The sequence below is a fragment of the Tamandua tetradactyla genome, chromosome 11, assembly GCF_023851605.1.
Source record: "Tamandua tetradactyla isolate mTamTet1 chromosome 11, mTamTet1.pri, whole genome shotgun sequence".
Classification (NCBI taxonomy): domain Eukaryota; kingdom Metazoa; phylum Chordata; class Mammalia; order Pilosa; family Myrmecophagidae; genus Tamandua; species Tamandua tetradactyla.
The window spans coordinates 100,208,174-100,496,531 of record NC_135337.1 but is presented as its reverse complement, the minus strand read 5'-3'; the positions used below and the strand labels follow the sequence as shown (position 1 = coordinate 100,496,531).

Below are 288,358 nucleotides of genomic sequence, written 5' to 3'. Positions count from 1 at the left end.
ATGGGGACTGTCCACATTATGGTTTGGGAATGGGTCCGGCTCGGGCCGGTGCCCCTTGGGAGCAGAGCTGGGGCATGCCCCTCCTGGAGTTGAAAGGCTGCTGTATGGTGGTTGAGCGGCCGTCTCGGGCCCAGTGGTAGCCCTTGTTACAGCATGGGCAGGGTGCGGGAGGCTTGCGCTGGGGTCTATTTAAGTGGGGGTCCACTGTTGGACACTCCTTTGCAAAATGGCCAGCTTGGCCGCACCCAAAATAGCCCGAGACGAGGGACATGGCCGTGGCGATGGCTTGGGCCAGGGAGGAGGTTTGGAAGCCCACATTCGTGCAAGCTAGAACCCAGTCATGTAACCCCCCTTCCTTTACCGGAATGAGCGCTTGCTTACAAGCGGGGTCCGCTCCCCCGAAAACAAGCTCCCTGGCGAGTGTCAGCTGAGCCTGCTCGCCGGCAACCCTGCGCTCGTAGGTGTCGGCGACCCGCGAGACAAAGGAGGCGAAATCCCCGCCTCGGCCCTGAGCGAGTTTGGCGAATCCCTCTGGCCCAGCGGCCGAGCATGTACGGAAGGCTCGCAGAGCCACCCCCCTCAGCCGAAGCCAGAAGCCCGGTGGGGCCTGCACGTAGTGCGCAGGAAGGGTGAAGGGGCGTGTCCCGGTGAAGGCTTCAGCCGGGAGGTCAATGCTGGAGGCATGGTCAGTGATCTGCATGGAAATGAGCCCACCAGTCAACACATTGACAGGGGGTGAGGATAGCTCCCGCCAGAGAGATCCAGCAAAGGGAGTCCACAGCTGCTGGGACAGTTCCCCAACAAGACAGGCGGCGCAAGGGCTACCAAGGCCATCCTCCTTAACCGCCCCACGAAGGCGCCCAACCCCGTCGGCATTGAAGGGGCACCAGGGGAGAGGGCGCTGAGGAGCGGGCCGGACACCCATGGGGAAACACGAAACTGGCTGCTGGAGAGGAGGCAGCGCGTGCACGAAGGGGTCAGTGTGAGAGAGGGGCCCGGGGCTTATAGTGCAGGTAGAATTGCCTGGGGGGGGTGCCAGGGGTCAGCCGAGATCGCTGCCGGCGTAGCGGACGGCCAAGGGCCTGGGTTAATGGGCGTGGTGCCATTACAAGATGGCAGACGGGGCGGGGCAGTGACGCAAAATGGCGGCAGGGGAGGGGTAGAGGCAGTTCCCGCTTTTACCTGGGGAAGAAGGTGGAAGTTCGCCATCTTGTTCGGCCTCGACACTGCTCAGCCCAGGGGGGCCGAGCTCAAGCGCACCGTCCAGCCGCCCAAACAAGGACCCGGCATCCGAACCGGAGCCGATGGGAAAGTCCTCCGTGCCATGGGGGTGCCGCGCAGACAGGCCCCCCACAGGACGCAGTGGGATGGGGCTGCGAACCTTGAAGGCAGGAGCGAACAGTGAGCGACGAGCGCAGGTAAGAAACCGGGGGGGAGGGGGGGGGGAAGACGGGGTAAGGCAGCTAGGTTGCTAGTTGGGGCCGGTCGCCGGGCTTAAGTGTGGCGAGTGGCGAGAAAGAGAAGACGGGGACCATTGCCAACGGCGGGGGCCCTTACCTTTTGAGCGTGGCGAATGGGGCTGGAGAGAAGACGAGCAGCGGGGATGTCCCTGTTCGGGCGCCAATTGCAGGAGCTTTCCCTAGCTCCCGCCTGGGGTCTTCCTCGCAGCGAGACGGGGGAACTCAGTAGCCGACCGGTTCCCGGGGCTCGAAGGTCTGGAGGGCGCGCGAGACGAAGAACGACTCACGGGAACTGATGGGGCTGGCAAGGCGTCACGCACCAGAACGTTTATTAGCGGAAGTACAGAGCTTTATATAGTGGCGAGGTGGAAATAGGGAGGGGCCAGGGGAGGCGCGCTGCGTGATTGGTGAGGAGGCTAAGGGGTGGCAGCGAGGGATTGGGTCAGCTGAGAGCAGAAAGATCCAATGGGATAGCTTGAATATGTTGCTACGCAGAGAGCTAGAGGAACGGGGCCAAAATTACATCCGGCATCATATATCCTCCCACCCCAAACTTTACAGTGATTTTAAACATAAATTTATATTTAACAAGTAGAAAAACATTTGATTGGCAAAGAAAACCCCTTGGTCCTCCCCTGAGGTAGAAGAGAAATATGGAGCCCTGTGTGTGTTTGGTCCCTGGGCATGATCTCTGCCTAGGAGGAAGCTAGAATCTATCTGAGAAGCTGCTATGTTACCTTCATGAGGTCCTCAGTGATGAGTGGGTTTCTAGCATGAACTGGGTGGGGAAGGGCTGCTCTCCAGCGTGGCATGGTGGGAGGTAACCAGCTCAAAGCATGAAGTCATCCTGATCAACAGAACTGAAAACAGATGCTTTTAGTTTATCCAGGGCATTCACCAGGATGAGGATCTCTGAATGATGTTTCCAGCACTCAATGATCGGGTTCTTTTTCAGGCTGATGTGCCTGAACAAGATGGTAAAAAATGTTTGGGCCATGGAGAACAATCACGAGGTACATACATGGTTCCAGGATCTCCAGCTGTCCCAGGATTGTGTCCCCATAACTGTAGGTGAGAAGAATGGGGACACATAGACCTTCTTTTCAGTCTTTCCTCAGGCATTGAGACCCAGTGGGTTTTTACTAAAAACCTCATTTTTCACCTTGGCTGAAACTTTTATCTCTAAAATGATGGAAGTCTTCACTTCCAGGTTTCTCAGCTTTACCTCCATTACAGAGCTGACACTGCTGAATTTGTTACTGTTGAGTACAATGAGCAGTCAATCAGAGTCTTCATGGAGATCTGCTGGAATTCTCCAGGAGCTACATGACATTTGGGTATGTGGATGATAATATTGCTGTCAAGAAGCTTTACAGAACCCCCAGAAGTATCCAGCTTACATATTATATCAGTTTGTCTGGCTCCAAATAGGCCTCTGGCTAATCAGGTCCAAGTTGTGGCAAGATATGGCCAGCTTCTGGTGGCTCAGCCAGGCAGTTCAAAAATCCCCCAGCTCAAAGGCAAGAGATTTCAACCCAGTGAAAAGAATTTAATGATCAGAGAGTATCAGACTTGGCTTGGAGAATGGAGAGTGCTGACACAAAGGAAGAATGTTTTCTTCTTCTAAGGAATGAATTATATCAGTTGCCCACCTGTTCTGTCTTTAGCTGATGCGTGGCCAGAAACTCATCAAAGGTGGTGTTGATGCTATTGTTGGTTGTTCAGCTATATTTGATAAGTGAAGAGTGGAGGTGTCTGACAGTAGCAAATCCAGGAGATTTAACTAATCCAGTCTGGGCATTGCTGGCATGTTGCCTCTCAGAAATATATTATTTGGTTTCCTTCCACAAGAGTTTGTTACTGTATGATTTGCTCAAACGTTTCTTTTCTTCTGTCCATCCTCCAAGCAAATCTAACTCCTTAACTACTTTGGTTTGTCTGGAAGATTGTAAATCATTCCATTGTCTTTGAATTTTAAATTTTAGTCATTTAAGGGCTGTACATAGGAGGAAGAGATGTAGCCCATTTCCGTGGTGTTGTGTGGATACCACCACTTGTGACCTGATGTATCCAGGATGTAAAGATGGTCACCCTTGAAGAACTTGAGGGTGATATAGTTACTCTGGCAATAGTCCTTGATTGTGATAACTTCTTTTACATTTGTAAAACATGTGTGATTGTCCCTAGCAAGTCATGGGAGAAAGCACTTTGATGTCATTAAAGTTCCTCTCTGAGAACCCTTTGCTCAGGTCAGAAAGGGTCCCTTCTGACTTACACCAAAAGAAGCCATTGGAATTTGCAGTTTTGATCTACTCAGCTACTGTCTTGAAACTCTCTTCTAGATGAAACTACTAAGATTTCATATTTCTTCATTCAGTTACTCCAGCAATTGATGCAGCTTCTGTCTCAGATAAACAAGATTCCCTATGGTATCCACTTTGCAATGTCTTCCTTCCTCATAGAGGCCACCAATGCCCAGATATCAAAGGAAAACCCCAAGTCCCAGCTCTCTAGCCAAGTAAGAGAGGAGAAGCTGGGTCACATTGCATCCTGAAGCATGCTCATGGCTCCTCCTTCCTGTCAACATCTTAGCCCAGCCAGGTACACAAGGACTCAGCAGAATCACTATATAGCAATGGCAGTGGCAAGGAGCTGAGGAGCCCAGAGTGCCCTGAGTACTCAGCCCACACCTCCACAGGGCAGTCATGGTCCCCCTGTTCTAGCAGTGCTGCCTCCATTTGCTCCTAAGCCCATTAAAATTTTAGTTTTAATTTCAGATTTTTAATTTTTTGCTCTAGTTTCCATATGTCTCCTTTCCACATAAAGGCACCATTTTCTTATTAAATTCTCTATCTGTTCATGAGTATATGTGGTTTACTTCAACGTTCTCACAGCTAATTTCTCACTTGAAGACACCAGTTGACATTTTCTATTGACAAATTTTCTTCCTTGTTTGGAAGTAAAAGTTTCCTATGGTTTATATTTCTAATTATTTTTGAATGTACACTGAATATCATGGCACACACATGTAAGTAACACTTCATTCCATGACAATCATCTGAGTATTCTCTGTAGTTTTCATACATTCCTATTTTCTTGGTGATACCCAACCCCTATGCTCTGCCTTCTCTCAGATCAGCAGTGGAATGAAATCACTTTTCAGCAATTTGAGCCTTATCACTGTGATTCTTTGCTCATTGCTGAGAATCTAAGTGGTGTTCATGATAAAAGGGAGAGCAGAGGCTTACATCTTGCCCTCTAAACAGGTTTTTGGAGCTCATACTTCTCTGATTCCTTTCTTTTTGTGCTATTCCCTTTATTTTCTTGTGTCCCTGGCAGCTGCAACCTTTGCCCCTGAGTCCTCAAGGGAGAAGGCTTCTGCTCTCTACTGGCCCTTTAATTGATCTCACTGTGCAGCCTAGGGAGTGAACTTAGGGAAAAAGCCATAGAATCACAAATCTGTCATAGCACACCTCCATTTCAAGGGCTGAGTCCACTGTTGTTTCTGCACTTTTGTTAAAAACTTCATGTAAGATTTTTAATAGATTTTGGAAAGGATAAAAGACTGATGAGAGCTATGCTTCTGTTCTTGAAACAGAATGTTTTAGTTGGGTAATGCCTTAGTTTACTTGGGTCTCTATAACAAAGTATCACAGGCTAGGTGGCTTAAACAACAAGAATCACTATTGCAGTTTGGGAAGGTGTGAGTTCACAATCATGGTGTGGCCAAGTGATGCATCCTCTGAAATCTGTTATATCCTAGATGTGGCTTGCTGGGCATCCATAATTCAATCTATGCCCTATCCCATAGCTCTTTTTCTTCCTGTCCAATTCCTATTGAAATGTGTCTAGGTTTTGGATTAAGGCCCACTGGGTTCAGTTTGGCCTCATCTTAACTAAGAATGTCATTCATGATTCTATTTAAAAATGCATTCCCAACTGCATGACTGGAGGTGACACAAGGACATGTCATTGTGGGGTACATGATGTGATTTGTAGTAAGTATTAATGCTGGGAGGCCTTGAACAGAGATTCCTTTGGGGGCAAAGTAGGTGGCAGACCTCAAGCAGAAGCACTTCCTGCTTCATGCATCAACAGGGTATAGGAGCTGCATACTGCAGAAGGTTTAGAGGAAAGTGGCCTTCATGTTAGTATTGGCACCACAGGCATGGTGATGAGCCACATCTTTGAGTAGCAGGAAAACAGACTGCAGAGCTTGATGAAAATATACAAAGGACCATGGGTGGAGTCACAGAAACCTGGGGAGACTTACCTGGCAGAGATGGATGGGAATCTGTGACATCTGACATTGGGGAAAAGATTGGGAATTCTACCCATCCTTCATCATCTTTTCATTGATCCCCATGTAAGCTCAGCTCTGCTCCACATGAGGGAGGAAATAGATGATGCTCCTCTTTATATAGGCCATGGAAGGATTTTGACTTTTACTTCAGAGTAAATGCTAAAATTATAGGACTGTATTAAAGCTACAACCCCTTTCTCATATGTAGACCTGTTTCATTGTGGTTAAATTTTAGAGAATGGTTAAATATTCCATTATCAACACAACTACATTATAGTCTAGAAGAATTCACAAATTGGATACCCAGGAATATTTTCAGAGCCCTCTCCTTCCTTTACTCTATTTGCTTCTGGGTCATGTCTGGTCAGTGCTGTTATTTTCTCTCCTGTCAAGGTGGGTACAGTGTTTCCTTTACTTATTTATTTATTTTTCATGGACAGGTACTGTGAATTGAACCTGGGTCTCCAGCATGGCAAGCAAGAACCCTGCCACTGAGCCAACATGGCCTATCTCAGTGTTTAATTTTGGTCTGAGGATTTGTTGGGGGCATCAGCAAAGCCTGTGGTTGGAGGGTGTGGCCATCAGTCAGAGGGTCCCCATCCCTGCTTTCACCTTCAACCTCAGAGCAGTGAGGCCACCATGTACCCTTGGAACTGAGGGTCTTCTTTTCTGATTCCAAATCTATTTTTTTCACCAGATGTGGGTCCAACTAGAAGATGGTCTTGATGCCCAATGTGCAGTAGAAGGCAGCATCACACATCTTCTTCCCATGTGCAAGGCTCATGGGGAAAAGTTTTGTAATCTCTATGAGCATGCACAGCCAATCTCATCCCATGTCATCTCAGTATACAAGGATTTTTTGGGGGGAGGGGTGTTGAGGGAATAAATTTATTGGTCAAGAAATGATATGAAAATTGATTGGCTCCAGTCAAATATTTTAATTTTCAAAATAATTTATTTTAATTAAAGTAACTTTATTTTTCAAATCATAAAAGTGAAGAACTTGACTTATTGTTCCTGGTTGTGATAACTGAGTTGTGGGTCACCAGGCAAGGAATGCAGGCAGGATCAAGGATGTGGAATAGTCAAGGAAATGTGCTTTCTCTTGAGCCTCTGAAGAGGAATGAGCCCTGACTACAGCTTGTTTTCTGGTCAGTGAGTCCTGTCTCACACTTCTGATATAACAGCTGGAAAACAATTTTAGTTAAGCCTGTCAGTTTCTAGTGATGTTTTAGAGTAGAAACAAGAAACTTATAAAAATGTTTTGACAAACAGAATATATCAGAGAAAATTTTAAAAAAAGAAAGAAAACTAATACTCAGTATTGACAGTGTAGACCCATGAACAACCTTCTGACTTTTCTGATAATTGGGTGGCCTCTTACTGTGTGGTGCTGGCAAATGCTCTCCCCTCCCCTCCTCATTCCTCCTCTGCAGCCCCCTTTCACTGACTCTACCAGCCCAGGAGCTCACAGTCATCTTCCTTGCTCTGAATTTTGAGACCTTTTTATTTCCTTAAAATGCTATCCCTTCTCTTGCCACCACGGAGTGTGATCAATCTATTTCCTCAAGAGTCAGAATGAAGGATATCTCTTCTGTGATATACTTAAATGATGTAAGCAGTGAGAGTGTCTAATGCCATCCCTTTGTTTTATGCCACTTTTAGTATTCACTGTGTTATAGATTCCTTGTGAGACTTTCCTGTGAAATCTCATGCCTTGCAAAAGCATACTGCATTCATTCATATTCTTTATCATGAGTTAGCCCAGTGATGAGAGGAGCAACTTCTCAATCACTGTGTGGGAATCACAGTGAAAGTAAGAAAGACAAGGAACTTTACCTGGTGGGGAGGCTGCAGTTTGCATGTGGTCTGCAAGGGGCACCATGAGACCATTTCTGGAAATTCTCAAAAAGGCACACACAGATGAATGAATCATTAAAGGAACTGCAAGTCTGGGTGGTGACAGGTAGAAAGTTATGGATCTGTGCTCACTGATGTTGACTAAGCAGCTGTGTCCTCTGTGTGTCCTAGTACCTGCAACCTTCCTGGACCTGTCCATCAGGCATATAAGAGCATCACTGGCTGCCAGACTTGCCTTCCCCAGTGTAGACTCACAAAAAGTGAAAGGGGAGAGTCACTGTATAGTCACACCATTCTCTGAACTGTCTCTCCTCATTGAGTCATCCAGAGGCCATGTCCTTGATGGCCTGGGCTGCTCTCCTCCAGAATCTTCTCTCACTGTGCAGAGAGGGGCAAGCCTCAGAGTAATAGGATGATTTCTCATTCAGAGAGAGTCCTTTCACTTCATCTCTCATGGAAGGTGATGCTGGTTGTTGCCCAGCATCCATGACGGTGTTTGTAGGCTCCCTCACCCAACATGTACTGACTCAGCTCTCCTCTCTCCCTGCATCTCCAAGAACCACAACCAGACTCACTTGCACCTGGAGCAGAGACCACAGATTTGGTGACTCCAACATTTCCTGATATCAGCAAACGCATGGAGCCTTCCTGGGTTGCTACTGCACTAGTTCACAGACCCAGATGGACAGATAAGATCTGAGGTCCCAGCCAGGTTTCTGCACCCAACAATGAATCTCACTAGGTTTTGCATTTTTCATCCTCTCCAGGCTCCATACTGTGGACAAGGCTGACCATCACTGGCAGAAAAAGCACAGCAGGCTTTTTTACATGGAAACCCACAAATAGGGATTTAGGACAACAAAGCCAGGTCCCAGAAGTACAGCCCTATTACTGCTATTATAATAAAAGTCCAATTGACATGATTCTTACTTGACATTTTGCCAGGATTTCCATAGGGAGCAGGGGAGAAGAAGGGGCACTGCATAGGATTAAGAAACAACAGACATAAGAAATTAGTTAAGTGGGGTCAGAGGACTCAAGCTCATCAAGAGTAAGAGTACGTAATAAACTGACATCCACATATTTATTGTGCTCTTACATGGGAACTGCTTTAGGGAGTATAACAAAGCAAGATTATTTTTAATATCTATTATGCCTGCAAAGCTATAAAGTTTGGTTCACAGTTCCTGTCTCAGGAACCATTTATTACTTATATGAATGTTTTCTATACAACTGTCTTTGGGCTCCAGAGTCAGCATCCTTGAGAGTAGAGAGAACATTGACTAACCTACCTGAAACTACAGAGGCAGAACTTTCTCACAGTAAGGCCAGATTAGATAAGGTGCATACAGGCTGGACCTCATTTCACAGGAGGCCAAGGGCTGGGCCTTCAAAGATTTTCTGACATGGCTCTGCCAACAGAGTCCTGCTTCTGGGTTCCAACATCATTTTAACAAATAAAAAATGAAAGAAATGTCAAACCAGCACAATAATCTCTGGTCAAATTTTGATTGGAATTTCTGTTGCAATCCTCCTTGTGGAATTTAATTTTTAGTTACCTACAGTTGACATTTTCTTCACATTTCTAATAATTTCTGATTGCTCGCTGAATATTGTGGGGCTAGGTTTTAAACACACTACACTCTATTATTGTCCTCTGAAGAGGTTTTAAATCTGTTACCTCTCGCACTTCAATGGACTCTTCACAAACCCCAGACTTTCTCTCCACTGTGGTTAGCATGGCAAAAATCACTTCTTCTTCCCTTTAGCTTCCCACTCTGTTTGTAGCTGGGTCTGCTTGAGTCATGCCCACACAGGTAGAGCATAAGGACAATCTAGGATTTCTTCTCAGTTTATATGCAGAATTATCGTTCCTACATTTGATGATTACTCCATTCTGCAAGTTTCCCCACCATTTTCCAAACTCAGTGCCAGTGCCGTCTTGGCCCTTTGTCTTCTCAAGAGGGTGAGGTTTTGGAGAAGGTGGTTGGATCCCTGAAGCTTATCTCTCTCTACCTTTATATCTCTCAGAATCCTTGGATCAGTATGGGTTGATGCACCCTCTGACAGTTTTGGGGTCTCAGGTTCAGGATCATCTGCAGCAGGAAAAGAAGCAACGTGGAGACAAATGTGTGGTCTGGCAGTCAAAGCTCCCAGGAAGTCCCCATATCAATGTGATGCCTGGGACTCCCCACACACAGACATCCTAGATGCAAGCTCTGGTTTCAGGTCTGACAAAAAATCACTCCAAATAGTCTCTTGGATGCTGTCCCACCCAAGACAAGTCTGATCATTGTGATCAAACATGGGCCCCTATGGAGAACTTGCCTAAATGTCCTTGAGGGTGATGTAGTCTTATTCTTTAAAATGTTTCTGTGTCTTCTAGAGGTTTCCATGTTCCGTGTCCACATAATGTCTTGATTATTATCTTCTCCGTATTTCACAACTCTAAAATGTGTAGAGAACAAATAAATATTTATTAAATATTCTCATAGCCAGTTCAACTACCATTGGTGTCAGGACTGAGCAGAAGCTGAGTTGCCCCCTGGCTCCCGGGAAAGACTCAGCAGCTGGAAGTTCTTAGACTTGGAAGAGGCTCCAGAGCAGGGTCTAGAGCATTCTCCATAGGGCCTCCCTCCATGACCCTCCTGGAGTCCCACCCTGAGCTTTCTCTTTCTAAGCTACTAGGCTGCCTCAGGCTCTTGCATCAGTGATCAGGTGGGCTTTGGGAGAGACGGGGGAGGGGGGCAGATGTATGAACAGCACCTTCATGCCCTTGGGACAACATTGATGGGTAAGGCAGGCCTGGGGCAGCACAGCCCCACTGTGGGCTGGGTTGCTGTGTCCACCATGGCCTGAACTCCTCTCCTCTTCCTGCTTCTCTCCCACTGCACAGATGAGGACAGACCAGGGCAGGATCCCAACCTGCTTCAGTCCCTGTGGCTCACAAACCCAGCTGTTTCATCCTGGGCTCATCCCCATGAATCTGTGTGTCTGTGTTTGTAGGTTCCCTGTCCCTGAATCCCTGGGATCCTCTGTGGAACTCACCTGCAACCTGAGCAGTCATTTCAGTGTCAGCAGCTATACCACATAATGACACTAGGAGTAGCCAGTGGTCCACCCTGGTACCTCTTGTAGTACTACTCAGACTCAAGTAAACACCAAGGCTCTGGGGTCTCCAGCCACTTCTCTGGAACTAAGGAAGCCTTGGCCAATGCAGGCCTTTTGCTCAGCTCTGGTCTGCAGCCTAAGGATGAATCTGACTATTACTGTGTGATCTGGCCCATCAGTGCTGCCTACAGTGACACAGGCTGGTGGGGAAGTGAAACAACAACCCAAGGCCCCCATGAGGGATGGCCTATCACTCTTGGATTTTTCATTTGAAACTATAATTACTCAGCATCAAAAACCTCCCCATTTAGAAGGGTTTTGCTTTTTATTTTTCAATTTGGATGTATTTACTTCTTTGTTTTTGCTCATTCCTCTAGCTAAAACTTCTACTAAAAATAAAATCAACAACAATAATTAATGATTAAATTGTACTAATCAATTTAATTAATAATAGAGAATTATTGCTAGTGGTTGGTAGTGATTATTGCACAACATTGTGAGTGTATTAACATCACTGAACTATACATTTGAAAATGATTGCAATGAGAAATTTTTTATGTTGTGTATATATTATGCAGAAATATCAAAAATTATTGAAATGAAAAATTAAAACAGCATTAACAAATAAAACCCAAAGAACTGTGTACAGCAAAGAGTAACCTTAATGCAAACTATCGACTTTAGCTAATAGTATAATTCTAATAATTTTTGGTTATCAATTGTGACACCTGTATCACACTAATTCAAAATGTTAATAATTGGCAAAAGTGTGTGTGTTTAGAGGTCAGTAGCATATGGGGACTCTGTACTTTCTGAATAATTTTCTACAAACATAGAACTGCCCTAAAAATAAAGTTTATTAAAGAATTTTTGAAATTCCCCATTCAGGAATTATGTCTCATATTGTCACTAAATACATACAAAGAATTAAGAAAGTCTTCAAACCAAAACAGTCACATAAAAAAAGAGGAATTTGATGTTAGTCTCCACATGGCCCTGAGGGTCTCTGGAATCCCCACAGCAGTGTACAAGGAAAATTCTGGTCCCCTGAGCAGGAGGAGCCACTTCCTGACTCAGAGACACCAAAGCAGGCTCCAGGGAGGACACTCTGCCTTCCCCAGAGATCCATAGGAGAGATCTCAGCAGCAGGCCCTGGCCTCACAATGGGATTCTGGGAAACATAAAGCTAAGAATTAAAATCCAGTTACAGTGAAGGGGTTAGGAGGCAAAAATAGCAAAAGATAATACAGCTGTGGGGGCTGGAAACAGTGGATTGCACTAGAAGAGAAGATCTAATGGAGTTCAGGGTCTATAATGAGGTTATATCTCAATTTGAGATGAAGATTTCACCAACTAGTAAAGCTCATAGGATACAAAAGCTTACATCTCTTTAAATTAGAAATTACATACCTCCACCTTTTACCAAACTTGAAGGAGTATGTTATTTGTTGACATTTAAGAATAAAATATTAACTATAGTAAAGAGAAATAAGGTTTCTCTTAATGATGAAAGCAATTGCACTGTAAAGAAGTCCCTGTGGAGTAGTTTAACAGCTTAATCACATTAATAATGACCTTTAGTTCAATTACCTAATGGGAATTTTGAAACATAGGAGGCTGTTCATATCTAATTCATTCTTCCACTTGTTTTTTAAATTTTTTTATTGTATAAGATAACATCTATACAAAGCAAAGAAATAAAAAAGCAATAGCTTTCAAAGCACTCTTCAAAAAGTAGTTACATGGCCAAGATGGTGGCTTAGCAATGTGTGAATTTTAGTTTGTCCTCCAGAACAACTACTAAATAACCAGAAACAATACAGAACAGCTCCTGGGGCCACGTCAGTGATCAGACACACAGCATACCCCAGTCTGGACCAGCTGGACTGGATGCAAGGCTCCCCAGACCAGTGAGTTCCCCAAGCCGTGGTGGCCGGCACCCCTCCCCCACAGGCTGCTTCCCAGAGGGGAAAGGAAAGAGACTTTACCAGCAGCAGGGGCTGAGCCCAACCGAATGCCAATTGTGGAATTAATTAACAAATTCTGACTACTGAAAATAGGTCCCAGCTCAGGTGAACGAAGTCAAGACAAAGGTCACTCATTTTTGTCCCAGTGTCAAGGGGGAATGACTGATGGAAAAAGAAAAAAAAGGAAGCAGAGGTTTTTGTGGCTGTGTTTCTACAAAGGCTTGACTGTCTTTGGATAAAGCAGCAGGACTTCTCAGGCTGCAACTTCCCCAGGCATAGGCAGAAACAAGCCTGTTTGAAGTCTTGTCTGGAGCTGGTGCCTTCCCCATGGAAGGGGTGGAGCCCAATTCAGGTGGAATCCTTCTCTCAAGGATTTCAGACACCAGGACTTGGCAATTTGAAGCCATTAAAACCAGCCTACAACCTCTTCTCTGTCTCCACCATGCCCCCCGCAGGGAGAGTCTGCCAAAGTTAAAGATACTGCATCATCTTATGATGGTGGGACCTGCAGGCAGACAAGCACCACATACTGAACAGAATAAGAAAAACAGATGGGTGGGCCACAGTGGCTCAGCAGGCAAGAATGCTTGCCTGCCATGCCAGAGGACCCGGGTTTGATTCCCAGTGCCTGCCCATGCAAAAAAAAAAAAAAGAAGGAAAAAGAAAAACAGAGCCCAGAAACTTCACAGGAAAGTCTGTCAACCTGCTGGGTCTCATCCTCAGGGAAAACCAATGCAGGTGACTCTTTCCTCCTGATAGGAGGCCAATTAGATCTGAGAAAATCTGACTGTGGTCTATAATACCTACATAGACCCTCCTAAGGGTGGGGGGAAAAAGGCACCATGCAAGCAGGGCAAGAAACAAGAAAACGAGAACTGAAAAATTACCCTCCGTTAAACAAAACCTAAGCTAAAAGTGCAGAAAAAGCTGAACTGAATGTCAAAGAACAGAGAGACAATAAATTCATCCAGCAAGAAAACCCTAGGTAAAAGAAGTGAAAGCAATCTCCAGAATAAAATAATTAAGGTAATTAAATGCCTAGATGCCAGCAAAAAATAACAAATCACAGTAGGAAAATTGAAGATATGGTTCAGTCAAAGGAACAAACCAACAATTCAAATGAGATGCAGGAGCTGAAACAATTAATTCAGAATATACAAACAGACATGGAAAACCTCACGAAAAACTAAATCAATGAACTGAGGGTGGATATGAAGAAAGCAAGGAATGAACAAAAAGAAGAAATCAAAAGTCTGAAAAAACAAATCATAGAACTTATGGGAATGAAAGGCATGGTAGAAGAGAAGAAAAAAAAATGGAAACCTGCAATGGTAGATTTCAAGAGGCAGAACATAGGATTAGTAAACTGGAGGATGGAAAATCTGAAATCCAATAAGAAAAAGAAAATATAGGGAAAAAATGGAAAAACATGAGCAAGGACTCAGGGAATTGAAGGAAAATATGAAGTGCATGAGTATATGTGTTGTAGGTGACCCATAAGAAGAAGAGAAGGGAAAAGGAAGAGAAAAACTAATGGAGGAAATTATCAATGAAAATTTCCCAACTCTTGTGAAAGACCTAAAATTACAGATCCAAGAAGTACAGCATACCCCAAAAAGAATAGATCCAAATAGACAAACTCCAAGACATTTACTAATCAGAATGTCAGAGGTCAAAGAGAAAGAGAGAATCTTGAAAGTATCAAGAGAAAAGCAATCCATCACATACAAGAGAAGCCCGATAAGACTATGCTTAGATTTCTCAACAGAAACCATGGAGGTGAGAAGATGGTGGGATGATATATTTAAATTATTAAAAGAGAAAAACTGCCAACCAAGAATTCTATATCCAGCAATATTGTCCTTCAAAAATGAGGGAGAAATTAAAACATTTTCAGATAAAAAATCACTGAGAGAATTTGTGACCAAGAGACCAGCTCTGCAAGAAACACTAAAGGGAGCACTAGAGACAGATATGAAGGAAGAAGAGAGAGATGTGGAGAAGAGTATAGAAAGGAAGACTATGAGTAAAGGTAAAAATAAGGAAAATTAGAAGGACATATAAAAGCCAAGAGGCAAAATGTTAGAGGAGGGTACTACCTGTGCAGTAATAACACTGAATGTTGATGGATTAAGCTTCCCAATCTGGGGACATGTACTGGTAGAATGTATTAGGGAAAGGGACCCAACTATATGCTGTCTCTACTCAAAGGACATGAGGGCAAGGAAACGAACAGACATTTGCACACAAATGGTCATAGCAGTGTTATTTACAATTGCCAAGAGACGGAAACAGCCAAAATGTCCATCAACAGACGGGTGGCTAAACAAACTGTGGTATATACATATGATGGAATTTTATGCAGCTGTAAGAGAGAATAAAGTTATGAAGTACATAACAACATGGATGGACCTTAAGGACATTATGCTGAGTGAGATTAGCCAGAAGCAAAAGGACAAATACTGTATGGTCTCACTGATATGAACTGACATTAGTGAATAAACCTGGAATATTTCCTTGGTAAGAGAGACCATCAGGAGATAGAAATAGGGTAAGATATTGGGTAATTGGAGCTGAAGGGATGCAGATTGTGCAAGTGGACTGAATGTAAAAACTCAGAAATGGACAGCACAATACTACCTAACTGTAATACAGTTATGTTAAAACACTGAATGAATTGAATGTGAGAATGATAGAGGGAGGAGGGCTGGGGGCACAAATGAAATCAGAAAGTAAGATAGACGATAAAGATTGAGATGGTATAATCTAGGATTGCTTAGAGTGTATAATGATAGTGACTAAATGTACAAATTTCAAAAATGTTTTTGCATGAGGAAGAACAAACTAATGTCATTACTGCAGGGTGCTGAAAATAGATGGTAATTAATATTTTAAATTTTCAATTTATGTGTGAGACTAAAGCAGAAAATGTTTATTTGATACAAAATTTATATTTTGACTAGTGCATTTCCTAATATAACTTATGTAGATAGCTTGGTTGAACAACATAAGTACATGGAACCTTGGGTAGGATATGAGATTTTGTCCAGAGTGATGCCCTGATGAATCCCGGAGTGATTTGATAAGTGAGTGGAAAAGTATTTGCAAAGTCCCCTTTGGGAAATGGTGAGAATGGGGGAAAGTTCAACCTCCCCAAGTTGAATTCTTGATATTCTCACAAGCAGTATGGACAACCAAAGCTATAGGCTGAACCCCCAGTCTTGGGGTTTGTTCATATGAAACTTAACTGCACAAAGGATAGGTCAAGCCTACTTAAAATTAGGCCTAAGAGTCACCCCCAAGAGAGGCTCTTTTGTTTCTCAGATGTGACCTCTGTCTCCAGCCAACACAACAAGCAAACTCATGACCCTCCCCCTGTCTACGTGGGACTTGACCCCAAGGGTGTGGACCTTCCTGGCAACATGGGACAGAAATTCTAAAATGAACTGAGACTCGGCATGAAGGGATTGAGAAAAACCCTAGAATTAGCTGAGACCCAGCATCAAGGGACTAAGAAAACCTTCTCAACAAAAAGGGGGAAGAGTGAAATGAGACAAAATATCAATGGCTGAGAGATTCCAAAAAGAGTCGAGAGGTTATCCTGGAGATTATTCTTATTCATTAAGTAGATATCACTTTGTTATTCAAGAGGTAATGGAGAGGCTGGAGGGAACTGCCTGAAAATGTAGAGCTGTGTTCCAGTAGTCATGTTTCTTGATGATGATTGTATAATGATATAGCTTTCACAGCATAACTACGTGATTGTGAAAACTTTGTGTCTGATGCTCCTTTTTATCTACCTTGTCAACAGATGAGTAAAACATATGGAATAAAAATCAATAATGGGGGGACAAATGTTAAAATAAATTTAGTTTGAAATGCAAGTGATCAATGAAAGGGAGGGGTAAGGGGTATGGTATGTATAATTTTTTTTCTGTTTTCATTTTCTGAATTGATACAAACGTTCTAAGAAATGATCATGATAATGAATATGCAACTATGTGATGATATTGTGAATTACTGATTATATATATATAGAATGGAATGATCACATATTAAGAATGTCTGTGTTTCTTTCCTATAATTTTTTAAAAATTTAAAAATTAATAAAAAAAATTTTTTAAAAAGTGGTTACAGGAGAGATCCCAGAGTTTGTCATGGGCTACCATATGACCCTCTCATAATTTTCCTCCTAGCTGCTCCATCCTCCACTTGTTTTTGAACATCAAAAATTGATAAAGATACTACTGTATGCAAATTCTTATTCTAAAATATCTGATGCCTTCATTTGCTCCATGCTCTCAATTGCATTGCAAGCACAATTGACCCTGGATATGAGACAGATTAAAATCCTCCACATCCCCTGGATCTGTCCTTTCCCTCAGACCTCTGCTGTCCTTGTTTATGGAACACCCTGCCCTAAACACGTGCCCTATCCTCTCCTCAATGAAGTGTGTGTGGCTCTGAGACTGAGAATTCACTTCTCTTTACTAAAAATATCAATACATGCCCAAATCTATAGATGGTGAGGCACCTGCCCTCAGGGTGCTGACCAAGGCCCTGCCCCACATTTCTCTACAGCCACCTGTGCCACCCTCCACACCCCTCTGCTCCCACCCAATCCCCGACACTTCCACAAGCATTTTGCATTGCCCTTTTTCCTCCTCTGGCAGGAACACATATTGAGCTCAGCTCCAGGCTTTCCTATCCTTTCTCCCTGGGGAGATCTCCTGATCCTCTACAAAGCTGAAATTCACTTTTCCCCTCTTGAATGTCCCCATAGAAAGTGATTCCTGGACCACAAGCTTCTCTAAGGTGTCATCCTCTCTCACCATAAATATGTGTTACATGTCTGCTCCTTCTACCGGGGACGGGACCAACACTCACCTTGTCACATTTGGGGTAGCAGGTGTAACCTAGGTAGAACCATGTGATGTTGGTGAGAGTGTGACTTGGTGCTTAAAATGAACAAGACCCTGACATTTAGGCCTTTGGAGCCCAGGCTAAATGAACTTTCCCCATAAAAACTATAAACAGAGATGCTCAGAAGCCAGAGCATGTCCTGGAATATCTATGGAGTCCCTTATGAGTCTGAGCCTGTGGGACCCACTTGGCAAATTCAAGTCAGTGAGGACAGTGTATGTGGGGAGGGTTGATGACAGCTGCCTTCACCTGCCCAGGTGTCAGACATAGGCACAGAGATATCTGACATTAAAACATGTATTGAGATTCCTATTAAACTAAAATAACCAAATAAAAGATGAGAGAGAAAAAATCTGTTTGCAATAAGAACAAGCCATGTGACACCTAGGGGAAAATCTTGACTTGATAGGTAAAATAAAAATATGCACAAAATACAACATCTATTTAAGGATATAAATAATGATTTGCAAACTAGAGGACGTGGTTACACTATTTGCTGGTAAATGTTAAGTCTGGCAGATCTGTTATTTCTTTGAAATCATTAAAGTATATCAAATTCCTATCTAAATTCTAAAAATTTTGCATATCTTTTTGAACAATTGATTAATTACCATATTTTGAAAAAGCCAATAAGTGAATTTTCCTTCATCAAAAATACCCCTTCCAGAGAGCTTCCATGAATGACATCCACAGCCTTCAAACCTGTCCAGTGACCTCCTGATTGATACATGGTTTGATGTAAAATGTGTATTAACTTTTTCCAGAATTTTCTCTGCTTGTGCTAATCACATGGGATGGAATTTGTGCACATGATTGTAGCTCCAATAGTCTTTCCAGGAGTAAGAATTTAGGAACCAAGCATAGCCTGTCAGAATATGAAAACCTTCGGTCCAGTCCATCAATGCTTGGACATAGATAATGACCTGGAGAGAGGGAAATAAGCAGCCACACACCCAGACCTCTCAGTAATGATGATGTACTGTCCTATGACCAGCAGGAGGCACTGTAGGCTGTCCTAATATTTTCTACATTTGGACTCATTAAGGACTATTCACACTCAAATGGGTGTCAGCCTGTAGGGCTGGACCTTGTGCTCACTGATGGGGACACATCAGCTATATTCTGTATGGTCTGGCAGATCTGCCTGAGTAAGGACTTTTGTGCTGTTTCAGCAGCTGCTTCCTCCCAGGATCATCACATAGGACAAAGTAAACCATCCTCCTCAGTCTACAGTATAAACTGAGCTCAGGGAGGGTCTGGGCTGGCAGTGAATGGGGCAAATTTGCATGAACAGCCCCTCCTCTGGCAGAGAGTTGGAGAGGAAAAAAGGCCTGGGGCAGCCCAACTCCACTCTGGACCCCACAGGGGCTGTTTCCATCATAACCTGGAATCCTCTGCTCCTTGTATCCTTTCTCGTTGTGTAGGTGAGGCAGGCTTCAGGGACCTGGGCAGCTGTTCTCCCTATATGAGTCTACTCTTCCTCACACCTCCCAGCAGACTCAATCTTTTTCCTGCCCCATCACCCGCATGTGTCTGTGTTCTCAGTTTCTCTCTCCTACCTTGTGCCGTCTTAGTCATACAACCTTTCCAAAACACTGGGAACAACTGTGAGACTCACTTGCATCCTGAGCAGTGGCTTCAGTGTGGGAGACTTCTGGATATAATGGTTCTAGCGGAATCCAGGGAGCCCTCCCTGGTATTTTCTTATACTCCACATGGAACAGACAAGCATCAGGGCTCAGGGGTCCTCACCCAATACTCTGGATCCAGTGAGACCTTAACCAATGCTGGGATTTTGCTCATTTCTGATCTATTGATTGAGAACAATGCAGACTATTACTGTAGTATATGGAATAGTGACTCTGAGTTTTACAATAGAGCTCCAGATCCCTGAGGAAGTGTAATAAAAACTGAACCCCCCCCCCCCCCAGATTTCCCAACCTACATCACCTTAATCTCACTAAAGCATGGTCTTCTCTTCACACTTCTGCAGCCAACACTTGATTTTCCTGGGTAGACTGGAGATGAAAATGTCTTCTTTTCATTTATTCAAACCTTTATTTGATCCATGGTTAGTATCTTCTACCCTCATCATAAAAAGAAAATTGTTTCTCAAGACAAATTATCCCATCAAGGAGATGATGGATGAGAAAGGATTTGGATTCACCAGGTCCCAAGTGACCTCTTCTTTTCACAAGGACACTTCTCTTCTTTTCCCATTATTTATCATTCCAGCCTGGATCTAGAAGCTATCTTTTTTTTTTCCTTCCCAGGGTGTCCAGGGATGTTTAGTTAATAGTATCATCTCATTGTCATTTGATTATGTGACCTCCCTGAAGGCACTAGGACATTCAGATTCAGTCTCCTGTCACCCACACACTGGCCTAAGGCCCTCACCTCCTCACATTTCTCCCTGAATAGGTGACTACCTGAAGTGATTCTGGAAAAGACCCATCATGAGAACCTTTGCTGTTCCTCTTTTCCATCTCCTCACATGGTGGCTCTTCAGTACTGTTCAAATCAATTACTTCATATCCTGTAAAGATCAATGCTCAAGATTTTCATTAATTCTGGAAGTTTCCCTTGCTTCCCAATGTAGTAAATGTCCACCAAAATAGTGCATTGCTGACTCTGGAACTCTTTCAGCTGTCTGCTATTCCCCCTGAGCACAACTCGTCTGAGTCTTCCAGATGTCCTTACATGTATTCCAGTCCTGACCATGTATATCCCCTGAGAAGCTGAACACACCTCCTTCCCAGCTCTACTATTTGCAGGCTTCTAACATAGTCAATTTATTTAGAAAAGGAACATCTCTGGGATTTACTTCTTCTAGAGCACAGCCTCAAATCCATCCCACTATTCTTGACCCAGCCATCTCTGCCTCTCATCAGGCTTCTGACTGTGTAGATACCAGGTGACTCTTACTGTCCCACTATTAAAAAGGCACAAGGGTATCCTGGTTGGTACTGAACTCAGAGGTCATAGTGGAGTTTGCATATTCAGTTTTGCCCAATGAGGGCACTCACCACTCCTGAATATTGATATTTAGTAGAACAAAGCAGGAAGCCATTATGTGAAGGTGAGACTTGTCACTGACTGTATGAGGTTGAGTCTATATCAACTATCACATAATCCCTGTGCCCCTTGGTGTGATAGGGAAAATATTTGAGCAGGTTGTATCCTTTTGTTTCTCCTCTTGAATATGAAGTTTTCCTGAGCTTATTGCATGTTGCTAGCTTAATGTCTGGGCCAGCCTGTTTCTCTTGATCTGAAGTCTGTCATCATGCAATGTTCTGCTCAGAGGATTTTTCTGGAAGCATTAGGTTCACATAACATCAAGGAAGGGACTTCTGTAGTATCTAAATGCAATCTGGGGCATGCCACTGAGACTGTTGTTATTTCAAAATCCCCTATCCATGCATAATGGCAGTGTCAGTATTCTGGTCAGGATTGGGCACATTCTTCCACCTGCAGTCACTCACCTTGGACTTAGAAAAGATATATGTGGTGGACACAAGATATGTCTTCTTTTGAAAGAGGACCCTAATGCTGTTTCTCAGGCTGAGGGCAGTGAGAAGAATGAGAGATTCCTTTTGGATCTCTATATTTTTAGACCCAGAGAAAAGTGTCCTGAAATGTGGGCCAGAATTTCATTCTAAGAATAAAATTAGTCCTACATTTTCTATTTCCAGATAGTGCAGTGAATTCTCAGCAGAAGATTATAATGTCACTAATGTATTATAAATTATGACTTATAAATTACAATTTGTAATGTATCAAGGAATCTTTTGAGATTGTAACAAATCTGCTGAGATAACAATTGCTCAATGATGCTAGACCCTGGAATGGGAGCTTATTGGGTTATTGTGATCATCTCTTCAGATTTGTATCCAATGGGAGGATTACTCAGTTAAAATTTTGTACAAGAAGAAAGCCAGTGTGTTGAGAAGGGGGCGTGTGTGACATTCTGGTATTGCATATGCTGAAACAGACAGCTGGTAAGCCACTAAGATGGCTCTTGAGAAGTTAGTTCAACCATTTCTTCAGTGATGTTTGACTTCCTCCTTACTTGGAGGACATCATTATATCATGAGCTCCTGAGAGCTGAAACATGTCCTTTTATTCTATGAAGGCTTTAATCCATATCTGAACCAAAGAAGATTATAGTCAGTTAGAAGCTAGTATGCATTTGTGTGCATTGAATCTGATCCCCCAAAGTTTGTGGCAAGGAATGACACAGACCTTGGGGACAGGACTCAAAATGGAGCCTCACTAGAGATACCTGATTTTCTGGTATCCCAGTCATTTTCAAAAGCAGCCTTTGCAAGGAGTTTATTGGAAGGGGCCTTTTCAAAGGGGCCTATGTCTCACAAGGCTTGCTTTTCTCTTCTAGTATGTAGAGAGCAGGTGTGCTGTGACACAAGACTCATGTGTATTTATCTCCCTGCCCCTATTTGTAATGTCTTGGACTGAATCAGGAATTACACAGTTACCATCAGTGTCCTGTGTTCTTGGTCTGAACATCACCATCTTCTCTACTGGAAGCCTCAGCTAGGTTGGTGTTGAAGTTGCCTGGCATAACAATTCCCATACAGAAGACACATTTTTTGTGACAACTGATATTCCTCAGATTACAGCATGTGCAGGAGATTGGTTTCTATTTCTGAGGAAAAAATGTCAGAACTGATACTGTGTGTTGGCAAGTGGGGGAGTGAACCAAAGCTTCCCTTCTGCTCCATTTGCCTAAGCTACTACTCCCCTGTCACTACAAAGAACATCAGCTCATTGGGAGAATTTTGCCATCCCTCTGCCACCAGCACATGAGGATCTGAGGACATTGCATGCATTTGGGTGTTTAAGAATGCCATATCCTCTGTTCTCTTCCAAGTTCAGTCAAAATTATTGATTTCTCCTGTTTAATTGTATCTTCTAGTACTTAAAGTACACTGTTGAATTATAATGGACATAGTGGAAAGCTTTGACATTTCTTGTTTTAAGTGGACATCACACACATTTTATAAGATTCTTGTTTAGAAATACGTATATGTTCATGTGAATTTGTATCACCATAGGTAACATGTTTCCATCTATTTCTATTATCTTAAATGAACTAGATAGTAATTGTGTAAGATTTTATCAAAGATTCTTTCATAATATGTTGAGGCAAAAATAAATGTTTTTATTTTGATCTGCTAATATGGTGTATTATAATAAAGGGTTTCCAATAATGAAATGACATTGCATTCCTTGAATATATCCCACTTTGGTCATCTTAAATCAATTTCTCAATGATCTTTTAGTTTATATAATTAATAACGTATTTCAAGATTAACATCAAATTGGAAATGTTGGCCTGACACTATCCTCTGTATGTAATAGGAAAAGTTACATCTTTTTCAATACTTTGGAACACCAAAGTAGTTGAATAAAAGTTTTGAATAAAAGAAATTGGAACCAGGTCATCTTCAAGTTTGGAGGAAATCCTTCTGAGATTATCTAGTTACAGAAATGTATCTATTTAAAGTTTTTATCTTTAATAAGAGCAATTTTAGTCAATTGTATATTCATAATTATTCATGCATGTCATCTAGATTTCTTTTTCTTTTCTTACTGAGGTGAAAATTTAATTCAGTGTTTTTTTTAATTTATAATGTACGACTACTGGAAAATTGTCATTTCTTAATTTATTCTTTTGCAGTCTCCCTTTGTGTTAAGTAAGTTAGCAAATGTTTGTTCTTTTTTGTTTTTTTTTAAATGATAATTTGAATAGAGATTAGGTCTACTATTTTTCTTTTCTCAACATCATTAATGTTTTTATTGTAATGGAATTATATTGTAAAGGAATTATCCTTTCTAATATGAAGTGATTTTCATTTATTTTTCCTAACTCTTAATTCCTTCTTCTTCCTACATTTTCCTTTTCATCCTAAGGTTTCCAAAGGGCTTCTCTCTCTTTGCTTTAATTCACTTTTCCACCATAACATTAACTTTTGAAGATGTCCTCTTTGTACCTCAAGTGAATTGTAATATTCTACCTTGTAGTTCCAGGGCCTAGAACTATCTGAGCACTATGAGGTTTCTTCATACTTATGGGTGCTTTCTATTATTGGTCATGTCTCTACATCAGTAATAGGTCTACTTTGAGATTTTTTCTAAGTTTCCCAACGACTATTCCTTAAACTGACTTGCTGAGAAATCTGCATGTAGGTTTACTGAGTTTTCCATGTATGTGATGGATTGATTTTCTCTTATTGCTTTCAAAATTCTCTTTTTGCCTTTGACATTTGATAATCTTATTAGTAATGGTTTTGGAATATGTGTATTTTAATCTATCCTGTTTGGGATACATTGTCTTTCTTGGATCTGTAATTTTATGTCTTTCATAAGACATGGGAAATTTTCAGCGATTATTTCCTCCATTAGTTTTTCTCATCTATTTCATTTCTATTCTCATTCTGAAACACCCACAACACATGCATCCAAGTGCCTCATGCTGTCATTAAATTTTCTGATACTTTTTCCATACTTTCCCTATATTTTCTTTTGTTTGTTGCATTTCAGATGCCAGTTCTATATTCCCTAATCCTTTCTTCTATCTCTTCAAGTCTATTGTAAGTTTCCATTGCTCTTTCATCTCCTCCATTGTGCCCTTCATTCACATGACTTCTGTGATTTGTACTTTCAAACATTTGTTTTAAACTTTTGTTGACTCCATGTCTTTTTTATATCCTCAGTCAGCTCCTTGGTTTGATTTTTAATGAGGTTTTACATGTCTGTTTGAACATCCTGAATTAGTTGGTTCAGCTTCTGCATTTCATTTGGGGTTTTGGTTTGTTCCTTTACCTGTGTCATATATTTGATTTTCTTAGTATGACCCATTATTTTTTGCTGGCATCTAGGCATTTGATTTCCTTAATTAGTTTGTTCTAGAAGTTTGTTCTAGTTTGTTAGCTGTTAACAAGGGGAATGTATAATTTGTGTAATTAGCAAGTTTACAATTCTAAAGCTGTGAAAATGTCCAAATTAAAACAAGGATATGAAACTATCCAGTTTAGGACAATAAGGGAGAGATATCTTCATTTAAGAAGGCCAATAACGTTCAGAGTTTCTCTTTTAACTGGAAAGGCACATGGCAAACATGGTGGTGTTTGCTAGCTTTCTCTGCAGTCTTCTGGTTTGATGAAGCTCCCCAGAAGGTATTTTCCTTCTTCATCTCCAAAAGTCACTCAGTGGTGAACAATCATTGTTCTCATGGCTCTCATGCTTTTTCTAAGATGTTTCCTCTTTTAAAGGATTCCAGTAAACTAACAAGACCCACCTGAATGGATAGAGTCACATCTCCCACCAATCAAAGTCAATACCTTAACTTGGACATTTTTATAGCCTTGTTTTAATTTGGATATTCTCACCTCCTTAGTACTGTAAACTGACAGCTTAATAATTTCCCATTTTTAAAAGCCAAAAACAGTTAATAGCCACAATTGGTCATTCCACATCTCCGCTGAGATCATCAAATCATGTCAAAGTACAGTGCTGAATAGGGTTCAGAAGAAATGGCTGCCTCCATGAGAGGGATCAGGATTAAAATATAGCTTTTCTAGGGCACATAATCCTTTCAAACTAGCACCACTTGGACCCTAAAAAAGACATCTTTTTCATATACAAAATACTTTCACTCCAGCACAATATTAGAAAGTGTTAAAGCATTTCAGTATCAATACTGTCAGAAATAGTACAAAATCTTATCAAATTTAGCTACAGGCATGGTCTGCCCTAAGGCAAAATTCTTCTTTGGCTCTAGACCTGTAAGACTCAGAACAAGTTATTTGCCATCAACCTACAAAGGAGGGATAGTCATAGGTTAAATACCCCCATTTCTATAGGGAGAAATTGGAAAGAACAAAAGGGTCCCTGGATCCAAGCAGTCTAGAAAATCTGCAGAACAAACTCCATTAGATTTCAAAGTCTGAGAGTCATTTATCTTGGAATTTTAGAAAGCAGCAGTCCCACACTTTCCAATGGCCTATGTAGCAAACTGCCTCTTTCCAATTGCAAATTGGGGGACATTGAAGTTTTTCTCAAACCCACTCTCCCCAACCACCAGAGCTACACTGGAGCTCTCTGCCATCTCCAGGGCATATGCTCAACCCTTCCATGTGGGGCAGCCAGGGTCTCCCCAAACCCCAAGTAATGTGCTCCACCTTCTCCAAGGCCTTAATGTTGCATAACTCTTACAGTGCCACAAGGTGGAAAGCTCATCCTCTGCCTTTGTGGCAAATTCACCCTCTCCACATGATTGAGTAGTTCTGTTCTCCTGTCCTGAGATTTCTTGACTGCAGTCCCTAACCTCCATTGCTTTGCTTCTGAAATTATTTTTACTCCAATATGTCTCTTCTCTTTCCCTCTCAATCCTGACTGGCAGTAGTTCTCTTTATACAGATCCTGTAACTTGGCTTTCTCCTTGGGTTTCTATACAGTAGCCTCAGATCGTGTCCATCAGACATGAGAAGTTTCCACAAATCCTTCCACAAATCCTTTCAGAGAATGCTTTCTCTGAAATGACTGACTGGTCATTTCACATGACCAGTGAAATGACTACATTTGGTCAAATCCTCATGTGGGGCATCGTTCTCTGGGATCTCCTTTCCTGGAAGTTCAGAATATCCCAGAACATCAATTTCTGCTTTCTTTGTCCCCAATAGTTCAGCTCTCAGTTAATTCTTTCCTGTCACATTTCACTGTAAGCTGTGGGGAGAAACCAGGCTGCACTTTCCTTACTTAATTTGGAAATCTCTTCTGCTAAATATCCAAGTTCATGGTCTTTAAAAAAGTGTTTACAGCGAAAGGCACTCATTAACTTTGCTAGATTATCCACCACTTTAAAATAAAAATCACCTTCCTCCCAGTCTGCAATAATACATGCCTCATTTCTGGATAAAGCTTGGAGAAGTATCTTTATAGTCCACATTTTTACCACAGTCTCTTCAAAGATTTCTGGACCTTCTCTGTCAAGCTCATCACAACTCCTCTAAAATCTTCCCCTTATCCATTTAAAAAGCTCTCTCAATACGTTTGATATTTACAAACTGCAGCAGCACCAAACTCCCCTGGTACCAAAATCTGTTCAAGACCCATGTAGAATGAGTGGAGATGTGACTCTATCTAATCGAGTTTAATATCCACAATTGAGTCACATATCCATGGAGATAACTTAATCTAGTTTCCAACCCATAGTATGGAACAAGGATTAGAAGAAATCACTGCTTCCACAAGATTTATTAGGATTAAAGCCTAGTGTTTCTAAGGTTCATAAATCTTTTCAAACTGGAACAAGAGGAAACAGTAGATGATTGATACAGGATGGGGTGGGATTCAATGAGTAAGAGTGAATGACAATATGGGAAAGAACCAGAGTATTTTTAGTGATTGTGATGATATAAAGATGGATTATTAACACACGCTGGATAAAGAAGTTAGTGTGGAAATGAGAAGTGTGTAGGAGGGAAAAATATCATTCCTTACATATACATAAATATTCTTCCTTGATCATATCCATAGGCTAGACACACCCTCATTGACTGATGCCTTTGGCCCCCAATTTTCTGTCCAATATCTTGTCTCCTCACTTCACCCAAATATCCCCATTCTCATGCCAGGAGGCATGTAAATACATTCTTTTTGAATATCTGAATGTTTTTCTTTCATTTTATAGCAACACTTTTCTTTTGAGATTTATCCACGTAGCAGGATGAACATGTATTTATTTCCCCCAACTATTGCACAGATAAAAACTGTGTAAAACCCTGACTTCATGAAAAAATTACCCCTTCATTTATCTTATAAAACAAAATATACAGCAGAAGAGTGAGCTGCCTGATGATTTGTAGACTCCCTGCCCTGTGTCAGCCAGACTGTTTCCTGGGACTCTATCCTCACCATCCTCAACCTCAGCCACACCCTAGGGTGGCTTTTATATACATAAAAGAAAAAAAATCAGACTACATTGCAATAATTAGTTGTAGAACAGATTTCACAGTTTGGTATGGGTTATACAATTCCACAATTTTAGATTTTTATTTCTAGGTGTTCCACGTTACTGGAAGCTAAAAAAAAATCTGTATAATGATTCAGCACTCATATTCATGTTTTAAACTCAATCATCTTTGTGCAACTGCATGATCAACTTTGATCTTTCTCCCACTGTTTTGATGTGCTTTGTCTATGCCCATTCTAACATTATCATGTTAGAAGGGGCTGTCAATAAATATGAGTTAGGGAGATGGAACAAGTTGATGTTCTGGAAGGGCTGGCCCCTCTGCATTTCAGGTCCCATCTGGTAAAGGGACCCACGTGGAGGTTGTAGGTTTTGGAGAGCTACTTTAGTGAATGGAACACTTGTAGAATCTTATATACTGTCCTAGGTATTCCATAGGATTGACAGGAAGGCTTATAGCTGAGGTTTGGCAAGTTCTGGATAAGTAGCAATGTCTAATTGAAGCATGAATAAGAGTGACCTCTAGTGTAGCCTCCCAACTCTATTTGAACTCTCTCAGCCACTGACAACACCTTACTTGCTACACTTCTTTTTCCTTTTTTTTTTTTTTGTCAGGATGGCATAGTTGATTCTATGAGGCCAGAGCCAGGCTCATCCATGTCATCCCCTTGAATTTGAACATAGAAATGGGATGAACATATTGCAATTCTAAAATGTTTAGAGTCTCCATTTGCTCCCCTCTTTCAGTTGCATTGCATGTCCCATTGACTCTGGAGCTGAGAGTTGGGGAGTGAAACCTTTCATGTCCCTTGGATCTGTCCTTTCTCTCAGTTCTCTGCTGTCCCTGTTTGTGGAACATCCTGCCCCAAACCCATGTCCCGGCTTCCCCTCAAGAGGGATGTGTGGATCTGAGTCTGATAATTCCACTTTGCTTTACTAAGAATATCAATGCTTGCCCAAATCCATAGAGGGTGAGGCACCTAGGCTCAGGGTGGTGACCAAGGCCTTCTCCTCATTCATCTCCTCAGCCCTGATTCCACCTCCACACACCTCTCTTCCTACCAATTACCCCACATTTCCCCAAGCATTTTGCATTTTCCTTTTACTCCTCTGGGCGCAGCACCTGCTGAACCCTGCTCAAGGTCTGCCTATTCCTTCTCACCAGGGAGGTCTCCTGACCTTCTGCAAGGATGAAATTCCCTTTCCAGTTCTTGTATGCCCCTCATAGAAGCTGCTCCCTGAACCACAACCTTCTCTATGGTGTCATCCTTTGTCACTGTGAACATTTAGTTCATGTCTGATCCCTCTGCCAGGAGAGGGACCAACACTCAATTTTGGGATGGGCATCAAGTGTCACCCCCAGAGCAGAACGAGGTAACATTGATATTTTTGTGACTAGGTGCTAATAATAGACAAAGCCCTGCCATTTAAGGCTTTGGGGCTTTGGTTAAGTGAGTGTTCTCCCTTAACAGCATAAAGAGTCAGGACAAGAGGTCTGAGTATGTCCTGTAATATCTAAAAAACATGTCCCTTAGGTGTCTGGGCTTGTGGGAACTATTTGGGGTATTCAAGTTAGCTAGGACAGTGGGTATGGAGAGGGGTGATGACAGCTGCTTTCTCCTGCCCATGAGTCAAACACATCCACAGAAACATATGCCATTAAAACATATAATTAGATTCCTATTAAAGTAAATTTTAAAAAAGAATGAAATTCCGGATAGAAAAAGTCTGTTTACAAGGATAAATCATGTGACACTTAAGACAAAATTCTGACTTGAAAGGTACAATATAAATATGCACAAAATACAATTATTATCTAGAGAGATATAAGTAGAAACACTGTTACATTATTTTATGGTAAATGTTAAGCCTAGTGGAGCTGTTAGTTTCTCCCAAATCATTAAAGTGAATTAAATTCCTACCTAAATTTTGACAGCATTGGGAATTTTATTTGAATGACTGCTGAATTGCCATCAATTGAGGGAACAAGTGAACAAATTTCCATCTTTGGAAACACCCTTTCCATGCCCTTCTAGGAAGTGCAGTGGCCCCAATCTGATGCCTGTCCTGATGGAAAACATGCATTGTCTTTATTCACTCAGAATATTCTCAGCTTCTGCTAACCCCTCAGGATGTAGTTTGTGCACAAGCTTGCAAGTTCAATAGCCTTCTGGGAGTAAGAAACTGTTTGGTAATCTAGTGTGAAGTGTCAGAATCACAAAAAGACAGTCAATTTATCTTCAGACATAGACAGTGATTTTAGGAGGGGAATACCAGCAGCTGGGCTTTCAGACCTCTCAGTAATGATGATGTTCTGTGACCAGAATGAGGTACTGTGGGCCTGTGGTTCCTACATGGGCTCAATAAGGACCTTTCACTCAAAGCAGATCTGGGTCCTGTTCTCACTGATGGGGACTCAGCACCTGCCTCATTTCTGATCTGAGAAATTCCCTTGAGAAATGACCATTGGGTAGTCTCAGCAGCTGCTTCCTCCCAGGGTTCTCCCAAGGGACAAACCAAACCCTCATATCTTCAGATCACAGGGTTAGTTGAGCTCCAGCATCAGGACTCAGGGAAGACCTTGGCAGGCAGTGGATGGAAGCATGTTTGCATAAACAGCCCCTCCTCTGTCAGAGGGAGGGAGAGAAAAGGAGGTCTGGGGCAGCTGCACAGCACTGTGCCCACCATGGGCTGGACTTCTCTACTCCTCCATCTCCTCTTTCACTGAACAGGTTGAGATGTGCCTCTGGGACTCAGGGGAGATGTCCTGGTCTTCCTCAGGCCCTTATATTCAGACCCTAAAGCAGCTTAGAGCTGGGCCCTGCTCCAGCACCCATGCATGTGTCTGTTTGCAGGTTCCCTTTCCCAGCCTGTAATGATTCAGCCCCCTCTCTCTCTGCATTTCCTAGACCAAAACTCAGATTCCCCTGGGAAGTGGTGTAGCTGTTGGTGATGATACATGTACTGGTACTTGTAGAAGCCAGAGAGTGCTCCCCAGTTCTTCCTGTACTGTAGGTTAGATGTAGATAAACAGCTGGAACCTGAGGTACTCAGCCAAGTCTCTGGGTTCAAAGACACCTCAAGCAATGCAGAATATATGCATATCTCTGGGCTGTAGCTGAAGGATGAAACTGACTATTACTCTGCCATTTGGCACAGTAATGCTGTCCAAGTGACACAGGTAGACAGGAACAAAAATATGGTCTTCTCTGTGACTCTGAATATGCCTCTTTACTCTTATTAAAATAACTTTAATATGCACAGACTGTACTTGGATACAGCTTCTGGCTCATGGTGACATACCCATTTTCTCATTCAAGGCTTCTGAAGTATCAAGGAAACCAAAAACAAAGTGTAAAAAGCCAACAAGTAGCAGCAAAAATTCTTATGACAATAACAGGTTCTACTCCTGCATGCCACATGAAAATCACAGGCTCTGGGCCAGATTTTCCTCTTGAAAGAAAGTAGTTCTGCATCTGTTAGAATTCTCTTGGGGTAAGGGGCATGGGAGGCCCCAATAGATGGACAGACCTTGAGAACACGGGAACTGCACATTTAAGTCAAGGCACAGATTTCACCATCTCTTTGATTACTTGTGTCCAGGGCTGACTGAAATGCCCTGTCCCCACAGAAAAGGCATGAAAGTCTGACATGCTGCCTGAGGAAGCAGGTCCCTGGGGAAGGTGAGACACAGGGCTGACCTGGCTCACTAGTTGGGACCTTCACCTTCAGAAGTCATGTCAGGGTAAGAGGGTCAGCATGCAGGGATTTTGACCCTGAGACCAGCAAATTTCCTTGTGGGTCTTGACAGGGTGAAGGTAATGGAGGCCTCACAATTGCTGAAAAGCCTGAGCCTGCTTCAGGGCAGGGGAAGTAGGTCATCCTGATATGACTTTTCTACAGCTGAAGCCTCTCAAGACCCCTGAAGACACATGTGTGAGGTTCATTCTGAGCTCACTGGAACTGATGTGTCTTCTTTTCCACACCCCATCAGAGCTCTGCCACACTAGGGAGCAGGTATGGATCTTTGGACCATCAGGGAGCAGGCACTCCTCAATATGGCATGGAGTGACGGTACCTCATGAAGTTCAAGAAAAGACCCAGGACCCATGGGTCATTTCAGGTACACAATTCCTGATGTATTAGAGCTGAACAGGGTGACAGGAAGTTATGTTCCTGGGGATGTGAATTGGAAATGGAATAGGTAGTGGTGGTACAAACCATTTACAACCAAACCTTGGTTAGACTAACCTTCTTCATTTCTAACACTCACACAGAACCTGCTGGGTGGTGCTATAGTGTGGATTCCAATCTATGTAGTATGGAGTCAGGGCTGAGATAATGTGTTTTTAATTAGAACCTTTCACCAACAAAATCTGCGTATAGTTTTAATAACAATATTCACAAAAATCATATGAAAGAGGAAGGTGACCCCATGGCAGAAAAAGAAACAGTGAAATCTGTAACTGAGAAAACTAATGATCAGATGAAAGAGGAAACCCACATTGCATGCAGTGAACTGATCAGACAGATAAGTGGCAAAAGGGCAGGAAGAGGGAGAGGTTTCTTTCTCTTTGAACAAGAAAACTGAAATAAGACCCACCTCTGCCTTAAAACCCCTCAACCTCTTGTTCCACCTCCCATTGGCTTCTCCTCCAGCATGTTCCTAAGCCCTAATGTTCACACATTCTCACCATTTCCATATCTGACTCTCAAATTCTACCTCTTCTTTCCCCAGACCTACTCAGTTAAGTACCTTGACCTTAATATCAGAAAAGCCACTGTCATTTTTCCAGAAACTTCCTTGGATGTTGGTACTCACCTTCCCTTCCTCATGTTAAGCCTCTTATCCCTTAGTTTGTCAGGGACAAGTTGGCTGGTTCTCTTTTTTTCATCCCTACTGGTACCTTCTTTAAATTCCTGGGCTTGTACTTATTTTTCATTGAACTTAGTGGACATATGACATGCTTGCTTATTCCCCTAAGCCCCCCCCACCTCTGTGACCAGAACTTGTGTGGAATAAGGTAGGAAGAGGTCCCTGACCTTGTGATCAGCCTGAAAGTGAGTTCACTGTAGAGCCATTCCAGTTTATAGCCAATGTAGGTTTCTAAACAGTGCAAACTTTGTGGTACATGCTGGTCCCTGAGGATTCCTTTTGAAGTAGGAACAGTTTCTAATTCCTATTGAAATGTCCCAAAATAGAAAAGTAAAGGTGGAAGCACAGTGGTGGGCAGGAGCAGGGGCAGGTAGGATCAGGCCAGGGAGGGGGAGGTAAGAGTCTCTGTCAGAGTCACTGTCATCTGGCCCCAGACACAATGAAGCTGGGCCTGGGCAGCAGGAGGCACTGAGGGCCTGTGGGTTCTCAGCTTGGACCCCTGAGCCCAAGTCCAGGTGCTGCTTTCTCAGCCATGACATCAGCCACTGGGGCCACACACAGGGCCCGACTAGGCAGAGGCAGCCAGGGGAAGAGGAGCCCATTTGCATGCAGGGTCATGTCCCCGGGGACTGAGGGGATAAGAGAGGTGTGGCCATGTCTGCCCCAGCAGAGCTCTGGAGTCTGCACCATGGCCAGGACACCACTCTGCCTCCTCACCCTCCTCATCCACTGCACAGGTCAGGACCAACTTCAGGATCCTGATGCCAAAAGTGCTGGGAATACCGAACCCCATGCCACAAATCCCTTTCCCTCCTGCCCTTCTCCCAGGTCATAACAGGTGTTTGTGTTTGCAGGGTCTCTCACCCAGCTTGTGCTGACACAGCCGCCCTCTGCATCTGCCTCCCTGGGGGCCTCAGTCAAGCTTACCTGCACCCTGAGCAGAGAGCACAGCACCTACAGCATTGGATGGTACCAGCAGAGGCCAGGGATGGGTCCCCGCTATATGATGTACGTGAAGAGTGATGGAAGCCATGGCAAAGGCGATGGGATCCCTGATCGCTTCACAGGCTCCAGTTCTGGGACATACCGCTACTTAACCATAAGTAACCTCCTCCCTGAGGATGAGGCTGTTTATTTCTGTGGGGCAGACCATGGCAGTGGGAGCAGCTATGTGTAACCCACAGTGACACAGGCAGAGGGGAAATGAGACAAAAACCTCCTGCTGATATGCTCTGTCCCCTTCTCCCTACCACTAGTCTGATCATCAGTGTAAGGGAAACCTCCTCACTTGTCTTCAGAGTCAGCACCTGCCGTGTGTGCATGTCACTCATCACCTGTGTCTGAACAGTCTGTGACTGTGCTCTCTGCACATGCCTGGTTGTGACTTGCAGGACATATTCTTCTGTGTTGCATGATACTTTCTCAGGAGCACTTGTAGGATTGGGATTGTTCTTGGACATGTGTGGTTGTCCTTACTCATAAACCCCCCAAAGAACTTTTTGTTTTTAGGGTGCAGAGCCATACACAGGTGCACTCAGACATGACCACCCCATCAGCTCCATTTACTTTCATCCTCACTCAGCATCTGTGAACTGCTTCCACAGAGCAGGGCCTAAATATAACCATAGAAATTTGGACCCATATGCACACAGGAGAGCCTTCTGGCCTTCACTCCATACCCTAATCTCCTCCAAGTACACCAGGGTCTCAGGGTGGACATTCCTGTTTGAGCTTGAGAAAATAAAATGAAAAACAACATTTTGTTACAGGAAGATGGGGGTGGCAAGGCTGGCTCTATCCCTGAAATCTTGGGAGTTTCTCCCACTGACCTCCTCAGAATGAAGTGATTCATGGGCAGGAAAAAGTCCAGAGGTATCACTGTCTCTGTTAATAGCCAGTGTATACATTTGGGACAAACCATGATCCTCTGCTATGAATGGATGTCATTGCCCAGGCCTTGGATATTCACCCAAGTTGGAATGAAGGTGTAAGAAGCATGGTAAGAATAAACCCCTTGTGCCTGGTCTGGGCCCATTTCAATACCCACTGTCCACAGGACCAGACTTTGGGGATCTGCCTCACCACCCACAGGAGGCCAAGGTGTTGTAGCAAAACCCACAAGAGCTTATGTTGTACACAGAGCTGTGTGTGGCAATTAATCCCCACATTGCCCTTCCATTATTTCACATGAGTGACTTAGATATTAATGAGTCATTAGAAATTCCATCACAGTTCACATATTTGATTTTCTGTGGTAACTCAATGAGGTTGAGCATTTTGCCTAGAATCACCAAATCTGTATTGGTTACAGAATGACCTGATTCTAATTCATCATGCTTTCCTAATTAAGGGAGTATGAGGATAGTTCCTCCAGGCTTTCTTCTGTGTCACATTCTCCAGATTGTCCTGAATAACAATGTTCTTGATCCAGATACTACAAAATTTCCATTTATGCCCATGTATGCTGGTGTTCTAGTTTGCTAGCTGCTGGCATGCAACACACCAGAGACGGATTCACTTTTAATAAAAGGGGATTTATTTTGTTGGTTCTTCAGAGGAAAGGCAGCTAACTTTCCACTGAGGTTCTTTCTTATGTGGAAGGCACAGGACGGTCTCTGCTGGTCTTCTCTCCAGGCCCTTGGGTTCCAACAACTTTCCCTGGGGTCACTTCTTTCTGCATCTCCAAAGGCCTGGGCTGAGCTGCTAGTGCTGAGATGAGGAATGCTGAGCTGCTTAGCAGTGCTACATTGTGATCTCTCATTTAAGCACCAGCCAATTAAGTCCAATGCCACTCATTACAGCAGGCATGCCTCTTAGCTGACTGCAGATGTAATTAGCAACAGATGAGGTTCACGTACCATTGGCTTATGTCTGCAGCAACAAGACTAGGTATGCTCACCTGGCCAAGCTGACAACTGAATCTAACAAACACATGTCCATCCCTTGTCAACTTAGCAACTTCAAGCATCACGTTAAACAGATGCAAAAAATTCTGTTCTTGCTGTGGACCTGTGAATCTCAAAACAAGTTGTCTAGTGCCAAGATGCAAAGGAGGATATTCATAGGATATAGATTGTCATTTCCATAGGGAGAAATTGGAAGAAACACAGATGTAAAACCTGCAGGGCAAGCGCCGTGGGATCTCAAAGTCTGAAAGTCATTTATCCTTCGGCTTTAGAAAGTGGCAGTCCCACCCTTTCCAAGGGCCTATGCAGTGGCCTGCCTCTTTCCAAATCAACCTTGGGGAACATCGAGGAGACCACCTCTAGGCTCCACTCTCTCCAGGCATCAGGGCCACCCCTGGGCTCTCTGCCATTTCTGGGGCACACGCTCAACCCGTCCATGTGGTGGCAGCCAGGCTCTCCCAGTCCCTCAAGGAGAGTGCTCTACCTTCTCCAAGGCCTGAGGCTGCACAACTCTTTCACTCCAACAAGGTGGGAGGCTCATCCTCACCCTTCAAGGTAAACTCACCCTCTCCATATGTATGGGTGGGTCCACTCTCCTGGCCGAAGTTTCTTGGCTTCGGACCCGAGCTTCCATGGTTCTTACTCTGCAAACTCCAATTTTACCCTTTTGTGTCCTCGTTTGCCAAAATTGGCAATGGTTTCATTTATACCAACAGTCTCTTCAAACACTCCAGGACTACTTCATCATTCTCTTCACAGTTCCTCCAAAGTTTTCTCCTTAGCCATCCAAAACACCATTCCAACAAATCTGGTATTTGCAAACCACAGCAGCACCGCACTCTCCGGTACCAAATCTGTTCTAGTTTGCTAGCTGCCAGCATGCAACACACCAGAGAAGGATTCACTTTTAATAAAAGGGGATTTATTTTGTTGGTTCTTCAGAGGAAAGGCAGCTAACTTTCCACTGAGGTTCTTTCTTACATGGAAGGCACAAGATGGTCTCTGCTGGTCTTCTCTCCAGGCCCCTGGGTTCCAACAACTTTCCCTGGGGTCACTTCTTTCTGCATCTCCAAAGGCCTGGGCTGAGCTGCTAGTGCTGAGATGAGGAATGCTGAGCTGCTTAGCAGTGCTACATTGTGATCTCTCATTTAAGCACCAGCCAATTAAGTCCAATGCCACTCATTACAGCAGGCATGCCTCTTAGCTGACTGCAGATGTAATTAGCAACAGATGAGGTTCATGTACCATTGGCTTATGTCTGCAGCAACAAGACTAGGTATGCTCACCTGGCCAAGCTGACAACTGAATCTAACTAACACAGCTGGGCACCTGCCTAAGTCAAGAGGGACCATCTTCTCCTACCGAGTGGGAAAAATGAGAGATTTAAAGTGACTTTAAAGTGATACCACAATTTGCAACCTCTGTTGTGGGAAGTCTCAAGGTATGTCACAACTTGGGGACTGATATCTCATTCTTCTCTTTTCTCAGTTTCTCATAACATAGTAATCACCTAGGTATTAAAATTTCATGTTTGGATATTTCTTGGGAAAGTTATTCACTGGAGAACATAAATGCTCCCATTCCTGGTTCTTGGCTTTCTCCAGGAGGCCTTGAGTGAGCTGGTCCCAGAAGAAGAGTGCAGGGGTTGGGGACAGGAGGACTTAAGAGCCCACAGAGAAGGAGCACTGTGGCCTGGGGTTGACAATTCCTTTTGTAACCACTACTTTCTTGGGGTTTTCTCTAGTCCATGATGAGGGGAAGCTGAGGCAGGAGCTGATGGGGAAATGAGGGAGTAGCCTAGAAACATCTTGGCCATGACCCTAAAAATTTTGCTGAATATTCACAGGGACATAATCTATAGGTATTTTAAATCAGAAAGATGCCTTTGTCAGATACATGCATTTGAATCATCCCTGACTATGGTGTAAAGAATAAACAAAATGATGGCTAATGATGGACAAATAAAATGATGGCTGATGATGGACAGGGATTCTGGGTGACAGAGGTGAGCAGAAAGGGACCTGCATTCAGTGCTCTGACAATATGGGTTGGTGAGGAGATGGAGAGGAGGCAGTGGACAAGGAATGCAGATCAGTGTTAATGTCTCTTGGGAATCAGGAATGGGTTCCATATTTCCAGTTTGAGGAACTGGCCAGGATATGGGATCAGTCATGTAAAAACACTACTCCATGGTTATTAACTTTCCCTCCCATGGGATTCTAAACTGGGAAATATCTTCATCACAATAGGGATTATTTTTTGTTTTGTCATCCATGTAACTGCAAAACCCAGCTCATGACCTAACATGAAGGAAAAACTCAATATCCATTTATTTAATCAATATGTGAATGGACCTAAATTAAAGTACCAGAAAGTAATTCATGTCAGAAGCAAATATTATGATGCCTTCTTTGTGAACACTTAGAGATCAAAGTTCTCAGTTCATGGGAGAGGAGATGCCAAGGACGAACAATGACTTCAGCTCTGGAGAACAGGAGAGGAACAGGGAATTTAGCTCTATATGGTTTTCTTAATAATACATATGAGGCAGTGGTTAGAGCCTGGGACAGAGAAAACAAGTAATGGACTAGACTCCACAGGCTCATATGGAGAAGGTATAAAATGTGGAGATGACCCTGGTACAATGGGGGGAGACACTCATTCACCCACTTCTGGGACCCCTGAAACCTTATCTTATCCATTTTCCTGCCAAAAGAAGACTGACTTCTGAGCAGGGAAGAGCCACTAAGGACCATTCCCTGTTGTTGCTGCAGATCCAGCCTTAATGTTTTTTACAGACACCATGATGATACTTTGACAAAAATAACATGGCTCAAATTTTCATCACACATTCCATTTTTCTGTGTTTTCAAAAGCAAAGGACTGAAGGGAAGTTCACGGTGGTTCAGAGGCAGAGTTCTTGCCTGCCATGCCAGAAACCTAGGTTTGATTCCTGGTGCCTGTCCATACCAAAAAAATAAAAGTTTGAAAATTGTCACTATGAATGTGCCTCCATCTGTGATGGTGTGGCCAAATGACAGCCCCACTGCAGGGTCTTTAGGAATATCCTCATACTATATGGCAGAGTTGGGAACAGGGCAGAGATGAGCCAATTTCTAGTTCTACCACTCAGAGTCTGTGACAGTTTTCTGCAAAGTTTGACCAGGAATAGATTCCCAGCTCCCTGAGTGCAATAGAAGCAGAAAAAAAGTGGCATGAATTGAAACAAGGGGTCTGGGATGCTCAGGCTGAGTAAAATAAAAATAAATAGAGAGGTAGGTAAATGATAAGTGAGAGAGAGAGAGAGAGAAATGCCTGTGTAGACAGGGATGCCTTGGTCTTGGCCCCACAGTTACTGACTGTCAAGGTCAGGTTCATGTGTCAACTTGGCCAACTGGTGGTACCAGTTTGTCTGGTTGGGCAAATGCTGGCCTGTCTGTGGCAATGAGAACATTTCATAGAATTAGATCATGATCACAACAGCTGCATCCATAACTGATTCCATTCCCCTGAAGGGATTAGCCCTAGAGTGATTAATCCTGTTTCATCAGATGACAATGCCCTGAACCAAATGGCTTGGAAGATATTTCTAATTCTTTTCATGACCTACTCCCACCACCCCTCATTTGTTCCAGACTTACAACTAGACTAAAATCCCAACAGGCCCCTAAATGTAAGGTACAAAGTTTCACACATGAGGAGGCACATTATACTCCAAAAGAACTATGTCAGTTTTCAAATTTATATAGATAGAAATCAAGGGAAAATGTGTGGCAATGGATTTTAAGGGTGAGGGATAATGGTGGGAGAAATATAAGGCTGGAACAGGCTGAATTTAGTGACATGGGCCCACTAAGCAGAGATTGTGCATTCAATGCTATAGCTCGAGGGGTTAGAAAAGGTATTGACAGTTTGGATGATTGGTTGAAACATGGATCAAAAGGTGGCCGACCTTACCTGAGGTTGAAACGCCAGAACTGCGCTGGTATAATTTAGATGAGGGGATCCAGAAGCTTAGGGAGATTGGAATGATAGAGTGGATTTATCATGCAAAGCCTGCTTTTACACCCCAGGAATGTCTGGAGGATGTACCTTTTACCAGAAGAGTGAGAAATAAATTTGTGAGACTAGCATCATCATCCCTGAAGAGCACTGTATTGCACTTCTCTGTAGGTCAGATATCACTGTGGAAACTGCTGCCACTGACCTGGAATCTTTAAACACAATGGGAATGATGGGGTCCCGAATTGACAGAAGTCACGTGGCAGCACTTAATCACCAAACACAGGGTAGATGTCGCTAGTATAATAGCAAACTCAAAGCAGGAGTCAAAAATATATGACTCACAGAGATTTGTGGCATTGGCTAGTAAATCATGAGGAACCTAGAAATACAATAGAAGGGCAGTCTACTAAATTCTTGTTCTAGCTGTATAAATAAAAGTGTTCTAGGTCAAGTGAACAGAAGTCTAACCTGAATTACAAAACCACAGTCGCAGTCCCTGAATCAATTTCCAGACTTGTGACAGTTTACAGACCCAGAGCCCCTTTAGTGAGGGGGGGGGGGGCATGTCACTGTGGGGGAGAAACCTGTTGCACTGCCACAAATTCATACTGTTAATCTTCCTCCAAGCCTTCCCCAAGGAGAATGATGGCCTTTTCCCAGGGTAATTGTGTATTTGGGAAAAGGAAATGATCGGATATTTCAGGGATTATTTGACGCTGGTTCAGAAGTGACATTAATTCCAGGGGATCCCAAATATCACTCTGGTCCACCAGTCAGAGTGGGGGCTTATGGAGGCCAGGTGATCAATGGAGTTTTAGCTATGGTCAGTCTCAAGTGGGTCCAATGGGCTCCCTGACTCATTCTGTAGTTATTTCCCCAGTTCCAGAATATATAATTGGTATAGACATACTGAGCAACTGCCAAAATCCCCACATTGGCTCTCTAACTAATGCAATGAGGGCTATTATGGTGGGAAAGTCCAAGTGGAAGCCTCCAGAAGTGCCCCTACCTAGCAAAATAGTAAATCAGAAGCAAAACCAGATTCCTGAAGGGATTTAAAGGATTACTGCCAGTCTTAAGGACTTGAAGAATACAGGAGTGGTGATTCCCACCACATCCCCATTCAACTCTCCTATTTAACCTGTGCAGTAAACAGATGGGTCTTGGAGGATGACAATAGATTATTGTAAGCTCAGCCAGGTTTTAACTCCAATTGCAGCTGCTGTTCAAGATATGGTATCATTGCTTGAGCAAATTAATGCGTCTCCTGGTACTTTGTATGCAGCTATTGTTCTGGCAAATGCTTTTTGTCTCAATAGCTATTAGTAAGGACTACCAAAACAGTTTGCTTTCAGCTGGCAATATCAGCAATATACTTTCACAGTCCTACCTCAGGGCATATCGACTCTCCTATGGCATAGTCTTGTTCTCAGTGACCTTGATCATTTCCCCCACCCACAAGACATCACACTGATCCATTATATTGATGATATCATGTTGATTGGACCTAGTGAGTAAGAAATAGCAACTACTCTAGACTTATTGGTAAGGCATTTGCATGTCAGGAGATGGGAGATAAATCCAACAACAATATAGGGTCCATCCACCTCCCTGAAATTTCTAGGTGTCCAGTGGTGTGGGGCATGTTGAGACATTCTTCTAAGGTGAAGAATAAGTTGCTGCATCTGGCCAAAAAGGAGACCAAAGAAGAGACATAATGCCTAGTTGGTCTGCTTGGATTTTGGCAACAGCATATTCCACATTTGGGTGTGCTACTCTGACTCCTTTATCGAATGACCAGAAAAGCTGCTAATTTTGAGTGGGACCTGAAGGAGAGGAGGCTCTGTGACAGGTCCAGGCTGCTATACAAGTTACTCTGCCACTTGGGCCATATGGTCCTGCTGATGCAATGGTGCTGGAAATGTCACTGGCAAATAGAGATGCTGCCTGGAGCCTTTGGGAGGCTCTTATAGGAGAATCACAATGCAGACCCTTAGAATTTTGGAGCAAAGCCTTACCATCTGCTGCAGATAACTAGTCTCCTTTTGAGAAAAAACTTTTGGCCTGCTACTGGGCCTTAGTAGAGACTGAATGCCTTACCATGGGCCACCAAGTTACCATGAGATCTGAATTGCCTATCGTGAGCTTGGTGTTGTCTGACCCACCAAGCCATAAAGTTGGGCATGTGCAGCATTGTAAAATGGAAATAGTATATACAAGATAGGGCCAGAGCATGTCCTGAAGGTGCAAGTAAATTACATGAAGAGGTGGCCCAAATGCCCATGGTCTCCACTCCTGCCACATTACCTTCTCTTTCCCAGACCACAGGTGTGGCCTCTTGGGGGGTTCCTCAGGCCTGATTTACAAATGGTTTAGTCCAATATGCAGGTACCACTCGAAAGTGGGCAGCTGCAGCAATCCAACCCCTTTCTGGGGTGTCCTTGAAGGACAGTGGTGAGAGGAAATCCTCCCAGTAGGCAGAACTTCTAGCAGTGCACCTGGTTATTTATTTTGCTTTGAAGGAAAACTGGCCAGAGGTGCATTTGTATACTGACTCATGGGCTGTTGCTAATGGCTTGGATGGATGGTCAGGGACTTGGAAAGACCACAATTGAAAATTGGTGACAAAGAAGTCTGGGGAAGAAGTATGTGGATAGACATTTCTGAGTGGGTTAAAAACATGGACATATTTGTTTCCCATGTGAATGTTCACCAGAGGGTGACTTCAGCAGAAGAAGGTTTTAATAATCAGGTGGATAAGATGACATGTTCTGTGGATACCAGTCAGCCTCTTTCCCCAGCAACTCCTGTCGTTGCCCAATGGGCTTATGAACAAAGTGGTCATGGTGGAATGGATGGAGTTTATGCATGGGCTCAGCAACATGGACTTCCACTCACCAAGGCTGAATTGGCTACAGCTACTGCTGAGTGCCCAATCTGCCAGCAGCAGAGACCCACATTCAGCTCCCAATATGGCATCATTCCCCAAGCTGACTAACCAGCTACATGGTGGCAGTTTGATTACATTTGACCACTCCCTTCATGGAATGGGCAACGATTTGTTCTAACTGAAATACACACATACCCTGGATATGGGTTTGCTTTCCCTGCATGCAATGCTTCCAACAAAACTACCATCCGTGGGCTTACTGAATGCCTTATCCATCATTATGGTATTCCACACAGCGTTGCTTCTGATCAAGGAACACACTTCACAGCAAATGAAGTGCTGGAATGGACACATGCTCATGGAATTCTCTGGTTTTACCATGGCCCCCATCATCCAGAAGCAGCTGGATTGATAAAACGCTGGAATGGCCTTTTGAAAACTCAATTATGGTGCCAACTAGATGGCAATACCTTGAAAGGCTGGGGCAATATTCTCCAGGAAGCAGTATATGCTCTGAATCTGCGTCCACTGTATGGTGCTGTTTCTCCCATAGCCAGATCCATGGGTCCAGGAACCAAGGGCTGGAAATGAGAGTGGCACCACTGACTATTACCTTTAGTGATCCACTAGGAAAAGTTTTGCTTCCTGGCCCTGCGACCCTGAGCTATGCTGATCTATAGGTTTTAGTTCCAAAACAGGGAGTGCTTCTGCCAGGAGAAACAGCAATGATTCCATTGAACTGGAATTTGAGATTGCCACCTGCTCACTTTGGGCTACCCATGCCCCTGGATCAACTACCATGAAGGGAATTGTCTTATTGTCAGGGGTGATTGATCCTGACTATCAGGGGGGAAAGAAGACTGCAACTACACAGAGAAGGTAAAGAAGTGTTTTCTTGAAATATAGGAGATCCTTTAGGGCATCTTTTAGTACTACCATGCCCTGTGATTAAAATCAATGGAAAACTGCAACAGCCCAATCCAGGAAGGACTGCCAATGGGTGTGAAGCTTCTAGAATGAAGGTTTAGGTCACCCCAGCAGGCAAAGAACTATGGCCAGCTGAAGTGCTTGCTAAAGGTAAAGGAAACATGGAATGGCTAATGGAAAAAGCTAGTGATAAATATGAACTACAACCACTTGATCAGTTACAGAAAAGAGGATTGTGATGCTGTTTTGCTCCTGTTCTACTATTTAAGTTGTAAGATATCAAGTTTAAGAATGAATATTACCCAAGGACTTGTACTCTATTCTGGGGAGAGTTTCCAGTTATATGCAGGACTGTTGAGTATTGTTAGGTGAAAGAAAAGAAATGTGTAGTTTACATGTTTTTATTTAGAAATTAGGTATGGTTGAAGGTGATATATATAGCTGCCAAGTTGACAAGGGGTGGACTGTCATGGTCAGGTTCATGTGTCAATTTGGCCAAGGGGTGGTACCAGTTTGCCTGGTTGGGCAAGGGCTGGCCTATCTGTTGCAATGAGAACATTTCATAGAATTAGATCATGATCATGTCAGCTGCATCCACAGCTGATTCCATTTGTAATCAAACAAGGGGAGAGTCTTCTGCAGTGAGTGATTCTCAATCTGATCACTGGAAGTCTTTTAAGGAGCATTCAGAAGAGACAGGTTCTCTTCCTGCTTCAGCTGGTGAGCCTCTTTTGTAGAGTTCGTCCAGATACTCCATCAGAATTGTTGTCATCACAGCCTGCCCTGAGGATTTTGGACTCTGTGTTCCAGCGGTCACATGAGACAATTTTATGAATGTTATATTTGTGAGTGTTCCCTGTTGATTCTGTTTCTCTAGAGAACCGTAACTAATACACTGACTTCTAGGCATCTTAAGTGGGCAATAGGAGAAAGTTGTGGAAGCAAACCTGCACTTGTCAGTCATATGTCCATGGGACTTGGAGTCAAATTGCAGTACATGGGTTTTTTTGGGAAATATCTCCTAAGGTTTTACCTAACTAAAGTACTATAAGATAGTCTTGAGCAAGAAATGTAATATAGAGCTCCAAATCTACTGTATAATATAAACTCTGGCATTCACCTCCCACACCCACCCACCAAGGACACCTGTGGGAAATGTCTTGAAACAGTTTGTAAACTCTGTTTTCTCAGAAAGGAAATGTGTCTACTGTGGGAGAGTAGATGAAGGAAGCTGATGACAGATTGTATGAGAATTTATGAATTGATCTGGACTGAATTCTAGGTAATATGACCTGTCATGAACCCTATAACTACAAAATTTAAGACCCACTGTGATTTTTTCCATCTCTAATCAGTTTAACCATTAGCTACACAGTGTCAAAATGAAAACACAAAAGAATATACAGGAGAATTGTTGGAACCCAATGTTTTAAAATATAAGTGTTTGAAAACATAAAATGTGTATGTACATACTCATATGCTGATGGAGTGATATCATGTCCAAGATTTTTTCTGAAGTTGTAGAGCAAGTATATATGTTGAAGGGTTCAGAGAAGTTGAAGATTTAATGGGAGAGTTATATTGATGATTATTTAAGTTGGGTGATGGTGTAAATATTACATGAAGTATATTTTTTATGTTTTTATGACTTCAACAATTTCCAGAATAGCAAGTGTTTACAAAAATCCTAATTGTGTGGATGAGAACATGCCCTATTTTAAAAGATGCTGTAGTATGGCAAAGTGGACACTTGCATCATGATTTCATGTGAAAGCTCTTCTAATTAGAACAGTTAAAGGGGAAGATTATGTTGAGATTTTGGAATGACAACAACCTCAGGCTTACTGAGGACAGGTAACTGAGTGAAGCTAGAAGCTGAGAACAAGAGGAAGGTGCTGTCAGGTGGGTGGTGGGGATGGGCAGGGGCCACACAGTAAAGAGAATGTCAGGGGCTGCTAAGAAGGTTTGGTTCTTCAGGAAGCCGAGATGCCCAGTCACTGTTGGATTCTGAGCCAGGGAGATATGTTGACATGTAGGAGAAAGAAATCCCTCCAGGTCATGGATAGAGATTACCCGAGGGAATAGGGTGAACCTTGCCCTGGACCATTAACTAAAGACCTTGGGAGAGGAGACATGGACCACTTGCACCATTAGAGCATGCATAGACATGGGGTACAGTGAGTAGGTGGTACTTTTTCTGTTTTTACCCACCCAGGCATGTAAACACATCTGCAAACAACACGATGTTAAAATGCCCACAGAATTTTCTGTTAATCTGAAAACTATGAGCAAGATAATACACATGGGAAATATATATATTTAAAATGAACAGATTGTATAACCCCTATGACAAAATCCTGATAAGAAATAAAAATACATCTAAAGATGTAGTCATAAAATAAATAATTGTGTTATACTGTGTACTGGTAAATATTAAGCTTACCAAAGGAAAGAAAGCACCAAGAACTATCTACTCACTATCCAAATTCACCACACAAGGTTTAGCAAATCTTTTGGAACTTTCTGAATGTCACCTTTTGAACTTGCCAAGGGACATTTTCATTCCCTAGGAAATACCAATTCAATCTTATTCCTTTGAAGAAACCCTAATTGCTTTTCAAACCAGCCCACATCACCTTTCCTCTGTGCCATATGACCTGATGGCCATCATGCCACCCAGTCTTGTCAACATCCTCTCTAAACGTGGCAACAAGTAAATTTGTGGTCCACACATATGTTTGCACCTATCAGAACCAAGAGATATGATCTCCTTCTTCAATGAGGAACTGATTAGGCATCCAGGACAGCATGTAGAAACACAGTGCCTATAAATGAGACACTGATGTTTGTTTGAACCCTTGGTGAGGGGTTAGGTATCAGCTAGGTTCTCAGGTCTTTGGGATTTGCAGAAGTTGTACCTTGCAGTGACAAGGGTGTTCTTTGTGACTGCCCTAGATTTCTTACACTGTCACTCAGTTTCTCCCAAGGGGAAACCAAACTTTCATCCTCTTTAGTCTACAGGATGAGCTGTTCTCCAACATCAGGGCTCACAAACGGCCAAGGCAGGCAGTGGATAGAAATTAATTTGTAGGAACAGCCACTCCTTTGTCAGAGGGTGGGAGAGAAAAGGAGACCTCTGGAAGCCCAACTCCACTGAGGGGCTCAGAGAGCTGTGTCCACCATGGCCTGGACTCCTCTCATCTTTGTGTTCCTCTCTGCACTGCTGGGTGGGAACAAGCCTCAGTGACTCAAAGCAGCTTCTCATCCTGTTTGAGTCCAATTGCCCTCAGACCTCCAAGTAGGCTTACCCTGGTCCCTGCCCCATTACACACACATATTTTGTGTTTCCAGGTTTCTTACCCCAGCCTGTGCTGTGTCAACCTCCTTTCCTGTCTGAAATTCTGAGAACATCTGTGAGTCTTACCTGCATTCTGAGCAGTGGCTTCAGTGTGGGTGGTATCTCGATATTCTGCTACCATCAGAAGCCAGAGAGGCTTCTCTGGTTTTTTTTTACATTCCACACAGAATCAGACAAGCACCAGGGCTCCAGGGTACCTAGTCAATTCTCTGGATTCGATGATGCCTCAACCAATGCTGGGATTGTGGTTATTTCTGATATATAGCTTAAAAACAAGGGTGAGTATCGCCACTATTCATGCAATGGTAAATCTGAGTCTTACATAGAGCTCCAGACCCATGTGGAAATAAGACAAAAACTTCTCTCCATTCTCACAGCCTAGTATATTCACCCTATCTCTGCTTCTGGCCTAGTCTCACTTAGGTGTGCGTGGGGGGGCTTCTGTTGATAATGCTTCAGGCAGTACTTGAATTTCCTGGGAAAACTGAATGTGAAAATGTCTTCTCCTTTTCATTTGTTAAAATATTTATTTCAACTATTGTTAGTTTCTTCTACCCTGATAAAGTATACAGTGGCAGAAATTTATTCTTAACAAAAATTATCCCTTTAAGCAGATCACAGATGATGGAGAAGATGGTTGATAATCCCAGCCCCATGCCCAGCCCAAGGCCCAAAAGTGATTCAGAGCCATATGTGGTCTGAGAACTTATTATTGGTCACCCAAGCCTGTCAGGTCCCAAGCAAACTCTTACTCAGACAAGATCCCTGCCCTCCTTTTTCCCACATATAATATTACTAACCTGGCTCCAGAAATTGTTCCTTCCTTCCTAGTGGTTCTGTGTGTGTTAAGCTAAACTTGTCTTCTCCACAGTCATGTGGAGACTCTGGGGTCACTCTACCATGGCCCATGGTCAACTCCTCCTCATCCTTGTCCCTGAACAGGGCACTGCCTGAAGACTCTCTGGTACTGGCCACCAGAAGAACCTTTGCTCTTCCTCTTTCCCATCTACTCCTATGGGAAGATCCTCAGTAGTGCTCAACTCAATTACTTTCAATCTTTGTGAGATGAATACTCTCATTCTTCCTTAATTTTGTAAGCTTCACTGGTTTTCCATGATTGTGAGAGTTGACTAAAATCATGTTGGTGCCTCCATAATAGATTCTTTTTTAATGTGGTGGGGCCTGAGATAGCTGGTGCTGCAATCTGCACCTCCTCCCCCACTAATACAATCCTTCATGCATCCTCCAGGTATCCTGACATAGATTCCAGTCCTCACCCTGCATCACCCCTGAGCTGCCAGACTTCTCCTTCTCAGGTCTGCTCCCTGTAGGGACTCTCAACCACTCAATTTATTTAAAAGATGCAACATCTGGTGGGAGTTGCTTTGGCAGTACAGCCACAATTCATCCCATAGCTCCCAGTCCAGCCCACTTCTGCTTTTCATCAGGCTCCTCAAAGGGTAGACACCTGGTGACATTTGTTGTCACATGGTTGAAAAAGGTCCCACAAAATCCAGATTGGTGCTTACACAAGTTGGAATCTTTTGTGTATCCAAGAAAATCTGTGTCATTTAATCCTCATTCAATATTGCTAGGTGATATATTTTTTATTGCTTCTATGGAGATCTGACCTACCAAATTGTATGTAGTAATTTTTGACTGATTAGATGGTTTTCATGGAGATATATGTCTACCTGCTCAATGTGGGGTTGTTTATTGGAACCATTGAAGAAGGAACTATTTTGGAAACAGCTTCAGAGCCATCAGAAGCAACAGAGCAACTCAAATCAATGGAGTCCACACAGCCAGAGACCTCTGGAGAAGAAGAAGGAAATGCCAGGGGGGGATCATCATGAGAGAGAAGCTGGGAAAGAACACAAGCAGATTTCACCATGTGACCCCCAGCTGAGAGATGTTGGTTAGCTCCTTGCTTCATGGAACTGTCATTCACCACGTGGTGATAAGTCTATATTCTGTATCACAGAATCCATGCAACATTTTGAGCAGGTTTATTGTGTTCATATACTATCAAGGAAGGGACTTCTCTGTCATCTAAATGCAAAATGGAACACCCTAATGTCATTTTGAGATTCTCATCTCCACAACACAGTAGTGGTCCTAGTCAGGAGAAGATATGTCCTTCCACTTGTGGGCATTGGTCTCGCAACAAGGAAAGTCAGGTGGGCAGATACAGGGTGGGCTTCTGGTGGAAGGAGGCATTAAAGTTTTTCCTCAGACCAAAAAGAATTGGGAAGTCCTTTGTGGCCTCTATATTCCTTGCCGCAGAAGAAAGTGTCCTCAAATGTGAACTAGATTTTCACCTGAAGAATGAAATAGACTTTCCAAAAAACATTTTGAGTTTTCTACTTCTAGGTGGTAGAATAACTTCTCTGCAGACAAGTGTAATATCTCTGATACAGTACAAATTTTGACATGTAAATCACAACTTTTTAAAAACATTTTAAAATATTAATTACCATCCATTTTCAACACCCTGCAGTATTGACATTCTTTTGTTCTTACTCATGCAAAAAATATTTTTAAATTTGTTCATTTAGTCACTAACATTACATACTCGAGGCATTCCTGGATTTATACCATCTCAGTGTTTATCATATATCTTTCCTTCTAATTTTTATAGTGCCAAAATATCTTTTGAGAATGTTACAAATCCTCTCAGATAACAAAAACTCAAGGAGGTTAGACTCTGGAACAGGAGAATTTTGGATTCCTGTGTTCATCTCTGCAGATCCTTATTCCATGGGAGAATTCCTTAGATGAAACCTTTGGATGGGAAGAGAACCACTGTGGCTGGTGTGTAGGGAAGGGTGTGCTTTCCTGAGAGTTCAGGTGCTGAGACAGTCAGCAGGTAAACCACTCAGGTGGCTCTCAGGATATTGGGCCATAATTTCTTCACTGATGGGTGATTCCCTCCAATTTAATTGCTCCTTATGACATTATGAGCTTCTCCGTCTCCATACAAACCTGATTGATTCAGAGTTGATGCATCTCCTTTACCTCAATGCAGGCTTTGTGCAAATCTGGGCCAAAGCATAAGGTGGTAGTTAGTAAAGAGAGAATGTATTTGCATAAATTCAGTCTGAATTCACAGAATTGATGCAATGGAATGAGACAGAGCATGGGAACAGAGTTCCTAAAACAGAGTCTCAGTAGAAAGCTTTGCTGTGTCTCACCATGCCCTGAGGATATAATAAGTTATTTTCTGAGAGATATTTTCTCAGTTTAGAATAAGAGTGGATGAGTTTTTATAATTGGAAGGAAACTGGGGCAAGATTGAAAAATTCGCAGACAGGATGACACACTAATGGAAGAGAGAAGCTGAGGATGTTGATACAGCTCCAGCTTGCAACTCTTGAGGGGAATCTTGATGAATTAAAATGGGAGAACAGTCTATGTGGTGATGTGTTTCATTTCCGAGTTCATTTAAATGTGTTGGTTCTCATGGAGAGCAAAAAGCATGTGATTTACATAGGACAGGGTTGAATGCGGAAGTAGGAATGAAGCACAAGAGGAAAAGAACCAGAGTATGTTTAGGGACTTGATTATGATGATTATATTGAGGGACCATTATCTTAAGCAAGCTAAGGAAATAAGCAAGGAAAAGAGGTGGGTGAAGGAAGAGAACGTGTCATTCTTTAAATGTATGCAAATATTCTTACCTGATAATATCCTCAGGCTGAGGAGCCTGGACACACGTTCATGACTGGTGCTTTCAGCCTCCAATTTTCTGCTCAGCATCTTACCACTACTTCACCAAAATATCCTCATCTTCCTGCCCAGTGGCATTCTCTTGTCTTCAGTTCACACCCAACCTTCACTTTGGAGGATAATATTCTCACTCAAGTGTGCCTCCTACTTTTTCATTTGGATCTCAAAGCAAAAGCAAAAAGAGCAATAAATATGTTGTGAAAATCTTAAATGTATGAATAACAGATGAATTTCTGTAACCTATCATGTAGGGTGTATTTGTCCTTAAATACTGCATTCCTCAGTCTGTGACTTTTCTAAATTGACACCAATATCACCAGTGATGGCAATTTTCATGAGGCTCCTAGACAAGAAGGGACACCGACAGCTTTGGTCTTATATTGATGTAATTGATCTAAATATTGTATTTCCATGCAATTCTCTATGTGGCCCATAAGTTTGGAAAAAGGGAGAAATAAAATGATCTAATAACCTATGGGAATACATAACTCCATATACTTAATTATCCAAGACATATTATTATATTCACAACTGTGTTACCTCTTTCTCTCACTAGACTTTGTGGGTTAATGATCCAATATCATTTAATTAGTAAACATTTTAAAATTAAATTCCTCTCCTTGTTTTCCCTACTCATCTTCCCTCCACTCTGTTCCATTGTCCCTTGTGCTCTACAAAGCCTGTGATTCTCTGCACACACCTCCAGTTTCTTCCTGCAGCTTCTTTTCTTTCAAGAATTTTTATGTTTCATGGACATGCTCTGCCTTTTTGTGAATTAGTCCATCACACATTCTTCCTTCCTCCAAGTCACTTCTTCCTCTGTTTTTCTGTTTCATGCATAAGTTGCATACTCAACTTTTAGTACGCAAATCAAGGGGCACCACTTTTGAGAAACCTTCCTGAAATTCACAGTAGAGCATTTCTCAGGCAACATTTTACTTTTGAAACCTCTTCCATGTTTGTTTCTTAATTATTGATTTGGAATTTCCTCTTGTAATTACAAATACCCCCAAAATGTGGGGCATATTAACATTACATACACTACAGCTGGTCAGAGCATTGGGCATGCAGGTTTTCCCAACACTATTGCATGAAAGCAATGAGATCAGAGAGCAGAAATTCATAGGACCATGGAGAATACTGAAGATTGACTGTGGACCGCAAGGTTTGTTCTGGGATTGCACAATGGGTCATGCAGGGAGGGTTGCCATAGTGGATATCAGTGTCCCTGATGCCAATAAAACTTGGGCTGACACTTGTGTTCAAAAGGGGTACCCAATGCCAGAACCTCCCTGAGCCTGACAGAGCCTCAGGCACCTGCTCAAAGACCCATGTGTGAAAGAACCTGCTTCCTGCCGGGGCTCTCCTAATGGTCCCACAAAACACCCTTGCCCATCAGCCTCCTTGAACCACAAGATGCCCAGGTCATGGAAAATGAGGGAAAGGAGGGTTGTGCCTAATTTTTATGAATAACCCATCTTTTTTTGAGGTCAATAAGGAGGAAATAACATCAGTAAAATTATATTGAGGACCTCAGGGGCTGTGTCTACACTGGTGTGGACTCCTCTCCTCCTTGTGCTCCTAGTCCATTGCCCAGGTAGAGATGAGCCCTAGGGGCTGACTCAGATCTCAGTAGCTTAACCTGATCTCTGTTCATCAGTCATGCATTTTGATTGTGTACCTGCAGTTTCCATCTTCCAGCTTATGTTGATTCAACTGTGCTCCCTCTGAATCCCAAGTAACATCTGTGAGACTCACCCTCACTCTGAGTAATAACATCAGCATTGGAAGTTTTGCCATATCCTGGAACCTGAAGAAACCAGAGAGACCTTCCTGGTATCTCCTGTACTACCACATTGAATCAGATAAGCACTGGGGATCTCCACTTCTCTAGATCCAAAGATGTCTCAGCCACTGCAGGTGATTTGCTCATCTCTGGAATCTAGTTTGAGGACAAAACTCACTATTATTGTGTGATCCAGCATAGCAATACTGCTAAAGTGGCACAGGCATTTGCAGACATGGGACAAATCCAGCCAAAAGGGGCTGACCTGAGACTATTATAATGATATTAAACTACATTTATTCTTCTTATTATAAAAAATTCCCCATCCAGAAATTATATCCTAGATTTTCACCAAATAATATAGACTTAAGAATGTATCATTTTTTACTAAACATTGTCCCAAAAGAATGGACTCCATCATTCTATGCATGGTCAGTACCCCATCAGCTGTGTGCAGGGAGATGCCTTCAGTTCCTTTTACTTCTTCAAGCACCCCCATACCTGTGCTCAACTAACATAGAGTTGGAGCAAACTCCCTCTGTACATAAATCTCATGCCATATTATTGAATATTATATACATCCTTGATTAATTTAAAAACTATTTTTGTGTATATTTATACATGTACATAAAAACAGTCTTTCTGAATATCTACTCTTTTTCTTTCATTTTAATAAATTTTTTCTTTTGGGATTTCCCCATGTAGCAGGATGAAAATGTACTTATTTATCCTAAACTGCTGCACAGAATAAAAACCTAGCTTCATGAAAAAATTACCCCTTCCTTTATTTTATAAAATAAAATACACAACAGAAGTGTGAGCTGCTTGCTCATTAATGGACTCCCTGTTCTGTGTCAGCTAGATTGTTTCTTAGGGCTCTACCCCACCCTCCTGAACCTCAGCCACACCTTGGGTATCAAATCAGAGAGGCCACCAGCCCATCAAGGGCACAGGTCAGGCTCAGGTGGTGCAGGAGTCCTTGGCCTGTTGGTGCCAACAGCAGTGTAGCCAGTAGGTGGCGCTGTGGGGCTGTCCTCTGGGTGAAAGCACTGGGCTCTCCCAGCTGGGAAAACCTCAGTGGTTTGTTGGAGAGGTGAGAATGTGAGTTCACTCACTTGTGACCAGACTGCAGCTGTCAGGCTTCAGGAAACTGAGACCTCACCAAAAAGATCAGTTACATGATTTTTTCTTGCTCCTTTTCTTCCTTCATACACAGATTCATCACCCAAGGCTAAAGGCACTGGGGTGGACAAGGAGTAGGACCATATTTGAATGCAAGATCTCTTCCTTCTTAGTGTCTTGGGAGAGAACAAAAGACGTAGGGGAGCCCAGGGCGTATGCTGCAGCCTCTGGAGGCAGAACTTTGAGCACCTGCACCATGACTCCCAAGGCCCCATGCCTCCTTCCCCTTCTCAATCTCTGTCCAGGTGAAGGCTGATATAATGTGGGGGGAGGGCAGTTCCTTATGGGATCCATAACCTGCCTTGGCCCCTCTCCCTTCCTCAATGGACTCACTGTCTCTTTGTCTCTCCTTGATCCAGTATGTGTAGCCAAGGCAAGGCTGACTCAGTTACCTTCAGTGTCTCATGACCTAGGTTATATAGCCACAATCACATGCACTGTAAACAGTAACAACATGGGCAACCAGGGAGCAATGTGACTGCAAAAGCACCTGGGCTGGGTCACCAGACTCCTGACTGACAGGAATAACAACTGAGCCCCAGGATCTCAGAGAGATTCTGAGGCACCAGGTCAGGCAATATGGCCTCCCTGAGCATCTCTGGGCTCCAGCCTGGGGGCAAGACTGATTATTACTGCTCAGAATGGGACAGTAGTCTGAGTGCTAGCACTGTGTTCCAAGTTCATGAGGAAATGAAAAAGACCTATGAAATTTTTCTGCTTGTTCACTACCCACAGGCTTGAGATGTCATGGACCTGAGAGGTCTTGGCTTAGATTCAGCTGGACAGTGTTGGGGATTAGAAGGAATTATGAAATGAAGTGTTTCTCTTAAATAGTGATTAACAAAACTCAATAAATACATTTAGTACTATTAGAATGACCCATTCACTAAATATTTATCTACAATCCAATTCATAATGGATTAAATTCTTTTCAGAAATGTCATTACAAATAGACATGTAGAAAGGAACTGATTGAATAAATATGATGCCTGGAGGAGCTGAAGGACTGGTCATTTTCCTAACTTATCCACAGCAGGCATTCAATTCAACATCATCATCCAGTGCCCAAATCTGTGGTTGATCAGCCATCATGGTGTACATGGACCATGTATTTGGTTTACCAGCAATAGGTCCATGATGCCACAGTAAATCTGGTTAAAATTCTCCTCTTCATGCATCAGTACATCCATCCCCTCAATCATTCTTCTAACACACATCTTTCCTCTTCCTATCTGCTCCTGAATGAAACTGTGAGAGGAGAATTGATGGTTGCAATGGTGGGACAGTCTGAGAAATGTCCCCTGTGAAGGTTTGTGCTGGACACTGACTTAGACCACAGGAGCATGACAAGCAGGGGAGATTCTATTGAGTTTAATCCTGTGGAATTAATGGATATGGACCAGACTGATGTCATAAGGAGAAAAAGACTCTAGGCTTGGACAATAGCACTTTCCAGAAAATAAAATTAAGAAACTTTGGTTTCTTTTCTTACCAAAGAATTGAAAGAAGAAACTTTGGAATGAACCAGGCAAGTTGAGGTGATACCTGGGTCAAGAAAATTGACTCTGGATGACTCTTGATGAGATGAAGGAAAAACTGGGCCAGTTTGTTGAGAACACCTGTCCTGAGAATTGAGGGCTTGAGTGTAAATTCCCCATGGGGTGAAGGAAGAATCCTTACCGGGACAATGACATTGTCAACTGTGAATTAAGAGAGAACGAATTGAACAGTAAAGTGTGGGAAGAACAGAGAAAAGGAGCTTACTTAGGAGACAGAGGAAATGATGATGATCTTCCCTAAATAAGTGATTCTGGAGGAAAAGAAAGAAGGGAAATTTCAGATCTATATGTACATGTGGTTGGTCAGTGGGCACTGAGTGGCCTTTGAGAGACAGAAAAGTAAAGCATCTATTAGGAGGATGACATTAGGTATGATATTATGTACCTAATATGAGGTTGGGGATTTGGATGGATGTTTATATCCTGTTCTAGTTTGCTAGCTACCAGAATGCAAGCCAGAAATTGAATGGCTTTAAAAAAGGAGAATTTAATAAGATGCTAGCTTATAGTTCTAAGGCCAAGAAATTGTCCAAATTAAAATAGGTCCATAGAAATGTCCAATTTAAGGCATCCAGAGAAAGGTACTTTGGTTCAAGAAGGCCAATGAAGTTCAAGTTTCTCTCTCAAGTGAGAAGGCACATGGTGAACACAGTCACAGTTTCTCTCTTGGCTGGAAGGCACATGGTGAGAAAGACATCATCTGCTAGCTTTCTCTCCTGGCTTCCTGTTTCATGAAGCTCCGTGAGAGGTATTTTCCTCCTTCATCTCCAAAGGTCGATGGCTTGTGGGCTTTCTACTTCTCGTGGCTATGTCATTCTTCTCTGCTCTCTGAATCTCTCATTCTACAAAATGTTTCCTCTTTTCTAGGACTCCAGTAAACTAATCAAGGCCCACCCAAATGGGTGGAGACACACCTTAATCCACTTTAACAACCACTCTTGATTGGGTTGCATCTCTGGGGAGATGATCTAATTACATACAATATTGAATAGGGATTATTCTGCCTTTACAAAATGGGATTTTGATTAAAACATGGCTTTTCAAGAGTACATGCATCCTTTCAAGCCAGCACATTCCACCCTCTTGACCCTAAAAAAGACATGTTTTTTCCTGTATACAAAATACATTAATTTCATAACAATATCAGAGATCTTTAAACCATTTCAGTAAAAATGTAAATGAAATACAAAGTTAGAAACAGTACAAACTCTTATCAAATTTAGTTACAGGCATGGTCTGTTCTAAGGTAAAATTTCCTCTGGCTCTGGAAATGCAGAACAAGTTATTTACTGCCAATAAACAAAGAAGGAATGGACACAGGATACATACACCCATTTTCATAGGGAGAAAGGAATACAGGGGTCACTAGACCCATACAGTTTTGAAAGCCTGCAGGACAGAGACCACTAGATTTCAAAGTCTGAGAGTCATTTATCTTTGGGGTTCTGAGAGCAGGAGTCTCACACTTTCCAAGGGCCTATGCAGAGGACTGCCTCCCTCCAAATGCAATCTTGGGGGACGTTGGGGTGACCACCTTTTTCTTGGTTCTACCTTCTCCATGCATTGTGTCCACACCCAGGCTCTCTGCCTTCTCCAGGGCTCATGCTCATCCTCTCCATGTGGCGGCAGCCAGGCTCTTCCTAAACCTCAAGAAATGTGCTTCACCATCTTCAATGCTAAGGTGGCATGACTCTTCCACTGCCATGAGATGGAAGGACTATCCTTCGCCTTTGGGGAAAACTCACCCTCTCCACAGGTTTGGATGGGTCCACTCTCCTGGGCTGAGGTTTCTTGACTTCAGACCTCTGTCTCCCTGGTTTTGCTTCTGAAGTTATATTTCCTCCAATGTGTCCCTTTTATGTCCCTCTCAGTCCTGACCAACAGTGGTTCTTTTTATACCGATCCTTCAACACTCTCATTGGCTTTCTATGCAGTAGCCTTGGATCATGCCCATCAAGCATAAGGATTTTCCACAACTCCTTCCTGGATAACTCCATGTCCAATCATGGCTTTCTCTGAACTGGCTGGCTGGTTCCACATTAGGTTAAATCCTCACACAGGGCACTATTCTCTGGGGTCTCCCTTCCTGGAGATGCAGAATTTTCCAGAACTTCAATTTCTGGTTTCTTTGCATCCAACAGTTCGGTTCTCATTTTACCTCTTTCCTGTCACATTTCACTATAAGCTGTGAGGAGAAATCAGGCTGCACTTTCAACATTTAATTTGGAGATCTCTTCTGCTAAATATCCAAGTCCATGGTTTTAAAATCTGCCTTCCTGACAAAACCACTGGTAAATTTTGCCAGATTATCTGCAATTTTAAAATAAGGCTTGCTTTCATTCCTGTTTGCAATAGCACATGCCTCATCTCTGTGTAAAGCCTGGTCAACAGTATCTTTGGAGTCCACATTTCTACCAACAGTCTCTTCAAAGGATTCTAGGCCTTCTCTATCAAGATCATCACAACTCCTCCAAAATCTTCCTCTCATCAATTTAAAAAGCTGTTCCAACATGTTTGGTATTTGCAAACTGCAGCAGCAGCACCCCACTCCTGGTACCAAAATCTGTTCTAGTTTGATAGCTGTCAGAATGCAATATGGCAGAAATTGAATGACTTTTTTTTTTATTAATTAAAAAAAGAATTAACGAAACAATTAGAAATCATTCCAATCTACATGTACAATCAGTAATTCTTAATAACATCACATAGTTGCATATTCATCATTTCTTAGTACATTTGCATCGATTTAGGAAAAGAAATAAAAAGACAAAAGAATAAGAATTAAAACAATAATAGGAAGAAAAAAAACAAAAAAAACAAAAACAAAAAACCTATACCTCACATGCAGCTTCATTCAGTGTTTTAACATAATTGCATTACAATTGGGTAGTATTGTGCTGTCCATTTCTGAGTTTTTATATCCAGTCCCGTTGTACAGTCTGTATCCCTTCATCTCCAATTATCCCTTCTCTTTTTTTTTTTTTAATTAACGGAAAAAAAGAAATTAACCCAACATTTAGAGATCATACCATTCTACACATGCAATCATTAATTCTTAACATCATCACATAGATGCATGATCATCATTTCTTAGTACATTTGCATTGGTTTAGAAGAACTAGCAACATAACCGAAAAAGATATAGAATGTTAATATAGAGAAAAAAATAAAAGTAATAATAGTAAAATCAAAACAAAACAACACAAAACAAAACAAAAACCTATAGCTCAGATGCAGCTTCATTCAGTGTTTTAACATGATTACTTTACAATTAGGTATTATTGTGCTGTCCATTTTTGAGTTTTTGTATCTAGTCCTGTTACACAGTCTGTATGCCTTCAGCTTCAATTACCCATTGTCTTACCCTGTTTCTAACTCCTGCTGAACTCTGTTACCAATGACATATTTCAAGTTTATTCTCGAATGTCCGTTCACATCAGTGGGACCATACAGTATTTGTCCTTTAGTTTTTGGCTGGATTCACTCAGCATAATATTCTCTAGGTCCATCCATGTTATTACATGGTTCATAAGTTTATCTTGTCTTAAAGCTGCATAATATTCCATCGTATGTATATACCACAGTTTGTTTAGCCACTCTTCTGTTGATGGAGATTTTGGCTGTTTCCATCTCTTTGCAATTGTAAATAATGCTGCTATAAACATTGGTGTGCAAATGTCCGTTTGTGTCTTTGCCCTTAAGTCCTTTGAGTAGATACCTAGCAATGGTATTGCTGGGTCGTATGGCAGTTCTATATTCAGCTTTTTGAGGAACCGCCAAACTGCCTTCCACAGTGGTTGCACCCTTTGACATTCCCACCAACAGTGGATAAGTGTGCCTCTTTCTCCGCATCCTCTCCAGCACTTGTCATTTTCTGTTTTGTTGATAATGGCCATTCTGGTGGGTGTGAGATGATATCTCATTGTGGTTTTGATTTGCATTTCTCTAATGGCCAGGGACATTGAGCATCTCTTCATGTGCCTCTTGGCCATCCGTATTTCCTCTTCTGAGAGGTGTCTGTTCAAGTCTTTTTCCCATTTTGTAATTGGGTTGGCTGTCTTTTTGTTGTTGAGATGAACAATCTCTTTATAAATTCTGGATACTAGACCTTTATCTGATATATCATTTCCAAATATTGTCTCCCATTGTGAAGGCTGTCTTTCTACTTTCTTGATGAAGTTCTTTGATGCACAAAAGTGTTTAATTTTGAGGAGTTCCCATTTATTTATTTCCTTCTTCAGTGCTCTTGCTTTAGGTTTAAGGTCCATAAAACCGCCTCCAGTTGTAAGATCCATAAGATATCTCCCCACATTTTCCTCTAACTGTTTTATGGTCTTAGACCTAATGTTTAGATCTTTGATCCATTTTGAGTTAACTTTTGTATAGGGTGTGAGAGATGGGTCTTCTTTCATTCTTTTGCATATGGATATCCAGTTCTCTAGGCACCATTTATTGAAGAGACTGCTCTGTCCCAGGTGAGTTGGCTTGACTGCCTTATCAAAGATCAAATGTCCATAGATGAGAGGGTCTATATCTGAGCACTCTATTCGATTCCATTGGTCGATATATCTATCTTTATGCCAATACCATGCTGTTTTGACCACTGTGGCTTCATAATATGCCTTAAAGTCAGGCAGCGCGAGACCTCCAGCTTCGTTTTTTTTCCTCAAGATGTTTTTAGCAATTCGGGGCACCCTGCCCTTCCAGATAAATTTACTTATTGGTTTTTCTATTTCTGAAAAATAAGTTGTTGGGATTTTGATTGGTATTGCATTGAATCTGTAAATCAATTTAGGTAGGATTGACATCTTAACTATATTTAGTCTTCCAATCCATGAACACGGTATGCCCTTCCATCTATTTAGGTCTTCTGTGATTTCTTTTAGCAGTTTTTTGTAGTTTTCTTTATATAGGTTTTTTGTCTCTTTAGTTAAATTTATTCCTAGGTATAGAAATTGAATGACTTTTAAAAGGGGGAATTTAATAAGTGCTAGTTTACAGTTCTAAGGCCAAGAAAATGTCCCAATTAAAACAAGTCTATAGAAATGTCCAATTTAAGGCATCCAGAGAATGATATCTTGGTTCAAGAAGGCTGACAAAGTTCAGGGTTTCTCTCTCAAGTGAGAAGGCACATGGTGAACACAGTCACAGTTTCTCTCTCAGCTAGAAGGGCACATGGTGAGCACTGTGTCATTTGTTAGCTTTCTCTCCTGGCTTCCTGTTTCATAAAACTCCCTATTTTCCATCTTCATTTCCAAAGATCACTGGCTTGTGGACTTTCTGCTTCTCGTGGCTATGTCATTCTTCTCTGCTCTCTCTGAATCTCTCATTCTTCAAAATGTTTCCTCTTTTCTAGGAATCCAATAAACCAATCATGACCCACCCAAATGGGTGTAGGCACACCCTAATCCATCTTAACAACCACTTTTGATTGGGCTACATCTCCAAGGAGATGATCTAATTATATACAATTTTGAGTAGAGATTATTCTGCCTTTATGAAATGGGATTTTGACTAAAACATGACTTTTCAAGGGTACATTACATCCTTTCAAGCTCACAAATATCCCATCTCATATAAGGCGAACAGAATCACGGTTTTCTGGGAAAATAAATATTTACTTTTCTGGTTACCTCAGGAGAGGGAAGGAATTTTAGGAGAGTATTCCATGGGGAGATACGTAGAGTGATTTTCACATTCTAATTCTAATTTATTATTTGCTTCGTTAAGGGTTTGTTTTTTTTTATTTTATTTTATTTTATTTTTGGCATAGGCAGGCTCCAAGAATAGAACCTATGTCTCCAGCACAGTAAGCAGCAATTCTGCCACTGAGCCCCCAGTGCACTGGCCTGCACTGTTAAGTTTTAAGCTAAGAATGTACTTGTGGAAAAATGATGAATCCCAAAGGCCAACCATCATGGGAGGAATGACCACTCTACTGTGAATTTAAGTTTGTGAAAATTAAGGTCCCAATCACAGAAGCATATGGGGAGGGTGGTCTCTGGTCCTCCCAAAGTGGTTACATCAGAAAAGACCATCTGTAGAAACAGTGCCTGTGCTGGGAGTTTTGAGAAGCCTTAGAGTGCCCTGAGGATCTGGCTTAAGGGCCGGTAGGTTGCACTGTGGAGCTGGATCTGAGAAGTTGCTAAAGATGGGCATGACAGCTGGGAAAGCCCTCAGCTCTCTCTAAGACACAGGGTAAGCTCATTCATCAGTGATTGGTGAATTTCATATGCCTTTGAGTCTCCCATTTCCCGGTAATTGCCTAGGCCTGCCTCTCTCACCCCACTGCCTGTGATTCTGGTCCCCCTCTCCTCCTCCCCATGGAGTCTTTGCCTGTGGTTGTGCAAAGAGAGGTACAGAAAGTGAAGGGAAAAGAGCATGTTTGCTTAAAATAGCTCTGGCCTCAGGGGACAAGAATGTGGTCACTGCAGCTCTACAATATTTCCTGGACACCAAGCTGGTGGCATCTCCTCCTGGGCCCAAGCTTGTTTCTCCTGCACAGGCAGATAGTATTTTCTTAAAGGAGGATAATCTCCCTAGTGGGAAATTATGATGACCACATATGGTATGTGCATATTCAAACTGAGTTCAGGGGTCCTCAGGATGGTCCCTGCAGACTGCAAATTCTGAGGCCAGTTCAGCTCTTCTGATTGTCTTTTTCAGATCTGACACACTTTTTTTATGTTTGATGGCCCTAATTCTCAAACAGGTAAGATGTTCCTTTTTTGCTGTGATCTCAATTATGTGAATAAAAGACATGTATGTTTCATAATGCAAGGTGGAAACTCATTGCTATATTTCAAATGGACTGCTAGTCCTAAGGAACACATGACAGATCATTTCATTTCAAGTTCACATTCATAAAAGACACCTACCAGAGTCACCAGTACCCTTCCAGCTACTCATGAGTCACTCACTCTAGAAGGGCACTTTCCATTAGGAATATAAGAAGTGCCTCTTAGTTCATGAAATGCAGAACCCAACATGAAAAAGGCAAGCAAAACAAAATAAAGAACAAACAGATGAAACTAGTTTTATCATATATTTTTATCCTCTAAGCACACCCAAGTATTGCAATTTCAACTTTGATCAATATAACAAATTAGTAAAGAAAAATTTGATGCCTGTTATTTTGTAATAAGTCTCCTAAATCTGATATTTACTTTACAATTACAGCAAGTCTCAGTTCAGACTTGCTGCAGCTGGAGTGCTTACCAGCTATATGGAGCAATCTTTTTGGATACAATACCATTTTGCAAATACTTCCTAATTTTCAGGCCTAAAAACCCCAATTACAACTGTTCAATTTGACTAATTTAGGGAGAAAGCAACCACAGAAAGCCTGTAAGGAAATTGATGTGGGTGTGTTTCAATAAAAACATTATTGATAAATGCAGGCAGCATCTTGATTGACCTGTGTACCTTGTGTGCTCACCAGTGGTCTAGATTTCCATGTAACATATTCTCTTACCTCCCACCATGGCCATTTTAACCCAGACATACATACAGGAGTCCATTCTGCTGAATTCACCCTCTCCCCTCACTCCTCTCCTCCATCAGTCTCCCCATACTATTTATGGACAACCACAACTTGGACTCCCTCATCACTGAATCTGATCTTACACTGAAGAGGTCCTCTTTGGCTTAGGGGAGTTGGGGGCCCCTCATTCTCCTCAGACTGGTGAAGCCCCAGGATGAGCTGGGCCCTCTCCCTCACACAGGCTGTCTCTCCTCCCAGCCCTCCCTGGGCTTTTTATCCCTCAGAGGTGAAGTAAAGGGTGAAAGAGAAAAGGTAAGGAGGCCCCCCGCCTGCCTTCAGGGGAATGGGGTATCAGAGAGAGGACCGTCAGGATTCTATGCTGCAGAGCTGCTAGATGTAGGCTGGTCTGTCACTGTGCTTTGTTATTCTGGTTAGTGAATCCAGAGCAAATTCCTTCAGTGAGTTGCTCAGTTGAAAATACTCTTCAATGATTTCCTGCTGGAGAGACCCCCGTCCAGCGTGATAAAGAATCTGCAGCCCGGAGAAGTGGTTTCCTGTGTGTGTTCTGCTTCTCAGCACCTCTTGGTGCAAAGCATTCAAGAGTTCTTGTCCCCTTAGGAAGCTCAGACCAGGCCCTGCCCAACCCCAAGCAGAGAGAACTGAGGGGAAACTCAGGGTGGGAACATCCTCCTCAAGTGTGGTTTATAATTTGCATGTAGGATCTTCCCTCCCTTTGAGTAGAGCAAGTGGATAAAGAGATGTTGGGCAGCTCTGGTACGGCTATGAGGCTGGTGAAGCAAAGATCTGGGGGCATCTTCACCATGGCTTGGACCTCATTTCTCCTCACCCTCCTCACTCTCTTCCCAGGTGACCAGCTGTCAGAGGGTCAGGAGAAGGGACAGAGTGGAGACTCTCGGGCACTGACATGTTCCTCTTGTCCAAGGGACATAACATGGCAATGTCTCTAGACTCACCATCTCTGTCCCTTGCTTTCATTCCATGGCCCTGGAAACAGTCTGGGTTGATTCAGGAAGCCTCTATGTCAGGCTTTCATGGACAGCCCATCACCATGACTTGAATGGTCAACCGCTTTTACCTTGGAGCTTTATCTCTCTTTCCTTCTTAAAAATTCAATCTAGTGCTCTCTGATCACCCATTGTGAGAAAAGTAACATTCACAGGCACCTTTCTGAAAAAAACTTGTGAGCTCAAGGTTTTTTCAATAGCATCTTAGTGAGGATTCTGCATCGTGGAGAAGGTAAATTGATGTGTAAATTCAATAAAGCCTTGAATTGATGGTGGAATAAATAGTTCTCACTTCTTTCAGCATTGATGACATCTGCCCTATGAACAGCAAGGGATGCTGTGACACTACCCTGTGTTTCCAAAACTGGTTACAGTAAAGACCTTACCCTCAAAAAGGTCCCAGCCTGGGGATTTGGGCCCTGTGCTACTGATGGGGAATCCAAAGCTGTGCCCTCTCTGGCCTGGCAAATTCCCCAAGAAATAGCCTTGTGTCATCTCAAGAACTGCTTCTTCCCAGGGTTTTATCAAGGAGCAAATCAAACCTTCATCCTCCTCAGTCCACAGGGTGAGCTGAGCTCCAGCATCACAGTCAGGATGGCCTGGGTAGGCAGTAGATGGAAGCAAACTTACATGAACAGTCCATTCTCTGGCAGAGGGAGGGAGAAAAAAGGAGGCCTAAGGCAGACCAGCTCCTCTGTGCGCCTTATAGCATCCACCATGGCTTGGACTCCTCTCCTGCTCATGCTCCTCTCTCACTGCACAATTGAAGACAAACCTCAGGAACTCAGGGCAGATCCAAGCCTGCCTCAGCCCCTCTGGTTCAGACCACCAAGTAGCTTAGACCTGGACCCTGCTCCAACTCGCATGCATACCTGTGGTTTCAGGTTCCATTTCCCAACCTGTGCTGACTCAGCTACCCTCCCTTTCTGCATCTCTGGGAACAATGGCCAGATGTACTTGCACCTGAACCACTGGCTTCAGTGTTTGAGTTTTCAGCATATGTTGGCATCAGCAGAAGCCACAGAGCACCCCCAGTCCTTCCTGTACTAGTACTCAATGTCGACAAGTTGCAGGGGCCTGCGTTCACAATTGAGTTTCTAGATACAAAGATACCTCAAGAAATACAACATATTTTCACATTTTGGGGTTGTATCTTGAGGACAAAGCTGAATATTACTATGTGATTAAGGACAGCTGTGCTGCTCAAAGTGACACAGGCAGATGGGGTCTCTGTTTCAGGTTTCTGAAGCATCAGGGGAAGAAAGACAAAGGATAAACACAAACAAACAAAAAAAAGATAATTCTCATGACAACAACACATTCTACCCCTGGCAGCCCACATTGGGTAAAGTCAGAGTTTCTGGTATTGTATTTTTCCTCTTCAAGGAAAGCACCTCTGTCTTTGGTAAGACTCTCTTGGGACACAGGCCCCAGGGGGCTTCCTGTGAACACAGACACTGCACATTGTGGTCAAAGCACAGATGTCCCCTTCCCTCTCATCAGATGCACCCAGGGCTGGCTAAAGCACTCTATGAATAAGGACAGGGCATGAAGGTGTTAAGTGCTGCTGAGAAAGCAGGTCCTGGGGAAATCTACACAAAAGGCTGAACTGGCTAATTTGCTGTGCCTACTGCTTCATTTGTAATATCAAGAAGAGGGATTTAGAATGTGAGTAATGGGAACCTTGGGCCACAAAAGGGTGGATGACCCATAATTGCTGATGTGACTTTGCCACAGCTGATACCTTTCAGGAACCTGGGACCCCTGTGGGTGTTTCATGCTGAGCCTGCATGACCTGAGGTGTGTCCTCCTCTCCTTCCATATCTGTTCAGAATTTTGCCATACTCAGGGTGTTAGTGTGCTTATGTGGATCACCAGGGTGCAGGAACTCCCAAATATAGCAAAAAGTAACTGTAGCCCAGGAAGCTTCTGAGCAGGTCCCAGAACAGCTACACACATCTTTAGACAGAGCTTCAGAAACACTATAGGTAACAGTAAAGACTAGTACTCAGGGCTTCCAGGCAGAACCCTTACAGTAGGGACTCCTTCAGCCAGATTCCCTGGGGCTAGCAAGAGTGGCTATCACTGCAAGAAAGCTCAGTGCATCACCGATGACTTCAATAGCTCCAATCTCTGAGAAGAGTAGAAACTGCCCTCCATGCTGCTATGTGACTCATCACTTCCCCATTGTATCTGCCTGGGCAAAAACCAGCTCAGCTTTTGTCTTCTAGTCTCACCTGAGCAACTAAACCCAGAGGGTCTGATACTCTAAACTTTGTCTATCTTTATGGGGTGAATGAAATGAATTCCTTTTCTTCTTACTTTCCCAATGACCACAGAATCATTGTGTTCAGAAGCAAAAATAGCCCCAACACGTGCTATTTTGGGATAATAAGACAGTTAGCAGTCAAGAATGAGTGACCCAGGAGACCCAGGTATCCCAGTGCTTTGAACACAGAATGTCCCCTGATCCTTGGAAAGCCTCTGTGGACCGTCCCTTGAGCTCTGAAACCTTAGCAGAGCCTGGCTTCTGTCTTCCTCTTAAGTTTCCACTCTCAGGACTTCCTGTGTCCTGACTTTCAGCACAGACTCCCACCAAGGAGATGACACTCAAGCCTACCCATTTCTAGAATGAGATTGGGAATGTGGTGCATAGAAGGTCTAATGTGGATGATGTTGTGGATGTTTTCCACCTGGGAAGACCTGAATTTGGTGTCCAGAAGCCATCTTTGGCCATCTACAACCCTTTCCTTGCTGCACTGCAACCCACATTGTCCATCACCTCCTTGAATTCTTTCACAATATTATAGATTTCCAATCTACCAAATCACATTTGTTTGGTGTTGAGTATTCTGTCACTGCAGCCAAGCATAATGATTCCTACAGGTCCTGGGGTTGATCCTACAGGATTTACAGTGCACTCAGACACAAGAGAATCTGGAGAATAATGCTGTTCTGTACTTTTTCACATTCTTGTCCTTGAAGAAATGTATGGGCTGGCAGAGAATCAGCTCAGTGCACAATCATTCACCCTTCTGTCCTCAGACTGCCTTTCCTTCCTCAGTCCAGACTTCTACCACCATGCCCAGGTTCCAGGTCTGAACTCTCTTTTGTACACAGGAACAGAATAATTCTGGCCCATGAAGTATGAAATGAATTCAGTGCCACCTGAGATGGAGCCCAGGAGGATGCTTCTCTTGATGGATCTTAGACATATCTGTAGATTTGGGTGGTCAGCAGCAAGCAAGAAGACAGAATCATGAGAAACACCTGGACACTGTGGGTTTCTACTGGTTTCATGTCTTTCTTTTCCAGCACAGACAGCCATTGACCCTGCTTCCCTGAATGGTGATGTTATACATCAACCAAGTCCCAGAGCACATTGGATGTGAGGATGACGGGGAGCCAACATACAGGACCAAGACATACCTATGGCCAGTGCAGTCACAAGCCAACTCCCCCTCATCCAAAAAAGCAAAATGTAGGATGATGTCACTTTGGGTCATGTTGCCATGAAACACATACTCCTTCATGTGCTGGAGGAGGGTGCTGCAGCAGAATGCACCATGCACTTCAGAGCATCTGTCATGCTCAATGAAATATAATTATGAAAGGAGGGTTGAAAGCAGTTGCTCAAACTCCAGCTAGGGAGTTTGCTCTTCTGTCCTGGTTTTAAGAAAAACACCCAGAAGGTGATCTGTGGAATCTTGGAAAGTCTATGCTCTCCCATTTTTCAAGTCTAACAATCCTTTCATGACCTGTGGAAGTTTTTCTATGTGGTTGCATTCTTTGTATTGTGCACCATGGTGTCTTTGGAAATGAGCATCCATTGGATTTGATAAAACTGGTACAGAACACCATTTAAACCAGAGTCTGGGGAAATGGAGCTCTAAATGGCACCAATGTTGGTGGCAGCCAGTGTACCCTCCACAGTGTACTCTCAATTCGGCAAATAACCAAATACATGATTTCGTATTTTCACGCCTATTTTTCTCAACACTGCAGCAAACAGAGCCACTCTTTCCCTCAAGTCTTCAAGAGTTATTTTTACCACTTCCTCTGTCTCCCCTTCCAACATAAAGGGCAACCCAGTCCTTCTCCATCTTTCACAGTAGGTTTTCTGCATAGTTTAGTAGTTGCCTTCAAACCACTTGGGAACATCCACAATCCTGTTCAATGTGTCCACAACTTCATCATACCTGTGTGAGAAGACAATGCCACTGAATTTGCAGGACCCTGCCCAGAAGTCTGAAAGGGACCCCACTGAACAATGGTACATATCAGTATACTTTCCCCATGCCAGGCCACGTGCTATGGACCACCACTGGGAAGTGATGCCTCTGCATGTGCTTCCTGCTGCTAGGCTCTTTTATCACCTTGGCTCCGTGATCTCATCTTGCCATGCACCCCCTCCTGAGCTCCAACTTAGCATCATTTTGATCATAAGAACTCATCCAATGTTGTAGCTTTTTTCTGATCTCAATTACCATACAAATAAGGATTCCATTATTGTATTTTTATTATGAACACTTTTTCCATTTTCCATTTTCCATGAGAATCCACAAGTTCACATTTTCTGAAATATACAGCTCAGAATGGGAAGGCAGGAAGATAATTCCCTGGGCCTGTGGGTTGGAAGCTGACTAGACTGGACTGTTATAAATAATCCACATACAGGCCCTTCTGGGCTGTGTTAGAGCAGGCCCCTTCATCTGTAATGTTCACACATATCCTGGGGGGGGATTAAAATGTGGATTCCCACTCAGGGGGCACTGGAGTTGGGCCTAAGACTCTGCATTTCTAATAAGACCCTCCATCAACAAAATCTATGGTCATTTTTAGTAACAGTCTAAGAGAATCACATAAAACAAGAATTGGGTTTTGCAGCAGAAACTCTCTGAGGGGATGAATGGCTTGGATTAGAGAAGAAATGTTCACTGTGTGCAGAAAGCAGATAAGAAAGTATTGTAGCAACAGAGCAGAAAGAGATAAAATTTCCTCTTCCTTTAACAACAAGAAAACCAAAATTGCACCCATATCTGCCTTAACTCCCCGCAGCCTCTTGTCCCACCTCCTTTTGGCTTCTCTTTGAACATATTCTTAAGCACTCACTGTCCATACTCTCTCATCCTTTCAGATATGACTCTTGATGCCCTTTTAAATCTTTAGTCCTCTCTACTTTTACCCTTCTTCTTCCCTCAGGCTTCCACAGTTAAATACCATGTCTTTATATCAGAAAACCACTGACATTTTTCCAGATAATTCCTCAGAGGTTGGCACTCACAATCCCTTCCTTTAGTAGAACCTGTAATCCCTAGTTCATCAGGGAAAATGTGGCTGAATGATTCTCCTTTTTCACCCTCACTACAACTTTCTTCTGCTTCCTGGGTTGTCCTCATTTTTCATTGATTTTTGAGAACCATGTGACATGTTCATTTATTCCCCTAAACCCTCCCCACTGCCCCTTCATCAGATTATGTGAGGGATAAAGTAGGACAGGGCTGCTGGCTTTGTGAGCAGACTGGAAGTGAGTTCATGGCTAGACTGTCCCAGATATCAGCCAATATATGTTCATAAACCATGTAGCATGTGTGAGACACACTGTCCTCTGAGATCTCATTAGCAAGTGGGAAAAATTTCTAATTCCTATGGAAATGACCCAAATAGAAATAGAGGTAGAAGCTTGGTAGTGGGCAGGGCTGGGCAGGGTTCAGGCCCTGGAGAGAGAAGCAGGAGCCTCTGTCAGGGTCACTATGATCTGGCCCCAGACATGACGGATCTGAGCCTCGGAAGCAAGGAGTGCTGTGGGTCTGCACTGAGGGTCTGCAGTGTTCTCAGCTGGGGCCCCTGACCCCAAGCCCAACCCCAGCCTTCCCAGCAATGACCCAGACACTGGGGACATAAGGGGACTCAGGGAGGGAGGGGCAACTAGGAAAGAAGAGCCCATTTGCATGTGGACTGAGGGGATAAAAGAGGCATGGACTGTGTCTGCTCCAGCAGAGCTCTGGGGTCTGCACCATGGCCTGGACGCCACTTGGCCTCATCACCCTCCTCATCCACTGCACAGGTCAGGACCAACCTCAGCATCTTGATGCCGAGAGTGCTGGGAAGACCCAACTGCATGCCACAAGTGTCCTTCCCTCTGCCCTTCTCCCAGGTCATAACGGGTGTTTGTGTTTTCAGGGTCCCTCACCCAGCCTGTGCTGACACAGCCGCCCTCTGCATCTGCCTCCCTGGGGGCCTCAGTCAAGCTTACCTGCACCCTGAGCAGTGAGCACAGTACCTACCACATTGAATGGTACCAGCAGAGACCAGGGACGGGCCCCCGCTATGTGATGTACTTGAAGAGTGATGGAAGCCATGGCAAAGGTGATGGGATCCCTGATCGCTTCTCAGGCTCCAGCTCTGGAGCCAACCGCTACTTAACCATCAGCAACCTCCAGCCTGAGGATGAGGCTGCCTATTTCTGTGGTGTTTCTCACAGCATCGGTGTATCATTTGGGTAGAGCACAGTGATTCAGATGGGTGGGGAAGTGAGACAAAAATTGTTCTCTGTTTTCCCCCAAGTCTGGTACATGCTCTCAGAAGTGTGTCTGTTGCCCTGAAGATGAAAAGCTAAAACTATTTTTTTCTTATTCCCCCAGGAGATGTAGTTGCTTTGAGATCCCTGTGCTGCTGGACTTGGAAATTAGTGGCTGTGCCCATCCATTTTAATGACATTGTCACAAAGTGAGAGGCAGAAGGACAGGATCAGGTGTTGTTGCTGATGGTGAAGGGTTGGATGAGGTGGTCACTGTCAGGGGCAGCACAAGGTGGTTTCTACAGAGAAGATTGATGGAGTTGCTCTGAATCTTGATTGTAGCAGAGGTAACACAGATATATAGTATGCTAATGGGCACAAAATTGAACATCCAAGGAATAAAAATTCAGTTTTACTGTTTAATAATAAAGGAAATAAAATTATAAATAAAAAGTTATGCTACCTGCAATTCAAATCTTAGGTTTAAATGGAAAAGAAATGAAAATACACATCTGGCCAGACTTATACACAAATGGTCCTAGCAGCTTTCCTTGTTTTAATCAAAAGTGGAAACAATCAAATATCCACATAATTTGTGATCAGATAAACAAAATGTAGTGTATCCATACAATGGAATTCAAATAATCAATAAAAAGGAATTAAACACTTAGGGGAGAAAAGGTGAAGTGGGTGTGTATGTATGGAAGATATGAAGTGTCTGAAAATAGAATTAATTGAAAAAGGGACAAATTGCCAGTCCATAATACAACATGACTGAGCTTCAGAACCATTGTGCACAAGGGAGCAGAAGCACCATGCAGAGACCTCACATTGTCCATGACTTTTTATATGAAATGTTCATGAAACTCAAATCTACAGAGTCAGAGATTAGGTTAGTGGGTGCTTGGCCCTGGGAGTGAGGATGGCATGAAATGGGCCAGAGGGTTCATGTGAGTTTATGGAAATTTCTAAAATCAGACTGTGGTGAAGCCTGTCCAACTCTGCAAATTTACTAAAACTTACTGAGTTTTGCACCTCAACGAGGTGAGTTTTCTACTAGGCAAATTTTACCTCAAAAAAACTGTTCAAATATAAATTTAGTCACACTAGGAAGTAATAGTTTAGCTGTAAGAAGAAATAAGAAGATTGCATGCATGTGCAGTGTGTTGAGTGTGCAGCAAGGACTCATTAACACAGATGATGGGAAGAGTTTACTTCATAAAATTGAGTAAGTATTGGTGAGAACTGAATCCTCTGACCACTGGATCCTCTGAAGAGGCAAACTGTGAACTGAGAGCAGACAGATTATTGTCCTGCCCACATTGGAGAAGTGTGTATGTGGGTCAAGAAGAAGGTCTCCTGGAGACTCCAAGGTCAACTCTCAGGGCTGCTGTCTTTCAGAGGACAGGCAGGGCTGGTGAGGGGCAGCCTTAACAGGAAGGAAACTCCAGTGGGCTCCTACCCCTGTGTGACCTGTCCTGGTTCCCACTGGGTGTGGGGTTCCCTAGAACTGCCTGTGCTCTGGAAATGGTCATGGTATTCATTTATTCAGTATAATTGTTCTGAGGTTCACTCCTATTCTGCTTGGTCCCTGACACATGTGAAAGAAGTACGCTTTATGGAAACTTTCTTAAATTATCACCTACGAATGAGTCTGACAGTTGGTGAAAGAGGATAAGAGTCACTTGGGGATACCCAGCCCAACTGAGGAAACTTAGGACAAAGGGCCATGTGGGGATCTCCACCAGGGCCTGTACCCTCTCCTCACCCAATTAATTTGCACATGTATGTGGAGGCCAGCTGTCAATGGTAGTGGGACAGAATGATGGGGGTCCTGACATGTGTCCCTGTCCACTCTCCCCAACTCACTAACCCACTGCACCTCTCAGCTGACACTCAGTGACCTGGGCCCCTCTGAGCTGACCCAGTATTTGCAGCGATTAATATGTAAAGCAGATGTTCACCATCTCCTGCACTGGAAGCAGCAGTAAAAGCCCTGTCCCCAAATGCTTCATCTCTGGGAGCAGTAGATGGCCCTCTTGGGTTCTGACCTATTCTCAGCATCTCTGTGATCCAGCCTGAGGATGATGCAGGTTCTCACTGCTCATTGTGGGACAGAAGCCTCAGAGAGCCATGTCAATAGGACAGAAGACACAGCTAGGCTGATAACTCAACAATGGGGCTCCCTGTGCAGCTCACAGCTTTCAACTAAGGCTATGACCACCCTCGTTGGGTGGTCTAGCCAAAATTTAGGCCTTCAGACCAATTTTAAGTAACATGTTCTAAAGAATACAGACACATCTCAAATTCTGCCCTAAATTAAATTCTGTATGGCAATACATTGTCTCAGATTGAGCAGAAACCAATTAAAGCTGATGAGCAGACCACCCAAAACACAAAGTTCATGAAAGGGGTCAGGAGAAACATAGGGAGTCAGTGTCCAGCTGCATATGACTGAAGAGTGCAAATGGAAGCAGAGGTGTGTCTGTCCATGCCACTAGCTGAACACCTACTAGGTAGGATCAGCTCTATTGTCAGCACACAGCATGGACAAGGCAGAGAGGGTCCTGTCATCATTGAGGTGAGGCTGCCATGAGAAAGGAGAGGACAGACAAGGAAAAGCAGCAGTGAGAATAAGATATGATGGGGTGAGGCGAGGTGAACTGGTGCTTGAGTATAAGAGACATTGGAGGGTCTGAGGAAGTAGATATGAAACTGAATTTACATTTACTGAGAGAAGTCCAGCTACTCCATAGCAGCCAAACCAGGTGGAGTGGTGTTAAAAGAAAAAGAGTTCTTCAGAAATAACATATTTACACCCCTTTACAGACAGGGGATGTCAAAAACTTAAATTAGTCCAAGATAATCATAACATTAAATAAGTGGACATTAGATTTGAGTACCTAAGGATTATCCTCACACTGTGTGCTAATTGAGGACACAGGGGTGGTGTTGCTTGAAAAAAAGAATTAAAAGAATTGAAGGCTTCTGCCTGAACACAGGTGATGGGGCACTGACTTATCTGTAGTATAAAGAAGTTTATTCTTTGGTCAAGGTCCAGTTCAATGCTAAAATTTGTTTTAATTTATGAAATAAAATATAAATCAGAAGACTGAGCTGTTTGCTGATTTATGGGCTTCCCACCACATATCATCAAGATTGTTTCCTATTACACTATCCCATCTATCAAGCCCAGACACTGCTTCACCATCAGAATCAGAGGTGCCACCAGCCCAATCAGTACTCAGGCCTGACGTCCTCAAGTGCTCAGGAGTCCTTGGCTGGTGGTGCCAAGAGCAGTGTGACCAGCAGGTGGTGCTGTGGGGCTATCTTCAGGGTCATGGCTCTGGGGTCTCCCAGCTGGGAAAGCCTCAGCAGTCCGTTGGGGAGGTGAAAACAGTGAGTTCACTGAACCATGACCAGACTGCAGCTGTCAATCCTCTTGGGACTGTTGCCTCACAAGTAAGAACACAGTCAGATGACTCTCTTGCTCCTCTGCTCCCTCCCACAGAAACACTGCCCAAGTCCTGGGGCACTGGGGGTAGTCAGGAAGCAGGGCCATAGTTGAATGTAGGAACTCTTCCCTCCTGAAGACTTGGGAGAGGATTAAGAGACTTAGGGGAGCTCAGGGTTCATGTTAGAGCCTCAGGAGGCAGAGTTTTGTCACCTGTGCCATGACCAGGGTGACATTCTCTGCCTAGGTGAGGGCTGATATAATTTTTGTGTGGGACTCCTCTTAGGATCTCTCAGCCACCTCAGCCTCTTTCCCCTCCTCCCTCATCTTATTGTCTCTCTGTTATAACCTGATCCAGGTGAGGTTGAATCAGCTACCCTCAGTGCCTCAGGACCTGGGACACATGCTCATGGTTACCTGTACTGGAAACAGCAACAATGTTAGTGACCAGGGAGCAGTGTGGCTGCAGCAGTGCATGAGCCAGGTCCCCAGACTCCTGACCATCAGGGATAATGACTGAGCCCTGGGGATCTCAGAGAGTTTCTCAAGCTCCAGTTTAGGCAATGTGGCCTCACTAAGCATCTCTGGGCTCCAGCCTGGGTATGAGGTTGATTATTACTGCCCAGCATGGGACAGCAGTCTGACTGTGTGCACTGTGCTCCAGTCTCATGGGGAAGGGAGAAAAATACCTACAAGTTTCTTCTGCCTCTTCACTATCCCAAGCTTTGCTGTCCATGGACCCTTGGGAAGACATACTGGGAATAGAAGTAACTATTGAATGAACTGTGTTTCAAGCTGAGACTACTAATAAATAAATCTACTCAGAATGATTAGAATGGCCCATTCAATAAATACTTATGTACAATCCAATTCTAACTGTATTCTCTTCAAAAATGTCATTATAAGTAAAACATTTATAAAGAGGAGAGTGGCTAGAAATATATATTAATTTCTGAGAATTTTCATATCTGATGAGATAAATGTGATGCCAGGAAAAGTTGAATGACTCTTCGCTCACCCAACTCATCCCCAACAACTGATCAGTTCCACATCATCATCCAATGTCTAAATCTGTGGCTGATCAACCATCACAGTGTCAAGGGACAATGTCCTTCACTCACCAGCATTGGGACAATGACGCTTCAGCAAAATCTTTCCAAACCATCTTCTTCATGCTTCAGCACATCCATCTCCTTACTCATTCCTGCAAAACTCACCATCCCTCTACCTACCAGGTCCTGAATGGAGCTGTGAGAGGAGAATTAAAGTGTGCAATGGTGGTATAGACTTAGAAAGACCTCTGTGATGGTTTGTGCTTTAAGCCACAGAAGCATGAAGAGAAGTGGAGATATTACTGTGATGGATCCTGTAGAATTAGCAGGAATGAACCAGATTGACATCTTGAGAAGAAGGATCCAGGCTTTGATACCAAAACGTTCAAAAATAGAAGAAAAGTAATTTTGTTGTTAAGCCAAAGAATAGAGGGAAGTAGCATTCAAATAAACAGGGCATTGGAATAAAGCCCAGATCAGGGGAAGAGAGTGTGGATGAGATGAAGGGAGGACTTGGCCAGATCAGAAAACCAGGCTGAGAGTTGTGGGCTTGACTTTAAAAGCCATGTGGGGTCAAGTGAGGGTCCTCACATGTGCAAAAACATTTTCAATTGCCATTTAGAGAGAATGTTCTGACAGCAGAAAGAATTGGAGGTTAAACTCTGATGAAAACATAGAAAAGAAGATCAATTTGGAGGCAGAGGCAACGATTCAAAGTGGATAATAATGACCTTTCCTAAATAGTGATATTGAAGTAAAAAGGATAAGGTAATTTAAGATCCAATGTGGAGATTTCATTGAGCAGACTTGGAAACTGACTTTTGAGAGACAGGAAAAGTGAACCATTTAATCTAAGGGTGGTGTATCTGGTTGGGAATTTGGATGAATGTTGATACCCTATCTGAAATTGAGCAAGAAATGCATGATATTTAGTGTTGCAGTTACATCAGGGGAAGACAAAGACTTTGGGGGGAGTTTCCAGAGAGGAGAAAATGTGTGCTGTGATTTTCACATTTTAAAACCATGATCTCCTTTGCTTTTTAAAGTGTTAAGCTAATAATGACCTTATGAAGTAGGATAAATCGGCAAGGCAGATGATATGGGATGATGGCCAATTCATACTGAATTTAAGTCTTGTGAAAATTAAGGTCTCAGCCATAGAAGTCAATAGGGAAGAATGGTCTCTTGTCTTCCGTGGGTGATTATATCAGAAAAGACCATCTGCAGAAGCAGGGGTTCTGCCATGAGTTCTGAGAGGCCCTAGAGTGTCCTGAGGATCTGGCTTAGGGCCAGGAAGAGGCACTGTGGAGCTGGAGCTGAAAAGGCGGCAAAGATGGGCAATGTCAGTTAGGAACCTCTGAATTTTTCTAGATACTGGGTAAACTGACTCATCATTGATGAGTGATTTTCATATGCCTTTGAGGCCCCCATTGTTCCATTATTGCTGAGGCCTGGCTCCCTCAACCCACTGCCAGTAATTCTGGTCTCAATTTCCTCTACCCATGGAGTCCTTAACCTGGTCTAATGTGCAGAGAGAAGTGTGGACAGTAGGGGTGAGAGAACACGATGCCTAAAACAGCTCTGCTCTCAGATGTAAAAACATGACAGCAGCCTCTCCACAAAAGCCCTTGGGGCTGACCCTTTAGCACCTGCCTCTGGGTCTCAGCTTGGCTCCTGTTCAACAGGTTTCCCTCAATCTGTCATAAACATAGAAAATAAATAGATATTAATAGCACAAGGTCTTTGCTAACTGCTTGGCACACAGATATCTCAGTCAAAGTGTGTGGATTTACAGTAAAATGAGATGGCAGAAAGACCCAGAACCAGGGCAGAATGATGTTTTCCATGTGCCCACCAAGGGGTTCCCTGTAGAGGGAGCTAAAATATGGGTTAGTGTCCCACTGACTGTCTGATTTGCGTCTGAGCACTATGATGGGTAATCAAGTTCTGTGATCACTGGTAGATTCTACAGCTTTCAGCCTTTTGGATGTTCTCATCAGTAGCTACTTCCATGCAGGCTCCACACAAGGATGATCCTCAAAACATCTCAATCCCTTAGATACCTCTGTTCACAGGTCCCAGCTCAGGAAGTAGATGTGAACTGAGCACAAGTGGGTAAGAATATATTTGCATTTCTGGTCTTTCCTCTACAAGTTTAGTATTGAGGCTTTAAAAGGCCTGGATCAGACCAGCTCTAGACCTCAGGGACAGTGTCTAACATGTACTGGACTCCCCTTCTCCCTATGCTCCTTTCCAGCTGTGCAGGTAGAGACAGGCCTCAGGAACCAGCTCAGATCTCTATAGCTTGATCTGGTCACTGTCCCATCACTCCTAATTTTGTGTTTGTAGTTTCCCTCTCTCAGCCTGGGATGATTGAACCCACTTCTCACACTGCATCCCCAGGAACTCTTAGCAGAATCACCTGCACTCTGAGAAGTGGCATCAAACATTGCAGGAAAAAGCATATACTGGTATCAGCACAACCCAGGGAGCTCTCCCAGCTTCTTCCTTTTGCATTACTCAGACTCGAACAAGCAATTGAGATCTGTGTTTTATGTCATATTTCTGGATCAAAATAGGCAGTGAAAAAAAAAACCGTTCATTTGCTGCTTTCTGGGCTCCAGCCTGAGTATGAGACTGAAAATTACTTCCAGATATGAGGGGATAACTCCAGTGTTCACATAGGGCCCAGGACCAGGTGGAAGTGAGACATACCCATCCCTCTGCACCACTGAATGTGCATTTTCCCTTTGTGACTTGAAAAAAATGAGATAATAAAAGAAAGACAATGACTTTGCAGTCGGTGCTCAGATCTTTTCTGAAAACATAGGCAGTAGAAATTGTTTAATTCTTTGTACCAGGAGACTTGAAAGGAAAAACAGAAATCAAATTTTCTCTTTTTGAGAGAGCTGAAAAATTCAAGCTCCTTCACAGTCTTGGTACCGGTGCGTTATTGCAGCTGAGAGGTGAGCTCTTATGTCATAACTTGTGGTGGACCAACAGTTCTTCTATCTGAAATTTGGAGCTCCCACAGTCCCATTATATCTGGTTAAGCTTCAGCATCGGGACAAGAATAAAATTCCACAGGTGATGGCTCAGGCATCTCAGAGACTTGTGAGGCCTGGAGCTTCAAGACCATCATGGGTCACTGTGCCCAATCCTGAGATGGTCCCATCTGGTCAAGCCTCTAGGAGAGCTGAGCAAACTTCATGGACACTAAGCTAGTATGGGCCAACAGCTCAGATCTGTAGGATCCAAAGATTCCTTGAGACCAGACTTTCTCTTTAATTGGGCCAGGGTCAGCACATCTCCTACTCTTCTTTCTCTTGCTCACCTGGGAGGATCCAGGGCTTCAAGGTGCAGGGACAGAGAACAAAGCCTTATTTAAATGTAGCAATCCTTCTCATGTTTGTTTTGGGAGATATAAAGACACCAATGGGTAGTCAATCTCCTTCAGAGTTCCAGAAGCAGAGTCAGAGCCTCCTCATGACCTGGTCCCTCTCCTCCTCCCAATCCCCACTCTCTATAGAGGGAAGGGTGAGGGGTGGGAGAACAACACTTAGTTCTACTGTACAGAACCTCCATGTGGCACTCACAGTCCCTTCCGTGCCCTTACAGATCCTGTGGCCAAGGTGGAGCTGGTTCAGATGCCCTCCAACTAAAAGGCACTGAGACAGATACCACAATCACTTGCTAATAGAGCAACAAGGTCCAAACTGAAGGAGCATCTTGTCTACAGCAACACTAGGGGTGTGTTATCAAGCCCCAATCCAGGGAAACAGTTGACTCTGAGGCTCCAACATCTATTTTCTGCTCCAGGTGGGATTACCTTTTCACTCATCCTGTGTGGTAGATGTGGACATGCCTTTTAAATCCCCCTCAGGAAAGTCTTGTTTTTCCTGGCAGTGGAAGGGATGCCAGGGGAGAACCTCTTACTGGTAGTTTCATCAAGTTCAGCCTCAGATGCAGAGGAGACTTTGCCTAACTCAAAATATTCCCAGGTCACACACTCAATGAACCTGGTGATGGGTCAAAGCCTTTAAGCAAATCAACACAGTCTGGAAAATCTTGGTTTCATTGAATTTTGTGCTTCTTTACACAGACACACACACACACACACACACACACACATACACATTCTCTAGGTCTTTATGTGTGATTATGGAGGAAGCTTTCATAATCATCAGTTCATTGTTCAACATGTGTGTCAAGCCATAATTTTCAAGATTGTTGTCAAACTGATTGATCATAAACCAGTTCCAATATACTGGTTTATATCAATCAGTCCAGATGAAAATCTAATGGTTGAATACCAAGAAAAATGCTCAATATAGTCCTTTAGCAGGAAAATGTTTAGTATAGTCTTCTATAGGTAGGAAAATGTTTATGATCACTTCACTCATGCAGCCTTGGATTATTTTAAGTATAAAAAGTCTTGTTGAAATAGCTTGGTCTTACCATGAAATTGAAAAAATCTCCTTTAACAAAAGAGGGAAGAGAAAATGAGACAGAATAAAGTTTCAGTAGCTGAGAGATTTCAAATAGATTCAAGTTGTTCGTATGCATTATATAGATACCCCTATTTAACTTCTGGTATACTGGAGTGGCAGGAGTGAAGCACTTAAGACTGCTGAGCTGTTCACTACCATTGAAGACGGTTGAATAAAGATATAACTTTTACAATGTGACTGTGTGATTGTGAAAATCTTGTGTCTTATGCTCCTTTTATCCAGGGTATGACGGAGGAGTAAGAAAATATGGATAAAATAAATAAATACCTTCTTTGTGGTGTCTTGGAGGCAGCTGGATGACTCAGCATGAAGATGAACATCACCTTTCTTGCTACTGACTGCTAAAAGTTCATTGAAATGGACAATGAATGCAAACTATGTATCTTTGATGAGGAGTGAATTCCACAGAAGTTGCCACTAGTGGTCTGGGCAAAGAGTGGCAGGGTTATGTTGTCTGAACCAGTGGTGGGAACAACAAACATGGTTTCCCCACGAAGCAGGGTGTCTGACCCATTGTTGTGTCCACCTTTTACTGAGTAAAGGATATTCCTGTTATAGACCAAGAAGAACTGGAAAAAGAATGTGCAAATCTGTTTGGAATTGCATTGTAGATGACAATGTGATTGTTCTCAACTGGGTTATTGTAAAAAAATAAGGAAGAAAGAAACTTCTGGATTGGTGGATAATACTATGCCTCATTGCCTGAGGCCCAAAAGAGCCAGTAGAATCTGCAAACTTTTCAATCTATCTGAAGAAAATTATTTCTACCATTATGTTGTGAGAAAGCCCCTGAACCAAGAAGATAAGAAACCCAAGACCAAATTGCCCAAGATTCAGCATCTTGTTACTCCATATGCCCTGCAACGTAAACACCAGTGTATTGCCTTTAAGAAATAGTGTACTAAGAATAATAAGGAAGAGGCTGTGGAATATGCTCAACTTTTGGCCAAGAGGATGAAGGAGGCCAAAGAAAAATGCCAGGAAGTGATTGCCAAAAGACGGAGGTTGTCCTCTCAGAGAGCTTGTACCTCTAAGTTTGAGTTCAGTCAAAAATGAGATTTTCTAAGATACAAATAAATAAGAACAGACATTAAAAATAAAAATAAATAAATAATAAGTGGTATATGTGGTAAAATAAATTGGGTAGATTAAAATACTTGTAGTCAATGAAAGGGAGGTGTGAAGGATATGGGATGAATGAATTTTTTACTTTATAATTTTATTTCTTTTTCTGGAGTGATGTAAATGTTCTGAAAAATGATGATGGTGATGAACCCACAACTATGTGATGATATTGTGAACCTCCTTATTGATACATCTTTAGTAAACTAACCTCACCAATGAAAAGAGACTTGGTTCTCTTTTATGTGTGATTGGGTGTGCCTAAGTATATAGGACTATGTTTTATGACAGTAACAATTTTTTGAACCATCCAGCAGAGTCTAGAGCCTTCACAGGAAAGTCTGTCAACCTGCTTGGTCTCCCCTTCATGGAAAATTGATGCTGGCTTCAATTTCCTTCTGAGATGTGGGCCTTTCTGGTGGGGAAAAATCTGACTAGGATCTATAATATCTGAAGAGAGCTTCCTCCATGTAGGCAAGGTAAGAACCAGAAAAACAAGAACTGGAAAATTCTGGTCAGTTAAACTTAACCTATGCTAGAGGTCTAAAATAAGTTAAACTGAATTTCAAAGAATAGATAGAGAACAAAGTCATCCAGCAAGAAAATCTTAGGTAAAGTGTTGAAACATCCTTCAGAGTAAGCTAATTTAGGAAATCAAAGGCTTAGACACCAGAAAAATAACAAGCCATACTATGAAAATTGAAGATAAATGGCCCAGTCAAAGAAACAAGCCAACGCTTTAAATGAAATGCAGGAGTTGAAACGAGTTCATGATGTTCAAACAGACATGGAAAATTTAATCAGGAATCAAATAAGTGAATTGAGGGAGGATATAAATAAGACACTGAGTGAACAAAAACTCAAAAAATGTGAACAAAAAGAAAACAAATCACAGAACTTACGGGAATGAAAGGCACAAGAGAAGACATGGAAGAAGGAAATAATGGAAATCTGTGATGATAGACTTAGAAGAAGAAGGAGAAGGAGAAGGAGAAGAAGAAGATTAGTGAACAAGAGAAAAGGACAACTGAAATCTGACATGCAAAAGTAAATATAGGTAAAAGAATGGAAAAATATGAACAGGTTTTCAGGGAATGGAATGACAACATGAAGCACATGAGTATATATTTTGTGGGTGTCTCAGAAGGAAAAGGGTAGGGAAAAGAAGGAGAAAGACTAATGGAGGAAATAATGATTGAAGATTTTCCATCTCTTATGAAAGACATACAATTACACATCTTAGAAGTGCAGCATATCACAGAGGGAATAGATCCAAATAGATATATTCCAAGAAATTTACTAATCAGATTGGCAAATATCAAGGCAAATAGAGAATTTTGAAAGCCACAAGAGAAAAGTAGTCCATCATATACAAGAGAAGCTCAATAAGACTATGTGTAGATTTCACAACAGAAACCATGGAGGTAAGAAGGCAGTGACATGATATATTAAAGAGCCTAAATGAGAAAAACTGCCAACCAGAACTTCTATATCCAACAAGATTACTCTTTAAAAATGAGGGGGAAATTTAATCATTTTGCGAAAAATTATCACTAGGAGAATTTCTAACTAAGAGGCTGGCTCTCCAAGATATAGAAAATAGAGCCCTACAGGCAGATAGGAAAAGGCTGGAGAGAGAAGTCTGGAGAGAGTGTAGAAATGAAAACTATCAATAAATCTAAAAAGAGTAAAAAATAGATATGACATATAAAATCCAAAAGACTATTATAAAAGAAAATACTGACTTTACAGTAATAACATTAAATGCTAATGAATTGAACTCCACAATCAAAAGACAGACACCAGCAAAATTGACTAAAATACAAAACCCTCTATATGCTGTCTATGGGAGACTCATTTTAGACTCAGGGACAAAAATAGATTGAAAGTGAAAGGTTGGGAGAGATATTTCATGTGAACGACAATCACAAGAAAACTGGAGTAGCTATAGTAATATGTATCAAATTAGACCTCAAATGTAAGACAAAAGAGACAAATAAGGACACTATATATTAATAAAAGGATAATTCAAAAAGAAGACATAACAATAATATATCTTTATACACCAAGCCAGAGTGCTCCATTGTATGACACAAACACTGACAACACTGAAGAAAGAAAGGGACACCTCTACATAATAGTTGAAGACTACAATTCCCTACTTTCATTAATGAATAGAATATCTAGACAGATAATCAATAAAGAAACACAGAGTTTGAAAAATATGATAAATAAACTAGACAACATAAAAGACATTTATAGAACATTGCACCCCACAATAGGAGGATACAAATTTTTCTGAAGTGCTCATGGATCACTCTCAAGAATACCCATATCTGGGTCACAAAGCAACTCCCAATAAATTTTAAAAGATTGAAATAAAAAAAATACTTTCTCAGATAATAATGCAATGAAGTTGGAAATCAATAACAGGCAGAGGGCCAGAACATTCACAAATATATGGAGGATGAACAATGCATTTTTAAACAACCAATGGGTCAAGGAAAAAATTAATGAATAAATTAGTAAATATCTCAAGGCACATGGAAATGAAAATACAACACACATTAAGATTTATGGGATGCAGCAAAGACAGTCTTAAGAGGAAAATATATTGACTTAAATATCAATATTAAAAAGGAAAAAAGAGCAAAAATTGAGGAATCAGCTATTCATTTGGAAGAACTAGAGAAAAAACAGCAAACTAACTCCAAAACTAACAAAAAGGAAGAAATAACAAAGATAAGAGCAGAGATAAAAGAAATTGTGAGCATGAAAATAGAGAAAAGTAGCAAAACCAGAAGCTAGTTCTTTGAGAAAATTAATAAAGTTGATGGACCTTTAGCTAGGTTGCAAAAAAAAAGAAAGAGAAGATCCAAATAAATAAAATAAGAAAAGGAAGAGGAGACATAACCACTGACCCAGCAGAAATAATGAAGGTAGTGAGAGGATACTATGAGCAACTATATGCTAATAAACTAGACAACATAGAAGAAATGGAAAAATTTTTAGAAAGGCATGAACAACCAACATTGACTTGAAAAGAAATAGACATCTTCAACAAACTAATCACAAGAGATTGAATCGGTCATCAAGAAGCTCCTAAAAAAGAAAAGTCCAGGACAAGATGGTGGCACGTGTGATTTTACCAAGCATTTAAGAAAGAATTAGTACAAATGCTGCTGAAACTCTTCAAAAAATTGAAGAGGAGCCAAAGTTACCTAAATCATTCTATGAAGCCAACACCACGCTCATACCAAAGCCAGCCAAAGATATCACAAGAAAAAAAGTTACAGACCAATTTCTCTAATGAAATACACGCAAAAAATTCCTAAACAAAATACTTGCAAATTGAATCCAGTTGGCAAATTAAAAGAATTATATCACCATGACAAACTGGGATTTATTTCAGGTATGCAAGGATGATTCAACATAAGAAAATCAATTAATGTAATGCATCATATCAACAAATTGAAACAGAAAAAAATCACATGATCATCTCAATTGATGTAAGAAAGACATTTTTCAAAGCACATCCTTTCTTGAAGAAAACATTTCAAAGGATAGGAATAGATGGGAACATCCTCACATGATAAAGGGAATATATGAAAAGCTCACGGCTAACATCATCCTCAATGGGAAAAGACTTAAAGCTCTCCCTCTAAGATCAGGAACAAGACAAGGATTCCCATTATTACCATTGTTATTCAACATTGTGCTGGAACTTCTAGTCAGAGCAATTATACATTAAAAAAAATAAAAGGCATTCAATTCGGAAAGGAAGAAGCAAAATTCTCAACATCTGCAGATGACATGATTGCATTTTTCAAAGATACCAAAAAATCTACAGCAAAGCTACTAGAGTTAATAAATAAATACAGCAAAATGGCAGCGTAAAAGATCAACATCCAAAGTCAATAGTGTTTCTATACATGCATAATGAGCAATCTGAGGAGAAAATTAAGAAAAAAATTCATTTACAATACCAACAAAATGAATCAAATATTTAGGAATAAATTTAAGGATACAGAAGACCTGCACACATAAAACTACAATAAATTTCTAAAAGAAATCATGGAAGACCTAAATAAATGGAAGACATGCTCTGCTCATGGATTGGAAGACTAAATAGAGTTAACATGCCAATTTTATGCAAATTGATTTATAGATACAATGCAATACCAATCAAAATCTGAACAATTTACTTTGTAGAAATAGAAAAACCAATAACCAAACTTATTTGGAAGGGAAGTGTGCCCAGAATACTTAAAATTATCTTGAGAAAGAAAAATGAAGAGGGGGGTCTTACACTACATAGCTTCAAAGCATATGGCAAAGCTACAGTGGTCAAAACAACATGGTGCTGGCATAAAGATAGATATACTGACCAGTGAAATCAAAATGAGTGTTCAGAAATAGGCCCTCTCATCTTTGGACAATTGATCTTTGATAAAATAGTCAAGCCAATCCACCCGGGACAGAGCAGCCTTTTCAATAAGTGGTGCTTGGAGAACTGGATATCCATATGCAAAAGAATGAAAGAGGATCCATACCTCACACTCTATACAAAAATTAACTCAAAATGGATCAAAGACCTAAAAATTAAAGCTAAGACAACAGAACTTTTAGAAGGAAATGCAGGGAAATATTTTATAAAATTTGCAAAAAGAGATGGTTTCCTAGAACTTACATGCAAAACAATGAGCATTGAAACAAGAAATTGATAAATGGGAACTCCTCAAAATTAAACACTTCTGTGAATCAAAGAACTTTCTCAGGAAAGTGGGTAGGCAGCCTACACAGTGGGAGACAATATTTGGAAATGATATATCATATAGGAGCTTTAGTATCCAGAATATATAAAGAGATTCTTCAGCTCAACAATAAAGACACAAACAAATTTAAAAATGGGCAAAAGGCATGGATAGACACTTCTCAGAAGAGGAAATACAAATGGCTAAAAGGCACACGAAAAGATGCTAAACTTCACTGGCTATTACAGAAATGCAAATCAAAACCACAATAAGACATCATTTGACACACACTAGAATGGTCATTATATATTTAAAAAAGACAGCAGGAAATGACAAGTATTGGAGAGAATGCAGAGAAAGAGAAACAGTTATCCAATGTTGGTGGGAATGTAAAATGGTATGGCCACTCTGTAAGGTAGTTTGTTGGTTCCTTAGGAAGCTAAGTATCAAACTGACATATGATCCAGTCATTCCATTACTAGGTATGTATTTAGAGGTCTTGAAGGTAAGGATGCAAATAGAGATTAGCACACAAATGCTTATAGCATCATTATTTATGATTGTGAAGAGAAGGAAACAACTCAAATTTCCATCAATGGATGAGTGGCTAAATAAGCTATGATACATACATATGATGGAATATTATGCAGTTTTAAGACAGAATAAAGTCATGAAGCATGTAACCACACGGATGAAACTTCAAGACATATTCTGAGTAAAATTAGCCAGAAACAAAAGGACAAATACTGTATGACCTTACTAATATGAGCTAATATTAATGAGTGAACTTTGAGAATGGAGGTAAGAAGACAGTTTATCAGGGCAGTGCAATGGTGGCTCAGTGGCAAAATTCTCACCTGCCATGCCGGAGAACTGGGTTCAATTCTCAGAGCCTGCCCATGTGACAAAAGAAAGGACACAGGTTATCAGGAGATATAAATAGGGCTGAAAATAGGCAATTGGTGCTGAAGTAATTGAAATTGTGCAAGAGGACTGATTGTAAAAACTCAGAAATGGGTAGGAAAATATTACCTGATTGTAGCATAATAATATAAGTGTACTGAATGAAGCTGAATCTGAGTATGATAGAAGAAGAAGGGATGAGGGTTCTTATAAAAACCAAAAGGAAAGATAGAAGATAAAGACAGAGTAGGAATTCCTAGAGTGGACAATGATGGTGATTAAACGTGCAGATGAAAAAAACATTTTCCAAGAGGGAGAGAAAATGAATGTCAACATTGCAGCATGCTGAAATTAGAAAGAGTATGGGAAAAGGTACAATTCATCCAAACTAGGGTCTATAGTTGATAGTAACATTGTAATATGTTTCCACTGAATGTGAAAAAGACATTATGCCAAAACTAAATGTCAACAGGTGGTTGACATGAAAGAAGGCTATCGATTCTTTGTGAAAGAAAAGAAAATGTCTTCATATAGATTATGGCAGCAAAGTCATGTCTGTACACTTAGGTTAGATTGTATGATGGATGAATAAAACTATTTAAAAATTAAAAGAGAGAAACAAGTTCTAGAGAAAATGCAGATAAAGAAGTGGTACCTATTCACTGTCAGGGAAACTGAGATGTGCAGATCCCCTTGGAGTACAGTTTGCTGGTTCCAGAGGAGGCTAGGGGAGGGATTGCCGTATGATCATGGAACCCATGTCTCAGTACATACCTGGAGGAACTGGATGGGGAGACGAAAATGGACATGTTTACACTGATGTTTCTGGTGACAGTGTTCACCACCCATCATGGTTGGAGGTGACCTAAGGTACAATGATTGAGTAACGGAAGCAGGTACTATGATTTATACATACAAAGGACTACTGAGCAGCCACAAGAAGAAATGAAGTTGCAAGGCATGCAAGTAGATGCAGGAACCTTAAGGACTGTATGCTGAATGAAATGCCAGGAGCAAAAAGACTGGTATAATCAGTCCTCAATCGTATGGACTAACTATAATATAAAAACTTTGTGAACTGAAGTAGAGAAAATGGGTTATCAGGTTGAGGCCTATTGTAAAGGGTCCTGTATTAAAGATTTTACAGGAGTCACATATATTCAGAGGTTGTAAGTATAATTTCTAAATTCTGAGATACTGATACTTTATTTTTTATAAGCTGATAATTTCCAGAAACTTTGAGTATTTATGTGACACTTGAGACTCACAGTTAGAACTCTGAAATTATGAAAGTCAGCAGTACCCAATACAGTAACTGCTTAAAAAGTTGAAAAAGTGACCAGACTTTGAGTAGAGATATGATTGAAACTGATCTGGATAGGACCAATATAAATCAGAATACAGAGTAAAGAATGATATGGTCCACATTTTATAACATCAACTTCTGTGTGAAATCAAAGGGAGAGATGTCTATTTGGTGCAAAATTTATATTTTTGGTTGTGCATTTCCTAATTTACCTTGTATGGTCAGTTTGGATGAATACCATAAGCACATGGAATCTTGAGTAAGGTGTGAGACCTTGTTGGTTTGCCCAGGTTAGTGTGATGCCATGATATATTCCAGAGTAAGTTGGGCCATGAATAAAGAAGTATTTGTAAGATGCCCTTGGGAAACTGGTGAGAAAGAAGGAAATACTCAACATCCCCATTTGGCAGGGGTGTAAATCTCCCAGGCAATATGCAACAGAAATCCTGAGATGAGTCAATACCCAGCATCAAAGGATTGAGAAAGCCTTCTTGTCCAAAAGGGGGAATAAAGAAATGAGACGAAATAAAATTTCATTGGCTGAGAGATTTCAAACAGAGTCAAGATGTTATCTTGGAAGTTATTCTTATGCATTATACAGGTACCCTTTTTTAGTTTGTGGTGTAGTGGAGTGGTTGATGTACCTGAAATTGTTGAGCTGTGTTCTGAAAACAACTGTATTAAGATATAAGTTTTACAATATGACTATGGGATTGTGAAAACCTGTGTCTGCTGCTTCTGTTATCCAGTGTACAGACAGATGAGCAAAACAATATTGATTAAAAATATATAAACAATTGGGGCCAAAGAGTAAAATAAATTAGTTAGATGGAAATACTAGTGGTAAATAAAAAGGGGGGTTAATTGTTATTGAGTTTTTTCTCTTTATTTCTTTTCCTGGGGTGAATGCAAATTTTCTAAAGTATGACCACGGTGATGATACACAACTATGTGATGGAACTTCTAGTCAGAGCAACTATACACGAAAAAAAAAAGGCATTCGATTTGGAAAGGAAGAAGCAAAATTCTCAACATTTGCAGATGACATGATTTGCATCACATATGTGATGATATTGTAAGCCATTGTCATACCTAATGTCTCACTAATCCTTGTCAAGAGATTATATGTCACTGTTGCAAAATGCTGTTTTAAGAATGTAAAACATCATTCTGACAGGTTTGGTTTTAATGGTAAATGTATGTTGTAAGATGTTTGCTTGAAGACAGTTTCCAAAATTATGTGTTACTTTAGTATATAAGATATAAACTTTTTTTATTAAAATGAAAAGAAAGTAATTGAGTCCTAAAAGACTGGTTGTTACAGAATAAAAAAAGATTAAAATGTAAAAGAAAACTAACAAATATAGTAAGTCACAGAAAATTTGCAGAAAGGAAATTATAGTTACAGTTAGCAAAGATTTAATGGGTCTATATATTTTTAAGAAGGTTTACTATCAAAAAATATATATTAAAAAAAATCAAGTTTTCCCTCTGATCCCTCTCTCTTTCTCTTTGACAAATCTTTCTTGAATTATTAGTCAGGTTCTAGGAAAATTTTATAAAAGTTTTTCTGAATAATCAGTGTAAAAGGCAGGAAGCCTGATTTATCAGAATAACTTCTGTACTTTATGTTGACTTTATCATGTACTTGATTGTTTAAGAAATTCAAGTCTTCCTATTTTAAAAAGGGCTAAGTTTTTTTTCCTTAACTTCAGTTAAATAAAAAATGTTGTTTCAATGCTGACAACTTTTAACATCTTCCTTCCTCAAATACAAATGCTAATGAACATCTTTTTATTCCAAAAAGTTTCAAAGGATTTTGTTTTACACCTTTTAAAAAATGAAATGCTAAAAACAGTTAAATTATTTTAGTAGAAGTTGTATAAGAAATGCTTAGACTATGCTGTAAAATTAAAACAGAGTTTCTAGTCTTTTGTTGGTAACTGGTCTGCAAAATATTAGGCAAAGTGTAATGTGACTATAATTTTATTTATTTTGAAAGAACTTATATGTCACAGAAACATACGAATTTCTTTGTTAGTTACATTGCTTTACTCTAATGCTTCTGTGAAAGTGCTTGAAGTCAGCTACAGGTCTCAACATCATCATCAACAAAAGAAGAGTTTTAAAAAGAAGCAAGCAAGTATATAAATTGTGTTTGACCTGTTAATTAACATAACCCAGTAAAATGTAAAGAAGAAATTCATCTTATTTTTTAACTGGAGTGCTAATATGTTTAAATCCACCACCACCATTCATGGGGTCTCCCTACCTACTCTGTCTAGACTAATTTCAGTGACCTCTAAAACTATAAGGTTATAACCATATCACTTGGACATGATGCAGGAGTAGATGGCAACATACTGTTGCTGAGTATGTTTACTAAGGATACCTTTATCTCTGCCACCCACAAAATATTCAGTTGCTTTATCTCTTTAGTGGACACTGCTTCATGATTAACTCTGTTGTATAGCTCCAGAGGATATTGTGAGACAGTTTGATGGAACCTAAAGCCCATCTGCCATATTTCCTGAAGGACAAATGATGCAGTGCTACCATAACTGTAAAAATAACACATCTTCCACTTCTGTAATTGCTAGCATGATGTGGTTGAAACCTAAAAAGATACAATTAGTACTAAGGCCTTCTCTTATGAAAGGACAGCATATATAGTATTGTAAGCTTAACACCCAATGCAGATCAAAAAAACCAATTAGAATTAAGTGTCGCATATATATATATATATATATATATATATATATATATATATATCAGATAAATATGACAATATATCTTCAATACTAAATAACATGCGATTACAGAAGGTGTGACCTTGACCCACTTTCCCTTTATAAGAAATGCTCATGAGATGCTGCTTCTTAAGAGTGAGAAATATGATATAAAAGATGATAGTTGGATAGATAGAAATATATTCAATATAATCTTTTAGCTGTAAAATGTTTGGTATAATCTTCAGTACCTAGAAAAGTGCTTATTATCATCAGTTCATTCAAGCAGCCTTGAGTTATTTTAAGCATGACAAGACCATGTTAGATTGCTAGCTGCCAAAATGTGATACACCAGAATTGGAATGGACTTTACAAAGAGGGAATTTAAAAAGCTGCAAGTTTACAGTACTAAGAACTTGAAAATGTCTAAATTAAGGCATGTGGGGAAAGATATCTTGATTCAAGGAGACTGATGTTGTTTAGGGATACTCTCTCAGCTGGTAGGGTACATGGTGATGTCTGCTAGCTTTCTCTCCAGGCTTCTTCAATGGCTTCCCCAAGGCTCTGTCTGTTCTTTTAGCTCTATCAGTTCTGGTGGCTCTCTCAAAGTTCTAGCTTGCTTAACATCTCACAGCTATGGCTGCTGGGATATAAGCATCTCCAAACATCCATGTCTCTGATCTCCATGTGTCCACATATGTGTCAGCCTGCTATGGATTTTCTCTCAGCTCTGAGGATTCTTTCATTTCTCTTAATTCTGTCATTTTTCATCTTTCTCCAAAATGTTTCCTCTTTTAAAGGATTTCAAGACCTATCTGGAATGGTTGGAATCACATTTCCACATAATCAAAAGTTAATACCCAAAATTGGAAATAATTTTATCAAAATGTTCCAAGATACATTGTTGATTCAGGGTTTAAAGAAGTGACTGCTTCCACGAGATTGAATCAGGATTAAATCATGGCTTTTCTGGAGTGCATACTTTCCAGCTGACACAAAGCTCTTGTTGAAATAGCTTATTTTTTTAATCTGATTTCAAAAAAAGTCTCTTTACCTGGAACCCCACCTCATGCTGCTTGCAAAATGATGCAAGATAAATCATAATATTTTCTGATAGCCAGTACTTTCTTTTTCTTGAAAAACAAGTCTGAATGATGGGAGGACTTCTAAGCTAACAGGACATGCTTACCAAACGACTTTTCTTCTTCCAATTTTTTCATCTGCTTTCTTCTGGATACTAGCACTTACTTACCTGCTTGGAGTTATTAAATTCAAAATAACCCTTCTCACTGTGAGTTGGCCATGGAAAAGTTTTCATGCAGTTCCTTACATGTACACCTGTAATAAAACTCACCTTCTCACCAAGACAGAAACTTGTTTCTCTCTTTGATGTAGATCAGGTGTACTTAACTATTGAAAATGGTGTTCTGTGATGATAACATCTTCATATCCTTGGAGATAAAGCCCAACAGAACTTGGAACCCTGGTAACAAGACACCCAGATTCCACAGACATCCACCAAGCCATCTAACTTAGAAAAAGATGGTTGAGACAGCAACACATTCTCCTGCTGTGTTCATAGTTCCAGTGGTTATGGCCTCAGGAAAACTGGAAATGGGAACTTTTCCAATTGATTAATGTGGATGTTATCTCAGCCCTACACTATGAAGCCACTGGGCATTGGCTGGGAGGTTCTCAAATATAAGTCAAAGTACCCAAATTCAGACAATTCAGGAAATGCCCCTATTGTCATCCTTTTTGGACAAACCCATATCTTTCCTCCTCTCAATTTGTTGCAGGTCTGAGGAATGGACCATCTTTGGCAGGATTGGGATCCTTGATGGGCCTTTTATATCCATATTTCAGGTGAGAGGGTGAGTGGTGATGGTGAGGCAAACATCATTCAACTTGTTAATCTTGGGCCTAAAAGTGGTCTTTACCTTTCCAAGAGGGCTGGATGTGTGTGCAGAACCCTGTCCATGCCTGATCTGAATTGCAGTCTCTTGAACACCTTCTGCATGGCTCTGGGCATTTGGTTTGCAGAGAGCCATGGAGGAGATTGGTGAGGATTTGCTCAAGGGAGTTATCTACATTATAAATGCGTGCAAGATGCAGGGAACTCCTGGATGCATCCCAGGCTAAGAATGTGTGCAAATGAGTATAAAACTTTGTGGTCTACACTCCAGGGTCCTGAGTCTACTGGGGCTAACTGAAAGTCCCAGACCCTTCACAGTACCCTCTCAGGGCTTTGTCATCTGATTGGCCCCCAGTTTCATGCCCAAATGCATCTGGTTCTCCACAACTCACAGAGCCCATCAATCCATATAGCCCTGTTTTTGGCCAGCAGAAAAATCACTTTTCACATCTTTGTATTAGCATCTGAGAAGGGATGAAAGATTGGTTCATTTCAGCGTATGCCATCAGCTCCTTTACACTTTGCTGCTGATTTTACTGTCTCTCTCTAAATACAGCAATTCTGTGGAACAGTCATCTGGTCTTCCCATACATCTTCTTTCCAGTGCTTAGAGACCTTCCTGATCTCTAAGGTGGGTTGACTCAAAAGGTTTGACATCAGTTCCTGTGCACTCTGCATACTCACATAACACATCCACTACACCTTCCAGGCCAAGAATTGTGGCTTGAGACACCGGCATCATAGTCCAGAAGAAAGGTTATACAGAGCTGCAGTTCAGCCTCTCCATGCTGTCAGGTCCTGCAAGGATTCTTTTCTGGGGTTATTTCAGCAATGCTGCAGGGAACTTCTCTTGTGTCCTAATGGGCTGCTTGCCCTTCTCACCTCCAAAAACAGAATTCCTAGAATAGAGTGGCTTTTTGGTGATTTGATTTGTGATTTCCCTGTGAGAAGGGGAATTCCATCCAGTCATTAACTGGCCATTTGGGTTTTATTTTTCAGACTTCTGTTCAGGTCCTCAACCCTTTAAGGGCCTTTCTCACTGGATACCCTTGGCATTTGTCCTTTTGCTAGAGTAGGAATCATTGTGAATGTATGTTCTAAGATCTACCTTTAATACAAGAGAAAGACAAAACCGGGTGTTTCTTTGACATCAAAGCACTTCTCAAAATCTCAATCTTGCCCATGCACTGCCTGCAAAGTGTGAAAAAACTGAAGTGGAACAGAACCTTCATCTTCATGTCATGTCTAAAGCAGATCTTGCCTTTCACAGAATGGAGGGAATATCCTCAGGTCTGAGCATGGATTGTTATGCCTACTGACCTACAGGACCTGGAGTAGCCACTTGAAGATTATTCCTCTGAAGACTGAGGATAGTTTGTGAGGACTCCCTAGGATGATGCTCTTTCCAGGCAGTGATCTGGGGAATTTTTTCTGTGACTCAGCCACTAGGCTATCTAGAAGTTTCTCAGGATTTTATTATTCCCTCACCTCAATCACCCAGAGTCTGGGGCCATGTTCTGCTGTAGGAACTCCTGTTCTGCTTTTATTTCCCCAAGTAACATAGCACCTGTGAAAGGCTGACACAGTTATAGAGGGGCCCACTTGTTGCCCTTAAGGGAATCTACTCCAGTACACATGACTTGATTGCCGGACCACAACACACTCCAGCTGATCTGCCAATACAGGGCTCTGACTGTGGCTGACAAAGCCATGGACAAGCACAATGTGTGGAAGAAGGTAAGCCAATGGATCACAAGCTGCAGGGAGTGATTTCAGAGGATCAAAGTAAGTTAAGGAATTCATTGTAGATGGCAGCATTCATGGGAGCAGCCTCAGCATGTTATTTCCAGCCCCCATAAATAAGACCTTGTACACTGGAAACCTGTCCAAATGGTGGTTTTTCACTCACACTCCCACCTGTGCTGAGGAAGCCTGTGGTGTCAAAGTGACTGCCCCTTGTCAGCTACATCTCTCGGGTAGAGGTTTGCCTGGATGTGGCCAAGGCAGTGTGGGACTTAGTTGAAAGCTGATATTGGGGAAATCTAAGAGAAAGGCCTCTCTACGTGGCCCAGTGGGCATGAAGCCAACCCACAGTCTCCACTTGCAGGGCACCTTCTAGTCAGTAGGGGATAAGGTCTGAATCCAAAATTATCATGATAACTGTTGACATAAATACCAAATATTAAAATCCATGTATTTATTATGTGAAAACAAAGCAAAATCATTGATTCCCTTTGGAGACTCTGAGGAGCCAACTCAGTATTCACAGCAAAGACTTATAGCCAGGCAGCTTAGGCTTTGGGTCTATGAAGCAGTTACTCATGGCCTTTACACCTTTCTCATCCTCAATGGGAGAAGAAATCACTGGATGAGAGAGTGCAAACTCTGTCTACAGACCATTATGATGATACCTTTATTTTAGATCTGATGAGCTAAACATTCCTTCTCAACCATTATCTCAGGGAAAGATTTCTGCATTCTGTTACATTGTTTTCTAAATCCTCTCTTATCATTCAGTACCATTTTCATGATATGTACAAAGTAGATGGGACGTATTTTTTCGGAAAAAAAGAACTAAGGCTTATAGTGAATAATGATCCAGAGAAGTAGCCATATAATTGATGTAGAAGTCTGGCCTAGCATGGCATTGCAACAGACTGTAAGCCAAAGCAGACAGGCAGGAAGTAGGATCACAGAGGATGTCAGTATTGGCTGTGAAGTATCCCAGAGCATGAAGGAATCTATGGCCCACTGTTCAGGAAGCTTAGGCTTTGATTACCCTTACTGGGGCCTCAGTCACCTTTTCTGAGAAGTACAAGATTCCAGAGAAATGTTTGCATTTTAAGAGACTTCCAGCTCGGAGATTTCTAAAAGTGTGTAATCCAGTATTGGGAAGTAAGGTGTCCATGTGGGAGGGCCCTCTGACAGCTCTAGATTGAAGTTCCCACTGGCAGAGTCAGAGTTAATTTTTAACCAGATTCATTGAGTTAAATGCTTCTTGGGCCTGCTTTTGGGAAAGTATTATTCAAAGAGGTCTTTAGGGACCCTCAGTAATTCTGAACTTGGATTGGGGAGCCCAATTTTCTGACACAGGTCAGCTCTCACAGGCCTACAGGGAACCAGGTAATCTGGGACCCCCAGTAAGCATGACCTGAGCAATTCTATTCCCCTCCTCCAAGAGCTGAATATCCCAGACATGTCCAAAATTTTCTACACGATGGATTCTCAAACAATTATCATTTTCTCCTCACCAAACAGACCTGCCATAAAAAGACCAAGATCAAGAACAGAATACTCTCAGCCTTTCTGTGAAGGAAGGAGAAAGGACTCAAATTGCCAAAGGGAGGTACTAACTGGCCCCAATGTCTTCTGACTTAAAGCTCATTCTTCCTTTGCCTAGCACTTTGGGTGGATTGGTCATCCTCAATGAGATAGACCAACCCAGGTGGGCACTTCCCTCACAACCAGCCTATCGAAGCCTTCAAATATGACTCTAGTTTCATCCCTGAACTGCTCCTGATGTCAGGATGGCTTTGTTCCTAAAGAGTCTGACCTGGACTCCCATAGACAACTCACTAACTTAAGGAGCACTGCACTGCCCTCAGGCCATGGATGCCCACCCAAGATCTTTCCATGTGTCCCAAACTTACTTCACCCCACTGCAGCATTTCTCAGTCTGTCCCAAAGAGTCTACCATTGGGAACTACCATGATTAAAGGCTTCTCTGCACAGTCTCACTGTAATCTTCACCCTTGGGGTATCAAATTACTGTGTGTTGTGGTGGATGGGGGATTATTGAATTATTATTGGAGATAGGTAAAATTTACTTGTTGTAAATAGCAAATTCTAGACTTTATAATAAACCTTGTTTCTAAACCAACCTGATAATTGAGGGTTAGTTCTGTCATGTAATGAGATGCTAGTTCTCATCCTGTCAAACAAGTAAGAAGACTTGTGGGGTCATCATTTCATCATTCAGTTTACTGTACATGGGCAAAGCAAGAGGACCAGTGGACTTTCCTGGCTCACTGGCAGAAACATACAGGCCCATTTTCCCAGGGAAAATCCATATTTCAGTGTCAATTAACTGAGCCAGACACTTGGTTTGACTATCAGAATTCCTGCAGTGGAAGCCAAAGGACATTTCAGAAGCCACAGCAACCACTCAGCAAAATGTGAGTATCTTTCAAAATTACATTTGTAAGGACCTTAATTTCAACTACATCATCCTTGTGCAAAACACAAAACTACAGACACAGTAAAAACTTCTGAAACTGTCCCAAGATTGATAGTTGGTCAGGAAGAATATTGGAGCACAGAACATTTGTGTTGGAATGTATTCTGGATTCTACTGTATAGCTGAATGTATGATATCATGAAAGGATTTGTTGTCCCTTTTTTACAGGTCTGCATCCCCTCCATAGGAGGGGGGCCCAAGTTTGCGTGTGAAATACCAATGAACCACATGGTAGAGGAAATCTTCAACATGAATCCAATTAGAAACAAATTGTTAGATGAAAAGGAAACCCACTTCCAACATAATCTTAATAAGATAATCAGATGTACAGAAACCCAGGAAATAATTACAAGGTACATTAAGATACCAGGTGATATGGCCAAGCCAAATTAAAAAGAGAAAATACAGAATTTGGAACGACAAATAAAAGATGACCAAACAAATCTAAATAATTTCAACATGATGTTTAATGAGATAAAGGATATTAAGAAGACACTAGAAGAGTATAAAGAAGAATTAGAGAGAGCCATATCCTGAGTCCCAGACTCTTGCCTTCATTCCCAGAGAACATAAGCTTCACCACCCATTCACTACCTTCTCTACAATTACCAACACCTGAGATCTGTCCAGTTTCCCAGCTATTGGGTCTCACTGACCAGCAGCACACCAAGCATCTATGCAGGCACAAGTGGCTTGTGCTCTAAGATCCCAGTATCCCACTCCTCTAATTCATAGGGCACCTGGAGGGCCAGGGACCTGGCCAATGCAATGGCCATAAGTGTGGCAGGATTTGAGGGCATCCAGAGCAAGAAGAAGACCAGACAGGCCCTGAACCAGTGTCTGGCCTCCTACCTGGACAAGGTGAGCAGTCAGTAGACTGAGAATCAGAGACTTGAAGGCAAAATTTGAGAACACCTGGGGAAGAAGGGGCCCAAAGTCAGGGACTGGGGCAACTGGGTGAAGATCATAGAGGAAATAAGGGCACAGATCTTTGAAAATTCTATGGACAATGCCAACAAGCTTCTGCCGATTGACAATGTCTGACTGGCTACTGATGACTTCAGAGTCAAGTTCAAGACTGAGCTGGCCATTTGCCAATCTGAGGAGAATTACACCTATTGGCTCCATAAGGTCATTGATGACACCAACATCACCCAGCTGCAGCTGGAAATGGAGATCCAGGCTCTCAAGAAGAAACTGCTCTTAATGAGGAAAAACCATGGGGATGAAGTAAAGGGCCTACAAGCCCATATTGCCAGCTCTGGGCTAACCATGCAGGTTGATGTCCCAAAATCTCAGGACTGCAACAGGATCATGGCAGACACCTGGGTCCGGTATGACACGTTGACTCAGAAGAACTGAGAGGAGCTGAACAAGTACTGGTCTCAGCAGATTGAAGAGTGTACCACAGTGGTCACCCCTCAGACCTATGAGAGAGGAGTTGCTGAGATGACACTTATGGAGTTGAGACACACTGTCCAGTTCTTGAAGATCAACATGGATTCCATGAGAAATATGAAGGCCAGGTTAGAGAACAGCTGGTTGAATTTGGAAGTCCACAACACCCAGCAGATGGAGCAGCTCTACAGGATCCTGCTGCACCTAGAGTCAGAGCTGGAACAGACCTGATCAGGGGGGCAGCAACACACCCAGGATTATGATGCCCTGCTGAATAAAAAGGACAATCTGGAGGCTGAGATTACCATCTACCACCATCTGCTAGAAGATGGGAAGGACCTCAGTCACAGCAATGCCATGGACAGCAGCAATTCCACGCAAAACATCCCTGGATGCAACAATTCCATGCCAGACATTCCTATTCACAGGATTATGAATGGCAAAGTGGTATTTGACAATGACACCAAAGTTCTTCTGAGGCTTGAGCAGCAGATGCATTGTGCCCTTTGGGGAACAAGTGGCCAATAAAAATTTCTGCATCTTCAAAAAGGAATTAGAAAGAATACATTGAAAAAACAGCAGCTCTAATGGAAATGGAAGATATTTTAGATGAAATTTAACATATGCTAGAGACAAAATTGCAAATTTAAAGAGCATGAGGAAAACACTGGCAAACCTTAAGTAACAGGCATCTCTACAGTGATAGTGGTTGATTTCAACACACCACTTTTTTACAGGGATATTACAAACCTAGAAGCCAATATTAAAAAGAAAGAACTAAAGCCAAATACCTAACAGAACAAGTGGAGAAATTAGAGAAAGAACAGTAAATTAATCCCAAAGTGAGCAGAATAAAAGAAATAAAGGGAAAAACTACCTGATCATATCAGTTAATACAGAAAATGCATTGACATACTTATAGCTTTCTTTCATAGATCAGGAGTAAGAAAAGTATGTCCATTGTCACCAGGGTTATTCAACATTGTGCTAGCAGTTCCAGCTAGAGCAATTAGGTAAGAAGGAAAAATGAAAGCCATTCAAATTAGCTAAGAAGAAGTCAATTTTTCACTCTTTGCAGAAGACATGATTCTATATTTAGCAAATCCCATAAAAACAATGACAAACCTACTAAGATTGTAAATGAGTGCAGCAAAGTGGCAGGATAGAATCAACATGCAAAAATCAGTGGGGTTTCTATGCACTCATAGTAAGTTAACTGAGGAGTTAATAAAGAAACAAATTCCATTCACAGTAACAAATAAAATAATTAGATATCTAGGAAAAAACTTAACTAAGGATGAAATGAGGTGTTCAGAGACACCTACAAAATGTTGCTAAAATAAGTCAAAGAAGTCCAAAATAAATAGAAAGTTATTCCAAGTTCATGGCTTGGAAGGATAAATTCCATTAAGATGTCAATTCTATCCAAATTGAACTACAGATTCAATGCAATACCATTCATACAGCTGCTTCAGAGCCAACAGACATGCAGACATTTGGAGATGCTTGGACTGCCAACAGAGAGAGTAGATGCCTAAATATGGACGTTTGGAGATGCAGAGCCCAGCAGAAATTGCCATGTGCCTCTCCATGAGATGCTAAGCAAATCATAACCCAGAGCTGTGTCATGGAGAGACTAAGTGAAGGTCCACAGATGTTTGAAGAGAAAACCACTGGCATCAGAAGCTCACAGCAACATAACCAGGTATCAGGGCCAGTAGATGCCAGCCATATGCCTTCCCATGTGACAGAGATCAGCCTTTCTTGAGTCAAGTTATCTTTTTCTGGATGCCTTAGTTTAGACATTTTGGGGAGCTTAGAACTTTAAGTTTGTAACTTAATAAATTTTCTTTTAATAAACCATTCCATCTCTGGTATATTGTATTCCAGCAGCATTTTGCAAACCAACACACTTGATATGAAATAAAGAAGGTAAAATATCTTATTAGTATACTTTTTATGAAATTTTGAAAAGATACATTTTAAATATATGGAATTAAATAAAACATATAATAATAAAATTTTCCCATTTATTTTCACATTTTTATTAGTAGCTCTTTGAAAATTTAAAATACTTCTGCATCTTTCATTGTATTTCTGTCTGGAAGCCCTGAGTTGATGAATACATGCACACACATATTTGAATTATGCATAGAAAATTTCTGAAAGGATGCACAAAAAAACGATTAGCTGCATTTGGTTCTAAAATGACAAACAAAGCATTGAGTGGGATATATTTCTTTGAAACTTTTTAAAAATAAATATTTACCTGTAATGTTTAAAACATAAAAAGCACTTATAGTAACCTTGGAAAAAAAGGTTTTTTTAATGGCACCATGCTAAAGTTTAATAGTTTCCAAATTGCCTTCTCATCAATTATTCATTTTGCTGCCATAAATTCTGTACGGGATTCAGGGCCAAAATAATTACATCTGTGTGACTGGTGTGGGGACTGAAGGGCAGATGAGGAAGTGTCCTGATCTGGTAGCAGAGCAGAGGCTGTGAGCCTGGTCAAGAATGCATTCTTTTTTGGCTCTGAGTCTCAAGGCTTCCCTTCACCCACACTCTGTATGTCCACTCTATACCTGGATAGCCCACAGTTGTCATGTAATTCCAGTATGGCACTGGGGAGCAGCAGTGTCTGGACTATGTACAGATTCCAGGAAATAGAGAGAAGTGAGAAGGAGCCAGGCAAGACTGCCAAGAAATATTGACGGTCCCATCCTGCTAAGAGAGTCTTGTCTTTTATGTCACATGCCACAGACCAATGTTGATCAGCAGGTGAGGAAGATGTTAGGGAAGGACGCTCCAGATAAGTGGGAATTGGCTTAGGGCTTCTTGTTGAGAGTTAGAGTAAGGGATGGAAAGATGCCTTAGATCTCTAAAATTCTTGAAGTGTTGGATTGAGGAGATGTCAGCTAATGACAACCCTCAGTCCCAATTGCTCTCCGCTGTTTGTTTCTGTAAATAACATTAATTATCACTCATTTTCTTACTTATAGCCTATGGCTGATTTTCTTTTCAAATGACAGAGTTCAGTTGTTACACAGAGAGAGTATGGTCCAGAAAACCTAAGATATTTATATCTGTGGTATTGTAGAAATTTGGCTTATACCTGGCACACAACATATACTGATATGCACACAGATATGCAGCAATTCATAAGTAGATAGAAAGAACAAGGAAACATGCAAGAATATTTTATACCATCTGTTTTAGTTTACCAAGTGCTACCAGAATGCAACTTAGCATAAATGGAATGACCTTTAAGATGGAATTTATTAAATTACAAGTTTACAGTTCCAAGGCCATAAGAGTGTTCAAATTAAGGCATCCAGACAAAGATACCTTGACTCAAGAAAGCACAATGTCTGTCATACACAAAGGTGTATGACTGACATCTGCTGGTCCTTTTTCTCAGCACTGTTGCTTTCAGCTTCTGATTCCACTGGCTTCCTCTCTGAGCATCTTGGGCTTTCACTTATCTCCTCCAGGACACAACTCTGGGTTCTGTCTTGCTTAGTATCTCATGGGAAAGCATATGGCAATATCTGCAGGGCTCTGAATTTACACACATCTATGTGTAGGCATCTGTTCTCTCTGTCAGCACTCCAAGCACCTCCAAATGTTTGTGTTTCTGTCAACTCTGCACTTTCTCCAAATTTTTTACTTTTTCAAAGGACTCCAGTAGTTTAACTGACTCACTTTGAATGGATGGAGTCATCCAAACAAAAGGTCACACCCACAGTTAGGTGTGCCACATCTCCATGAAAATGATCCAAAATTTCCACCCACAATATTGAATCATGATTAAAGGAAACATGACTGCCTTCAGAATATTGGATCAGGAAAAAGGACATGGCTATTCCTGGGTACATAACACCTTCAAACCAGGACACCTTATGGAATATAGTTGCAGCTTGACCACATTGCTTCTGTGTTAAACCACATGGGCAAAAATGGTCCCTAATAATATATATATTTATGTATATGTATATACATAAAATTTTATTGGTCAAGAGAGGAAGGTAGCCCAACCTGAAATAATATAGTCAGAACCAGAGATGCAATCATGCAAGGGACTCAGAAGTCATTTTCATTGATGGTAAGGCTTTCATCCATAGATCACTTCATTTCAAAAAAATATTTAAAATGAAGTATTTCTTCTATTGCCATTCATTGCAAAGAGTGACAGTTATTTGGTTGGTTTACTCGAGATTTGGTTCATCTAGATGAAACTACTTAGGAAACCTAACTGAGATCAAGCCTTAAATTCACACGATTAGACTGTATTCACTAGGGGACTTAGTGGGAATTTTGATGATGAAATTAAAATCATATGCTATTTGATTAACATGTGAAAATATATTATTTATGGGATTATTCTTTTTACCTTGTATTTTTCTTTTTATCACCTATATGGAGATTTAATTTACAAACATGGACACCACACTGCTTACCTGTCTCAGCAGTACACTTTGATCAACAGACATTTCCTTGTCCATGGAATAACCAGTCCCATGGACACTACAATATTTTTATCATACCCCTTTGCAATCAATACCCACCCACACCCTGTCATCCCTCAACCCCACCAGTGAGACAGAATTTGTGCCTCTTCTCTTCAAGAAATCTTTTTCTGATGGCCAACTGTACTTGATAGTGAATCTGTGCCCTTTCTCTTCTTTGTTTCTCAACTTCATACAGTAGATGCATTCCCATGTAATATTGAGAATCTAACTATCAGAAACTCATGAATCCACAAAAGGCCAGAGGATAAGGGGGCCTGGGATTGAAATCAGTAATTGTAGAAGCCAAAAATCCATGTTCTTTTTTCATTTTTTCCTCTGAGACTCATTTTTCCCATGTGTGAATGGCAATAATAATATGTGGATATGAGGATATGCAGGACAAATGTCCAAACTGAGCCTAGGCCACCAATGAGTCATGGATGCTATTTTTTTTTTACCTTAAGAAGGGTCAGAGAAAATTGAGAATGTTCATTTCTAGATATACACACATAGTCTCTCTCTCTCTCTCTCTCAAACACACACACACACACACACAAACATACTTATACACTCTGATACTTTCTGAAAGGTTCACCCTGTGACAACTGATGCTGCTTTGTTGGGGCCTATTGGAGGTCATTCTGGTATGGTGAGACCCAAGAGGCTTAATGGAATCCCAGCAAAATTGAGACACTGGGATGAGAGACTAGTGACTGGAGAACTCTGGAGAGGGATGAGTGACTTTTACACTCTAGCAAGTGGCATCAACATTACAGTCTGCCCAGTATTCTTACTGAGATGCGCCTTAACATCTTCCAGCACCACCAGAGCACACTGTTTGAACATCTTCATGGCTTCTTCATTATCATACCGATGGTATTCATAGAACATATACAACTTGACTGCTTCACACCAAACACTCCAAGATTTAATCATTTACTGGGTACCCCAATCCAGCTGAGATAGCATGTGAGTTTCTTGCACACATAGGTGTTGCTCCAGGCTGGCAAGACAATCCTAATGATAAGAGTCAAGGAGTTGGTCATATATGAGACCCATGAGTATTTCTTCTCTGAAGTCCCACAGTGTGGGGGTTTGATTTCATAACTATTGTTGTTCTCTTCTGAGGAAGAAGACACAGCGGGTCTCCAGGAGACTTCCTAAGACCCCTCCTACTATTTCTCCTAGCAGCAATCACATGACTTCCCTGGTAATGCGATGGACCAGAGTGGACAGCTGGCCAGTGCTAGACATGGATGCCTTTTTAAAGGACCTATATCAACCTACTAGGAGAGATGCCTATATAAGAAGGAAAAGTGACATGGAATTGGGAATGAAGACTGATGTTGATTTCAGGATAAGCAATTAAGGTAAGATGAACTCAATTTAGTTGTGAGATTAAAGAAATAAAATGAGGAACTAGTTTTCACAATTTGTATTCTTTCTGAATCTTTTAAAAATATTTTAGGGTATGTTAAAGAAACCTATCTTCATGCTCAGACTTGGAGGAATTCATATGAAAGATGCTGAATACTGAAATAATTTTTTAGATTAAAACGTGTATCCAACAATTAATACACTTATATCAAGGTGGTTGGACAAAATAACACAAGAAAGCAAGGGAATTGTATTTAAATTAATGTTTTCCAATAGGGGAATCAAAGTTACCCCTGGATAATTAACAAAGGCCTGGGGGCATTGTTTCCCAGTCTAAGATGCACTGAAAATAATAACAAATTGTAGTCCAGGTCCCAGAAGTGTTTCTCAAAAGGGAGAGACACTCACAAATTCCTCTTATTTCAGTGAGGTTACCAACCACATGGGGAAGAAATAACACATTCCTCGTTTAAGGTGAGTGGAGGACTCTAATTATGATTATCATATTAGCTCCAGTAAAAATTCTAGACTCATGTTTTCAATTTAAACTTATGGAAATGACAATAGTACCAGTGCCGGGCTCAGCAGAGCATGTCATACATATTAATATTCTCATTTTAATGATGTTTTCTTGGGTAACTTGGTATTTTTACCACTATTATTATGCTCATTGAGGAAAGCAGGTTATCTGTTTCTATTTTTTATGATTTCTTTATTGGTAATGGAAATCTAAACAATGAAAATTCTGAAAGGGAAAGCTGAAAGCACAGTGTGAAATCTAGAATTTGATCTTAGAAAAGATGGTATGGGTCAGAGCTATTGATGCTGAACAACTATTTATATTTCAAATACTAATAGTTTCCAATGATAGCTTCCTTCCAGTTATTCAGTAATGTGATATTAGCATTATCATTGTCTTCCGCTAGTTACATCTATGCAGTGTCATTAGTGCAATGGACATCTCTCCTCTCATTTCACCAATACAAGAAATGAGAACTGTCACAATTTAAATTCCCTTCTGAAAAGATATTTTGAGAAAGCTTTGTTTATATGATGTTTAACTTACAGTTAATTCCAGGAAGCATAAATATGGGCATGAAGACTGTGAGACAGAGAAGGGAGAAAAGCAAATAAAGCATGCAATAAAGAGCAAGGTGGTGCTGTGAGTAAGTGAGACACAGTCACTTGAAATGTCTTGATGTCCCTTGCAGAAATCTAGAAATAGTCCTAAGGAAGGTCAGAGAAATTATAGCTTGGATAGAGTTGCAGAGCACATCAGGGGTGGCTGAATGTGACAACATTATGGAGACATATGCTTCTATAGTAATGATATTTGAAATGGTAAGTTGATGACAAAATCGAAGTAAAATGTTAATTATTTGACTTAGGCTAATGTATTCACCAGAGTAAAATAATAAAATTCCTTGGGTTTCCCTATATTTGTATTAAATTTGCAGGTATTTCCGTATGGATAGTGAGGTGCAAGGCTTGGTCTATATCTGAATATATTTCTAATGAGGGCCAAACTGAATTTAAAATCAGGACAATTAAAGCATCACAGAGGATCAGTCCTTAGATGAATTATGACAGATGTGTATATTCTGCTATCAGTATTGGTGAACTTGCCATGTTTTAAACACTGATATCTGTAAAAGCAGGGGAAATATGTTAATCCAGAAAGAGAAAGAGATGGCTATGATTAACCCAGAAATAGAATTATACCACAAGTGAAGGAACATCATGAATTCACACCCATTGCCAGATCTCTCTGCATTTCAGAGGAAACATGGTCCAGCCAAAACCTTAATTCAGACTTCTAGCTCCCAGAATTGTTGAGGCAATATTTTTTTACTTGATAGTATCATAGACTAGTTTGTTACAGTACAGATTTTGTTACAGAATCCCTGGCAACTAAAGCATTAATACAGTGGATTTTATACAATGTTTGAAGAAGGAAATGGAGAAGAATGATAGAACTCACATGTATAACATTAAATGAAAGAAAAAATACATCCCCGAAAGAACTTACACTAAGATATAACATTCTGATATGTATTGATATCTACTCTTATAACAGCATATAAAAATATGATAAATCTAAAGGGGTACTGCACATATGCAAGATTCAAGGTTGAGTTCATCTTTGACAATCAATCTATGTAATTAAAATATTTATAATTTAAAATTTAAATGGGCCTATGATGAGATTCAACATCAATTTATGATAAAAGTTCTAGCAGAATAGAATAAAACAGGTAATAAAATTAATAAATGATATCTATAAAATTCTTGCCTTAAAAATGTCTGCAATAGTGAAATGTTGAAAGCTTCTGTACTGAAACCGGCCCCATAAAGAAAGCTGAATAGGGTATAAAGGAAAAACACACCTAGAGCTAATCTGCAAATCTTGAGAGAGGTGTATTTTGTTATAGTTGTCCTTTTAGATCCTTTTCTATAGGAAATCTCCATCATAATATTAGCTGAAACAGAGACTTCAGTGATTACATACATCTGGGAAGAGAGGTTTTGCAAAATAGGTTGGAAAAATCAACAAATATATATACTAATACCATCTTCAACAATTAAAAAAATAAAACAAATGTTTGGAAGCCAAAAAATTTAATTCTACAGTTAACTCATTAAAGTATTCAAAAGTTCAGATTTCAAACATTAATCACATAAACAAGATTGTGATTTCAAAGGGAAAAAATAAGATGGCAGAAAATAACCCTGATAAATTTCAGACATTTTACTTACTAGACAAAGGCTTAGAACTAGTATCTTAAAAATGCTGAGAGTTGGGTGGGCCACGGTGGCTCAGCAGGCAGAGTTCTTGCCTGCCATGCAGGAGACCCAGGTGTAATTCCCAGGCAAAAAAAAACAAAACAGATTTAAAAGAAAATGTGAATAATAAAAAAACAAGAATCATGAAAATAATATAATATCAAAATGACAGAAAATATTAAATGATGACAAGGATATTGAGACCCTTATCTGATGTGCATGGCTGGTGGGAGTGTGCATTGGTATAAAATCACATTGGAAAACTATTTGGCAGTATTTACTAAGGAATTATGTGTATACATATGACTGAGCAATTCTAGCCAAATGAATTTAATATATAATAGTAATACTTTACTATATGCTAATAATATAAAATATTATTCTGTTTATATATAAATAATTCTATTGCCATATATATAAATAGCATTACTGTTCAGCAAACCCTGTGGGATTCCTCAGGGGTCCTGATAACATTTTTTTGGTTGTTGTTGTTGAGTCTGGATTCTGGTTATAAACATGTGTCAGTGGTCAGCACCAGGACACTGGTCTTTGGGAAGAAAGTGTCTCTTTGTTTTGATTCGGCTTTGTCCAAGCCTCAAAACATGAGCAAATAAATTCCCATTGTTTATCCTGACCCATTCCATGGTATTTGTTTCAGCAGCATAGGAAACTAAAACAAGGAATATCCCTCAGATTTCCCATCGCCTTTCATCGTTCCCATCTTCCATTTAACCTGTATTCTCTAGTACCTAATCTATGTGACAACAATGTCTATAAACAATTTTCCTTGATAATTTTATTTTTTAGACTAATGTGGTATTTCAACAACCTTTATTATGGCCTTTCTGGAAGGCTATTGTTATTTACATTAATTGATATTCTTTGGATAGTACAAACCTGCACCCTCTGAGGAGGGCAAATTCCACACCCATATCCTAAGATTTTCTTGATTATCTTCTTACATTAGGACAACAGACAAGATGCCAACTAAGAAATAGTCATTTGTAGTTAATCAATTTTGTTTCAGAAATAACCTCAAGATTTCCATAGTGCTTTCCACTTACCTTTAAATGAATACAAATATTAACAATATTTCCTATGATCTTTACATTTACTATGTATTGAATTTGCCCTCTTTATTCATTTTCCAAATTTACCAATTTAGTTCAAATTATCAGTGTCATTTGCAAGGTACTACTCTTAGTTGGATGGAGGTGAGGCCAAATGAAACTATTGAAGTATCTGTCTCAGTATTACTCAACCACACGGTGATGTCAAACAGTAAAAAGACTGCTGCTGGATCTTACCTCCAAGGCTTTGAGGAGACTTTGCAAGATCACCCAAAATCATCATTTGACTGATTAAACACAGATAAAGGATATCAAAACTTAGATTAAAATCTCTTCCACTAAAGGTTTAAGCAAAGAATTGTTTTGCAAAATTATGGAGCAAGAATATGTATCTGGCTTAAAATTGGAATTCAGTCATCAATTCAACTTATTAGAAGGGTACTTGTCTTTATTTGATGGAATATAAAATAAAGATAGAAAGATGATAATTGTATCAATAACACATAGACTGTATAAAGGATTCTGAGTGATATGATCTTGACCATATATGTATAGCATATATTTTTATCTGTGCCATGCAGATTAAAACAAAGCAAACTGGTAGTTTAATGTTTGTAAATGGAATGTACACTTTTGTTTCTCTTAGTTGAACTTTCCCTACACTTGGTTAGTTGATACATTTAATGTCTATCTAGCTTCCAGAGGAATCTAAGGTTTGATCATTGCTCTTTTACAGCATTGTGATTTTCATATTGGAGAGTCACATGATAATTTTAGGTAAAAAAGCAAAGTTTCATATTTTAAATGATTGTATATCTACCTTAATACAAGAGAAAATAAATGTAGTCACACTTTATATCCTTGTCTTTATGGGTAAGTAAAAATAATTATGCATTGTTTCTCAATTCACCCTTCTTAGAACACATTAATAATGGCTGCCATATGTAAGTGGTACTCGTCTATGGAAAAAATCATCAAAGTATGCTTTTGTTGATTAATGATGACTAAATGAAGATTTAAAGGAAATTAGATTAGTTCTGTCTATTTAAATTTGATTGAAGGAGATGATGTATCTTTGTTAAATTCTTATTGTCATAGTAGATATTCACAATTTTACATGTGAAATGATGAACATATAAATAATTGAAGAAATTTTAGAAACAATGATATAATCATGAGAAAAAGTAAAAGTAGAAACTGTTAATATTACCTGCTTTTTCCATCCAATACACTACATGAACGCACAATTTGGAAGATGGCTATGGGGATGCTAGCAGGTAGCACAGGAGGACAGTTTCTTCTCATTACAAAAATTCTTTACACTTAATTGTTAAACCCTTTGTATGTTTTCCCTTATTGAGAAAGTTTTTTAAAAGGCTATCATGATTTCCTCTGTAGTTCTACTTTTGCTCCCAGTGTTTTGTCTTCTCCATGTCTAATAGGGTGATAGAACAGAAAGATTCTTTAATTTGTAGTTACCTTAAAAGAAGAAAAAATAATTTGTCATGGTTTTCTTGTTTGTGTTTCCTCCAGCCATTTTTGAGGACATCTATTGTTTTAATCTGCCTCATCTTTATATGTGTCTGAGGGTATAGAGTATCGTGTGTAGAGACAGAGAGAGAAGGAGACTAGAGGGGTACTAATATGCTGCAGCCTTGAAAAGTAATTCATAAACTTTTCTAAATTTCAATCCTTTAATATTTCAGCATTGATTTCATAGATCAAAACATTCTTTTGATTAAGCATCATATAATTTTCATACCTAAGAAGAAACAGACAAAAAAGTTACTGCCTAAATTAGAAATGCCAAATTTATTGTCTCAATTAAAATGGTCACATTTTTCATAAAGATATATTTTGTGTATATTATCACTCAACTTTTTTGTTTCTCCTTTCTTTCTTTTCTTTCTTTCTTTCTTTCTTTCTTTCTTTCTTTCTTTCTTTCTTTCTTTCTTTCTTTCTTTCTTTCTTTCTCTTCTTCCTTCCTCCCCCCTCTTTCTTCTGTTCTCTCTCTCTCTTTCATTTTCTCTTTCTACCCAAATCCAATTAAGAAATCCATTTAACCTTTCTTAAGGAGATTTCCATAACATAAATTATTAATGACAAAAATCTTTTTGGATGTCATAAACTTTTTGCAGAAGACTGGATATATTATTTTGTCAATGTCTTGACTTTTTTCCAGTGACATTTATGTTTTTCTTCTATTCACTGGGTTAGCTACAAACTGGAAATAAAGTCTGAATTGTGCTTATATTTAGAATAAAAAAATTCACTAATATTTCATAGTGCTGATGTATAGTCCAGAATTTATATCCTTAGGAAGCACAGGATGCTAGATTTTATTATTTTTACTAATAAATTAATTCATGGTTAAGGTCTTAATGCTAAGATCTATTTGAAGGTATGATTTTCATTTTGTTACTAGCAATATGTGAGAATAAACTCTGGAATAGTATGAATATCATCTTCTAAACTTTTGTCCCCAAAGTGACAGTAAAATTACTGAGTAAAGCTGAAAACATTTTTATCTTTCTCATAATGCACACCATTCAAATATTTTATTCTCTGCAATGATGTTGACAATTTACAAAAAAAGAGTTACTTTTTGGCCATAAAAATGAGAAAAAAAAAGTTTTTTGTGAACAGTTTGGAATTGTATTCCTACAATAATTTTAGACAAATTGTATAAACATTTCATTTTTATTCATATTTACCAAAAGTTATTGATTGCTCTTATAATTATTCCAGTATAGGTTTCCTGTTGAGTGGCCTGTATGGACAAAACCAATCTCATAGTTCTGAGTGAATTCATTCTGATGGGAATCACAGATCTCCCTGAGCTCAGACTCCAGTATTCGGGCTCCTCCTTATGGTTTACATGGTCTCAGTGGTGGGTAACCTGGGCTTAGTCATCCTCACCATGATAGACTGTAGGTTACAGACACCCATTTACTTTTTCCTCAGCCATCTGGCCTCCACTGATCTTGGTTATTGAACAGCTGTGAGACCCAAAATGCTATTTAATATTCTTGCAGATCAACATACAATCTCATTTAGTGCATGTGATATCCAACTCACTTTCCTCAGTATTTTTCTTTCTGATGAAATTTTCATTTTGTCAGCAATGGCCTATGACCACTTTGTGGTCATCTGAAACCCTCTGCTTTATGCAGCCATCATGTCACAAAGAGCTTGTCACCTGCTGGTGGTGATAATTAATATCTATGGTGTTTTTGTGTCTTTGCTTATCATCATAAAGATTTTCTTCTCTTCATTTTGTGGCTACAATATCATCAGGCATTTCTATGGTGATAGTTTGCCCTTGATATCTCTGCTCTGCTCAGACACACATGGAATTAAATTGATAATATTGGTCTTTGCAGCTTTTAATCTGGTGTCATCTCTTCTGATAGTTCTCATGTCCTACCTGCTGATCCTCATGGCCATCCTCAGGATGAACTTTGCAGAGGGCAGGCACAAGGCCTTCTCCACATGTGGATCTCACCTGAGAGTGGTAGCAGTCTTCTTTGGAACTCTGTTCCTTATGGATGTGCAGCCTAAATCCAATAATTCATTTGATACTGATGAAATGGCTTCTGTACTTTATACCTTGGTGATATAATACACTTTTTGCTAGAACACATACACTAATGAAATTTTTAAACAGGAACAGAGAGGTTTGTGTGCCCTCCTTTGCACCCATTGTTGATGTGTAGATGTGAACCTTGTACTTTCATCGTGGTTGTGTTCTGTGAGAATGACCTGAATCTGATGATGGATGCCAAGGCCAAGGAATGGTGCAGCAGGATCAGGAGGTACAAAGATGTCCATGTCTATGGACTTGTGGGTAGCAACTCCATTGAATATAATTTTTTTTGAAGAATGGAACTGAAGCCTTGGTCTGGGAAGTCACTGCCCAAGGAATTGACTATGCCATGGTCTTCCTGACACAGAAAACCATCCAAGCTGTTTGAAGTTTATCCTCCCATGATGGTGCTGACTTCTTAGTAAAAACAGTAGAGTTTGTGGTTACTGAATCCATTGTACTCAAAATCACAAGAACTCTCATACCTCAGGGGCATTGAATACAGTCTTGAATATGCACAAGTGTGCACATGGGAGCCAGTATCTGAATGAAGTGTAGATATTGTATCATCATATTTAGGCAAGTCATAACTCAGTAAAGAGCCTGCACAGAGGACTTAGCCAAGTTCATACAGCTTACACCAATGGAAAAATATGTTTTGATTTACCCGAAATCATACTTCCACTGAGCAAGATAAAGAAACACTGAGGCTGTAGTCACGAGTTCAGTGAAGGAGTGGGAGTCCTGGAAGTCAGTGCCCTTTCAGAAGTGGGAGGCCCATGTGCTGGTGGAGGAAGAGGGGCTTCTCACATATGCCAGAGATGGCACCTAATGGATTAAGTCTGTGAAGATGCAGATGAACACACAGGAATTATGCCTCTGAGCCCCACCCATACACTCTCAGGATGACAATGACATCTTTTTGACTCAGTTATGTGTCTCATGGACAAGAACACTTCCTTTCCCAAGTCTAAACTGCCTCTCATGTATGTGAGGAAAGAGTGTAAGGAGCACAAGGCAGACCCCTCAACTACAGGTTGGGAAAATAAGAAGCTTCTCAGGGAAGCAGTCATTCCTCCTCAGTCACCATTTGGCCAAGCCACTTCAGGTATGAGTAGCTCTTCAGTGAAGACTGGACACTCCTACAGGGTGTAAGAGAGTTACTGGAGCTTCTTCTGAACCTAACAATTGTGTCAACTGCTGAGATATTAATTGAGACCTTACCAGTAATTTCGTTAGCTTTTACAGCCAAATGTATGGCTTTTCCAAACAGTAAGGGTAGCACAGTGGAACATCAACATTCACAGGGAAGAGGGAAATGGTAAAAATTTATCCTCTCCTTACCAGCCAGATATGTTCCCAGGATGAGAATGACACATACACCCAGCTGTACACAAACCGCTTTGAATTGGGAGAAGCCCACTAGGAAAACCTCTGTTTGGCATGATTCTGTTTCAGAAAAAGCCCAAGCATGACAGCATGTTGGCAGAAAGTGGAATCAATTACGTCAAGCCCCTGCCTCAAAATCAGATTGCATCTCCTTGTGCAGAACAAATTGTGAAGGAGAAAAAGGACTTGGCGGACCAGTAGAAAAGACCATGGTGGCACTGCCTTCCCAACAGCACCAACAACTACCACAAGAGATGCAACCACTGGAACAGCCCCATGAGGCTGCTGGGTTTAGTGCGTCTGGCCCAATTCCAGTCCCATCCTGTGTCCCAGCCACAGCTGCAACCCCAGACTCAGGCTGAGAATGATCATCCTCAGCCAAAGTTGAGGCCTGCAATAACTACAGTGAATAGTGCTGGCAGGAGTCATTAAAACTTTAGTTAGTGAGGTAAGCACTACAGCAGTCACAGTGAGCAGAAGTGTCATATTTGTCTTCCCTGGTATTGCCTTTCAAGCTATTAACAAGTGTCATACTTTGACAATGGTATCTGAAGATTTAACCATATCCAGGGGTTCTGCTTCTTTCAGAACAATTTGTCCCAAGCCATACCATGCACAAACATTGTTTTCATGGCAGCAACTCTTGATTTGGGGGTTGAATTGGGGTGACCAATTTTATGACAGCCTGTTATCAGTGCAACCTGGCATCAGTGCAAGCACATTGCAGACTTTGGTGATGAAAGTGTCCCTGACCACAGTGGTCCAGCTTCTTGGAAAAAGCAGTAACACCTGCCCATTTCCAGCTTTTCAGGCAGCAGCAGCTGCAACAGCAAAAGCTCTCTGTTGCAGAGTCCACAGATCCAGGTCCAGGCTCAGCTTCCAGCACAATCACACCTATCAGTCAAGATTTTCCTGGAACACCTTAACAAAATGAAGAAGCAGAAATTACAGCTGCCCCCACAGCTCCTACTGACACAAGTTCATCCAGCACCTCTGCCCCTTATACCCCAAGTATAGGTGCAATCTACCAACCCCCACAGCAGCAAAACTGCTGACTCACCATGGTCATGCCCTCTAGGCTCAGAGCCTTGCTTACAGGCAACACCATTGCCAACTTTCAGTTGGTCTAGATCATCTGAGTTCCCACTATCCAGTTGCAAGTGCTAGGGAAAATACAAACTGAGATGCTCCAGGGTGGTCAGATGGCCCTTGTGAAGCTGCCTGTGGTGTCTTTCCATGCAACACACCAGGGACAGATTGGCTTTTAATAAAAGGGGACTTATTTCATAGTTCTTCAGAAGAAAGGCAGATAACTTCCATCAGAGGTTCTTTCTTACATGGGAAGCCACAGGAGGATCTCTGAAGGCCTATTTTCCAGGCCTTTGGTTTCCAACAACTTTCCGTGGGGAGATTCCTTTCTGCAACTCCAAAGCTCTGGGTTGAGCTGTTCCCTCTATTTTATTTCATTCTGTAGGTGCTACTCATCTGTTGACATGGTAGGTAAAAGGAGGATCGAACACAAGGTGGACACAACCACACAGTCACATTGTGAAAGCTCTATTATCAGACAATCATCCTCCTGAAACATGGTTACTGGAACACACCTCTACATTTTCAGACACTTCCCTCCAGCCTCTCCAGTGAGTTCTGCCAGTCATCATCTTTGGTGGTTTCCAGGGGCCTCCCCTCTCTTGGCCAACTCAGCAGGTGATCTCATTGCTCCCCTTCTGCCAGGGAGGACTTGCCCCAAGAAGTGCACATCTCCCTGGAAACATGGGACAGAAATCACTGGGCCTGCCATTACCCAGCATCAAGGGAATGAGAAAGCCTGCTTGACCCAAAGGGGAAGAGAGAAATGAGACAAGAGAAGGATTCCGTGGCCAAGAGATTTCAAGGAGTCCTGATGTTATCCTGCTGGTGATTCATAAGCATTCTGGGGACATCCAATTTTCATTTATGGGGGAGTGGAGTGGCTGTGGGAATTACCTCAAACTGTTGAGCACTGTTCCCCAAGAATTGACTCTTGAGGTTGATCATTGAAAGATTTAGTGTATACAATGGGACTGTGCTCTTGGGAAATCGATTTTTTGCGGTTTTTTGGGTTTTATTCTTTTCTTTTCTTTTTTTTAAAGCTGCTCCTTTCCTCCACTGTATGAAAACGGTGTGGAGAAAGAATCAAAACATAATAGAGAGCAGGAAGAGTATAAGGCAAGTCGTGTATTTGTAAATACCAGTGATGAATGAGAAGGAGGGAGAAAGGGTATGGCTTCTGTGAATTCTTTTCTTCCTGTGAGATCTTCTCATCTTCTACAAAATGATCACTGTCCTAAATCCACAGATGTGCAATGAGACTGTGAGCCGCTGATTATCCAAGTGGGTGGAATGCACTGGTGCCAATGTTTAACACAGGAATAATTTACCAAAATCTTAAGAGGGATTGCAGTTGATATGTACAGATTTATCCCAGAGTCCCCGCTTTCCCTGGACTGAAACCCTTAGCATAGGGGTGGACAATCTGCAATCATGCCATTCCTCACCCAAGTTGTACCCATAATGACTTGCCCATCAACGTCCACAGAACCAAGAAACCTGAAAGTAGATGCAATCAGCAGGTGGTCTCCCATCTAAGCCCTAACCGCACCGGACGCTGTTTAACTTTGCAGCTAAATCGCGAGCATGCACACTGAATCCGTTTTGGAACTTGAGGCCAATGGCCACTGCCAACATCCCCAACAGATGAGGCTGGGAAGGGCTGCGCTGCCTAGCCAGATCGTGGTGAGAGGTCCTCCCCAACCTGCTGTCCGGCTCCCAACCACAGGCACCTGCTGACCGCAAAACCTGTGCCAGCATCGCCCAACATCGGACATTCACATGCACCCTGCAACCTCGGGCATGCTCACGGCACTGCACCTTGCGAACATGCACGTAGCCCAACACTCTAGGGTCCCTTCCAGCACACTGACACCCTCCTGCCAGGAAGAAACCTGCCGCTCAACCCACCCGTACACCCCCATGGACACACCGCTGCCTGAGGGCAGCTTCCACTCAACACCGTTCCAAACTGCCAGCGCCCCCAGCTGTTTGCCCCCCTGGTTGGGGGCAGCACTGTTCAGGGTCAGGCTAGAGCCTACGATCTGGGAAGTGGCTCTGCAGGAAAACTATCCCTGAAGCTGGAACAGTCGCACCCGGCACGACACCAGGCATCCCTTCACACAGCACCCCTAATATTTGCGGGGCGCCTCCGGTCCGCTCAGGAGTCGGGGAGACCTCGCGGTTCGTCTGCCCTAACATCTGACAGGGAAGCCCAGCCAGCGACCCAGGGGGTCGGCGAGCCGGGGGTGCTCGGACTGTTGGGTGTCGGACAAGATGTCCACAGGCATCGTTCCCTGGCAGCGGAGATCGGTGCCTTCATGCTCACCACAATGATTGGTCTCCGCCTGCCAGAAGCCCAAGACCGTTGGAGCAGTGGGGCTGCAGAACCTCCCTGGTGTTCCCTGACCCGCAGTTGCCACCAAAGCACCGGCAGCGGGGGCCTGGGCAGCAGACAGGGCCTCCTCAATAGCAACACCTTCCGCAACCCCGCCCTCTGGCTGATGGCCACAGACCTTTGTGACGCAGGGGCTTGGGCCCACGCATTTTCATTTCCTGTTTAATTTTTCAGTATTGTTTTTTGATACCAAGAAACACCAAATAAATGCAAATGTTCTTGACTTTTGATCATTCTTTTCTTTATATATACAATCAATAATTCACAATGCCGTCACATAGTTGCATACTCATCATCACGATCATTTCTACAAACATTTTCGTCTACACTCAGGAAATGAAATAAAATGAAAACAGGAAAACATTTCTCGGTACCATGCCCCTGATAGCTCCCTGTCAGGGATCACTGGCATTTCCAACTAAATTTAGTTTGTTGTATGTTACCCCTATGATTTGTTTGTTTTTTTAAATTTATTGATGAATTAAAAAAGGAAATAAATAAAATATCAATATACATAATCAGTAATTCACAATGTCATCATTTAGTTGCATATTCATCATTTCTTAGAATATTTGCATTAATTCAGAAAAAGAAATAAAAAGACAATAAAGAAAGAAAGAAAACGAACACAGGAGAGAAAAAAAAATGATTGTACCTCGCATATCCCTTACCCTCGCTTTCATTGATCACTAGCATTACAAACTAAATTTATTTTAACATTTGCTCCAACTATTATTTATTTTTATTCCATATGTTCTACATCTTTGTTAACAAGGTGGATAAAAGGAGCATCAGACACAAGGTGTTCACAATCACACAGTCACGTTGTGAAAGCTCTAGCATCATACAATCATCTTCCTGAAACATGGCTACTGGAACACAGCTCTACATTTTCTGGCACTTGCCTCCAGCCTCTCCAGTGAGTTCTGCCAGTCAACGTCTTCGGTGGCCCCCAGGGGCCTCCAGTCTCTCAACCAACTCAGCAGGTGAACTCACAGCTCCCCTTCTGCGACGGAGAACCTGCCCCCAGGGGTGCACATCTCCCAGGAAACATGGAACAGAACTCACTGCATCAGCCAGTACTCACTGCGAGCCGTTGATTATCAACTCACTGCGAGCCATTGATTAGCCACCTGGGTGGAATGCACTGATGTCAATGTTTATGAAAGAAAGAATTTTCCAAAATCTTAAAAGGGAGCTCAGTTGATATGTACAGATTTATCCCAAAGTCCCCGCTTTCCCCGGACTGGCACCCTTAGCACAGAGGTGGGCAGTCTGCAATCATTCCATTCCTCACCCAGGCTGTACCAGTAATGACTTGTCCGTCACCTTGTACTGAACCAAGAAACCTGAAAGGAGATGCGATTGGCAGGCGGTCTCCCATCTGAGCCCGAATCGCGCTGGACCCTGCTTAGCTTCGCAGCTCAACCGGGAGCATGTGCACTGAACCCGTTTCGGAACTTGAGGCCTACGGCCACCACCGGCATCCCCAAGAGCCAAGGCTGGGGAGGGCTGCGCTGCCTAGCCGAATCGTAGCGAGGGGCCATCCCCATCCTGCTGTCCGGCTCCCGACCACAGGCCCCTGCTGGCCACCAACCCTGGGCAAGCATCGCCCTCCATCCGCTTCCCGCCCTCACCCTGCCAGCTCGGGGACGCTCAAGATGCTGCCTCTTGCCAGCCTGCACACAGCCCAACACTCTGGGGTCTCTTCCAGCACACTGACACCCCCCTGCCAAGCAGAAGCCAGCCGCTCAACCCACCCCGCACACCCCATTGACACACCGACGCCTGGGAGCAGCTTCCCCCCACCACAGGTCCCAAACCGCAAGCGCCCGCGGCCGCTTGTCCCCTGGCTGGGGGCAGCACCGCTTGGGGCCAGGCTCCAGCCTGTGATCTGGAAAGCAGCTCCGCAGGAAACCTATCCCTGAAGCTGGAACAGTCGCATCCAGCAGGACACCAGAAATCCCTTCACACAGCACCCCTGATACTTGCGCGGTGCCTCCGTTCCACTCAGGAGTCGGGGAGAATTCGCGGTTCTTCTGGCCTCAGCTCTGACAGGGAAGACCATCCGGCGCCCCAGGGGGTTGGCGAGCCTGTGGCGCTATGGCTGTTGGGGGTCTGGCGGGACGTCCGCCAGTATCCTTCCCTGGCAACGGAGATTGGTGCTTTCGTGCTCGCCACGCCGATTGGTCTCCGCCTGACAGAAGCCCTCGTCGGTTGGAACGGTGGGGCTGCAGACACTCCCTGTTGTTCCCTGACCAGGAGTTGCCATCAGCACCCCCACAACGGGGTGCTGGGCAACGGGCGGGGTCTCCTGCTAGCAAACTCTCCCGCGGCCCCAGCCCCGGGCTGACGGCCACAAACCTTTGTGACACAGAGGCTGGGGCCCAGGCGTGTTTTCATTTCCTGTTTAATTTTTCAGTATTGCTATTTTGATACCAAGAAACACCAAATAAACGAAAACGTTCTTAACTTTTGATCTTTCTTTACTTTATATATACAATCAGTAATTCACAATGCCGTCACATAGTTGCATACTCATCATCACGATAATTTCTGCGAACATTTTGTCTCTACACTCAGGAAATGAAATAAAAAGAAAACATTTCTCATTACCATGCCCTTGACAGCTCCCTGTCAGTGATCACTGGCATTTCCAACTAAATTTAGTTTATCATTTGATCCCCCTATGATTTGTTCATTTTTTTAAAAATTTATTTATGAATAAAAAAAGAAACAAAAGAAAACATCACCATACATAATCAATTTATACAATGTCATCAGTTAGTTGCATATTCATCATTTCTTAGAGCATTTACATTAACTCAGAAAAAGAAATAAAAACACAATAGAGAAAGAAAGAAAACGAACACAGGAGAGAAAAAATAAAACATTGTACTTCACATATCCCTTACCCCTCACTTTCATTGATCACTAGATATCAAACTAAATTTATTTTAGCATTTGTTCCACCTATTATTTATTTTTATTCCATATGCTCTACTCCTTTGTTGAGAAGGTAGATAAAAGGAGCATCAGACACAAGTGTTCACAATCACACAGTCACATTGTGAAAGCTCTATCATCATACAATCATCTTCCTGAAACATGACTACTGGAACACAGCTCTACATTTTCAGGCACTTGCCTCCAGCATCTCCAGTGATTTCTGCCAGTCATCGTCTTTGGTGGCTCCAGGGGCCTCCCCTCTCTAGGCCAACTCATCAGGTGAACTCACTGCTCCCTTTCTGCCATGGAGGACCTGCCCCCAGGGGTGCACATCTCCCAGGAAATGCGTCAGCCAGTACTCACTGCGAGCCGTTGATTATCAACTCACTGCAAGCCATTGATTAGCCACGTGGGTGGAATTCACTGCTGTCAATGTTTATGAAAGAAAGAATTTTCCAAAATCTTAAGAGGGAGTTGAGTTGATATGTACAGATTTATCCCATAGTACCCGCTTTATCCGGACTGGCAGCCATAGCACAGGGATGGGCAGTCTGCAATTATTCCGTTCCTCACTCAGACTGTACCTGTAATGAATTGTCCATCACCGTTCACTGAACAAAGAAACCTGAAAGGAGATACGATGGGCAGGCAGTCTCCCATGTGAGCCCGAACGGCGCCGGACCCTGCTTAGCTTGGCAGATCAACCGCGAGCATGTGCACTGAACCCGTTTCGGAACTTGAGGCTGACGTCCAGCACCATCATTACCAAGAGCCTAGACTGGGGAGGGCTGCGCTGCCTAGTCGGATCGTGGAGAGAGGCCCTCCTCAACATGCTGTCCATCTCAAGACCGCAGGCCCCTGCTGGCCGCCAACCTTGGCCAGTGTCACCCTCCATCAGCCTCCCGCCCGCAGCTGGACACCATGGGTGGGCTCATGGAGCTGCCCCTTGCCACCCTGCATGCAGCCCAACACTCTGGGGTCCCTTCCGGCACACTGACACCCCCTTACTAGGCAGAACCCAGCCGCTCAACCCACCGCGCGCACCCCATGGACACACCGACGCCTGGGGGCAGCATCCCCCCACCACAGGTCCCAAACCACCAGGGCCCACGGCCGCTTGGCCCCCTGGCTAGCTGGAGGCAGCACTGTTCAGGGCCAGGCTCCAGCCTACGATCTGGGAAGCGGTTCAGCATGAAACCTATCCCTGAAGCTGGAATAGTCGCACCCAGCAGGACACCAGGCATAACTTCACACAGCACCCCTAGTATTTGCGGGGCGCCTCCGGTCCGCCCTGGGGTCGCGGAGACCTCGCGCTTCTTCTGCCCTCAACTCTGACAAGGAAGTCCAGCCGTCGCCCCAGGGGGTGGGCGAGCCGGTGGCGCTCTGGATGTTGGGTGTCGGGTAGGGCAGGACGTCCGCCAGCATCGTTCCCTGGCAGCGGAAATAGGTTCCTTGGTGCTCGCCACGCCGATTGACCTCCGTCTGCCAGAAGCCCCCGCCCATTGGAGCCGTGGGGCTGCAGGCATTTCCTGGTGCTCCCTGACCTGCAGTTGCCACCAAAGCCCCGACGGCGGGGGGGGGGGGGTTCCTGCTTAGCAACCCTTCCCGAGGCCCCACCGCACGGCTGATGGCCACAGACCTTTGTGACACAGGGGCTGGGGACCAAGTCCTTTTTCACTTGCTCTTTAAATTTTCAGTATTGCTTTTTTGATATGAAAAAACACCAAATAAATGAAAACGTTAACTTCCGATCTTTCTTTTCTTCATATATACAATCACTAGTTCACAATGCCCTCAAATAGTTGCATCCTCATCATCACGATCATTTCTATGAACATTTTGCCTCTAACTCCAGGAAATAAAATAAAATGAAAACAGACAAACATTTCTCGGTACCATGCCCCTGACAACTCCTTCTCAGGGATCTCTGGTATTTCCAACTAAATTTAGTTTGTCATTTGTTCCCCTATGATTTGTTTGTTTGTTTTTTAATTTATTTATGAATTAAAAAAAGAAACAAAATAAAACATAAACGTTCTTAATGAGTAATTCACAATGTCTTCAGTTAGTTGCATATTCATCATTTCTTAGAACATTTGCATTAATTCACAAAAGAAATAAAAGACAATAGAGAAAGAAAGAAAACGAACACAGGAGAGAAAAAACAAAGATTGTAGCTAGCATATCCCTTTCCCCTCGCTTTCATTGATCACTAGCATTTCAATCTGAATTTATTTTAACACTTGTTCCCCCTATTATTTATTTTTATTCCATATGTTCTACGCCTTTGTTGACAAGGTAGATAAAAGGAGCAACAGACACAAGGTGTTCACAATCACACAGTCACATTGTGAAAGCTCTATCATCATACAATGATCTTCCTGAAACATGGCTACTGGAACACAGCTCTTCATTTTCAGGCACTTGCCTTAAGGCCTTTCCAGTGAGTTCTGCCAGTCATCACCTTCGGTGGCTCCCAGGGGCCTCCTCTCACTCAGCCAACTCAGCAAGTGAACTCACTGCTCCCCTTCTGCCATGGAGGACCTGCCCCGAGGGGTGCACATCTCCCAGGAAACATAGGAGAGAACTCACTGCATCAGCCAGTACTCACTGCGAGCCGTTGACTATCTACTCACTGCAAGCCGTTGATTATCCACTTGGCTGAAATGCAATGGTAGCAATGTTTACGACAGAAAAAATTTTCCAAATTCTTAAGAGGGTGCCCAGTTGGTATGTACAGATTTATACCAGAGTCCCCGCTTGCCCCGGACTGGCACCCTTAGCACAGGGGTTGGCAGTCTGCAATCATTCCATTCCTCACCCAGGCTGCACCGGTAATGACTTCTCCGTCACCGTCCACTGAACCAAGAAACCTGAAAGGAGATGCGATCAGCATACGGTGTCCCATCCTAGCCTGAACCACGCCGGACCCTGCTTAGCGTCGCAGCTCAACCGCGAGCATGTGCACTGAACCCGTTTCGGAACTTGAGGCTGACGGCCGTCGCCGTCATCCCCAAGTGCCGAGGCTGGGGAGGGCTGCGTTGCCTAGCCGGATCGTGGCGAGGGACCCTCCCCATCCTGCTGTCCGTTTCAAGACCACAGGTCCCTGCAGGTCGCCAACCCTGTGCCAGCGTCGCCCTCCATCAGCCTCCCGCCCGCACCCGGCCACCTCGGGCGCACTCACGATGCTGCCCCTTGCCGCCCTGCATGCCTCCCAATGCTCTGGGCTCCCTTCCAGCACACTGACAGCCCCCTGCCAGGCAGAACCCCGCCCTTCAACCCACCCCCCACACCCCTGGACACACCGATGAATGTGGGCAGTTTCCCCCACCACAGCTCCCAAACCGCCAGTGCCCGCGGCTGCTTTGCCCCCTCGCTGGAGGCAGAATTCTGGAAATTGATTAAGAGGCCGTGACTCAATGTTTTAGTAATTCAGGTTAGACTTCTATTCACTTGACCTAGAACTCTTTTGTTTATACAGCTCGAACAAGAATTTTGTAGACCGCCCTTCTATTGTATTTCTAGCTACACCATGATTTACTAATCAGTGTCACAAATCTCTGTAAGTCATATAATTTTGACTCCTGCTTTGAGTTTGCTGTCTATAAAATAGCCACATCTAACCTGTGTTTGGTGATTAAGTGCTGCCACCTGGCTTCTGCCAACCAGGGATCCCACCATCTCCATTGTGTTTAAGGATTCCAGCTCAGTGACAGCAGTTCCTATGGTGATATTTGACCAACAGAGAAGGGCAACTATGGAGCACTTCAGGAATGATGGTGCTAGTATCACAAATTTATTTCTCACTGTTCTGGTTAAAGGTGCATCCTCCAGACATTCTTGGGGTGTAACAGCAGGCTTTGCATGATAAATCCACCCTAACATTCCAATCTCTCTAAACCTCTGGATCCCCTCATCTATGTTATACCTGGGCAGTTCTGGCATTTCAACCTCAAGTAATGTCCGCCAGCTTTTGATCCATGTTTCAACCAACCATCCAAACAAACTGTTAATACCTTTTTGAACCCCTCGAGCTATAACATTGGATGCAGAATCTCTGCTTAGTGGGCCCATATCAGTAAATTCAGCCTGATCCAGCCTTATAATCCTCCCACCATTATCCCACATCCTTAAAATCCATTGCCACACAGATTTTCCTGATTTTTATTTTTATCAATTGGAAAACTGACACAGTTCTTTTGGAGTTTAATGTACCTCTGCATGTGTGAAACTTTGTACCTCACCTTTGGGGACCTGTTGGGACTTTATATATTTTTTTTTTTTAAAGGAAAGACAGAGAGAAGGAAGGAAGGATAGAAGGAAGGAAGGAAGGAAGAAAGGGAAACATTTTTAAACATTTTCTTGTTTTTATTGTATTCTGTTTCTCCGTTTTTGTTACATGGGCTGGGGCCGGGAATCGAACCGAGGTCCTCCGGCATAGCAGGCAAGCACCCTGTCCGCTGAGCCACCGCGGCCCGCCCCTGTTGGGACTTTAGTCTAGTTGTAGGTCTGGAACATTTGAGGGTTGATGTGGATGGGTCATGAAAAGAATTATAAATATCTTCCAAGCCATTTGCTTCAGGGCCTTCATTTGCAGTTTTATCTGGTGAAATAGGATTAATCACTCTAAGGCTAATCCCTTCAGGAGGACTTTGGGTGGCCAATTCCTCAAGGCAGGCTGGATGTGGGGTGGCTAAGTCCTCAGGCAAGACTATTTCAGGGTTATCTAGAGAAGACTCAGCATGACATAGGGTGTCCACCTCACCCCCAACATCATTATCACTCCATATGTCACCATCCGATTTTTCAGGGTCCCACTTCTTTCCAATTAATGCCCTTACTTTAATGACAAACACCATGCAACATTGAGATTTCAGTTTACATTGTAAAGTTGCTACTCTAACAATAAGATTCTGAGTCTGATTTTCAAGGATCTCAAGTTTACACCTACAGGAAAAGAGATTTTCCTTCAGGATACTCAAAGAAACTTCTACATCTCTCAGTAGCGCTGAAGCTTCTCTTTTGAAGCCTTAATCCCATCCTTTTCACTCCTTAATGTATCCAGAGTATCTAACAACAACCAGCCAACATCTGTATACCTCTTATTTCCACAAAACTCTGTAAAGGTGTCAAAAACATTATCTCCCAGAGCCTGGCTTCATACAAGGAAAGCATTAGGAGAATTGAATGGTGGTATTTTGGCTATTTCTTTTGCCATCTCACTCCATGGATTGGGAGTGTCATTCTGATTATGGAAATCAGAGTCCTTAGTGCCTTTTAGTCCAGGCAGAGTAGTAAACCATTCATATAAACCCATTTTTATGATTCTGTTTCTTGAGAACCACTCCTGGTATCAAGATGTATTAGTTATGGTTCTCTAGAGAAAACGAATCGACAGGGTACACTCACAAATATAAAATTTTAAAAAGTGTATCACATGACCATGGGAATTCAGGGTCCAAAATCTGCAGGGCAGTCTGTGAAGCAAACAATTTTTATGGAAGGTCTGGATGGACTCCACAGGAGAGGCTCGCTAGCCAAAGCAGGAAGAGAGCCTATTTCTTCTGAATCCTCCTTAAAAGGCTTCCAGTGATTAGATTAAGAATCACCCATTGCAAAAGACACTCCCCTGGCTGATTACAAATGGAATCAGCTGTGGATGGAGCTGACATGATCATGATTTAATTCTATGAAATGTCCTCATTGCAGCAGACAGGCCAGCACTTGCCCAACCAGACAAACAGTTACCACCACTTGGCCAAGTTCACACATGAACCTGACCATGACAGTACCATTTCCATTTTATGACAGAGAACTGCTGTGCACACCCAACTTTATGAGTTGATTGGTCAGATAATACCTAGATCATGATAGATAACTCAGGTCTCATGGTTACTTGATGGCCCTTGGTTAAGCATTCCATATCTACTAAGGCCCAGTAGTAAGTCAAAAGCTCTTTCTCAAAAGGAAAGTAGTTTTCTGCAGCAGATGGTACAGCTTTGCTCCAAAGTCCTAAAGGTCTGCACTATGATTCTCCTATAGGGGTCTGCCAAAGGCTTCAGACCACATCTCTATTTTTCACTGACACTTCCAGCATCATTGGATCTGCTGAATTGTATGGTCAAGTGGCAGAGCAGTTTGTACCGCAGCCTGGACATGTCATAGAGCCTTCTCTTCTTCAGTTCCCACTCAAAATTATCTGCTTTTCTGGTCATCAAATTAATGGGCCAGTGTAGCACACCAAAATGAAGAATATGTTGTTTCCAAAATTCAAAGAGGCCAACTAGGTGTTCTGTCTCTTTTCTGGTCATAGGAGGGATCAAATGCAGCAACTTACCCTTAACCTTAAAAGAATATCTCAATATGTCACAGGTCACTGGACACCTAGAAATTTCACTGATGTGGAAGCCCCTGTATTTTTGTTGGATGTCTCTCCTTTCCTCTGACACACAAATACTTTACCCATAAGGCTATAGTTTTTACTACTTCTTGCTCACTAGGTCCAATCAACATGAAATCATCAATATAATGGGCCAGCGTGATACCTTGTGGGAGGGAGAAATGATCAAGATTCCTGCAGATGAGATTATGATAAAGAGCTGGATAATTGATATAACCCTGAGGCAAGACAGTGAAAGTATATTGCTGACCTTTCCAGCTGAAAGCAAATTCTTTCCAATGGTTCTTACTAGCAGTTATTGATAAAAAGCATTTGCTCAAGCAATGATACCACATCCAGAACAGCAGCAGCAATTCAAGTTACCACCTGATTAAGCTTATGATAATTCACTGTCATCCTCCAAGATGCATCCTGATTTATGCACAGGCCAAAAAAGAGAGTTCAATGTGAATGTGATGGGAAGAACCACCCTGCATCCTTCAAGTCCTTAAGAATAGGTGTAATCTCTGTAATACCTCCAGGGATCTGGTATTGCATCTGATTTACTATTTTTTTAGTTAAGGGCAATTCTAGTGGAATCCATTTGGCCTTTCCTTCCGTAATAGCACTCACTCCCTGAGTTAGAGAGCCAATGTGGGGATTCTGCCAGTTGCTCAGCATGTCTACTCCAATTATTCATACTGGAACTGTGTAAATAACTATACAATGTGTCCAGGGGTCCACTGCACCCACTGTTAAGTGAACCTGACTTAAAATTCTATCAATCACCTGACTTCTATAAGCACCTACTGTGGCTGGTGGAACAGAGTGACATCTTGGATCATCTGAAATTAAAGTCTCTTCTGAACCAGGGTCTAATAGCCTCCAAATAACTGATCATTCCCTTTTCTTCTGTGCACAGTTACATTGGTAAAAAAAAAAAAGTTAGTCTCCTTGGGGAAGACTTGGAGGAAGATTAGTGGTATAAATTTGTGATAGTGTGACAGAGCCCCAAAGGGACCTCAGACTTTTGTTCTGCTAACAATCAGAGACATCACAGGGACAAGGGGCGCTTCCTCAAGGTTATATGCAGATATGTGCATGTCACATTTACCTAAAGGAACCTTAATGAACCTAAAAGTAAATGTCTAGGAAAGCTACTGAATCCTCAGGAGGTCAAGGTAAAATCAGTGGACTTTTCATCTTCTGATGATGCTCTCCAAGGTGCCCAAAGAGGTGACATGGGAGATCTGCAGCTGCTGAAGAAAGCAGCTCTGAAAGGGACATGATCAATCAAAATATTCTGCTGTGACATCTTCCAACTTTCAGGCTGGATTGGAGTGTGTTGCATGAACTAGGATAGAAATGTGCAAGTGTCATTGCAGGGTGTATTAGCTAGGGTTCTCTAAAGAAATAGAATCAGTAAGAGTATCTGTAGATATAAAATTCATGACAGCATCTCATGTAGCCATGGTAATATAAAGTTCAAGGTCTGTAGGGCAGGCTACAATCTGGCAATTCCAATGGAGGTCCTAAAACAGGAAGAGTGACTATCTCTTCTGAATTCTCCTTAGTAGGCTTCCAGTGATTAGATTAATTGTCACTCTTCACAGAAGGCACTCCCTTAGTGGATTACCAATGCAATCAGCTGTGGATGCAGCCAATGTGATTATATTTAAGTCCATGAAATGTCCTCATAGCAACAGACAGGCCAGTGATTGCCCAAGAAGACAACCCTGCTGGCTCACTGCACTGGTCAGGGGAACTTACTGGAGTTTGGGTGGGGACAGGCACCATGGAACCTGCCTGCCCCTATCTCCTCTATTGACCATGAGTTTTCTCACCTGTTTCCAGGAGCCATTTCACAGGTTTTGGTGATCAGGAAACTACACTGTCCACCTCCCATGGAGGGACAATCACACTCACCTGCTGTTCCAGTGCTGGAGCTGTCACCACCAGTAACTATGCCCACTGGGTCCAACAGAAATCCTACTATGCTCCCCAGGTTCTGACAGGACACAAGCAATAGGAACCCATGGGTCCCTGCACAATTCTCAGATTTCCTGCCTGGAGTCAAAGCCACCTTCACCATCTAGGGGACCCATCCTGAGGATTAAGCTGAGCATTACTATGCTCTGTGCTGCAGCAACCATTTGCACAATGACAAATGTCAGTGGGGAAGTGAGACACAAATCTTCTGCTTCAGCATGGGCCATTGACTTCTGGGTGCTTCTCTATTTTTTTAGTCCCTGATGGGCAGAGTTAGACTGTGACCTGACAAGGGACTCTCTTTGTTGTCTCCTGCATCATTTGGCCTGGGGGCCCCTGGCTGCCTTGTCCTGACCACATGTGGAGAAACCACATGTCATGTTATTGAGGCCTGTTTACAGCCACATGAGTGAACCTGGAAGCCATAGCTACTGCCAAGCCTTGTATGTGTGCAGCCCTGGCTAACAGCTCTCTCACAACACAATGAGAGAACTTAAGCCAGAGAAACCCAGCTAAGCCACCCCTTGATTACTGACACACAGAAATTCTGCAATAATAAATGTGTGTTATTTTTAACCATTTCTATTTAGGGTCATTTGTTATGCAGCAATGGATAAGTAGTAATAATGGTAACTGATTATGATCCCCAGGAAGAGTTTCATTGTGTAGAGTCTGAGCTCTGGATCCCCAGATTAACAAAGGGGTTCAGGTGTCATCTTCAATGGGGGGTGTAGACACTCAGTAGATACATATTGGTCTGTGCTTTGAGATTCCACATTTACACCCTCTTTAACACACATCTAGCACAACAAACACATGTGTGTGCACTCACACAGAGACACACACACACACTCAAGATGCAATTCCTAGATCCAAGAATGGGCTGAGAACCTTCCTCTTCCCACAGTATTTTTTTTCTTCTGCATTATCAGGTTCTCTTATTTGAAGTACGCTGTGGTTAATATTGGGCAAAATAATTATAATTTCTTTTTCTCACTTTGTATTGCACAGTAAACATCTCTGCATATTTCCATCATCTTCACTAATAAAGGTCATCACTAATACATGCACTTTTGTAGAATTTTATGTTTTTCTCTACTACAAACTATGTGTCATTGATTTTCTCAAAAAGTACTTCACTTCCCATAGTCCAGTCTTTTTTCCCTTGGAAAAATTTCTAAACTGAAATATTTTATTCAAAGAAGAATGCAATACATTATGAAGTCCTCATTCCCCTAACAACTAGTCATGCTAGAAATAAGTGCAAATAATAATTATAGTAAATTATATTGTTATAATAATAAGGGATATATTATATATTTTTCAAGGCACAAGCTAAGCCTTTTCCTGTTTCATACTTCAGTTGAAATTCTTCTAAAGTGCTTAAAACTTCATAAATTCTTTTTAAGATGCCTTTGTTATTCTTTTGCTCTACAGATGACCCCTGACCTGGTCAGTGAGCTGTTGACAGTGTCAGAGACTACACCGGAATGAAAAGACAAAAGTGCCTGAGATTTCCAAACCAGTATCTAATTTCACAACCACACACACAGGCCCACCAGCTTCAGGGTCATGTAGTGACATGGAGCCTTCTCATAAGCTCTTGAGTCACCTCCCACAAGTAGTGTTAAGAGATGTTGCATTAGGGTGGATCAAGTCAGTGCTTCTCAGCTTGTAAAGGCTCCTGTATTCCCCATCCCTGTCTCTGTTCCCCAGAGTCTCACATCTGTGTTGGATGTTATCAGATCTGGCAGGAAAAGCTCTTATACTCAGGCTTTGGTTATGTGTCTGCAGCTTCCTTTAAAAGTCCCTGAAGCAAATTATTAAACAAATTCTTTTCTTCATCTGAACTTGTAATTCAGGTTCAAAGTAAATAACCTACACAGAGTCAGGTGAACATGGGTATAATTTATTTAGTCATTGGGAATGCTGAGGTCAACACTTCATACAAAACACTGAATTTGAAATGCAGACACTGGAGCAGATTTTCAACAATAAGTTGAGAAATAAGTACAATCAGAAAGAGACAGAAGAGATAAACAATGGTTGTTCACCAACCTGTGAATAAATGTGAATAAAAGATCAATCAAGATTTAATTGTTTAAGAGAGACCTCATTACTGTTCAAATCAATTACTTCATGTCTTGGAGAGCTCAACACTCAAGTTTTTCATTAATTCTGCAAGTATCCCTGGCTTCCCATGATAAAGAGGGCTGACAAGAAGAGTGAATTGTTAACTCCAGAACTCTCTTAGTGTGGCCAGCCCTGAGACAGGTGTAACTGCTCTCTGCTACTCCAAAACAGAGCACCATTCCCCTGAGTCTTCCAGGTGTCCTTGCATGGATTCCAGTCCTGGCCCTGAATCTTGAGCAGCTGAGCACACCTCCTTCCCAGCTCTGCTCCTTGCAGGGCCTCTCATGCAGTCGATTTATTAGAAAAATGAAACATTTCAGTGTTTACTTTTTCAGGAGTAAAGCCCACAATCCATCCTACTCTCTCTGGCCCAGCCTACCTCAGATTCCCATAAGGCTTCTGAGTAGGTAGATACCAGGTGACACTTGCTGCACCATTATTGAAAATGCTCCAAGAAAGCCTGAATGGTGCTGACCCCACAGGCCATGTTGGAGTTGGCAGATTCAGTTGGTTCCCAATGATAGCATACACCACTCCTGAATATGGATGCTTTCCAGAATCAAGCAGCAAGCCATTCTTGGGAAGGAAGATGTACCCCTTTGTGTGGGTGAGGTCATTGCTTGGTGGAATTGTCACTGACCATGGGGTGATGAGTCTGTCAACTATCACATATGCCCTGTGACCCATAGTGAAGGGAACATACCTGAGCAGGTTTTATACTTTAGCTTCTCCTCTTGAATAGGGAAGTACATCTGAGCATAGCACATGTTGCTATCTTCATGGTTGGGCCAGATGACCACTCTCAATCTGAAGCCTGTCATCATGCAATGCTGTGCCAATGGGATTTTTGTAAGGAGATTGGGATCATATACCATCAATGGAGGATACTACTCATATATACATGCAGTCTGGAGCACCTCACTGATACTGTTGTCATTTCAGGATCCCCTGTCTGCAGCATGGGGGTGCTAAGGTTTGGTCAGGAAGGGACATGTCCCTCCATCTACCATCACTCACATTTGACCCAGAAAACTTAGGTGAAGTGGACACAGGGTGTATCTCCTGTTGGAAGAAACCCCTAACGCTGATTTAGGCTTCAAGAAGAATTGGTGAGTCCTTTGATGTCTCTATATTCCTAGTCCCAGAGAAAAGTCTACTAAAATGTGGACCAGATTTTCATCCCAAGAATGAAATAGGGCCTCCAAAAAGACTTCCTACATTTTCCATTTCTGGATGGTAGAATGACTTACCTGCAGGAAATTTCAGTGTCACTCATGTATTATAAATATTGATTTATAAATTGCAACTTGTATAGAATGGAAAAATTTTTTGAGAATGTCGTAAATATATTCAATGAGGCTAGACTCTGGAATATGAAACTTTTGGTTATTGTGCTCACCTCTAAAAATTTTTCATACAATTGGGGAATTCTTTAAATTAAAACTTTGCACAGGACAAGAGCCAATGTGGCCAGGAAGGAGCATGTGGGATATCCTGAGATTGTAGATACTAAACCAGACAGCTAGAAAACCACTGAGGTGGCTCTACAGGATTTGAGCCAACACATTCTTCAATTATGTGTGACTTTCCTCCTGCTTGGATGCTCCTTATGACAAAATGAGGTTCCTATCCCTGCTGATTCCAATTTGGAGCATCCCCTTCCCTATATGCAGGCTTTGTCCATATCTGAGCTCAAGAAGAAGATAATAGTCAGCAAGGAGCTAGAATGTATTTTAATTCATTCAGTCTTATTCCACAGAATTTGTGGCAGGGAATGATAGGGAGCTTAGGGTCAGATTTCACAAAATGGAACCTCACTAGAGATCCCTGATGTCCTGGAAACTTTCTATCCCAGGCATTCTCAAAGACAGCCTTCACCAGGGGCTTATTGCAAAGGCACTTAAGTCTCACAACATGTGTTCTTTCTAGTATGAAACAACTTTTATTTTCCATGACAACTCTTAATTCCTTCTTCTTTCTACATTTTCCCTTACACCCTGTGGTTTACAAAGTGGCTCCCTCCCTTTCTTTACTTCTCCATAGCATTAACCTTGGAAGATGTCTTCTTCATACTACTAATGAACTTTAATGTTCTACCTTGTTGATCAGGGTTCTCTTCTATTTGAATACAGTGTGGCGTTAGTAACAGGTCTGCCTTGAGCTTTCTTCTAATATTCTAAGTCTCCCAACATTTTTCCTGAAACTGACCTTGCTTCCTGCTGAGGGTTCTGGCTTCTGATGGAAACATGGATGTTCTGGAATTGGGAGGTCTGCTTGCTTTTGTTTTTTTATTTTCACTGGGAGATAACTAGAAGGTTATATATTAGTTGCCATGTATTTACTCGGAGTTCCAGTTTTGAGTAGCTTCACTTATTCTTTGTTTTTTTTGTGTGTGTGTATGTTTTTAAAAAGGTATCATAGGTGCTTTGAATTTCCTTGGTGGACATTAACTTAGATACCCAGAATATTGAATTCCACAATTTTAAAAGAAGGGAAAGAATTTCAGAACAAAGGGATAGTTCCTTAAAATCTTAACGATATTTTACCATTTAACTCATATCCAACATTGTTTTGAATGGTGAAAACTATTAGGGGAAGATTATTCCTATGAGTGATTTTTTTCTGAAGTTCCTATCAATACAAAATATATATAATCAAATAAGAGCTGTAAAAAAAGGGAAGGAATGATTTTTCCATCATCAGGAACTGATATATTTCACTAACAAGTTGCAAAAGAAATTATTTAATTTTTAAAATTGTCTTAACATAAATAAATCTATGAAACAGTATGTTGACCTTTATTCTCTCAATAACAATTTCATTATGTTAATAAATATTTTTATTCCCATATAGTAGAACAATTACAATATTCCAATCATGTTAACAATATATTAAACTGCTGGCATTAATATTCCAAAATTTGTGTGACATATAACTAAATTATTGTAACACTCCATAGGGAAAATCAAATAAAATTTAAAGAAATTTTTATGAAAATTTTCTCTTAAATAAGAAAACTGCTTATAAAGATGTACAAAGTTGGTAGACATTAGTAAGGTGTTTTCTGAGAGATTATTTTTCTCTCAGTTTAGAAAACAGACAGAGGAGTTTTTAAAATTGCAAAGAGAAAATAGTGAATTTGAACTATTTTCAGACAGGGAAAGACACACTAAGGAAAGAGAGAAGATGAGGATGATAGTGGAGCTGCAGCTTGGGCACACTTGAGAGGGACCTTTATAAATGTAAAGTGAGAGCAGCTGTAGTGGTGATATGTTTATTTCCAGCTTCACTAAGATGGTTTTGTTTGTGTGGAGAGCAAACTATAGGTGATTTACACAGGACAGAGTTGTGAGTAGGAATGGGTGACAAGAGAGAAAAGGACCAGAGTATTTGAGTGATTGTGATGATTATAATGATGGACCATTACCTATAGTAGACTAAGGGAAGAAGTGAGCAAATGTGAAGGATGAAGGAAGGAGAATATATTATTCCTTACAAATTTACTAACATTGTTCCTTGATATTGTCCAGAGACTAGACACACTTTGTTATAGTTTGTTAGCTGCCAGAATGCAACATACCAGAGACGGATTGGCTTTTAATAAAAGGGGATTTATTTTGTTAGTTCTTCAGAGTAAAGGCAGCTAACTTTCAACAGAGGTTCTTTCTTATGTGGGAAGGCACAGGATAGTCTCTGGCTGGCCTTCTCTCCAGGCCTCTGGGTTCCAACAACTTTCCCTGGGGTGATATCTTTCTCCATCTCCATAGGCCTGGGCTAAGCTGTGAATGCCGAGATGAAGTATGCTGAGCTGCTTGGGCTGTTCTTTGTTGTGCTCTCTCATTTAAGCACAGTTAGTTAAGTCAAACATCATTCATTGCAGCAGGCCCACCTCCTAGCCAACTGCAGATGTAATCAGCAACAAATAAGATTCACATACCATTGGCTCATGTCCACAGCAACAGAACTAGGTGCCTTCACCTGGCCAAGTTGACAACTGAATCTAACACACACTCTTAGTAATTGGTGCCATCAGTCTCCAATTTCATATCCAGCAACCTGTCTCCCAGTTCACACAACTATCCCCATCCTCATGTCTAGTGGCATTTTCCAGACTTCAGTCCACAACCAACCCCCACTTTTGGCACCCAACTGTGCTGCTTGATTTTTCACTTTGGTCCCAAAGTAAAAGCATAAAGAGCAATAAATATGCTGTGGAAATAATTCTTAAATGGTATATTTCACCAGCCTGCCAAGTAGGATACTATGCCGACTTACTTGTCCCTTAAATACAGAGATTCCTCACTCCATGACACTTCCAACTTGACACTATTCCCACCAGTGACCACACTTGTCATCTGACTCCCCATCAAGAACAGACCTTGACTTTATATATATTGGCCCAAATATTGTCTTTCCCCACAACTACCTATGTGCCCCACAAGCTTGGAAACATAGAGAAATAAACAAATCATCTAATAAGTTATGAGACTAAATGACAACATCTACTTAGTTATCCAAGACATGATGTTTAAATTCATAACTATATTTACCTCTTATTCTCACCACTAGATTATGTTAATCAATGATCCAAAATCATCTAACTAGTTCACAATTTTAAATTAACTTCTTTCCTGGTCCCCCAACTCATGTTTTTTTTTCCATTCTTCTCCATGGTCCTTTGTGCTGTCTCCATTCTATTGTGCTCTGCACACAACTCCTTCCTGCAGTCCCTCTCCTTCCAGGGGTTTTTATGTTTCATGGACATGCTGTACCCTATTGTTAGTTTGTTCATGATACACTATTTCTTAATCCCAGTGACCCCTTTGTCTCTTTATTCTGTATCAAATATGTCTCATATCCAATATTCAAGACTCAGGTTAAGGAATACTGTCTACAAAAGCCTTCCCCAAATTACCTCATTAGAGAGTTTCTCATGCAACAATTTACTCTTACAGCCTCTTTCATATATGCTTAGTTATTCACTGAAATTTCCCCTTTAAATTACAAATACCCCAATCATATGGGTCATATTAATATTACCTACAGTAGAAAGGGTCACAGAAGTGAACACACAGGTTTTCCCACCACTATTGCATGAAAGTGAGCAGGTCAGAAGGCAAAAATACATAAGACCACAGAGAAAACTAATTTTGACCAGTAGCGGGTACTTTGGGCTTGCTCTGTGGATCTTGTAGGGAGGATCCATTAGGATGAGTGTCTCTAATACCAATAAGGTTGGGGCTGAGCCCTGTGCTCAAGAGAGGCACCCAGTGTCTTGTCTTCAATGTGCTTTGCAGAGTCTTCTGAACATAAGCCCATGTGCACCACCAGCTGCTTCCTTCCAGGGCTTCCCCCAAGAGACTCATGGTGTAGCCCTGCCTTAATTAACAACAAGACCCTCAGCTCAGAAAAAGGTGGTCAAATAAAAGGTGAGGCCCTGTTTTCAAGATAAACCTATCCTTGATGAATCCTCTAGGGAGGGAATAAGAGCAGCCAAGTTCCACTGAGGGCCTCAGGGGCTGTGTCTTCCATGGCCTGTACTCCTCTCCTTCTCATGCTCCTCTCCTACTGCAAAGGTAGATATAGCCTTCAGTGCCAGGCTCATATCTCTGTATCTTAACCAGGTCTCCGTCCATTACTTAAGAGTGTTTGTCTGCAGACTTCCTCTCCCAGTCTGTGCTGACTCAAGCATCTACCCTCTGCTTCCCCAGGATTGTCCAGGAGACTCACTTGTACCCTAAGCAATAACTAGTTTTGGCAGCTATGCCATATGCTGGAACTTTCAGAAACAAGAAAGCCCCATCCCATGCCTCTTATATTATGCCATAGAATCAGAGAAGCACCAGGACTCCAGCCCTTCTTTGGACCCAAGAATGCCTCAGCCAATGCAGGCCCCTTGCTCACCTCTGAGATTCAGGCTAAGGGTGTGGCTGACACTTACTGTGTGATTGGGCATAGTAGTGCTGCCCACAGTGACACAGGCAGGAGTGGAAGGGGAACAAAATCCCAGGTGCCACAGGGGCTGGCCTATGCCTCTTATACTGATGCTAAACTACACTTACTCTTCTTATTATAAATAATTCCCCATTCAGAAACTATCTTCCAGATTTTCACCAAATAAAATAAAGGCTTAAGAAAGTATTTTTACTAGATATCATCCAAAAAGAATAGAATACCTGCTCTGAGAAGTGAGGGCTTGACAGTAAATGCCCCATGGGGTCAAGGAAGACTCCTCATCTGCACAGTGACATGGTCAGTTGGCATTAAGAGAGAATGCTGTAGCAGCCAAATGTATCTCAGTGGTAACCTGTGGCAAGAACAGAGAAAAGGAGACTATTCAGAGGTAGAGGCAATGACTTAAAGGTAAGGTGATGATAGCGTTTCCTAGATAAATAGTACTGGAAAAAAAGAAAGAAGGCTAATTTCAGTTCTAATGTATACATGTGACTAGGAAGGCCTGGAGACTGAGTCACTTTTGAGAGGATAGTGAAGCATCTAATATGAGGATGGTATTAGGTATCAAATTGGGTATTCAACATGGGGTTGGGGATTCAGATGGATTCTTATACCCTATCTGAAATAGAACATGCAGAATTGTGGTTTTCTGGGGGAATATAAGATATTTCTTATTTTGATTACCTCAGGGGAAGGTACAAGATTTTTAAGGAGTTTCCAGGGAGAAGATGTGCAAAGGGATTGTCACATTTTAATTCTAGTTTTTTCCTTTGTTTTGGAAGTTTTAAGCTAAGAATGTACTTGTACAGGATGGTTGATTTCAAATGCCAGATGTCATGGGAGGAATGGCTGTGGTAGCCTGAATTTAAGTCTGGTGAAAGTTGAAGCATATAGGGAAGGGGGCATATGCCCCCCCTTGGTGTTTACAGCAGAAAATACCATCAGCAGAAACAGGGCCCCTATCAGGAGCTCTGAGAGGCCTTAGAAAGCCCTGAGGATCCAACTTAGGCACCAGCAGGGGCCACTGTGGAGATGGAGCTGAGAAGGCATCAAAAATGGGCAGTTCTGGCTGGGACATCATTTAGCTTTCTCTAGGGCACTGGATAAACTGGTTCATCAATGCTGGGGGGATTTGACATAACTTTGAGGCCCCTATTTCCCCATGGCTGCCTAGGCCTGGCTATCTCATCCTATTGTCACTGATTTTGGTCATCCTCTCATCTTCCCCATTATATCCCTGAACTCTGATAGTTGCAAAAATGAGCACAGAGAGATGGAATGACAAATTTACCTAAAGTACTCTGTCTTCAGGGGGCATGGATGTTGCAGCAGCATCCCTACCATGGCCCCAAGGGACCAAGACAGTGGCTCCCCCCAGGCCCAAACATTGTTCCCCTGCATAGGCAGACAAGTCTTGCTTGTAATGTGGAAAAAATTTCTCTCCAGGGGGGATTGGTGGTGACAGAAGATGGTATGTCTGTTTTCAAATAGTTTTCAGAGTGTCTGGGAACTTTGGGATGGTCTCTGAAGAATTCTGGGCCAACTCTTCTGATCTTGCCTCTCAGATTTGACACCCTTTTCTTACTTCTGGTGGACACTATCAGCCAGGTGAACTATTCTATTTTCACTATTATATTAGTTATGTAAAGAAAAGACATGCAGGTTTCATAATGCAAGCTTTAAAACCATTAGTATATTTCAAAGAGTGTTTATATTATTTAAATAAATTAGAAAATTAGAATAAAGCTCTTAATGGATAGATTAAATTTGCAAGAAACAGCTACCTCTGCTAATCCTAGGGAACATGGGACAGATCATTACCGTTTCACTGGACTTTTCTGCTAATAAAGCCCCAAAAGTTTACAGTCACACAGGACACTACCAGAGTCAGCACCTTCCTTCCAGCCACTCCTGAGTGACTCACTGTGGAAGGGCACTTTCCTTCAGGAATGTAATGAGAACCATATAGGTCACAAAATATAGAACCCAGCATTAAAAAAGCAAAGAAAACAAAACAAAGAACAAATAGATAAAACTATTTTATCATATATTTTATCATTTAAATATATCTAAGAATTATCATTTGAAACTTCAATCAATATAGCAAATTATTAAAGAAAGTTTTGAGGTTCTTTATTTTGTAATAAGTCTTCTAAGTCTATTTTACAATTACATCAGAAATCAATCAAGACTTGCTGCAGCTAGAGTGAATAATTGACTTCTCTGGGAATCTTTTGGGGTATAAGAACATTTGGCAAATACTTCCTAGTTTTCAGGCCTAAGAACCTCAGTTGCAAGTGCTCAACTTGACTGATGTAGAGAGAAAGGAAGCACAGAAAACACATTAGGTAATTGATATGAGTGTGTTTCAGTAAAACATATTTACAAATGCAGGTTGGGGTCTGTGATTGACCTAAATACATTTTTTGCACAGTACTGGCCTAGATTCCCATGTGACAGATTCTCTTTCCTCCCAACATGGCCAGTTAAAACCAGATGCATATCCAGAAGTACATTCTGCTGAGTTCCCCATCTCCCCTTCAATACTTTGCTCCCTCAGTCTCTCAACTTTTTTGAGGACCTCCAAAATATGGACTCCATCAACATTGGATCTAATCTCATACTGAGGAGACTCTCCTTTGCTTAGGGTGTCTGTGTGGTCTCTTGTGCTCCTCAAACTGAAGCAGACCCAGGATAAGCTGAACTCTCTCTCCCTCACACTGGCTGCCTTTCCTCACACCCTTCCCTGGGCTATTTCACCCTCAGGGTTGAAGAAGGGTAGGAGTCAGGGGAGTTAAGAGGACTTCCACCTGCCCTCAAGGGAACAGGGCATCAGAGAAAGGACAAGCAGAATTCTAATTTTCACAGCTTCTGGGTCTTGGCTGGTCTGTCGTTGTCCTTTGTCTTCTTGGTTACTGAATCTAGAGCAAATTCCCTTCATGAGCTACTCAGTGGAAAAACATTCCCTGTGATTTCCTGCTGGGGAGGCCCCTCAATGAGCTCCTGGCTTAACTTAGGTAAAGGGGCTGCAACTGGAGAGGAATTTCCTGGTAAAGTAAGATGCCCTCTCTCTCTGTGAGGAGGGGACAGAAGGCAAGAGAAGAGGAACTGTTCTCTTTCTTTCCAGGTCCCTTGCTCTTAAGCTCAGACTGGAATGAATCTGCCCCTGAGGCATCTGGAACTGCTATGGGCTTCTCAAAGGGGACCCAAGGTTCCTGAATCCTTGGGGGGGGGGCGGCTGCAACTTATCACCTCTTGGGGCACAGCAACAAAGTGTTCTTGTCCCTTGAGAAAACTCAGGCCAGGGAATGCCTCACCACAAGTAAAGTGGACTGAGGGAGATGTCAGGGTGTGAGGTCTTCCAGGGGTGAGTGATGATTTGTATGTGGAGCTTTCCCTCCCCCGAGCAGGTCAAGTAAGTTGAAGAGACATTGGGCATCTCTGGTGCAGCTGGAACCTGGGGAAGCTGAACTCCAGGTCATCTCCATCACGGCCTGGATCCCCTTTCTGCTCATGCTCTTCACTCTCTGAGCAGGTGACTAGCTATGAGGGGGTCAGAAGAAGGGACAAAGAGTGGACACTCAGACCTTGCCATGTTCCTCTTGTTCTGGGGATGTTACACAGCCATGACTCCTGACTCATCATTCCTGTGGGATCCTTTCCTTATTCCAGAATACTGAACACAGTCTGGGCTGACACAAGGAGCTTCATTGTCAGGGTCTCCTGGACAGAAAACATGACTTGCAAGAGGAGCAGATTCCTTAGAGTATTTGGTGATGTTTGGTACCAACAGCTCACCCAGGCCCCCAAGTCTGTGATGCTGGGAACTTCTCAGCCCTCAAGGATACCAGCTCAGTTCTCCAGCTTCACATCAGGTAGCATAGGCTTTTTGAGCATCTTGGGGCTCCAGCATGGAGCAAGTCTGTCTATTACCATTCAACAGCTGATACCAGCACTGGTGTCACCACAGTGCCATAGACACATGGGGAGGTAAGTCCAAAACTTCCTCTGCCTCTACCTGGCCCATTGATTTCTCGCTCTGCCACAGACCAGGGCAAGTTAAGGAGGCATTGGATGTTTCTCCTCAGAGTCTGAGCTCAATATATTGTCAGTGTCCTGGGGTGATGATGGCAGCCCATCTCTGTTAAGCACAGAGTCCTTAAAGATTTCACATGAGAGGGTGAGACAAAGACTAAGTGATTTGTTGAAGAAATAAAGCATGGAGGAAGCAGGTGGGAGAGCAAAAAAGAGAAAGCAGGTAGGATCCTGAGATTGGCTCCTACCTGGGGAAACAGCAGGGAGGAAAACAAAATGGGTCCTGTTCTTTTTCTTGGAGCTGTGTTTTAAAGAGAAAGTAATGCTGGGAGGGGTGGGTGTTCACTAGGTGGGATGTTATTTCCTGATTGGATAGAGGCTTGTAACAGGTTTATATCTGGATCCTTGGACCTGTCAATGATGCTGAGGAAGGGGACTGAAAGGGGTTCTGCATCAAGAGTTCCATTTGCTTTTAGAATTCATTTTTGAGACCTAATATTCCCTATCCTGCTTCCCTTTCTGCTGAGAGTCTGAACCTCTCCAAGGATCTACTGCTGAGACTGCAGCCTAGAAGACATTCACATGAGCTCCTGTCTTCACAGAATCTCAGCCTCACATCTTCCCCACTTCTGGGCCTGTGATCAGGGCCTGGAGATCCTAGGTAGGTGACAGAATCTAGGTCCACACCCAGCTCAGGGAACAGCACTGACCAGAGACTACTTTAGCGGGTTTCACAACAACCTCAAGACTCACCCAGGGCTCCAAGGACCGTGAATCAAATCCAAGTCTCTGGCATGACAGGTAAGAACTCTGCCTGCTGAGCCACCATGACCTATCCCAAGGGTTATTTTTTAAACAGAATAATTGTGTTCAGTACTTCTTGGGTCTTACTTTGGGTGGGAAATATTGAGAGGGGTCTTTGGTGATCCTTGGTGGTCCTGGACCTGGATTGAGGGCTTCAGTTCTTGGGCACCAGCCTTCTCTCCTGGGGTCCGCAAGGAATCAGATGATCTGGGGCTCCCAGTGAGCACTAGCTGACCAAAACTCTTTCCCTCTCTACCAGAATTGAGGATCACCAACAAGGCCAATATACCCTACACGATGGATTCTCAGGAAACTATCATTTTCTTCTCACTAAGACCTCCCTTATGGAGACCAAGGTCAAGAACAGAACACTCTCAACTCTTCTGCAGAAGAATGAGAAGGGACTCAAGTTTTCAAAAGGCAGCTACTAACTGGTCCTTCTGTCTGCTGATCTCAGGGTCACGCTACCTGGGTCTCACTGGTTGGGTGGGTTGGCCATCTTCAGTGAGATAAACCAATCCAGGTGGGCACTTTTCTCACAACCATCCTATCAAGACCTGCCTACTTTGACTCCAGATTCATCTCTGAACTGCTCCTGATCTGTGTATGACCTTGACCATTGACAGTCTGACATGGAACACCATGGACCACTCACTGTCTTAAGGAGCACTGCAATGTCCTCAGGCCCATGGTTGCCCACCCAGTATCCTTCCAGTGCTCCCAAACTTACCTCACCCAACTGCAGCATTTCTCAGGCTGCACTAAACATTCTACTGTCAGGAACTACCAAGAGTAAAGGCTTCTCTGCACAGTCTCATTGTAGTCCTCACCTCCAGGGCATCAAATTAGTGGGAATGTGCTTTGGGGTGGATTGGGGTTTTTTGAATTATTATTGCAGATAAGTAATGTTCACTTGCTATAATTAGCAAATTTTAGAATATGATATTAAACCCTGTTTCTAATCCAGCCTGAGAATTGGGGGTTTTTCTTTCACATAATGTGTTGATTTGGATGATGTTGCCTCTTATCCTGTCAGTCAAGTAAGAAATCATGCAGGTCATCAGTCAACTTATTGTACATGAGAAAATTAAGAGAACCAGTGAAACTTCCCTGGCTTACTGTAGGAAACACATAGACCCTCTTCCTAGAGAAAATGTGCATTTCAGTGTCAGTTAACTGAGCCAGAAGCTGAGTCTATCTGAATTCATTGCACTGGAGGTCAAAGGACATTCCAGAAGCCACAGCAACTACTCAGTCAGCTGTGGGCATCTTTCAAAATTACATTTTAAATTACTTTAATTCCCACTAGGGCCATTCCTAGGATTTCAACTATATGATCCTTGTGTAAAAAACAAAACTACAGATACAATATAAAATTCTGAGACTGTCCTAAGATGGGTGTTTGGTCAGGAAAAACAGGTGGAGCACAAAACGTTCTTAAGGGAGTGAAAGTATTCTAGATTCTACTGTACAGCTGAATGCATGACATCATGCAAAGAATTGTGGTCCCTTTTGTACAGGTCTGCATCCCCTACATAAAACTGTGACCTAGGTTTGGCTGTGAAATTCCAGTGAGCCACATGGCAAAAGACATCTTCAACATGAACCTAATTAGAAACAAAATATTAGGTGAGAAGGAAACTAACTTTTAACATAATCTCATCAAGACAATCAGATGCAAAGAAACCAGGAAATAATTACAAGGCACATTAAGAAACAAGATGATATGGCCAAGCCAAATAATCAAATTAAAAAGTCAAAGGAAATGCAGAATTTGGAATAACCAATTAAGGATGGTCAAACAAATCTAAATAATTTCAACAAGATGTTTAATGAGATAAAGGATATTAAGAAGACACCAAGAGAGCATAAAGAAGAATTAGAAATGACCATATCCTGAGCCCCAGCCTCTCACCTTCCTCCTGAGGGAACATGAACTTCAACATACACCCCCACCACCATCTCTACCAGTTACTAATCCCTGGTCTCCATCCAGTTGTCCAACCACTGGATCCAGCAGCACATCCAGTATCAATGTAGGCACTGATGCACTGGGCTCCCAGATCTCAGTATCCCACTCCCATATCTCTCAGGAAAGCTGGGAAGCCAAGGTCCTGGCCAGTGAGATGATTAGAGGTCTGGCAGGAATGAAAGACATCCAGCTCAAGAAAGAGACCATGCAAACTCTGAATGACTGCCTGGCCTCTTACTTGGACAGTTTGCAGGACCTGTAGGGTGAGAATTGAAGAGTGGAGGGCAAAATTTGGGAACACTTGGAGAAGAAAGACTCCAAGTCAGAGACTGAGGCAACTTCCTTTTAGACCATCAAGGAACTAAGGGCTCAGGTCTTTGAAAATTTCATTGACAATGCCCATAACCTTTTGAAGATTGATAATGCCTGACTGGATGATGATGACTTCAGAGTCAAGTACATGGTGGAGCTGGCCATGTGCCAGTCTGAGGAGAATGATATTTATGGGCTCTGCTAGGTCAATGATGACATCACTGTCACTCCACTGCAGCTGAAGATGGAAATCCAGGTTCTCAAGGAAGAGCTGCTCTTCATGAACAAGAACAATTAAGAAGAAGTTAAAGGCTTACAAACCCAGTTTACCAGCTCTGGGCTGACCATGGAGGTGTATGTCCCCAAGATTCAGGACCCCAACAAGATCATGGTAGACATCAGGCCTTGTATGATGAATTGGCTCAGAAGAACCAAATGGAGTTGGACAAGTACTTGTCTCAGCAGATTTAAGAGAGCACCACAATGATCACCTCTTGGTCTTCTATGATAGTTGTTGCTGAGATGACATTCATGGAACTGAGACATCCTATTCAATCCTTGGAAATCAATATGAATTCCTTGAGAATTAGCCTGTTGGAGAAGGTCTGAGAATAGCCTGTAGGAGGTAGAAGCTCACTACACCCTGCAGTTCGAGCAGCTCTACAGTGTCCTGATGCACCTGGAGTCAGAGCTGGCACAGACCTAGGCAAGGGTGCAGCACCAGAACCATGATTATGGGGTTTACTGAATATCAAGGTCAAGCTAGAGGCTGAGATCACCACCTCCCACCAACTGCTAGAAGATGGGGAGGACTTTAGACTCAGTGATGCCCTGGAGAGCAGAAACTCCATGTAAATGATCCATTTGACCCCCACCTGTAGGATTGTGGATGACAAAGTGGAACCTGACATCAAAAATGCCAAAGTTCTGAGGCATTAGGACAGCAGATGCAGTGTGCCCTTTGGGGAACAGGTGGCCAATAAAAACTTCTGCATCTTCCAAAAGAAGATGAATTATAAAGAATACATAAAAATAGCAAATCTAATGGAAATGAGTTATATTGTAGATGAAATTTAACATACATTAAAGACACATAACTGCAGATTTGAAAAGGCAGAAGAAATGGTCAGGGAAGTAGGGGACAGAATGACTGATCTCAAACATGCAAAATAAAAAATGGAAAAGTTCGAGTTGGGTCTCAGAGAAATGACTGACAGCATGAAGCATGCAAATATATACAATATAGGTATCCCAGAAGAAGGAGAAATGGGGAAATGTCCAGGAAGAATATTTCAGGAGATAATAGTTGGACATTTCCCAAACATTATAAAAGACATAAATTTACAAATCCTAAAAGCCCAACATGACCCAAATAGAATAAATCCAAATAGGCCCACTCAAAGACATATACTAATAAAACAGTCAAGTGTCAAATAGAAGGAGAGAAGTTGAAAGCATCAAGAAAAAAGCTATTCCTCACATACAAGGCCCAATGCTGACTTCTCAATGAACACCATGGAGGTGAAAAGGCAACAGTGTATTTAAGATACTGAAAGAGATAACTACGAGCCAAGATTTCTTTATCCAGCTAAGCTGTCCTTCAAAACTGAGGAAGTGCTTAAAATATTCACAGATAAACAAAGGTTTAGAGACTTTAGCAACAATCCTTGCCTGCAAGAAATACTAAACAGAGTTCTTCCAACTGAAAATACATAGGAGAGAGGCTTGTAGAAGTGTATCAAGGGGATGACTATCAGTAAGGATAACTGAAAGGACAAAATGTGAGAAAAATAATAGATCTAAAAAAATAAAGGCCAAAGGATAAAATGTTCAAAGGGAGGGTGTCTTCTAAAGTTACAAATTGAAAGTTAATGTGTTAAACTCCCCAATAAAAATGAGACAGATAGCACAAAGGATAAAAAATATCCAATTATATGCTGTTTACAATAACCTTATTTTAGACCTAAAGATACAAATAGGTTGAAAGCAAAAGGATAGAAATAGATATTCCATATGAGTAATAACCAAGAAAAAGCTGAGATAGCTATGCTAATATCCAACAAAATAGACTCGAAATGCAAAAATAGTAAAAGAGACAAAGAAGGACATTATATATTAATAAAAAGCACTATATATTAATGAACTAGTCAAGTTACCCCAAAGAGCATGATGTAAACACCAACAAACCTTAAGGAAGTAATAGACATCTGTACAGTGACAGTACTTGACTTCAACACACCACTCTCTCCAACGGTTAGAACATCTCAACCAAGGGTATATAAGGAGTAAGAAAACCTAAATAATATGTTAAAAGAACTATGCATAACAGACATATATGAAAAATTGCACCTCAATTGCAAAAGCAGGATATACATCTTCTCAAGTGTTCATGGAATTTTCTCAGGTAAGACCACATGCTGGAGCACAAAATAAGTTGTAATAAATTTTAAAACATTGAAATTGGAAATTAATAAGAACTGGAGAACGATTAATTTCATGAAAATATATGGATGTTAAACAACATGATCTTAATGGGTGAAAGGAGAAATTGCAAGATAAATTAGTAAATATTTTGAGATAAAAGAAAGCAAGAATATAACATATCAAAACTTATACGGGTTGGGTCATGGTGGTTCAGTGGCAGAATTCTTGCCTGCCATGCTGGAGACCCGGGTTCATTTCCTGGTGCCTGCCCAGGTGAAAAAAAAAAAGAAAAGAAAGGAAAAAACTTATAGGATGCAGAGAAGGCAGTGCCTACAGGAATATTTATAGACATAAAATCCAACATTAAAAAGAAAGAACTACAGCCAAAAACCTAACAGAACAAGTGGAGAAATTAGAGAAAGAACAGCAAACTGACCCCAAAGTGAGCAGGAGAAAAGAAATAAAGATTAGAGTGGAAGTAAATGAAATTAAGAACAAAAGAACAACAGAATCAATAAAGCCAAAAGCTATTTTTGTTTAAGAAAATTAATAAAATTGACAAACCATTAGATGTCCTGGCAAGCAAAAAGAAAAAATATGTAAATAAGACGTTTAAATGAAGGAGAGATCATTACCATGGAAATTGAAGAAATAAAAAATAATCATAAAGGAATACTATGAACAACTATTTGTCAGCAAACTGACAAGTTAGATGAAATGGACAACTTCCTAGGAAAACATGAACCGCCTGCACTGATTTGAGAAGAAATAAAAGAATTCACCCTATCAATCACAAGTAAGACATTGATTCAGTCATCCAAATTCTTCCAACAAAGAACAGGCCAGAACCAGGTGGTTTCACAGGCAAATTTTTATGAAAAATTCTTGGAATAATTAACACAAATCTTGGTCAAGCCATTCTGTATTATCTAGGGTTCTCTAGAGAATCAGAATCAACAGGAGATATCTGTAAATATGAAATATACAGAAGTGTATAATGTGACAATGGGGATGTAGAGACCAAGGTCTGTAGAGTAGACCATGAGGTGGAAGCGCCAATGAAGTTCTTAGGAAAGACTGGCTGAGCACCCATGGAGATATAAGAGTGCAAGTTCTGTAGGGCAGGCCATGAGCTGGCAGCTCCAATGAATGTCCTCAACAAACTCTCAGGAGAGGCTGACTAGTTGAAACAGGAAGAGTGATTGTCTCTTCTGAATCCTCCTTAAAATCCTTCTTGTGATTAGATTAAGCATCATTTATTGCAGAAGACGCTCCCCCTTAGCTTGCAATCAGCTGTGGTTGCCACCAATATGGTCATAATTTAAGTCCATGAAATGTCCTTAGAGTGACAGACAGGCCAGTGTTTGCCTGAACAGACAGCCGGGCATCACTACCTGGCCAAGTTGACACATGAATCTGACTATGATACCTTCTAAAAACATTGAAGAAGAGCAAACATATGTAACCCAAACCTACTAAAGATAATATTTTAAAACTACAGACAAGTCTCTCTAATGAATATATATATACAAAACTCCTGAACATATTACTTGAAAATCAAATCCAAGAGCATATTAAAACAATTATACATGAAGTGGCTTTATTCTAGGTATGCAAGAAGGGTTCAACATAAGAAAATCAATACTTTCCATGTAATACTCCACGTAAATAAATCTAAGGAGAAAAACCACATGATCCTCTCAATTAAATTAGAAAAGGCATTGGCAAAACCCAACATCCTTTCTTGATAAAATTATTTTGAAAGTTAAGAATCAAAGAAAACTTCCCCACCAGGATATAGGGCATATATGAAAAATCCACAGGTAAAATCATACCCTTAGCTTGCTCTCTAATATCAGAGACAAGACAATTGTGCCCACTTCCACCAATTTTACTCAACATTGGGCTAGCAGTTTTAACCAGAGCAATTAGGCAAGACAAAGAAAAGAAATGCATTCAAATTGGCAAGGAAAAATCAATCATTCACTCTTTGCAGAAGACATGATCCTATATAAGGTAAATCCCATAAAAACAATGAGAAATATACTAAGCTAATAAATGAGGGCAGCAAAGTGACAGGATAAAGATCAACATGCAAAAATCAGTGGGGATTCTATATACTAGTAATAAGTTAACTGAGGAGCTAATCAAGAAACAAATTCTATTTACACTAACAACTAAAATAATTAAATATATAGGAATAAACTTAACTAAGGATGTAAATGATGTGTTCAGAAACACCTATGTAATATTGCTAAAATAAGCCAAAGAACAAAATACTTAGAAAGACATCCCATGTCCATGGATTGGAAGGCTTAAATACCAATATGATGTCAAATCTACACAAATTGATCTACAAATTCGATGCAATGCCATTCAAAATTCTAATAGATTAAGTTGCCAAAAATATAAAAGCTAAGTATCAAGTTTATTTGAGAGGGTGCTGGGTCTCAACAACCAAAACCATCTTGAAAAAGAAGAATGAAGTAGGAGGGATCACATTTCTTGATTTAAAGCATATTATGAAGCCACAGAGGTCAAAACAGCATGGTACTGACATAAACATAGACAAATTGATCAATGGAATCAATCCAAGATTTCAAAAATAATTGAAATCTCAAATCTGTGCTGAATTGATTTTTTTTACTTTATTTATTGTATAGTATAACATATATACAAAACAAAGAAATAAAAAAGCAACAGTTTTCAAAGCACTCTTCAACAAGTAGTTACAGGACAGATCCCAGTGTTTGTCAGGGGCTATAATAGGACCCTCTCAGATTTTTCCTTCTAGCTACCCCAGGATGTAGAAGGCTATAGGGCTTAAATATTTTTATCATCCCAATCATTTTTTTCCTTCTTTTTTATGAAAAAAATAACATATATAAAAAAAGCTGTAAATTTCAAAGCACAAATAGTTGTGGAACATATTTCAGAGTTTAACATGGGTTACAACTCCAAAATTTTAGGTTTTTATTTCTAGCTGCTGTAAGATACTGGAGACTATGAGAGATATCAATTTAATGATTCAACATTCATATTTATTTGTTAAACTGTACATTCTCTGTATAATTCCACCATCACTTTTAATCTTTGTATCCCTCTCTTTAGGGTTGTTTGGGCTATGGCAATTTTAAATCTTTCATGTTGGAAGGCTCTGTCGCTAACATGGGATAGGGAGATGGAACTAACTGATGTTCTAGAGAGGTTGGGGTAGGTTTCAGGACTTATCAGGACTAAGGAATCTTCGAGGATGTAGGTTTCTGGAAAGCTACACTAGTGCATGAAACCCTCCTGGGATCTTATATATTGCCCTAGGTGTTCTTTAGGATTGGTAGGAATTGTCTTAGTTGGGGGTTATCAGGTTATGATAGGTAGCAAGATCTAACTAACAATTGCATAAGAGCAACCTCCACAGTAGCCTCTCAACTCTATTTGAACTCTCTCTGCCTCTGATACTTTATTAGTTACACTTTATTCCCCCCTTTTTGTCAGGATGGAATTGTTGATCCCATGGTGTCAGGCCTGGATTAATCTCTGAGAGTCATCTCCTATGTTGCCAGGGAGAATTTCACTCTTGTATGTCATGTCCCATGTAGGGGGGAGGGCAATGATGTCACTTGCAGAGTTGGGTTTAGACAGACCAAGGCCACATATGAGCAACAAAAAAGGTCCTTCAGTAGTAGCTCTTGTGCATGCCTACAGGTAGTCTTAGCTTCTCTGCTACCTACATAAGCTCCACAAGAGTAAGCCTCATGATTGAGCAATAGGCATGTCCTATTTATGTGGGTGTCCCGAAAGTTTGGCATAGTATCATGGAATTCCCTGATGGTAAGGTTTAATAGCTCCATATTTTTCTCCCACCCCTCAGGGGACTTTGCCAATACTTCTTGATTATTTGCTTAGTATACTCCAAGATGTTTCCAGGCATTACAATACTGTATACAGGATTAAAGGATCTCCCTTATTCTGTGCTCCCTGTGTTTTACTTGTTCAAATCAGTGATACAGGTAGGTTGATTAGATTATGCACTGCAGAAAACTTCAGTTCCAGACCAAATAAAACTTTCTTCCATTGGTCTCAAAGAAAATGTGTGGCTCTAAAATATAGATGCTGTCTTCCTTACCCCTTTGGTCTGAATTTCTTTAACCCCAGTCTATTCAGCTTCATTCTTATCCCGAAATATCAGGTTATATATATTCTTAAAAAAAATAGCCTCTTAAAACCCAGAAATAGTAATCACCATTCCTGACTTAATGTTTCTGCTCTAAAAGCTTACAATCTAGGCCCATTTTCTTATAAGCATTTCCTTTAGGTGACCATGCCATTCTTGTTCTTTCATTTCTGGCTTATTTTGTCTCCACAAATGGCCTACATGTTCATTCACATCGTTGCACGCCTACATGAGTTTGTTCCTTTTGTAGCAGCATAACCTTCATTCATAAGTATACACTATTGTTTGCAAATCTACGCCTGTTTCACTGCATCCTTCAGCCACCTGCATTCATCGGGCATCATGTAAAGAGTCCAAAATCCACAGTCCATCAGCATTTTCAATTTTAAATAATTTCCTTGTTCCCAAGAGAAAGAAAACCAAAAGCACACCTTCGCCAAACAGGAAGTCTAAACCTCCTCTTAATCCTTGTCCCTCCCCCCATTATTTACCTCTGCTGTTGCTGTGGTAGTGTTGATGGTTTTCTTCTGAATATAGCTCATAGTATGCAATAACAGTTCCCCCCCTGTACCAAGGACTTAAACACTTTTTGTACAAGAATAATATCTTTGAAGTAACTCTTGTGAAAACCAATTCATATTTCTAGTGGCAATCAGTGGGACATGTAGGTCTGTACAACCCCGTTCAGTGTTGTTCATCTTCAGTATGGTACTATTACATATAGATGCACCTTACTTATAGAACCACCTTCATTCATACCTATTCTCCTACATTGGAGTTCATCTTCATTAGCTAATGGTTCACCAATCTCTATCTTATACATATCTCTAAGTCCCCTATATTCTGTATTATAAGCCTCTGATTATCCTTTTTGCTGGTCATAAAGTGTAATCATATAGTACCTATCTCTTTGAGTCTGGCTAATTTCACTCAGCATTATGTCCTCAAGCTTCATCCATCTTGTCATGTGCTTCAGGATGTCATTTTGTCTTACTGTTGCATGATATTCCATCATATGTACATAACACATTTTGTTGATCCACTTGTCTGTTGATGGACTTTCGGTTTGTTTCAACCTTTTGGCAATTGTGAACAATGCTGCTATGAACATAGTTGTGCAAATGTCTGTTTGTGTATTGCTTTCAGCTCTTATGGATACATACCAAGTAGTGCTCATGATGGGTCATGGGGCTACTCGATATTTGGTTTCCTAAGGAACCGTCAAACAGTCTTTCATAATGGCTGCACCATTATACATTCTCACCAGCAGTGCATAAGTGACCGAGTTCCTCCACATCCTCTCCAACATTTATAGAATCCCCTTTGTTTAATAGCAGCCATTCTTATAGGTGTGAGGAAGTATGTATTGTAGTCTTGATCTGCATTTCCCTTATAGAAAGTGAAAATGAACATTTCTTCTTGTGCTTTTGAGCCATCTGTATTTGCTCTTCAGAAAATGCCTATTCTTATCTTTAGCCCATTTTATAATTGTGTTGTTTGTTCTTTGGTTGTTGAGTTGTATGATTTCATTGTATATGCAGAAAATCAAACTTTTGTCTGATATGTGATTTCTAATTATGTTCTCCCATTGAGTTGGTTGCCTCTTCACCTTTTTGACCAAATCTTTTGAGGTACAGAGGCATTAGATTTTGAGGAGTTCCCATTTATCTATTTTTTCAGTTGTTGCTTGTGCTTTGGGTGTAAAGTTTAGGAAGTTACCTCCTATTATTAGTTCTTGAAGATGTTTCCCTACATTTTCTTCTAAAAACTTTATGGTGCTAGTTTTTATATTTATGTGTTTGATCCACTTTGAGTTAATTTGTATATAGGGCATAAGATAGGGGTTCACTTTCATTCTTTTGGTTATTGATATCCATTACTCCTATGCCAAGTTATTGAAAAGACTATTTTGCCTCAGTTCAGAGAACTTAGTGTCCTTGTTAAAAAGCAGTTGAGTCATAGGTTTGTGGTCTGTTTATGCACTCTTGATTCAATTCCATTGGTCAATGCTTCTATCTTTGTGCCAGTACCATGCTGTTTTGACCACTGTGGCTTTATAGTAGGTTTTAAAGTCAGGGAGTATTAATCCTTTCACATCATTCTTCTTTTTTCAGGATGCATTTAGCTTTTCAGGGTCTATTTTCTTTCCAGATGAATTTGGAAATTAGCTTTCCCAAATCTTCAAAGTAGGTTGTTGGAATTTTTATTGGTACCGCGTTGAATCTATAGATCAATTTTGGTACAATTGACATCTTAACTATATATATCCTTCTTATCCATGAGCAGGGAATGTCTTTCCACCTATTTAGATATGCTCTGATTTCTTTTAGCAATGTATTTTTCTGCTCACAAGTACTTTACATCCCTAGTTAAGTTCATTCCTAAGTACTTGATTCTTTTAGTTGCTAGTTTGAATGGAATTTTTTCCTTAACTGATTCTTCTGGTAGGTCATTGCTTGTATATAGAAAAGTTACTGATTTTTGCACATTAATTTTATATCCTGCCACTTTGATGAATTTGTTTATTAGCTCAAAAAACTTTGCTGTAGATTTCTCAGGATCTTCCTAGTATCATATCATTTGCAAATAATGAGAGTTTTATTTCTTCCTTTTTAATTTGGATGTCATTTATTTCTTTGTCCTACCTGATTGCTGTAGTTAGAAGTTCTAGTGCAATTTGAATAATAGCAGCAACATTGGGCATCCTTGTCTTGTCCCTGATCTTAGGGGGAAAGCTTTCATTCACTCTCCATTGAGTACGATGCTGGCTATTGGTTTTTCACGTATTCCCTTTATTGAGATAGTTACCTTTGATTCCTCTCTTTTGGAGTATTTTTATCAGAAAAGGATGTTGAATTTTGTCGAATGCTTTTTCAACATCACTCAAGATAATCATGTGATTTTTCCCTTTTGATTTTTTAATGTGCTGTATTACATTGATTGATTTTCTTGTGTTGAGCCATCCTTGCGTTCCTGGTAGAAACCCCATTTGGTCATAGTGTATAATTCTTTTAATGTGTTGTTAGATTCGATTTGTTAATATTTTATTGAGGTTTTTCTTCTATGTTCATTAGGGAATTGGCCTGTGTTTTTCCTACTTTGGAGCATCTTTAGCCAGTTTTGGCATTAAAATAATATTAGCTTCATAAAATGAGGCAGAGTTCCCTTTTTCCTCAATTTTTGGAAAAGTTTGAGCAAGATTGGTGTTAGTTCTTTTTGGAATGTTTGATAAACTTCCCCTGTGAAGCCATCTGTCCCTGGGTTATTCTTTGTAAGAAGATTTTTGATGACTGATCGAATCTCTTTACTTGTGATTGTTTTGTCGAGATCTTCTATTTCTTCCTGAGTCCGTGTAGCTTGTTTGTGTGTCTCCAGGAATTTGTCCATTTAATCTAAATTGTCTAGTTTGTTGGCTTATAGTTGTTCATAGTATCTTCTTATGATTTATTTTATTTCTTCAGGGTCTGTGGTAATGCACCCCTTCTCATTTCTATTTTTGGTTATTTACATCCCCTCTCTTTTTTTTTCTCAATCTTGCTAGTGGCCCATCAATTTTCTTGATTTTCTCTCACCAACTTTTTACTTTATTGATTCTTTTTATTGTTCTTTTGTTCTCCCATTCATTTATCTCTTGCTTTAATATTTGTTATTTCTCTTCTTCTATTGCTTTGGGAACTTTTTCAATTTCCTCCAGGTGTGCTGTTAAGTCATCGATTTTTTCTCTTTCTTGTTTTATACTATAGGCATTTAAGGTGATAAATTTCCCTCTTATCACTGCCTTTGCCGTATCCCATAAGTTCTTGTAATTTGTGTTCTCATTTTCATTCAACTCCAGATAGCTGCTTATTTCTCTAGCAATTTCTGTTTTGACCCACTGGTTGTTTAACAGTGTGTTGTTTAATCTCCATATATTTGTGAATGTTCTCCTTCCTTGGTGGTTATTGAGATCCAGTTTCATCCCATTATGAAATGTTGGGATGATAATGTAACGTCAATGTTTATAAATTTATAAAGACCTGTTTTGTGGCCGAGCATATAATCTATCCTGGAGAATGTTCAATAAGCACTAGAGAAAAATGTACATCCTCACGCTTTGGGGTGCAATGACCCATATACGTCTGTTAGGTCTAAATGATTTATCAAGTTATTTAATGTCTCTATTTCCTTGTTGATCTTCTGTCTGGTTGTTCTATCTATAGAGGAGAATGGTGTATTGAACTCTCCTACTATTATTGTTGAAACATCTATTGTTCCCTTCAGTTTTGCCAATGTGTTTCCTGTACTTTGGACCTCCTTGATTGGGAGCATAAACATTTATGATTGTTATATCTTTTTGGTGAATTGACCCTTTAATTAGTATATAATGTTCTTCTTTGTCTCTTATGATGTGTTTACATTTAAAGTCTATTATGTCCTATATTAGTATCACTACTCCTGCTTTCTTTTGGTTACAACTTCCATGGAAAATAGTTTTCCATCCTTTCACTTTCAATCTATTTGCATCCTTGTGTCTAAGATGAGTATCTTAGAAGTAGCATGTAGCTGAATTATGTTTCTTAATCCATTCTGCCAGTGTGTACCTTTTAATTGGTAAATTTAGTCCTTTAACATTCAAAGTTATTACTGAAAAGGCATTTCTTGGATCCACTATCTTGTCTTTTTTATTTTGTTTATCAAATCTATATATTCTTTTTCTTTTTTCTCTTTGTATTCTTTAAGTTACCCTTAGTGGCACTCTTCAATTCTGTGCCCTCCTCCAATCCACCTTCTCCTCTCTTTTTTTCAGCTGGCAGGACTCCTTTTAGTATTTCTTGTAAGTCTGGTCTCTGATTGACAAATTCTTTCAGAACGTCTTTGTCTGAGAAAACTTTAATCTCTTCCTCAGTTTTGAAGAACAATTTCTATGGGTACTGAATTCTTGGCTGGAAGTTTTTCTCTTTCAGGGTCATGAATATGTAATATCACTGCCTTCTCACCTCCAAGGTGTTAATTGAGTAATCTGAATTCAGTTTTATTTGGTTTCCCTTGTATGTAGTACATTGTTTTTTTCTTGTCACTTTCAAGATTTTCTGCTTCTCTTCAACATTTGACAGACTGATTAGTATGTGTCCCGGTAAAGGCCTATTTGGGTTTATTCTGTTTGGAGTTTTTTGGGCTTCTTTGACTTGTGTATTTATGTTCTTTATGAGGGTTTGGAAGTTTTCCTCAACTATTCTTCCTAGCTTTTTACTCCTCTCTTCTCTTTCTTGGGCACCATTCTTATATTTGTGCACTTTTCTTTGTCTATCATTTCCTTGAAATCCAATTCAAATTTTTCCATTTTTTTTTTGCCATTTGCTGTTTGAAGTCTTTGAAGTCAGTTATCCCCTCCTTATATCACTTATCCTTTCTTCTGTCTCTTAAAATCTGTTGTTGTGTGCCTCTGGTTGATTTTTTATTTGCTCTTCCACTGCATAAAAGTAGAATGACATAAAAGATGTCCTTATGGCCTTTGCTCTCCCACTTACTTTATTAAGTAGAGTTGCATGAAAATCTTTGATTAGCTGTCACAATGTTTGTCTCCTCTGGTGTTTTAATTTGGCCATTAGGCAGAGCTATATCTGTCTGCAGTGTTATGTGCTATTGATCTTTGTCTGTCTTCCTGGCATGCAAATGCCTTGATTGATTTACTTTGGGAATTGATTTCTTTCAGCAGTCTAAGGCCTTGTGTTTGTGGGATGAATATACAACAGGGAGAAAGTATAAGGTGGGCACTCAGTATGGTGATTTGTTGCAAGGTAAGCATAGCTGCAGGTTGGGGATGTTATGCTGATTCTTGTGAACTTTGGCGCCCAGTGGCCAGGAGTGATGCAAATGTGTGTGTGCACCAGTCTGGGGTCTTAGCTCTGGTCAGCACTGGTCTAAGGAATGGGGCCCTTTGTGCACCTGCTTAGCAGTTGTGGTAGCAGATGTGGTAGCAGCTGTGGAAAGTATGTGCTTTCATGGATTGGGGGCAGATGTTTCCAGCTTCATAGGTCAGCACTTTTTCAGAGCTGATAAGTATGGCTGAGGGCTGAGTGCATGCACGGTTCTAGGGCTGCTGTAAAATGTGGTTCCCAGAGCTGAATGACATGATTGGGGGCACATGAGTATGTGTGGGCCTTGGAATGTGTTAAAATGATGTGCAGAGCTTGGGGGAGGTTGTGTGACACTGTGGCCAGGGGGGTAGGGATAGCCTGAGTTTGGAGGTTCGTGCCCACAGACTTTATGCACTTTTAACAGCTTGAAGGAAACAGGGAGAGGGAAATAGTGCTTGGGAGGGGTGCAGTAGACGTTGGTTGGGCTGTACTTGGGGTGGGGGGTTGAGGAAGTCATGTGCACTGGAGGCTGGTGTGTAGGGGTGCCTGGAGAGCTGGAAAATGGAGTGGGTAATTGGGTTCAGGTGTTTGGGGTGTGGGGTGAGTCACCAGTCATGGTGCTGCACTGGTGAGGGTAGCATGCACAAAGAGTATGGCCTGGCTTTCTTCCTAGTCCCTGGCTCCCACCTGTACACTCCTGTAGGCTCCATGTATGTGCACCAGGTTCCAGGTTTCTGCCTCTCAGTTCCTCAGTCTCTGCAACCATGGTTACCCTACGTGGTTTAGAAGGCTATCCCAGGTCAGCTGCACTACTGAAATGCTGCCTCAATCACCATCCTGTCCCTTTTCTCACTTTTCTGTGGAACAAGGTAACATGCAGCTAACCTATTCAGCCATATTCCTGTCCCCTAAATGATTTTCTTGGGAATGGTCCTGCAGTCATGTTTCTCATAACACCCCCTCTCCTGGAGACCCTTTTCCAGAGGAAACTGAATCTTAAACAAACCAGAACCTTGTGGGCACAACCTCAACAGGGCAGCCACAGGAATGGTGCCCATGGTCAAACCTCAGCAGTAACCTGCACATCCAGAGACACATTGCTAAGAATCAGCTATGAGCCCGAGGGCTTTTCAAGAGCAACTTAGTGAAGATTCTGCAACTTCAAGAAAATAAATTGATGCCCAAATTCAATACAGCCTTGAATTGAGGGTGGAATAGTTCTATGTTTTAACAGTTAATGGTGATGTCCTGACTTCTGAATAGCAGCTTGTCCTGTGGCAGTGCTCTGTGTTTCCTAAACTGGGTTCAGTAAGGACCATATGCTCAATAGGTTCTCAGCCTGGGGGACTGGGCCTTGTGCTACTCATGGCTATTCTGCAGCTGTGTCTTTTCTGGCCTGGAAAATTCCCCATGGAAGGACCTTTGTGTTGTCTTGGTACCTGCTTCCTCCTAGGGCTCTCTCAAGGGTCAAACTCAGCCTTGATCCTCCTCAGTCCACAGGGTGAGCTGAGTTCCAGCATCAAGGCTCAGAGAGGGCCTAGGCAGGCAGTGGATGAGAGTTTTGTATGAAAAACCCCTCATATGGCAGAGATTGGGAGAGAAAAGGAGGTCTGGGGCAGCCCAGCTCCACTGTGGACCCCAAAGTGCTGGGTCCACCATGTCCTGGACTCCTCTCTTCTTTGTGCTTCTCTCTCACTGCACAGGTGAGGACAAGTCTCAGGGAATCAGGGCAGATCCCCCAGCCTGCCTGAGCCCCTCTGGTTCAGACCTCCAGTAGCTTAGTCTTGGACCCTACCCCAGCTCTCATGCATGTCTGTGTTTGTAAGGTCCCTCTCCCAACCTGTGCTGACTCAGCCACCCTTCCTCTCTGCATCTCTGGGAACAATGGCCAGACTCACCTGTACCCTAAGCAGTGGTGTCAGTGTTGGAGGCTGCAGCATACACTGGCATCAGCAGAAGCCAGGAAGCACTACCTGGTTCTTCCTGTACTACTACTCAGACTCAGACAGGCAGCAGGGATCTGGGTCCCCACTTGAGTCACTGGATACAAAGATACTACAAACAATGCAGCATATATCCACATTTTGGGGGCTGCAGCCTGAGGACAAGACTGACTATTATTATGTGGTTGGGGACAGCAGTGATGCTCACAGTGAAATAGGCAGGTGGGGAATTGGGCCAAAACCCTGACTTTCTCAGGGTCTCTATCTATGCCTCTTTTCACTTTTTATATATGTCAAATGCACTGACTGTCCTTGGATACAGCTTGTTGCTCATGATGGCTTACCCCATATTCTCATTCCATGCTTCTGAAGCATCAGGGAAAGAAAAAGAAAAAATAAATAAAAACAAACAAATATATAAAAAATTAGTTCTCATGATAACAAGTTCTACCCCTGGATGCCACAAGGGGTTAAAATCAGAGTCTCTGGAACTGAATTTTTACTCTTGGAGGAAAGCACCCACGCCTTTGGTAGTATTCCCTGGAGTCAGAGGACCAATAGTGGACATATCCTGAGAACACAGATGCTGTACATGGTGGTCAGAATACAGATGTCCCCTTCCCTCCCATCAGGTGCATCCAGAAGTGGCTAAAGCACACTGTGCACAAAACAAGGCATGAAGGTGTGAAGTGCTGCTGAGGAAGCAGGTCCTGGAGAAATCTACACCCAGAGCTGATCTGACACACTCGCTGATGCCTACCTCTTCAATTGTAAAATCAAGAAGAGAGTTTTAAAACATGTGAGAATTGGGTCCCTGGGGCCAGTAAAGGGGTAGATGACCATAATTGTTGGTAAAACCCTAATGCTGCTCCAGGGAATAAAGGGGAAGTAGGTTCTACTGATGTGACTTTCCAACAGCTGATGACTCACAGGACCACTGGGGACCCCTGTGGGTGGTTCATGCTGAATACACAAGAATAAAGGTGGGTCCTCCTCTCCTTCCACACCCATCAGAGTTTTGCCATACTCAGGGTATGGTGTACATCTGTGAACCACCAGGGTCCAGGAACTTCCAAATATAGCAAAAAGTAACTGCAGACCAGGAAGCTCCTGAGAAAACCCCAGACCCTGTGGGCAGCATCTCCTCCCAGCAGACCTGTGGAGAAATTATGGGTTACCATGGTGATCGGCACTCAGGATCTCTACATTAGGGACCACTTCAGGACATTCAGCCTAGCAAGAGTGGTCATCACTGCAGGAAAGTTGAATGCAACACTCAAGCCTCCAAGAGGTCCCATTTCTGGGAAGAGTAGTGACTGCCCTCCATGTCCCTATCTTACCCATCACCCCCGTTGTATCTTCATGGGAACAAAACCAGCTCACCTTTTGTCTTGTACTGTCATTTGTGCAACTAAACACAGAGAGTCGGGTGCTCTAAACTTGGTATATTCTTTATGAGGTCAAGAAAATGAACTCATTTTCTTCTTACTATCCCAATGACCACAGGATCATTGTGTGTCCAGGAGCAAAAATAGCCTTGATGCATGTTATGGGGGGATAAAAAGAAGGACAGAGGTTAAGAATGTGTGATCCAGGAGACCCAGCTATCCTGGTGCTTTGAACTCTAAATGCCCTGTGCTCCTGGGCAAGCCATTGTGGACCATTCCCTGAGCTTTGAAACATTATTAGGGCCTGGCTTCTACCTTTCTCTTTAGGTCCCACCCTCAGAAGCTGCTTAGTCCCCAGGTATAGCAGAACTTCTACATCAAGGAGATGACACTCCATCCCACCCCCTTCAAGGATGAGTTTGGGGGGGGGTGCATCAATAGTTTAATGTTGATGTCGTGGATGCTCTTCACTTGGGTGGGGCTGAGCGTGGACCTAAGCCATGTTCACAAAGAAGAACATGTCCTCCTCCTATCCTTGCTGAACTGCAGCCCACAGAAGTTGTCCATCACTTCCTTTAAGGCTTCCACCAAATTGTAGATTTCCAAGCTGTCAAATCACACCTGGTTGTGGTTGAGTGTGCTGTCACTTGCAACCAAACATGATGATGGTCCCCAGTCTTGGGATTTATCCTGTAGTAATCTGTGTCCTTAGACACAAGGTAACTTGGAAAGTATGCCATTCTGTATTTTCTCACATTCTTGCCATTACATAAGTGTAGGAGCTGGCAGGGAATCAGCTTGGTGCAAATCTGTTCACCTCTCTGTCCCCAGAATACCTTTAGTTCTTTGTTCCAAGGTTCTATCACCATGCTCATTTTCCATGCCTGAATCTCTCCTTTGCACACAAGAACAGAAGAATTCTGACTCATGAAGCATGAGATTATGTCAGTGCTACCTGAGATAGAGTCAGGAGTATGCTGCTCTTTATGTATCATAGATATACTTGTAGATTTGTGCTTTCAGAAGCAAGCAGTGAACAGAATTATAGGAAGCACCTGGAGACTGTGGGTTTTAACTAGTTTCATTTACTTTTCTTACAGGTTGGACAGCCACTTGACCCTGCTCCCCAGAATTGTGATGCCTCTCCATCAAAGTCCCAGAGCACACTGGATTTGGGAACCCTGAGGAAGCCATCATACAAGACAAAAGACAAAGCATTGGGCAGTGCAGTCACCAGTCAGTTCCACCCCATACAGTCAATTGTACTGTAGTGCATGATGATGTCACTGCAGGTCATGTTGCCATGAAGCATGTGCTCCATCACGTTCTGGAAGAGGGTGCCATGACCAAATTCTCAAGGCACTTAGGAGCACTCATATTGCTCAATGAATTATAATCAATACAGAATGGTTGAAAGGCAGCTGCTCAAAATCCAGGTCTGGGGCTTCCTTTCCTGTCCTGATTTTTTAAAAAAATATTATCAGGATGTGATCTTTAGAATCTTGGAAATGTTTATGTCCTCCCTGGTGTTGATGTAAGGTGTCACTACATATTTTTCAAGTCTTGTCAATCTTTTTCAACTCTGACAGTCCCTTCTCTATCTGCTGCAGCTTTTCCATATGGCCATGTACTTTGTATTTTTCACCACAGCCTCCATAGGGATGATGAGTTTCAGCTGGTTTTGGGAAAACTGGTGTAGAACACAGTTCACACCAAAGTCTGGGGAGGTGGAGCTCCAAATGATGTCAATATTGCTGGCAGCTGACATAGTCTCCACAGCATTTGCACATTTGGGCAAATAGTCGAATACCCAATTTCATATATCCATCACAATTTTCCTCAATCCTGCAGCAAACAGGGGCATTAGTTGCCTCAACTCTTCAACAGTCACCTTTATGATTTCCTCCTTGTCTTCCCTTGCAATATAAAGGGTGACCTGGCCATTCTCTTTGTGTTGCAGTAGGTTTCCAGTATAGTTTAGGTGGCTGCCTTTAAACCACTCAGGCACATCTACAATCCCTTTTGATGTGTCTGCAATGTCATCATACATGATTGACAAGACAATGCTGTTGAATTTGCAGGAATCTGCCCAGAAGTCTGAATAGGACTCCACTGACCAATGGCACAAGTGAGTATAATTTCCCCGTGCCAAACTGCAAGAAAGGCTGACTGCTGCTGGGAAGAAGTGTCTCTGAATGTGCTTCCTATTGCCAGTCTCCCACATCACCTGTGAGGTGGGCAGTAACTGGGGAGTGGTCAGAGAGTGAAGGGCATGCAAGGGCTGCTAAGGGGTTTGAGTTCTTCAGGATAAAGTGATGAGAAGCCACTGTTGGAAGTCTGAGCTGGGGATACCTATCTGACCTGAAGGAGAAGGATCTCTCAGTAAACCATGGATGGAGAGTGTCCCAAGGAAGAGGGTGAACCCAGCCTTGGACTATTCATTAAATGGCCTTGCAAGTGGAGACATCAGGGCATTTGTACAATTAGAGCAAGTGCAGATGTGGGATACAGTAAGTGGTTGCTGCTTTACTTGCCTACACATCCAAACATACATCTGCAAACAACACGACATTAAAATGCCCAACTCAACTTCCTGCTAATATGGAAAAATGAGTAAGAAAATGCAGATGGAAAAAATCTGTTGTTAAAATTAACAATTTCTATAATCACTATTACAAAGCTCTGACAAAAATTTACAACACAAATATGCAGCAAACTCTAAGCTTTGCTAAAAGGATGACTTCATAAAATAAAGAAATGTGTTACTCTGTGTATCAACAAATATTAGTTTTCCCAAAAAAAACACTGAATAGAATCTATTCACTATTCAAATTTAAAGCTTAGCAAAGTTTTTTTATATCTTTCTGGAATTTTGCCTTTTGCACATGCCTTAGGTTATTTTAATTCCTGGAAAGATGTCAATTTTATGCTGTCCCTTTGAAGACCTCTACCTGCCTTTCAGACCAGCACATGTTATCCCTTCTCTGTGCCACTTGACCTGAGGCCCACAAGGTCCTTTAGTCTTGGCAGGATCTTCACTTGGCATTCCAACTGGTGAAGTGACAGTTCATGCATTTGTTTGCAGCTCTTATGGACCTGGGTTCCTTCTGGAAGGAGGAACTGATTAGAAATCGAGAGAAGCTTCTCATAATCACTGTATCTAGGAATAAGACATAAATGTTTGGAAACATGCAGTGATCACTGTGGGGGTAGATATCAGCTGGCCTCAAAGGCCCCTGGGCATGCTGAGGTTGAGCTCTGTGAATGGCAGTGGGTGAGGTGAGACCACCTGGGTTTCCCACCTTTGGGCTCAGTAGGGCTCATTCACTGTAAGGCGCCTAGGCCTTGGGTACTGGCCTTTGTACTCACTGATGGGGACTCATCAGCTTTGTCCTCTCTGGCCTGGCAGAGTCCCCTGAGCAAGGCCTTTATATTGTCTCTTCAGGTGCTTCCTGCAGACTTTATGAAGTCATCCTTCTCTCTGCCAGGGAAGGAGCTCTTCATGAAAATTTGTTTCCATCCACTGTCTGCCCAGGCCTCTCAGAAAGGACCAGCCAAACATTCATCCTGCTTGGTCTAGTATGAGCTGAACTCCAGCATCAGGACTCAGGGAGGGCCTGGTCAGGCTGTGGATGGAAACAAATTTGCATGAAGAGCTCCTTCTCTGGCAGAGAGAAGGATGACTTCATAAAATAAAGAAATGTGTCAGTTTTTAGAGAAAATAAGGCCTGGGGCAGCCCAGCTGCACTTTGGGCCCCACAGGGTTGTGTCCACCATGGCCTAGACTGCTCTCCACTTGTGCTCCACTCTGACTGCACAGGTAAGGAGAGACCTCAGAGACTCAGGGCATCTGCTAATCTTGTATGAGCCCTTTTCCTCAGACCACCCAACAGACTCTTCCTGGTCCCACCCCATTACTCATGCATGTTCTGTGTTTGCAGGTTTCCTTTCCCAACCTGTGCTCTCAGCCATCCTCCCTCTCTGAAACTCTTGGAAAATCTGTGATATTCACCTGTTCCTGGAGAAGTGGCTTCAATGTGGGGGACTTCTTGATACACCGGTTCCAACAGAAGCCAGGAAGCCCTCCCTGGTACCTTCTTACCTTCCACACAGACTCATACAAGCACCAGGACTCCAGGGTTCCTAACAGATTCTCTGGAACCTGTGATGCATCAACCAATGCAAGTCTTTTCTCATCCCTGGGCTGCAGCCTGAGGATTAGAACATTATTGCTGTGCATGGCATGGTAACTCTAAGAGTTACACAGTGCTCCAGACCCATGGGGAAGTGAGACAGAAACCACTGCCCTGTTCCTGCAGCCTAGTGCAGACACCTTTTCACTGCCTGAAGCTTAATCTCATGTAGGCAGAAGTTTCTGTTGACACTTCTTCAGCCAGTGCTTGATTTTCTTGGGAGCATGTGAAAATACCTTCTCCATTTTACACATTCAAACATTTCTTTGATCCAATTGCTAATATCTTCTACCTTGATCATGTCTAAATAGGCAGAAAATTTGTTCTTAGGACAAATTACTGCTTCAGGGTGATGATGGATGAGGAATAGATGGCTAGGTTCTAACTCCCACCCCACTTGGGCCCATGCCCAAGCCAAGGCTCAAGGATGACTCAGTGTGACCTGAGAGCTTTTCATTTGTCAGCTAGACTCACCAGGTCCCATGTGAGCTCCTCCTCAGACATGGTCTCTGGCTTCTGAATTCCCATATCTATTAGTTCCAGTCTGGCTCTAGAAGCTATTTATTTCTTCCCAGTGGCTCTGGTTATGTTGAGCAAACAGTCTTCTCCTTGGTGTCATGTGACTATCTCTTTAACCTCTCAGCAGGCCCTGGGACTTCCATGGACAGGCTCCATTCACTCACTTGAATTCAGCTCTGTAATTTGCCCCTCTCTTTTTCATTCCAAGATGATTACCTGATCATGACAAGACATAGAACAGTCTAGAGCACAAAGGTATCAATAATAGATGCAAATAAAGAAGTTATAATTGTACAAAATCCTTGAAAGAGGATAAAAGTGATGTCGAGAAGCTAGCTAAACCCTCTGGTGCTTCATGAAGGATATTCTGGAGACAGCTGGATGTTGTTCTGAATCCCTCCCTTCCTAATCCTTCTTCCTGCACAGAGCACTGCCTGAAGAGACTCTGGATATGGTCTATCAGGAACACCTTGGTTGTTCTTCTCTCCCATCCCCTCCTACAGAGGTGTCTCTCTTAGTTGCTTAACTCATTTATCTCATGTCCTGAAAAGATCAATGCTCAAGTTTTTCATCAATCCTAGGCACTTCTAAGGCTTCTCCTGATAGTGAGAGTTGGCCAAAATTGTGTTGGTGCCTCCAAAGTCTTAGTGTGGCTGGGCCTGAGGCAGCTAGGACTGGGGTCTTCCCTTCTCCCAATGAGCACAACTCCTTTGAGTCCTCCAGGAGCCATCATGGATTCCAGCCCTGGCCCCATACTTCCTCTAAGTGGCAGCAAACTTCTTCCCAGCTCTCCTTCCTGTCAGGGCTTTCACAAACCCAATTTATTGAAAAGATGAAACAACTGGTAGGGGTTACTTCTTCTGGAGCAAAGGCCTCAATCTATTCTGCTGCCCCTGGCTCACCCATCTCTGCTTCTCATCAGGCTTCTGAGAGGCCTGGTAATACTTACTACCCCATTGTTGAAAAGGTCTCCGGAAAGTCTGATTGGTGCTGACCCCATAGGTCATGGTGGAGTTTACAGGTGCAGGTGGTGCCCAATGAGAGAACTCACCACTCCTGAAAAGGTATATTTGGAGGAACAGACCAGGAGACCATTATTGGGAGATGAGAAGCTCCCTTGTGTTGAGGAGCACTGTGCTTGGTGGAATTGTCACTGGCCGTGTGGTAATGTGTCAATATTGACTATCAAAGAAGCCCTTTATCCCTTGATGTGGTGGGGAACATATTTGAGCAGGTTTTATTCCTTTGGTTCTCTTCTTGAATAAGAAAGTCCTCCCAGGCTCACTGAATGTTGTTATAATTATGATTGGGACAGCCTGGCTCTCGTAGTCTTAAGGCTCTTGGCATGTAATGTTCTGCCCAGAGGATTTTTCTGGCTTGGCTCTTATAGCATGAGAGAAGGGATTTATTTGGCATGTACATGCAAACTGGAACATCTCACTGAGACTGATGTCATTTTGAGATTCCCTGTCTAAGCAGCATGATGTTAGGGTCCAGATCAGGATGGAACATGTCCCTACATCTGTACTCATTTGCCTGGACTGAGAAAAGGCAGGTGTGGTGCACACAGGGTGTTTCTTCTGAAGGAAGAAGGCACCAATGGCATTTCTTAGCCTGAGAGTATTGAGTGGTATGTAGGAGTCCTTTGATGTTTCCATATTCCTAGCCCCACAGAAAAGAGACCTGATTTGTGGACCAGATTTTCACCCTGAGAATGACATAGGTCTTTCCAAAGATATCCTGCATTTTCTATTTATGGATGATAGAAAACATTCTCTGCAAAACGTTATAATGTTGCTCATATATTAAAATTTTTGATTTGTAAATTACTATTTGTAAGGTACCAATGCCTTTTTTGATAATATCACAAAGCTATTGAGATAACAAGAACTCAATGAGGCTAGAATGCTTTTAGGGTTATTTTGCTCACCTATCCAATTCTTCTTCCATGGATGAATTTCTTGAGTGAAAACTTTGTATACATAGGGATCTGTTGTGGCCAGCAGGAGGTTGTGTGATGCCCTGAGAGTGCACGTGCTGGGCCAGACCACTGATAAACCATGCAGGTGGTTCTCTGGGAATTGGGCCAACAGATTCTCTCCTAGTCCTACTGGGATGCACTTCATGACTTTGTGAGCTCCTAGGTCTCCATCCTCACCCAACTGATTCAGAAGTGGAGCATCTCCTTTACCTCAATGCAGGCTTTGTCAAAACCCCAGCACAAGAAGATGACAGTAGTCAGCAAAGAGCTAGAATATTTTTTCATTGATTGAGTCTGATCCCATAATACTTTTGCTAGTGAATGAGGTAGAGGTTGGGAACAGATTTCCAAAAATCAAGCTTCAGTAGAGAGTTCCAGTGTATCTCACCATATCTTGAAAACTTTGTCCCTCAACAATTTTCAAAGGCAGCATTTGCCAGTGGTTTACAGGAAGAGCCCTGAAGTTGCACAGTACCTGACTTTCTCCTGTTTTAAATGTAGCAGGTGTGCTGTGACCTCAGACTTACCTATCTCTCTCCCTGTCCCTGTTTCTAATGTCTTGAGCTGAGTCTGGAATTGCACAATTGCCATCAGTGCCTACACTCTGGTCAGAACATCACCATGTTTTTTACTGGAAGCCTCAGCTAAGTGGTTTGTGTTGATGCTGACTGGCACCAAAAGCTCACGTTATGAAACCCTATTACTGTGATGACTGATCTTTCCCAGATTGTAGCATATGGAGGAGGTTAGAATTCCATGCCGGAAGGTAGAGCCTCGGAACTGATACTGTGTCTTGACACCTGGGGGAGTCAACTGAGACCTTCCTTCTGTTCCTCTTGCCCAGCCCATTATTGCTCTGTCAACACCTAGAGTAACAGCTCACTGGGAGAGTCTGCTGTCCCTCTGCCATCAGGATGAGGAGCTGAAGATATTCCATGCATCTGAGTCTTTTTTAATGGATATCAAATAATAATATTTAATTCGATGGCAGAAATATGAAAAAGGACCATGTGTTGTTAAGGCTTTTAAAGGCATCCAGAAAAATGTACAATGTAATCAAAATTTCATGCAGGCTTTGAGACAAGTTCACATTTACATACATTCCATGATGTAAAGCTGAACACTATACCACAATTTTAAAATAAAAATGTCAGCCCAGCCAAATGATGTTTTTCAAAAGCAGCTCTTCAATCAGATTAAAGAAACACAGTATCACTCTGCTTGGGTCTTTAAGAATATCTTTTCTTTTGTTATTTTCCAGCCTTAGACATAACCACTGATTTCTCCTATTTAATTGTATTGTCTAATTCTTGCAGGAATAAAGAACATAGTGGACATCTTTACCTTTTCCTAATCTCAGTGGAAACAACTCACATTTTCTAAGATGCTAGTTTTTGAAATAAGTACTGTACATGTGAATTTCTATCATCATATGTAAAAAGCTTTCAACTATTTTTATTTTCTTAAGAAGGTTAGTTTGCAATTGGTGTTAAATTTTGTTAAGAGTCATAATCTGTTGAGGCAGTAATAGGAATTTTTCTTTTGATCTCTCAATGTGGTGTATTATATCAAATTATTTCCTAATAAGTAAACAAACTTGTATTCCTGGAATAAATTCCACTCTGGTCATTGTGCAGTTTAAAACTGTTGTGTACCTCATTAAAGCCATGTTCTTTATCTTCACTCAGTATTGCTAGGTGGGATCTTCTTTATTGTTTCCATGGACATGTGACTCACCCAGTTGTGGATGGTAATTTTTGATTAATTGGTTTCCATGGAGATGTGTCTCTACCCATTCAAGGTGGGGTTGCTTACTGGAGTCCTTTGAGAAGGAACCATTTTGTAAAATGTTATAATGGCAACCAAGCCCAGAGATGTTTGGACAATCAGAAGGAAAAAGCACCCAGGGAAGACTTATGAAATGAGGAAAGCTTGCAGACATGCCATGTGCCTTCCCAGCTGAGAGAGAAACCCTGAATTTTACCAGTCCTTTCTCTGGAGTTAAGGTATCTTTCTCTGGATGCCTTAGTTTGGACATTTTCATAGCCTTAGGACTGTGACCTTGCAATTTAATAAATTTCCTTTTTAAAAGACATTCCATTTCTGGTATATTGCATTCCAGAAGCTTTAACAAACTAAAACAGTCATGTTGTATCAATTTCTCAATGAGAACTTAGATTCTATTTACTATATATTATAGTAAATTTATTATAAATTTAGCATCAGGCTGGTGATATAGGTCTGTTATTTGTTTCTGATTTTACTCTCCTTGTCAGGTGTAGGTGTCAGTGGTATATTTGCTTTATAAAGGAATTAGAAAAGTTACATATTTTTCAATGCTTGGAACACACATTTGAAGCAGAGAAATTGGAATCCGGTCATCTTCAATGTGGGGTGGAAATTCCTTCTGAGATGTTTTTTATAGTAATTGATCTATTTAAGGTTTAAATCTTTAATAAGGCTAATTTTACTCAATGGTATTTTCATAATTAAGTTCATCAAGGTTTGTTTTTCTTTTTCTTCTGAGGAACAAAGTTAATTCATGTTTTTTTTAATTTATAATTTTGCAATGACTATTGGAATATTGTCATTTCTTATACTGTCTATTTTTCAGTCTCCTTTTGTGTTAAATAAATTAGCAAGTGTTTGTTCTTTCTGGTTTCTTTCTTAAATTATAGGTTGATTAGAGATTAAATCTATATTTTTCTGTCCTCAACCTCATTAATTTTTCTTTTCTTATTATAATAGGATTATATCAATGATGTGTTCTTTCTAGTATGAAGTGATTTTCATTTACTTTTCCTGACAGCTGTCAACTCCTTCTTCTTACTTTCTCTTATAGCCCTATGACTCCCAAAAGGCTACCCTCTTTTCATTTTAATTCACTTTTCCATAACATTATCTTTCAAATATGTCTTCCTTTTATTTCAAATGAACTTTAATATTCTTTCCTTTTAGTTCCAGGCTCTCTTCTATCTGAACACTGCAATCTATCTTCATAGTTAGGGTGCTTTTTATTTCTCACCATGACTCCAGATCAGTAATAGTTCTGCTGTGAGTTTTCTTCTAAGTCTTCCAACAATATTTCCTTAAACTGATCTTGCTTCTTACTAAGGCTTGTGGCTTTTGAGGGGAACATGGAAAGTAGCTTTCTGTAATTGGGAGGTTTGATTATTTTGTGTTTTTTGTTTTTCACTGACAGATAACTGAAAGTTTGCATATTAACTGTCATACACATGTTGAGGGTGCCAGTTTTTAGTAGTTTCAGTTATCTTTTGCTTTCTTGTCTGAATTTTTTTTCTTATATTTTTTAAAGATACGTCATAGGTGCCTTGAATTTCCTTGGGGGACATTAACACAGATGTCCAAAATATTATATTCCACATTTTCAAATAAAGGGGAAAAATTCAGAACAAAGGGGGTATTTCCTTAAAATCTTAATGTACTTTCTACCATTTAACTCATATCTAATACTGTTTTAAATACTGAATAATGTTAGCACAGATAATTGCTATGATAAGTATATTTTTTTTCCTGGAATTTATCAACACAAAATATAAATAACCAAAACAAGATTTATAAAGAAAAATGAGATGGAATTATTTTTTCATCATCATGATGTGATGTAATTCACTCATAAGATGAAATGGAATTCATTTAATTTTAAAAATTGACAATATAAATGACTAAATTAAACAATATGTTTATATTTATTCTCTTAATAACAAGTATATTATATTATAATAATGTAATATTATATTATATACAATAAATATTTGTATGACCATATAGTAAAAAAATTAAAGCATTCCAGTCATATAAGCAAAATATTAAACTGCTATCATTGATATGCCCAAACTTGCATGGTATATATCTAAACAACTTTAACAGTCCCTGGTGGAAATCAAATAAAAGTTATAGAATTGGTGAAATTATTTCTCTTGAATAAGAAAACTGTTTATAAAGAATTATACTGTTAGTAGATGATCTTAGTAACTTATGTTCTGAAGGATTATCTTTTCTTAGTTATTAATATGGATGGAGGAGTTTTTATAATTGCAAGGGAAGGGGAGTGAACTATTTGCAAACAGGGATATACATACTAAGGGAAAAAGAAGATGAGGTTGGTGGTGGGGCTGTAGGTTGCTCTTATGAGCAAGCTTCATAATGTAAAGTGAGAGCAGTCTACATGGTGATGTGATATTTCCAGTTTCATTCAGCTGAGTTGGTTTGGGTGGAGAGTAAACAGTAGGTGATTTGCACAAGATGGGGTGGGATGCAGTGAGTAGGAATAAATGACAAGAGAGGAAAGGATCAGAGAATTTCAGTGATTGTGATGCTTATAATGATGGACCATTATAAGACTAAATAAGTAAGTGGGGAAATGATAAAGGCAAAACAGGGAGAAAATATCATTCCTTACATATTCACAAATAGTCTTCCTTGATAATATCCACAGGCTGGACACACTCTCTGTGGTTGGAGCTCTCAGCCCACAATTTCCTGTCCAGCATCTTGTCTCCCACTTCATACATATATCCCCATCCTCAGGTCTGGGGCATTCTCTTGATTTCAGTCCTCACCCAATCCTCACTGTGGGCAGGTACTGCCAACCAACTGTGCCTCCTACCCCAAAGCAAAAACAAAATAGAAATAAATGTGCTGTGAAAATAATTCTTAAGTGGATAAATGATAGAAGGAGTTTCCAAAACTATCAAGGAGGATGCTGTGCTCTTGTACTTGTCCCTTAAATAGGAAACTTTTCAGTCCATGTCTTTTTTAACTTGACACTGTCCCCACCAGTGACTGCATTTGTCACATGACACCCCACCAAGAATTGTTCTTGACTTGCTGTCACAGGTAGTACTTGGCAGCTGTTAAATTATATTGACCCTTACTTGTCTTTCTCAAGTGTATTTTTCCCAATGTGCATTTTACATTTTGAGAAAGGGAGACACAAACAAATCATCTAATAAGTCTAATAAATTATGAGACTAAATGACATTATATCCTCAGTTATCCAAAATATGATCATTAAATCACAATTGCATTTAACTCTTTCTCCCATCTCTCGATTTTGTGGGTCAATCATTCTAAATCTTTTAATTAGCAAATATTTTAAAATTGACTTCCTCTCCCGGTTTCCCCTTACCACATTTCCCTTTAAAATATATCATGGTCCTCATGCTCTCTGAAGCCTGCAATGCTCTCCCACACACCTCCCTTCCCCTTTCCACAATGCCTCCTCCTTTCAAGGACCTCCATGTTTCATCAACATGCTGTGTCTTTCCACATCTTGTCTATCAGCACACGTTTTTTCTTCATCTAAGACATCCTTTCTCATGTATCTCTCTCTTAAGAACAACACCTATATTCACCTTCCAAAAGTCATGTTAAGGAATGACTCATTTAAGATGCCTTCTGTAAATTCCCTACTTGTTTTTTTTCCAGACAATACTTTGTTCTTACAACAACTTTCATATTTGCTTTATCTTTATTGAAATTCCTTTTTTAAACTGGAAGGGTCCCACACATGGACCATATTAACATTAGTTACATTAGAGCTGCTCACAGTACTGGCCACACAAGTTTTCCAATCACTGTCTGCTGCATGGCAGTAACAATGTCAGATGGCAGAAGTCCATAAAACTATGGAGAAGACTGAAGATTGTCTGTGGCCAGCAGGTGGGCATTATGGGACTGTCATGTGGGATCTGCATGGAGCATTCCCACAATTGGGTATATCCAGTGAGCCTGAGGCTGAACCTTATGTTCCCAAGAAGAGTCCAGTGCCAAGTCCTCTTTTGGCATGGCAGAGCCTACTGCTCATAGATCAATGTGTCCCAGCAGCTTCTTCTTCCTGGGGTCTCCCCAAGGGGAACCAGAGTATCCCTGTCTTCACCCCCTCTAACCACAAGACACTCAGCTCAAGAAAAATGGTGTAGAGAGGAGCTGAACACAATTTGTATGACAAGGCCCTCCTTTGCTGAGGCCACTAAGAAGAGAACAAGAGCAGCCTAGGTCATTGTGGGCCTCAGGGACTGTGTCCTCTATGGCCTGGACTCCTCTCCTCCTTATGCTCCTCTCTCACTGCACAGGTAGGGACAGACTTCAACAGCTGACTCAGATTTCTGCAGCTTCCTTCTCCCAGTCTGTGCTGACTCAGCCATCCACTTTCTCTGCATCCCTGGGGTCTAGTTTGCTAGTTGCCAGAATGCAATAGACCAGAAATGGTATGGCTTCTTAAAAGGGGAATTTTACAGGTTGCTACTTTACCAATCTAAGGCTGTGAAATTGTCCAAAATAAAGCAAGTTTACAAAAATATCTGAACCAAGGCACTATCAAGAGGTTACTTTCACTCGAGAAAGGCCAATGAGTTCAGCATTTCTCTCTCAACTGAGAAAACATGGTGAACATGGTGGCAGTCAGCCCGCTTTCTCTCCAGACTTCTTGTTTCATGAAGCACCCCCAGGGGCTTTCATCTTCCTCATCTACAAAGGTCACAGGCTGGTGTACCCTGTGGTTCTCTCATCATTCTGTCATGGTTCTGCTGCTGTCTCCTAATTCTCAAAAAGGAACTTCTCCAAACTGTCTCATTTTTCATAGGATTCCAGTAAACTAAGCAAGACTCATAGAATGGGTAGAGACACATTTATATTTAATCAAACTTAATACCTACAATTGATTGAGTCACATCACCATGAAGATAACCCAATCAAGTTTACAACCTATAGTACTGAATAGGATTAGAAGAAATTGTTGATCTCACAACACTGATTAGGATTAAAACATGGCTTTTCTTAGGTACATGAATCATTTCAAACATGCAAATCCCAGATCTCCCACCAGACTCCACTGCAGTCTGAGAAGGGGCATCAACATTGCAGGAAAAAGCTTATAGTGGCATCAGCAGAAGCCAGAGATTTCTCCCAGGATAGTCTTGTTGTATTACTCAAACTCAAATAAGTAATTGGGGTTGGAGTTTTCTAGTCACTTCTCTGGACCACAAGAGACATCAACAGATATGGCACATTTGCTCCTCTCTGGGCTCCAGCCTGAGACTGAGGCTGATGATTACTGCCAGATATGGGAAGACAGTTCCAGCACTCACACAGGGACCAGGACCAGGGGAAGTGAGACAAAAACACCCTTCTACTTCCTGGAATGGGCTTTCTCCCTTTGTGATCTGAAAAAACAAGATACAATAAAAGTAAATGGAAGCGTTTTGAACTGATTACATGAGTAATTGAAATATTTCAATTCTTTGCACTAGAAGACTTTTGAAAGGAAAGAAAGAGAAATCAATTACTCTCTTTTGGGGAGGGCTGTAATATTCAGTCTCATCCCACAGCCTTGTGACTGCTGAGCTATGTAGCTGAGAGGTGAGCTCTCTTGTCATTACTTGTAGTGCAATTGCCTGATCTGGAACAACAGCCCTTCCATCTGTAGTCTGGAACTCCCCCAGTCCCACTGTGTCCTGATGAGCTGCAGCACCAGAAGAGTTGATCAAGATGAGCTGGGACCCCCAAAGTGGAGGGTCTGAAGTATTTAGGCCAGATAAAATACACTGCCCAATCCTGAGGTTGCCTCATCATCAGAGAGACTGCTCAGCCCTCCAGGAAGCAGAGGAAACCCCAGGGACACCCAGTTGGAATCAGCCCACAACTCCCCAGGATCCAAGGGCTCCTAGAGGCCAGGCTTCCTCTCCCACAGGCCTTAGTTAGGATGTCTCCTCCCTTAACCTTGGGAGACTCAGGGCTGGAAGTGTCCAGAGATAGAGAGCAAGGTCTTTAATAATATTTTTGACACATCTTCACACACATATATTTTATACATGGTGTACAATCAATGGCTCACGATGTCAGCACATAGTTGTGTATTCATCACCATCATCATTTTTTAGAATATTTACATCACTTCAGAAAAAAAATTAGAAGAAAAAAGAAAAATTCATACAAACCATATCCATTACCTCTCTATATCATTGACCACCAGTATTTCCATCTACCCAATTTGTTATTTTATCTCTTATCCCCGCTATACTTTATTTTTATCCATTGGTTTTTACTCATCTGTCCAAATCCTTGATAAAAGGAGTATCTGATACAAGGTTTTCACAATCACACAGTCATATCATAAAATCTATATCTTTATACACTCACCTTCATGAAGCAAGTCTACTAGAACACAGCTCAACAGTTTCAGGTCCTTCCTTCTAGCCACTCCTCTTACCATGAACTGAAAAGGGATATTTATACAACACATAACAATAACCTCCAGGATAATCTCTTGATTCTGTTTGAAATCTTTCAGCCCTGAAACATTATTTTGTCTCATTTCTCTTTTCCCCCTTTGGTCAAGAAGGTCTTCTTAATCCTTTGATCTTGGGTCCCAGCTCATCCTGGAAATTCTGCACCATGTTACCAGGGAGATTTACACCCCTGGGAATCATGTCCAACACAAGGGGGAGGGCAGTGAGTTCACCTGCCATGTTGTCTTAGAGAGAGAGGCTACATCTAAGCAAAAAAGGGGGTCCCTGGGGGTGATTCTTAGGCCTAATTTTAAATAATCCTAGCCTAGCCTTTGCAGGAATAAGTTTCATATTCCTTATGCAAACTCCAAGATCGTGGGCTAAACCTATTGATTTTATTGTTCCCACTACTTGCAAGAATATCAGAATTCTCCAAATGGAAAAGTTGAATATTTGCTCTTTTCCTCCAAAGGGACTTTGCAAAAACTTCTTTGTTCACTGCCTAAATTGCTCTGAGATATATTGGAGCATCACAATAACATGGACAAATCAACAAAATCTCACACTCTATACAAGATGCCGTGTACTTACGGTGAGAAAGCAAGGTCTTAATAAGTTGCAGGAACTCATTTCCTTGACTGCTTTGGGAGATGTAAAGAGACTGACAGGGGTTTTGTCTCCAAAATGAGCTCTAGAAGGCAAAGTCTGAGATCCCTCTCTTCTCTCTACACAGGGGAAAGCCAATCTCATCTTGGGGGTGAGGCATGGAAGATCAATATCCAGCTCTGCTAAATGTCCCCTTGTCTGGTACTTACCATCCTCTCTGCACTCCTCCAGGGTCTGTGGCCAAGGCCTGTGGCCAGGTGGGGCTGGTTCAGCTCCCCTATGTCTCCAAAGACCTAAGACAGAAACCTAATTCATGCGGGAAAAGCAACAAGTCCTGCCCTGAAAGGGAAACTTGTATGTAGCAGCACCAGACTGGGTCCTCAGGCCACTAACTGACAGAAATAACAACCAATTCTGGGGCACCAAGATCTACTTTTTGGCTCCAGGTGGAACAACTCAGCCTATCTGAGCCTCTCTGTACTCCAGCAGGGAAACATGACTTCTTGTCATTGCTTAGAGTGGTGCAACAACCTCAGAGCTCACACAGTGCTCCAGGCACTCAGGGACAATCCAGAAGTTCCCCCAGCCTCTCCAGACACAGGGAACTCACTGTGCACTTTTGACCTGGACTCATTAAAGTCAGTACTCAGTTTCATGTGAAAATATGGTGCACTATGCAGGCCTATTAAATACCATAGTATGAGCTAAAATTCCTGGACCTGCAGGATTAAAAAATGCCTACAGCCATTATCTGAAGCTATGTGAAGAAAGACATGTGCATGCCCATGCATTAAACAGTGAGTCCAGTAAGGTTTCATGTCCACTCTCTTTTCCAAAATAATTGATGAAAAGTACAAGGTTTACCTAAGGGAATATTTGTGTTCCAATTTTTTCTTTACAAATCCAACTGGAGGAGGTGGATTCACATACCCAGATACACAGCTCTCTGACTATGACTGACCATTTACCAATGTTAACAGCAACCCACTCTCCTCATTTCCTGGTATTGGCACATGACCTGGCCTCTGGCTAGATAGCCCTTTCCTTCTCTTTGCCACAGCAATCACCTGATGATCCCTGCATGTTCAAACATACACATCCCACTTGTGTTCAATCATACTTGTCTTCAGGCTTCTTACCCCAGTACCCTGTGCAACCTACCACACACACACACACACACACACACACACACACAATATGTACACAACAATTTCTCCAGTTTCAGTTAGTTGTCTTCTCACTCACAATGTTCATGGACTATCAAAACCCAGCACAAGTGGAGCCACAGGGATACAGTTGATAGAGACTGGCATTTTCATAATAATGATTGTCAGTTTAAGAATAGCTTCAATCAAGAGACACATCCCTTTCTGAGTGCATCCCTGATCCAACGTAGGACCTATGGATGCCCTTTGTTGTGTTCCAGTCTTGAGCAGTTGCATCAAGAAAAATATTGGTGAAAGGAAAAACTCTCTACCCATGAGTTTATTGGCATCCCAGAGGTCAGAAGATATTTCCATTGTGGCCAGCAGAGAGTGCTGTAGGATGATACTGAGAGTGAGGAGGCTGTACCTGACAGCTGGTCAGCCACTCAGCTGACTCCAGGGGAGATGGGCCAATGGAGTTCTCCCTGGTTTGGAACTTTCCTGCACCTGTAGTGCATACTGTGTCCACATGAGAGCATGTATGCACCTCACCCCATTCCATCTAAATTGTGTCATCTCCATTTCCTTGGTGAGGTATTTGATTACATTTGGTTCAAGAAAGGGCTGGTGGGCAGCAAAGACCCAGAAGGTGTCTGCATGGAATAAATTGACTCCTGCTGAAATCTGGCCAGAGTTAAGACTCAGCTTGAATGGAGTGGCCCCACAGTTGAGCTTCAGAAGAACTCTGAGGGCTCATCATGAGTCTCTCTAAGTTCTTGGTCAGTGTTTAGAGAAAGGGGCCTCTGGGACACACAGAACCAGCCTTTCCCACAAGGAAGTGATTCAAGAACCCCTGGGCCTATGGGCTTAGGTCTCTTTTCAATAACAGTGTGAGGTGGAGGTATTTATGGGGGAGATTTCTGTGCAGCAAGATCTCTCTTTGAATGGAGGAGGGAGAAACACACAGATTATATCTGCAAAGTGAGACTGAACAGGACTTTTTAGAATAAACAGCCTGTGTTAGTTTACAAGCTGCCAGAATATGACATCCCAAAACTGGAATTGTTTTTAAAAAGGGGGAGTTTGATAAGTTACAAGTTTAGAGTCCTAAGGAAGGGAAAATGTCCAAAATAAAGCATGAACAAGAGGTTACCTTCACTCAAGAAAGGCTGAAGTATCAGCCGATTGTCATATAGCCAGCATCTGCTGGTTCCTTGTTCCTGTGTTCTGCTGCTTTCCACTCTGTTCCTCTGGTGTTTTCTCACTTTGTTTCTCCAGATCTGGCTTTCTTCTCTTGGCATCCTTTGGCTCTCTCTGGGCTCTGTCTTGCTTAAGTCTCAGGGCAACATCTGCTAAGCTCCAAGCATGTCCAAACATCAGTGTCTTTGTTCTCCATGTGTCTGCATCTTTGTCAGTTCTGCTATGAAGTTTCTGTTGGCTCTGAGACTTCTGTCGTTTCCAGCTCTCCCCAAAATATTTCCACTTTTAAAGGATTCCAGTAATCTAATCAAGGCACTCCTGGAATCAGTGGAGTCACATCTCCATCTAATCAAAAGTCACAGCCACAATTAGTTGCATCACATTTCCATGGAGATAATCTAATCAGAACCTTCCAACCTACAGTATTGAATCAAGTTTAAAAGACAGGGCTACCCTCATGATATTGAATCAGGATTAAAACATAGCTTTTTGGGGGTGCATAATATTTTCAAATCGGCATAAGCCACATGAGGAAATGCACCTTATCAGGCCCAAAACACTGGAATAAGCTAATAAGTGTAAAGACTGGGGGCAAAATGTGGTTTAATCAGGTGTGGAATTTTGTTTGTCATCCAGAGCAGCTAGTAAATAGCCAGAAACCTGTGCAGAACAACTTCTGAGGCTATATCAGTGGCCAGATACACAGGGTAAACCAGTCTGGACCTGGTGGACAGGGTAAGACTCCATCCAGGACTGTAAGTCCCCCAAGCTATGGAGACTGGTGCCCCTCTATCACTTGCACAACTGGCTGGTTACCTGAAGTGAAAGGAAACATAATTTACTAGCAGCAATTAATTAGTTCAACCAAGCTCCAGTTTCAGAATTAATTAACAAATTATGACTAATGAAAATGGGCACCCAGCACAGAAAAACCTGAAATAAGAGCTAAAGATACTAAGAATTTTTGCCCCAGCAAAGAGAGGGCAGGGTTAAGAAAAAAACAAAACAAAAAATACAGAGGCTTTTTTAGTTGAACAGCACAAAATAGTGCAAAACGGGGCACATAGAGCCTAGAGATGCATAGTGCCAAATACCAACTTAAACTCTTGATTGACAAATGTGAGAAGCATCTCATTAGATCAAATTGGAAGGCTTCTTAAGCTCTAGCACTGCCCCAGGCAAAGATGGAATTAAACTGGTCTGAGAAATAAAGTAACTAGTCATGTGAAAGGAGTTAATTACCTTAAAGGTTATAACTTTTCCAAGAGAAAGTTGGAGCCCAGCTCAGATGGAATTCCTCTTTCAAGGGATTCAGGCCCCAGGGGCTGGAAAAATGAAATAATTAATGCCAACTTGTAACCTCCCCTCTGTCTGCTCAAATAAAAGGCACCACAACACTTTACACTGATGGGAAGTCACAGGCAGACAAGTGCCACAGGCTCGGCAGGATAGGAAATGCATAGAGCCTAGAGGCCTCATAGGAAAGTCTGACAACCTGCTGGGTCTCACCCTTATAGGAAACTAATGCTAGAGACTCTTTCCTTCTGAGAGGTGGGCCAGTCCAGTCTAGGAAAATCTGACTGGGGTCTATAATGTCTTAGGAGATACACTTCAAAAAAAAGAAAAAGCAACATAGGGAAGGGCAAGGCAAAAAAAAAAAAAACAACAAGAACTGAAAAATTCTGATCTGTTGAATAGAACTTATGCTATAGGTCTAGAATAAACTGAACTGAATGTCAAAGTACAGATAGAAAACAAAGCCAAACAGCAAGAAAATCCTAGGTAAAAGAATGAAAACTTCTAGAATAAACTAACTAAGGAGATCAAATCCCTAGACACCAGCAGAAAATAACAAGTCATACTAGGAAAATTGAAGCTATGGCTCAGTCTAAGGAACAAATGAATAATTAAAATGAGATATGGGAGTTGAAACAACTAATTCAGGATGCTTGAACAAATGTGGAAAATCTCATTAAAAATCAATTCAAAGTTGAGGGAGGATATAAAGAAGATATTGCACAAATTAAAAAGAAGAAATCAAAAGTCTGAAAAAGCAAATCACAGAATTTATGAAATGAAAAACACAATAGAAGAGATTTAAAAAATGGAAATCTACAATAATAGATTTGAAGAGGCATAAGAAAGGATTCATGAAGAAGCTGACTAGACATCTGAAATCCAATATGCAAAGCAAAATATAGGGAAAAGAATTGAAAAATATGGGCAGAATCTCAGGGAATTCAATGACAACATGAAGCACCTGAATGTGTGCTTTCTGTGTGTCCCAGAAAATGAAAAGTAGGGAAAAGAAAGAGAAAGACTAATGGAGGAAATTGTCACCGAAAATTTCCCATCTCCTATGAAAGACATAAAAGTGCAGATTCAAGAAGCACAGCATACTCCAAAAAGAACAGATCCAAATAGACATACTCCAAGACACTTACTAATCAGATTGCAAGGTGTCAAAGAGAAAGAGAGAATTTTGAAAGCAGCAAAAGAAAAGCAATTCATCACATACAAGTGAAGCCCAATAAGACTATTTGTGGATTTCTCAGCAGAAACCATGGAGGGAAGAAGGCAGTGGTATCATATAATTAAGATTCTAAAGGAGAAAAACTGCCCACCAAGAATCCTATATCCAGCAAAGCTGTCCTTCAAACATGAGCAGAAGATTAAAATATTTTCAAACTATTGCTGAGAGAATAGGTGACCAGGAGACTTGCTCTGCTGGCATAGAAATGAAGACCGTCAGCAAAGGTAAAAAGAGAAAAAAAATAGATATGACATATGAAATTTAAAAGACAAAACACTAGAAGAAACCATTGCCTTCATAGTAATAACAGCAAATGTTAAAGGATTAAACTCTGCAATCAAGACATTTAATGGAATAATGGATTAAAAAACAGGACCCATCTATATGCCATCTACAGGAGACTAATTTTAGATCCAAAGACAAAAATAGGTTGAAAGGGCACATGAGTAGTTCAGTGGCTAGAATGCCTTTCATGCAGGAGACCTGGGTTTGATTCCAGGACCATGCACCCCTCTCCCCCCAAAAATGGTTTGAAAGTGAAAGGTTGGAAAAACATATTTCATGCAAACCACAATCAGAAAAGAGCAGGTCAGAGAAGAGCAGGAGTAGATACTAATATCCAATATATTAGAACTCAAATGTAAAACGATTTAAAAAGACAAAGATGGATACTATGTATTAATAAAATGAACAATTCAACAAGAAAATATAACAATCACAAATATTTATGCACAAAGCCAGGATGCTCCAAAATACATGAGGCAAAAGCTGACAACACTGAAGGGAGAAAAAGATGCCTCTACAATAAGAGTTGGAGATTTCAGTTCCCCACCCTCAACAATGGATAGAACACCTAGACAAAGGATCACTAAAGAAAGAAGAGAATTTGAATAGTGCAATAAATGAACTAGACTTAATAGACATTTGCAGAACATTATACCTCACAATGGTAAGATATATGTTTTTATTAAGTGCTCATGGCTCATTCTCAAGGACAGACCATATGCTGGGTCATAAAGCAAGTCTCAATAAATTTAAAAAGATAGAAAACACTATCTCAGATCATAATGGATTGAAGTTGGAAATCAATAACAGGCAGAGAGCCAGAAAAGTCACAACTATATAGAAGCTAAACAACCCACTCTTAAACCAACAGTGAGTCAAGGTAGAAACTACAAGAGAAACGAGTAACTATCTCAAATCAAATGAAGAAAATAAAATTACAAACAAATCTCTCCACTGAGTACAATGCAAAAATTGTCAATAAATCCTAAGCTTCCTTAATATTGGGCCTAACAGTCACCCCCAGAGAACCTCTTCTATTGCTAAGATGTGGCCTTTCTTTCTAGGCCAACTCAGCAGGTGAATTCACTGCCCCTACCCCCCATGTGGGACACAACTCCAAGGGGTGTAAATCTCCAGGGCAACATGGAACAGAAATCCTGGAGTAAGCCAGAACCCAGGATTGAGGGAGTGAGAGAGCTTTCTTGACCAACAGGGGTAAAAGAGAATGGAGACTAAATAAAGTTTCAGTGACTGAGAGATATCAGAGTTCAGATGTTATCCTGGAGATTATTCTTGCACATTATATAGATATCCCATTTGGATTATGGTGTATTAGAGTGGCTAGAGGGAAGTACCTGAAACTGTTGAGATGTGTTCCAGTAGCCTGGATTCTTCAAAACTATTGTATAATGATACGGCTTTTATAATGTGACTGTGTGATTGTGAGAACCTTGTGTCCGATACTCCTTTTATCTGGGGTATGAGCAGATGGGTAAAAAATATGGATGGAAAATGAACAAATAATAAATGAGACAAAGGTAAAAGTAAATTGGGTAGATGGAAATATTAGTGGTTAATGAGAAGGACGGATAATGGGTATGGTATGTGTGAGTTGTTTCTTTTTTCTTTTTCTGGAGTGATGCAAATGTTCTGAAAAATTCTCATAATGGTCAGCACACAACAATGCGATATCATGAGCCACTGATTTTGCACAACATATGGAATGTTTTTATGTTAAGATTTATCAATTTAAAAAGATGAGAGCCACTGATTTTGCACCATGTATGAAATGTTTGTATATTAAGATTTAATAATTAAAAAAATATTTTTAAAGAGTAAATTCTGTTGTCTACTATTCAAAATGTCATTTAAAGTGCTGACCAATTGATTCAAAAATCAGTTCTTTATCTTCTTTCTAAAGTGTGTCTTGTGCTAAGGGTGATAGATCTGTAGCTGATATATTGCTACTTTCCCTCATCACAGCCGTATTTTCCTCTCAGAACCCGCCCCATAGAACAAACTGGTTACATCTTCCATGGCTCTCCTTGATAAGGAGGCTTCAAGTGCATCCCCTCCTCTTCTTCTCATTTGCTACTGCAGATCTCCTTTCAGGAATCTTAAGACTAGCTCCTTCTCTATAGTCGTATTTCAAATGAAAATAAAATATTCCATTCTCCAGAGACTCCCTACTCCATGGAGGATAAATACCAAATCTTAGACCAACATTACAAGGGTCCATAATCATACTCCTACCATTGTCAACAATATCTGCTTATCTGAGTCCTAGAATACTTTATCAAACTCTTTAATATCACAAAGGAATTATTATTTTTCCCTAAAAATGATGTGCTCATCTGGACTTTGGGAATTTTTACATGGATAATGTGCTGGTTTGAGGCTATTTGGTACCCCAGGAAAGTCATGTTTTAATCCTGATAAATCCTGTAGGGCCAAACCTACTTAGGGTAAAAACTTTTGATGATATTTTTTCCATGGAGACTGACCTAATCAATTGTGGGTGTGATCTTTAGATTAGATTACTTCCATGGAGATGTGACATGATCAATTGTGGGTGTGGCCTTTTGATTAAATGGAGATGAAAACCCACACATTTAAGATGGGCCTTTATTAGTTTATAAAAGTCCTTTAAAAGGGGAAACATTTTGGACAAACCTCAGGTACAGAAACTTGGTGAACAGTTGCTTCAGAACTGGTAGAAGTGCCTCAACATGGATGTATGGAGATGCAGAGCCCAGCAACCACAATGTGTCTTCTCGTGAAATACTAAGCAAGCCAAAACCCAGAGCTGTGTCCCAGAGGAGCTATGTGAAGTCCCACAGATGCTTAAAGAGGAAAATGCTGGAATCAGAAGCCGGTAGCAAAAGAACTAGGGACAAGGGCCAGCAGACACAAGCCACATGCGACTGACATCTGCCTTTCTTGAGACAAGGTATCTTTCTCTAGATGTCTTAGTTTGGACATTTTTATTGCCTTAGAAATGTAAACTTACAACTTAATAAATCCCCATTATAAAAGCCATTCCATTTCTCCTTTATTGCATTTCATCAGCATTAACAAACCAAAGCAGATGATATTCATTTTTGTTTTACTCCTATGAAATAAACTTGAACCCCAGACAAGTTCACCTTGGAGAAATCAATGGATCAGCAGTTGACCTTATATATCAAAGCAGGCCATGGTTTTTCTTCTGCCCTAAAATGTGCTACCAAAAACTTCAGGGTAGTATTCCAGCTGCAGAAATTGACTTCTCAGGACCCTGGACTCCCACTCTTCAGCACTTTTCCAAAACAGTATTAAATAATTGCTCCTGGTCAATCCAATGAGACCACAAGTTACTGTGGGGCATGGCTATGATGTGTAGAGCATGCAGGATGCTCAAGGGGTTCTGTGAGGTCTGCCCCAGCCCTAAGCTTCTTGAGACCTGAAGACCAGTAACTCTGGGTGTTTTGCCTCCCATCCTGGTCCTGCAGATACCAATGAAAAGGTCTCTCACACTCCACAAGCCCTGTTTTTTGTTTTTGCATAGGACCCAAATGAAATGGAATTGTTAACAGAGCTGTCCTTATTCCCAAGTTGCCCTCATGCTGAAACTTCATCCTAGCTGACAGAGTGGCCACAGGAAAACTTTGATCTTCCTTAGCTCCTGGAAACCTCACACATATATTGCCAGTCAGACTAAAAGGGGTGCAGCTTATTTGGAACAGTTTAGCTAATCCTCAAAAAGTCAAAATGCATAGTTACCAAATGACTCAGTAATTCTATTCTTATGTATATATCCAACAGAATTTCAAGCATATGTCCACAAAGAAACTTACACTCAAATAGTCATTGAAGAATTACTTGTTGTAGCAAAAGAATGGGTTACTTAACTGATGCATGTGTAACAGAAGTCATACACCCACGTGAGATGGACCTTGAAAACATCAAGATACACCAGTAGAAGCTACACATAAAAGACAACATGATTCCATTCTATAGGCAAATCTATAAGGACAGAAAGATCAGTCATTGCCGGTATCCAGGAAATGTGGGAATGGGAAATGACTGATTTTTTGGGTGATATAAATATTTTGGACCTACATAGGGATGATATTTTGTACAACACTACAAATGTACTAAAGAAAAAAATTTAAATGCAGTTTAAAGCATGAATTGTATAGTATGTTAATTATATGCCAATTAAAAATACGTAAGTTCTAGTCATGATTCTGGGCTCTGGTAGAGACTGAGCATCTGACCATTGGATAGCCAACTATCCAGGAGTTATGACAAACGTTATCAGGTGTGGTCTTGGGGGAACCTAAGCAATGACAGTAGACAGGTCCCAGATGCCCCCGCTTCTACTCAAGTTAATAACTGCTGTGTGAACTGGAGGAAGAACAGGAGCCTGAGATGCTGTCAAGCCTCACATTTGCAACATTTCTCCACCCCAGGTTTCCTGCCTAGGGTATTCCAGGCACTAAAATTGATCTACTAAGGGAACTGAAGACTGCAGCTCTGAGGAGGAGATGAGGAGGGGAGGGGAGGGGAAAACCCTGCTAAATGGCATCCTTCCATCAGTGCTGTTCCCCTGTGGACACTAGAGGGGTCTGGGGGGCAGACCCTGGGAAAGCAAGCACAGCTGGGATTTGGCCCTCTGAACTGCACACCTGGTAAATCATGTGAAACAACTCATAGCTGTTGCTGGTTGCTGAGCCTTCCAGGGAGGGAGCTCATTTGCATGAAAGTTCCACCCTGCACAGGGACTTAGAGGCTATAATGAGAGCTGAGGATGCTGACCCCGGGATGAATTATCTTGGAAGCACAGCCCTGGGGGGTGTCTCCACCATGTTCTGGACCCCTCTCCTGCTCACCTTGCTGGCTCACTGCACAGGTCAGAGGGAAATTTCTGGATTTCTTATGGAGTCAGGCAATGCAGCACCTGCCCACCCCATCTCCTCTCCTGACCATGGGGTCTCTCATCAGTTTTCAGAAGCAATTTCTCAGGCTGTGGTGAGTCAAGAAACTTCAAAGTCCACAACCTCTGGAGGGACAGTCAAAAACAACTGTGGCTTCAGTGATGGGACCCATCCCCTCCAATCACTATGTTGTCTGGATCCAAAACAAGCCTCACAAGTCTCCCTGGCATCTGATTGGGCACATCAGTAATCTGGCCCGTGAGGTCCTTGCACAATTCTCTGACTCCTTAATTAAGGACAAAGCCACCCTCAACCTCACAGGGACCCAGCTGGAAGATTAAGCCAAATATTACTGTGCTCTGTGGTACAGCAACCACTGCCATAGTAACAGGTGTCCGTGGGGAAGTGAGACACAAACTCCTTTGTTCAGCCTTGGCACCTTGCTCCCATTATCCTCCAGCTTCTTTATTTTGACATTGAATGCAGACAGCTTGTGCTCCATGGCCCCCGAGAAGACATCAAACATATTTATTCAAAGCTTAGAAAGTTTCATTTTTAATTTATTGTATGATAAGAATGTGTTCTCAAAAATTAATATATAGACTTAGTCATTGCAAAGGAAATGGGCAAGCTGTGACAAGAGAAAAGCATATGATAAATATGTACATATGTTGGCATATGTGTGCACATTTATCAGCAGTATTTGTCACTGGAGAGGGTATTAATAGAACTGTCAAGTGCTAAACACAGTGTGTGGTACAAATATCATTATAATTATTCTTTCTTAAACTTGCTCTGTCCAGGACAGTTATTTATTATTTATCACTGGGGAGAGTATTACAGATATTGTACACCAATATTCATAGCACCATTATTCACAGTTACCAAAATGGGGAAGCAACAAGGAAATGTGGTATAAACAACAACGGAATATAATTCTTCCCTAAGAAGAAATGAAGTTCTGATACATGTGATAACACAAAGTGAACCTTGAAGATATCATGTTGAAGGAAATCTTGAAGGCATCGTGTTGAACCTTGAAATATGTCTTTTGTGTTAATGAAGTATGAAGTATTAACACAAAAAGACAAAGATTGTTATGAACCCACAGATGTAAGATAATTAAAAAGATCAAGTTCACAAAGTCAGCAACTGGAATATAGGTTAGCAGGGGCCAGGTTAAGGGTAGGAAATGAAGAGTGATGCTTAAGTGGTATATAATTTCTTTGGGGTGATTGAACAATTTTGGTAATGGAGATGGTATGGTGGGAGCACAGCATTGTGACTAATGAACACAACTGTAATATATTTTACTGTGGATAAAAGGGGAAATTTTAGGTTGTATGTATGTTACTAGGGAAAAAAACATCATAGGACTGTATAAGATAGTGAGCCCTAATGTAAACTATGGACTATGGTTAATAGGTTAATAACACCATTATAATAACATTCTTTCATCAGTTGTAACAAAGATACCTCACTAACAGGAAGTGTTAATAATAGGAGGATATATGGAACTCTGCATTTTCTGGGTTATTTTCCTATAAACTTACAACTTCTTTAATTAAAAAATATTAGAAAATAAAATAAAAGGATGGGGTTCCAAGATGGTGGGTTACCAAGGTATGAAATTTAGTTTGTCCTGCAGAGCAGTTAGTAAATAGCCAGGACAGTACATAACAACTGCTGGGGCCACATCAGTGACAAAACACACAGCATCCACTAGTCTGGACAAGCTGGACCAGCTGCACTCTCACCCAGAAGTCCCCCAAGCTGCTGAGGTAGGTGCCCCACCCCCACAGCCTGGTTTTTGGAAGGGAAAAGAAAGAGACTTTATTAGCAGCAGAGGCTGAGATCAACCAAAATTTGACTGTGGATTTAATTAACAAATTCTGAAAATTAATTAACAAGTTCTGAAAATTAATTAGCAAATTAATGAATTCTGAAACTAGGCCTCTAAAGGTACTAGAAGTTTTTGCTCCTGCACAGAGAGGGCAGGGGTGATGAAAAAAAACAGGTGTTTTTTTTGGATCAGACAGAACAGAATAATTGAAAAGGGGTGGACACTAAAAATGGGTGGCACACAGAACCTGGCAATACATAGAACAACATACCAACTTAAGTTCTTGATTAATAAACCCAAGGAACAGGGACACTACTCTGAAAAGTAATTGGGTTTTTTTGCTTAGTTTCTACTGCTTAACTGCTTATTGAATAAAAAACTACAAGGCTTCTAAAGCTTCAACTGTTCCCAGACAAGGGCAGAACTAAGCTTGTCTGAGAGACCAAGAGGCTGATCAGGTGAAAGGAATTAATTCTCTGGAGGCTGTGTTTTCCCAAGGAGAGGGGTGGGGCCCAGCTCAGGTGGAACCCCTCCCTCAAGGAATTCAGAACCCAGGGACTAGAAAACTGAAGGAATTAAAGCCAGCCTACAACCTTCCCTCTGTCTCAACCATGCCCCCTGTAGGGACATGTCTGCTGAAGTTAAAGGCATTGCATTACTTTATACTGGTGAGAAGCCACTGGTGACAAGCACCACATGCTGGGCATGACAAGAAAAGCACAGAGACTAGAGGCTTCATTGGAAAGTCTGTCAACCTGCTGGGTCTAATGCTCAAGGAAAACCAATACAAGTGACTATTTACTCCTGAGAGATGGCCAGTCTGGCCTGGGAAAATCTGACTAGGGTCTATAATCACTAAGTAGACACTCCTAAGAAAAAAAGACTCTATATAAACAGGACAAGAAACAGTAAAATAAGGAATGAAAAATTCTGATCCATTCAAAAAACCTCATGCTAAAGGTCTACAATAAGCTGAACTGAATGTCAAGGAACAGATAGAGAACACCATCCAGTAAGAAAATCCTAGGTACAAAGATTGGAAACAATCTCCAGAATAAGTTAATTAAGAAAATTAAATCCCTGGACACGAGCAAAAAATAACAAGTCATATTAGGAAAGATAAATGAAGTCAGAGGTCTCACACTACTTGACTTTAAGATGTATTATGAAGCTAAAGTGGTCAAAACAGCATGGTGCTGGCATAAAGATAGATATACTGACTAATGGAATCAAATAATGTTCAGATATAGACTCTCTCATCTATGGACAATTGATCTTTGAAAAGATAGTCAAGCCAACTCACCTGGGACAGAAGTCTCTTCAATTAATGCTGCCTGGAGAACTGAATATTGATAGGGAAAATAATAAAAGAGGAGCCATATATTGCACCATATACAAAAATGAGCTCAAAATGTATCAAAAACCTAAATATAAGACCTAAAACCATAAAACTTTTAGAAGATATAGGGAAATATCTTATAAAAGTTGTAATAGGAAGCAGTTTCCTAGATCTTACCCTCATGGCATGAGCATTGAAGAAAGAAATAGATAAATGGAAACTCTTCAAAATTCAACACATTTGTGCATCAAAGAACTTTGTCAAGAAAGTAAAAAGTCAGCCTACACATGTAAGACAATATTTGGAAATGACATATCAGATAAAGGTCTAGTATCCAGAATATATAGAGATTGTTCAATTCAACAACAAAAAGACAAGCAACCAATTATATAATGGGCAAAAGACATGAACAGACACTTCTCAGAAGAGGAAATGCAATTGGCTAAAAGGCACATGAAAAGATGCTCAACTTCCCTGGCCATCAAGGAAATGTAAATCAAAACCACAATGAGATATCATCTCACATCCACAAGAATGGCCATTACCAAAAAAAAAATGCAGAAAGTTTCAAGTGCTGGAGAGGATGTGGAGAAAGAGGCATAGTTATCCACTGTTGGTGGGAATGTAAAATGGTACAATCTCTGTGGAAGGCAGCTTGATGATTCTTCAAGAAGCTAAGTATAGAATTGCCATATGATCTGGCAATACCATTGCTAGGTATCTACTCAGAGGACATGAGGGCAAGGACACAAATGGAGATTTGCACAGCAATGTTTATAGCATCATTATTTACAAATGCCAAGAGATGGAAACAGCCAAAAATCAATCAACAGATGAGTGGCTAAACAAGGTTGAGTATATACATACAAAGGGATATTATACAGCTGTAAAACAGAATAAACTCATGAAGCATGTAACAATGTGCATAGACCTTGAGGACATCATGTTGAGTGAGATTAGCCAGAAACGAAAAGACAAATACTGTATGGTCTCACTGATATGAACTAATATTAATGACTGAACCTGGAGAATTTCAGTTAAGAACAGAGATTGTCAGGAGATAGAAATAGGGCAGAGATTGGGTAATTGGAGCTGAAGGGATACAGATTGTGTAACAAGACTGATAAAGTACTACCTGAGTGTAGGACAATAATGTAAGTACACTGAATGAAGCTGAATGTAAGAATGATTCAGGAATGAGGGCTGGGGACACATGAAACCAGAAATAAAGATGGACAATAAAGACTGAGATAGTATAACACAGGAATGCCTAGAGTGTACAATGATAGTGACTAAATGTACAAATTAAAAAATATTTTTGTATGAAGAGGAACAAACGAATATCAATACTGTAGGGCATTGGAAATAGATAGTCATTCATATCTTAAAACTTCAACTTCTGAGTGAGACTAAAGCAAGAAATGTTTATTTGGTACAAAATTTATATTTTGACAATTGCACTTTCTAATTTAACTTATATGGACAGTTTAATTGAACACAATTACAGGGAACCTTGAATAGGGCATGAGATTTTGCAGGTTTGTCTAGGTTAGTGTTATGCTCTGATAAATCCCAGAGTGATTTGAACAGTGAATAAAGAAGTATTTGCAAAGTCCCTTTAAGGAATGGGACTTCAACTTCCCCACTTGGAGAGTTCCTAATATTCTCACAAGCTGTGGGGACACCCAAATCAATAGGCCAAGCCCTCAACCTTGGGGGTTGTTCCTAATAAACCTATCCCCACAAAGGATAGGCTAAGCCTACTTAAAATTAGGCCAAGGAGTCACCCCTAGAGAACCTCTTTTGATGCTTAGATGTGGCCTCTCTCTTAACCAACTCACTGTCTTCCCTCTGTCTACATGAGGCATAACTGCCAGGGATGTAAACCTCCCTGGCAACATGGGACAGAAATCCTAGCATGAGCTGGAACTCAGCCTGAAGAAATTGAGAAGGCCTTCTTGTATGAAAGGGGGAGGAGATAAATAGTACAAAATAAAAGTGTCAAGATGACCAAATAGAGTAACTTGAGATTAGCCATGCTCCACAAAAAAAATTAGAGAAGGGGCAGGAGGGCAACCAAGGTGATGATTCAGGAGTGCAGCTGACCTGGGAGAGCTTTGTGCACCACATAGGGTAGCCCTAGTTGCAGAGACTGGGGAACTGAGAGGCAGAAAGCTGGAGACTGGTGCAGCGGCACAGAGCCCATGGGAGTGGATGGATGGGAGCCATGGACTAGGAAGCAAGGCAGATCAAGCTCCTGGGGCATGCTACCTTCACCAGTGCAGCACCAAGACCAGCAACTCATCCTACACGCTACACACCTGAAACCCATCACCTGCTCCCATTCCCCATGCTCCAGGCACCCCAATCCTACCAGGCCCCAGTGCACATACCTACCCCACACCTCACCCCAAATGTGGCCCAACTGACCTCTCCTGAACTCCTCTCAAGCACTAATTCCCACTCCCTGTTCCCTGCAAGCTGTGCCAGTGCATAAAGGCTACAGGCACTAACCTCCTTATCCAGGCTGCCCCTGCCTCACTACCCATAGTGTTGCATAGCCTCACCCCACACCCCCTGAGCTCTGCACATTAGTTTACAACACTCTTAGATTCATGCATGAGCAGGAGCCCCAAATCATATCATTCATCTCTGGGGACCTCAGTTTACAGTAATCTTAGAACCGGGTATGCAGATGGCTCTCAATCACATTTTCCAGCTCTGAGAAACTGCTGACCTGCACAACCAGGTAAGGTATGCCCCCAAACCATGAAGGCATAATGCCTACCTCCTGCCATAGCTCTACATATGTGCACAAAAGACCTCATGCCTTAGGCCAATACACACCAGAGAGACACTTCCAAGACCAGTGCACATGCACAGCTACATCCTCCCTAACCACTGGGCAACCATAATCACCAGCATCAGCATAAAATACCTAATCTGTGCCCAAACCTGCCCTGAACCTAACCACTGCACTGAGTGCTCCACCCCATACCCTCCTCTCTGTTGTACAACCATCCTCCAAATGCAAGGCCTTAAACTACTAAAAGAAATCAACTCCCAAAATAAATCAATCAAGATATTTACGTGCCATGAAGACAGCTGAAGTTCACTAAGCATATCACACAATGCACACAGATGTAGCTCTGCCTGATGACCAAATTAAAACACCAGAAGAGGCACAGACATTGGAACAACTAATCAAAGATATTCATACAACTCTACTTAACAAAGTGAGTGGGATAGCAATTGAAATAAAGGAGATCAAGAAGACAGTAGAAGAGCATAAAGAGGAATTTAAAAGAATTAATAGAAAAATAGCAGATATCACAGAGATTAAAGACTCTGTTGACCAAACAAAAAATGTAGTAAAGGAACACAACACCAGATTTGAAGATACAGAAGAAAGAATAAGTGATATAGAGGACAAGATAACTGACTTCAAAGACTCAAAACAGCATATGGCAGAAAATATGGAAAAAACTGAATTGGGTTTCAGGGAAATGAAAGATAAACATAAGAATTTTTTCACAAATATAAGAATCATTGGTGTCTTCGAGGGAGAGGAGAGGACTAAAGGGCTAGGAAGGGTAGTTGAGGATATAATGGGTGAAAATTTCCAAACCCTTATAAAGGACATAAAAATACAAGTCAAAGAATCCCAAAACACTCCAAACAGAAAAAGAGCCAAATAAGCCTTCTTCAAGACACATACTTATCAGTTTGTCAAATCTTGAAGAAAAGCAGAAAATGCTGAAAGTGACAAGAGAAAAACAATATATTACATACAAGAGAAATCAAAGAAGACTGAGTTCAGACTACTTAACTAGCACCCTGGAGGCAAGAGGACAGTGATATGACATATTCAAGATTCTGAAAAAGAAAGAGTTCCAGACAAGAATTCTGTACCCAGCTGAACTGTCCTTCAAAATCAATGGAGAGATTAAAGTATTCACAGACAAAAGAAGTCCTGAAAGAATTTGTCAATAAGAGGCCAGCCTTACACGAAATACTAAAAGGAGTTCTACTGGCTAAGAAAAAAGACAGAAGAGGGAGGGCATAGAATTGAAGAATACCATCAAGGTAATTTAAAGAATACAAAGAGAAAAGGGAAAAGATTATATAGATTTGACAAATAAAATAAAAAAAATAAGATAGTGAATTCAAGAAATGCCTTTTCAGTAATAACTTTTGCTGGGATTTCCCTGGAGACCACGGGAGAAGGGGCTTCACCCAGAATTTAGAAATGACAGACACAAGAAACTAGTTAAATGGTGTCAGGGGACTTAAGCTCATTAGGAGTAAGAGCAAGAGCCCTGAATAAACTGACATCCACGTATTTATTGTGTTCTTGCACAGGAACTGCTTTAGGGAGTATAATCAAAGCAAGATTATTTTTGAATATCTGTCATGCCTGCAAAGCTACAAAGTTTGGTTCACAGTTCCTGTCCTAGCAACTGTTTTTTCTTATCAGAATGCTCTCTATTCAGGTTTCTTTGGACTCTTGAGTCAGCATCCTTGAGAACATTTGCTTCAGTTGTTTTCTGCATCAGCTGAGCGTGGTGTTCTAATGCTCATGTCCTTGGCCAACAGCCAACCACTCAAGCCCTCTGAAGACTGTCTCCAACATCTCCCCCTTTTTATTTAGGGCTAGGATGACAGAGGTCAAGGCAGTAGTCCTTAATTTGAATTCACTTTGCTTTCTTTGGGCATTTCCAGACTATGCAGAAAAGACAAAAGAGAAGAATTAACATCACTCTTAAGCTAATAGTAAATCCTTCTAGTGTTTTCAGCCACATTAGTGGATTTAGAGATTGCAGCCCTTGAGCAATTCCATTCATAACATCTGTGCCTTCTAATAATTTTGGAACTTTTTTTTGCATTTATACTACTCTTGCTTGAAGTTCATTAATATTTAGAGTTAAATTATCTTGATGCCCTCATAAATGTCTTTTCATTTTTTCCCAATTACATTTACTTTCATTACACAAGTTTTGAGAGATAAAGAAAGATGTTGTATTCCAATTGCACAGCAAGTACTGTTAAATTTTAAGTGACTGAATTTCATCTCTTAACATAATGCAGTCTGTTCTAAGTCATCTATACACAGATTAATGTCTTATCTGTTTTAACCTGTTGAGCTCATACTTTACTTGCATTTTCATGCCACTTTTACACATAACATGCAGTTTGAATTTCTTGTGTAAAAGTCGCTCCAGTTACTACAGCTGTAGTAGTAAGGGCTATGATTCCCAAGATTGCCATAATTAAAGTGTCAATAAATCTTTTGGTGCATTTAAGGACACATTGCAAAGATTTAAATAAAACATGTATATCAAGTGAAGATTCTCATGGTTGAGTTTGGTTCACAGGAAGCCTTACTCCAATGTGCCTTCTTAAAAGAGGACAAGTCTGATTTTTAGAAATAGAAGAATTAAGACAGGTAAATAATTGGCAATCAGAACATTGCATTTCTGATGAGGATGAATTAAAAGCAATTTTTCTTGCTAAAATAACATAAGGATTAATCACACAAGCTTGAATACATCCAGTTTGATCAATTTTAAATCTAAGAAATAGATTGAATTCATTAAAGAGTAATTTCCTTTCCAAATATGAATAGGAGCTGAACTCATGGCTAATTTTCATAGGGCTGTTTGTCAAGGACCTGAGTCAGCAAGAGGATGGGGCTACCATTCCCATCCCATGTCACAAATATTTTATTTGTAGCATTGATATAAATTTCAGTAGAGTAATTATTCAGAGTAAACCAAAGTAACTTAATTGAACACTTTGGGTCAGAACTACAATTCTGAATTGCATACACTTTAGGAGACCAATCTATTACAATTCCATAAGAACCATTAAAGACTGCTGACTTTCGTTCAGCATGGCATTGTACCCATTGAATATGCACTGATTCAGGTGTCCATGCATATTAATTTTTATATAAAGGCAGCTCATTAGGAACAGGCCCAGGAATTGGTTTTCTTTATATGCAAAGCTCATTCCAGAAAGCAAATGTAACTTAGCCAGAGAATTATTTGTCTTAGGAGTACAACCTAGCCATTTTTGAAGTTCTAATTTAAAACAAAGTATTATCATGCCTTGAGAGACATAAAGGAAAGCCTTAAAATGCCATCATAGAAATATTAAATTTTTCTTCTTCCTCCTTTTGGAAGTAAGGGAGATGAGAATCAATTCATCCAGGAAGATAAGTTGAATCTTTAACATAAACAGCTACACAACACAACGAGCAAACTTACTGCCCTCCCCTGTCTATGTGGGACATGACTCCCAGGGATGTGGACCTTCCTGGCAATGTGGGACAGAAATCCTATACTGAGCTGAGATTCAGCACCAAGAGATTGAGAAAACATTCTCCACCAAAAGGGGGAAGGGTGAAATGAAACAAAATAAAGTGTCAGTGGCTGAGAGATTCCAAACACAGTTGAGAGGTTATCCTGGAGGTTATTATTATGCATTAAATAGATATCACCTTGTTAGTCAAGATGTAATGGAGAGACTGGAGGGAACTGCCTGAAAATGTAGAGCTGTGTTCCAGGAGCCATGTTTCTTGGAGATGATTGTATAATGATATAAGCTTTCACAATGTGACTGTGTGAATGTGAAAACCTTGTGTATGATACTCCTTTTATCTACCTTATCAACAGATGAGTAAAACATATGGAATAAAAATAAATAATAGGGTGAAAATGTTAAAATAAATTTAGATTGAAATGCTGGTGATCAATGAAAGGGAGGGGTAAGGGGTACGGTATGCACACATTTTTTTCTGTTGTCTTTTTATTTCTTTTTCTGAATTAATGCAAATTATGAAGAGCATGATGATGAATAGGCAATTATGTGATGATATTGTGAATTACTGATTTTATATATATAGAACAGAGTGGTCATAATTTCAGAATGTTTTTGTTAGTTTGTTGTTATATTTTTTAAAAAATTAAAAATTGATTAAAAAATAAACAGTTACAGAATTATCTTGCCATGTGACAGGTCTTAACAGTGGAGAATTAGGTGCATATGCCCAATAAGTATAATTTTCAGCCTTACTATAGGTATATTTACTACAGCTGCAAATAAATAACATCAATTTACTTAAGTGCTTATTAAAGAGTAAGACAAGGGTGGGGCACAGTGGTTCAGAAGGTAGATTTCTCACCTGCCATGTCAGAGACCTGGGTTCGATTTCTGGTGCCTGCTCATGCAACAAAAAAAGTGTGAGACAAGGTGACTTATGGATAGTTCAACCATGGTTCATGAAAGTAAGGAACAAATTAAGTGTATTCTTTCCTTGTCCAACTCCTTAAGAGTTTCCTCAGCTTCCTGTGCTACCTTTTTTACTTGCCCCCATGAAGGTGGCTTAGCTTGTTAGGTGTGGGACATAACCACCCATTGTTTCTTCTGTGGTTTCCTGCTCATATCTTGGCTTGATTCTTCTAGAAGGGATCCAGAGCAGTAACTGTGCATCACCTGCAGAAATACAAACATATCCTTTTCCCAACAATTTTACCCATCCAGGCTTCCATTCATTTGTATCTAAATCTTTCCACAAAATAGGTTGTTTCTGTAATACCTTTGACCAATGTTTTTCTGCTGCTGTTTCAGAACCTTCTCCTCTAATATAGAAAAAATTAATGTTATCATAGCTGGTTACATTGATTTCTAGGAGTAGGAGAGAATATCTCCCCATTTCCCCCTTTTTGTTTTTGAAATTGCATTTCTGAGTGTTTGATAAGCCCTTTCTATAGTGACTTCACCTTGTGAGCTATAGGGATTCCTATTACATACTTTATGTTCTATAACTGAAAGAAATGATTGAATTTTTCTAGGTATATAGGCTTGTCCATTATCTGTTTTGTGAAAGAATTTCCATATATTCAAAACATTCCAAAAAATGGGCAATAATTGTTTAGTGTAAATTTCTCCACCTAAAGGAGAAGATACAATATAACCAGAAAAAAAATCAATAAAAATATGAACATTAGCTAACTTCCCAAATCTGGGGACATGAGTAACATCAGTTTGCTAGATTTTGTTTGGTTGTAAATCTTGTGGATTCACTCTGGAAGTGAATGGTATAAGACATAAGAGACCACAAGTTGGACAACACTGAATAATTTGCTGAACCTGAGTATGAATTAAATGAAATTTTTGTTATGAGCCTTTAGAATTGCAATGTGTGAGATCGTGTCACTTGGTAGCTTCTGCAGTTCCAATGAATAATTTATCAATTGTGTCATTACCTTCCACCAATGCACTTGGTAATTGCATATGAGATTGAATATGAACAATGTAAATCTAATGAGTATGTTGTCAGAGAGCATTTTGTAGTTGTTTAAATAATTGACTTAATTCAGAGCTGTCACAGTTTAAATTAATTGTTTCAATATTGTGAGTAACAGTAACAGAATATGGAAAATCTGCTACAATATTGAGCAAACTTGGTTTATTTCTTATTAATTGAATAATTCATCCTAATTCTGCTTTTTGTACTGAAGTACACTTGGTGTCCCTTATTTTTGTATTTGGTCCATAATATCCAGTTTTCCTGTTTTATTGGCATCTGTAAAAGTATGTACCTGCATCTTTTAAAGGTTAATTACTGATAATTTTAGGTAAAATCCAAGTGGGAAGTTTTAGAAATTGAAACTATTTTGCTTTAGGATAATAATTATCAATTTCATTCAGGTAATCTGCAAGGCCTATTTGTCAATTTAAATTAGTTTGATATGCACTTTCAGTTTGTTGTTTGGTAAGTGGAACAATAGTTTTCTCTGGATCTTGCCCATACAATTGTCTTAGTCATAACTTGCAATTAAATATCAGTAGACCCATTTTATCCAGGTAAATTGTTAATTTTTCTGTGTGGAATGAGGCAAAAATATCCATTCCAGTATGGCTTCTTGTGTTAAAATTCCTATGGCAGAATGTTCTGAGGGAAAAACTAAAAACCATACAGTTACTCCAATTTGAATTCTATGTAATTGAGCTGAATGAATATGTTCTTGAAGCTGTTCTAATTCCTTTTCAGTTTGAATGGTTAACTTATTGGGACTATCAAACAGAGGATCTCCTTTCAAAGTATCAAATAAATTATGTAAGGCTTAAGTAGGAATTCTGAGCACGGATCATAACCAATTAACATTTCCTAACAATTTTTGAAAGTCATTCAGTGTTTGCAAATGATCTTTTCTTATCTGAATCTTTTGTGGAGTAACAGTAGTTTCATTTACTGTACTGTACAAGTATTTATATGGAATTGTTTTTTGAATTTTTTCTGGTGCTATTTGCAATCCTGATGTACTTGGACTTTGTTCTAAGCTTTGAAAAAGAATTTGTAACTGTTCTTGTTCCATGGCTACTAAAATGTCATCCATATAATGAATGATAAATGCCTTAAGGTATTTGTCTCAGATAGGTTATAAAGTCAATCCAACATATCTCTGGCATATTGTAGGTCTATTTAACATGACTTGAGGAAGAAATTTCCACTGATATCTGTGCACTGGCTCTTGATGATTGTATGTGACCACAGTAAAAGTAAATTTCTCTTTATCTTGTTCTGCTAAAGGTATGGTAAAAAAGCATTCTTTCAAATCTATGACAGTAATAAACCAGATTTTAGGAGTAATAACTGGTATGGGCAAGCCAATTTGTAATGTCCCCATAGATTGAATTACAGCATTAACTCTTCTCAAATCATTTAACATTCTCCATTTTCCTGATTTCTTTTTTATAACAAATGCTGGAGAATTCCAAGGGCTATGAGATCTTTCTATATGCCCTACTGTAAACTGTTCCTGAAATAATTGTGTTGGTGCCTGTAATTTTTCTTTAGATAAGGGCCACTGCTCAACCTCACACAGACACAGTTGTTTTCCAAGTTAATAGTATGAATTCTACATAAGGTTCATTATTCCCTTGCAATAGTTTCACAAAAGAGGGAGTGACTGTTCCAGAAGGAGTAATTTGTTCCCAAGCTCTAATACAAGTAAGTTGAGTTTGAACAACAGCCATTTCATCATATTGTATCTGAGCTCCAACCCCAGCATATGGTCCAGTGCCCATTTGATCTGCTGTGACTGGTACTGGTGGCTGTACATTAGCATTTAGAGCTGCCTGTTGATTTGCTTCATCTAATAGATACATTTTCCATTGCAAAAACTGAGAAGCTGTTAAGGCAACATGAGCAACCATTTCCCAGTCCCATGGAATTAATCTTTAAGTCTCTACTAGTCCCCTTAAAAGTCCCACAGCATATGGGGAGAAGGTGCCATATTGGGCACAAGCACTTTTTAACTCTTTTAAAATTTTAAAAGGAAGATGAACATGCTCAAATTGGTGACCTCCTTGAGGAAATTGGTTATTAGGAGAAATTTGAGCAATTTGTACTGGAAACATATAAGCTTCCAGATCCCCCTCTAATTGAGCTTGTCAAATTCCCAATGAATTTGGGAACTATTGGTTCTTTAGGAACAGCAACCAAAATCATGATATACATTCACTTGTTACATTGTCAGGAACAGCAAAAGGAAGAGGACACTGAGTATATTCTGGTTGTTCAAAATAAATTCCTTTATGGGATAATTTATCTACAGAAGGCAAAAAAGGAAATTCCCCAGAATGAAAAGAAGTCACCTTTTCCTCCCTTTTTATTTCATCTGAGGTATCAGCTGGTCTATAAATTTCATGGTCACTATCACTCTCATTTTCTGAACTACTATGTTGAAGTGGTTGTAATACAGCTGTAATTAAATTACCAAACCAAACAGAAACAGGAATATTTTCCCCATGTCTATAAACCTTTTAAAATTCTTTTATCATTTCATACCATTGTTTAAGATCTAAAGTTCCTCTTTCTGGCAACAAGTGACAATATTTCTGAATAATGCAAAATAACTGTGATTTTATCTTTTTTTATTTTCACCCCATTTGCCTTTAACAAATTATATAACAAGGTTTCATATTTAGCATGCAAAAAAGTATATTGCCCCATTGTAACCCTGATTAACACATGCCCAGAACAAAACTTTTACCATGTTCCTGGAGTCCGGATTCTCCCTCCTTCTGGGTCCTGGTGACATGAAAAAATCCTCTCCAATTGGTTGGAGCCTTCCCTTGTTCAGGTCCCTGTTCAGGTGCCAGTTGTGGGGATCTCCCTGGAGAACAGGGAAGAAGAAGGGGCACTGTGCAGGATTAAGAAATGACAGATGCAGGAAGTTAGTTAAGTTGGAACAGGGGACTTAAGTTCATCAGAAGCAAGAGCAAGAGCCCTGAATAAAGTGATGCCCATATACTCATTGTACTCTTGCACAGGAACTGCTTTAAGGAGTATAATCAAAGCAATATTATTTTGAATATCTGTCATACCTGCAAAGCTACAAAGTTTGGTTCATAGTTTCTGTCCCAGGAACCATGCATTTCTTATCAGAATGCTCTCCATTCAGGTCTCTTTGGACTCTTGAGTCAGCATCCTTGAGAACATTTGCTTCAGTGGTTTTCTGCATCAATCAAGCATGATGTTCTGATGCTCATGCCCTCGCCCAATAGCCAACAGCTTGAGCTCTCAAAGAACCATCTCCAACAACTTTGAATGTTAATGGACTAAATTTACCAATTGAAAGATACAGATTGGCAGAATGGATTGAACAACATTATCCAGCTATATGCTGCTCACAAGAGACTCATCTTAGACACAAGTATACAAATCAATTGAAAGTGAAAGGATGGAAAAGTTGTAACCGAAAGAAAACAGGAGTGGCTATACTAATAACAGACAAAATAAACTTTGAATTAAAAAGACATCATAAGAGACAAAGAAGGACACTATATACTAATTAAAGGGTCAATTCACCAAGAAAATGTAACAATCATAAATGTTTATTCTCCCAATCAAGAAGCTCCAAAATACAGGAGACACATATTGGCAAAACTGAAGGGACTGATAAATGTTTCAACAATAATAGTAGGAGACTTTAATACACCACTCTCCTCTATAGAGAGAGTTCTATAGTTAGAAAAAAAAAAAGAAAAAGAGAGAGAGGGTGTAAATAAACAAAACAGAAATGAGAAAGGGTGCATTACCACAAACCTGAAGAAATAAAATGAATCATAAGAGAATACTATGAACAACTATATGCCAACAAACTAGACAACTTAGATGAAATAGAAAAATTCCTGGAGACACACAAACAAGCTACACTGACTCAGAACGAAATAGGAGATCTCAACAAACCAATCACAAGTAAGGAGGTTTAATCAGTCATCAAAAATCTCCCTACAAAGAAAAGCCCAGGGACACATGGCTTCACAGGAGAAGTTCATCAAACATTCCAAAAAGAACTAACACCAATCCTGCTCAAACTTTTTGAAAAGATTGAGGAAAGAGGGAACTCTACCTAACTCATTTCATGAAGCTAATAACATTTTAGTACCAAAACTGGTTAAATATGCTCTAAGAAAGGAAACTACCGGCCAATCTCTCTAATGAACATAGATGCAAAAATTCTCAATAAATTCAAATTGAATCTAACAACACAGTAAAAGAATGATACACCATGGCCAAGTAAGGCTTATGCCAGGAATGCAAGGATGGTCTTATGTAAGAAAATCAATTAATGTAATGAATCACATTAATAAGTCAAAAAGGAAAATCACATGAACATCTTGATTGATGCTGAAAAAGCATTTGACAAAATTCAGCGTTCTTTTCTGATAAAAACACTCCAAAAGACAGTAATCAAAGTTAACTACCTCAATATAATGAAGGGAATATATGAAAAACTTGTAGCCAACATCGTACTCAATGGAAAGAGACTGAAAGCTTTCACCTTAAGATCAGGAACAAGACAAGGATGCCTACTGTCACCACTATTATTCAGCATTATGCTAGAACTTCTAGCTAGAGCAATCAGGCAGGACAAAGAAATAAAAAGCATCCAGAATGGAAAGGAAGAAATAAAACTTTCATTATCTGCAGATGATGTGATACTATACTTGAAAGATCCTGAGAAATATACAGCAAAGTTACTTGAGTTAATAAACAAATTCAGCAAGGTGACAGGATATAAAATTAGTGTGTAAAAATCAGTAACATTTCTGTACACAAGCAATGACCTAGCTGAGGAGTCAGTTAAGGAAAAAATTTCATTTAAAAAGCAACTAAAAGAATCAAGTACTTAAGACTGGATTTACTAGGGACATAAAGGATTGTACACAGAAAACTACATGGCATTGCTAAAAGAAATCAAAGGTGATCTAAATAGGTGGAAAGACATTCTCTGCTCATTGATAGGAAACCTAAATACAGCTAAGATGTCAATTCTACCCAAATTGAGCTACAGATTCAACACAGTACGAATCAAAATTCCAACAATCTACTTTGAAGATTTGGAAAAGCTAATTATCAAATTCATCTGAAAGGGAAAAAGATCCTGAATAGCTAAAAGGATCCTAAAAAAAAGAAGAGCTAAGTGGGAGAATTAATACACCCTGACTTTAAAATCTATTATAAAGCCACAGTGGTCAAAACAGCATAGTACTGGTACAAAGATAGAGGCATTGATCAATGGAATAGAATCGAGAGTAAAGAAATAGACCACCAAATCTATGGTCAACCGATTTTTGACAAGGCCCCCAAACCCTCTGAATTGGGACAAAATAGTCTTTTCAATTATTAAGCAGGGAAGAACTGGATATATAGCCAAAAAATTTAAAGAGGATGCCTATCTTGCATCCTACACAAAAATTAACTCAGAGTGGATCAAACACCTAAATATAACACCTAGCACCATAAAATTTCTAGAAGAAAATGTAGGGAAACTTATTCAAGACACAATAATAGGAGGCATCTTCCTAAACTTTGCATGGAAAATGCAAGCAACAGAAGAAAAAATAGATAATGTGAACTCCACAAAATCAAATGCTTCTGCACCTCAAAAGACTTTGTCAAACAGGTAAAGAGGCAGCCAACTCAATGGGGGAAAATATTTGGAAATCACATTTCAGACAAAGGTTTGATTTCCTGTATATACTAAGAAATCATACAACTCAACAACAGAGGAACAAACAATCCAATTATAAAATGGACTCAAGATATGAATAAGCATTTTTCTGAAGAACAAATACATATGGTTCAAAAGCACATGAAGAGGTGCTCATTTTCTTTGGCTATAAGGGAAATGCAGATCAAGACTACAATGAGCTACCACTTCACACCTATTAGAATGGATGCTATGGAATAAACAGGAACCTATAAATGTTGGAGAGGATGTTAAAAAATTGGGTCACTTACGCATTGCTGATGGGAATGTATAATGTTGCAGCCACAATGGAAGTCTGTTTGGCAGTTAAGGAAACTAAATGTTGACGTGTCCTATGACCTAGCAATTGCAGTACTTGGTATAAACCCAGAAGAGGTGAAAGCAATGATACAAATGGACATTTGCACACTGATGTTCATAGAAGTATTATTCACAATTGCCAATAGATGGAAACAAACCAAATGCCCATCAACAGATGAGTAGGTCATCAAAATGTGGTATATACAAATGATGGAATATTATTCAGCAGTAAGACAAAATGACATCTTGAAGCACATGACAAAATGGATGAACATTGAGAACATAATGCTGAGTGAAATTAATCAGATACAAAAGAGTAGATATTGTATGATTCCACTTTTATGAGCAGCATAAAGGTATAATCAGAAGCTTATAATACAAAATATAGGGATTAGAGATACATAGAAGCTAGGGATGGATGAACTGTTAGCTAATGAGGTTGAACTCCAATGTAAGGGAATAGATAAGAGTGAATGTGGTTCTATAGAGGGTCTATAAGTAATATTAGCATATTGAAGATGAACAAGATTGAAAGGGGTTGTATAGACCTAAGTATACCACTGATTAGCACTAGAAATATGAATTAGTTCTCACAAGAATTGCTTAAAAGATATGATTCTTGTACAAAGAGTGTTTAAGCCCCTGGTAGAGGGGGGAAATTCCTATTGCATGCTATGAACTACGTTTAGAAGGAAACAATCATTACTACCACAGCAACAGCAGAGGTAAATAATGGGGGATGACAAGAGTTAAAAGGAGATTTAAATTTGGCAAGGGTGTGTTAATTGGTTTTCTTTTTCTTGGGAGCAATGAAATGATTTAAAATTGAGAATGTTGATGGACTGTGAACTTGGGGCAGTATACATGATGCCTGATGAATGGAGGTGGCTGAAGATGCACTGATGGAGAAGTAGATAGGTGAATGATGGTGTACACTTATGAAGGAAAGTTGTGCTGCTACAAAAAGAAACAAAGTTTTGAGGCATGCAACAATGTGAATGAACATGTGGGACATTTGGTGAGACAAAATAAGTCAGAAACAAAAGAATGAAAATGGTATGGTCACCTTTAGAGAATGCTTATAAGAAAGTAGGGACCTAGATTGCAAGTTTTTAGAGCAGACACACTAAGTTTGGAGCGGCGATTATTATTTCTGGATTTTGAGAGCCTGTTATATATATATATATATAACCTGATATTTACAGATAAGAACAAAGTCAAACAATTTGGAGTTAAAGAAATTCAGAACATAAGGTTAAGGAAGACAGTGTCTATATTTTAGAACCACACATACTCCTTGAGACCAATGGAAGATAGGTTTATTTGGTCTGGAACTGAAATTTTCTGTAGCACTTAATCTAATTCAACCTATCTGTACAGCTCATTTGAACAAATGAAACACAGGAGGCCCAGAATAAGAAAGAGGTCTTTTAATCCTGTATAGATTATTGTAATGCCTAGATGCATCCTAGAGTATATGAATCAGATAATCAAAAAGAATTGGTGAAATCCCCTGAGGGATGGGAGAAGGTATACAGAACTATTAAACCTTGCCATCAGGGAATCCCCTGATACTGTGTCAAACTTTAGGGACATGCAAACCAATAGGCCATGCCCTCAATCATGAGGCTTACTCTTGTGAAGCTTATGTAAGTAGCAGAGAACCTTAGACTACCTATGGGTGTTGCCTAAGTATTACTTTGGGCTCTCAGATGTGGCCTCAGTCTCTCAAAGCCCAACTCTGCAAGTGAAATCATTGCCCTCCCCCCTCCATAGGACATGATATCCAGGAATGAAATTCTCCCAGGTGATATGGGAGATGACTCCCAAGGATGAATCTAGACCTGGAACCATGTATCAACAATTCTGTCCTGACCAAAAGGGGGAAAGGAAGTGTAATTAATAAAGTATCAGTGAAAGAGTTCAAATAAACTCAAGAAGCTACTCAGAAGATTGCTCTTATGCAAGATTCAGTTAGACCTTGCTACCTTTCAAGCTGCTCACTCCCAACCAGGACCATTCCAGCCAATCCTAAAGAACACCTAGGGCAATATATAAGATTCCAGAAGGTTTCCATGTGCTAGAGTAACTTTCCAAAAACCTACAACCTCCAAATGAGTCTCTGGTCCAGATAAGTCCTGAAACCAAGCCCAACTTCTCCAGAACATCAGATAATTCCATCTCCCTACCCTGTATTAGTATCAGACTCTTCAAATATGAAAAATTTAGAATTGCCATAGCCTGAACACCCCTAAAGAGAGGAAAGAAAAGATCAAAATGATGGTGGAGTCACACGGAGAAGGTAGGATTTAACAAATGAATATAAATGCTGAAACATTAAACTGATATCCTTTTAGTCTCCAATATTTTAGAGCAACTACAAGTAAAAACGTAAAATTGCAGAATTGCAACCCATGTCAAAATTTGAAATATGCTCTACAGCTAATTGTGATGATGAGCTTTGAAATTTACAGGTTTTTTGTACATGCTAGTTTTTACAAAAAAAAGTCAATTGTGATGATAAAAAAGTATTTAAGCCCTCTATCCTCCTATATTCTGGAGCAGCTAGAAGGAAAAACATGAGTGGATCATATGGTAGGCCATGACAATCTCTGGGATCTGTCCTGTAACTACTTGTTGAAAAGGGCTTTGAAAACTATTGCCTTCTTCTTTCTTTGCTTTGTATATATATTATACTATGCAATAAAAATGTTAAAACTAAAAACTAAATAAATAAACAAAGTGCCATTGGTGAGAGATTTCAGAGTTGAAAGATTATCTTGGAGGTTATTCTTACACATTATATAGTTATCCCTTTTCAGTTTATGGTGTGTTGAGTGACTGTGGGAAAGTACCTGAACCGTAGAGCTGTTCTCCAGCAGCCTTGTTTCTTGGAGATGACTGTATAAAGATATAACATTTAAAATGTGACTGTGTGATTGTGAAAACCTTGCATTTGATGTTCCCTTTATCTAGGGTATGGACAGATGAGTAAAAAATATGAATTAAAAATAAACAACAGGGGGAATAAACGTTAAACTCTGTTTGGCAGCTGGAAATACTAGTGGTCAATTGAGTGGGAGGGGTAAGGGGTATACTATTCATGAGTGTTGTTCTAGTTTGCAAACTGCCAGAATGCAACACACCAGAGATGGATTGGTTTTTAATAAAAGGGGATTTATTTCTTTAGTTCTTCAGAGGAAAGGCAGCTAACTTTCATCTGACGTTCTTTCTTACATGGGAAGGCACAGGACGATCTCTGTTGGCCTTCTCTCCAGGCATCTGGGTTCCAAAGCTTTCCCTGGGGTGATTCCTTTATGCATCTCCAAAGGCCTGGGCTAAGCTGCAAGTACTGAGATGAGGTGTGCTGAGCTGCTTGGCTGTGCTATGTTGCACTCTCTCATTTAAGCACCAGGCAATTAAATCAAACATCGTTCATTGCAGCAGGCATGCCTCCTAGCCAACTGCAGATGTAATCAGCAACAGATGAGGTTCATGTAACATTGGCTCATGTCCATGGCAACAGAACTAGGTGCTTTCATCTGGCCAAGTTGACAACTGAATCTAACTACCATGAGTGTTTTCTTCTTTATCTTTTTCTGGAGGGAAGCAAGTATTCTAGAAAGTGATCATGACGATGAATATACTACTATGTGATGATTGTGAGCCACTGATTGTACATCATGTATGGAATATTTGTATGCTAAGAATATTCATGTTTGTATTTTGTTTTGTCAATAAAAATATCTTTAAATTAAAATAAACTTAAATTACAAAAAGTGGTTACTTCTGACTTTCAGTCAATTCAACAAAGTGTTAATAGAAGAGGTAGGAAGAAAAATATGCAAATAGAAAATTAAATACTTTTTGAGGAATATATTTGGCAAATTGAACAAGCATACATCAAAGTTTGGGTTTTATGCTTGAGATATTATACTTATGAAACCCCTCTCAAAAAAAAAAACCCAAAGCAATATGTCAGTTCTGTAAAATTATTAACTTGATTGACTTTCATTAATATTGGTGGGATTCACTTCATTTTATTACAGAAAACAGTCTCCCATTTTTCCCTTTAGAAACAAAACCACTGAAAAATTTAAAAGAATTGTGATGTTTTCCTCTCAAGTTGATATGACTCTAGAATGCCTTGAACTATCAATGGAATTTCAGTGTTCACAGACAAATAAGGAAAATTTAACAAAATGTGTTTGTGTGTGGGTCAGTGGGAGTGGATGTATGCCTGTGTTTTAGGGGAAATAAGAAATTTAAAAGACAATGAAGATGTAAAATAGTATGTAGGGACAGAGAATCTAGAATTTGAGTTTTAGGAATGACTCAGTCTCAATGCTCTTTGTCAAAATGTAGGAGGCCCAGAGTTTTAAAGAAAGTCTGTGGTTTACTTAACTTCAAAAATAAAATAAGTACAATGCCTAAATCTTCTGCTATTTTGAGGAACAAGTAAATCAACTCGGTTGCAAGCAGGATCCTTTGTACCTTGTCAATGAACAGATTGGCAGAGCTGTGGGAGCACTTTCCCTGGGCTTGGGTCCAAGGCCCACTGGCCTGCTGGCTGAAGGAAGTAGGTCCTTGGGCTCCAGCAGACCCTGCCCCTGAAGTCTCTCCACCCCCTTGGGAAAGGAGATGTCCCCTTGCTTAGGGGGGCTTTCAGTTAGCTATAGAAACAACTGGTCCCTAGGAATGAAGCACTGGTGACTGCTCCATATGTTGGGCTTTGCCAGTGTCTCATAAGCTCCTGCTCCCCCTTTTACCCTGTGCTCACAGCCTCATCTGACAGGAGGAAATGTTCATATTCTCTAAGCTCTTCACATTCTGCAATGGGGCTGTTGGTTTGGTAGCAGACTCTAAAGATCTTCTTGCCTTTCTAGAACAGTTTGCAAATTAGTCTTTCCTTAAGCAGAAGCCCCTCTGGGTCTTTAACTTCCTGACCCAAATCCTGGGCCTATAGGACCAGAACCCCAGAAGGCAGGGTGAGTGGGGCTGCGGGAGGGGCAAGAGTGGCCATGGCTGGACAAACTGGTCTGGGGATGGGGCAGGTGAGGCCCCACGAGACACTTAAGGACTTTGTCAGGTTCCTAAATGGCAACCTAGAAACTGATTAACAGTTTTGAACATCCATCAGAAATGATTACTTCTTATTTTGGGTCCTGTTCTAGTTTTCTAGCTGCTGGAATGCAACACACCAGAGATGGATTGGCTTTTAATAAAAGGGGATTTATTTTGTTAGTTCTTCAGAGGAAAGGCAGCTAACTTTTCACTGAGGTTCTTTCTTATGTGGGAAGGCACAGGATGGTCTCTGCCTGCCTTCTCTCCAGGCCCCTGGGTTTCAACAACTTTCCCCGGGGTGATTTCTTTCTGCATCTCCAAAGGCCTGGGCTGAGCTGTGAGTGCTGAGATGAGGAATGCTGAGCTGCTTGGGCTGTGCTACGTTGTGGCCTCTCATTCAAGCACCAGCCAATTAAGTCAAACATCATTCATTGCAGCAGGCACCCCTCCTAACCAACTGCAGATGTAATTAGCAACAGATGAAGTTCATGTACCATTGGCTCATGTCCACAGCAACAAAACTAGGTGCCTTCACCTGGCCAAGTTGACAACTGAATCTAACTACCACAGGTCCTTTCCTCAGAATCAGCTTAAAATTTTGAGGAGAGTGATTTTTCTTAGAATACATTCTTCATCAGAAAATGTGACTAAGTCCTGTGAATCAACTGACAGGTCCAGACTTGTGGCAGCAGCTGGATAACCTCACAACCACTGAGGGATTGGGGTTCAGTGATGTGGAGCTTAAATTGTAGAGCCAGGAAGACTGCTGTGCAACCTGGTCAGATCCTTATCAGCTTTTCCAAATCCACTGTCTTTAAAGCATGGATTACTCAATCACCTAGGTCTCTGCTAATTTTGTTTTGGCCTCAGAGTCTACTCAGTCTTCTCTATGATTTTTCAGGAGCATGTCTTCTAATGTTTCTAAGCATTCTAACAAGCTGTTCAGTCATTTTTGTGTTTCTTAAACTTTTAAAAATGCAATGCATAAATATTTAAAAAATAGAAAAAAATTCAAGTATGTTAACTTTCAGCAGCCTATAGTTCCTCTAATTTTAAATTTCAATGAAGTAGCATATATACTCATTCAAAAAGTCAAAAAGTTATATAAGTCAGCATCCAGTTCAGTCTCACCAACACTTGAGTCTCATCCCCAAAGCAACAACTTTCATCTTTTAAATGCTTCTTCTATTATTTACCTTCACATTTCTATAACATGCCTCAAGTGCTATTTTTCTGTTTAATTCCTATCAATTGCTTATCCTACTGACAGGTCACAGGGATGAAACACAGGCTCCCACCCCCTCCTCACCCTGCAGCAACAGCCAAAATTTAACGTCCACTGACACATAACCTTTTTCTTTCCCCCTCCTCCTTGCCACAAGACATGTGACACCTCTTGCCAAACACTGCTCAAGGCAATGCCCAGGGCAAAAAAAAACACATCAAAGAATAGTATGGCTCCAACAATAATGAGTAAACAAGTCAGGACAGGCACAAAAAGAAGGAAACAAAAATGCCAAACAAAGGCACTTGGACAAACAGCCAAAGGCAGAATTCTGAACCGATCAAGGACAGCAACCTTCAAAGCATAAAAGGAAAAAAGAACACAGCAAAGGAGGACATTTATTTCAGCCCTCTGAAGAAAGTGTCCCCTTTCCCTCTTTGACCTGCTTTTCCCCTCCCCTCAATAAACCTTTCCTTTCCTTGGCTCACTGCAAGTGTTGGGCCAACAGCCCCCCCCCTTCCAGTTTGTTCTAACACCTACTAGAAAATAAGGGGTTGGGTGTATTACAAGGTGACACATATTCCTTTCCCAATCTTCATAATCTAGTAATATCAAATGTTTTATTATATCAATTTTCAGGGTTTATTTTGACAAATATCATTCACAGCTGAGTTTGTAATGTATTAGAATTACCTCTATTTTTATATGCCTTTTTGTTTTCCCTTGACTACATACTGTCTTTATTTCTGTTTGCTAAATTTTCTATGTACTTATCACTAATCCACCAACCACATTTTGACAGATTGTCTTTCTTTCTAACCCCATCTCTCTTCTTTCTCTTTCTCTCTCTCTCTTTCTCTTTCTTTCCCTTACTTCCTCCCTCCCTCCCTCTCAGCCTTTCTCTTTCTCTCTTTTCTTTCTTTCTTTCTTTCTTTCTTTCTTTCTTTCTTTCTTTCTTTCTTTCTTTCTTTCTTTCTTTCTTTCTTTCTTTCTCTCTTTCATTCCTTCTTTCTATCTTTTCTTTTTCTTTGTTTCCTAGAGGCCAGGGACACATGACTTTTGTAGGTCCTGGGGTGGATCATATGGCAATTCCATATTTAGCTTTTTGAGGACCCGCCAAACTGCCTTCCACAGTCATTGAACAATTTGACATTTCCACCGACATTGGATAAGTGTGCCTCTTTCTCCACATCCTCTCCAGCATTTGTCATTTTCTATTTTATTGATAATGGCCATTCTGGTGGGTGTGAGATGATATCTCATTGTAGTTTTGATTTGCATTTCTGTAATAACCAGGGAAGTTGAGCATCTCTTCATATGCCTTTTGGCCATTTGCATTTCCTCTTCTGAAAAGTGTCTGTTCAAGTCTTTTGCCCATATTGTAATTGGATTGGGTGTCCTTTTATTGTTGAGTTGATCAATCTCTTTGTAAATTCTGAACACTGGATCTTTATCTGATGTGTCATTTTCAAATATTGTCTCCCATTGTGTAGACTGTCTTTTTATTTTCTTGATGAAGTTCTTTGATGCGCAAAAGTGTTTAATTTTGAGAAGTTCCCATTTATTTATTTATTTATTTATTCAGTGCTCTTGCTTTGGGTGTAAGGTCTAGAAAACCACCTCCAAGTATAAGATTTATAAGATATTTCCCTACATTTTCTTCTAACAGTTTTATGGTGTTAGATCTAATGTTTAGGTCTTTGATCCATTTTGAGTTAACTTTTGTGTAGGGTGTGAGATATGGTTTCTCTTTCATTCTTTTGCATATGGATCTCCAGTTCTCTAGGCACCATTTATTGAAGAGACTGTTCTGTCCCAAGTGAGTTGGCTTGACTGCATTATCAAAGATCAATTGTCCATAGATGAAAGGGTCTATATCAGAACACTCTATTTGATTCCATTGGTCAATATATCTATCTTTATGCCAGAACCATGCTGTTTTGACCACTGTAGCTCCATAATATGCCTTAAAGTCAGTTAGCATGAGACCTCTGACTTCATTTTTTTTTCTCAGAATACTTTCAGCTATTTAGGGCACCCTGCCCTTCCAGACAAACTTGGTTATTTGTTTTTCTATTTCTGCAAAGTAAGTCTTTGGGATTTTAATTGGCATTGCATTGAATCTGTAAATCAATTTAGGTAGAATTGACATTTTAATTATATTCAGTCTTCCAATCCATGAACACAGTATGCCCTTCCATTTATTTAGGTCTTCTGTGATTTCTAGTGGCAATTTCTTGTAGTTTTCTTTGTATAGGTCTTTTGTATCTCTTGTTAAGTTTATTCTTAAATATTTTATTCTTTTGGCTGCAATTGTAAATGGAATTTTCTTCTTGATTTATCCCTTAGATTGCTCATTAATAGTGTATAGAGACACTTGAGATTTTTAAGTGTTGATCTTGTATCCTGCCACTTTGCTGTACTCATTTATTAGCTCTAGTAGTTTTGCTGTGGATTTTCAGGGTTTTCAACATATAGTATCATATCATCTGCAAACAGTGAGTGTTTTACATCTTCCTTTCCAATTTTGATGTCTTTTATTTCTTTTTCTTGTCTAATTCCTCTGGCTAGAGTTTCCAACATAATGTTGAATAACAGTGGTGATAGTGGACATCTTTGTCTTGTTCTTGATCTTAGGGGGAAACGTTTTAATTTTTCCCCATTGAGGATGATGTTAGCTGTGGGTTTTTCATATATTTCTATTATCATTTTGAGGAAGCTCCCTTCTATTCTTATCCTTTGAAGTGTTTTCAACAGGAAAGGATGTTGAATTTTGCCAAATGCCTTTTCTGCATTTGGGTATAGGACATGCAGAAAATGTGGATCTTGCCTCTTGAGGAACTTAAGGTCTAGGAATCTGACAACTCACAGTCTAAGTGTTAAGTGAACAACAAAGTAACTGATGGTTTAAATCTATTCTGTTAAGGTCCTTTAAACCAACTGTAATAAAGAGATCAATGCTGTGCCATACCAATTTGTTCAAATTTGATAGTGAGGAATGTTTTTTGGATCCGATGGTAACCTTGGCAATAAAATCCCAGGACTTCTAGCAGGAAAGAATCAGTAGAGCCAGCTCCATCAATGCCCTCCTCTTCATCGTCTTCAAATTCCAAATTCCCTTAGTTCCCAGGGGCTAAATTTCTTCTTCTGTAGTTCCCACAAGGACATCTTTTCCTATGTGGTTTGTTTTCTAATCTTTCTGGGCATCTGGTTCCTGGGTGGTGCCTCGGGCCTCCTGCCTCCCAGGGCTGCAGGGAGGGATTATGAGCAGAGAGCATTTCTTTAGGTGTAGAGAATCCAGCCCAGAGACGTTCCCACCATGAAGAGTGACTCCAGGAAAGATGGAAGACAGTACAGAGGGGCAGGGCAAGATCACAGAAAGAGAGAGCCCCCACCTCACCCAGATTTGGAGCTTCAAGGGCTTGTAAAGTGCAGCCCATTCTGTCCTTTGGCCTCCCTCTTCTGCTGGTCTCTGCTACCCCTAGTGGACTTTATCCTTACAGCTGTCACCAGCACTTGGGTGGAAGCGGAATTGGGGAGGGGAGGGTGAGAGAATAAAGAGCTAACATTTCCCAAAATCCCACCCTCCAGTTCCAGGCTGGGTCCCCCCACCCCCCTCCCCACCCCAAAGCCAAAAGTGCTGGTAACAAGAAATCCTGGGACACAGTCTTTAAGCCAATTGTGTGTCTTAGGTAAGAAATTCTCACACACTCTGCTTCAGCTTCCTCATCAGTGAAGAGTCCCCTCAAGGTCACTGACTCAGTGACAAAGGAAGCCAGATTCTCTCACTCTTTTCCTGGAGGAAAACCAGAGGACTGGACACCTGAGATAGCCAAAGGAGCTGGGGTCATCTGGGTTCCTCGAGAGACAGACACTGACTGAGATTCTGGAAGATTCCAGACTTTCATCATCTCTCCAGGCACCTATTATCACTGTCTGTCCCTGCCCTTTGAGTCCCTAACTGTGAAGAGCTCAAGATGAAAAGGGAAAAGTAGCTGGAGTTAGAGAACAGGATGGGGAAAAGGTAAAGATGAGAAAACCTGGACCTAGAAAAAAGAATTCCACAGGGGCAAAGGTAGAGTTTTGGGAACTATGGGATGGAGAATTGGGCAAGAGAATGACCAGCAGGAGGCCCAAGGAGGGGGATGGGGCAGTGCAGGCTGACCCAGAAATTATCCTGGAGGCATCAGAGGCAAGTAGGAGATGCACACTGTGCCTTTGGTGACAAAGGCACAGCTGAACAGAAAGGGTCTGCCAAGCAAGACAGCTGCTCCCCAACTCATCTGGTCCAGCCTGAATCCAGCTCTCAGCATATTTCAGACTAGAGAGGGGTGGAGCAGACAACTGGCTCTGTGCCAGAGCCAGAGCTATACCTGCTGAGAAGGCTCAGACCATCCCTTGAGAGTCCCCCAGATCCAGCCAAACACAGATGTGTGACTGCAGTCACCACGAGATGTGGTCTGCGGTGGCATCTGCCCAGATGCTGTGGCAGGTGCACAGGCTATAGGGTGGGGACAGGAGCAGATGGTAATGGCTGCAGTTAGGGACAGTCCCTTCTTCTTTTTGAGACCTGAGGCTGTCACTGGGGTAAACCACAACTTCTGGGCTGAGAGTGAGGTAAGGGTGTCAACACCAGAGAACTGGTGATGGAGCAGGCTCTGTCAGAAGCCCTGCACCAATTTCTGCCCAGTACCCAAGAGGTGAGGAGTCCAAGGTCAAAGGTAAGAGTGGCTAATACCACAGTGGATGGGGAGACAACAAGGTCACCACCACCACCACCGAGGAGCCAACCAAGCCCATTTGCCACCACAGCCAAAGTTTCCCTATAATTGAATTTAATATTGGGGGTATCAAAGAAAACCCAAAGGCTATTTAAACATCAGGAAAAGAATTTTATTTGTTCTTTCTCTCATTCACTTATTTTATTGGTGAAGTCTGTATGGAAGACAAACTTTTGGAAAAACTGGTTCAATCTCTAAAAATCTCAGCAGTATTTAAAGGGAAAATTAAGTATTTGTGGCCAGTTTGTTCATTCTCTGGAATAATCCCTTCTTCCTGGCTATTCTCACAGTCAAAGAGGTCCTGCTGCCTGCAGGGGCACTGTGGTCAGGAAGCTACCATTGGGAAGTCAGCTCTGCAGGAGATGAGCTCCAGGTAGTGACTCTTTAGGGCAAGCTGTGAGACAACAGGTGGAAGGACAGAGGCCTCTTCCTCCTTCTGAGTACATCCTGAAGGGCTGGAAGTGGGGACTGAGATGGGCTCCCCTCCTTCACCATTTCCATCCATACTGGACATAGCTTGCCCACCCTGGGAACTTTCTAGAGAACCTCTTCCTTTCCAGGGGAGCCAGAGCTCTAGGGTGTCTCCTCCATGGCTTTGGCCCTTCCCAGCTTATCCTCCTCACTCTCTGTACAGGTGATGCCCCCAGGCTTTGCCCACAGCCTTAGCCACCATGGACATTGGGCTGACCGTGATCCTGAGCTCAGCTTGGGGCTGTTTTGGAGATGGGACCTCCTGGGGGAATGGGCCCTTAGCCTCAGATCTCCTCTTCCTACAGCCTCTTTGGCTTTAAAGAGATGACATCTCTGCACAAACCAGCCCAAGCCCTGTGCCGCTCATTTTAGAAATACCAAAATGCTTTTGAGGATCTTGTGTTGCTTAGAAATTGTTATGCAGCCAAACAAAACCATGTTCTTTTGATACAATCTTGTGGAGAGAGATATATTTTGAGGTGGGACCTCTTGATTAGGTTGTTTACATGGAGATGTGATCCCATCCATTCAACAAGGGTCTTAATTCACTTACTGGGTTCCTTTAAGAGGGAGATACTTTGGAGAAAGCACTGATGCTTGGAGACAGAAATGTCCCAGGAGATGTTAAGCTAAGAGATAATATCCAGAGTTTGCCCTAGAGAAGCTTGGAGGGTACCCATGGATGGTTATACAGAAAAGACACAGCAGAAGTCAGAAGGACCCACAGGAGCTGAGAGAGCCATTTTGAAAACCAACTCAGAGGGAAGAGCTGGCAGACATTGTCACATGCCTTCCCATGTGAGTGAGAAACCTGGGACGCCATCATTCAACAGACACCTCTGTTGATTCCTTAATTCGGACATTTTCATGGTCTTAGAACACTAAATTTGTAACCTAATAAAGCCCCTTTGTAAAAGTGGATCCCTTTCTGATTTATTGCATTCTGATCACTTTAGCAAAACAGATCCCAACTAGAAAAACTGGACCACAGTAACCCAGGCTGTGGGTTATAACCCTCATAAACCACCTGATCCATCTTGTCTTCCTCTCAACCTGTCCACTCCCCATGTCCCGTCCCCTGCCCCCACCATGCTCTGCTAGGAAAAGCCTGGGCTTGGTACCCAGCATCCTGGGCTCCAGTTCCAACAGGAGCATCCTTTCCCACATGATTTGTTTCTTGATCTCCCTGGGCATCCTGTTCCTAGGTGGTACATTGGGCCACCTGCCTCCCAGGGCTGCAGGGAGGGTTGAGCAGGGAAGTGGCTGTGAGCAGACTTCCTTAGGGACAGAGAGTCCAGCCCAGAGATGTTCCTGTCATGAAGAGTGACTCCAGAAAGGATGGAGGGCAGTACAGAGGGGCAAGATTGGGTCACATAAAGAGAGAGCCCCCATATCATCCAGACTTTCAGCCTCAGGGGTGTGCAAAGTCCAGCCCATTCTGTCCTTTGGCCTCCCTCTTCTGCTGGTCTCTGATGCCTCTAGTGGACCTTTTCCTTACAGCTGTCACCAGTACTTGGGTGGAAGCAGAACTGGGGAAGGGAGGGCTAGAGGATAAAGAGCTGACATTTCCCTAAACCCCACCTTCCAGTTCCAGGCTGGCTGCCCTCTGTAGCCAAAAGTGCTGATACCAAGAAGACCTGGGACACAGTCTTTCCAACAACTTGTTCTGTCTGGGCAATTCTCACTTTTTCTGCCTCAGTTTCCTCATCAATGGAGGGTTCCTGCAAGGTCATTGACTCGGTGACATCTATAAAGGGAGCCAGATTATTTCACCCTTTTCCTGGGGGAGAACTGGGGGCTGCACCTCCAATATGGTCACAGCAGCCAGGGCATTAGGGTTCCTGGGGAGACAGACCCTAGCTCTGAGGATTTTGGAAGGTTCCAGAACATTTATCATCTCAACAGACTGTTACTTTAACCCTTTATCCCTGACCTTTCAAGCCTTAGCAGTGAAGAGCTGACAAAAAGAAGGGCAAAGTGGCTGGAGTTTGAGGATAGGACAGGGGTAAAATAAAGATGAGAAAATCTTGGCTTAGAAAAGAGTATTCCACAGGGGCAAAAATGGACTCTTAGGATGGAGAATTGGGTAAGGGACTGACCAGCAACAGGCCTGTGCAGGGAGAGTACTGGCTGACCCAAATATTAGCCTGAGTCTGGCAGAGGCAATTAGAAGATGCATACCAATTCATCAGGAGATAAGGGCCCGGGTGGACAGAGAGGACTCTGTCCAGCAGCCATGGTGTCTGAGCCAGGTGTCTGCTAATCAGGACAGCTGGGCTCCAACTCTTTTAAACAAGCCTGTATCCATCCCTCTGCATATTTCAGGCCAGAGAGGGGTGGAACAGGGGCCTGGATGAGCCAGTGCTGCAGCTGCACCTGCTGGGAAGGCTCAGATCATCCCTCAAGAGTCCATAAGTTCCAGCCAGAAGTGGATATCTGACTGCAGTCACCATGAGAGGATGTGGTCTCCAGTGGTGTCTGCCCAGATTTCACAGCGGGTGCACATGGGGCAAGTGGAGGAGCAGCTGGGGATAGCTCCAGTTAGGGACAGCCCCTTCTTTTCCCCAACACCTGAGCTGTCCCTGGGGGAAACCACAGTTTCTGAGCCCTGAGACAAGCCATTAGGCCATGATCACAATAATCCACTTCACCTCTTTCTTCCTCCTTCTACTCCTTCTCAGTGCCATCATCATTATCAAGAACTGTGAAGGGTCTGAGATCTTATATTACTTGCAAGCTAAAAAGTAAGCTTGCCACAATTTCATGGATGCTTGTGGAAGAAACAAGACTCATGGATCAGAGACAAAGGACAGGCATGATTCACAGCAATAGCAGTATCGTTTTATCACACCAGCTCCCTGACTCCTATTTTCCCCAGGGTGATATAAAAAGGGCCATTCAATATCTGCACACTTGAGCTTAGGGAATCTAAATCTTTTATACTGGATCTTAAGTATGCTTGGCCTTGGCGGCACTTTTTCTTCCAAGGTGTAAACATGCTTGCTGTTTGCTCCAGAAGGAGAAATTATCTCTATCTTTCAAGGCTGCTCAATCTCTATCATCTATCTTCCTTTCTGATTTCATTTGTGCCCCCAGCCCTCCTCCCTCTGTCACTCTCACATTCAGCTTCATTCAGTGTTTTAATATAATTGCATTACAGGTAGGTAGTATTGTGTTATCCATTTCTGAGTTTTTATATTCAGTCCTGTTAGTGCCATTGTTCTTGTTTCTTGTGGATGTGCAGTGATACCTGGAGAACTGCCCCCCAACAATCATAATCTGTATCAGTGAAATGAAGCAACAGGCTATTTGTTACCAACTCCCATGGAAATGGCTGCACTGGTCTTCAGCAAACTTGGCAGGAAAGTTAAGGAGTGTCTGACTCAAAATGTGGGCTGAGCAACTCTTAAAGGAGCAGGTCAGAAAATTCACTTTAGTACACCTTGGACTGCCCCTTTATGAGCTGCTGAAACAAACAAACAAAAAAAAAAGAGAGCCCTGGCTGGACCGAAGATGTGGAATCAAGTAGACATTTCACTGATCTCACAACAGAAAAGGCAGTTTGAAAACCAGAAGGACACTCGATCAATGTGAATGGCAGGAATTGCAACCTGATGCTTCTTTCTTGGGCAATGCTGCAGTGTCTTCCAGGGTCAGGTGGCTGCAGCATTTAACAAGAGCTCATGCTTCTTCTAAGCACACTAGGTAAGCCAGGAGGAGTAATAATATGTTAATGAAAAAATAATGAGGTTAATGATTAATAATAACCCATTGCAAGCATGCAGCCCTTCATGCCCATTATCTCAGGCTGCTGTCCCTCACTGTGGTCCTATGTGGTGGCACAACAGAGACCTTTCTCAACCAGGGAGGGGTGAAAATGATGGAATGAGAGGAGGTGTAGGACAGGCCTGACCCCAGTGTAAATAAAGGAAATCTTGAATCAACCAGGTTGAAACAGTGTTCATTGAGGAGTTACTCTGTGCTGGCCTCTGATTTTGAGCTTTCCTGATGTGCCCATTAGCCTGATCCCATATGGACCTTTGGAATTAGGAGTTTTTCTAGTTTGCTAGCTTCCAGAATACAACACACCAGAGAAGGATTGGCTTTTAATAAAAGAGGATTTATTTAGTTGATTCTTCAGAGGAAAGACAGCTAACTTTCAACTGAGGTTCTTTCTTATGTGGGAAGGCACAGAGTGATCTCTGCTGGTCTTCTATCAAGGCCTCTTGGTTCCAACAACTTTCCTCAGGGTGATTTCTTTCTGCATCTCCAAAGGCTTGGGCTGAGCTGTGAGTGTTGTGATGAGGTATGCTGAGCTGCTTGGGCTGTGCTACGCTGAACTCTCTCATTTAAGCACAAGCCAATTAAATCAAACATCATTCATTACAGCAGTCACCCCTCTTAGCTGACTACAGATGTAATGAGCAACAGATGAGATTCACCACCATTGGTTCATGTCCACAGAAACAGAATTAGGTACCCTCACCTGGCCAAGTTGACAACTGATTCTAACTACCACAGGAGCCAAAATCAACAAAACATGTCCTGTTGCTGTGGAAGAGCCAGGCCTCAGAGTCAGACCCCAGAACTGCCCCTGCTCAGGTGGGTGAAGTCCAAAGAGTACCAAATCTGCCTCATCATCAGTTTCCTCATCTCCAGATGGGGGAAAGAGTCTTACCTCTTTGGATGAAAGCTTAAAGCACCCAGCCAGCACCCAAAAGGAAACAGCATCACTATCCTCATTATACTATTATCCCCAGGCCTCAAAAATGACCCCAAATCTAAACCTGCCTTCCCTTCTCTTCCACCACCACAGCCTACCACAGACCGAATCGAGCCCAGGGAGAATTCTCTGAAGTCAAGCACAGGCCTTCCAATGAACATATGATGCTAGAAATTCAGGAGCTACTCTCATTGTACCTCCCTCTTAGGATGAACCTGAGCCCTGCATTCATCTTCTATGTGCCTTGGGGTTCTCACCTGTAAAACAGAGACACATGTCCCGAGGTCACCCCAAAAGTAATTCTAAAGGCTCATGTAAGAGGAGGGCAGAAAAATATATATCATCAAATGATATATACCATCATTCAAAGTTTTCTATGAAAAAAAATTTTAAAAACAATTACAAAGAAATAAAAATTAAAAATATGCATAAAGCAAAAAAGAGAGAAAAATATAGAGCAAAAAAGAAATCAAAAAAGGAAAAATTGTAAAACAAAAAAGAGAGGATATTTAAATTTTTTAAAAAGTAAAAAAATAAAAACTCAAAAAGCAAACAAAAAATGGGAAAAGAACATTAAAAAACAAAAAGAGAGGGCAAAAACATAAAATCCATTCTGCAGATGGCTCAGCAGACATGCTATCTCAGTTAATTCTGGAGTGACCCTCTCTGCCCTTTTTACAGATAAGGAAACTGAGGCCCAGAGAGAAGTGACTTAGGTCCTCCCTGGAGGAGTGGAGAGTCTGTCCCCTGAAGCCGATGGTCTGCTGAGAAGCTGAGCCAGCAGGACTGGCCTGAGTGCAGCTTTGAGGTGGGGTTGGGGACCCAGACAGAGGTTCTGGACAGAAGAGGACCCTCCAGCTCCACCTCTCTGAGCTGAAGCCCTCTTGACTGCTCTCCACTGCCCTTCCATGGCCCCAGGGAGACCTCCCCAAAGCCCTGGCATCCTTGGGGAGTGCAGCAGGGGAAGATGCACCCTCTCTCAGGGCCACAGTGACAAGACCAGGCGGGCATGGTGGAAAGTGGCTGAGTCTTGGTTCCAGGCCGTTGTAGGGTGGTTGACAGGTGCCCCTCTGGGACAGACCCTCATGGGTAATGGCCATGGACCCTAGAGTGGCTGGGGGCAGGGATCAGAGCCAGCTCAGGCTACAGTGTACTGGGGCAGCTGCAGCAGGTGAGAGGGACAAGGGAACATGTTGATGCTTCCTCCAGGGAACCAGCACCACAGGTCGGCAATAGGTGCCTCTGACCCTGAGGACCATGAGGCCCAGGACAGGCCCATGTGGCCCTTGTCCAGGGCGTACTGGCTTCTGCTGTTGCTACTGGGCCTGGAAGTGGACACTCAGACCTGCTTCCCCCATGGCAGACTCGCCCCCACCCACCAACCCAGGGCTCAGAGGCAAGTCAGGAAGTAGCCAGTTCAGCCTGTGGACCCTGCAAAGCCTGTTAGACCGGGAAGGGCAGAGCGGTCATGGGAGGGACGTGGGGATTCCCTGTGATCATAGCCTGGTAAGGGCAATGAAGGGGGAGAGTGGCTGTGACTGGGAGACAGATGAGCAGGAAGGAGCAGGAAGGATGACCAGTAGAGAAGGGGTCCTGGCAGAGGCTGTCTTTATTTAACACATCACTCTTTAGCTCATTGCAGTATTTGTGCATGAATCTTTATCTCTTAAAATCACGTTAAAATATAATTTGTCTTGGTCGGGCCATGGTGGCTCAGTAGGCAGAGTTCTCACCTGCCATGCCAGAAACCCGGGTTCGATGCCCGGTGCTACCCAATCTGTTTAAATTATGGAATTCCACATAATTACTGCAAGGGAGAAAAAGTGAGAGATGTGGCCAAGGAGTGACACATAAGCCTGATTAGTGCAGCATTACTTATAATGGGAGAAAACTAGAAATAACCTAACTAGGAGCAGGAAAAGTGATATGATGTGTTATGGGATATCCTTCTCATGAAATCCTATGTGGCCCTTCAAATTTATGTTTCTGAAGCTTAATAGCATGGGAAAAGCTATTTTTTTTAAAAGGATGCAATAGTGCAAAGTTTACTGAGTGCCTCCAATTGTGTTTTAAAGTACGTATGCATTTGCAAAAGCTATCATCTAGACAAAATAAAGCTTCTGTGACTGAGAGATTTCAGAGTTCAGATGTTATCCTGGAGATTATTCTTATGCATTATATAGATATTTCTTTTTAATTTATGGTATATTGGAGTGGCTAGAAGGAAGTACTCGAGCTGTTGAACTGTGTCCCAGTAGCCTTGATTCTTGAAGATGATTGCATTACCATATTGCTTTTACAATGTGATTGTGTGATTGTGAAAACCTTGTGTCTGGTTCTGTGTTTATCCAAGGTATGGATAGATGAAAATAAGTTCAAAAATTAAATAAATAATGGGGGGGTGTGAGGTATAAAAAATGAGTAGATTGAAATACTGTAGGTCAATGAGAGGGAGGTGTAAGGTATATAGTATGTATGAGGTTTTTTTCTTTTCTATTTTTATATCTTTTTCTGGAGTGATGCAAATACTCTAAAAATAATCATGGTGATGAATACATAATTCTGTGATGATATTGTGGGCCATTGGTTGTATACTTTGAATGGACTGTATGTGTGTGAAAATATCTCAATAAAATATATTTTAAAGAAAGCCTATCATCTGGAAAAATGGAAAAATATTAATGATGTGTCTTTGGTGGGTTGGGGTTACATTTGATTTTGATTTTTCTTTATAATTTGCTGTGTCCTTCAAACCATTCACAAGAAGGTATACTTTATTTTTTATCATCTATAATAATTTTTAATACAAGAGTACTGCATGCTTGTTGCCAAAAGAAGAATTAAGCATGGGAATATATAAAATAAAAAGTAAGTGTTTCCCCTTAACATTCTTTCCTCTTCCCCCAAAACCCAGCACTCAGAGATGGCACTGAAGATAATTTGTTGTATACTTATTTCTGAACTGTTTTCTATGTATGCATGCTCCTGAAACACACACACATATATTGGAGGCGCTGGTATTTTTTTTTTCAAAAGAAGTGGAGTTATATTCTACATGTTATCCTGCAACTAACTTATTTATTTATTTTTAATAAATTTATTTGATAAAACAAAACAAATTTTTAGTGCCATAAACAACTCCAAATTTCCTCCTTTTACCACATTCAAATATATAATTCAATGCAGTGGAACTCACTTTTTAAACAAGGTGTTACAGACATTATATAGGTCAGTCCATGTGGCTCTATCAAAAGATCTTGTAATGGCTTTATGAGAGTGCAAAATTAGAAGGAACAGGAATTTGTTTTATCATTCCCCTTTAATGAATATGTAGTTTACTTCCATTAAAAAATAATTACAAGTGATTTTGCAATGGAAACTATTGTGTGTGTTTGTGTGTATGTGTGTGTGTGTGCAAGGTACATTTACATATACCCACAGGTTAAATTCCAAAAAGTAGATTTACTGGGTTGAAGAGAACATTCTTTTGAAATGCTCATAGGTAGAACTTAGGTAACCTCCCAAAATCTGTTGCAATAGTCACTACAGGGAAAGAGCAGTGTCCTTTCCTCTCCATCCTTGCTGATCTTTTGTTTTGCCCATCTGGTGGGCATAAAAGATATATGTTTGCTGTTTTATTGTGCATTATTTAATCATTGGTGAAATATATTTTCCTTTTGTATTTTTATCGACTAAGTGGATTTCTTTTGTGAATTCACTGGTCTTAATTTTGCCTGATTCAGTTGCCTGTGTTGATTATTTGGATTATTTTATCGTTTTGTAGAAACTCTTTATATATTTTGAATATTAACCCTCTGTCTAGTGTATATGCTGTGGATATTTTCCCCTTGTCTGTTTTATGGCTTTTTTTTATCAGGTCTTTCACTATAGGGCAGTTTGTAATTTTTATGTGTCAGATTGGTATAACTTCCCCTTTGTGGTTTTGGTGATTTGTGCCATGATTCAGAAAGTTATCTTCATTTCAATATTACAAAATTATTTTTCTATATATGATCCTGGTAATTGTATCATTCTGGTGTTTTTTGATCCACCTGGAGGTTATTTTGTGGAGGTAAGAATCAAATTTTATTTTCCAAATGCAGAGTTGATCATTATATATTTGTGGAATATAAATGCAATGTCTAGCAAATACTAATTTACTGATTATGCTTCTGAACTATCTCTGTGGTTCTATGCCTATATCATAGGTCTATGCCTATGTATATGTAGGTCTATGTATGTATATGTAGGTCTATGCCTATATCAGATCCATATTGTTTTTATTTGATTTTATTTATTTTATTTAATTTTTTCATGGGCAGGCACACGGAAATGAACCCAGCTCTCCAGCATGGCAGGCGAGAACTCTGCTTACTGAGCAACCATGGCCCACCCAGATCCATATTGTTTTAATTACTTTAGCTTTATAGTATGTTTTGATTTCTTGTAGGAAAGAACCCATTATTAATATTCTTTTTCAAAATATCTGTGTCATTCCCCAACATTGTTCTTACTGCCAGATTTTAGAACCCATCTGCTACTTTGCACAAATAATTCTTTTGGTGTTGTGCTTGTAATTTTATAGAATATATAGCTAAACTTGAGATGAGTCTTTACAATGTTCAGCATTCCCATGCAGGAACATAATGTATCTTCATTCACTTACTTCTCTGTTATGTCAAGATATTTTATAATTTTTTCATGCAAACCTTGGATATTTTGTGCTTACACCTAATCATTTTTATTGAAGTTGTAAATTTCTCCCCAATTTCATATGTATACATGTTTACTGCTGGTGTAGAAGGGAAACCTACTGAGTTTTGCATATTACTCTTGAATCAACTCACTTATGACTCTCATTTTACTTTTAATAGTTCTTCTGCTGGTTCTCTTGGGTTTTGTTGTTGTTTTTAAGTAGACTATCACATCATCTGAAAAGAACAATTTTCTCTCTTTTCTTCTAATACTTATGAGTCCTTAAAATTCATCTCATTCCATTGGCTAGAATTTCCAGAATATTTTGACTAATAAAAGTGAGAGTGTGTGGCTTTGCCTTTAACTGTGAAGCCTGCAGTAAGTTTCTGGAAGAAGATCCTCAACGAGTAAGCATTTAAATTACTAAAATGTGGGATATTTGCTTTCTTTAAATCAGAAATAGGTGTTAAATTCATATTATTTTTGTATCAAATTTTATTTCAAAAATCTTATGTGTACATCATATGTACAAAGATGGGTCTACTGCTAAGGTGGAATATGCTGGCCTCAGTATGATGGGTTATCATATTTAATACACAATTTAAATATACTAAATATATGTATTTAAATATACAATTTAAATATACTATATTGGGAGATAAATCAGAGCTGGCAAAAACTGAGGATTCTTGCAGTCACAAACTCTTAGATGTGATTGAGTGGTTCTTTTTCTAATTATTTTAATGGTATTTATATGTTATGGTAGAATTTCCAGGGCAAAGAGGGCCATTCAATAAGCTGAAGCATCCTGGGGTGGCTCCAGGTCTTTAGTTTAGAGAGAGAGAGAGAGCTGCTCCAATGAGAACACTGCTGGAGAGAAAAGTGGTGGGGAAATGGGATGAGTTTTGTTCATGGTCTGTTGAGTTGGAGGTGTCTGTGAAACATTCAATCAGAAATATGTGCAGGGTGTATAATGTATTTGAATTTGGAGCAGGGAAGAGAGGTTAGGCCTGTAAGGACAGATATGAGATCCCCAGATAGTCGCCAGAGTGCAGGGACAGATACACAGAGTGGGGGACCTAGGCTGGCAGTTGTACATGGGCTGAGGAGAAAGGGAAGGTAGACCTCATCAATGCATCTTGCAGAGATGAGGTACCAGGCAGTCTGGGGAGGAGAGTGATCTTGACTGTGTTGAGGGCTTTGTCCTGAGAGGCTTCAGGGAGAGATTAAAAAATGCCTGGTCCAATGGGTGTTCATTCACTGTTGCCAGATGGCTGGATGGACAGATTGTTGGGGAACAGAAACAGACGGACGGACGACAGATGGCTAGTTGGATGGATGCATAGATGGATGGATTCCTCGATGGGTGGAAAGATGGATGGATGACAGAAAACAGACAACAGATGGATGGATGGATGGATGGATGGATGGATGGATGGATGGATGGATGGATGGATGGATGGATGGATGGATGGATGGATGGATAGATGGATGAATGGATGGATGAGTAGATGGATGGATACCACAATGGGTGGGCAGACAGATGGGTGGTTGGATAGATAGAAGGAAAACAGACAGATGGAAGATGGATGAATGGATGAATGGATTTATGGATGGACAGATGGACAGTTGGATAGATGGATATGGTCCAAGGGTGCCCTGGCCTATAGGGGGCTGGCCGCCCACCCCACCTGTGCCCAGAACATCAACCCACCTGCTCAGTCGTGTGCCCAACACACTAAAAGAGTTCCTGCCTAGGCCCAGTCCCCAAGGAGAGAGCCCCAGATGCTGGCTCTGAGGGTTTTGGTCTGAGCCTTGATCACCGTGGTATGTCTTTGGCAGTGGAACCCAGCTCACCGTCCTTGGTAAGTGGCTCTCACAGCTTTTCTCAACCTCTTCCACCCCTCTCCTGTCTCCAGAAAGTAAGTTTCCACTTTTTCTCTCCCTCTGGCCTCTTAATCCTGGGAACCAATACCCCCTTTCCTTTCTCTGTGGGTTTCAGAGGAGGCAAACTGGTCTCAGGGTAATCAGCAGGACAAACCCCCACGTCAGGTAGCCACCTTCAGAGTCCAGCAGCTGCTCACCACCTGTCCCTGGGAGCCTGTGGTTGGGAGTTTGGCCCCAGGGTGGTTCCTTCCCCACCCATACAGCAAATCCTGGTGTACAGGACAGAGGTGGTTCTGATGAGGGGAATTAGGGGACATATCAGAGAGAGTCCTGAGCTCCATGTTCCCAGGCTGAGGGCTGAAAAAGCTGCATAGGAGGTTTGGGGACAGGCTGGGGCTGGAGTTAGGACCTCAGGCTCCAGGGAGGCAGGGGGCAGCCTGAGGGGAGACCACAGAAGGGGAGAGGGTGTCTGGCTTCCTCTAGGGATGCAGAGATGGTCAGACTGGTCAAGGCGCCAGCAAGCTTATCCCTCCCAGCACAGTGGTCAGAAAGGTGTGGGGCAGGAAGTCCAGGTATGGGTTCTCATCACGCAGAGGCTTCTGTACCTGAGCTCCTTTGCTATGTAGGTCCCTCTGCCCACGAGGCTGGCCCCCCTACTCTAACCTTCTACAAAGAGTCACTTGACCAGTGAGAGATGGCTTGGGGTGAATTGGGAAGCATGAAGCCTTATTCAGCTGTAAAGTAAGTCAGGACTTGCAAGGTTACAGAGGTGGAAGTGGGGGCAACTTTGCCCAAATATGAGGATGAACAGCCTGCAAAAACCAGCTGAGGAGACAAATTTGAGGTTGGACAGTTTGGAGAAGAAAGGCAGGTGGAGCCTGGTGGTACTTCCAGAGGTTGTGACCAGAAGGAGCCACCTCGCTCAACCCCAAAGCTGGGAGGGCTTAGCTGGGGAAGCACCTGGTCCCCGAGCAGGATGGGGTGCTCCAGGCCATACCATGTACCAGGCACAGGTTTGGGGCTCTTCACACACCACCAGGAACATCTTGTGGGCTAGGCAGGGCACCCCAGGTCAGAGAACAGGGGCTCAGGTACAGAGAATGAAGTGGCATGGAGTCACGTGGTTTGCAAAGGATAGGCTCAGGCTCTGTAATACTGCCCTAGTGCTGAGGCTGAGGACCAGATTCTAGGGACACCAGGGCCAGAAGGACTGCCTAACCCTGTTACATGGGGAAACTGAGGTGGCCAGATGCCATGAGTAACCAGGTCCATAAAGAAAGGACATTTGGGGAATGGCTTCAGGAATGCTGTGCTCTCTGCTTTCCAGGGAGCACCACAGAAGGAGCTAAAATGGGGAAATTGGGAAGGATGCTGTGAATGTCTTCTGGGGGTTAGGAGAGGACAGGGCAGGGGTCCTTCAAGGCCTCTGGCTCCTCCTCTGCACACATCACACCATCTCTTTGCTTGTAGGTCAGCCCAAGTCCTCGCCCAATGTCCTTGTGTTTCCACCGTCCGCTGAGGAGCTGAAAACCAACAAGGCCACTTTGGTATGTCTCATCAATGGCTTCTACCCAGCCAGTGTGGATGTGTCATGGAAGAGAGGTGGCAGCACCATCTCCCAGGGCGTGCAGACCACCAAGCCCTCCAAGCAGGCTGATAACAAGTATGTGGCCAGCAGCTACTTGACCCTGGACAGTGCCCAGTGGAACACAGGTGACAACTACAGCTGCCACGTCACACATGAGGGGAGCACCATGGAGAAGAGTGTTGCTGTGTCACAGTGTTCTTAGCTCCCTGAGCTTCCCCCCTTCCCATGAGGGCCTGGCTGCAGGACCCTGCTGGGGTCTCCACTTGACCCACACATTCACCCCTCAATCCTTCTGCCTAATCCCAAAACTCTCTCAATAAAGGATCTTCATTTTCAATCATGACTCTTCTTTTGGCTCATTTTTTTCCATGCACATGCAGGCTCACTGTGGTGGGTGAGTAAGAGCACAGACCCAAGTAGTAATGGATATTTACAAATTGTTCCTGGGGAGATGGATCAAAGGTAAATTCAGGAATGGATTCAGGGTCAGACAAGATCAGGTTGGAGTAGATGGTGGCTGGGGGCTGGGGGCAAGGTCAGGTTCAGTCTCAGGAACACAGACCCTCTCACCCAGCAGTAGTGGGACAACCCCTTCCCCAACTCACACCTCTGCTCCTCTACCTTACACCCAACTATAAAGTCACTTGCACCCAGACATCAGACACATGCTTAGCTCCAGTGTCCTTGAAGTCATGGACAGTCACTCAAGGAGATGCAGCCCCCACCCTTTATGGGTCATTCCCCATGGCTCGGGCACTCAAAGACCTCTGTATGTAACCCCAGTTCATCAGGGACATGCCAGTGGCCTTCTACTAAAGGATGAGATGGTGCACCTGACACCCAGAAGTCAGAGTCACATGGGGACATCAAGAAAAAGGCTCCTAATTATGCAAGTGAAATCATTGCCCTCCCGCTTATGTGGAACATGGCATGCAGGGGTGAAAGTCTCTCTGATAGCATAGGAGATGACTCCCAGGGATGATCCTGGCTCTGGCACTGTGGGATCAACAAAGTCATCCTGACCAAAAGGGGGAAAAGAAGTGAAGCAAATAATGTATTAGTGACTGATAGAGTTCAAATAGAATCAAGAGGCTACACTGGAGGTCACACATGCAAGCTTCAGTTAGACATTGCTACCTATCATAACTTGCCAAACCCCAACCAAAACCATTCCAGCCAAACCTAAACAACACCTAGGGCAATATGTAAGATTCTACAGAGATTCTATTCACTATGGTAACTTTCCAGAAATCTACAACCTCCAGATGGTTCCCTGGACCAGATAAGTCCTGAAACCTAGAGGGCCCAGCCTCTCCAGAGCACGAGCTAGTTCTATACCATACTGTTGACAGTCCTTTCAATATGAAAAAGTTAGAATCACCATAGTCCAAATATCGCTAAAGTGTGAAAGAAAGATCAATTGTGATGGTGGAGTTACACAGAGGAGGTAGGGTTTAACAAATGAGTATGATTCTGAATCAGTATATTAATATTTCTTTTGATCTCCTATATCTTAAAGCAGGTAGAAGTAAAAACCTAAAATTGTGGAATTGTAGCCCATACCAAATTCTGAAATCTGTTGTACAACTAATTGTTGTGCTGTGCTTTGAAATTTATAGCTTTTTTGTATATATGTTATTTTTCACAAAAATGAAAAAAAGGTCAATTGTAATGATAGAAAAAATATTTATTACTTCTAGCCTCCAATGTTCTGGAGCAGGTAGAATGAAAATCTGAGATAATGGTGCGGTAGCCCAGGACAAACTCTGAGATCTGTCCTGTAACTACTTGTTGAGAACTTTGAAACCTACTGCTCTTTTTCTTTCCTTGCTTTATATAGATTTTATATATTATACAATTAAAAAAGTTAAGAAGAAATGGTTTCTTTTGTGCTTAGTCCCAGATGCCCAGCCCAAATCATAGCTTCAGTTTGGGAAGAAAGCTTCAGGGCCCTGAAATTCCCCACCCTCCTATCGCCTGCTGTGGATGGAGAGGCTGAGGCTGGGCGGGGGGCTGACACTGTGGCCCTTCCTGGCAGATGCACCCACTGTGGGTGCTGGTCATATAAAGCCTCTATTTACTGAGTTGTAAGTCTTTACATGAGAGAAACATGGACATAAATATAAGGATACAGAAGGAGAAAGTAACCCTATTCTCCAATCACCCATCCTTCAAAGTGTTTCACAGCTTGTGCTGATTGATCATCATTAACTTCTCTCTTCCATAATAATTTAAAGCAAATTCCAACACCATATGCTTTCATTGACACGTTCTACTGAGTTTCTCATAAGATAAGGATAACTGCAATGTCATCCTCAAACCATCATATGACAAAGCTCAGATTCTCACTCAAGTGACCCCTAAATGTCAGAAGATTAATTACTTGCTAATTTTTGGACTTCTGTGCTGTTGTTGATGGGTTGTATTATACTTTTTGAAAAGAAACCTTCTAGAGCTGGAAGTTCCTTTCAGCTGCTATTTACTTATCCTGCATTGTTTCATATTTTAGTGAAAAGAGACATACGTTGGTGTTTTCTTCACAAGTAAGGCTTTGCATTGTGATTATGGAATAGGGTTCTGAATCTCTTAATCATTAGGCATCAACCAAATTGCTTGACTTTATTTTTGCAGCTGAATTGCTGGAGAAGCAGAGCTGTTTGTCCTGGGCTTCCCAGTCAGATGAGGCCCTGGGCTCCCCCAGGTGTAAGTGGTTCTTTCCCAGGCACTTCTCTTCTATCTGCAGAGAGCTCTTATCAAGAGGCTTAACTGGGTTCAGGCTTGAGTTGTTTTATACTTTACCTTAATTTCCTGTCTATCAGTCTTTTTTATTAGAGAAGGAGTGAGTTTGGAGAACAATCATGCAAAAAATACAGGATTCCCATATACCATCCTAAAATTAACACTTTGCTGCGGGATGTACATTCATTACAACTGGTGAAAGCAATTTTTTTTTATGGCACTATTGACTAAATGTCTTGGTCAAACCTCAGGTTCACTATATATGTTGTGCAGTTTCCTAAGATCTCCCAGCACTAGTTGACCCCTGCTGTCATGGACACACTCACTGGGTCTTCACCCTTTTGAAATTGGATGTGTTTTAGACTCTGTGCCCAGCTCCATCCAGTAGGACAGAATGCAGAGGGCCAAAACTCAGTTCACCTGTGCTTTGGGGTGAGTGCTGTGAGGCTCCATAAAGGAAGTTCTCTTCAGGGGCTCTTCACTCATCCATAGTGTTTGTCACTTCTTTGTACAAGGAAGGAATGTTGGGTCTTTCCTGAAGTTCCCAGCTTTAAAAACTGACATCCTGGTTCTCTGCCTCCCCCTGTGGAGGATAGTTCATGTTAAATAACATGATGAACACTTGATGGACCTGACTAGTTTGACTCCATCTTTGTTATAGCTTTTTGATCTTGGGAATGACCCACTTTGTCCTCTGGAGCCTCTCTGGTGGCTGCTGGGTCCTCCTGGGAGAGTCCCAGTGGTCCTTGAGGGCCTCCTGCTTTTGGGACAATCTGTTCTGGGCCCATCTTGTGCAATTCCTGCCACAGCCCATATTCTATTCTTAAACAGTGCCCTGACTCTTCTTCCTAGGAGGTGGTATTTGGGGGCAGAATTAGGGTACATGCTCACGTCTCCTTTGAAGAAGTCAGTATTGACAACTGCTCCACCAAACCCATCCAACATGAGATCAGTTTGTGAGGGGATGGAGAGTATGTGCCATGTTTTCCCTGGGGGAAATCAGGTAGCCTTTCAGACTGCAACCAGCCCAGGCCAGCACAGCCAGGCACATCCTGACATATGACCCACCAAGGGGGAGATGGAGCTGAGACCCTTGGAGTAATGTTGGGTGTCAGGGAGCACTTCCAATGCCCACAACATTCCAGGGTAAACTCTCTGCCCCCTGTGGGTACTGGGGCATTCCTGGTGCAGCCCATGCTTTCACAAATATCTATTCAAGATAACAAGTTTCTATTAACCATGCATGGAAAAGAAGCACAGTTCCTTCCATGGAACTTATCTCCTAGGTGTGGTTAATGCCATCCAATAGCTTGTGTCCATTCTGGCAGACAGTCAGTAAGACACAGGATATAATCAATAACTTCATCCTAGATGCCCACCACCCAGGACTCCTTCTGCTGTGCCCATGTAGCACACCTACTCGCTACTCCTGGGGTCAACAAGGTAGACATGTATGCCTCACAGAACCAGTCTGGTTCGTGACCCAATCTTCCTCCAACACAGCTGCAGGAGAAACTGAACTGGGGTGGGGGGTGGGCACAGGGGCATCATAGGAAGGAGTTTTTGTATGAGCCCGAGTCACAGTGTGCTGTGTTTGGTGAAGGGACCCAGCTGATTGTCCTAGATAAGTCCCTTCTTCCTGTCACATTCCCTGATCTCCATGTTTTGAGACAATTTTCTGCTGTTTGTGCTCCTTTTCTGTGTCTGGACCCTGCACTTAGCATTGCCCACGAGCAGATTTCTAGGTTACTGGCCTCTTCACCTCTCTGTGTGCACTTCCTATATAATCCTGCTAATCTTCATCCTTCCTCTTTCTCCACAGAAAGGGACACTAAAAAATGTCCATCAATCTCTGTCATCTACATGACATCAAGCCTTGTTCTAGAGAAGGGGCTAGTCTTTTGCTCTACCAGGGCATGCTGAGTCCCTAAAACTTGTTGTGTTTTCTGCCTCCCTATTTGGGCTGCTTTATAACAGCATTTTGGGGGCTTATATGGGTCTCCCATTACATGGAGATGAGAGAAAAGACAGCCATTGTGAAGGTGACCCACTGGGAGAATTTTGAGCATGCAGACACCTTCTAGGCCAACCTGGGAAAGCAATGGTAAGAGGCTCAGGACCAGGGTCCTGGAAGATGAATGGAGGACCAGGGCAGGGAAGTGGAAAGGGGGAGGAGGGCTCACCCCAAACCACTGAGGGTCCCCATGCATGGAACTAGCAGGCTCAACAGGACTCAGGAATCCCAGGCAAGAGGGAGAAAGGGACTGGACCCAGAGACCAGGAAAGGGACTTGAAAGAAAAGGATGTGGTTGGGAGGTGTTCTCCTGGGGCCCTGAAGGATGGGGACCCCTGGTTCCCTGCAGGGCTGGGGGAGTCATAAGGACATTATAGGATGGAGATTTGTGTGAGCCTGTGTCACAGTGTTACATGTTTGGTGGAAGGACAGCTGACCATCCTTGATAAATCCCTTCTTCTTTCCCCCTCCCCTGCTTCCCGTGTTTTGGGACAATTGTCTGTTGTTTTTGTTCCTTTTAGTGTCTGGTCTCAGCCTCTAGTCAGGATTTCCCACAGAAGGATTCCAAATCCCAGGCATCTTCCCCTCTCTGCTTGTACCTTCTGTGTACCTCCAGCTCACCTTCACCCCTTTCCTTCTGACACCATGGGCAGGGGCTATACAAGATGTCTGTCTTTCTCTTTTATCTGTCCTTCTCTAGATTCCATCTTGTCCATCTATAGAAAATGAGGTAGTTCTTTGTTCCAGAAGGGATTTTCATATTCCTCAGACTTGCTCTATTTTCTCCATCCCTATTTAAGACATCATGGAAAAGTATTCTGTGGCTCACTTGGGGCTCCTGTTGCATGGTGTTGAGGGAACAGGAGGTCCAGGAGATTTTGGAGAGAACAGGAAGTCACCAAGTCAGCATGGGAATGCAATGGTCAGAGGCTCAGGCAGGGGTGCCAGAAAGTGGACAAAGGGCCAGGACCTGGAGGTAGAAATGGGGAGGAAGCTCTCCTTAAACTAATGGGGGCCTCCAGCCCTGAGCCAACAGGCTTAACAGGATGTGAGAAACTGAGGCAAGGAATGGAAGGATAGGGTATTGGTGGGAGATGGATCACTGCAGGAGACACTTTCAGACTCATGTACTCCTATGGAGAGAAATGCAGATCCCCACACATGTAACAACCTGAGACAGAACTAATTACCACACAAAAGCCAAAAACATCTGTGCAGAATAATGGAGACCCCTGGACAGGCAGATAGAGCTCCACTGATGAAAAGAGCACTGTATCCAGTCAAAAACCTTTGGGGAAGCAGAATTAGTAAAAGCACAACCCTTAGGGAAAGAGCTCAGACCTGGAAGCACAGATGTATCAAGTGAAAAATTTCCCAGAGGAGTCCTCACAGGAGTTTCAAGGAGCTCAGTTAACTCACTCAGGGAAGACAAGGCACTCCATATACCCACAATGCATGCCAGAAGGAATCAAGGGCAGGTGGGTCAGGGGGAGAGTCCAGGGTGCAGCTGGGTCTCAGGACAAGTGATGGCAGGTTTCAAGGTTGAGGGACTTCTGCCCTCCCCTGGCAGCACCCCTGGAGCAGAGGGAACCCAATCTGAGGGCCTTGACACAGGCCTAGGAGCACAGACCCCACCTCCCAGGCAGAAGCAGGAGCTCCCAGGAAGGACACCCAGACTCTCACTTCTTGCACTATCCCTACCCTGCATGTCAGCCCAAGGCCTCACCCAATGTCCATGTGTTCTGACCATCCCCTGAGGAGCTGAGCACCAACAAGGCCATGCTGGTGTGTCTCATCAATGACTTCTACCCTGGCAGCGTGGATGTGACATGGAAGAGAGGTGGCAGTGCTATCTCCCAGGGTGTACAGACCTCTAAGCCCTTCAAACAGGCTGACAACAAGTATGCAGCCAGCAGCTACCTGACCCTGGACAGTGCCCAGTGGAAGAGAGGGGACACCTTCAGCTGCTATGTTGCACATGAGGGGAGCACTGTGGAGAAGAGTGTGGCTGCTGCACAGTGTGCTTAGCTCCCTACCTTCCCCCTTCCCATGAGGGCTTGGCTACAGGACCCTGCTGGGGTCTCCCCTTGATCCACCCATTCATGCCCCAACCCTTCTTCCCATAACCAAACCTTTCTTAATAAAGTATCCTCCTCTTCAACCATGACCCTCCTCTCAGCTAATTTCTTTTTCTTGGGTCTAATAGCTCAAATCAACTCTCTTCTAGGTTGAACAGGATACATTCTAATATTTAGAAATTCTGCAGGCAATGGAAATTGATCCTTTCCTCGCAGCATCATTTCATTGTCATCCTAGAAACTCTAAGAGAAGAATCCAGGGCAGGGACATTGAGGCCACAGTGGACCCACAGGCCTGACCCCATCCTCTTCTCTGGCCTCCTTCATGGTGTGGACTGGGCCAGCCTCCAGAAGGCCATGACACTCTCACCATGAACTATTCACTGAAAGGAAGAAGATTCAAAATTCTTCACTGTTAGTGCTGATTAATCATCATTAACCTCTATCTTTCACAATATTTTCACACAAATTCCAGACATCATGTGCTTTCATTGAGAAATTTTTCATTGCTTGTCTCCAAAGTAAGGGGCTTTAAAAAATGCCTGCCACAACATGCTCAGTCCTTACTATAAAAAATAATCAGACTCACTTAAGTACCAGAAGAGTATTAACTTGCTTATTTTTCAGTTTTGCCTGCTGTCATGAAGGGCTTGTGTTTAATTTCGTGAACAGAAAGTTTCAGTAGATAGATGTTTATGTCAGCTCTTTTTTAATCATCTAGGATTGATTTCTATTTTAGTACAAGGGACATACATTGCTGCTTTCCATTCAAACATTGTTTTATATTGTGAATTGCAGAATTGTTTCTCAGTTTGTTTTCTTTTTTTTTTTTTTTTTTTTTTGGCATGTTCAGGCTACAGAAATCAAACCTGGGTCTCTCGCATGGCAGGTGAGAATTCTGTCTCTGAGCCACTGTTGCACCACCCTCCATCTATTTTAATCTGTAAGCATGAATCAAATTGCTTGGCTTTTCTCTGGCAGCTGAAGAGCTGAAGAAGCAGAGCTGTTTGTCCTGGGGTTTCTCCCAAGTCAGAGAAGGTTCTGGGATTCCCCAGCAGAAAGGGTGTCTCTATCAGGGACTTCTTCTCCCTGTTGGGAGATTCGGTTTTGTTTTTCGGCCCTTTTCCCCCCATCTTTCACATTTTTTTTAAAGATACGTCTTGTGGGTTTGAAGAAAAATCATACATACAATGCCAAATTCCCGTCTCCCACTTACTACCACAGGTTTCTCTGTTGTACATCTGTTACAACTGACAAAAGCACATTTTTATAATCCAACTATTAACTATAGTCAATGGTTCAACATAGGGTTCACTATTTCTGTTGTGTAGTTCCCCAGGCTTGACATTTTCCCAAGATCTCCCAGCACTGGTTGACCCCTTCTGTCACCAGCACCCTCGCTGGGCTTTCACCCTTTTGACATTTGGTGTGCTTGAGCCTCTGTGCCAAGCTCCAACCAGGAGGACACAATACAAAGGGCCAAAAACTCAGTTCACCTGTGCTTTAGAATTAGGGCTGTGTGTTGCCATAGAGGGGGTTCCCTTCAGGGGATCTTTACTCACCCATTTTAGTAATTTTAGTAATATTTCTGTATCAGGAAGGGATGTTGGGTTTTTCCTGAAGTTTGCTACTTTAAAAAAAAGTTGACATCCTGGGTCCCAGCCTACTTCTGTGGTGGACAATTCACATTTACTAATGTGAGAAACCCTTGATGGATCTGATGAGTTTGACTCCACCTTGACTATAGTCTATTGCTGCTGAGAATGTCTCACCTTGTCCTCTGGAGACACTCCAGTGACTTCTGGGTCCTCCTGGGGCAGCCTCAGTGGTCCTGGGGGTCCTCCTATTTCTAAGTGACAAGCTGTTCTGGGTCCATCTTGTGCAGTTCTGGCCTCAGGCTTGCCTTGGGTTTTTAAAACCAGTGCCCTTACTTCTCTTCATGGGAGTTGGTATTAGGAGACCCCAGTTGGTTTTCAATATCATATCTCTCGTATAAAGGTCAATACTGGCAATGGCACTACCAAGCCCAACCAATATGAGAACAGTGAGTGAAGAGGGGAATGCAAGTCTCCATATTCTCCATTGAGGAACAAAGCTGTACATCTAACAGGGACCAGTCCTGGCTTCCCTGCCTAGTAGGACCCACCAAAACAAAGATGGGGCTGGGAACCTTGGAGTCACTTTAGATGTCTGTGGAAGCTTCTGATTTCCACAATATTCCAGAGCAAACTCTCACTCCCATGGGAGTATTGGGAGACTCCTGGGGTATTCTTGCCCCTCACCACACCATCTCTTCAACAGAACATGGTCCTGTCACCTTTGCATTGAGGAGAAGCCCTGTTCCTTCCATGGAACTTCCCTCCTGGGTGATCGCCCTCCAATACTCCCTTCCATACCTGGGAGACAGTCAATGGAAAAACAAAATCTAATAAATAACATCCTTCTAGATACCTATTATCCAGGGTTCCTTCTGCTGTGCCCATGGGGTCACCCATACTGTCATACCTGGGGTCAGCATGGCAGCCATGTGTGTCTTTCTACTGAGAAGATCCAGCTTGGGTGGTGCCCCAAGCTTCCTCCATCACAGCTGCAGGGAAAAGACCTGGGATTGGGTGGGGGTCACAGGGGTACCACAGGGAGGGTTTTTGCATGAGCCCATGTCATAGTATTGGGTGTTCAGCAAAAGGACCAAACTGATGGTCCTAGGTAAGTCCCTTCTACCTTTCCTGCTCTCCTGCTCCACATGTTTTGGGAAAATTTTTTGCAGTTTTTGTTCATCTTGTTTTCTGTTCTCAGCCTGAAATCAGGGTTTCCCACAGCAGGATTCGAGATCCTTGGCCTCTTCCCCTCTCTGCTTGCAACTCCTGTGATCTCCAGCTCACACTCACCCCTTCTCTTATTGCACAATATCAGACAATACAAGATGACCATACTTCTCTGTCATCTACTACTGCTCTAGATGACATATTGTCCTTCTCTAGAATATGGTCTAGTCCTTTGCTCCACCAGCACTGGCCTGGTCCCTAAAACTCATTCTTTTCTCTCCTGCCTTATTTGCAACCCCATGGAACAGCATTTTCTGTGGCTTTGTTGGGTTTCCCATTCATGGTTAAGAGGGAACAGGAGGCCATTGAGAGGGTGACTCAGAGAGAATTTAGACAAACAAGAAGACTCCACACAAGGCTGGAGAAAGAGTGATCAGAGGCTTGGGACAAGGAGTGCTGGAAGGTGAACAGATGTCCAAGACTTGGGAATAAAAAGGAAGAGGAGGGCTCCCCTCAGACCAATGGAGGCCTCCATCACTGAGCCAACAGCCTAAAAGAGACTCAGGAAACCCAGGCTGAGGGACCAAGAGCACTGGACACAGGAGCAAAGTCTGAAGCATGGAAGGACATGGTGTTGTTTGGAGGTAGACTCCGGGTTACTTACAGCACTGGTAGCAAGGGACACAGAGGAATGACAGATTGTGGTCCCAGCTGACTGTCTTAGGTAAGTTCCTTCTGGATGGCCTCCTTCCCTGCTACCGAGGTTTAGGGACAAATTTCTGTTGTTTGTGCTGCTTTTCAATGCCTGCTCCAAGCCTGCAGTCAGAGGTTCCCATGAGCACATTTCCATGTCCCTGGCTTTTACCCCTCTCTGCTTACTCCACCTGTATAATCCAGTTCACTTTTACCTTCCCCACTGACCTCACAGGCAAGGACTCTACAAGCTGACTATCCATCTCTATCATCTAGTCCTTCTCCAGGAAACATCTAGAACTAGAGAATGTGATAGTTCTTCACTCCCCCAGGATTTCCAGTCTCTACAACTCATGATCTTTCTTTCCCTACTTGGGATCCTTTAGTATACCAATTTTGGGACTTATTTGGGGGTCCTGTTGAATGGAGATGAGGGAACTAGAGGCCATTAGTGGAGTGGCTCAATGGGAGTATTTGGAGAGCACAGACACCCTCCAGTCCAGCCTGGGGAAGCAATGGTCAGAGGCTCAGGACGGTTCTGGAAAATGAATGTAGGACCAGGGCAGAGGGATGTAAAGGGGAAGGAGGGCTCACACTGAGACACTGAGAGCCTCCACACAGGGAACCAGAAGCCCCAACAAGGCTCAAGAATCCCAGGCAAGAGAGAGAAGGGCACTGGACTCAGAGATCTGGCAAGGGACATGGAAGAAAAGGGTGTAGGGGGGAGATGGACTTCTGGGATCCTCCGGAATGGGGATGCCTGGCGCCCTGCATGGCTGGGGGGGGGGGTCATAGGGGCATAACAGGTTGAGGTTTTTATGTGAGCCTGTGTCACAGTGTTACATGTTTGGTGGAGGGACCCAGCTGACAACTGTAGGTAAGTCCCTTCTCCCTGTCCCACTCTCCTGCACCCAATGTTTTGGGACAATTTTTTACAGGTTTGTATCTCTCTGTGTCTGGTGTTAGCCTTCAGTCAGTGTTTCCCACAGCAGGATTCCAGATCCTGGGTCTCTTCCCCTCTCTGCTTGTACCTCCTGTAACCTCCAGCTTCCCTTCATCCCTTCCCCTCTGATCCCACAGCAGGGATAGTACAAGATGACTATCCTTCTCTGTTATCTACTCTTTCTCTTGATGCCATATATTCCTTCTCTAGAGAATGGGCTGCTCCTTCACTCCACAAGAGACTTATATATTCTTCAGACTTGCTCTTTTCTCTCCTTCCCTATTTGGGCTCTGTGGAACACAATTCAGTGGTTCATTTGGGGTGCCAGCCACCTGGTGATAGAGGACAGGAGGCCATGAGAGGGTGACTCAGTAGGGTAATTTGGAGAATACAGAGAAACCCCAGGCCTGAATGTGGAAGAAACAGTCAGAGGCTCAGGACAGGGCTTCCGAGAAGGTGGACAGAAAACCAAGGCCTGAGAATAGAAAGGGGGAGGAAGGTTCCCGTGGATCTAAAGGGGGCCTCCAGCCATGAGTCAACAGCCTCAACACGACTCAAGAAACCTAGGCTGGAGGGAGAAGGGTACTGACCCAGAAACCAGGTGAGGGACTTTGAAGAATCAGGTGTTGGTGGGTGGTGAACTCCAGTGTCACTGCAGAATGGGGACTTCTGGATCACTGCAGGAGACACTTTGAGACTCACAAATCTGTATGGAGAGAAAGTCAGATGCCCCAGCAGACAAAGCTCCTCTGATGAACAAAGGGCTTTATCCAATCAATAATGCTTAGGGGAGGCAGATTTAGGAAAAACACAGACCTTTAGCACAAAAAGCCTGGCAGGTCAGAAGTACCAGTTGAGAAAGGTCCCAGAAGAGACCCCACAGATCAAGGAACTTACTCTATTCTCTTGGGTACAATCTGACACTCAACACAGACCCAAAAGACATGTTAGGAGGAAACAAGGGTAGGTACGTCATAAGGAGGCATTCAGGTGGGAGGCCAGGGCCCTCCCAGGTCTCAGGATAGGTGATAGCAGCTGTCCAGGTTGAGGGAGCCCTGCCCTCCCTTGGCATGCACCTTTGTAGTAAAGGGGACACTGCTTGAGGGCCCTGACATAGACCTGGGAACCTGGACCCCACCTCCTAGGCAGAGGCAGAGACTCTTAGGAAGGCTGCTAGGGCTCTCACCTTCTGTACTGTCCCCACCCTGCAAGTCAGCCCAAGTCCTCACCCAACTCCATGTGCTCCCACCATCAGCTGAGGAGCTGACAACCAAAAAGACCATACTGGTGTGTCTCATCACTGGCTTTTACCTGGGCTGAATGGATGTAACTTGGGAGAGAAGCAGCAGCACAGTTTTCCAGGTTATGCAGATTACCAAGACCTCCAAGCAGGCTGACACCAATATGCAGCCAGACCCTGGACAGTGCCCAGTGGAAGAGAGGAGACACCTACAACTGTCATGTCACACATACCAGGGACATGAAATTACCTCCCTGCCCTCCTTCCCATGAGGGCCTAGCAACAGGACCCTGCTGGGGTCGTCCCTTGTCCCACCTTTCTTCCAACACCCCCAACCCTTTTTCCAACACCCAAACCATTCTCAACAAAGGTTCCTCATTTTCAATCATGACCCCCTCTTAGCTCAATTCTTTTTCATGTGTCTGACAGCTCAAATCCTCCCTCTTAGAAGTTGAACAGAATCCATTCTTTACTTTAGAAATTTTCCAGGTGATGGATGTTGGTCATTTCCTTGTAAGGTCATTGCATTGTCTCCCTTGAACCTCTGAGAAAATAGTCCAGAACAAGGCATTGTAGAATGAGCAGGCCCCCAGGCCTGAACCTAGCCCTGCACTGGTCTTAATCACTCTGGACACAATAGCCTCTCTGTGGTCACTGCAACCTGTGGAACAGCCACCCATCCCCTACCTGGACACCTAGAGCCTTTGCCTTCAGTTCAGATGGGCATAGGGTCAGGTCAGTGTCCAAGTGGTCCTGCTGTGGAGCAAGAATCACTAAGGGCCTCAATTCTAAGGTCAAGTCAGGGATTAAGTAGGGAACACACTTATGGATGAGTCGGGGGGGGCGTTATACAGAGCGATGGCAATGCAGGTTCATTGTGGCAAGTGGGAAAGAGTTAAGTCCAGAGGAATAGATGGGTTTCAAAGTTTCTCATCAGAGGTAGAACAAAGGAAAACTCAAGACTGGGTTCAGGGTCAGCTCACAAGAACTCAGACTGGAGGAGATGTAGGCTGGGGCTGAAGCAAAGCCAGGGTCCAAAAACTCAGATATCTACACCTTGTTGCCCACCAGTTGTGGGATCTCACCCCCTACTCCAACTCATTAGCTCTGCTCTCCACCCTACACCTGACTCTATGTTCATTGCACCCCGATATTAGACACTAGCTCAGCTCCAGGGACCGTGACGTCAAGGCCTATTACTAATGGAGATACATCACCCTCTTGTATCTGCCATTCTCCATGGTCGAGGCACTTGACAGCTCCCAACTGTAACTTCAGCTCATCAGGGACATGATGTTGGCCTTCCATTAAACAATGCAGGCTCCAAACAAATGGGACTGCAGGCCCACTGAGCTCTAGTCACACAAGGACATCAAGAAAGGAGCCCCTTGTTGCTTAGTCCCAGCTGTCCAGCCTCAAATCACAGCCTCTGACTGGGAGGGATGCTTAGGGACCCTAGAATTCCCTGTTCTGCTATGATCTTCTGTTGATGAAAGAAGGTGAAAATATGACCTAATTCTCAACCACCCAGCCTTCAAAATTCATCACAACTAGTGGTGATTAATCACCATTGACTTCTCTTTTGCACAATATTTTACAGCAAATCCCAGCTATCATATGCTTTCATCAACACATGTTCCATTGCATGTCTCATAAGAAAAGGACTCTAAAAAGTAACTCCAACATCATGCTCAGTTATCACTATCTAAGACATTCAGGTTTTCAATGAAATGACCCTTAGGTATCAGAAGAGTATTTACTTGATTTTTATTTTTTTATTTTTGTGTGCCATTGTGGAGGGTTGGTATTTCATTTTGTGAACAGAAAGCTTCAATAAATAGAAATTTCTGTCAACCCCTTTTACTCACTTAAGATTGATTTCCTATTTTAGTATAAAGAACATACATCACTGCTTTCCTTTCAAACACTGTTATTGTGAATGCAAAGATATTTCTCAGTAGGCATAAGTCAAATTGCTTCACTTTACTTGGGAAGCTGAAGAGCTGGAGGATCAGAACTGCTTGTCTGGGAGTTTCTTCCAAGTCACACAAGGCCCTGGGCTTCCCCAGCCACAAGGGTGTCTCTGATAGGGACTTCAACTTGTCCTTTCAGGGAGTCACTGTATCAAGAGGTTTAACCAGGTATAGACTCGAGTTTTTTGTTGTTGTTGTTGTTGTTTGGCCCTTTATTACCCATCTTTCACAGTTTTTTTTTAATGATACATCTTATGGATTTGAAGAACAATCCTACTTAAAATACCAACTTCCCATATACCGCTCTACTAGTAACACACTGCTCTGTTGTGGTACATATGTTACAACTGATAAAAGCACATTTTTAGAACTCAACTATCAACTATAATCAATGGTTCAATGTAGGGTTCACAATTTCTGTTGTGTAATTCCCCAGGCTTCACATTTTGGCAAGATTTCCCAGCAATAGTTGACTCCATCTGACATGGGCATTTTCATCCTGTTGACTGAACTTGCTAACCTTTCATCCTTTTGACGTTGGGTGTTCTTGAGGCTCTATGCCCAGCTCCATCTAGGAGGACACAATACAAAGGACTAAAAACTCAGTCACCTGTGTTTTGGAGTGAGGTCTGTGAAGCTCTGTAGAGAGCGTTCCATTCAGGGGCTCTTTGCTCATACAAGGGAGTTGTATCAGGGAGGTATGTTGGTTCTTTCATGAAGTTCAGTAGTTTAAAAATTGACATTCTGGTTCCCAGCCTGCTCCTGTGGTAGACAATTCACATTTAATAACATGATGAACTCCTGATAGATCTGATGAACTTGACTCCACCTTGACCATAGTCTATTTATGCTGAGAATGTTCCACCTTGTCCTCTGGAGCCTCTCCAGGTGAATTCTGGGTTCTCCTGGGAGACTCTCAGTGGCCCTGGAGGGCATCCTACTTTCTTGGATGACAATCCATTCTAGGCCCATCTTGAGCAGTTCTTGACCCAGCCCTGCCCCAGGCCTTCCTTGGGCTAGTGCCCTGACTCCTTTTTCAGTTGGGGTGCTCGATCATGTCTCCTGTATAGAGGACAATCTCAGAAACTACACTACCAAATTCACCCAACAGGAGACCAGTGAATGAGGGGGAAAAGCAAGTTCCCACATTCTCCCATGAGGAATGAGGCTGGTACATCTGACAAAGACCAGTCCTGGCCTACCCTGGCTGATAGGAATCACCAAAAGGGAGATGGGGCTAATAACCTTGGAGTCATTTTGAGTATCTGGAGAAGCTTCTGATGTCCACAATACTCCAGAGCAAACTCTCACTCCCATGGGAGTACTGGGAGACTCCTGGGATATTCTTGCCTCTCACCCCACCATCTCTTCAACAGAATGGGGTTCTGTCACCTCTGTGTTGAGGAGAAGCCCTGTTCTTTGCATGCGACTTGCCTCTTGGGTTTGGTGATTAACCGCCAATAACTCATTTGCATACCTGGGAAACAGTCAATAGAAGAACAAGATTTAATAGACAACTTCCTTCTGGATGCCCACTATTCATGTTTCCTTCTGCTGTGCCCATGGGGTCACCTACCCTGTCATACCTGGGGGGGGGGAGTTAGCCAGGCAGCCATGTGTGTCTTTCTACTGAGCAGACCAAGGTTGGGTGGTGGTCCAAGCTTCTTCCATCACAGCTGCAGGACAGGAGCTGGGCTGGTCTGGGTGGGGGTGGACACAGGAGCACCAGAGGGAGGGTTTTTATACGAGCCTATGTCACAGTCTTAGGTGTTTAGTAGAGGGACCCAGATGACCATCCTAGGTATGCCCTCTCTCCTTGCCCCCTTCACCTGTTTTGGGACAAATTTATGCTGTTTTTTTTCCTTTCTGTGTCTGGCCTCAGCCTGAAATCAGGGTTTCCCACATCAAGATTCCAGATCCCTGACCTCTTCCCCTCTCTTTTGTACCTCCTGTGACCTCCAGCATCCACATCATTTCCCCTGTGATACACAGGCAGGGATAGTACAAGATGGCCATCCTTATATCAACTACTTCTTCTCTAGATGGCATCTTGTCCTCTAGAAAATTATTTACTCCTTTGCTCCACCAGCACTGACCTGGTTCCTAAAACTCACTTTGTTTTCTTATACCTCATTTGGGACCCTGTGGAACAGCATATTTTTTGTGGCTCCTTTGGGGTTCCCATGCATAGTCAAGAGAGAAAAGGAGGCTGTTGCGAGGGTGATTATGGAGAGAATTTATAGAGGACAGGAAGACTCCACATCAGAATGTCTGTGGTCAGAGTTCAGGACCAGGAGTGCTGGAAGGTGAAGAGAGGGCCAAGGCCTGGGAAAATAAAGTAGGAGGAGGGCTCCTGGATCCAAAGAAGGCCTTCAGCCCTGAGCTTCCAAATGATCATGACACCCTCCCCAAAGTCACACAGCCTGCGGAACAGTCTCCCCACCCTTCCCTGGACATATGGGCCCTTACACTCCAGGAAAGCACCCACCTCCTGGAGATCACTTTTTCACTTCATGGAGGACCCACCCACACCACACCTCCTTGGCTTAGTCACCCCATGAAACCTTCTTCATCACCTTCCCAAATGTTTTGCATTCTAGGGTTCTGCCAGCTGTCTCTCCATAAAACATCATTTCTATCAAAGAAACTGTCTCTGATAATTTTTTTTCTTGTCCCTTATTTAATTTGCATTTTCTTTGGGGTTCTGTGGTTTGGGGGTCTTTTTCACTCAAAGTGGGACAGTCAAAGTTAATGGTCTGCTCCAACCCCAACCCCACTGGATCAGCTCCAACCCCAATGACAGCCTTGAAACCAGCCAGGCCACAATGAGATGGTCCCCTCCATATCAACTCTTTCCCCATCCATCTGTTCAGGTCCCTTACCCCTATAAATGTTCCACCCACTCCTACCACCTTCCTGTATGGAGCTGCCTTCAAGAATATGCCCACACTCCATGCTGTGTGCAGGGTGCTCTACTTACCTGCCCATCTTCTTTCACTGCTCTTTGCCCTCCTAATCCCACTCTACCTTCTGGGTTCCCCTCCCCTCTGGAACATCCTATGGATGGAGATGCCACAGAAAGAGACCTTACATGATGTGCCCAAGGTCCCACTTTGATTTTTCCATTGACAGCAGTGTCAAAGTCATAAGAGGCATAGGAGGAAGCCAGAAACAAAACTATCATGCAAAATACCTACCTCGAGGCCAGGACGCTTGCTTCTGAAAAATCTCTGAATTTTCGGGAGCCAATGGGAATAGGGAAATCAACACCCCATAACTTCTATGAAATCAGAGTCTTTGATTTCATAAGCCAAAGATAGTTTATGTCATCACTTAAGCATGGGGAACATGTGTTCCCCGAGGACCAGCATTTCTGGGCACTGGGCTCTAACATACTCCCAGGGAAAGCCTCAGAACACTTTGAGGGCAATAAGCTAGTCCCTGGAAAGTGCTATCAGCCACATCTGCCCAGAGGCTTTTAGTGCAGACAAGTTACTCTCACTGTTATCACCATGTCACCATCAGTGGGTCAAGGTTTGCACTGTAACCATACCCTGTCTCCCCAGTGAACTCTGAAAAGATACAGAAGGTGGGCTCTGCCAGCCTCCGATTTGCCTTAGTGGCCAGGACTTGCAAGCTCCTGGTCCAGCATTCATGGTTGGGTCCTTGGCATGAAAAAATCAATGCCCAAGGCCACACACACTGTTGCCTGCCTCCTATCATGGTGTGCCAGCACCCTAAGCTGCTCCCTGCTTCCAGAAGCCAATGAGGGATATAGTGCAGGGCATCACCTGCCACCTTCTCCAGAGCATGTTATATGTGGAAGCCCATCTCCATTCAATCTTGGACACCAGTGAGAACACCAGCTCCAATATATAGACTTACCCCCACCAAACTGTTCCATGAGGCTCACCAGTTATGAGGGTGGGGTACAACAAAGGGTGCGGGTGAGAATCAGGGCTCAGATCCACCCAGCTCTGCAGGGTCCAGAGCTCCACTTCCTCCTCTCTTTGGGGTCAGGCATGGATATGTGGGGTGTGTCCCCCCAGAGGTGAATCATGGATGGGGCAATGCTGAGTGTCCTGAGTGAGTCCCTCCATTGACTTGTTTCCTTCCTGTGGCTGTGACAAATGACCCCCAAATGAGTAGTTTAATACATCAAAAAATTATTATCTTATAGTTCTGAAGGTCAGAAATCTGAAATGAGTCCTATAAGGCTACAATCAACCAAGATATTGGCAGGTCTATGCTCCTTCTGGAGGCTCAGTCAGGGGAACAATTTCTTTGCCTTTTCCAGCTTCTAGAAGCTGCCCTTATTCCTTGTGTCATGGCCCCTTCCTCCATCTTCAAAGTCAAGGAACGTGACTCCTTCAAATCCCTGTCTTTCACACATAAACATGCATGCATACCTCTCTGCTTCCATCTTCACATCTTCTTCTCCTACTCTGAGACTCCTTTGTCTTCCTTTCCCTTATAAGGGCACTTGTGATAACATTGGGCCTACCTGGTAATTTGGGAAAATCTCCCCAACTCTGGGGTCTTAGTCACATCTGCAAAGTGCTTGTTGCCATGTGAGCCACAGGTTGTAGGGATTAGGAAATGGGCATTTGTAGGCTCTTAGTCAGCCTCCACTGCCTATTCACTAAGGATTTGGGGAACCTTCTCCCACAGTCCTCTCCCTTTCTTTTTGTCCTGCCAGGCCTTGGTCTAGGCCAATCTTGGTGGTCTTCCCTGCCAAGACCCAACCCTCCCTTCTCCCTAGTTTCCTGAGGCCCTTCTTCTCTTAGGTCATGAGAAATGACTTGGATTTTTACCACAGCCTTGGGGCATTTCCTCCCTACCCTATCTTTGCTAAATGCTCTCCACATCTTAAAACTTCAGTCCTCTCTCCACTCTAGGAGGAAGATTCTGTGATGATCTTCATCCTATGGATGGGGACACCACAACTGAGAGACCCTACGTGATCTGTGCAAGACCCAAGCAGGGCCTGGACCCCTGCCTGCCCACCTCCAAATGCCTAGCTGCCCTCCAAATCCAGGTGTTTCCACTCACCTTCTTGCTTTCTGGTCTTTTCCCACCTTAGCTCTGCTCTGTCCAGCTGCATGTTCTGAGTGCTCAGAACTCACTCTGGCCCAAGCCCCCTTCCCAGGATCTATGGCCTAAAGGATAGAGGAGAATGGATTCCTATTGCCCCATCCATTTCCTCTGAGTCAAAACTCAAGCTTAAATTGAAGGGAAGGGGGATGGGGAATTGTTTACACATAATGGGTGTGAGGTTTTTGTTTGGGATGGTGGGAAACTCCTGGTAATAGAGGTGGCATGGGCAACACAAGTTAGTTAATGTAATCCCAATAAATCCCATTGAATGGTATGCTGAGGAGGGGTTGAGATGTGGTAAATGTTTCTACACTTTAAAAAAATAACAATAGTATGGAGACAATAACAACTAAAGGCAATACATGATCTTGGATGAGATCTAATAATTGAGGAGAAAAGGTGCAAAAGGACATTATTGGAACATATGAAAAATAGGAATCTAGACTGTAAGCTTCATATCAATATTAAAGTTCTTGAACTTGATAATTGTACTTAGGGTGGTTACATAAGTGAATATCCTTGTTATCAGGAAAAATGCATGATGGTATTAAGTGTTCAAGGAGAATGATGTGCGAAATCTACCCTCAAATACTTAGAAAATTGATAGAGATAGGTAATTAGAGAGAAATAGGCTAGATAGAGATATAAATGGTTATGGTAATAGGTAATATATTTGAGATATATTATGAGATAGATACATAGATATGATTGATGAGATAATAGATGACAAATTAAACAGATAATAGATGAGATAAATAAAATAGGTAATAAATTAGAGGGAGAGAGATTAGAGATGAAAATTCCTGGATCTCAAGAGAATCAGCTGGAATCAAGATGAAGGAGATTGGGCTACAGAGGTCCTCTGCCACAGAGTGATCTTCCCAGAGAAGGCTGCCATAAGCCTCACAGTGACCATCAACTCTCAACACATGGAAAGTTGGATATGTACATGGTATCAGGGCCTGAGATGTGGAGTTGGGCAGGCCTGGATTTGAGTCCCTGCTATAGCCCTGAGAAGGTCACCAAAGCTCATGGAAAAGACAGAGGAAGTGCAGAGGAGACATGATCTCAGGGGCCCTCAGGTCCCCAAGACAAATATCCAGAGATGCAGAGGCCAGGACCAATAGGATCTCCTTAGGTTTGGAAAGTGGCAAGTGGGGCATTCACTTCAAGTGGTCTGGGAGGACAGAGCATCAAGGCACAGAAGAGGACTCTCAGTCCTTGAAATCTCATGGAATTTACCTTTCTAGATTTCAGCCATGCTTGGGGCCATGATCCTTACTTTCATTCTAAATTCTCACTTTTGAAATGGGTGTGTCTATCCAATACCTGTCCCATGATTGTTTTTTGGAACACATCACTTTTTTCTGGTTTTGCAGGTCTGCAGATGGAGACAAATTTTACCTCAAGACAGAACCCACTGCAAGTCTCACCCATAATGGATTGAGATGAGATTTTTGATGATAGTTTGATGGTAAAAAGGTTAAAACTTTGGGGGATGTTGGGATAGAGTGAATTCTTTTGCATATGGGAAGGACATGGATTTTGTGGGGGAGACAGAGAGGGGACTTTTAAGAATTTAATTGTGGCTCACCAAAAGACATGAGCAAGTTCTAACCACCATACCCATGAATGGGAACTTATTGGGAAATAGGGTCTTTGAAGATGTGATGAATTGAGGTGAGGCCAAACTGGATTATGGTGGGCCTTACCCCAACATGGTGAGTGTCCTTATAAGAAGGGGAAAATTGGAAATACATTCAGATAGGTAAGCACCATGTGAAGATGGAGATGAGAAAGACCATGAGCAGATTGGCACAGAGATAGGGGTGACACATCAATAAGCCAAGGAGTACCAAAGATGGTCACCAAGAAGCTGGAAGAGACAAGGAAGAATTGTCCTTTACAGGCTTCAGAAAGAGTATAGCCTGCTACTCCTTGATTTCAACCTTCTAGCCTCCAGAATTCTGAGGTAAAGTTTGTGGTAAATTGCAACATAAAGAAATTATGCATCACATGTCCTTGCAGTTACTGTCATTGGACACTGCTCCCACCCGCTTCCCACAGACCCCTGAGAACTGTCAACCAAGAAATAACAAATAACTTCTAGACCACAAAGGTATTTATTAAGGAGTCCTTGAATTGCAACATGGGGAGCACAGATTAGGATAGCAACCCAAATTGTGTTCCCTCTTGGCACTTCCAAGCAATGGTTTTTAAAGGAAAAAACGATCACATAAATTGTTTGTAGCAGGTGAATATTTTAGGTGCAGTAAATGTGCTTTAGTTGAGTTTACTGATTTCTTTATCTCATGGTTTAGTCATGGCATCCAGAGCCCTTAGGGTTCTGAGGAGCATCATTACCTATGGCTCTTCAGACTTTGGAAGTTTTTGGTATCTGGCTGAGATGTACAAAAGTGTGACCTCCAGAATGGTTTCTCAACTCCATTTTAAATCTCTTGGCCAATAAAAATAGAACAATAATAGAGTAACTCTATTTTGCCTTATTTCCTTTGACATAAACTTTGATGTTGATGCTGGGGCTAGACCAGTGATCACCCCACCCTACTCCACCAGAGATTAGTGATCCAAATCTATGTGGGATCAAAGTGATCCAAGTCATCCACAGTGCTTTCCCAAGTGTCCATTTGGTGCCCAGCCCACAGCAACTTGGGACCCAGTAATGGCCCTGCCTGACTGTAACCAAAAGTTAATAATAAACAAATAATTATAATTACTGAATCATTATAAAGATAATTTTCTTACTTTCTCATATATTGTAAAATGACCAAAGGGAAATGTGCCAGACGACTGAACCATGACCCAGGTGCCTTGATCTCTGATAATGGCTGTTTCACTATATGGCCATTATCTCACAATTGTAAAAACCTTGTGCCTGGCCCCACTTGTATCCCCTTACCCTGCTTTTCAACTTTAGAGTCTTACAATTAAGAAAAGACAGCCCCTAATGTTTATTAATGTAGGAACTTGAGTTAGCCCAGAACTAACCCACCCAATTCCTAGACTCTTGTTTAACAAAGATGGATCTAACCAAAATTGGCCCTCCTGCCATGATAATGTAAGTCACCAATTAGTGACTTACACCTCATGGTATTACTAAAAATCACATCTATCATATTAAGAACAACATTTTCTTAAATACATTCTGTGACTAAGCATGTAACCAATTCGCACATGTTCAATAATTAGATCACCTCTAATCTTGTCATCTCAAGCCACTGTGCTCATTATCCTAAAACCTGCCTATCTTTTTTAAATTTTTATATTTTTAGAGGTATCTTCAAACACCACATGATCTATACAATGTATGTCAACAGTGGTTCACAATATCAACACATAGTTGTGCATTCATCACCATGATCATTAGAATATTTACATTACTCCAGTAAAAGAAACAAAAATGAAAAACCTCATGCCCCCATATCCTTTACCCCTCCCTCTTATTGACTACTAGTATTGCAGTCTACCCAGTTTAAGACTTATGAAAAAATTCCATTCAAAACAGCAATTAAAAGAATCAAGTATCTAGGAATAAACTTAACCAGGGATGTAAAAGATTTGTACAAGAAAACTACCCAACATTGTTGAAAGAAATTTAAAAAGGTCTAAATAGGTGGGAAGGCATTCTCTGCTCATGCATAGGAAGGTTAAATGTAGTTAACATGTCAATTCTATCCAAACTGATTTACAGATTCAATGCAATACCAACCAAAATCCCAACAACCCAGTTTGCAAGTTTGGAAAAAACAATTATCAAATTCATTTGGAAACAAAAGAGAACTCAAATAGCTAAAAAATCCTTAAAGTGAAGAGCAAAATGGGGCAATTAACAGTTCTCAATGTTTAAATTTTATAATAAAGCCACAGTGGTCAAAACAGCATGATACCTGGCACAAAGATAGAAATACTGACCAATGGAATTGAATATAAAATGTGGAAATAGACCATCAAATTTCTGGTCCACTGATCTTCAACAAGGTTCTCAAATTCACTGAACTGGGATAAAACAGTATTTTCAATAAATGGGAATGGAGAACTAGCTATCAATAACCAAATCAATGAAAGAGAAACCTTACCCTATACCCTAATAAAAATTAACTCAAAATGGATCAAAGATGTAACATAAGAACAGAACCATAAAAGTACTAGAAGAAAATATAAGGAATTTTTTAAAGACCTAGTAAGAACAGGTAATTTTTTAAACTTTAAAAACAAAGCATAAGCAATGATAAAAATAAATAAATGGGTATTCCTCAAAATCAAATGGTTCTGTGCCTCAAAAGACTTTGTCAAATAGTTGAAGAGGTGATTAATTGAATGGGACAAAATATTTGAAAATCACATATCAGATAAAGGTTTGATAACTTATATACATAAAGAAATCATACAATTCAACAATGAAAGAACAAACAACCCAGTTATGAAAGGAGCTAAAGAGATTAATAGGTATTTTTTCCAAGGAGCAAATACATATGGCTAAGAAGCACATGAAGAGATGCTCATTTTCATTAGCGATAAGGGAAATGCATAGCAAGACTACAATGAAATATATCACTTCTCCCCTATAAGAATGGCTGTTATTAAACAAACAGGAAACTATAAATGTTGCAGACGTTATGGAGGAATTGGGACACTTATACACTGCTGGTGAGAATGTACAAAGGTACAGCTGCTGTGGAAGATAAGTTTGTTGTTCCTCAGTAAACTAAATATTGAATTGCTCTCTGACCCAGCAATACCACTACTTGATATATAATCAGAAGAGCTGAAAACAGTGACATGAATGGACATTTACACGCCAATGTTCATAGCAACATTATTCACAATCATCAAAAGGTGGAAACAATCCAAGCTCCCATCAACACAAGAATGGGTAAGCAAAATGTAGCATATACATACAATGGAATACTATGCAGCAGTAAGATGAAATGAGGTCCTGAAGCATATAACAATGTGGATGACCTTTGAGGACATAATGTTGGGTGAAATGAGTCAGACACAAAAGGACAGATACTGTATGATTTCATTCTTAAGACTGACAATAGAGGTAGGTTAACTAAGACAGTGTAGTATTGACAGAGATAGATAGACTAGGTAGGCAGGTAGGTAGGTAGGTAGGTAGATAGATAGATAGATAGATAGATAGATAGATAGATAGATAGATAGATAGATAGATAGATAGATAGATAGATAGATAGATGAAGTGGAATAAAATACCCACACATCCAGTCTGATGGCCTTATTTATCCCTCATGACAATTTTTACTTAAAGTTTATTTTATCTGATATAGTACAGATGCCAGAGCTCTCTTTTGGTTACTATTTGCAGGACTTTTTTTCATCCTTTCACTTACAAACAAACAAACAAACAGAAAACCCCAATAACATCCAGAAGTAGATCTGTACAAACATGGACAAAATTTGTCCAAAATTTAAATTTTCTGTGGCACACTATATAATGTAACCTATCTGGTCAATTTATTTAAATAGATTAATTACATGGAACCAGGAATATACAATAAGATCATATTATTCTGTATAGGTCAATGTAATATCCAAATACAGCCCAGAGTCTTTGGAAAGAAAATAAAAATATATTTGCAAAGTCACCCTGAGGGATTGGGGGAAAAGTAGAACAATTAACATTCCCCACCTGTGCAATTCCTGATATTCCTGGAGGCATTAGAAATTCCCAATTGAATAAGCCAGGCTCTCAATCTTGAGGTGTGACCTCATGAAACTTATTTCTGCAGTGTTGTGTCTAGGCCTGTACGTAATGATGCATAAGAGTCACTCCAAGAGAAACTCTTTTTTTGCTCAGAAGTAGCCTCACTATAAAGGGGCAACTCTACAATTAATCTCACCACCCTCCTCACTATGTGGGACATGACTCCCAGGAGGGTAAGTCTCCCTGGAATCACGGGACATGACTCCCAGGGATGAGCCTGGCTCTGGCATCATGGGATTGAGTATAACTTCTTAAACAAACAAGGGAAAAGTAATGGAACGAAGTAATGTTTCAGTGGCTAAGAGATTTCAAATGGAGTCAAGAAGTCATTCTGGAGGTTACTTTTATGCAAGCTTTAATTAGATATTTCAAACCACAGTATGCCATGCCCCAACCAACAATATTCCAGAAAACCCTAGGAAGTACCTTGGGCTCTAACTAAGTCTCTATAAAAGTGTCTCTTTAAGTTTATTTTCCCAGAAATCTAGGGCCTCCAGACTGATTCTATGTCAGATAACTCCTGAAACCCAGAGGTACCAGTCTCTCCAAGAACATCAACCAGTTTCATTTCTCTACCCCAGAAGGTGAACACCCCTTTCCTGCACAAATAATTTAAAATGATCATTTTCCAGATATTCCTGAAGACTGAGAGAAAGATCAAATGAGGAGCAGGAAGATTAACTGAGAAATTAGGATTTAACCAAGGACTGTGTCTTCTGACTCATTATGTAAGATCATTCTTTTCAGACTCTATTGTTTTGGGATAGCCAGAAGGAGACACTGAAGTTGTTGAGCTGTAAGCCAGTAGTCCTAATCTTTGATAATGATTGTATAACCATATTGCAAAAAAAAAATAGATTCCAATGTTTTGATACTATAAAACCATCAGAGTTACTGCAGTTCAAGGAGACAGACTATTAGGCTGCTGGGCCGTCTGATCTCCTGCTTCCAACTAGCAATAAACTTCCTCTCTTTGAAGCCCCTGGGTCTCAGGAATTGGTACTTGAGTGCATTGGGCAGAGAACCCACCACTTTTGATCTGTATCATGGTTTTGCAGCAGCAGTGATGGGCCCCATCTGGAGCACCCAAGACAGCAATCAGGTCACTCAGTGACCACCCCACTCCTGTCTCTATGAGAAAGCCTGTATAGCTGCCTCCTGGTCCCAGCACCAGCTCTCAAGCCCCAGAAGCTCAGCAAGAAGGGCTAGCATTCGTCCAGGTGGAACACACCATGGGTTAACAAAATGCAAGGATTTCTCTGTTGTCTGACAAGTCCTTGAGGATTTCATTTCCCATAGGAAAGAAGTGGGGCAACTGCATGTTTGGGCCAACTTAGGGCTGCATGGGATCTCCCTAAACCTAGGGTACAGCACATGCAGGATGGGCAAAGGGATCTTGAGGCTCTGTCTGGATTTAGGGCCTGAGTACCCACCCTTCCTTCCTGGGCCTCCTTCTTACTGGAGGGTAGGGACTGATGGTGCCAGGGAACTTTTGTGGTTTCCTCCACAGCCTACAAGCCAGAGCTTAAAATAGCTTCCTGTTCTGAAGGGGTGGAATGAGGAAGAAAGGCAGCTGAGTGGGAGCCTAGGAGAGGGAAGGGGAGGGCCCGAGGCTGGTTGAGGACCTGAGAGGGGAAAGGGGAGGGGGCTCTCTGTGGCTCTGGGAGAGGGAGAGCTGGGGAGCTCAGACTGAGCTGAGCTGAGCTGGGCTGGTTAACTCTCCAGTCTGACCTCTCCCTGCCTCCAGGAAGTACCCCAAAGCACTGAGGGAGCATAGCCCAGCTAGGCTTGGGCAACAATCACTCTCTTCCTTTCTGCACCAGTATTTGCTGAGCCCATAAGTAGTGGGCAGGGGAAGAGGTCTACCCCACCCCTGCATCATTGGCAAGACAAAGGCACCAACGGGACAACACAGCTGAGCAAAAGGCCCAATATTTCCCTCCCCCAGACACCCACTTTCCTAAACAGAAGCCCAAAACCAAGTTATCTAGGGTTGTAAATTTCCAGGGACACACAAAATGGTCCACTGAACCCTCATCATACTGTGACTCATACAGACACTGAGTCACCTGGATACAATTCAGTGAGCCTGCTGGATGCAGTAAAGTGACAGTCAGAGGGACACAGTGCAGTGACAAGCAGCTGAAAACAGTGTAGTAAGTCAGCTGGACACAGATAGTGACGGCCAGAGGGACACAGGTAGTGAGTCAACTGGACATAGACAGTGAGTCAGCTGGGCACAGTGCAGCAATAGTCAGCTGGAAACAGTGCAGTGACAGTCAACTGCTATGAGGTGATGTGTGCCTTAGGCATAGGGGCTCATTTCCAACCCTCATTTCCTTCATTCCCACCACTCTCTAGGGTCTGTATCCCCCAGCCAAGTTCTCTTCCCCAGGCCCACATCCATGGTATGCTCCTCACTGCCACCTCACCTGAGAGCCACCATCCTAACTCCCTAATCTCTCCCCCACTCCCCACAGGCACCACCCTCAACATCAGGATGGGAGCCCATTGCCCTGAAGGCTCAGGTCCTATCCACCATCTGTCCACCTCCATGATGGCCTACATCAGATACATTATGGGCATGGTCACTAACTCCACCAGTCTCTAACCCACACCATCGTCCACTCTGCAGGGCCATCAAGGGTTTCCCACACTAGCACTGATGGGTCTTTCCCCAAAGCACTATGTTGTGAAAAGTCCCCAGGAGATCCCTGTGCCAGGGCAAACCTGAGGACCCTCTCTTTTCTTGAGTGACATGGGGGAAACCTCTGCTCCTTTCTGGTCACCTTGAGGAGTCACAGATGGCAGAGTGTATACTCTGGGCCTCAGGCAGTGATAGCTGGAATGGTCAAAGGGCAAGGGTCAGTCTTGACATGAGTTCTTCTGATAAGCCATCTGGGCTCTCGTGAGCATATCAGACCTAAGCTTTCTTGACAAGTCATTCCATGAGTGACAGCCTCTCCTAGAACCACCCAAGCCCAGGCTGGCTTTTTAGGGGGTAGATGTGGGTCCTGGACTTCCCAAAACATTCCCAGTGCATACCTGTCCTCCTGATGTGATTATCAGCAGTGACCTCTCCCCTCCTTCAAGTGCTCCAGATGGGACAATAAATGATGTCCATCCTGGGAGCCCCTGGAGACTCTCTCACTCCAGCCAAGCCTACAAGAGTCTGGCTATGACCTGATAGCACCTCCCATGCAACAAGCAGTGCAGTGGCAAGCTGGAACAGGCCCTCTGGGCAGCCTGTTCCCAGGAAAACTGCAGGAACCAAGGAGAATGTCAGTGAAGCCAGGACAAGAGCCATGTTCACTTGGGTGGACAGGGCAGCCAAAGGTCAGAATAACCCACCAGGGCACCTGTTCCCAAGAGGGCAGCCATGTGTCTGTCTCTATACAGTCACCCTCTAATGGGGGTCTCCTCTTCCTTTGGCCTCATCAATACCCCTTGCTCAGCTGTAGGTCCCTCTTGCCAGCCCATCTTGGGACTCACTGAAACTGGGAAGCCCTTGCTGCCAAATGCCTGGCCTGCATGGAAAGGTGCTGGGATCTCCTGACTATGGAGATGATGGGGTAGATAAGGGTCTAGATAAGTTACAGCCAAGGAGAAGCCACCCAGCCTTACAGAGGGGCTGGTGGAAGGTGGCCTGACCAGACCCTGGGCATACCATAACCACCCCCACTAGCCCAGGGTCTAGGGCCAGAGCAGGCTGGGAGAAGACCTCTCTGGTCCAGTTGGGGTTTCAACTCAGTTCTGGTGTAGATGAGGCAGCAGTATAGACACTGCCCAGAGCAAAGTCAAACATTCAGCATCTCCTCACTGTTCTAGGGACACAGAGGTGGACAGCACAGGAACAGCCCCACTGGGTGGTCTCATGTTGAGGGAGGCAGAAATAAACCTCACTGATGAATGAATGTTGTTGTGTACTCAGTGATGGGATGAGTGCTGAGAGGGAAATGAAGTGGGGATGGGAGACAGGGATGTGAGGGCTAGGGCCTCAGGAGGAGGCAGGCAAGGTCCAAGAGGATCCCTAGTTTCAGGATCTGGTCCTTGAGGCTGACAGTTGTAGCCCAGGCTCAGCTTCAGTTTCCCTTTCTGAACAGCTGGGTGGGTGCTAATGGAAACTCACTCCCTGAAGGGAAGAGACGATTTCATGGTAAATGGATGTTCTGTAATCAGCAAAGTCCTCTGTGTGCTTTTCTTCATGGTTGCTTGTTGTCATCATTATCAATGAAGTGTTTCAGCCCTGGCCTCAGACCAGCACCCCTGCCACCCTGGACACCCACCACCCCTCACACCCCACCCATCCCCACCAACTAGTGCAGCTGGCCTGATGAAACCAAGAGTCCCTGACATCCAAAATAGCTGGGGAAACCACACAGTGCCCTAGCTCTGGCAGCAGATGCTTTCTCCTCTATCTGGGGTTGGGGTGGGGGGCAGGGCGGGATCTCAGACTCTGGAAGCTTCCACCAGCCCAGTGGGACCCCAGAACCCCATAACCACTCAAGGCTTCATGTCCATGCCAGAGCCAGCCAGGTAAGGTCTTGAAATCTTAACCAATCAACAATCAGAAGTTGATTGGGGCTGGCTGAGAGTGGGAAGAGCTTCCCACTGGATGGATGGATGGACAAATGGGCAGGTGGATGGATGGATGGTGAAAGAATTATCTTCTGTTCTGGAATATTCTATCTGAGGAGGTCCTGCCCCATCCCCAGGGCTCCCCAGGAATCATTTTAAATGCAAAACATGGCACTGCAGCTTAGCGTGGGACCCAGTTAGGCACTCAGAGTTCAGAAGAGTCCTGGGGGTGTCAGTTCTGGCCAGGGCTAGACATGGAGCCCTGCCTACTGCCCCCAGATCTAGAACTCCTTGATGTGGTGAGTGCAGCAACTAGGGGAATAGGAGAGGATGTGGCCCTCACAATCCCCAACCTCAGAATTTGAGGCCTGAGGTGACAAGGAACCCAGAAGCATGACTGTCTTTAATGGTCTTATGTGGTCAACAAGAATTCAGATCAGTCATTCACTTCACCATCCATCCTTCCATCCATCATCCATCCATTCATCCATTCATCCATCTATCCATCTGTCCATCATCCATCCACCTATCCACCCATTTGTCCATCCATCCTCCCATCCGTCTATGAACCCTCCCTGAGGTCTCCTGGAGGCCAGCCTTTGTGGGCTCCTAGGATCCTCGCATCCCAGGCAAGGCAAGCCCAAGCCAGTCAAAATGAGACCTGAAATGTGCTTCCTTGTTCACCCTGGGGTCACAGGGGCCTCAGCACTGGGGTAGCTGGGGAGGTCTGTCCCTGCCCAGACTGCAGCTTGGCACAGAGGAGACACCACCACCCCAACCATGAAGATGACACCAGCACAGGGAATGCTGAGAATTCCAGCAAAGCTGAAGGGTGGCTTGAAGTCACAGCAGCCTCAAATAGGGCATCTATGTCAGCTTTATATCAATGTTAAAGTTCTTAGACTTGGTAACTGCTTTTCAGGTGGTTACATAAGTGTATATACTTGTTCTCAGGAATGTGCACAGATGTATTAAGTATTCAAGGAGCATGATGTGTGCAACCTACTCTCAAATGTTTAGACAATAGACAGACAGATAATGGATGGACAGATGGATGGATACATAGAATGAGAAAGCAACGGTGGCAAAATGTGTAAAGCTCATGGTTCTCAGGCATCACTTGTCATTTCATCCCACATCAGGGGTTTTCCACGTGCATTCCTTCTGCCTGGAATACATGTCCTCTCCATGTGCCCCAAATTCACCTGGCCAATGTCTCCATCTTGTCTACCTCTCAGCCTTCCTTGTCTTCTCACAAGGTGAGTTTTCTCAGTTACACAATCTTGCTGGACTCCTTGCTTTTCATACAAAGCCTTCTTCACAATTGAAATGAATTCTTTGGAGGAAGTGTTTGTATAGTGTGCACTTCTTCACTGTTTTGTTCACAAGGCATTGGATGCTAGCTCTCTTCTAAAAATGTTCTACTAAATAATGGCTAGTGCTTTGATAGTGGTATAAAGCATGAAAGGGAAGGAGGCAACAATGACTTCAAGATTTCAATGATGGAATAATATTGCTATTGCTAAATTAAAACTGCACTTAAGGAAGGGAAGCTCCTGAATTTTTGTTTGAAACATTTGAAGGGGCCTGGGGACATCCAGGATGAGATATTCAAGAGAGAGATAAGTATTATAAATATTGATTTGAAAAAAATTTGTGGATTGGAGTATCTGGGTTGGGGGTGGGTTGGAGATTGGAGTTCTCTGAATGGGTTTTGTATTATTTTTGTAAGTGTCCTGTAAGTTTGAAATTATCTGCCACCAACAACAACCTCTTAAAAAGTCAGGGCCATGGGCGGGCCGCGGTGGCTCAGCGGGCAAAGTGCTTGCCTGCTATGCCGGAGGACCTCGGTTCGATTCCTGGCCCCAGCCCATGTAACAAAAACGGAGAAACAGAATACAATAAAACAAGAAAATGTTTAAAAATGTTTCCCTTTCTTCCTTCCTTCCTTCCTTCTATCCTTCCTTCCTTCTCTCTGTCTTTCCTTTAAAAAAAAAAAAAAAAAAAAAAAAAGTCAGGGCCAGTGAGTTGAGATCCAGGGCTGGAGGGGCTCCAGGAGGAAAGGGCACCTTGGAGGGGTTGGCACAAGCAGCAGTTCACAGGGGATGAGTCCAGCACCCCTTCTCCCTGTAAGGTCTCAGAGGGAGGTGCACACGGAGACCCCCACAGGGGTACCCTGAATGCCTCCTCCTGTCAGACCCCAGCCTCCTGTATCCTGTACCACCCAGGAAGTCCTCCTTAGTGAGGTCCTCTGATCCTTCTCTGGGCTAGGCCACTGCCAAGGCAGGGAGGGAGAGGGCCCAGGCATGTCTTTGGGGATGGGAAGAATCGGGCACAGCCAGTGACCCCACAGGCAGAGCATTAGGAAGGTGTTGAGAATGCTAGGAATAAAGCCCAGGCAAGCTGCCCCAAAAGGACATCATGGGCAGTTTCAGGGTGGACGTGGCAGTACTGTGGGTAGGAGAGGCCAGTGCCAGGGGAGCATGTTGAGTCACCCAACAGCCCAGAGATACCTAGCTGGGAACCCCTCATATGGATGAGGTTGGGCTCAGAAGGGGCAAGGCCTGGCAAGAAACCTTAAAGCCAGACTCTTTTCAAACTTGCAATTGCAAACGGTAGCTGCACCCATGTTGAGGTACTACTGAGCTGGATTATCCCCTCTAAACCATGGATGAAACTCTCTAACACATATCACCCTGCTGAGCCACCCATGCTTCTAGACATGGCCCCCATCTCAAGGACAAGGAAACTAAGACTCTGAGAGGTTTATGTCCCTTAAAGTGAGGCAGAGCCGACTTCAGTCCTGGTCCTTTTGTGTGATGGGTGGGTAAATTGAGACTTCATGGAGCCCTGCCCTCAATGCTCATGATGGGTGACCTTAACCTATGCCCTTCTGCAGCTCTGACCCCATTTCAGAGGTGCAGTGTGGAGACCCCAGAGCAAACACTGGGCAGAGCCAGGGCCTTGGAACCCCCACTCCCTATCCACCCACTTTAACAGTTCAGGACTGGAATACAGAGGGACTGCTGGCCAAGGGGCTGAGGGGTCATAGAGTACACTTCCTGTTGGAAGAGACTGGGGGGGGCGGTTGGAGAGGAACCCCAAGCCCAGCTGGAAGGATCAACATCAAAGCAGAGCTGAAGCACACAACCCAGGGCCAGACTCAACTCTTATTAGCCCTTGACCTTTCATTTGGCTTTAAGCCTCAGTTTCCCCATCCATACAACAAGGTGATGAAAAGAGTCTTTACCACACAGGGTGGGTTTGCAGGTTAAATGAAAGACTGTAACAGGTCTGGCTGTAGGGATCCACACCAACCCCCAGTCATTGATATCATTTCCTAGGCCTACCTCTGACATGCTGTTGACCCTGGGCAGGCTCCTTCCACTCTCTAGGCCCCTGCCTTCCTGTCTGCTCAAGGCCCCTGAGGCCCAAGCTGCCAGCCAGGGAAACTGTAGGATTGTTAGAAGAAGGGGTTGGGGGAGGTCCAGAGGCCTGAGGCAGGAGTGGGGAGAGGGGCGGCTGGGGGGAGGGGACAGGAATGGAAAGAGAGCTTCCCCCTGCTCTGGAGGCCCTGCCTGCAGCTGCCCACCCCCTGGGAATCCCCAGGCTAAAGTTAAACCCACGGTGGCTGAAACCAGAACTTGATGTGTCCAAAGGAGAGAAAGAAGAGGAAGGGAAACTATGCCCAGCAGGGTGTGGAGAGGTGGTAAACAGGGCCAGGTGTGGGATGGGGGTTGCAGCGGATGTTTGTGCAGTCACAGGTGGGGGCAGCAACACACTTCTCTTTCCCCCACGCCCCCTCTCTTACTCCCAAGTTTCCAACCCTCAGGCCTAATGTTGCCCCCTAGCTGTCACCCCAGATCCTCCCCTTGTTCTGTCTCTGCAGTCTGGAATCCTGGAGGATCTGATATCTGGGATCTCAGAACCAACCAATGTTAGCTTTCACTGTCCACAGGCCTCTGGGGAGGGGAATGATCAGAGCTGGAGGAGGGACTGGCCAAGTCTCTGGTGTCCCAGCCCCAGGCCCTGCTATGGCAGAATGCAGGGATGAAGCAGTGGGCGTCAGCATCCCACCTTCCCACAAGGGGCAGCCTCACAGTTTTCAGGAGGGGATCTGGGCCCTGCATCTACTGCCTGAAAACATGGTCCCTCTCACCAGTCACCCTACTCAGAGTAATTTATTGGGGAGACTTCACTGGTCAAAAACCCCGGCATTTTCACTCCCCAATAGGGAAATGTTGCAGCCAGCTGGATGGACATCCATGGTCGTGAGAAGGGGAGCTGCATGTCTGGTGGGAACAGGCAGGTTCACAAGGGAAGGTGGTCTGAGCCCACCTTTGTAGGAGGACATGACTCTATGCAGAAAAAAGTGTAGAAAAATCCATGCCAACCCCTGAACAGGGGCTCACTCAGGTAGCAAGATCAGATGTCTTAGTTTCTCTTCATAATTTTCTGCATTTTCTTATTTCTCCAAGAATGGGTATGACTTTTATCATCAGAAAACAAAACAAACTGATTTGCAAAGATAAGCATCAACAAAGGTGTGTCAGATTAGAATGACATCTGGAAAAGCTGGAATACAATGTTATCTTGAAAAGGACACAAGATAAGATGTGTGTGTGTGCATGCACTTGTGTGTCTCTACATACATATCTACATCCACATCCTCACCTATACCCATATCTCTATTTATTCCCATACCCATATTTATATCTCCATCTATGCCCATATCTGCATTCACATCTGTATCTAGACCCTCCATCTATGCCCATATCTGCATCTACATCTATATCTAGACCCATAGCCATACCTACATCTGAATCTAGATCCTTCATCTATGTCCATATCTGTATCCTCATCTGTATCTAGACCCATAGCCATATCTCTATCTATATTTGCATCTAGACCCCCATCTATGCCCATATCTGTGTCCATATCTGTATCTAGGCCCATAGCTATATCTGCATCTGAATATAGACCCTCCATCTATGCCTATATCTGCATCTACATGTGTTTCCAGACCCACAGTCATATCCACATATGAATCTAGACCTTCCACCTATGCCCATATCTGCATCCAAAACTGTATCTAGACCCATAACCATATCTACATCTGAATTTAGACCCTCCATCTATGCCCATATCTGCATCTACATCCTATCTAGACCTATAGCTGTATCTACATCTGTATCTAGACCCATACTCATTTTTATTAACTGGGGTTACCTGTGAGTGGTGGACCTATTGATAATTTTTATTTTTGTTCTGCACATTTGACTATTTTAAAATTATAGAAACTATACATTTGTCTTGTAATGATGGAAAACAGAAGTTTTAAACCTAATTCTGTGAGTCAAGTGCTGTGACCTAGAGCCCAAAGGGAAAGTAACCCAAAACCTGTCCCTCCAGGCTGCCCACCTTCCACCTCAGCTCCCCCTTCCAGAACCCCCACGGATAAAAGAAAAGCTGCTACTCCCAAAGGTTTGGCCCTTTCTCAGGTCTTCAGACTCTTGTCATCTGCCGCAGCCCCCAGCTCAATGCCTGGTACATTCAAGGCTGCAGGAAACAGTTAGGATGAGTGAATGCATGAATGAATGAAAATGTGGGTGGGTAGAAGTATGAGTGGATGGGTAGATGAATACATGAATGAATGAAAAGGTGAGTGGGTGAAAGGTGTGGAGTGTTTGGTGGGTGGGTAGGTAGATGGATGGATATGTGGTTAGATGGGTAGATGGGTGAGTGAATAGATGGGTGAAAGGATAGGTGGACAAATGGATGAATGGATGGATGAAGGGTAGATAAATGGGTGGATGAATAAGTGGATTGGTAGGTGGGAACATATTCTCACCTGATTGATATGTGAATGGATGGATGTGTAGATGGTTGGATGGGTAGGTAGGTGGATGAGTGAAAGCATGCATACATGGGTGGGTGAATGAATGATTGGGTGGATGGATGGGTGGATGTGTAGGTGGTTAGATGGGAAAGTGTGTGGATGAGTGAGGGTATAGTTACATGGGTGGGTGAATGGATGATTGGATGGATGGATTGGTGAATTTGTAGGTGGCTGGATGAGTAGGTGAGTGAGTGGATGGATTGGTGTACAGGTGGGTAAACCCTACTTGTTCAAGCACATAAACTTGGTGCCTGGCAGCTCCGTGGAGAGAACATTGAACTTATGTCCAATTCTTGGGTTCAAATCTTGGCTCTGATCCTGACTTGAATATGAGCTTGGACCATTTCCTTAGTGCCTCTGAGCCTCATCCTCTCACCAAGTAAAGAAGATTTGGTACCAGACAAAGGATGCTCTTCTCAGATGGCTGGGAAGAGAATTGAACATACAAACATACCTGTATGAAGATGCTTTAGAAACACTAGCTGCTTCCCAAGGATGGATGGTCTTGGTGTTCGAAGGACCCTAGAGGTCACTGGACCAACTTCCCCACCCAGGCATATGACAGCTCAGTAGTGAGGGCCCAAGCTTGGAGTTCAGACAGACCTGGGATCAAGACAGACCTGGGACCAAGTTCTGGCTCATCACCTATCCATGTGTGTGGCTTTGGGAAGGTGACTGGTCTTTCTATGATCTCTTCTATAAATGATGGTGATGACAAGGAAGATCCCCGTTGGGGATGAGTGAGGATTCATTGGGATGGTCAAAAAAAGCACTCAGCACATCAACAGTGTGGAAGGACAGATCCAATGTCTGCCCTATGGGGCACCCTGAGGGCCACAGGATGTGAGAACTGTTTGAGAAAGTCTAACCAAGGGGTTCACAAAATAATGAAATGTATGTGTAAAACTATGCGTTACAGGGAGAGGTTCAGGGCTTTGCGCAGAAGGAGGCTTTGAAGGGGACTGAAGACCCTTGCCCACTGAGGGCACTCAGAGGGGCAGGGGAATGTTAGACTTGACCATTCAACCCAGTAGGGAGAACCTGACCATCCAAAGGCAGGGGCCTACATTAAAATGACTGACATGAGAGAGAACTACTACTACCTGGGAGCAGTGTGCACAGAGCAGTAGGACATAATGGAAACAGTGGGCTGCTGTTTGAATAGAGGAGTGGGATTGTGGGGGGTAGATTTTGACCTTTTTCAATGTGTCTGTTAAGGTTGTCACTAGAGTGTTTTCACAGCAAACTGAAGTTGGAGGAGAAAGAGGTGGTGACTGGTAACAAAAACATTCTACCCCACTCAACTAGGGCACCTGCAGTTCTCCAGCTCATGAGCATGTATAAACAAAACACACACTGAACGAGAGATCAAAGACAGAAATAGAGTTTATCAAATGCAGTTGTGACAAGTTGGCTGAAGAGCTCAAGAGGCTAACCCAGGAAGAAAAGATGAAGTCCTGGAGTGAGTTGTCTCCTATATCTAGAGGTGGTCTTGGCAGTGGGATCTGGGGTGCCTAGATATTGCTCCCCAAAATCCAGGCCCAACTGGAGGCAACTGGAATGCAGATTAGGTCAGGAGGACAGAGATGTGAGCTCCATTATAAGGGAGAGACACCATGTTTATTTGTTGACATCCTTTTAAATGCAGTTTATTGGTCTTAGTTTTAAAAATAATAACTGTTCTCTGTAAACAATGTTGAGAGACTAGAAAAAGCAAACAATAGGAAAGAAAATCAACCCTAGCCTCTTCACCAAAAAGAGCTACAGCTAGCATTTTGATGTATTTCCTTCTATTCTAATTGTAAAGTAAGCCATTAAAAAGAATAAAAAAGGAACAAATACATATAAGATTAAATAAAATAAAATAAGAAAAAGCATAAAAAGTAATCATAGAAAAAAAGTAATCAGAATCAAATGGAGTTGAGAGGCTACTGCTCTAGGTTGCTAGCTCTTGGAATGCAATATACCAGAAACAGAATGGCTTTTTAAAACAGGAATTTAATAAGTTGCTAGTTTATAGTTCTAAAGCCGAGAAAATGTTCCAATTAAAATAAGTCTTTAGAAGTGTCCAATCTAAGACATCCAGGGAGAGATTCCTTAGTTCAAGGAGGTTGATGAAGTTCAGAGTTTCTCTCTTATCTGGAAAGGCCCATGGTGAACATGGTCAGGGTTTCAGTCTCATCTGGACAGGCATGTGGTGAACATGGCATCATCTGCTAACTTTCTCTCCTGGCTTCCTTTCACAGCTACTTTGGAGGTTGTTCTTATGCAAGCTTCAGTTAGATATTGCTCCCTATCATAACTTGCCAAACCCAACCTTAATCATTCCAGCTAATCTTAAAGAACACCTAGGGTGTTATGTAAGATTCTACAAAGGTCCCATGCACCAGGGTAATTTTCCAGAAACCTACAACCTCCAGATGGGTCCCTGGACCAGATAAGCCCTGAGAAGCAAAGGGGCCATCTTTTCTAGAATATCAACTAGTTTCATCTCCCTACCCCATATTTGAGACAGACCCTTTCAGAATGAAGAAGTTAGAGTAGCTATAGCCCAAATACCCTTAAAGAATGTGAGAAAGATCAAACGTGATGGTGGAGTTATACAGAGAAGGTAGGGTTTAACAAATGAATATGATTGCTGAATCACGAAACTGATATTTCTCTTAGTCTCCATTATCTTAGAGCAGCTAGAAGTAAAAACCTAAAATTGTGAAATTGTAACCCATACCAAACTCTGAAATCTTTCTACAACTAATTTTCATGCTGTGCTTTGAAATTTATTGCTTTTTTGTATATATGTTATTTTCACAGAGAAAAAGAAAAGAAAAAGTCGATTGTGATGTTAAAAAATATTCATTCCTTCAAGACTCCTATATTCTGGAGCAGCTAGAAGGAAAAATCTGAGATGGTGGTATGGCAGCACATGACAAACCCTGGGATCTGTCCTATAACTATTTGTTGAAGAGTGCTTTGAAAACTGTTGTTTTTTTCTTTCTTTGCTTTGTATACATTTTATTTTATACAAGTTAAAACAAAACAAAAGAGTGGGAGAAAGAGCAATGGAGAAGGTAAGGTTTAACAAGTGAATATGATTCCTGAATCATTATACTGATATTTATTTTAGTCTCCAGTATCTTAGATCAGCTAGAAGTAAAAACCTAAAATTATGGAATTGTAACCCATACCAAGCTCTGAAATCTGTTCTACAACTTATTTGCTATGGCTTGAAATTTATTTCTTTTTTGTATATATATTATTTTTCATACACAAAAAGAAGATATATTCATTTCTTCTAGCCTCCTGCATTTTAGAGAAGCTAGAAGGAAAAACCTGAAATAGTGGTAGAGTAGCCTATGACAAACTCTGAAATCTGTTCTGTAACTACTTGTTGAAGGTACTTCAACATTAATTGCTTTTTCTTTCTTTTCTTTGTATATGTGTTATATTTAACAATAAAAAAATGTTTAGGGCAGTGCAACAGTGGCTTAGTGGCAGAATTCTCTCCTGCTACACTGGAGACTTGGGTTCAATTCCCAGTGTCTGTCCATGCAAAAAAAGAAAAACACTTAAAAAGAAATAATCAAAGAGTGGTGAGATAGTGGCTCAGTGGCAGAATTTCCACCTGCCATGACAGAGACTGGGTTCAATTCCCGGTGCCAGCCCATGCAAAAAGAAAAGAAGAAATCATAGAAGAAATAGTGATGGTTGCACAACATTGTGAAGACACTAATTGCCACTCAATTGTTCACTTTAAAATGTTTAAATCTATGTTATATGGATATCACCCCAATAGAAAAAATAAGTAATAATAAACCACCATCTCACACCTATGTCACAGGCTAATAACATGGCCAGAACCCAAGGAATTCCCAGTATTTTGAGTTTTTCTGTCTAGTTTAATCACCTCTGTGTATGACCTTAAAGTATGTTTTAACTTTGCCTGTTTTTGAACTGTATATATGTAGAATTTGAATGTAGTTTTCCATAACTTGCCTCTTTCTCTCAACATTGTCTATATTCTCTGATGCTGATGGACTGCTCATTTTCACCCCTGACTAGAAGTCCACCTTGGGAAGTACCACCTCCCTGTAGGTCTCTTAAACACGGTGTGTGTGTGTGGTGCAGTTTGCAAGTTCTGCTGTTGGCAGACATGGAGTATTGTGAAATTCTACCCTGAGGTCTGAGCACCAGGAATGTCTCTTTATACCGGGCTGGACACCCAGCAAGGATTTCTCCAGGACCCCATCATTGTGTAAAACATTATTTTGCTCTCTTTTGTTTTCAGAAGCAGAGATTTCTTACTTTTTTCCTGATTATAAAAAGCGCTACAAAGTTTTTTTAAAAATAAAACAGAAAAAAATTGTTAAGAAAAATCTAAAGTATTAAGATTCCCAGATCTGAATGTTCTTGCTTGTTACATGTGGCATTTTTCCTCCAGAATTTTCCCAACATTTTCACATGGGAGATGGATAGATAGATGGATGGATGGATGATAGGTGGATACATAGATAGATAGATAGATAGATAGATAGATAGATAGATAGATAGATAGATAGATAGATATAGATGATAAGTAGATGATGTATGGATGACAGATTATAGAGAGATGGATGGATAGATGATAGATAGATAAATAAAAAATAGATAATGGATGAATGGGTGATGATGCATGGATAATTAGATAGATAAATAGATAGATAGATAGATAGATAGATAGATAGATAGATAGATAGATAGATAGATAGATAGACAGACAGATAGAGATATATGATAAAGAGAAATGTGTGAGAAAGATGAAGGATGGATGGATGGACAGATAATACTTTGCTTATTTATTTTTGACACTAAGAACACCTCCCTGTGGCTGAGTAACTCCAGCATGTCTCACACTTGTGAAAAACCTAAGCACACTCAGATTCCAGCCTGGTCCTGCCAGGTCCTTAGGCCATCGGGTCATTGCTGATCCCAGCAAGATACAGCACATTTCCTTGCCCTGTCTCTGTGCTCTTGTCCAACCACTGACCCCTACCCCCACCCCCATGGGGACCAACAATCTGTCTTGTCTACGGCTTGAAACTGTGCTGTAGACCTTCCATGAGACAATGCATCCTGCCATCTCAGAGACCAGGATGCCCTATTTTAAGAAGGTCACTGTGGTCACAGATGGCAGGGGGCCATGGAACTGAGCTGTTCAAGGCTGATCAGGACTAACCACTGGGTCACACTGAAGAGATCCACACAGCGGTTGGAGCAGGAGTTGGTGGTGGGCCCCAAAACCAGCCCTCCACACACACACCACAGTGGATCTACTGAGGGGTGGACAATATCTGTTGGCAGCCCCAAGTCCCACCTCTTCCCAGTTCCTTGGCACTTCCACTGGTCTGGCCAGGTGCCATTCCCCTCCTCAGGGAGACATTGGACCCCTCCCTACATTCAAGAAACATCTCTGCGAGTAGATGCACCACCTGATATCTGAGAGTTGGGGGCTCAGGAATGAGAGATGAGACAGCTGCCCTATGCCTTAGACGCTGATGTCTGAGACCTTAGTCTGTCCTTCCAGGGGTGCCTGCCCTTGATGCAGAGAGGAGTAGGGGGGTTGTGGCCTGCTATCTGCTGTGCAGGGTAACCACATTCTGCCCCAACCCTGATCTCAGAGCTCAGGCCCAACAGAAACCAAGAGATACTGGGGGACAGTGTCCAGAGACCCTTGGAAATTCCAGAAAAGGCCTTGGAGATTGCCCCCCCTCAGCTCACAAAGAAATATTTGAGGCCCGGAGAGGGCAAATGACATGTCCCAGGTCATACAAGGAGCCCAGGGGACTGAAGGTCACACAGGGAGCCCCAGGGTACTGTCATGAACTAGTGCTCCCTGGTGGGTCCCCTCTCCAGCCCTGTCCCTGAAACCTGTAACTCAGCCTCACCTACACTGAGCTGAGGATGTCCCAGGTCTCAGTGATGCCACAGAGCCACTGCCCCCCTCCAAGCCTCCCAAGCCTTGGAATCTTTTCCGTCAGTGTACCTGGCCTGTGAAGGTCCTAGTTTCTCTTGTTTGCTTGTGGTGCTGACCACATCAGCCGAGCTTCTCACTTCCCCAGAATGAAGGTGAGTGGGGCCCCACCACACCCCCACCCTGTATATTGGACTATGGGAAGCACCTCCTGTCACCTCCACATGGTGGGGGGAGTCCACCCTGAGCAGACAGCCCATGGAAGTAGCTACCACAACAGTTGGCAGGTGGTCATGTGTTATGAATGCAATGACACACAGTTTGGGGGCCTCACTTCCTGCTGCCTCTCTTTCCTACTTCCCTGGAAGCAGAAGGATCCCACTGCCCTGAACAGGCTGAGTGGTCCCCCCACTCTGGCCCCGAGACTCAAGTCCTTCCTGAACCCAATACCCTTGAAACCAAACAGGTTAGAGAGAAGAGCTCAGGGTCTGTAGGGACCTAGCCATTAGCACATAGAGGACATGCAGAGGTGCAACCAAAAATAGGTGTCACCACCCTCATCTGCAACATAGGTGTGCCAGTTGATTCCTGGCCAAAACACACACACACATGCACATACATACACACACACACACACATTCATACTCCCTGGCATTTGCATTCACACTCACAGACTCACAGAGAACATCAGAGCCCAGGCCTCCAATGCCCTCTGGTGGCTGTTCTCACCCCATTGCTAACAAGCTGCACTCCCACTAGAAACAGCCCCCAGGGGGTGCAGTGGAAATCTGTGGGTGCACAGCTTAGGAAGACACATCACCATCTCCTTTCACTGGAGTGCGGCCCAGCCAAAGACACACATCAGGTAAGAGGGGGAACACTTGACCCTCACTTCTGGACCTGTGTCTCACCGACCTCCTGCTGTCCATGGAACTCAAATTGCCCCAAATTCCAGTTCACAAGTGCTTGTTAGCAAGGCTGGGGCTGGGACAGTGTAGCTGGCCTCCTGGATCCCAAACACACATGCATGTGCACAGTCACTCCTTGGGTGAAGGAGGCATCTTGGGTGGAGGGGGGAGAAACTTCCAGACCAGAGGGTGCCAGAGTTAGGGAGCTTCTGTGCCAGATAGGAAGGAGGAGGCTGGCTGTTGGGAGAGGCAGAAAAGCCTGAAATAATGACACAAGCACCAGCATACCTGCCGTAAGAGTGCTGCCACTTCCCACAGATGCTTTTACCACCAGAAGGAAACACAGTTGGACATGTGGAGTCCCCATGGCTCTCTTCCCACTCCCAGATGCCCTTTCCTTCCCAAATGCAGCTCAGCTCTTATTGCTCCAAGCGCTGCTTTAGGTTCCAGAGACCCAACAGTAGCCTCAGGGACCCAGTCACTGCCCTCTTAAAATGAAGTTCCAGTGGGTAACACAGGCTAGAACCACACAACACATCATGATACCGAGTGACAGGAACACCTTTAGGACAGCATAGGTTAAAGGATAGAGACAAACCAGTAGCTTAGAGGGACATCCAGGAACCTCCCCAGCTCTGAAAGCTGAGAGGAGATGGTGGCAATTGTGGAGATGCCTGGGAGAGGAGGGCTCCCAACAGAAGGAGCAGTGAGAACAATGACCCCGAAGCAGGATAAGGAACTGCAGGTTCCCAGGTGCCTTGTGTGGTTCCACATGGATCTGTCCATTGTCCAGAGCAGCCTAACTCAGGCCAAGCCATAGTCCATGCCCCCATCTCTGCCACTCCCAGGAATCCTTGATGCTCAGAGTTTGGCCTCCTTGGTCATGGAATGTCACCTGGTGGCATCAAATGAGAAGCCCAGTTCAGGGTGTCATTTGGCAGTTCCCAAACCTCTCATTCTAGTTCCCCTTCTGTCCCAGTCTCAGTGACCTCAGGCTCTGAGCTCACTTTCCCAGGGATGTTGCTCAGTGGCCCCTGAGACCTGCTGTCCTGATCCCAGCTCCTCTGAGTCTGCACTGAAATGAGACCCTCCAGGCATTCTGTCCAGAGGAACAGGTCCCCTGAGGATTGGGGTGGGCCCAGAGGGTACTTGAGCTGGACCCAGATTTGAGCTGACAGTGCCATCCCCAGAGAGCTCAAGGTGCCCCACTGTTTCCCAAGGTTCCCAACCCACAAGTCCCTCCCCAAAGTGTCCCAAGACCCCCACTCAAGGCAAAAGCTAGGCATGGGGTGGCTCCTAGTTGAGATCCCTCCAGGACACTCCATCAAGAGCTCTGGGTTTCTTTTACTTAAAATCAGCCCCTCTACTCCTACCCACTAAAAAGTGTACTGGAATTTTGCCTTTCTTCATCAGTTTGGAAACTGACACTTTTATCCTTTTGAGTCTCAATCCATGAATATCCTCTATCACTTCCATTAGTAGGTTTTAATGATAATCAGTGGAGTTGTTCAATTTCCTCAAAAAAACAGCTAAGACATCTCTAGATTAATCTTTAATTGACTCATCTCCTTAATGGTGCTGTAAACTGAATCCTTCTTAAATGTCAATTTCCCATTCGTTTTCTCATATACAGAAATATATTGTTTACACATCTGAAGGATTACACCTTGTAATCTTCAACACTTTCTCTTAGTCTCTATTATGTTATCTGTATTCTCTCTGGGATTGGCCTCCTCCCTGCACATACCATCCTTGAATAATGCACTTCTGTCTTCCTCCCCATTCTTGGTTCTTTTCTAGCCTTTTCCACACTGCTGGGTCCTTGGTTCCAGTTGCAACAGCGGGAGACACAGCCTGTCTTCGTCCTGCCCAAATGGGAGGTTTTTAATCATCTCACCATGACCATGAGACCTGCACTAGGCTGCCTGAGAGATGAAGAAATGACTGCCCATGTCATTGGGGGCAGACACGGGGCAGTGTCAAGTGTGGCTGACCTGGAGCATCCCATCCCCTTCTTCTGGGACTCGCCCTACAGTACATCCCTCCCTCAATGGTTGCACCCCAAGGGAGTTTCTGTGCAGGATGCATCCCGTGCCTGTCTTCCTTTCTCAGTCCTTCTCTGAGCTCAGGTCCAGGGACTTATTTTGGGTCGACCTTCCTACCTGGATCAAGGGTGGTTCCTTTGTGGGGCTTTGGAAGTGCCCTGCAGACCACCGTGCAGAGGGCAATGTGCAGCCCTGCAGGAAAGGGAGATCTGAGCATGCGCAGTGTCAGAAGCCTTTAGACCACAGCCTTCTGCCTCTGGGGCCTACAGGGCCAGGCACACATGACAGTACTGGGAAGGGTCTCCGCAGCAGGGGAGGGAACCATCCCTTCCTAGCCCCTCCCCCAAGGCACCTCTAGGCCATCTCCCAAGTCAGGCTCCAGTTTTGTTCTGGCAGGGGCTGAAGTACTCACAGAGGCTGCTTCCCTGCTCCTCAACTTCTGGCCAAGCCCCAACTACCCCCTTCCCTGCTCCATGTTCCTCAACACTGGTCCCCAGGTCCAGGTCCCCTCCTTGAAAAGACCCAGTCCCCTCACCTATTCATCTCCTCCCTCACCTGTTCACCTGCACACTCTCCTGTTTCACTTTCTCCCCCACCTGCTCACATTCACCCCTACCTGTTGATTCCTCCCTGGGCATCAGAGAGGGTCCCTGCTGCTTGTCTGTCCATGCATCCCTGGATTCCTGGTTTATACATTTCCCAGCCCACCCCAACAACACATGCACACCCACATTCATATAAATCCTCATGTGCACCAACTAAATGTGTGCACTCATTGATGCACATACACACACACACACACACACTGACACACATGCACTCTGACATCTGGAGCAGAGTCCAGCCATGCCCTTTAGTTGTCTCTGTCATTTTGTCTCTTTAAGGTCAGGAGCACATCCAGTAAAGACTTCAGGGTTGTTAAGTGGACTCCCTAGGGGGAGTGCACATGTCTGGGAAGATGCATCATTATCTCCACTCAGAGAGGGCATGTCCTGGCCAAGGTCACATATGGGAAGTTGGGGAGCCCTGATCCCTTGACTCCTGATTCAGGGCTCTTGCCCCGTCTCCTGTGGTTGCAGGCTCAGGTTCTGGAGAATTCCATCCCCCAAGGCCCTTCCAGAGCCCAGCAGCTGGACTTCACCCTGGGAAGGGGCTGGGGCAACAGTGCTAGAGTGGATCCTGACACACATACACACACACACTCAGCACACTGAGTGCATGGCTCTTACCAGAGGAAGGAGGAACTTTGTAGAAAAGGAAATCGGGACTAGAGACTCACAGAGACTTGTCTTAAGACTAGGGAGGGAGAAAGTGAGAGAAAGACATAGGGGGAAGAGGCAGGGAAGGGATCCCATGGAAAGAAGGATATTGGGGGTGGGGGCAGGAAGGGATCTGATGAGGAGAAAGGAAGTGGGCAAGAGAAGTCAGGGAAGGAGCCCATGAGGAGAGGGGAGTGGGGGACGGCAGGAGAGAAGCCACAGGTCCTTGGGCCTCACAGACCAAGCTGAGCACTCTGAACTGGGTCCATGTTCTCAGATGTCATGAACGGGGCCATGCAGACTTGTCATGCCTTCTAACCCTCTCCATGTGACCCTGCTAGGAGGCCCCCCATGTTCCAATAGACAGGATGGAAGGCACCCTCCTGTGAGCACACAGCATAGTACTGCCCATCGGGGATGGACATCTTGGCTGTGTCTGGCCCGCAGTTGCCTTGCGTGTCCTCTGCACACATTCCGGGCTTCTCCGGACCACACTTGGGATGTGGAGACATAGGTCCCCAGGTGCCCTGGTGGGTTCATGCAGAGCTGCCCACCGTCTCCAGAGTAGCTGCACCCAACCTCACCCAGACCAGACCACAGTCCACACTCCCATCCCTGCTGCTCCCAGGAACACTTGATGCTCAGAGGTCAGCCTCCCTGGCTAAGGCATATCTCCTGTTGGCACCAAATGAGAAGCCTAGTTAGGCCCCATATGGGCCCAGCACATGGTGCCACTCAGCCATCCCTAAAGACCCCATCCTGGTCCACAGTCTGCTCCAACCTCAGTGACCCCAGGCTCCAAGCCTCAGTTTTCCAAGGATGGCTCTAGGTGGTCCCTGAGCTCTGCCACATTAACTTGGTCCTTACCTTAGTAAGAACCCTAGACCCCTGCTCCAGTTTCTCCATGGTGCCACTTGTCACTGAGCTTCTTCACCCTAGTCTCTGCTCCTCTGGGCCCCTGCTGACACATCTGGCAAGGGGACTGTGCTCTCTGGCAGCTGTGTTGTGGGCTTTGGGTCAACAACCAATGAAAGATTAGGACTGCATGGGAGACAAGGGGTGGGGGTGGGGTCCAGGTGGTGGACCCTGCTCCCAGAGCTAGGGAGTCCTGTTCCTCCCTAGAGGTCTCACCCATGGAGACCCCCACTGTGAACATAGTAACCCATACTCAGGGTCAAAGCTGGGATGGGGTGTGCCCACAGCAGGACCCTCTGAGTTGGGGGCAAGATGGGTCCCAGAGTACAAGAAGATGAATCTACTTGGGTGGCCAAGGGGACCAGGTCTGGTCATGACCTTGAAGCCACCCCAATGACCAAGAAAGAAGTGAGATCTTCCCTTCTTCCTCAGAGCGTCTGGGCCTCTCTTAGTTAGAATCAGCTCCACCACTTCTACCCCCTAAAAAGTACTGCAGGGGGATGCAATGGTAATTCAGTGGTAGACTTCTCACTTGCCATATGGGAGACCCAGGTTTGATTCCAGTCCATGTCTTTCCCTTAAAAAAATGAGCAAGCAAAACAAACAAAAATTCAACAAATGGTGCTACAATAACTACAATTTCCATGGGATACTCTCATGGAAAACTAATATGACCTCAACATACAGCATACAAAAAAGAGTACTACAATCTATAATTTACATGCTGTCAACCCGGCTCTCAATGAATTTACCAATCGGGGAAGAAATTACATCTTTGCCCTCTTGAGTCTCTTAGGCCATGGATATCCTCTATTGCTCCCATTAAGAGGTTTTAATGATTCTTGGTGAAGTCATACAGTTCCCTCCAAAAATAATTTGAACATCTCTTCTTATTAATTCCTGGTTAACTGACATTTTTAATGCTGTTATAAATTGGGTCCTTCTTAAATGTTATTTCCTATTCATTTGATGATATCTAGAAATATAGTAAGTTTGCATTTCAAAAATGGATATAGTAAATTTGCTATGCTTTCTCCTAGATGCTATTAGTTTATTTGTATATTCTTTGGGATTGGCTATATATTGCAATATATAACTTCTTTCACTTTCCATGCACCGCCTGCTAGTACTCCAGTGCCATGTGCAGCAGCAGGAAGATAGGAGCATCCTTGTCTTGTCCAAAAGGGATGTCTTTATATGTTTCATTATTAACATGATGCTGTGATAGGGTGCTCCAAGAGTTTCTCTTCAGATTAAGGAGTATCATTTATATTCATTGTATGCCAAGTGGGTGTGTAGAAAGCATTTGCTAGAATTCACTTTCGATCTTTTTTTCTTGTTTATCTTTTAATGTTGCAAATTGTGTAGATTTTTCTAATGCTGAACCTACTCTGCATTCCTGCAATGGATTAGGTATTATCATGCAGTAGTGCTGGGGTGTGCTAATATTTTGTTTGGATGTGTGCATCTCTACTTCAGAGTGAGAGCGATCTCCCAACTTCCTTGCACTGTTTTGTTGCATTTTGCAATGGATGTTGAGAGAGCTTCACAGTGAGGTATTGTCTACTCCCTGGAAGAATCTGTTAATTCTCTAGAGAAATTTGTCTAAGGTTGGAATTGCTTGCCAGTGAAGCTCACTCAGCCAGGTTTTTTGTGTGTGGGGGAAGGTTATTGACTACTGATTCAGAGGCCTTAGAATTGAGATTTCCTATTTCATCTTCAATCAAATATGTGTGTCCATTAAATTTTTCTAAGCACTTTCTCATTTCATCTCAAATTCTTGGCATAATGCTGTTCTGATAGACCCTTGTTATCCATTTAGGTAGTTTACATTTGTAAAAATGTCCCATTCTTTCATACTGATATGGATGATTTGTGCCTTCTTCCTAATTCTTGATAAATTCACTAAATTATTATTTTCAACATCAGTGTATTATAAATGAAACTTTCCACATTTTTGTTTCATCATCTACTTTGCAGATCTGTGATCTATTTGATCAATATTTGCTCTTCTCTTGCTTATTTCCTTCATATTACCTTATTTTTTCTAATTATCTGTGTATATGTTTAGCTCACAGATTATCAGCCTTTTTTCTTTCTAAAAAATTTTCTATACTCATCTCTTTCTAATAAAATGTTAGCTTTATCCCACAGTTTTTTGCATAGTGATTTTTTAATGTTAATGAATTTTCTGGGTCTTTCTTTATCTATTGGGAGCATATTTCTTTATTTCCAAGCCACATGGGAAGTTCGAGTTATTTCTTTGTTATCAATTTCTAGTTTATTATTGGTTTCTAGTGTTTGCTAATGAAACATATGCTGAACAATTGCAATCATATGGAATTTATGGTCCACTATATGCTCAATTTTTGTCAATCTTCCTTTTATGCTTGAAAAGAATATAAATATTTGGATAAACTGGTCTAGGCAGTCACCTCACCAACACCTATATCCCTTTCTTCCTGATGCCCTGTTACCAAATTCTCCAGTCTAATGTGGTAAAAGTTCCCTTCTTGCTCTTCTCTATGTGGAGACATGACACCTGGTGGCAAAGTCATGCAAATACTAGACCATGTAGAGAAGGGGCTAAATTTGACAAAACAAGAATAGGGTAGAGGAGCCCTTCCCTACCTCCCCAGAATTTCTCTCTTCTTTCTTGTCCAGCCCTGGATCCATCATCTCTAGTGATAAGTTGATGCTTGCAGAGTGCCCAGTGGATTGATTAGTGTACTCTTAAAAGATATTTTCAAGTCTTAACCCCACAGTGCTGTGAATACATCTTATTTGAAAATAGGGGTTTTGGAGATATAATTAGTTAGGAAGGGGCCAATATGAAGTAGGGTGGACCAAAATCTGATATGACTGATGTCCTTGTAAAAAGATAAAATCTGGACACATAGAGACACAGGAGGCTGCCATGTGACAGCTGAGGCACAGGATATCCTGGAAGGCCAGCAAGGCAATGCTGGAAGCAGAGAAAGGTATGGAACAGATTCCCTTACCCTTTTTGTCTCCTGATTGGATCCTGTCTGACTTAATAACACAGGATTGAAAGATGGTCAGGAAACTTAGGCCATCTCCAAGCCATTGCTAGCATTGTCCTAAGCCCAGGTCCAAAATGAAACTTCCCATCTTCCAATGAGGGCTATGGAAAATGAGAGATATCTTTGGGAAATTAGTTTGATGGTGTGTACAGATATATCTCACTCACCTGTGGCCCTATGCAGCTGGAAAGCTTAAAGTAATCTGAGTAAAGAAAAGAGGAAAAGAGTATTACAACAAAAATCTCCTGGCATAGTAGAAGTCAATTATCACTAGCTGTTCCAGTTTCCTAGCTGCTGGAATGCAATATATCAAAAAAAGAATGGCTTTTAAAAAGGGAAATTTAATAACTTGCTAGTTTGCAGTTCTAAGGCTGAGAAAATGTCCCAATTAAAACAAGTCTATAGAAATGTCCAATCTAAGGCATCTAGGGAAAAATACCTTGGTTCAAGAAGGCCAATGATGTGCAACATTTCTCTCTCAGCTTGAAGGGCACATAGTGAAAAATGGCCACATCTGCTGGCTTTCTTGTGCCCTACAAAAAAGGGGTTGTTGCCAAAATGTTTCCTCTTTTAAAGGATTAATGGGTGGAATCGCAACTCCATGGAAGCTATCTGATCAAAATTACCACCTACAATTAGGTGGGTCACATCTCCCATTGGGTAGGCTGTATTTTTACTTTCTTGATGAAGTTCTTTGATGCACCAAAGTGTTTAATTTTGAGGAGTTCCCATTTCTTTCCTTCTTTCTTCAGTGCTTGTGCTTTGGGTGTAAGGTCTAAGAAACCACCTCCTATTATAAGATTTATATGATATCTCTCTATATCTTCTTCTAACAGTTTTATGATCTTAGATATAATGTTTAGGTCTTTGATCCATTTTGAGTTCATTTTTGTATGGGGTGTGAGATATGGATCCTCTTACATTCTTTTGCATAGGGATAGCCAGTTCTTTAGGCACCATTTATTGAAGAGACTGTTCTGTCCCAGGTGAGTTGGTTTGACTTTCTTATAAAGATTAATTGTCCATAGATGAGAGGGTCTATTTTCTGAACACTTCACTGGATTCCATTGTCAGTATATCTATCTTTATGCTGGTACCATACTGTTTTGACCACTGTAACTTCATAATACACCTTAAAGTCAGGTAGCATGAGGCCTCCAGCTTCATTTTTCTTTCTCAGGATATTTTTATTCAGAGCATACTGCCCCATCACATAAATTTGGTTATTGGATTTTCTATTTCTGAAAAGTAAGTTTTTGGGATTTTAATTGGTGTTGCATTGACTCTGTAAATCAATTTAGGTAGAATTGACATCTTAATTGTATTTAGTCTTCCAATCCATGAACACGCATTACCTTCCATTTATTTAGGTCTTCTGTAATTTCTAGTGACAATTTCTTGTAGTTTTCCTTGTATAGGTCTTTTGTATCTTTTGTTAAGTTTATTCCTAAATATTTTATTCTTTTGGCTGCAATTTTAAGTGGAATTTTTTTCTTGATTTCCCCCTCAGATTGCTCATTACCAGTGTACAGAAACACTACAGATTTTTGAGTGTTGATCTTGTATCCTGCCACTTTGAGGTACTCATTTATTAGCTCTAATAGTTTTGCTGTGGATTTTTCAGGATTTTCGACATATAGTATCATATCATATGCAAACAGTGAGAGTTTTACTTCTTCCTTTCCAATTTTGATGCCTTGTATTTCTTTTTCTTGTCTAATTGCTCTGGCTAGAACTTCCAGCACAATGTTGAATAATAATGGTGATAGTGGACATCCTTGTCTGCTTCCTGATCTAAGGGGGAAAGTTTTCAGTTTTTCCCCATTGAGGATGATGTTAGTATTGGGCTTTTCATATATTTCCTTTATTATGTTTAGGAAGTTCCCTTCTATTCCACCCTTTGAAGTATTTTCCACAAGAAAGGATGTTGAATTTTGTCAAATGCCTTTTATGCATCACTCAAGATGATCATGTGGTTTTTCTACTTTGATTTATTGATATGGTGTATTACATTAATTGGTTTTCTTATGTTGAACCATCCTTGCATATCTGGGATGAATCCTACTTGGTCATGATGTATAATTTTCTAATGTATTGCTGGATTTGACTTGCAAGAATTTTGTCAAGGATTTTTGCATCTATATTCCTTGAAGAGATTGGCCTGCAGTTTTCCTTTTTTGTAATAACTTTGTCTGGCTTTGGTATGAGGTTTATGTTGGCTTCATAGAATGAGTTAGGTAGCTTTCCCTCTTCTTCAATTTTTTTGAAGAGTTTGAGCAGGACTGATACTAATTCTTTCTGGAATGTTTGGTATAATTCACATGTGAAACCATCTGGTCCTGGACTTTTCTTTTTGGGGAGCTTCTTAATGGTTGATTTAATTTCTTTACTTGTGATTGGTTTGGTGAGGTCATCTATTTCTTCTCCAGTCAATGTTGGTCGTTCATGCCTTTCTAGGAAGTTGTCCATTTCATCTACATTGTTGAGCTTATTAGCATAAAGTTGTTCATGGTATCCTGTCATTACTTCTTTTATTTCTGTGGGGTCAGTGGTTATGTCTCCTCTTCCATTTCTGTTTTTATTTATTTCCATCCTCTCTCCTTCTTTTTGTCAACCTTGCTAAAGGAACATCAATCTTATTGATTTTCTCATAGAACCAACTTCTGGTTTTATTGACTTTCTCGAATGTTTTCATGTTCTCAATTTCATTTATTTCTACTCTAATCTTCATTATTTCTTTCCTTTTGCTTGCTTTGGGGTTAATTTTCTGTTCTTTCTCTTTTTCTTCCAAGTGGACAGTTAGTTCCTCAATTTTTGCTCTTTCTTCTTTTTTGATATAGGCATTTAGGTCAATAAAATTCCCTCTTAGCACTGTCTTTTCTGCATCCCATAAGTTTTGATACGTTGTGTTCTCATTTTCATTTGCTTTGAGATATTTACTGATTTCTCTTGTAATTTCTTCCTTGCCCCACTGATTGTTTAAGAGTGTGTTGCTGAGCCTCCATATATTTGTGAATTTTCTGGCATTCTGCCTATTATTAATTTCCAGCTTCATTCCTTTGTGATCTGAGAAAGTGTTTTGTATGGTTTCAATCTTTTTAAATTTATTGAGACTTGCTTTGTGACCCAGCATATGGTCTACCCTTGAGAATGACTCATAATAAGCACTTGAGAAAAAGGTGTATCCTACTGTTGTGGGGTGTAATGTTCTGTATATGTCTGTTAAGTCTAGTTCATTTATTGTATTATTCAAATTCTTTGTTTCTTTATTGATCCTCTGTCTAGATGTTCTGTCCATTGATGAGAGTGGGGAACTGAAGTCTCCAACTATTAGGGTAGATGTATCTATTTCTCTTGTCAGAGTTTTTAGTGTTTGCCTTATGTATTTTTGAGCATTCTGGCTCAATGCATAAATATTTATGATTATTATGTCTTCTTGTTGCATTTTCCCTTTATTAATACATAGTGTCCTTCTTTGTCTCTTTTAACTGTTTTACACCTGAAGTCTAATTTTTTGGATATTAGTATAGCTACTCCTGCTATTTTCTGATTTTTATTTGTATGGAATATCTTTTCCCAACCTTTCACTTTCAACTTATGCTTATCCTTGGGTCTAAGATGCATTTCCTGTCAACTGCATATCGATGGGTCCTGTTTTTTAATCCATTCTGCCAGTCTATGTATTTTGATTGGGGAGTTTAATCCATTAAAATTTAGTGCTATTATTGTACAGGCAGTACTTTCTTCTACCATTTTGCCTTTTGGATTTTGTATGTCAAATCTAATTTTTCTTCTTTTTTATCTTTACTGATAATCTTCATTTCTATACCCTTCCACACCTCTCTCTCTCTCCTGTCTTTTCTTATCTGTCTCTAGTTCTCCCTTTAGTATTTCTTGAAGAGCCGGTCTCTTGGTCACAAATTCTCTCAGTGAATTTTTGCCTGCAAATATTTTAATTTCCCCCTCATTTTTGAAGGACAGTTTTGCTGGATATAAAATTTTGGGTTGACAATTTTTACAATCTTAAATATATCACACCCCGATCTTCTCACCTCCATGGTTTCTGCTGAGAAATCTAAACCTAGTCTTATTGGGCTTCCCTTGTATGTGATGGATTGTTTTTCACTTACTGCTTTCAGGATTCTCTCTCTTTGACATCTGATATTCTGTTTAGTAAGTGTCTTGGAGTACATCTATTTGAATCTATTCTCTTTGGGGTATGATGCACTTCCTGGATCTTTAATTTTAAGTCTTTCATAAGAGTTGGAAACTTTTCAGTGATATTTCCTCCATTAGTTTTTCTCCTCCTTTTCCCTTCTCTTCTCCTTCTGGGACACCCACAACTCATATATTCAAATGCTTCATTTTGTCATTCAATTCCCTGAATCTCTGCTCATATTTTCCCTATATTTCCTTTTGCTTGTTGGATTTCAGATGTCCCATCCTCCAGGTCACTAATATTACTTTCTGCCTCTTGAAATCTGACATTGTAAGGTTTCCATTCTTTTCTTCATCTCTTCTACTGTGGCTTTCATTCCCATAAGTTCTGTGATTTGTTTTTCAGACTTTTGATTTCTTATTTTTGTTCATTCCTTGCCTTCTTTATATCCTCCCTTAATTCATAGATTTGATTTTTAATGGGGTTTTCCATGTCTGTCCAAACATTCTGAATTAATTAATTAATTAATTAATTAATCTCATTTGAATTGTTGATGTGTTCCTTTGACTGGGCCATTTCTTCGATTTTCCTAGTGTGATTCATTATTTTTTGCTCATGTCTGGGCATTTAATTACCTTAATTAGTTTATTCTGGAGACTGTTTTTACTTTTTTTTCCTAGGATTTTCTTGCTGGATGACTTTGTTATCTGTTCTTTGACATTCAGTTCAGCTTATTCTACTTCTCTAGCTTAGGTTTTGTTTAATAGATCAGAATTTTTCAATTCTTGTTTTTTTTTTGTTTCTTGCCCTGCCTGTATGGTACCTTTCTCCCACCCCTTAGGAGGATCTACTTAGGTATTGCAGACCCCAGTTGGATTTTCCCAGACCAAACTGATCTCCTGTCAGGAAGAAAGAGTCACCTTCATCTGTTTTCCCTGAGGGTGAGATCTAGCAGATTAAAAGGTTTTCCTATGTAGTCTCTAGACTCTGTGTTTTTCCTACCCTGCCCAGTATGTGGTGCTTTTCTGCCTGCAAATCCCCACAGCATAAGGTGATGCAGTACCTTTAACTTCAGGAGACTCTCCCTGCTGGGGGTGTGGTGGAGGCAGAGGAGAGGTTGTTGGCTGGCTTTAATCACTTCCCTTTTCCAGACCCTGGGGTCTGAATTCCTGGAGGGAGGGATTCCACCTGACCTGGGCCCCACCCCTCTCCCAGGGAAGGCACAGGTGCCAGACAAGCTCTCAAACAAGCCTGTTTCTGCTTATGCCTGGGGCAGTGGAGCCCAAGAAGCCTTGCAGCTGTATCCAAAGAGTAATGAATCCATAAAAACACAACCACAAAAGAGAAACAGAAAAATCCTCTTCAAAGCAGGACCACATTCCTCAGGTTTGCCAATCAAGAGCTTAAATTTGTATGTTGCTCTGTATCTCCAGGTCCTGTGTGCCCCCTCCTTTCCTCCAGGGCCCAGACCTTTTCAGATTAAAAAAAAACTGGGTTTTTTTTGTTTTTCTTTTTCTGTCAGCCCTGACCCCTCTGCACCAGGGCAAAGACCAGTGACCTCAGCTTTCACTCAAGGTTCAACTGAGCTGGGGGCCTATTTTTAGTAGTCAGAATTTGTTAATCAATTCCACAATTGGTGTTTGGTTGTGCTCAGCCCCTGCTGCTAGTAAAGCCTCTTTACTTTCCCTTCTGGGAAGCAGCCTGTGGGGGAGGAGTGCTGGCCACTGTGGCTTTGGAAACTCATGGTTCTGAGGGGGATTGCAGCCAGTCCAGCTGGTCCAGACTGGGGTACACTGTGTGTCCAGTCACTGACTTGGCCCCAACAGTCGTTCTGTACTGTTTCTGGCTATTTATTAGCTGAGAACCAATACTTTTGTGCCTGGCTCTCTCAAAGCTTTTTAGCCTGCCCTGTCCATTCCATTTCCTCTCTTCAGGGTTTGTTGGATGAAGCCTCCAGTCACTGGGTCTTGCAGAATGCAAGCAACTGCTGCCACAGGAACTCAGAATGTGAGAGCTCTAACCAAATAACTCAATTGCTGGTCAGCCCATTCCAAACTAGGGTTAAGTCAAATGGGAGATATTTCAGTTAGTAAGAGCACAGGCAACCTTCTTTGGGCGTGGTCAAAGGAGGGAGGGGGCAGAGAAAATGCAGGTGGGTCCACCATCCAACTAGCAAGTTCTATTGTACTAGTGAGATTTCATCCCAGGATAACTACATAAACGATGTTTGTCAGTCTATATGTTCTAGTTTGTTAGCTACTGTAATGCAACCCACCAGAGACGGGCTGACTTTTAATTAAAGGGGATTTATTTTGTTAGTTAGTTCTTCAGAGGAAAGGCAGCTAACTTTAAACTGAGGTTCTTTCTTATGTGAGAAGGCACAGGATGGTCTGCTGGCCTCCTCTCCAGGCCTCTAGGTTCCCACAACCTTCCCTGCGGTGATTTCTTTCTGCACCTCCAAAGGCCTGGGTTGAGCTGCAAGTGCTGAGATGAGGAATGCTGAGCTGCTTAGGCTGTGCTACATTGTGCTCTCTCATTTAAGCACCAGCCAATTAAGTCAAACGTCATTCATTGCAACAGGCACGCCTCCTAGCCAACTGCAGATGTAATCAGCAACATATGAGGTTCATGTACCATTGGCTCATGTCCACAGCAACAGAGCTAGGTGCCTTCACCTGGCCAAGGTGACAACTGAATCTAACTACCACACTATATATGAGACATTAAGAATTTTGACAGCTTGGACCCAAATAAAAACCTTTTGCAGATGCCTCAGGCCTAGCTTTATAAAAAAGTGATGGATCATTCACTGCATTCAGGGGCATGTGCAGGCTGCATTCCATGTCCAAACGGAGGGAACAGATGTTAATTTATAGCCTTTGTCTCTCCCAGAGGCTTCAGCTGGTGAGAGTGAAGCTGGACTCTCAGCTACCCTTTTATTCAAACATTTTCATATGTCATGGAAAGAGGGAAAACCATCATGTTCTCTTTCCACAGCTTCTAGTGATGTCTTCGAGTAGAGGACTTTTGACTTCAGGAATGACTTTACCCAAGATGGGAAGGCAAGCGTTCTTTAAGGCCCACAATGGCATGTTTTTCTTTCTTTTCAAAAAAATGACTATTCCTCAAAAAGTTTTAGAACTTTGCATATGGAGAACCTAATGGAAGGTGAGACAGCAGTGGAGGTTTGGCTTGCAATAATTGATACCCAATATTCCAAGACCAATTACTGCCAAGGAGATTGAATTTTGATTTTTCTAAATTATTCTTTACAAGTAAATAAAACAAGGAACTGTAGTAATTGGACTGATCAAACAACTAAGCTAAGTGGACCACAAAATACAGGAGTTCAGTATCACAGGCTTCTAACTGGCAACAAAGACAAGAGAGTACTTTACCCTTGAGGTCATGAATTCATACAACTTGGCCTGTCTTCAATTGATGGCCAGACTGGTGGGACAATTGATAGTTGGGACATCTGCAATTGGGTGAATCCCAATGGATGCCCTCTTTGAAGAACACTGTCTGGTGAGAATAACTGAATTCAAATTGTTAAGATGATCTCCCACATTGGAATGGAGATAAATGGATCTGGGACAGGATAAGGCCCAAACAAAGGAGGGACATAGACAGCTTATGTCCCCTGAAGGTCTAGCTGTAAAAGGATGAGACCCCAAAACAAACCTTTCTACTTGGTTGTCTCACTTCTGGCCCCAAAAACTGGAAGGACTATATTGTGATGCCCCTAATCTATACCTCATTATTAGTATCAAAATCTGCTGAGATAAGCACACAGTCCAAAAGCATAGTGGTAGGTGTGGACGCTGACCTCTGCTGGTGACCAGGAAGGAACTATGAACTAAAGATCTGAGGTCACACATGCATCAAATGTACTCACATGAGCCCAAGCCTGACTGTCATTATCAAGGACATGGCAGTGTGTGGAGATGGCTGTGGCCCCTCAGCTAATAAGTGCCCAATCTGGGTCCTTGTAAAATATAATGAACAGTCACACTCACTGGGTCAAAACCACCTCATAAAAAATGGAAGATGGCTAAATCACTACAAAACGCCAGGCTGAGATGTTTTGTCACTGGAGGGTGCCAGATTCCACCAAATCTAACCCAGGAACAAGACATTCTACACAGAAGCTGTCCACCAGGGGGCAAGAATGCTGGAAGAGGGCTGGCACTTACAAACAGCTTGAATGATCCATGTCCCTGTGTCATCTGATGTAATGGACAAAATGAATACAATCCTAAAAGAAGTCTGCCTAATTACCTGACCTTATTACAATCTGTCTCTGGTAAGAGAACTCTTTATCCATAAAGGGTAGGAAAGTTCAAGTCCAAGGTATTTTCTACTCAGTAGCCAACCAAAAAAAAAAGTGTTTTTTTATTATTTCTTTTTAATGTAGGAAGTGTAACTCACTGAGGCTTTTCGTCTCAAATATTCCCACACTGGAAATCAGTTTAAGCACCCATTTGGTGCTTGGAGTCTTAAAAGCCATTTTCATTAAAAAAAGGCATTCCATATCCAAAATGGTCCTATGAGGAGCTCCATGGGCTCAATGTTCAGCAAAACTGGTAAAAATAACTTTTGAAAACAACCACCTAAGTCTTTAGAAATGATACTAAGGACATACACAAATTTAAAATACTTATATATTTTTAAAATCTACTAAAACTTGAGAAGAACAGTAAGAGTTTGCAGCATTTGAACCATGACCCTCTTTCTCCCTCCCTACCTCCCTCCTCCAAGCTCAGTGGGATGGAAACACCAATCCAGATGGCCTTAGCCAAGAACACAGGACTCCCTCTGTATTCAGCTCCAAATTGAAGGATATGACATCTTATTAGGAATAACAGGCCATCAACACTTCTCATTGTATCCCCCAGTTACTTCTTCAGAGGCTAAGTTCCAGGTGGGTTTCCCAAGAGTGGGACTTTCTTCTTTGGTCTGGCACCCAAGTATGACACAGAAGCACTATGTTGTGCACAGTATGCTGAGGATACTAGTGCACACATTACCCCGTCCCTGGCTTCTTCATAAGATGTGATCCATGCTCAGACATATAAACCAAGAAGACCAAAGGGCCCCTCCCCCACTAAGTACACAGATCCTAAAGCAAGGGTGTCATTCACACAGTAGCCACCACTGCCTCAGCCCCGTGCCTCAGAACCAGAGCTCAGAGACCTTGCCCATAGGGAGAGGAAGGCCATAAAACAGAGAACAATGAAGGAATTTTCCTATAGGAACTGACTTTATTTGCAACAGAGTATAGAGAAACTCAAGGTTAAGAGCACTCTAAAAGTCATGGAGGATGCAGTAAGAGCAATTAAGAGAAGACAGATAGCTTTATTAGTGATATAAAATAAGCCATAGGCCAATTTGTTTACCAGGGAGAATCATGGAAAGAGACAGTTAAGAAGAGGCCCTCTGGGGTCAGAACAAATCTTGAACAATGACCTCAGGAACTATCTCTCCAAAGGAGCCTGAGTTTACTTGGATCTTTTTGTGGAACCAGTTATGCCCCAAGGAACTGTTGCAAACAAAACAGCAGTCAATCACAGTTGCTGGACTTTATCAGATAGGTGTGATGGGGAAAGAAAACCCTGTTAAACCACTGTCCTTGCAGGTTGCTTATGGGTATACACAAGCTATACTCTCTGAGTACTAACACTTGACTCTTCATCTTGCAGGGGAAATAGACTTCACCTCAAGAATCCAGTCAGTCACAAAACAAACAAGCAAACAACAGAAGCAAGCACTAGTGGGAACACAGTACCCAGAGTTGGTCTAAAATTATTATCTAAAATGTCTGGTTTTCAACAAAAATTATGACACATGCATAGAAACAGGAAAGTATATAACCTAAACACTAGAAAAGAAGCAGACAACAGAAACTGTGTGTGCTAATGACCAGATGTCAGATGTAACAAATACTTCAAAGTAGTCATTATAAATATGCTCAAAAACCAAAGGAATCTGCATGGGCCACAGTGGCTCAGCAGGCAGAGTTCTCACCTGCCATGTTAGAGACCCAGGTTTGATTTCCTGTGCCTGCCCATGCAAAAAAACAACACAAAACAAAAATCCCAAAGGAATCCATATTTAAAGAAAAAGCAAAGGTATGATGACATCACATCAAACAGAATATGAATAAAGAGATTGAAATTAGAAAAAAGAACCAAATGGAAATCATGATTTAAAAAAATACAAGAAATGAAATGAAAAATTCGCTAGAGGGATTGAACAATTTATTTGAACAGGCAGAAAAAAGAATTCACTTGCCTGCAGGTAGATTGGTAGAGACAATACAATCTAAGGAACAAGGAGAAAGAAAAAACAATGAAGAAAGATGAACAAGACTTTAGAGAAATATTGGACTCCATTAAGTGGACCACCTTACATGTAAAGGAAGTGCCAGAAGGAGAAGCGGGAGAGACAGAAGCAGAAAAAATACTAAAACAAAATGGCTGAAAACTTCCCAAAATTGATGAAAAATGATAGCCTGCAAGAAACTCCCTGCAACCATATCCGTCATCCAGGAAACTCAATGAATTACAAGTAAGTATGATAAAAACAAAAAGGTCCAGACACAAACACACCATGGTAAAAATGCTGAAATCCAAAGGCAAGGAGAGAAAAACCTAAAATTATGGAATTGTCACCCATATAAAACTCTGAAATCTCTTCTATAACCACTTGTTACAATGCACTCTGAAACTTATTGCTTTTTTGTATATATGTTATATTCCATGAAAAATAAGTGTTTTTTAAGCAAAGACAAGAAAATCTTCAAAACAGAGAAAAATGATGGGTCACTTAAAAGAAAACTTCAATGTGGTTTAAAGATGATTTTTCAGAAGAAACACATTCGAAGTGCCCAAAGAAAAAAAAATGTCAACCATATATTCAGCACAACTGGAGGAAAAAGTAAAGACCAAGAGAATTAGTGAATTTGATGACATAGAAAAAGACACTACCCAAAATTTATAGCAGAAAGAAAATAGATTGAAAACTAAACCAACAGAGAATTAGTGACCCATGGCATAATTTAGATTAAATATACTCTTATATGTCTGTATTTGGCTCCACCAAAGGAGAGGAAAAGTGGTATTTGAAAAAAAATAATAGTGGAAAATTTTCCTAATTTGATCAAAACTACATACCCACAGATCTAAGAAGCTCAACAACCCCTATCACCAGAAAATGAAGAAAACCATAACAAGGCACATTGTGATCATCAAATTACTAAATCAATGATAAAGAGAAACTCTCAAAAGTGGCCAAAGCTTGTACAAAGGAAAAAAGATAAGGAAAACAGCAGATTTCTCACTAGAAATTATAGTAGAGCACCCAGCAGCTGAGATTCCATAGAAGAGGGAAAACCTCATGATGAGGCTGAAAACAGCCTTGCGGGATTGCACCAGCTAGGCATTCTGTTTTTCCCTCTCACAATGTGCTCTCCTCCATTATATTATGTTCCTCTTGGCTGGTTCTTGATAAACAACTTTGAGTAAAAACAAGACCCATAAATGATCAAAATATGTGCACATGTATTTCTCTGGAATGTATAACTTCACCTTTGTTTTGAAAAACAACCACTGTAGCAGAAGTATATAATCAACTGGATAACTTCAAAAAAACAGCTTTTTGCCTCTCAAGAAGCTCACTTCTTTCTTTTCATGTGGCTCCCCTGAAACTCTGTAGGACAGAGTGTTTGGAGGTAATAAGTGGTGCCCAATGTGGGGCCCTGTTGTCTCTTTTGAGACTAATAGCTGCAGAAGCAATACCTAGGGGATGAATTTTGTCCAGACCAATTCTCATGGTAAAAGAATTGCAGTACATTAGATACTGCTGGTGTGCTTCCTTTCTTCTTTCACTTTCATAACTATGATCTCTAATCTTTCTAAAGAGCAGAAACAATTTCTAAAGATTATTCCACATGGGCAACCTCAGCATATTCCACATGGGCAACATCAGCATAAATCCCTTCCTTATATGGTATTTAAAAGTACTAAAAAGGAATGTTAATAAAAATGAATTCCAAAGTCCTTTACTAAAGAAATTGCAGAGTCTATTGCTCACAGTTATCCAATGTGTCCATAGGATTAAAAAACTCTTGTTAAAACAATTGTAACTCTAGCTCAACATAGTATTTAGTGATTAAAATGTCAAAAAGGCTGTACCCAACAAGTCATTCAAAATATTGACAGGTAAATTCCCATTGAAGCAAATATGCTCCTGCATACTCCATTGTGTGACCTTGGTGAGAAACCATTGGAATGTGCACTCCAGCTAGGAGGACTGCCTATCCTCCCAAAAGGATAAAACTTTAGTAAAAGTTATCTAGGTCCCAGGAAGCTCCTCTATGTCCTTAGCCAGTTCCCAGAGGACCACCTGGGCCTGGTCACATAAGCTAATTGAAAGCTTACCATTGCATGAATTAAACATCAATGAGAAATAACCTAAAAATGAACATTAAATTTCAATAGCATCTTATAATTAAATTCATTTTGTAAAAAGTCACAAATGAAATGAGGTGCCTTATATTCAAGCTTTTAAAAAAATATGTAGTGATCATAAAACTTTAAAGAAATGCAGTTTTTAGAATTCAAGTATTATTATCTATGTATCATCAATCCTTATTAAAAATGTATATTAGTGTTTCAATTATGCATTAACTAAAGCATTTAAGTATTTAACATTATTATAACAAGTTTAATTTTAATGGTAATTGTATTTGGTAAGATGTTTGCTTAAAAACATTTTCCAAAACCATTTAATAACTAAAATGTGAAAAATATAAAATATGTGTTTTATTAAAAAAAGAGAGAAAGTAGTTTTGTCCTAAAATAAATTAAATGGTTTTTACAGAATGAAAAAAGTATAAAAGAAAGCCTGAATAAATATAATAAGTTACTGAAGGTTTTTAAAAAAGAAAAT

At 42.0% G+C, this 288,358-nt stretch overlaps 4 pseudogenes and 1 gene segment (V, D, J or C); 3 read left to right on the top strand and 2 right to left on the bottom strand.

The window, feature by feature from the left end:
* Positions 1 to 2,392: 2,392 nt before the first annotated feature.
* LOC143649325 (SH3 domain-binding protein 4 pseudogene) lies at positions 2,393 to 4,198 on the bottom strand (annotated as a pseudogene).
* Positions 4,199 to 66,199: 62,001 nt separating this feature from the next.
* LOC143650988 (acetoacetyl-CoA synthetase pseudogene) lies at positions 66,200 to 67,623 on the bottom strand (annotated as a pseudogene).
* Positions 67,624 to 69,303: 1,680 nt separating this feature from the next.
* LOC143650884 (immunoglobulin lambda variable 9-49-like) lies at positions 69,304 to 225,704 on the top strand. The segment is given in 4 exon segments: positions 69,304 to 69,411; positions 69,528 to 69,849; positions 223,717 to 223,751; positions 225,244 to 225,704. Coding segments are annotated over 4 exon segments (726 nt in total).
* Positions 79,188 to 79,937, top strand: LOC143650885 (small ribosomal subunit protein eS6 pseudogene; annotated as a pseudogene).
* LOC143650987 (olfactory receptor 8K3-like) lies at positions 109,762 to 110,609 on the top strand (annotated as a pseudogene).
* Positions 225,705 to 288,358: the final 62,654 nt, after the last annotated feature.